The sequence below is a fragment of the Chiloscyllium punctatum genome, chromosome 7 (assembly GCF_047496795.1).
Source record: "Chiloscyllium punctatum isolate Juve2018m chromosome 7, sChiPun1.3, whole genome shotgun sequence".
Lineage (NCBI taxonomy): Eukaryota > Metazoa > Chordata > Chondrichthyes > Orectolobiformes > Hemiscylliidae > Chiloscyllium > Chiloscyllium punctatum.
The window spans coordinates 83,828,521-84,116,878 of NC_092745.1; the positions used below are offsets into that span (position 1 = coordinate 83,828,521).

At 40.1% G+C, this 288,358-nt stretch overlaps 1 protein-coding gene across 4 annotated transcripts; it reads right to left on the minus strand.

The window, feature by feature from the left end:
- Window positions 1-33,848: 33,848 nt before the first annotated feature.
- frem1b (Fras1 related extracellular matrix 1b) lies at window positions 33,849-229,484 on the minus strand. 4 transcript variants are annotated; one of them, XM_072574232.1, is made up of 37 exons: window positions 229,138-229,484; window positions 220,660-220,800; window positions 197,388-197,914; window positions 190,684-190,778; window positions 185,561-185,862; window positions 185,107-185,306; window positions 174,155-174,478; window positions 172,207-172,315; window positions 171,440-171,571; window positions 170,714-171,058; window positions 167,138-167,280; window positions 160,605-160,801; window positions 157,849-157,939; window positions 138,724-138,891; window positions 136,113-136,321; window positions 133,707-133,800; window positions 124,110-124,362; window positions 122,763-122,957; window positions 119,208-119,393; window positions 115,023-115,219; window positions 107,260-107,485; window positions 98,668-98,812; window positions 91,323-91,464; window positions 89,945-90,140; window positions 82,058-82,322; window positions 79,649-80,063; window positions 68,708-68,909; window positions 67,813-67,957; window positions 62,420-62,549; window positions 60,522-60,594; window positions 57,830-57,979; window positions 51,315-51,619; window positions 51,037-51,084; window positions 50,722-50,865; window positions 43,378-43,493; window positions 41,942-42,027; window positions 33,849-35,826 (listed from the first exon to the last, which is right to left on the minus strand). In XM_072574232.1, exons 3-37 carry the CDS (start codon window positions 197,607-197,609, stop codon window positions 35,618-35,620), a joined length of 6,459 nt encoding a protein of 2,152 aa, XP_072430333.1. In that variant the 5' UTR covers window positions 197,610-197,914; window positions 220,660-220,800; window positions 229,138-229,484; the 3' UTR covers window positions 33,849-35,617. The 4 variants fall into 4 exon arrangements, with proteins under 4 accessions (XP_072430333.1, XP_072430335.1, XP_072430334.1 ...); XM_072574234.1 differs by lacking the exon at window positions 220,660-220,800 and having other exon boundaries at window positions 197,793-197,914; XM_072574233.1 differs by lacking the exon at window positions 220,660-220,800.
- Between the last annotated feature and the right edge of the window lie 58,874 nt (window positions 229,485-288,358).

Consider the following 288,358-nt stretch of genomic DNA (forward strand, 5'->3'; position numbering starts at 1 on the left):
TGTAGCTTGGAATTTACCAATCGGCAAGGTAAATCATGTTCAGCCAATGGCAGGTTTTGATCAGAGATTTTGTAAAAAAAATGTCACTTCTGTCCAAAGAGCTTTTACATTTCTTGGAAAGACCGGGTAACAGTATTAGTTGGGAAATGGAAATAAAGAATCTTTCCTGTTTAAACTTGACGCCAAGTTGATGTGGTTTCCATTTTTATTTCTACTATTTGTGTTTATTTTCATATAGGAGGTTGGAATTCTCCATACTCTGGGTGTTGAGGAGTTCCCACTTGTCTTGTTGTTTTGTCATTTCTTCTGCTGGGTGCAAAGGAGCATCAGATTCAGTTTTGAAAGATAATGTGCAAATATATGTAGTTGTGAGAAAATGAATTCGTACAAGTAAATTAATTCTGAAAATATAGTAGAAAAATTGTACTTCATAGTTATTGAAAATAGCTATTGAAATTATTGGAAACTTATTGTAGGTCTGTCAATATTTGTAAAGAGAGAGTACAATTCCTTTTTAAAAATTCAAATTGAGGTAACCTATAGATCTACACAGGTGCTTTACCTGACACCATCTGATAAGCAAATTATCAACAGGAAATATAGTAATATTTTACTCCTGTCTTGGAACAAATAAACTGGGGGTAACTTGCATATACATGTGTCTAAAGCCTGGATCGAAGGGTCTTTGCATGCAGTAAATAAGTTGTAGACTGAAGTTAATAAGGCAAACACAATTAATAACCAAAAAAACATTTATGCACATTTAATACCTTTACATGACATATCTTTGTAGTTATTTTAATGATACATTAATGCATTATAATTTAATTTATTCTTCGATTGAAATAAAGAGGAATGTATTTGCATGCATTAAGCATTCATACACTAACATTGACACAATGCAAAAATGATTGTCCAAAAGGGTTGGTATTTGTGACTCTTCACTCATCTGCCTGCCACGGTATGACAATGGGGTGAATAGAAGAGGCAAGCTCCAAGGACTGCCTCAGCTATACAAGGACTTGTCTTTATTGGTCAGTGAATTGAATATTGGAGTTGGGAGGTCATGTTGTAGTTGTACAGATATTGGTTAGGCCACTTTTGGAATACTGCATTGAATTCCGGTCTCTCTGCTGTAGGAAAGATGTTGTGAAACTTGAAAGGGCTCAGAAAAGATTTACAAGGACATTGCCAGGGTCAGAGAGTTTGAGCTATAGGCAGAGGCTGAATAGGCTGGGGCTGTTTTGCCTGGAGCATCAGAGGCTGAGGAGTAACCTTATTTGTAAAATCACAAGGGGCATAGATAGCATGAATAATCAAGGTCTTTACAGCAGGGTAGGGGAGTCCAAAACTAGAAGGCATAGGTTTAAGGTGAGGGGAAATATTTTAAAGGGACCAAAAGGGTAACTTTTTCATGCTAAGGTTTGTGCCTGTCTGGAATGAGCTGCCAGAGGAAGTGGAGGATGCTAGTACAATTACAACATTTAAAAGGCATCTGGATGGTTATATAAATAGGAAAGGTTTAGAAATGCTAGCAAATATCACTAGATTAATTTAGGATATTTGCTTGGTATGGACACTTTGGACCAATGGGTCAGGTTCCATGCTGTACATTTCTAAGACTCTAAAATGTAATTGTCTGAAGTATTGAACAGTATAGAGTGGTGGAAAGGGTCGAAAAGAGCTTCCACTGGATTTGAGTCAGGCTTTGTTTCACAAGAGACTGCATTTCACATCACTCAGGTGTCCTACCCTCATGCAGGAGCTTAAAAATGTGTTGCTGGAAAAGCGCAGCAGATCAGGCAGCATCAAAGGAGCAGGAGAATTGATGTTTCAGGCATAAGCCTCATGTTTGGCTTCAGAGCTACCTAACGATAGTGAACATACACTATCTTGATGCTACCTTTATCATAAAAGTAATGTAGGGGGCAGGTTATGCTTAGCCTGTTTAATATTAAGGATCACACAACACCAGGTTATAGTCCAACAGGTTTATTTGGAAGCACTAGCTTTCGAAGAGCTGCTCTTTCATCAGGTGGAAGAAGCAGCACTTCAATGACTGGTGCTTCCAAATAAACCTGTTGGACTATAACCTGGTGTTGTGTGATTTTTAATTTTGTCCAACACCAGCACCTCCAAGTCATGTTTAATGTGGTAGCATCTGGAGAAATCATTTGCAGACTAACATGGCTATTGAGTGGAAACGTTTTCAGCCAGAGCAAGGTGAATCTATGGAATTCACTGCCACAGAAGGCTGTGGAGGCCAGGTTATTGAGTTTATTTAAGACAGAGATAGATAGGTTCTTGATTGTCAAGGGGGATCAAGGGTTATGGTGAGAAAGTGAGAGAATGGGGTTGAGAAACTTATCAGCCACGATTGAATGGCAGAGCAGACAGTATGAGCCTCATTTCCCCTCCCCCACCTTATCCCAGTCCCAAGCCTCCAATTTGGCATCGTCCTCTTGACCCGTCCATCGTCTTTCCCATCTATCCGCTCCACCCTCCTCTCCGACCTATCACCTTCCCACCCACCTTCATCTACCCATTGCATTCTCAGCTACCTTCCCCTCAGCTCCTTCCCCCCTCCCATTTATTTCTCAAACCCCCAGCCCTCAAGCCTCATTCCTGATGAATGGCTTATGCCTGAAACATGAATTCTTCTGCTCCTCGGATGCTGCCTAACCTGCTGTGCTTTTCCAGTACCACACTTTCGACTCTGATCTCCAGCATCTGCAGTCCTCACTTTCACCTAGTTATCTTCTGCAGCAGTCTATCATGAGGGGCCTTATCAAATTCTTTACTAAATCTGTGCCCTACCTTCAATTGTCTCTGTCACTTCCTCAAAAAACTCAAACAAATTTGCAACATGATCTTCCCCATTCAAAGTCATTCTGACTATCCTTAATAAGTCCATTATTTTCTAAATGTCTAGATTAGAGTGGTGCTGGAAAAGCACAGCAGTTCAGGCAGCATCCGAGGAGCAGGAAAATCGACATTTCAGGCAAAAACCCTTCATCAGGAATACAGGCTGTATTCCTGATAAAGGGCTTTTGCCAGAAACGTCGATTTTCCTGCTCCTCGGATGCTGCCTGAACTGCTGTGCTTTTCCAGCACCACTCTAATCTAGACTCTGGTTTCCAGCATCTGCAGTCATTGTTTTTACCCATTATTTTCTAAATGCCCATCGGAAACTTCTCCAATAATTTCCCGACTACTGATGCAAGGCTCACTGGCCTATAATTTCCTGGATTATTCTTGTTGCCCTTCTTAAACACAGGAACAACATTGGCCATTTGCGAGTCCTCTGGAACCTTGTCTGTGGCTAAAGAGGATACAAAGATTCCTGTCAAAGCCCCAGAAATCTCCTCCCTTGCCTCCCGCAATATTCTGGGATACATCCCATCAGGCCCTGAGGACGTATCTACCTTAATGTTTTTCAAGACACCTTCTTGTTAATATTGTTAATATAATTAACAACTCCTTTTTAATATTGACACATTATAGCATATCAACATACCCTTCCCTAATTTCAGCATTATCCATATCCTGGCCCTTGGTGAATATCAATGCAAAGCACTCATTAAGAACCTCACTCACTTCCTCTGGCTCCACACAAAAATTCCCTCCTTTGTCCTTGAGTGGACCTACCATTTCCCTAGCTACCCTCTTGCTTCTTTTAATTATATAAAATGTCTTGGGATTCTTCACAAACTTATTTACCAATTCCCTCCTATTTTCATGTTTAAGTCTCTCTTACTTCCTTTGTATTCCTCAAAGGCCTTGTCTTACTTCAGTTCCCTAAAACTTACAAATGCTTCCTTTTTTTGACTAAATTTTCAATATCTTTTGTTATCCAGGGCTCCTAAACCTTGCCATCTTTATCTTTCATCCTCACAGGGACATGGTAGACCTGAACTCGAATCGACTCGCCTTTAAAAGAAACTCCGAAATGTCAGATGTGGATTTACCCTCAAATAGCTACTCCCAATCTAATTTCTCCAGTTCCTGTCTAGTACTTTCATTCATGGAACAGTTTTAGTCTTATCCATAGCTGTCTGAAAACTTAAATAATGATCACCGTTCCTAAAACTTACCCCCACTGAAACATCAATCACCTGATTAGGCTCGTTCACCAATAGAAGGTCTAGTACGGCCCCTTCCCAAATGGAGTGGGCCCTTCAGCCCACTGTGTCTGTACTGACCATAATGCTATTCTAAACTAAACCTCTCTGCCTGCACGTGACCCATATCCTTCTATTCCTTGTCTGTTCATATGTCTGTCTAAATGCTTCTGAAACATTACTATCATATCTAGTTTTACCACCTCCCATGACAATGTGTTCCAGGCACCTATTACCCTCTGTGTAAAACAACTTTTTTCTGTGGAGTATAGGAGGTTGACAGGTGACTTTGTAGAATTTGATAAAATCATGAGGGGCATAGATAAGGTGAATAGCAAAAGTCTTTTCCCTAGGGCAGGGGAATTCAAAATTAGAGGGCACAGTTTTAAGGTGAGAGGGGTAAGACTTACAAGTGACCTAAGGGGCAACTTTTCCACATAGAAAATAGTGCATGTATGGAATGACCTGCCTATCGAGTTTTTGTACCATTATGTTTCTCAGTGGAGGCGAGGCAAATTATGAGTGCAATGTGAATATGGCAAGTTGGGCTATTCCTGAGATGTCAACGCAAGGGAATGGGCTTGTCTTACTTGAGGATGAGATTCTAAAAGAGAAGATCTTTGAGAATGTCAATCAGATTCTCAGTTATGAAGCGAATGAACAAAACTGATCCAGGCAAATAATATTATTCCCACATTTAAGACAAAAATGGTTAGATCATTGCTAAACAAATACATGCTTTCTCAGGTCAAACAGAGCAAAATGTACAGAGTTCAAAGGGCCCAATATTAACACAAGCCTATTGCATGGATTTGAGGTGAATCATGGGAAAGGCTTTGAATTTGGCTGAAGAATAGAAAGCAGTTAGTAATGATAAGAGGAGATATGTTTAGGTCAGCATAATGCAAAGAGGGACGCTCCAAAATTGGTGTTGGGATCCCTAAGATTTCCAATCTGCATACTTGGGACTTAATGCATTTTAGAGTGACTGTGTCTAGCTTGTGATTTAAAGAGGTTGATAGTAGCCCTCATTGAATTCTTTCAGGCTGACTACCAGGATGACAGAGCCAAAACAAAGCTGCTGCAGAGGTTAACTTTGGATCACATGCCTTGGAACCCCACTAAACTTAAACTCAAAGCAATTTTTTAAAAGGTTGTAAACTGGAAGAGCCAGCTCAGGAAATGGAAAATAAACAAAACAGACGAGTGGTCTGTGGGATGGTACATAAAAATATAATGCAGAAAATGGTAAGGTGTCACACAGGAAAGGAACATGAGCAGAGTTGTTTGGCAGTGCAGAACATCAATCAAACAGAATATTGAATGACATAAATATAACAAGACAAAATCACATTTGGAGCTATCCTTACATTTGAACTGTTTAGAACATCCGAAGTACTATGCCTAGCTTTGATCACTGAATCTCAAGAATGACATTTACTCTAGAGACTGCACAAAAAGAGGTATGAGTTTGGTACCTGAGTGTTAACTGTAGCTGACCAGTGGGTAAGAAGCTGATGTGATTAGTCCAGACACCTCATTCGATTTTATTATCCATATAGTTAATACAATGTAAATTGGGTTTGGTTAAAATGACATCCCTATAAAACTATCAGAAAGAAACAATTGGAGAGAAAAAAAACCTGAGCAAACTTGGCCTACAAAACCTCACTGACAATGCATTCAAAGTAACACCAACTAAGGTGCATTTTTATACATCCTGTGGATGGGATGAGTTCAAAAACTTGTTTTTGTTCTGTCTTATGAGAAGCACATTTCGAGGTTATGTTATGTACAATGCTAAATGGCACTGAAAGCATAGATTTTCAGTGCGGTCATTAGAGTAGGACAAGAGGAAATTTAGGACTTGTATTGAGAAGTTCTATACATAATGGAATGATCAGAGCACTGGAAATAAAACATGAATTCTACATGAAAGGAATATTTGAATAAATGAAACATTGTTTGCAAAGTGACTTTATGTGTATCTATATTATGATCTTATAATTTTGTTTAGCTTGTAAATGATGTTTGCATTAGTTTTTAAATGGATTACAGTAATAACAGGAACAATAACAATGCAGTTAGTTTGGCTATCAATCAGCTTATGACTGTCCAGTGAAACAGTTATTTGGGGGAAAGAAAAGTGTCAATTTAGATTAATACTTATGTAGGGCAGTGCATTTTATGGTAACCAGACATGTCAAGAGTTTAATAGGAGACATGAAAGGTGCTTACGGTAAAGATAACAATAATAAGTTATTGGAAAAATAGCTACACATTGCACTCAGAGTTTCATTAAATTCTTAAGGTTTACTATGTGGTTCTTGCTGCCCTCTAGTGGTGTTTTGGGAAATGTCCAAACTAGCAGTAATTTAAAAGAATTGGCAGCTCCCCTCACCTGTGAAAAAGTGGTTAAGGGGCAATCTTATTGAAAAGTACTGAAAGAACTATCAGTGATCATAGATTCCCGACAGTGTGGAAACAGGCCCTTCTGAAGGGTAACCCACCCTGACCCATTCCACTACCCTATATTTACCCCTGACGAATGCACCTAACCTACACATCCCTGAAAACTATGGGCAGTTTAGCATGTTAAATGCAACTAACCTGCACATCGTTGGATTATGGGAGGAAACCAGAGCACGTGGAGGAAATACTTGCAGACGTGGGGAAAATGTGCAAACTCCACACAGTCTCCCGAGGCTGGAATCAAAGCCGGGTGTCTGGCACTCTGAGGCAGCAGTGCCAACCACTGAGCCACTGTGTCGCCCCTGATTTACACAATGTTACAGAAACATACAAAATAGGAGCAGGAGTAACTCAGTACCCTGTTCCTTCTCATGCTATTTGATCCCTTTAGACCTAAGAACTATGTCAAACTCCTTCTTGAAGGTCCATAATCTCTGCAACAAAAACAGCTTTCTGTTCTGTTGCACGGGTTCTGAGGGATTTAACACTCACCTCCCCAATCTGATGATGTCATACATTAGATTCTAACCAAGTAGGTAAAGGCAACATATGTATTCTGGACAGGTCCTGAGCGACCTTAGTGACAATGCCTAGTTATATAAACAGTACTTTTTGCTATCATGAAATAAATTGCTTTGTTAACTAAGACTAATGCCTCTTCTGTTTAAACTTGTCAGTGGTCTATCCAAGATATAATATAGACATCCCTGAAGAAGGGCTGATGCTCGAAACGTCGATTCTCCTGTTCCTTGGATGCTGCCTGACCTGCTGCGCTTTTCCAGCAACACAATTTCAGCTCTGATCTCCAGCATCTGCAGTCCTCACTTTCTCATATAATATAGACAAAGAAGGATTGGTGGTAGCAAACTACCCTAACTGAGCACCAGATACTGGCAATGTTCGGCGAATACCACATATCATGGCCAGAAACACTAAGGCAAAGCAGAGTTGAAGATTTACACCTAGAACAATAAAAAGTGCATCTTAGAACTCAAACCAGGAAAAGGATGAGCAGAGAATGTGTTGATTAATTACATTTTTTCCATCGTTCTGTGCTTGACATGTTGGTATTTGTTTTTCAATATACATTTATACACACGGGACAATGAAAGTAATCTAATCACTTCTCCTTATCCAAAAGCAAATGGAACCTGCAGTGCCTATCCAGGTGGATGCCAGAGGTAGAAAAAATGGAATTATTTCTGCTTGTATCATGCTACTTACAATGCAAATTGAAGAATAGCCAATATCTATGGCACTATTGAGACTATTATTTTTCACGTGATTTGAATTATGATAGCTCCCATTCGTCACATTGGTGGTTTCTCAGTCAACGTTTAATTCTAGGACTATTTATTACAACAAAGCCATCTAGAACAACTTGCATTCATGTAGTATCATTAATATAGACAAAAAGTCTAAAGTGACTCACATAGGCCAAATAGACACAGCCAGAAAAAAATAAGCAATTAGGAGAGAAACCTTTGACAAAGATGAGTTTTAAGATGAGTATTAAAGAAATGATTTGAAGATGCCGGAGTTGGACTGGGGTGTACAAAGTTAAAAATCACACAACACCAGGTTATAGTCCAACAGGTTTAATTGGAAACACTAGCTTTTGGAGTGCTGCTTCTTCATCAGAGGAGCAGTGCTCCTAAAGCTAGTGCTTCCAATTAGATCTGTTGCACTATAACCTGGTGTTGTGTGATTTTTAACTTTATATTAAAGAAAGGCTGAGTGCTGGAGAATTGGAGGGATCAGGGATGGAATGCAGAATATGGCAAATGAGTGATTGAAGGCATGACTGAAGTAATGGATTAGTGTCAGTGGGAGTGGGACTTGGCAATATCTGAGGGATGAAGTGTTTGTTCAGGGAGGAGGCTTTAAAACTGAAGTTTACAGAGATAGCCCATGGACAAGATTAAATTCTAAAGTTTAAAGTTGAGGTCCTGAATACTGGAAGCAAACATAGGTCAAAAAACAGAGAGGTAACATGTGAGGTCAACATAATAAGCAATAAGAAAGAGAAAGCAGCATTTCACATGAGCAGAAAATTCTGGATTATAAGGTATGAGGTTTCCAGGAAGGCACTAGCAAGTTGAAAGTCTGATGATGACAAATGTTCAGGTGAGGATTTCATCAGCAGTTGCAATGAAGTGGGAGTTGATGTGTTATATTTCACAGACAGTATATATTTAAGAGACATGCTCATGGTATGTTCACTTCATGTATAACAAATGTTTATTCTGTTTTACTGAGACCATTTGAAGCATGAACTGCTGTTGAAAGCATGGCACCCTTTATAATCAGAGAGTTTCATGTGAGTCAAGACTCTGATGTGTCTGTAATGTAATAATCATATACAATAGTGAGCTATAGTAAACATCCACTGAATTCTTCAATCCAATGTTATCCACACTAGTTTCTTATGTACTAGAGACAACATAGGCATTGCTATTGTTACGACACAGTGTAAATCCTCCTGCTAAATGTAAAACCAGCAACACAGAAAATTCTGTAAAATTTCAAGTGGCCAAGAACTATTTAAAGTAAAAATTAACAACTTTATTTCTTAAAGTAAAACAGAGGGTAATTAACTAACAGCTATTTACAAGTCCTTCCTCTAACCTATCTTTTACCTTCGCTTCTATAATACTAGTCTGATTAAACTCCCAATTAGGATTTGGAGCAGAATTCAAATGTTAAAACCAACCAGCAGTCGAACCTTCTCTTTATCTTCTTTGGTAGATTGGCTCTCCAGTTCAGTGTTGAATTTTTTCTCAGTGCAAACTCCTTCTCTAGACAGGTACCCCTCAGAGAGTTCTGACTAACAGTCTACATCGGTTGGTCTGGTGGCAATTCTCCACCAAACTGTTCAATTTTCCCTGGTCTTATACCCCAAAGGAACTTGGTATTTTTCAGGGTATAATTTAAACTGACTGGCCTAATTCGGATCTGTTTTGTTGTTTCCAGGCAACTAGCTACCCCAGTAGCTGGAGCACATGTTACACTGTGTCTTATTGAAAACACTTGGTGCTGTCACTGTTAGCTTTTACTCTCTTAAAGATATAGTACACCCTCATCTTCATAACACCATAACAAATAAAACATTGTGCTGGAAGCAAAACATATCACAGTTAGCAGTGGCAGCCATCAATGAGAAATAACTCCAAAGTTTTACTGTTGTGCTCTTCCACCATCACTAATCCAAAGTATTAGTGGCAGACATTTGGAAAACTAATTAAAGACCAACTGGATAACAGCCTTGGACATCATAGTTACAAAGACAATCAAAACTATAGGCACATTCCTGCAACAGTGAGCACTCTTTATTTCTCCCTTTTTTAAAAAAAACGATAATCTATTGTTCTGATTCGAAAAGGCAGTTAAATGGTCCTGACAGAATAGCTACAAAATGCTTCTAAAACAAAATAGGTCTTTAAAAACATAGAAACATTTTATTCCTGAAGAAGATTTACCTCTGTCCAGACTTCACTGGTTCTGCCATTTTCTTTTTTAAAAAATTGACAAAAAAGAGCCCATGTGACACCACTTGGAATGAATGCCATCTAGAGGCTGAAGCTGATTACTACTGCCTGCAATGTTCAGACTACAAACCCAGGTTCTCAAAACAACACACTTAAAGCCAGTAAAGGGGCAACAACATGCAAAATCAAAGGAAACCAGAGGCAAAAATGTGAAAAAATAAAAGGAGAGCAAAGCAAAACCAGTTAAATAAATAAACAAAGACTGCACGGTGTTCTACCTTTAAAAAAATCAAACACCTTGCAAAGAGAAATGGCAATTGGCCACTTACTTATGAACTGTGCATACAATGATAAAGTTACTTATTTAAACTTTCCAAACAATGTTTGCAATCCTGTTTTATAGATCAAGCAATTGATGATCCTGAGAAAAGAGTTCAGAACATCTTCCTTGCCATTAAGAATGAAGGGCTTTGCAGAATTTGCATATCTAGTCTTTCGGTGGACGTACACACAGAAACTGAAAAGATCTGTAAAGTTCTCAAAATCATCTGAAGGGAAGAATTAACTTTAAGCTTAATAGACTCCAACTCACATCATACAGAGACTAAGCCCAAGAGTTCATTGACCAGTTTGTCAGAAGATACCTCAAAAAGTGTATGACTTTTTGAAAGTGGAACTTGTCAGAGGCGCTCATTGAATTTGTCATCACCTCCACTGGAAATAAAACCTCTGGGAAGGATATTTTTGGTAAGAGAAAAGGCCATACAGTTAATATATTACTTGAAGATGGACACAGGTATGGAGCCATAGTGTGAGATCAACAACAACATCAAGTGATAACTATCAGCAGTCAGACAACCAAGTTGTCAAACAAGTGCAAAAGCGAACAACAAACCCCTCACTGGATAGGTGTATAATCACTCAATCAAAACAACTTTGCGTAGAACTGCTCTCATTTAGTGAATAGGGAGTAGTGCTATTGCTGCTACCTTTGCAGCCCTGGGCAGTACTCGATCTTAATCCACTCTGTGTCCTAGATAGGTCACTCAGGCCTCATTAAATTTATTCTTTGTGAGATTAACCACTTTGTCAGCTGACTGTATTTTCTGGAGGAGGGTTTCTAGTTGCTCTAAATGGGTTTTGCATGTGTCTCTGTATACTATGAGTTGTCACAGTACACTATGGTATCAGGTATGCTTCCTATTCTCTGGTTAATTAGCCTTTCTCAGATAGCTGAGTTATTTTGGAGTACAAATAACATGCTTAATGCTGGTAAAAACTATCTGGAGTTATGAACGTTGAGAGTTTCTTTGTGGGTCCCTCAAAGGTGTCTGCTAGTACCCCTTGAGTCTATCTATCCTGGTAACATAGGTGGTATTTATGAATCTATTTCAGTGATCACTGGCCAGGCAGCATTTATTGCCCATCCCTAATCACCCAGTGGGCAGTTAAGAGTCAAGCACTTTGCTGTGAGTCTAAAGTCACATGTAGGCAAGACCAGGTAAGAACAGCAGAATCCTTTCCTAAAGGACATTAGTGAACCAGATGGGTTTCTCTTGATAGGCGACAATCGATTCATGATCATCATTCGACTCTTAATTCCAGATAGTTAATGAATTCAAATTCAATTTGAACCTGGGTCTCCAGAACATTATCTGGGTTAACCATTCAGTGATAATACCATTCGGCCATCACCTCCCACAACAACATCCATGCAATTGTCCAGCCAGTGTCAGGTAGAAGTTAGCTATGGTCAATGTAGAGTCTTCTAGAGTCATCCAATTTGGATATGAGCACAACTGGGGAGCTCTAACTACTGTTGCAGGGCTCAGACAGTTACTGCTCCAGTATGTAGTTCATCTCCTTCCGAACCTGGGCCAACTTTACTGAGCCTGGCTGACTGGGATGTGTTATGGCACAGGCTGGCCCCACATCCATTTCATGTAGAGCTGGCCTGGACTGACCCACTTGAAAGCATTGAGCAACCTCACTACAATTGCTCGCTGTTCTGTACCTAGATGAGTGAATAAGGAATCTATATTTTCTAGTATTTCTGTCCTGGAAACTGCTGCTGCCATCTTCCTCTAGGTCAGTGGCCATAGCTCAGACAGTTTCTCCTGCTTGGCAGTGGTATTGTTTTATTATGTTCAGGTGATAGAGCCTTTAGTTTTGCCCCCAGTCTGCAATCGCAATCAGATAATTCACTTTCTCAAACTTACTTGCCACTCCATACATGCTACCCCTGCGATTTTAACTGTTCACGCTGATATTTTTAGGAGTGCTATCACATGGTGTCCTGGCTGAAAGGATCAGGCCTGATATGTTTGTCTAGCTGTTTCTTCAGCATTGTTTGGGAGATTTTCACATTACCCTAGCTACCTCAAAGGTAAAAGTCACTCTTGGAACTCTACAATATCATCTAACACAGAGACTTCCTTCTTCTCTTCCTAAAATCTGTCTTTGAGTAGTTTCAGGGACTCTCATACTTGTTCATTAATGAATTTAAATGGAGTAAAAGCAGTGAAACTTGGTGGTGAATAGAAAAACATCTCCTTTATCCCAGTCATGGGGATGCCCATAGAAATATGCCCTGCTCATTGCTTTTAGGGACTGGTGGTGGCTGGTTCATGCCTAGGTTACCTATCACTTGCCAGAATATTTTGGGGGATGAAATTTGAGCTGTGGTCCGATTGGATATCAGTGGCAGACCAGATGGGTGACAAATTATGCCAATTTCCTCACTGCTGTTTTAGTAGATTATGGTTTTCAGGGGACAGTTTGCGTCAAATGAGTAGCCACTTAATGAGAGTGAGAATATATTGGTAGCCCCCATTTGTTTTGGGCTGAGGTTCTGCACAGTCCGCTAACACCTTGCTGAATGGCTCAACAAAAGTTGGCACAGGTTAACAGGTTGACCTATAACAGGTAAAGACTTTTCCAGAAATTAGGGAGTGTGGTGGGCTCTGCAAGATGTTACTATAGTAAAACTGCAGGCTGATGTGGATTTTGTTTTACATTTATTGTGAAGGTATACGGGGGACTATACCTTTCAGAAAATTAAAAGCTAGCAGAACTACCTGACACTGCACCAAGTTTTCTGAACAAGGTAACAATGTAACATTTGGTCGAACAGCGAGTTGGGTTGCCTGGAGACAAAAAAAAATTCAAATTCGGCCAATTAGTCAGAATTTTGTGGATGATGTGGAGGGAAACAACTCACTCATTGAATCTTAAGTGTCAGTGTGGAGGCAGAAAACAATGAGGAATCTTGGAGTGACTTTGTGGATTGAGCATCTAGGGGGTGCATCTAATGTGGGGAGGCCTACTCCCTCCCAGGAAATTGGTGCAGGGAAGACTTTCCAGGAGGTAAAAACTGAAACAACAAGTGCCATCAATCATACAACTGCTGGAGCTCTGACTGACCTCGACCCCAACGTAGTGATTTGCCACAGAGTCTGGATCCCTTAGAAAGAGGCTGAGAAGGTCTGTTTTGGCAAATGCCGATATCACCCCAACCCTTACCAAATGCAAGGTTTGTGAAGCAAAAACAGAATAATGTGCGCTGAAGCATTCTAGCCATCTTGGTGCAAGTGAACCTGCTAAAGATGCAACTGCTGAACACAAAGTCATTGTGCGCTGCATGGTAACTTGCAAACAGGGAAATGCATAACTGGACCTCCAACAGCAGAGGGCTACTGCGATGGGGGACATTGAGGTTCCTAAGCAATTCAATGGTACCACCACCAACTGGTGAGGGAGGGCTGCTGAAGCAGTATAATGGATTCACGGTGGGAAAAAAAAGTGACTTTGATGAAAAGAAGACAGATGAGAAGGGAGACAAAATAGACAAAGGGTTCATCAGCCCAATGTAACCCATTGGTTTCATTTCATGTATACACTGTAAATAGTTCCTTGTCTATCTTTAATTTTCCTTTTTATTTGTAATGATCTGGTGCCAGTGAAATAAAATCTTCTGCTTCATGTTTTTTGGGCCTTCAATATGTTCTGATGTTATACTGGTTATCCAAATGTCAAGGTCCTTCTTGATATTCCTTATTTCAGTCAAAAGGAAGGAAAAGCACTTTCTTTGGAATTGATTGTAGGATTGATTGTAGGAATTACTGAAAGATGATCTATTTAGACGTTAATCCACCGAAAGATTCCTCTCCAGATTTTGTCAGTGTAATCCCTTAGCAATCAATGTTCCTGAGTTATCCATAAAGCAGATTGTACAAATAGCTGAGCGCTTCTACCATGAGGACTGGGGTATCTCCATATACCAGTGGGCCTGTTCACTGCATGTCTTGGAGCAAAACCTCCTCTGAGTTCCTTTGAAGCTTTGGCCTTGGGTGTTAAATAACTCAGTTTGGATGAGTGAGCATCATGAGGCACAGCTGAAGATGTTTACTGGCAGGGAGAGACTCACACAGTTGGCTCTTCCTCTTCATTTTGCTGCTATCGCTGCATAAATTGGAAATGAGAAGCAACTCAATACACAAAAGTGGAAAGCATGCTCACTCTCTTCACCCACATACTGGGTATGTCCTGCTGACTGGAGGGACACAGTGTGTTTTATGGCAATTAGCATCATGGCTGCAAGAGAGTAACAAAATAGCTGGTCTCTCATTTTGTGCACTTTGTTTCGATAATCTCCTTGGAAGATACCTGCTCATCTATCCAGAATCGCTGACCTGTGCTTCCACCCATCTGGGAGAGAAAAGGCTTGAATATATCCTCGTTGTCAGCATTCTGGTTAATCTGACATAACTGAATACATTCCCTGGCACTGGAATGAATTGAGTTCAGTAACAGTCCAGTGAATTTAATGCATTTGTGGTTGCTGTTGATCTGCTGGGTCAAGGGCACATGTCCTATCGGAAAGATGGATTGTTCCACTATATAATGAAATTGATTAACATGAAGTTATGCTTTCTGCTCCTGCTACATGCATGACCATATATCAGTCAGACATTAAAATTACTCAGGTTTCTTCAGCAACTATAAATATAGAAGCTTTATTTTATTGATCTCAGGGAAATATTGCTTGAAAACTAATGGGCGCACGGAGGCTCAGTGGATAGCACTGCTGCCTCACAGCACCAGGGTCCCAGGATCGATTCCAGCCTCAGGTGACTGTCTGTGTGGAGTTTGCACATTCTCTCAGTGTCTGCGTGGGTTTTCTCTGGGTGGTCCGGTTTCCTCCCACAGTCCAATGATGAGCAGGTCAGGTGAATTGGCCATCTAAATTGCCCGTAGTGTTAGGTGCATTGGTCAGAGGGAGATGGGTCGGTATGGACTGGTTGGGCCAAAGGGCCTGTTTCCACACTGTAGGGTATCTAATCTAATCAAAACCCATTGGAGAAAGTCTTTGCACCATTCTATTACCAACAGGGCATTTGCCAAATTGATGAAGATCCATGTTGGCTAGTGATTTTTTTCCCACTGGATGAAGAACAAAAGGAGATCTGGCGCCACTTTGGAGAGGAGAGGGAAGGCAGAGAAAGAGAGACAGAGACAGACAGAGGAAACAAGAAGGATTCGAGTGAGAGAGTGGAAAAGGAGAAGTTAGATGGGGAAACAGATGAGGAAAATTGCAATTTTAAGAATTCCTGTTTATTTTAAGCAAATTTACCCTGAATAATAATAATTTTACACTGAACTTAAGCTGATTGTAATTTGCATTTTGTTATGTTCTATTCAGCATGCCACCATTCTTTGCTGTGACTGTTGATCTTTGCTCATAGTAACCTTCAATTGACATGGAATATATCACAGTCTGATGTCTGTAAATGGCTCTGAGTTCTCCTTTAGTACTTGTACAAATGCTAAACTCATTTGTAAATTTAATTTTCCGTGCAAACCTGAACCTTGAAACAAAGATTTTGACTTTACAAGAATTGGGCACAGTTATTTTTAGGATCATATGGAACAGTCATTCACAAGACATTACCAATGTGCTGATCTTAAAATACTACCTGGTTTAGATCCTATAAAAAAATTTCTGCCACACCTTTCTTTACAGATTTGGATCTTAGAAATCCTTTCCCTGACTCCACAATCATCACCCTAAAACGCTAAAATTAGCATGGAAGCTTGTGTCAACATATTATCACTATAGTAAGGTAAGATACCTCAGCAAGTGGTCGAGTGTGTGGTGCTGGAAAAGCACAGCAGGTCATGCAGCATCCAAGGAGCAGGGGAATTGACGTTTCAGGCAGGAGACCTTCATCGGGCATGTCTTCATTATTCCCCCAGACTTCCCCCTCACTGAGGACCAACATTTAGTCCTCAGTAAAGCCCTTATTTTTATCCCTCTATGGTCCCAGATTAATGAGTTCAACACATGCTGCAACCTTGAACTTTTCTTCCATCGCTTCCGCCGCCTCAACCTCCGGGCCCACCTTTTTAACCAAAATTCCCACCCACTCACTGAGGACCCTTTCACCCGTCTCTAACACATCCCATCCACCTGGACACCCCGTGTTGGCCTGCTACCCGCTCTTGACCTCTTCATTTCAAACTGCTGTCTTAACATAGACCACCTCAATCTGTCCACACCCCTCCCCCACTCCAACCTCCCCTTCCCCCTCACAATGCGCAGCCCTCCACTCCCTCTGCTCCAATCCCAGCTTCACCAATAAACCAGCGGACAAAGAGGGTGCAGTGGTAGTTTGGCGCACTAACCTCTACACCGCTGAAGCCAGGCGCCAATTTGAAGACATCTCCACCTACCGCCCGCTCACCAAACCATCATCTCCCAGACCATACACAACCTCATCACCTCAGGAGATCTCCCATCCACAGCTTTCAACCTCATAGTCTGGGAACCCCACACGCCCGAGTCTACCTCCTTCCCAAGATCCACAAGCCTGACTACCCTGGCCAAACCATTATCTCAGCCTGCTCCTGCCCCACTGAATTCATCTCCACCTATCTCGATACTGTCCTATTCCCCCTAGTCCAGAAACTCCCCACATACATTTGGGACACCACCCACACCCTCCACCTCCTCCAATACTTCCGTTTCCCCGATCCCCAATGCCTCATCTTCACGATGGACATCGAATCCCTCTACACCTCCATCAGCCATGACCAGAGCATCCAAGCCCACTGTTTCTTCCTCTCCCGATGTGCCCACCAGTACCCTTCCACTTACACTCTTATTCATTTGGCTGAACTGGTCCTCACCCTCAACAATTTCTCCTTCAAATCTTTCCACTTCCTCCAGATGATAGGGATAGTGATGGGCACCCATATGGGCCCCAGCTATGGCTGTCTCTTTGTCGGCTACATAGAACAGTCCATCTTCCGGAGTTACACTGGCACCACTCCCCACCTTTTCCTCCGTTACATTGATGACTGCATCTGTACCATCTCGTGCTCCCACGAGGACGTTGAACAGTTCATCAATTTAACCAACACATTCCACCCCAACCTTAAATTCACCTGAACCATCTCTGACACTTCCCTCCCCTTCTTGGGATTCCCCACCTCCATCAACAATGACCAACTCAACACTGATATTTTTTACAAACATCCCGACTCCCACAGCTACCCAGATTATACCTCCTCCTGTAAATATGTTATCCCATATTTCCAATTCCTCTGCCTTGGTCACATCTGCTCCCAGGAGGACAAGCTTCCCCACAGAACACACCACATGGCCTCCTTCTTTAAAGAACAAAATTTCCCCTCCCATGTGGTTGAAGATGCCCTCCAACATATCTCATCCATGTCCCACACCTCTGCCGTTGAACCTTGTTGCCCCTCTAACCGCATCAAGGACAGAACCATCCCCGCCCCAGTCCTCACCTTCCACCCCAGCAACCTCCATATACATCACATCATCCTCTGCCATTTCTGCCACCTACAAATGGACCCTACACCAGGGATATATTTCCCTCCCCACCCCTACCCGCTTTCCGTAAAGACCATTCCCTCCACGACTACCTGGTCAGGTCTACGCCCCCTAACAACCCACGCTCACCTCCTGGCACCTTCCCCTGCCACCACAGAGAATTGCAAAACCTGCGCCCATACCTCTCCCTTCATCCCTGTTCAAGGCCCCCAAAGAGCCTTCTACATCCATCAAAGTTACACCTGCACTTCCACACATGTCATCTATTGTATCCGTTGCTCCCGATGCGGTCTCCTCTACATTGGGGAAACTGGACGCCTTCTTGCAAAACGCTTCAGGGAACACCTCTGGGGCAGCCGCACCAATCAACCCCCACCACCCTGTGGCTGAACATTTCAACTCCCACTCCCACTCTGCGGGGACATGAGGCCTGGGCCTCCTAAAAAAAAGATTCCTGGTGAAGGGCTCCTGCCCGAAATGTTGATTCTCCTGCTCCTCAGATGCTGCCTGACCTGCTGTGCTTTTCCAGCACCACACACTCTCAACTCTAATCTCCAGCATCAGCAGTCCTCACTTTCTCCCATCTCAGCAAGTTGTGCACTATGGTACAGCCTACAAAAGTATTGTATGGCAGCATAGAATGAATCATCAATTCTAGGCATTGATGACAGTACATAAGTTCATCTTGCTTTCTGAAACCTTCTGTAGTCCAGCATTGGCAGGATGCCAGTGTGCACGGGTCTCAGTGTAGTCGCAAAGCAAGCCACACCCTCTGTCAGAGCTGATCACACATGATGGAAATAATTCAGTCAACAATGTGGAAGGAAATAATTTTTAAGTGAGATATAAGTCAGGTACCAGGATGAAATACATCTGTGTGAATTACTCAACCCACACAAAGCCTGAGATATCCTTTTTGATCTACATGTTGATGGTCTCACGTATGAAATTAAAAAACTTTCAAGCTTGATCTATTCCACTTTGGTCACAGCCAGCATGAGCAGTTGTAATCAGGACTGCCAAAGATGAGCAACTACAATAGTTGCAGAAAAAACATTATCCACAAATGTCCTTACAGAATTAATGAGAAAAGCTCAGCATATCCATTAACTTTGGCCACATGGAGATGGACCTAAAATATCATTACACTGATGTTGAGGTGCTTGTGCTGGATTGAGGTGGACAAAGTTAAAAACCTGGCGTTGTGTGATTTTTAGCTATATCACAACAAGTCATTTTCAAGGTCATAACAGTTAAAATAACAAAAACATCACGTTATTAAGATATCAAGTCTGTGTTACTTGAGGAAATCATTTTGAGTGCACAATATGTCTAAAATGAGATATTGTGTCCTGGCCTGGGAATTAATCAAGATCTTGCATGACTCATCAATGCATGTGAGGAATGCCAAATGTACTGATTTTAGCCACTGAAGGAGCCTCTGGTTCTATACAAAGTTCCATTCGTTCCTTAGATGGATGTAGCAACAGACCTGTTCAGAGTGCACGGGGAAGTTTACTTGTGATGGATTAGTTCTCTTAAGTTTGACATTGTTCAATATCTCAGTAAAAGAATGAGCATAACAATCACTCAAAGGATCAGTGGTATTTGCAGTTTAGTCAGTGTCCTAGAACAGACAGTACCTGACATCAGGCAACAGTAAATAGGCAAACTATTTCCAGAAATGCACTGAGTAAGGTGTGAGCCATGTGACATTATCCTTGGTCATGTTGTAAATTTGAACATTTGCAAGTACTATCAAATAAGTGATTGTTAAATATTCAGTGAAAAATTAAAGGTTTTTCATTGCATTGCCGTATTTTCATGCAATGAGGTTGGAGAAGGTATAAGCATTTCCAGAACAAATTATGCTTGGAAGACAAATACAAATGATTTTGCCCAGAAACCAACTGCGTCATCATTTTTGAGACACAGGTAATTCTTCTTCAAAGACAGACTGATTAAAAACCACACAATAGGGTGGAGCATAAGTGAAGAAATAATGGAAGTTTGCCAGAAAGTCACGGGGTTAATCATGGAAGATAGTAACCCACATGTAGACTTGAAAGGTCGGATGGGTAAAAGGCAGCCGTAATGAAGAGTTCATAGAATATTTTTGGGATAGTTTCATAGATGTTCTGGAGCTAACCAAAGGTGGGTGGGCTGGCGGTTGTAGCTGTGTGGTGGTGGCAGGGGCTAAAGGGGTGTAGTGTGGTTGGCTTGTGGAGGCTGTGTTGAACAAATTGTAACTGATATTGTACAAATGAATCACCTCCCAGTGGCAATAGTGACCATAATATGATTAAATGTTGCCTTCAGGCTAAGGAAGAGAGTAATGGGTCTGAGACATTTAAAAAATTTAAATAAGGTCAATTTGTTTTAACCCCTACAATGTGGAAGCAGGCCATTCAGCCCATTCAGTCTGAAGAGCATCCCACCCGAACCCATCCCTATAACTCTGCATTTCCACAGCTAGCCTACACATCCCTGGATACTATGGGCAATTTTGCCTGGGCAATCCACCTAACGTGCATATCTTTGGACTGTGGGAGGAAACCCATGCAGACACGTGAACAATGTGCAAACTCCACAAAGACAGTTGCCCGAGGCCGGAATTGAATCTGGGTCCCCGCCACTGAGGCGGCAGTGCTAACCACTGAGTCACCATGCCATTATGAGGACATGAAAACTGAATTGGGTAGAGTGACTTGGAAAATTAAGTTAAAGGTTAACTCTATGTGAAATGAAGTAGCAGATGTTTAGGGGATATTTTAGAACACGCCAACGAAGAGGAAAAATTCAAGGGATTCATGGTCGAAAACTCAAAAGGTTAAGGATAATATCAAACTAAAAGAAAAGTATAAAATTGTGTATAAATAGGTAACATGTCAGAAGATTGGCCAAAATATAAAAAACAGCAAAGAATAACTAAAAACTTTAAAAGAAATGATAAAAAGGAGTACAAGAGAAAACTATCTAGATATATAACTGATCGTGAGAGTTTTCAAAAGTTTTTCTTTAAAGGTGTTAACAAAGTGAGTATTGGTCTTGTAGAGAGTGAACCTGGATAATTAGTCATGGGAAAAAAAATTGGCAAATGAATTGAACAATTATTTTTCATTGGTCTACGCTATAAGTAACATCCCAGAAGCAGAGATCCAGCAGAGAAAATAGGAAGGAGGAACTCAGGAAAATCACAATAGCCAGAGCAATGACACTATGTGAATTGTGATTAGTTGTTGCAATGGTTTTAATTTTCCAAAAGTTTCATGATTCTGTAAAGGACCCATTAGATTTGAAGATAGTGAATATTTCATCAGAAACAGGAATCAGGAAACTGCAGACAAGCTAACACTTATCATAGGAAAGATATTAAAACCTATTTTGAGTGAAGTTATCGCCATGCACTTAAATAAGTTTGAGGTAACCAGGGAGAGTCAATATAATTTCATGATAAGGAAATTATAATTAACCAATATATCCCTGAGTGTAATGGTGGTGGTGAGGTAGAGATGGTCAAAACTTCAAATTCCTAGGAGTAAATGCCACCAACAATCTGTCCTGGTCCATCCATGTCGACACCACAGTCATGAAAGCACACCAACACCTCTATGTCTTCAGAAGACTAAGGAAATTTGGTATGTCTACAAGGACTCTAACCTTATCTATAGTGTGCCATAGAAAGAATCCTATCTGAATGCATAACAGTTTGGAGTAAAGTACTCTGCCCAAGACTGTAAGAATTTAGAGAGTTGTGAATGCAGCCCAGTCCATCATGAAAACCAACCTCCCTTCCCTTGCCTCAGGAAAGCAACCAATATAATCAAAGACATCTCCCCGCAGTTATACACACCTCCATCCTCTTCCTTTGGGCAGAACATACAAGTGTTTGAAAACTACCAATAGATTCAAGAACAGCTTCTTCTCCATTACTATTACACTTATGGAGGGACCTCCCAGATATTAAAGTTGATCTTTCCCTGCATCTTCTCCATAACTGGAACACTATATTCTGCATTCTGTTCTATTACGCTGATGTACTGATTTTAGAATGGTTTGCATGGATAGTATACAAAACAATATTTTTCTATATACTTCGGTTTATGTGGCAATAATAAATCAAATCAAATCAAATTTATTCAATTTTCTTTGAGGAAGTAACATTTGCTCAGTAACTGGTGGATATACTGTAATTAAATTTTCAGGATGCATATCATAAAGTACTTCTTCAAATGTCATTGCAGAAGACAAAAACTTGATGCCAGGGTAGATTCAGGGAATGGATAGATGATTGGCTAGTTAACAGGAAGCAGAGAGGAGGCATAAATGGATCTTCTTGTTGACAAGTTGGTAAATGAGTAGTGTGTCACAGGGATTAGTGCTTGTACCTGAACTGTTTACAATTTTTGACAGAAATTTCTTTGATGAAGGAACTGAAGGTCTGCTTGTCTAATTTGCTGATGACATAAACAGGTAGCAAAGCAAGTTGCTAAAATAGTGTAAGGTGGCTATATATATTTTAAAAATTGGTTAAGAGAATGAATATTAATGGAATATCATGAGTCTGGAAACAGTCTATTACCAATGGATGTTTGGGAGTCATTTTGACTTTGGTTGACCGTGAATAATGATTTTTGTTTTTATTGTACTATTATCCAAAATTTAAACTACTACCACCTATACCAACAAGTCCAAAGATCATAAACCTAAGCCTTTCCAATGAAATTTGCATAGTATTGCCCCTATAGCATTAACACAACCTCGAGATTGCCCTTCAGTGTTTGTAATATTTAATGCTGTGCTTTACAGATGGCAGAACAATAAGGCAAATGCATTGCAGGTGGTATAAACCTAACAGCCTGAAAGTTATGAACATTCCAGTATTCTAAGCACAGCCACAGGACACCTGTGTCTCTGGCAGAGAGTTTGAAACACCAGCGCCAATGTTATTCTTGATTAGCACAGGACAATATTCCTGTTGCATGTATAATTATCAGCATTTGTTTTTAAAATGCCCTGAATCAGACACAAGTTTATTAGAAATCTATTTCAAAAAAATGATATGTTTCAGTGATTTGCTATTGTTCTTAATTGCTAGCTTGTTTCTCCCCATCTCTTTCACAGCTGTTGGCCACATCTCATGGTAGACGTCATTAATTATTTGATACCAGGATAGAGTCTTTTATCGTTGGTTTCCATCTTAATACGTGAATGTGTTCCAAAATGCTGCTGTTTTTTGCATGTGGATCACAAGGGTCACCAGCTGCAACAAATTATCCAGTTAAAGCTCATAACTTATTAGAAAGCAGAGCCAGTCTACCATATTTACCCACAGCTGTGTTGGCTTAATTTTCATGACAATTAAATATAAAAAGATATAGTCTGCTTACTGGGAAATTATTGGCATTTTTTCCTGCTCTTTATTTCCTTTACTACACATCCTTGCTTACTGAATGTCTTTTTCAGGCTTCAGAACCCACTGAAATGTTCTACAAACCAGTGGAATATTACTCTGTTAATTTTTGACACTAAGTGACTAGAAATATGTAAGCATTCACCCTCCAATGGGCTGAGTACCAGTGTGATTTTTAAAAAATAGTTAATCAGATAGCTATTCCTTTGTTAATGCTGGGCTCATACAATCAGAATAATAATCAAGACAGAGGAGGTGGTAATATGGTCTGTCACAACATATAACTTGTAATGATCTTTTTATTTCTCTGTTTTTTCTTCCCCACCTATTCCTAATTTTAACACCATCTATCTTCATTTGAAAGCATTCACTTAAGCTTGATTCTCTGTGTGGTAAGCATATAGGTATAAAATTTAACTTTGGTAGGAGTTACAATGGCGATCGGTTCACCCACTCAACATCCCATTCAATCCTCCCTTCTAGGGAAGACATTTTTAGTCCCTTATTTTTTTCCAGATTCACTTCAATCCATCATATATTATTATCCCCTTTCTTTTTACAGATTAATTAAAAAGCTGCCTGCAGTTTTCTACCTCTAATCCTAAAGGTCTGATGTATTTAGCAACACAGCTTTACTGCAGTATTCTGTCCAAATTTTGAATCTGTTCTCACTGGATATCCATCTACTCATATGCAGGAGTCATTGGATAGTAGAATTCCAATTGACTAGATCTGACTGAGCCTTCCTTTCTTCAGCCTGAATGTCACATAATGCCCTACGGATAACCTGTTCGTGACCATCTGATTTGCTAAAAGATCAAGATTTAAATCTGAGTCAGTCCTGCCTTTGTGGGGATTACATTGGCCAATTCAGGTCCCTTCACCCTCTTACCATTCATCCTCAGTTTCTCACACTAGTTTTAATATTTCCATTTTCACCCCTTATAATTAGAATTGTTTTTGCACATTAGAGAGATCTGATCACCTTTAACCTAGGAGTTATATGTCAACGTTTTAAAAAAAATTGTTCAATGACAATCTTTTCAACTAACTTGAGAAATAAATTAAGCTTTTAATAATGATTTGCATTTCTTCACTCATTTCCGATTTATTCTCACTGATTGTGACTTAATAAAACTGCTCCAAAAAATATGTCAGTGTTCAATTCTGCAAGTGAGCAATTTTCATGTTGTCTGGAGGATTTGTAGGAGACTTGGAACTATTTTGTTTTTGGTCTAAAACATTGTCATTAATCCTACATTTGACTGATGTAGTTGAATGGGCAGTGAGACTGTGAGCTGACTGCACAGTAGGACTTCAGCATAGTGTACAAATAACTGGAAGCAGTTTTGGAAAGTTCACATTGAGACACAAAATAAAGAGATTTGACTTATTATAAGATTTAATGAAAAGATTAAATGAAAAATTATAATTGTACAGAAAATACGTTACTTTGTTTACACATAAGATTGTTTCAAAATGTTTCTGATGAATGGAGCATAGTCATAGAGATTTACAGCACGGAAACAGACCCTTCGGTCCAACCCGCCCATGCCAACAAGATATCCCAGCCCAACCTAGTCCCACCTGCCAGCACCCGGCCCATACCCCTCAGCATCCTTCCTATTCATGTATCCATTCTGATGCCTTTTAAGTGTTGCAGTTGTACTAGCCTCCACCACTTCCTCTGGCAGCTCACTCCATACACGTACCATTCTCTGTGTGAAAAGGTGCCCCTTAGGTCTCTTTTATATCTTTCCCCTCTCACCCTAAACTTATGCCCTTGAGTTCTGGACTCCCCCACCCCAGGGAAAAGACTATTAATCCTATCCATACCCCTCATAATTTTGTAAACCTCTATAAGGTCACCCCTCAGCCTCTGACGCTCCAGGGAAAACAGCCCCAGCCTGTTCAATCTCTCCCAATAGCTCAAATCCTCCAACCCTGGCAACATCCTTGTAAATCATTTCTAAACCCTTTCAAGTTTCACAACATCTTTCCAATAGGAAGGAGACCAGAATTGCATGCAATATTCTAACAGTGGCCTAATACTCTGAACAATAAAAGAAAGCATACCAAACGCCTTCTTCACTCTCCTATCTACCTGTGACTCCGCTTTCAAGGAGCTATGAACTTGTACTCTAAGGTCTCTTTATTCAGCAACACTCCCTAAGATCTTACCATTAAGTGTACAGATCCTGCTAAGATTTGCTTTCCCAAAATGCAGCATCTCACATTTATCTGAATTAAACTCCATCTGCCACCCCTCAGCCCATTGGCTCATCTAATCAAGATCCCACTGTAATCTGAGGTAACCTTCTTCGCTGTCCACTGCACCTCCAATTTTGATGTCATCTGCAAACTTACTAACTATACCTCTTATGCTCATATCCAAATCATTTATATAAATGACGAAAAGAAGTGGAACCAGCACTGATCATTGTGGCACTCCACTGGTCATAGGCCTCCAGTGCATCTTGTGGTCTTTTTATTATTATAGAATCCCTACAGTGTAGAAACAGGCCCTTCCGACCAGCAAATCCACACCCTCCGAAGAGTATCGCACCCAAACAAATTCCCCAGTACTCTACATTTATCCCTGACTAATGTACCTAATTTACCCATCCCTGCACACTTTGAGCAATTTAGCATGGCCAATTCACCTGACCTGCACATCTTTCGACTGTGGGAGGAAACCCATGCAGATACATCGAGAATATGCCGACTCCACACAGACAGTGGCCCAAGGCTGGAATCGAACCCGGGTCCCTGGCACTGTTAGGCAGTAGTAATAAGTACTGAGCCACCATGCCACCCTGTCTGGCAGAACTATTAAGATGGGAATAACTGATACTTTGTTAATGTTTTGAAAAGAGAAAGTTTTCATAGTCCTAGGAACTTCTCTTTCATCAGAGAGATACACTGGTGGTGAGTTGAATCTGAGGTCATCTGAGACGTGAAGTTGAGAATACAGGATCTTAATGATAACCTGAGGCAGTACCGGAATTGAACCCTTACCTTTATTACACTTACTCTGCATCATAAATGAGCTGTACTGCCAACTCAGTTAACTAACACATGAGAAGTAAGCTATCTTTTTTGATTTGAACAGAAGTGGAGCAGAAGAGCAAGAATGCAGAATTGTACCTAAGACTCATACAAACATAGTCATTGCAATCCTTTCCATCAATCCCATCCTTCCAAATTTCTTCCCTCCATTCCATGCTAATTTAATAGAACAATTTTAACTTTTGGGTAATAGGCCTCATTTCATGCAAATGACAAGGTTTACTGTATAAACTTGCCATGAATGGTGAGGAGGGCAATAGGATTTTTGGGTTGCAGGGAGGCATCAGGATCCAACTATATGACCCTATTAAAGTAAGTTGATAGGTCCAATCATATTTGGGGGTGGGGAAAGGGGGGGGGGGGTGCAGGGAATTGCCAAGGAGGCCTTGGAAAAGGAAGTCCGAAGCTTTCTTTGTATAACTGGACTGAAACAATCTGAAATAAAAACAGAGTGTGCTTGAGAAACACAATAAGTCTGGCTGCATCTGTATAGAGAACAACAGAGTTAATGTTAAATCCCGTAACCCTTTGTCAAACCTGCAATTTAGCACCTGGGGATGGGTAACAAATGCTGTTGCAAACAGAGACAACGATGTCCAATGAATGAATAAAAGAGAATCAGTAGAGACGTGACTACTGCAATTATCCCCTAAAGTGCCTCAAAGAAATGTTGCAAGATTTGTTCCCAGAGATAAAAATTTAACATGCTCCTCCAATTTTTGTGATGATCCCAGCAACTGAAAATATTTTGCTTTTGATTTCTAACTTCATGTGAATGTGATGTGCAGACCTTGCCTACGACCTAAAAAAATTCCTCCATTCTTCATGTTCCTCTTTGTTTTGCCATCCCTGTGGTCCTGTTGATGCTTTTCCTGACAGTGAAGGGGATAGAGGATTGGTCGGCCCAGTTCCCGAAGAGCATGGCCTCGCTCTTGCCTCGGTTTACCTTGGCCCCCGAGGCCCGTTCGAACTGGTCGCAGATGCACACGAGTCTGTGCACGGACAGCGGATCCGAGCAGAAAACAGCGACGTCATCCATGTACAGGGAGGCCTTAACCTGCAGGCCCCCGCTGCCAGGAATAGTCACCCCTCTCAGGCTCGCATCCTTCCTGATGGATTCGGCAAATGGCTCTATGCAACACACAAACAAGGCGGGTGAGAGGGGGCATCCCTGCCTGACTCCAGATCTTACAGGGAAGCTATCTGATTCCCACCCATTGATTGAGACTGCACTGACAATGTTGGTGTAGAGCAGTCTGATCCAATTTCCGATTCCCTCCCCAAAGCCCATTTTGGAGAGGACATCCCTCATATATGTATGCGATATCCTGTCAAAGGCTTTCTCCTGGTCCAGGCTGATGAGACAGGTGTCCACCCCCCTGTCCTGCACGTAGGCGATCGTATCCCTGAGGAGTGCGAGACTCTCAGAGATCTTCCTGCCCGGTACAGCACAGGTTTGGTCCGGGTGGATCACCGATCCCAGAGCAGACCTGACCCGGTTGGCGATGACCTTTGACAGGATTTTGTAGTCTGCATTTAACAGTGTTGCAGACTGGCACATTCCAAGGTCCAAGACTACGTGTTGAGGGACGCGCTGAAGCTTGGGGCAGCTGCCGCCAAGGCGCGGTGGGGAAAGACCACTGTGTAAGATCGGCCTGCCGAAAGAAGAACAGGGGGCCCATACAGACGTTTTTTTGGGCTCTGCTGATGCCTCAGCCAAATATATGTATATATACAAGATTGAAAAAATGCACAGGATTGTAAAGGACAAGAATAAAGTCGAATCTGTGTTTGTAAATATGGACATATGTATGGCATGATCCAATGTACAGACCATCAAATCATTTATGAATAAAGTATATTTTGAAATAAAAAAAAAGATGCTTTAGCCTCTGCCCAGTTTTGGTTGTGTTCCTTTACATGATTAGAGTGGTGCTGGAAAAGCACAGCAAGTCAGGCAGCATCCAAGGAACAGGAAAATTGATGTTTCAGGCAAAAGCCCTTCATCAGGAATGGCCTTTTGCCTGAAATGTCGATTTTCCTGCTTCTCAGATATTGCCTGACCTGCTGTGCTTTTCCAGCACCACTCTAACCTTGACTCTAATCTCCAACATCTGCAGTATCCACTTCTGCCTAGTCCCTTGCCTTCTTCACCTCCAGAGAACATGAATCTAAAGGTTCCTATGCCCCTGTTGCTTCTACTCTCTTCACATATAGTGGCCGGAGTAACTGGAACCTGTTTCAAGACCTTCCTTCAAGACCTTCCATTTCCCTGCCATTTATTATGAGGCCCCACCCCACTATTGACAGTTGTCCTCTATCCCAGCAACCATTTCCTTTATGAACCAATACAACCAGACCCATCCCCAGACTTGAGTTCATCACTTTACCCACAAAATCAAGGACTTCTTTGATAAACCTTTAGACAAGTCGCAGCTCAATCCCTTTCAATGATCATGCACTCCCCCAGACGGATCCCTTAACTGCACCTTAATGGGTGTAGATGTCATTCCTGGGTTGCTTGACCTTGTCCTTGAGGAGTGACTATGCCTAATCCACAGACTGCAAAAGGAAAAACACAAGCATCTAGACTGGAATCAGACAAACCCCTTGACTAAGTAGAGACAACCTTCACCCTGGTAAACATTCATCCCTTTGAATCCACACACTTTCTTCAAGCATATGCAATGTGCTTGCCAGAGCGTTTGCTGGCTCTCTGACATTGATGTAATACCTTGCTATATACTGATAAGTCTACTCCCTCTAGGTGACACATTTATTGCTCAGTACTCCTCATCACTCCAACCTTCCTGCCTCTCCTTCTGCAGTAAAAAGCAAGTACTGAGGCTGCCTGCCTCTAAGAAAGGACTAAAGATCTTCTATACTAACAAATAAAATAGAATACAGAGGATGCCAGTCTCTATGTCAGTGTTATAAATCCTGTAAAAATATACAAGATGTCTCGCTGTCATTTAGATCTAAAATAAATATTGTAAGCCCTCAGGTTGTACCTGAGTTCGGCCAAAACCAAGACATGATGATGTTGTGAGGCTGGTGCTTTTAGAATATCAAATTGCATGGATAAAGTTTGCAGCAAGATTATAAAGACCATAAAATATATGAACAGAATTAGGCTATTCAGCCCATCAAATCTGCTCCTCAATCAAGACAGATATGCTTCTCCATTGCATTCTCCTGTCTTCTCCCCATAATCTTGATCTTTTTTGTGAATTAAGAAATATCTATCTCTGTCTTTAACACACTCAATGACTTAACCTTCACAACCTTTTGCAGCAATGAATGTCAAGAGAGTGGCATTGACCAGGTAGGCACTGTGCACAGAAACAGCAGCTCAATATAAAGAGAGGCTCAATAGCCAATAATGGGTGCTGATGAAAGAACTTGGCAGGCACCTTGACTATTGTACAATTGAGTTATTGAGCCATTGAATTTCTAGATTGTGTAAAGGAAGATCGAAGTGTGATGCCAATATAGCAAGTTGTGTAATTAATGAGGTGCAAATACATGGAGATGAGCTTCTCAACAGATTCTGAACTTCATCAGGTGAGAGTTTCGTGCCATTGAGAATCTGATTTTTGCCCTCATGACTAACCACATCATTCTCACCAGCTCAGAGGGATAATTCTGCCGTGAATTCCTTATTCACTATTTGAGCCACATATTAAATTTCAATGCATCATGGACATAATTAAGTAATGCAGTGGAATTTCTTATATAAAGTAAGGTAGGAGGTAAAATGAGGATGCATTAAGAATCAAAGCAGCATTGAAAACTCATAGCATCACAGTTAGCAGAATTAGCAAAATAGTTAGCAGTATCTCATAGAGGACCAGTACTAGGTCAGGCTCAAAATCTGTGGGCTACCACCTGAAACATGAACTGTATTGAGAACCAACTGTCTGCTCTCTAACTTTGGTGGTATTGAAGGTGATTGCTCAACATTCATCCAGGTGTTAACTGAAACACCACACGACTTGGTCACGATGACAATAGGCAACCAAAGATGAAAAATCAGTGAGTCCCCCTCAATACCAAGGTCTTGCACTTCAAGAATCCTCACCAGCAGCTATTGTATTTCTACATTGCTTCTCTCAAGGTACAGGACATCACTAAATACAGACATTAATTAATGATCAACAATTCCCAAACTTTAAGAGTTGATACAGCTGATCTGTTTAGAATTATACCAAAAGTTGATTCTCTCAAAGTTTAGAAAATAACCCCTTAGTTTAAAAAGAGGACAATGATTGAGCCTATGATTAAACAAAATAGTTTAAGTCCTTTCACCTGGCATAAACAACGCAAAAGAGTAAAAATTGAACTGAAGCAATTATCATTTTCCATACCATGATTTTACATCTGGTGCTTTCATGGGAGGTTGAGGAGTCTGCCTGTACCAGGTCACTGGGGCGGTTGCTGAATGTATGCTACACCCTGTATTAAAATCCACCATATAATTCTCAGGTCAATTGTGAAAATATTGCTTGAAGTAACGCTCATAATTAACTTGAAGAATCACATTGAGCAGCACAGTTTAACAGGAGACACCAGTTCAAATAACACACAGTTTAAAGAAACAAATCAGTGAGCAAGTTAGTGCTAAAGGGTCAACATCTGCTTGTAAGGCAGTTGTTCCTTATTCACTACAGCAAACTGGCAATTTCCCAGAATTTGTGGCTGCGTCTTCAGCAGAAAAATAGATAAATGTGTTACATTTTTAGATGAATGTGAGCAACATTGGAATAGCAGTACATATTTATTGCCCTTCCCTAGGTGCCCTGAGGACATTTTCAGTAAATCACGCAGATTTACAATGGCGTGAATAATGGCAGGTTCCCTCCCAGAGAGACAGCAGTGAACTGTATTTTACAACAATATTTTATTGCAATTTTTTCTTTGGCTGATCCACAAATAATCTGATTTTTAAAAAAAAATCAGTTTAACGGTTTGAAAGCTGAAAGGATTTGAATCCAGAACCTCTCAACTACACGTTCAGTCCCACTATCTAGTGATTACTCTACTGTACTTCTATACTAATCGGCTTATAGACCCTACCAACCTATTTAAAATCAATGCCTTCAAAAATGATTTCCTTATGCACTGGTTCTTGTGTTGTGCTGGAATTATGTGCTATCTGTTCTAAATTTTGGCTTTTAAAATAAGCATACATTGAAACGTGAGACAGTTAACTGAAAACCTTATGTTTGAGGGGTACTCCATTCATTGCTTGACTATGGACACTCTTTCATTTCATGGTATCTATACATGTCCCTTAGCAACATACCATCATGTCTAATCAGCTAGAAATTGTGTCTTTAGGTTTGATCAGCTCTTCGAGTTTCTCCATTTCCAAATACTTGCCAATTTTTCTGAACTCATGCCACTAGTGGGCAACCTTGCCTGCTGTAAACACATTTGTAAAACATGGGTCACATTGCCAATGATTTTCTGATATGCCCAGCTGCTGGGCAAGGTTCCCCACTGATGGTGTTAACTTGGAAAATTATCCCCTTAAAGCAAAACACGATACATATTGGAGAAATGTAACACAAGTAATTCTGCCTGCAGGAGAGCAAGGCCCCAGCAGGAGTTGCATGACAATAAACAATATGATCCCTTACCCCAACCCCCAAAATGATATGATAGACAGATGATAATGTTCTGTTTGTGTTGATGTGCTTTAGTCCTGTACCTTGAATATACTTATAAATATAATGTACTGTAACTTCCAAAACTTAGCTTGCAATAAATCCTCCATTTATAACAAGTGAAAATACAACAGAGATGGGAAATAATAATTTACATTACTTGTCAGACAGGAAACCCACGTGAAATTGCTGATTTTACATTTTGTCCAATATTACTGAATTAAATTAGCTTCATTGTCACATGTAGTCAAATGAGTACTGTGATAAGTTTACAGTCGCCACATTACATTGCCATCTTAGGTACAAAGATGCCTAGGTACAGATAGGAATAAATTAGAAAAATAAAGTAGTAAAACATTAAGGATATCAATCTTTCCAACCCAGTCCATGCCAGCACCTAGCATCAAGAGAGACCTCCACCACCTAGTTCAATGAAGATTAAAAGCAGACAGTGCGTAAAATTAGTGTTATACTCAATCTCTTCAGTTTCCCAAACAACCCAAAATTTTGAGCTAATATCCTCCATCATCCTTGCAATGCTAGGGGACCATTTCTCATATCTTTTAAAATGAAAATGGGTGAATATACCAGTCAAGAAGTGCAAAAGTTAGATTTAAACATGAAATGGAAAGTGCTTAAACACTAGATACAAAAATCTGAAAGAACAGAGGTTGCTGGATATTTAAAACGAAAACAGGAATTACTGTAAAACTTAAACATTAAACATCATTGCTTAAGCATTATCGGTATACTGGGGCAATCAAGAAGATTATGCAAATCAAGCTTTTCAGATTCCTGAAAATTTGTATTTTAAACCTCAAATGTTTGTTCCTCAACTTTTTACTGATGTCTGACGGCCCTGTTCATGTGCGAAGCTGGCATTACATTAATTATCATGAGGGTGCTCACGTTGTATCATTTGCTATCTATAATTGTAAACAATGCTGTATATATCCTTCAGTTCTTATTCAGAAAGAAGAACGTTTGCTATTAACATCCAAAAAAACCTAACAATTTTGGTGCTGATGAATTATGAAAAGGAGAAGAGCAAAAAATGTCACCTAATGGACCAGTTTTCTTTTGTCAACACTAATGGTTTGAAGTATGCATGAAGAATTTTGGAAGCAAAAGGATGTATACCTTGTTTTGGATTGTTTCCTACAATATAAAAGGGCAATTACATTATTCATAAGCATAACGTAACAATGTACACCCCTTTAACAATGGTCTGTACACTACCTCTCTTCCTGGTTTCAGAATAGTTGTAGCTGAAACTGTGTTGCTGGAAAAGCGCAGCAGGTCAGGCAGCATCCAAGGAGCAGGAGAATCGACGTTTCAGGCATGAGCCCTTCTTCAGGAATGAGGAAAGTGTGTCCAGCAGGCTAAGATAAAGGTAGGGAGGAGGGACTAGGGGGTGGAGCGTTGGAAATGCGATAGGTGGAAGGAGGTTAAGGTGAGGGTGATGGGCCGGATTGTGGGTCTGTTTGAGAACGTGGCTGAAGAGCTTCTGGGCAGAGGAGATGACCTGGGGTGTGCAGTGAGAGAGGGACTCACTGAAATCCTTATAGAGGGAGGAAGTGAGCTTCTTCAAGGAAGGCATCCTTGCAAGAGGATTCGCAGTAGGTTAAAATCTTCGAGGAGAAAGTGAGGACTGCAGATGCTGGAGATCAGAGCTGAAAATGTGTTGCTGGAAAAGTGCAGCAGGTCAGGAATAGTTGTACCCAACCAAAGACTATATCTAAAGACAAGAATAGTTGATTTTGATTTTTAAATTGTTTAATCCATTTTGATACATAATGAATCTCAAAGAACATTTGATCATTCATGGCATAAACATTCAAATTTTCCTGAAAATGATGAATGAAACAATTTTATTTAATATGAAAAAACTGGAAACATCACACATAATAAGAATGGAAATGTAGTTACACTGTGGAACAATAATCGGACAAGTTCAGATGTAGCTTGCTATGTCATAACTAATACAACCTAAATAAGAATTTAGAAATTATTTTCCAGGATAGCATTTTCAATCAAAAATCCTTTCTTCCTTTTACTATAGGGTATATATTTCTGCGCAACTATTTTTAAAATTCATGATATTGTAAATCATTATACATGCTACTATGTACAAGCCTCTTACTAACGTATATTGAAACTTTTTTTAACATGTTCTTCTGATTTGAAGTATCAAGAGAGACCTCCACCACCTAGTTCAATGAAGATTAAAAGCAGACAGTGCGTAAAATCAGTGTTATTCTCAATCTCTTCAGTTTCCCAAACAGCCCAAAATTTTGAGCTAATATCCTCCATCATCCTTGCAATGTTAGGGGACCATTTCTCATATCTTTTAAAATGAAAATGGATGAATATACCAGTCAACATGAGAGTATTTTAAACCTAAATGCAGTATAAGTTGCTTGTCTGAAGAAAATAAAGGCAAAAGTATGCTATTGATGCACATTACTATTTTATTTATTGAAAATATAATGTGTTGATATTACATAATATGGATATTAGCCCAAGTTTGAAAAGAGTAGGAGTGAAGTTTTGTGGTCTTAGAAGACTAATTTGAGTTGAATTCCATGAGATAAATTTTTATTTACAAAAATACAAGGACATTATGTACTTCTTGTGACTGCCACAATGACAAACTCTCAATCGTGCTGATAAGCAATAATTTCACACATGCTGTAGTTTCATTGATAATTTCTCTTAAGTGTTGTTGGCAGATGCTGTAATATCAACAGCAAAGGATATTTAATACAAAGATCTGGCTAATATTTGATTCTATTTACTGGTGAAGTAAGAGTGTGAGAGGAATGAGGAAAATTCCAGTCGTAAGAATCTAATGTTTGTGTTGAAATTATATAAATGGGTAAGAATTGTTTAATCACCACATGCAGCAATATTGTAGGTATATTTGTAAATGAGTTCTCTCGTTGTTAGTTCAAAATAAGTCATAAATTTATCCTTTTAGATAATACATGTGAAAATATCTACAGAAAGAACAATTTTCTGCAAATTGTCAATGTTGCAACACACTGGCCAGAACAATTCAACTAATCTACGATTATTAAACTGAATAGCAAATTAAATTGCAATATTGGGCTTACCTCAAATTGAATTATTTTTCTTGTAGAGGTAATTATTTTGTATCCTACTTGTATCTGAAAGATAACTTTAATTATTTGATTTTTTTTTAGGAACCTCCACTTGCAGGCATCTTTTACTCACTTTAATGGTCATTATATAGGGATTTATCATTCACCATTGAAGTTTAACATACATTCAAAATATGTTTTTTAGTACTTCACAATAAGTCACTCAACAGGGCATAAACAATAGAATCTGCATTTTCTGGTTGAGCAGCTGGCGAGCAATTATTAGAGTGGCGAAATACCTGAAAGAAATATTTAAGATTGTCATCATTTGCATATAAAGGTAGTCAGCGATTCTGTATTTTGCATTTTGAAGCATTTACCCTAGACATTTGCAAACACATAACCTTTCTTAAGGCGGCCTGGTTAAGGTCTTGATACAGAAGTACAGCAGATATACCTATCCTTTTTTTCATTACATTGTCTAGTCACCCATTTGCCTCCATGTTGGACAAGAGTACATCTCAGCTGAATATTTCCTCGTATTGAAGGTTTATTTTTCTTCCAATTTGTAAAGGTTACTGGTCTTCCATTAGTCCATCTCCATTTTCCAGAGCCAGTCTCGACTATTAAACCTGCAATGGAAATATTTAAAAATAATACAATCTACCTTGCCAATGTGTACACTGGAATTCACATTTAACTTAATATGAACATACACACATTTGTCTACAACACATATAATATTTTTTAACCAGATCAGTTATCATACTTTTGCAGAAGCTATATTACAAGTATTTACATTGTTAAACACTCACGTATGCTCATACATGACTATCATTTATCAATAAATTGCTCCATTTCATTCTAAAACCATTGATGATGCTTGTCAAAAATGATTTGCTGTAAATGCAGTCTCCTAAAATACCCCAAATTGAAGCCTGCATCACCCTAAACGTCCTTAAAAAGTTGAAGGTCAACAACAAAAATGCAAAGAAAAACTGCAGTTGATTTTGATACTTGGGTAGTTTTAAGGGATTAAAAGTAAAAGTAAAGTCACCGCTGTCTTTCCACACTATAGGGCTGCTCTCTCATTAGAGAGAAATGACTGTTAACCTGAGGGTCACCACACCTAAGGTAAAGGGAGAGGTTGAGGAGGAGAGTCGTTTATGATAACCTGAGGAATTGAACCCACACTGCTGGCATTTCTCTGCACTGCAAACCAGCCATCCCGCCACCTGAGCAAACTGACACCAACATCCACCTTAATCACTTACTGCTTTATACAGACTGCTATAAGGGTGTAAAATTCAAGGTGGAAATGATGGGAACTGGGATGGGTGATGCCATTCACTTGTAAACCTATTCTTTTCATGACTATACTCATGAAGACGAGAGCACATTTTATTCTAACCATCAGTTCAATTATAAAACTTCACATAGCACACAATGGCTAGATCCCTGACTCCTGTTTTCTAGCTGATTGCTCAACTCAACATCTTCCCATCTATTCAACCAAGATTTTGGTGTCACAGAGCATAACTATTCTTATAAAGATGTATAAATTAACTTTGCTGTGGTCTAAATGATTGAAATTAATTTGATCATGCAATAATGATATCTTGTCAAAATGGAGTAGTTCTGCTCTACACGGCAAAAGATTGAGAAATCGATAACAAAAGAAAGAGGAGCAGGACTAGGCATCTAGCACCGTTATTATATAAGATCACGACTGATCTGACCTTGGCCTCAATTCCTCTTCCATATCAGCTCCTCATAAGCTTCAACTCCTTGAAATGTCAAAAATATATCTACCTCATCTTTAAATATGTACTGTGAACTAGCTCCACATTAGTCTGAGGTAGAGAATTCCAGACATTCACTGATCTCAGAAGAAATTTCTTCACATCTCAGTTTTAAATCAGTGTCCCCTTATTCGGCAACTATGTCCCTTTTCTCACCCACGAATGGGAACAATTTTCAGCATCTACCCTATCAAAGTCCCCAATAATCTTAAAAGTTTTGATCATTCTACCCCTTATTCTTCCAAACTGTAATGAATAAAGGCCTAACTTGTTTAGCTGTTCTCGATAAGTCAAACCCTTCATTCTAGATATGAGCCTCATGAATCTCTTTTGAACTGCTTTCAATGGCAGTACACCATTGTTAAATACCGGAACCAAAACTGTGCACAGCACTTCAGTTGTAGCCTCAACTGCACCTTATACACTTGTGACAAGATTTTCGTGTTTGTGAACTCCAAACCTGAGCAATAAAGGCCAACATTCTATATGCCTTGTTAATAACTTGCTGGACCCACATACTAACTTGTTATGTCTCACAGACAAGAACACTAGATCCTATCCTCTGCAATTTTTTGGTGTCTTTATCACCAGAAAAATAATACTCTGCCTTGTGATTCTCCCTGCCAAGTTTTTACCCACTCACTCAACCAATCTATATCCCTTTGGAGATTCCTTATGTCCTCATCATAATATGCCTTCCAGCCTGAAGAAAGGTCACTGAACCCAAAATGTTAACTCTGCTTTCTCACCACTGATGTTTATCTAAGAGTACAATGGGATCTTGATCAACTGGGCCAATGAGCTGAGGAGTGCCAGATGGAGTTTAATTCGGATAAAGGAAAGATTTTGCATTTTGGTAAGATGAACAAGGACAGGACTTATACAGTTACTGGTAGGGCCCTGGGGAGTGTTGTCCAACAGAGACACCTTGTGGTTCAGGTACATAGTTCCTTAAAAGTTGTGTCATAAGTAGACAGGGTGGCAAAGAAGGCATTGAAGACACACTTGCCTTCATTGCTCAGACCATTAAGGGCAGGAGTTGGGACATCATGGTGTGGTTGTACTGGACATTAGTGAGTCCACTTTTGGAGTACCGTGTACAGTTCTGGCTGCCATTCCATCGGAAGAACATTATTAAATTGAAGAAGGTTCAGAATAGATCTACAAGGATGTATACAGGACTGGATGGTTTGAGTTATAAGGAGGGGCTGGATAGGCTGGGATGCTTTTCACTGGAGCATAGGAGGTTGAGGGGAGATCTTATAGATGTTTATAAATTCATGACGGGCATTGATAAGGTGAATAGCAAAGATCTTTTCCCTAGGATAGGAGTGTTCAAAACTAGAGGGCACAATTTTAAGGTAAGACAGGAAAGATTTAAAAGGGACCTGAGAGGCAACGTTTTTAGAAACACTAGTTCAGTTAAGGAAAGTTGATCAGCATGGATGAGTTGGGCTGAAGGGCCTGTGTCCATGCGGTATGATTCTAAGACTCTAATTAGGCCATTCAGCTCATCAAGTCTGCTCCACTATTCAATCATGACTCATATGTTTCTCAACCACATCCTCCTGCTTTGCCTCCCTGACCCTTGATCTCCTTACGAATCAAGAACTTATCTCTTTCTTAAATACACTCAACGACTTGGCCTCCACTGCCCTTTGTGGCAAAAAGTTCCACAGATGAACTACTCTCTAGATGAAGAAATTCCTCCTCATCTCAGTTCTGAAGCTGTGCCCTCAGGGTCTAGTCTCTCCTACTCGTGGAAACATCTTTGCCATGTTCACTCTATCAAGGCCTCTCAGTATCCTGTAAGTTTCAATCAGATCTTCTCTCATCCTTTTAAACTCCAGGATGAATTTCTGTTGTACCTCTCGAAATGCCCTAGAAACTCCTGCAATGTTTTCTTCCGTGCTAGGCATTCCTTGTAATCATCTCTGGCCAGATCCTTCCTCCTGTCTTTGTAGTTACCTTTACTCAATTGTAATACAGTTACATCTGATTCCAGCTTCTTCCTCTCAAATTGCAGAATGAATTCTATCACGTTATTGTCATTGCCCCCTTTACCATAAGCTCCCTAATTAAGTCTCCATCATTATACATCACCAAATCCAGAATTACCTGTTCCCTAGTGAGCTCTACCACAAGTTGCTGCAAAGAAAATCTCATCGACTTTCCACAAATTCCATTTCTTGGGATCTACTACTAACCTGATTTTCCCAGTCCACTTGCATATTGAAGTACCCCATGATTATTTTCTATCTCCTCATTTATTTTCTGCCCCACATCCGGACGACTGCTTGGGGGCCGGGACATAACTCTGATCAGGATCTTTTTTCCTTTGAGGTTCCTCAACTCTACTCACACAAATTCAATACCTTCTGATTTTATGTCATTTCTTCATATCAATTTAATTTCACTTCTTACTAACAAGGCAGCCCCACCCCCTCTACCCATCTTCCTGTCCTTCCAATAGGATGTGTATCCTTGGATGTTTAGCTCTCAGCCCTGATCCACTTACAGCCACGTCTGTGATACTCAGAACATCGTACCCGCTAATTTCAATTTGCTCTACGGGCTCATCTCTCATTTTGCATATTGCATGTATTTAAGTACAACGCCCTAGTCCTGTGTTGACTCCCCTCCTTCTCGTAGTTGTTCCCTTATCTGCTGTATCTGAAGTTAGGTTCCTGACGCCTTCCATGCTCTATGTCTTAATACTTGTTCTGGAAACTTTAATACCATCTGCTGAGCCTTCCCCCCTTGAACTTTTTCCATTATTCTCATCAGTACCTTGCTAATCTGATGTCTTTGGGATGTTTATAATGTCCTCCACAGCGAAGACTGATGCAAACTATTGATTTAAATTATCTGCCATTTCCCTTATTTCTATTATCAAATACGCAGTTGCATCCACCAAGGGTGTCATACTCATTCACTCTCTGTGTCATAAATTGACCAGTTTTGATCAGAATTTTTACTGTAGGTAAAGCCTAAGGTACTTGCATAGTCTGTTACAGAGTTAAAATTTAATCTATGGTTTTGGTTACAAATGCTTTAAGTTTTCCCCAAAAATTGAACATTTGGCATCAGAAAGATAAAAACAATGACTGCAGATGCTGGAAACCAGATTCTGGATTAGTGGTGCTGGAAGAGCACTGCAGTTCAGGCAGCATCCAAGGAGCAGCGAAATCGATGTTTCGGGCAAAAGCCCTTCATCAGGAATAAAGGCAGTGAGCCTGAAGCATGGAAAGATAAGCTAGAGGAGGGTGGGGGTGGGGAGAAAGTAGCATAGAGTACAATGGGTCAGTGGGGGAGGGGATGAAGGTGGTAGGTCAGGGAGGAGAGGGTGGAGTGGATAGACGGAAAAGGAGATAGGCAGGTAGGACAAGTCCGGACAAGTCATGGGGACAGTGCTGAGCTGGAAGTTTGGAACTAGGGTGAGGTGGGGGAAGGGGAAATGAGGAAACTGTCGAAGTCCACATTGATGCCCTGGGGTTGAAGTGTTCCGAGGCGGAAGATGAGGCGTTCTTCCTCCAGGCGTCTGGTGGTGAGGGAGCGGCGGTGAAGGAGGCCCAGTGCCTCCATGTCCTCGGCAGAGTGGAAGGGGCAGTTGAAATATTGGGCCATGGGGCGGTGTGGTTGATTGGTGCGGGTGTCCCAGAGATGTTCCCTAAAGCGTTCTGCTAGGAGGCGCCCAGTCTCCCCAGTGTAAAGGAGACCGCATCGGGAGCAACGGATACCACAGAACACACCAGATGGCCTCCTTCTTTAGAGACTGCAATTTCCCTTCCCACGTGGTTAAAGATGCCCTCCAACGCATCTCATCTAAATACCGCACCTTCGCCCTCAGACCCCACCCCTCCAACCGTAACAAGAACAGAACGCCCCTGGTGCTCACCTTCCACCCTACCAACCTTCACATAAACTAAATCATCCACCGACATTTCCGCCACCTCCAAACAGACCCCACCACCAGGGATATATTTCCCTCCCCACCCCTTTCCGCCTTCCACAAAGACCGTTCCCTCCGTGACTACATGGTCAGGTCCACGCCCCCCTACAACCCACCCTCCCATCCTGGCACTTTCTCCTGCCACCGCAGGAACTGTAAAACCTGTGCCCACACCTCCTCCCTCACCTCTATCAAAGGCCCTAAAAGAGCCTTCCACATCCATCAAAGTTTTACTTGCACATCCACTAATATCATTTACTGTATCCGTTGCTCCTGATGCGGTCTCCTCTACATTGGGGAGACTGGGCACCTCCTAGCAGAGCACTTTAGGGAACATCTCCGGGACACCCGCACCAATCAACCACACCGCCCCGTGGCCCAACATTTCAACTCCCCCTCCCACTCTGCCGAGGGCATGGAGGTCCTGGGCCTCCTTCACCGCCGCTCCCTCACCACCAGACGCCTGGAGGAAGAACGCCTCATCTTCCGCCTCGGAACACTTCAACCCCAGGGCATCAATGTGGACTTCGACAGTTTCCTCATTTCCCCTTCCCCCACCTCACCCTAGTTCCAAACTTCCAGCTCAGCACTGTCCCTATGACTTGTCCAGACTTGTCCTACCTGCCTATCTCCTTTTCCGTCTATCCACTCCACCCTCTCCTCCCTGACCTATCACCTTCATCCCCTCCCCCACTCACCCATTGTACTCTATGCTACTTTCTCCCCACCCCAACCCTCCTGTAGCTTATCTCTCCACGCTTCACGCTCACTGCCTTTATTCCTGATGAAGGGCTTTTGCCCGAAACGTCGATTTCGAAGCTCCTTGGATGCTGCCTGAACTGCTGTGCTCTTCCAGCACCACTAATCCAGAATTTGGCATCAGAAGCCCACCCATAGACAAATTCAATTGCTGTTACTTCAATATACTGTATTTCTAACCTTGAGAAGAATGTATATATATCACAATTCCTGAATTTCTGTCCATATACATACCAATCCAAAATGACTGTCTTCTGGCAAACTTCCAAAGCCATTTCAGTTCTTTTCTGGAATGTACACTGACTAAATTAGCATTAAACCTATACACAGAAAATAACAAGAATTAATTACCATCTCTTTCTTTAAAAAGTAACTGTTTAACATATTATAATTTACATTGTGACAATGCCAGAAAATGACAATAGAGGTAGATTCTAATAAGAAGCATTATATTATTAAAAGCTAATATTAAAATAATTATCGGGGATAAATTGCAGAAGGTAGTGTGCAAAGTGCTTTTTTATGTTGACTATTTGGCTTACTTTATATTCTGTATCAGTTTGAAAATAAATATTGGGAAGCATTTAAATCATATAAATGTACCCATAACCCCAAAATATCCAAAGGTGCTTTTTAGCCAATTAAGAAGTTCTAATTAATTACTACACTGATGGAACATTAGTTGAAGGTTCAACTGAAAGATAGCACCTCTAATCTTTCAGTGTTCCCTCAGTGCTACACTGGATTGTCAGCCTGGATTTGTACTCAGGTCTCTAGAAGGGGACTTGAACTTATAATACCTGAGGAGGAAGTGTCATCCTGCATATTGACTGCTATTATTTCAGCATCTTGTTAATCAAGTAGCCATCGTCCATCTACTTCACATTACTCAGACTATGTTTTCACAGTATTGTTACTTTCTCTTTCTCCTTGAAATCAAGAAGATTTGCTGAAATCAAGATCTTTGCATCATCTCCTAGTTTAATTACTTTTTATAATGATATTCAAAACTTAAGCCATCCACCTTAAGCTCAAGCTAAGTTCTATGTTCATTCAGTCTTTCATCTTTCTACAATGTAACAGTTTTCAAAATCCAAACTTGGCTTCACTCAATTATGATACTACGACTTTTCTAATTTTCTGTCCTATGTATTTCAACAGTTGGTGATATCTCAGATTATACACCTTGCCTCCTTAACTAAAATGTGAGTTGTAGTACACTCATCCAGGATAACATATTACTAAATCAGTTACCAGATCTAGGAATATATAAAATAGGTTACAGATGGCTTCATGTCAATGTTTTCAATTCACTAAACAAAGGGCTAATTAAATATAGGTCTGAAGTCTGATACAAAACTTATCAACATAGTAATTTACTGTAAATTAATACTATATATTATTGAATAAAATCTTGTGTAGTAACACCAACATGTTTTTAACTCAAAAGCCATTCATCAACTCTAGTATTGGAACAGTCATAGTAATGCAGTTCCTGATAAAAAGAGATTAGAACTGCCCATTATTCTTGAGAGAACAGTCCTTTGCTTTCTTATCATTAATTGTCTACTATTGGCTTAAACTTGATATCCTTAAGTAGATGCCTTAGAGGTTTTGAAATGAACTTCACCAAGTGAATCTTTATTAATCAGTTGACAGGAATTGCTCACATTTGTCTACAGGCCATTTCAGCTCCTTGCCAGGTTGCATTTCTCTCAGGATTCAAAATATAACAATGTTTCTTGTGCTGGGTCCAGCCTGAAGGACATTCCATTTGTTGATTTGCCTGTAAGTATGCAAAATTGTAATTGCTGCTTAACATTTGTTTCAAATATGCTGTAGTTTTCAAATAAAAGTAATTGAAATCTCCTTGACTCTGAGGTAGACCAAAAATGTATACTTTTTGAAACTTTTTAAAACTCTAAGCACTGAGGATATGCAGAACACATGCAGGAAATGAACATTACGCCAGGTTTAATCCGTCCTTCTGTTCTGAGTTAGTGGATCTCAACCAGGGCACTGGGGCAGGGAACAATAATTAGATACATGGCCCCAAGGCTAAGGAGGGGAAACAAAGTCATGTTCCCATCCTGATTACAATCTAATGGCCCTTCCTGGAAACTAAGTACTTGGACATTAAATGAGAAGATAACCAGGTTTAGTCATGATGTACTCTGTGGTTTCAATGTTTACTGTCTTGGCCTCAAACGTAGAGCATGATTACTTTTGGGAGGTACTAAGTGCTGCTACCTCTAATAGAACTACACTACGGTTTAAGCTTTCATGGGACATGGATGACAACAGGAAGAAAGTGAAACAACCTCTCTGTTATTTTCAAATGGAAAACACCACTGCTCAATGTCTGTGTTGGCAGAAATTTAATGCCCTCCCCCAAAGGGAATTGGAGATAGGGGCATTTCATGTGCTCGGAGAAAGTGAGAACTACAGATGCTGGAGATCAGAGTCAAAAGGTATGGTGCTGGAAAAGCCCAGCTGGTCAGGCAGCATCCGAGGAGCAGGAGAATCGATGTTTCGAGCATAAGTTCTTCATCAGTGCATTCCATGTGCTGAAAGGGTGATGATTCGGAACCCTGCAATGTTCTCACCTCTGCCCCAGTTAAATCCATGGCAGAAAGGCTCATGGAAACCCATCCCAGCCCACTGACAATTGAAACTATTGAGTGGATAATTAATACCCATTTAAGGATCTCTTCCTGCCACTTCTGGAATTTAACCAGAAGCTGGCTAGGCAGTGACCTTGTAGAAAACCCAGAAGGCAAGCTTGTTAAGTGGGGATCGAGAGAGGGTTAAGGGACCCAGCTCCAAGAAGGATGAGCAGTTGCCCACTGAGAGCCACCTCTCCTGCTCTTGATACAGATTCCATTTCCTCCGCTCCATGACCCTCAGGCTGTGCTTGTTCACCTATAGCCGAAATCACTCAGTAATCCTAAACCTCTCCCTCATGCATCACCAGATGACGCCTCTACTCTTCCAGTGGCATGGCCTGCAACTGGCAGGTGCAGGTCTCTGGTTGGCTGCAGTCCCGGGCAGTGGGATATCTACCTCCAGTGCCTTTTGTCCTGGGGAAGGCCTGCCACTTACTACTTAATACCAGTGGATTTCTCAAGAAGGGAAGAAGTTTCTGTTTACTTGCCAGCCAATGGGTGAGATCCCATCACCTACATGGAATGCATTGCTCCTTAAAGAAAAATAATTTGCTGCACTCTTTGCTTGTCCCTAACTGCCCAGAGGGCAGTTAAGAGTCAATCACATCACTGAGGATCTGGAATCACGTGTAGGCCAGACCAGGTAAAGATGACGGTTTCTTTCTCCGAAAGGACACTAATGCACCAGGTCGGTTTTTCTGACAATTGATAATGGTTTCATGGTCATCTTTAGACTCTTAATTCCAGGGATTTGTTTTTAATTGAATTCAATAAAATCAGCTGCAGTTTTGACCATAATTCTGGGTATCCCATTTTAAGATGTTCTCAAGGCCTTTGAGGAGATAAAGATGAGATTAGGATTGATGGTTATTATGAGGAGAAATTAGGTAACCTGAAATTGTACAGTAGGGGACATTCATAGAGATGTACAGCATGGAAACAGACCCTTCAGTCCAACCCATCCAGGCCGACCAGATATCCCAATCCAATTTAGTCCCACCTGCCAGCAACTGGCCCATATCCCTCCAAACCCTTCTTATTCATATACCCATCCAAATGCCTTTTAAATGTTGCAATTGTACCAGCCTCAACAATTTCCTCTGGCAGCTCATTCCATACATGTACCACCCTCTGTGTGAAAAAGTTGCCCCTTAGGTCTCTTTTATATCTTTCCCCTCTCACCCTAAACCTATGCCCTCTATGTTCTGGACTCCCCCACCCCAGGGAAAAGAATTTGCCTATTTACCCTATCCATTCTCCTCATAATTTTGTAAACCTCTATAAGGTCACCCCTCAACCCCCAATGCTCCAGGGAAAACAGTCCCAGCCTGTTCAGCCTCTCCTTATAGCTCAAATCCTCCAATCCTGGCAACAGCCTTGCAAATCTTTTCTGAACCCTTTCAAGTTTCACAACATCTTTCCGATAGGAAGGAGACCAGAATTGCACACAATATTCCAACAGTGGCCTCACAAATGTCCTGTACAGCCGCAACATGACCTCCCAACTCCTGTACTCAATACTCTGATCAATAAACGAAAGCATACCAAACGCCTTCTTCACTATCTCATTTACCTGTGACTCCATTTTCAAGGAGCTACGAACCTGCACTCCAAGGTCTCTTTGTTCAGCAATACTCCGTAGGACCTTACCATTAAGTGTATAAGTCCTGCTAAGATTTGCTTTTCCAAAATACAGCACCTCGCATTTATCTGAATTAAACTCCATCTGCCACTTCTCAGCCCATTGGCCCATCTGGTCCAGATCTTGTTGTAATCTGAGGTAACCCTCTTCGCTGTCCACTACACCTCCAATTTTGGTGTAATCTGCAAACTTACTAACTGTATCTTATGCTCGTATCCAAATCATTTATGTAAATGACAAAAAGTAGAGGACCCAGCACTGATCCTTGTGGCACTCCACTGGTCACAGGCCTCCAGTCTGAAAAACAACCCTCCTCCACCACCCACCTTTGAGCCAGATCTGTATCCAAATGGCTAGTTCCCCCTGCATTCCGTGAGATCTAACCTTGTGAATCAGTCTCCCATGGGGAACCTTGTCGAATGCCTTACTGAAGTCCATATAGATCACATCTACTGCTCTGCCCTAATCATTTCTCTTTGTTACTTCTTCAAAAAACTCAATCAAGTTTGTGAGACATGATTTCCCACGCACAAAGCCATGTTGACTATCCCTAATCAGTCCTTGCCTTTACAAATACATGTACATTCTGTCCCTCAGGATTCCCTCCAACAACTTGCCCACCACTGACGTCAGGCTCATGGGCTACAGTTCCCTGGCTTGTCCTCACCACCCTTCTTAAAAAGTGGCATCACATTAGCCAACCTCCAGTCTTCCGGCACCTCACCTGTGACTATCGATGATACAAATATCTCAGCAAGAGGCCCAGCAATCACTTCTCTACCTTCCCACAGAGTTCTTGGGTACGCCTGATCAGGTCCTGGGGATTTAACCACCTTTACGCGTTTCAAGACATCCAACACTTCCTCCTCCGTAATATGGACATTTTGCAAGGAGTCACCATCTATTTCCCTACAGTCTATATCTTCCATATCCTTTTCCACAGTAAATACTGATGCAAAATACTCATTTAGTATTTTCCCCATTTTCTGCAGCTCTACACAAAGGCCGCTTTTCTGATCTTTGAGGGGCCTTATTCTCTCCCTAGTTATCCTTTTGTCCTTAATGTATTTGTAAAAACTCTTTGGATTCTCCTTAGTTCTATTTGCCAAAGCTATCTCATGTCCCCTTTTTGACCTCCTGATTTCCCTCTTAAGTATACTCCTACTTCCTTTGTACTCTTCTAAGGATTCACTCAATTTATTCTGTCTATACCTTACATATGCTTCCTTCTTTTTCTTAACCAACCCCTCAATTTCTTTAGATTAGATTAGATTAGATTACTTACAGTGTGGAAACAGGCCCTTCGGCCCAACAAGTCCACACCGCCCCGCCGAAGCGTAACCCACCCATACCCCTACATCTACATTTACCCCTTACCTAACACTATGGGCAATTTAGCATGGCCAATTCACCTGGCCTGCACATCTTTGGAGTGTGGGAGGAAACCGGAGCACCCGGAGGAAACCCACGCAGACACGGGGAGAACGTGCAAACTCCACACAGTCAGTCGCCTAAGGCGGGAATTGAACCCGGGTCTCAGGCGCTGTGAGGCAGCAGTGCTAACCACTGTGCCACCGAGCCGCCCTCGTCATCCAGCATTCCCTATACCTACCAGCCTTTCCTTTCACCCTGACAAGAATGTACTTTTTCTGGATTCTCGTTATCTCATTTCTGAAGGCTTCCCATTTTCCAGCCGTCCCTTCACCTGCGAACATCTGCCCCCAATCAACTTTTGAAAGTTCTTGCCTAATACCATCAAAATTGGCCTAATTACCATCAATAGAAGTTTTCAAAATTATGAAGTATTTGATTGAATAGATAAAGACAAATGGATTCCATTGGCAAATGGGTTGACAATTAGATATCAGAGATTTAAAATAATTTGCAAAAGAGTTAGGGGGGATCTAAGAGAAATATTTTTGCACAGAGGGTTTTTAAAACCTGAAGCATGCAACTTGAAAGAAGTGGAAGTAAATTCCAGCAGAATTTCTGAAAGCTGATTGGAAATGTATTGAAGAGGAGCAATTTAGAAGGTGTCTCAGTGCATTAAAAAGTTCTTTGAAAGAGACAGTACAAACATTGCAAACCTGAATAGCCTGTTTCTAAGCCATGAGAATCTATGATTTTACAATTGCAGACTTATCATCCTTACTCAAAAAGCCATTATGGATATTGATTTCCCTGGTGTGAATGTTTTATTTACTACTGCATTAAGCATTTCCAGATCCTTGGTAGCATTATCATTATCCTCTAACCTATACAGCGTCCCCATTCAACCCAGTGGAATACAGCCATGTTAGAAAATGGCTGGAAACTAAAGACCCAACTTTGTGAAGATCAGACATGTCTTCTAGGACTTTTCCCAGCAAATTCTTTCTGCCCTCCTGTCATGTTTCAATACATTCATCAGTCTCTGGGCTCTGATAGCTGGGTTCTTGTAAACTAATATTGTCTCATTCATTGTGCACATAAATGCTTTCACACATATTTCCGTCAGTCAGTTGGTCCTGGATAACTATCAGTGATGTAAATTTTTGATTTTTTTTATCTTCAAAATCCAATTGTCTCTGCTACTTGTGATTCTGCCTGGGGAGGGAATACTACTTGGAACTTTATAAAGAGTCATACAGCTTGGAAACAGACCCTTTGGTCCAACTAGTCTACGCCAATCATGTTCCCAAACAAAACTACTCCCACCTGCCTGCATTTAGGTGTATGATACAGTGGTCCTTTATTTACACATTTGTATCTGATATGAAATGCTTCAATTGTTGTCACTATGAAACCTATTTCAAGATCCAATCAGATTGAAAATGACTTACTTTCTTCTAATCTTTATTAAAAATAGTTTGGCATACATGTACAACATGAGATTGGAACACGTGGAATACCCAAAGATCAGAAAGGAGGGATTCCTTATACCATGGCATCAGGTTATTACAAACATACAGGGAAATTAAGGTTAAGCAAGGGAAATGTTGATGAGGAATAAAGCTTGCAATTTACACCGGATTGACAAGTCCTTTATCTGTCTGTTCCCTCTTTCTAGGTGATCACCTTCCCCAAAAGACACTCTTTATTTCCCCAAGGAAGACTACTTGACTGCCCTGCACAGCACCACCCCTCTCCATTGCAATCTACCACTAAAAGTCCCATTACGCATAGTTGAAAGAAACCACGGCTGCCTATAAATGGAGCCACAGAGATGGACAGTACAGAATCAGACCCTTCAGTCTAACTCATCCATACTGACCCGATATCCTAAATTAATCTGGTCCTGTTTGCCAGCACTTGGCCCATATCCCTCTCAACCCTTCCTATTCATATATCCATCCACATGCCTTTTAAATGCTGTAATTGTACCAGTCCCCACCAATTCCTCTGGCAGTTCATTCCATATATCCACCACCTTTTGCTTGAAAAAATTGTGCATTAGGTCCCTTTTAAATTTTTCCCCTCTCACCCTAAACCTATGCCCTTTTGTTCTGGACTCACCCAACCCAGAGAAAAGACCTTGTCTATTTACTCTATCCATATATAAACCTCTATAATATTACCCCTCAGCCTCTGATACTCCAGGGAAAACACTCCCAGCCTATTCATCCTCTCCCTTTAGCTGAAACCTTCCAACCATAGCAACATACTTGTAAATTGTTTCTATACCTTTCAAGTTTCACAACATCCTTCCTATAGAAGAGAAACCAGAATTGCACACAATATTCCAAAAGTAGCCTCAATGTCCTGTATAGCCTTAACGTGACCTCCCAATTCCTACACTCAATGTTCTGACCAATAAAGGAAAGCATACTAAACACCTTCTTCACCATCCTATCTATCTGAGACTCAATTTTCAAGGAGCTATGAACCTGCACTCCAAGGTATCTTTGTTCATGATGAATGTCAATCTTAAATATGCATTTAGGAATCCAAAACCAAATTAGGTGTTTGAGTTAATGCTTAAACTATACATTCCTGAAAATAAGTGGATCTATGACCTTGGCAATTCCAGGGTCCATCCACTATAAACATCTGCTGTAAACCCTGAGAAACTGTCAGGTGTTGTGATATTTCTTCACTTTCTTAGAGACTAATGAGTACTTGTGCAACAAGGAGTGCATCTCAGGTCTTCTTGTAATGGAATGTTTGGGAATTCTACAGCTTGCTGCAATGAAGAATGATATCCCAGCTTCTTACACTTCCTCCTATCCCCCACAAACACAACAGATTGAAATATCATTATTGATAATGTGAAGATAAAAGGTTAGTTGTCGTTCTTTCATTCTACACTCAGCCTGCTCCATCAGGTGGGGCCCATTTCTGCTCTTTGGCTGGATTCAGTAGTTGTATTGCTTGTATGATGACTGCGGGTCTGTGGAAATTCTTCTGTTTGGAGTCTTTACTTCTGTGCCTTTTGATACCACAGAACTTATAACAGACAGATAAACTTTCTGCTCCTTTCATGTCAACTGAATCTGTCATTTAAAGATGTAGCCAATTAATCTGGGCCATAACTACAATCCTTTCATCAAGGATGTGCACAAGGAAGCAACAGGAATATTTTTGCTCCTTTACACAGAAGCTAGCAAATGCTAGAAGTCCTGCTTTAACAGATTAAAAACAAAGAAAGAACTGTAGAATTAAAAATCACGCTGGAGAATCATTTTCCCTCAACTTGTGCAGGAGTTGTAAGGAATGATAACATCTACCTGGTCATTGTTGCTGATTGATTGAATGTTTTCAGCTTTCAATGGGAGGTCTTTCTGGAGCAAGTCTGGTGCCTGATAGTCTCTGGTTTGAGAGAAGTGAGGCAATTTTCCTTCTTCAATTCTTATTGGCACCATCCCATGGTACTAACAAAAACAATGTAGTGGTAACCATTTAAAATCAAAATCATCTGCATGCTGTTTCTCACAATGTACGTTTTAATCCCTCTGTTACATCTCTGTTGTAATTCTTTAATTGTTAAACATTATTGAAAAAAATGTTGAAATGCAAATGTGCATATTTTCAGAAAAACTTACTCTCCACACAATCTCCCCATTCTCTCTCTGAATTGATGAGGGAGGAATCTGCAAACAATTGCAAGTTAAATTACTCAGCTTTATAATCACAACAGGCAAAATGAATTATGAAAAAAATAATGTCAGATAAACAATAATGATTTTTCAATTTCCTACTGTTATGATGATTAGGAGATTATAATATCTTAATGCATATTTCATATAAAAAGAAATCAGTGAGAGGAACAATCAAGATTGTATCTCTAACGCTTTAACTGGAAATTGTTATTTTTCCGTACCACTCTGCTGCTTCCAAAAGCCTGAAGTTGTGTACTGGGTGTCACTGGAGAGACATCATCTCTGATCCGTGTTCCATAATAGTCCAAAAAATGGTCCATATGAGGAACATCGCCCCTTGGAGGGTGAGAATGACGATTCTTGTGCAGATCGGGGTCTGTGAATAATCTTTCTCTCTCATTGAATATTCCTTCTTTTTTATCAGTGGGTGAGTTGGCAGATGTCTTTGTGAGTTCACTTAAACCACTGTCCATGTGACCATGAAAATCATCTCCTCTTGTTTTCAAATCAGTATGATCACATCTGCCTGTAGAGAGATAATTTTAGAAATTTGCCCACAGGCATTAGGTTTTGTGGAACAGATTTCTCTGTTCTTGTTGATGAGATGACTGGATTGTCTGGGCAAGTAAGAATGAGACAATCAAGTGGAGAAAACTCCAGAATCGTGATTCACTGCCAAATTAAATTAATGGACAGAAATTTGGATGGGTTTGCACTTTTTCATAAGAAACAGGAGCAGAAGTATACCATTCAGTCCACTGAGTCTGCGCCATCATTCAATGAGATCACAGACCACAAGATATAGAAGCAGAATTAAACCATTTAGTCCACTCTGCCATTTGATCATGGCTGATATCTTTCTCAAATCCATTCTCCAGCCTTCTCTCCATAATCCCTGATTCTATTTTTAATCAAGAACCTATCTGTCTGTCTTAGGTACAGTCAATGACTTGGCTTCTAAAGATTCACGACCCTCTGGCTGAAGAAATTCCTCCTCATGTCATTTCTAAAGGGTTGTCCCTTTTATCCCCATTCTCTGTCTACTGCTAGTCTGTGAATCCTCTATCCATGCTAGTACCTTGCCCCTAACACCATTGGCTCTTGTCTTATTTAGCAAACTCTTGCATGGCACCATGTCAAAGTTGTTTTGGAAATCCAAACAGATCATGTACACTGGCTGTCTTTTGTCTAACTTGCCCGTTACCTACTCAAAGAGTTCTAACAGATTTGTCAGGCATGGTGTCCCTTTTGATGAAGCTGGTCTGACTAAGCCCTATTTTTCCATTTTCAAGAACTCCACAAACTCCTCCTTCATAACGTAGTATAAAATCCGAATAACAATTGAGGTCAGGCTAACTGGCCTGCAGTTTCCTGTCTTCTGCCTCCTTCCCTCCTTAAATTGAGGTATTACTTTAGGCATTTTCCAGTCCTCTGGGATCCTCACTGACTCCAGCAATTCTTGCAAGATCACCACCAAAGCCTCTACACTCTCTTCAGCTATCTCCTTCAGAATTCTATGGTGTCAGCCATCTTGTATGGAAGTTTATCCACACCGTCAGACCTTTCAGCTTCCCCAGCACATTTTCCTTAGTGATTGCCAATACACTCACCTCTGTCCCCTGACTCTCTTGAAGTTCTGGTATGCTGCTGGTGTCTTCCATTATGAAGAATGATGCAAAGTGCCTGTCCAGTTCCTCCACCATTTCATTGTTCCCTGATACTACTTCGCCAATTCATTCTCCAGTGGTCCTCTTGCCTTTTATTTCTCAGAAAAAAAGTTCTTGCAATCTTCTAAGTTATGAGGTAGGTTACCCTCTCATGTCATCTTCTGCCTCCTTATTGTTATTTCAGTTGTCCTCTGATTTTTAAAGACTTCCCAATCATTTGGCTTCCCACTAATCTTCAGCACATTATATGCTTTACGTTTTGGCTTTTGTACTGTCCTTGACTTCCTTTGTCAGCCATGGTTGCCTCATACTCCACTTAGTAAGTTTATTTTTCTTTGGGATCAATTCCTGCTGTTTCTTCTGAATTACCCTTCCACAGAAACTCCTGCCATTGTTGTTCCACTATCTTCCATGCCAAGCTCCCTATCTAATCAACTCTGGCCAGGTCTGTTCTCATTTCTTTGTAGTTACCATTACTCAACTGATATGCCATTACACCTGATTCCAGCTTCTCCCTCTCGAGCTGCAGGGTGAATTCTGTCATATTATGTTCACTGCTCCCTAAGATTTCCTTCACCATAAGTTCCATGATCAAGTTTGCCTTAATACACATTACAAAATCCAGAACAGTCTGTTGCCTAGTGGGCTTCCCCACATGCTACTCCAAAAAGCTATCTCGTAGACAGTCCACAAATTCTTGGGATCCACTACTAACCTGATTTTCCCAGTCCACTTGCATATTGAAGTAGCCCATAATTATTGTAATACTGTCTTTCACACATCTTTTCTGTCTCCTGCTTTATTTTCAGCCCCATATCTTGACTACTGCAATGAAGCTTGTACATGACTCCCATTAGGGTGGTCTTCCTTTGAGGGTCCTCAACTTTATACACACAGATTCCATGCCATCTGATTCTATGACATTTCTTGGTATCAATTTACTTTTACTTCTTACTGACAAGACAACCCCACCCCTTAGCCCATCTGCCTATCCTTTCAATAGAATGTGTATCCTTGGATGTTTTGTTCCCAGCCCTGATCCCTTTGCAGCCACATCTCTGTGATGCCCAGAAATTCGTACCTGCCAATTTCCATTAGCACTACAAGCTGAATTACCTTGTTCTATACACTGCATGCATTTAAGTGCAATGCCCTCAAACCCCTCTCATAGTTGCCCCCTTAAGTGCTGTGTCTGAAGTTAAATTTCTGACCTTTTCCATACGCTCTGTGATATTACTTGTTCTGGAAACTTTAATAACCTCTGCTGAGCCCTCAGTCCCTTTAACAATTTCCATGGAACTGAACTCCCCCACCTCCACTCCACCCCACCCCACCCCACCCCCACCCCCACCCCCACCCCCCAGCACTGATCTCTATTGCACTCTTATAATTACAGCTTGTCCCTATTATCCCAATACACCATCTTCTTTTAGTGAGCCGATCTTCTGTCCATAGTAAATATTCTACTGCCAACACATGGGCTCTTATTGTAAAAATTAGCCGAATACATGGTACCTTATTGTATGTCTTTTGAATATCTACATATAGTAAACCCATTGCTTTTCTTGTATATATCCTGCTTGTTGCCTCCTAAAAAGGTCTAGTAAATTTGTCAGGCATGACTTCCCTTTCATGAAGCTATGCTGACTCTGCTTGATTATATTATGTTAAAAATCACACAACACCAGGTTATAGTCCAACAGGTTTAAGTGGAAGCACACTAGCTTTCGGAGCGACGCTCGTCACTCCGAAAGCTAGTGTGCTTCCACTCACACCAGTTGGACTATAACCTGGTGTTGTGTGATTTTTAACTTTGTACACCCCAGTCCAACACCGGCATCTCCAAATCATGATTATATTATGTGTTTCTAAAAGGTCTGCTAATAAATGCTTCATAATGGATTCTAACATTTTCCCAATAACACACGTTAAGCTATCTGCCTATAGTTACCCATGTTTTGTCTTCTTCCTTTTCTAAATAAATTTATTACCTGGGCAGTTTCCAAATCCCTGTTCAACCCATCAAGTCTGTATGACGAAAAATGCACCACTAGCTACATTAGTCCTGCTTTCCTGCACTTTGCCTATAGCCTTGAATGCTATGACACTTTAAGTTATCATCCAAGTACATTTTAAAGGTTGTAAGATTCATTGCCTCAGCTACCCTCCCATGCAATGCATTCCAGACCCCCACCACACTCTGGATGAAACAGTTTTTCCTTCATCCTATCTAAACCGCCTCCCTTTCACCTCAAAATTATACCCACTTGTTACTGACCTTTCAACTAAGGGGAACAGTTACTTCCTATTCACCCTTTTCACGCCCCTCACAACCTCAAACACTTCCACCAGGCCTCCCCGATCTCAACTTTCTCTGATACAAAGAAAACAAGCTGAGCTTATACAGCCTCTCTTCATACTTAAAGTGTTTTCAGGGAAAATCCCAGTGTATCCCCTTTGCACTCCCCCCAGTGCAATGATGTCCTCCAGTAATGTAGTGACCAGTACTGCACACAATTCTACAGCTGTTGTAGGCAAGTTTCCTATATGCTTTTTTAATTATTCACTTAACCTAACTAGCCACCTTTGGGATCTGTGGACAAGCACCCCAAGATCTCTCTGTTACTTTGAGCTTCTTCGCCACCTGCCATTTATTGAGTACTCCCTTGTCTTTGCATTTCTTCCAAAGTGCATCAGCTTATATTTATCAGGGTTCAATTCCACCTGCTACTTATTTGTCCATCTGACCAGTCCGTTTATATCCTTCTGTAACCTAACACCTTCCTCCTCACTATCAACAACCTGGCAATCTTACTTATCAATCTCCCCACGTTCTCATTTGCAAAATTTATGAATATTACAAACAATAAGGGACCCACCAATGATCCCTGTGATACACCACTGCACACTAGGCTCCAGTCACACAAACAGCTTTCCAATACCCCTTTCTGCCTCCTTTCTTGGATTCCTGAAAGATTACCACCAGTGTATCCATTATCTCTGTTGCTGCTTCCTTTAATAACCCAGGAACTATCCTGTCATGTCCATGTAACGTATTGGTTTTTAACCCCATTGCCTTCTCCTGGCCCAATTTTCCAACATTTACTGCATCTCAATGATCCAATAATCCTTGGCTCTGGAATAAGATATTCTGTCCTTGGAGGTTCATAAAGATTTCTGCAAAATTCATTGAGGTTGATCTTCTCCACCATACAACCCAGTTTTCAACCAATGTAAACTGCTGAATAAAGCAACAAACAAATCTGGATAAACTGAGAGAGGGAAATGTTCCATGAGATTTTGATGTCACCAGTTGCAGCAGGCAGTAAAGAAAGCAAACCATATGTTGGCCTTCATAGCGAGAGGATTTGAGTTACAGGAACAAGGGTGTCTTGCTGCAATTATACCGGGCATCTTCACACAGAGAGCGCTGAGCCTGTGGAATTCACTGCCACAGGAAGTGGTTGAGGCCAAAACATTAGATGTTTTCAAGAAAGAGGTGGATATTGGTCTTGTGGCTAAAGGGAGGAATGGTGGGATTTGTATATTGTTCTTGATGCTCAGCCATGACCATATTGCATGGAGGAGCAGATCTGAGGGGTTAGATAGCCTGCTCCTGCTCTTATCTTATAGGTTTCTACATTGATACAAAGAAAGAGCTTCTTTAGTGCTGTTGGAGTCCCATGGCTTAAAATGTCATTAGGGATTTGATTTGAAAGTAGAAGAGATGGAAAATTTGCTTGATTTGAAAAATCTGATCGGAAAAGAATGCTTCCTTATCTGATCACGAGGAAGTAGGTTTAGCAGAAAGTCATAAGCCACTTACAAATTGTGATTCCCCCACTTGCTGTGGGTACCCTACCCAGAGGCAAAAGTGAGGACTGCAGATGTTGAAAACCAGAGCTTAGATTAGAGTGGTGCTGTAAAAGCACAGCAGGTCAGGCAGCATCTGAGGAGCAGGAAAATTGACATTTTGAGCAAAAGGCCTTCATCAGGAATGGAGGCAGGGAGCCTCCAGGGTGGAGATATAACTGAGGGTGGGGTGGCTGTGAAGAAGGTAGCAAAGAGTAGAATATGTGAATAGGGGTGGGATGGAGGTGATAGGTCAGAGAGAACACTTTGCTACCTGCCCCCACCCTCCTCTCTATCATCTCTATCCCCACCCCCATTCACCTATTGCACTCTTTGCTACCTTCTCTACAGCGCTCCCCACACCCCACCCCACACTTATCTCTTTACCTGGGAGGCTCCCTGTCTCCATTCCTGATGAAGGGCTTTTGCCTGAAACATCGATTTTTCTGCTCCTCAGATGCTGTCTACCCTACCCAGAGGTCAGCCTGATTGACAGGCTTAGCCTCTATTCCAGAGATCAGCAATTTGTGAAGGCTCTGTTTCAGCAAACAAGTCTGTACATGAGACTGGGGAAAGCTGGGGCAGTTGATCAGGGTGGAAGGGGAAAAGGTGTGGTAGAAGATGGGTATTGATTTGAAGAAGTTTGATCAAGAATGCGGGTGGTGGAGAAGAAGGATTCTTCAGACTAGTGTGGAGTTACCAGCAGCAGGGGGTCAACTGGGGATAGGCAACAGGGATTTTATCAGATGGAAGCTCCAGGGATTCAATCAAAGTGGTATTGATAAAGGAGCAGAAGAGATTAAATTTGAGGATGGGAAAGGAAAAGTAGAAGATTAATCAAGTGACCCTCAAGCTCGTTGAGAGAAGGGAGTGGCAGATCCAAAGCAGAAGTTTGAGGCCTTGTAGTTGGGTCAATGGCAAAGAGAGGTGATGGGTTGGAGACTTGAGGCCTCAGGGAGATAGAATGTTGAATGCCTCAAGGTAGAAGATCCCAGGACTTGTTATAACTTGGGTGATTGGGGGAGGGTGTAGTACTGCAAAATAAATGAGGCTATCTGGAGAGAGGGATCAAAGTTCAAAGGCAGGAATGAGATTGGGCTGAGACAGTTGCAAAATGTTGTTTGATGAGAAGAGTGCTGTATAATTTCAATTTGCTGTTGCTTAAACTAAATGTATTTCATGCTTGTTGCATGAGCCTTGGTATTTATAACTCATACCTGCACGCAAATCCACAATTTCCACCAAAGAGACATCCTTCTGCCCAAGGATGGCATTCATTGGTGTCTTCAGCTGCACCTTCAATTTTTCATTATTCTCTTCGAGTCCATCATTGTGAATAAAAATATTCCACATCTTTATGGAAATACCTATGTTCAAAGATTACATTTTAATTATAGTTGATCATATCCATTAACTTTACTTCTCTACAACATATGCAAATTGTTTTCACATTGCTTAGAGGACAAGACAAAACATTCATTTTTTTTCTCTTTGTTCTCTGGGTGTCACCAATATTTAGACACGAGGTTTTGTGAAAGTTTTACTGTTAATAAAAGTATTGGGAACCTTGAATTCACAATTGCAGATATGGCTCCAATCAAGAACTTTGTGTACTTATTGTTACTTTTAGATTGTCTTCTATAACACTTGTCCTTTTCTAATTCTATCTGATCATTTGGTAACTCTTTTGAAATATGGTGAAAATTGCATTAGCAAATTTCAAAACTTAGATCATGGATGAAATATTTTTTTTCCAAATGCAATAAACTAAAAATGGTTGAAGCCATCAGGTGACTACAGGTTGAGTCAACTCATGAAGCCATCAATAAATAATATCCAGTGTTAACCAAAATTAACCTCTTTATCAAAAGGCATTTAAACGTGGGTCCTGTTTGACTTACGTTTTTATTGATAATTTTCATATTTTGAGATGAAAGACTTGGGGGGTAAGAAACAGGAAAGATAGCCTGGTAGGACTGTCTGCTGCTGACCCCCAAGGCTGTAATGGAGCTCAAATTCCCTGAGTCACAAGTGAATGACTGACAGTGGCTAAGGTGTATGTGAACTGTACCCTTGACAGACAGTTCCCCCATCCTCACGTACATTGAGATATTATTTCCCACCCAGTGAGGTCCGTACTGACTAGCGTTGTCTGTGTGTTTGTCCTAAAGAGCATGGTCAGTGAGCATCTGGCTGTAGCACCACTGTAATAACAAGCTTTTCACAGCATGGTAAGGAATAGATGTTATGAGCATGTAGCGAGGTGCAAAGTGAGTGATCGATGAGAGACAAAGTGATTCACCCTGAGGACCCTCATTCCTGATGAAGGGCTTATGCCCGAAACTTTAATTTTCCTGCTCCTCAGATGCTGCCTGACTTGCTGTGCTTTTCCAGCACAATACTCTCCACCCTGAGATGCAGCTTCTTCAAATTTAGGAGCTGGCTGCCTGCCAGGTGTGTAAAATGCCTTATTGAAGTCTTTCAATGTTAGTGCCCTGCAATGTGAGTCTGTACTTCCTGAACGATGAGATGCTGTGGCCAATGAGTGGAGTTGGCATATATCAGATACCAATGAATGAGTGATGCATGCAGTTGATGCTCATTGATCATGAAATACTGGTTGGTCATGTGCAATATGGAGGTTGTACAGAGCAAGCAGCAAGTTGAATTTGCCAGGTAACTGCTCTAGTTTCCACGTTGAGATTACTTGATCTCCAGCTGATTTGACAAGATTGATAAGATAGACAGCTGAGTATTAATAAGGTGATCTGGACCATCAATGAGGCATTTAGAAAGCAATAATTCCCCACTATTGGCAACTCATTGCTGCCTGGCAAGAATCTTGCCATGTGGTTTATGAAAAATATTGGGAAGGGCCTTGTCAGACTTGTCATCTGATTCTTCCACAAGTCTCACCATAGCCCACATCCTTTAGAGCCCTATAAAATTCTGCCATTATGTCGTTTTTTTCCATAGGATCATTGTAGTTATTCCTGTACTTTCATTTAAATAAATTGGTTTGTTGTTTTGCAGTTATACTCAGCTACAATGAATGCTTTTCAGTCCAACTTTAATTTAAAATAAAAGATGAGGTTAGTTTGTATGATACTACAGTAGTTAAGGATTCTGGACACATCAGCTACAATATTGGATCATCTACTGTCCATTTTTCAGGACATAAATTGATGCTGGACGGGCGACTGTGACATATGCCTCATATTCTCTTATTTCGCCAAGGGAGAACCCTGTAAATCAAATGGATCAAGTAGCCTGGGTCATCCAGGCTGCACACATGAAACAATCTCCAGTTCTGTTTCCTATTTCGGACCCTTTTCTGTATTGAATCATGTCTGATTATGGGTTGTGCACATTGGGCTGGGAGCAATCAAATCATTGGTCCTTAAAGAGATTGTTGGAATCTGCCACAAAAAAAATTTCCTAACTCTGGATCCAGAAGGAACAGGTAAATTATCAAGTTCTGAGTGATTGGGAAGCCTTTGCAATGTGATGTATTAGATGTCACAATTACATTCAGAAAGGATAGAGCAATCCATATTTTCCCGCGTGTCATTTCCATATAACCTTGAACCGGGAGAAGAAATACCAGCTCAGGCTTCAACCCTTACTTTTTGTTCAATGCTCTCTACTAGAAAAGTTAAAGTGTAATCTCAAGCGGGTTAAGGATTGGACACACATGGATTGATGGCCAGTACTGATAAGCTCACTGTCTTGATTGTTTGTTTCTCATGGAAGTCAAACATTTGGGTAAAAGAATTAGAGGAAATATTAAAAATCCAGATTTTAAGATTCTCATTTTTGTATCAACTGTAGAACTATTTATTCCCAAGGTAGCAAGCAATATTATGGTCGTATGTCAACAGTACTCAGTCTTATATTAATGTAACTTACCAGGATCAAACTGAATTAAACTCGCTGAGCTATGTGTAAAGTCTCTGCCAACTATAGCTGATAACCCCTGAACCTGCAGAAGACAAAATGCACTGAGATAATTCACTTTTATCTTGTAGCAGTCTGTCAAAACAAAATACTGTTTGGGACAAAAAACATGGAAAGAAGTGAACAATAAATCTTAAATTGATGGACCAAAGAGAGATTTAGTGCTGTAAAATTAAATATTTTTAAATGAAAGTGTTCAGGCAGAAAAAAGGTATGCAAGAGGCAAATTGGATTCTGAGTTTTATGTACAGTAAAATTGAATATCAAAATAATGAAATTTATGTTCAATTTGCAAATTGGCTTGGCTATAGTTATATTGCAGACAGTTCACCACACTATCATAAAACAATGACAAAGATATTATACAGCATCTGTATTTTATCAATGATACTGCAACATGTATATTGATAAATTCATTAATTTCAAAATGCAGTTATAGTTGCAAGCAAGCAAACACAGCAACTAACTTCCACACAAACAAAAAAAATCATAGAATCCCTACAGTGCGGAAACAGGTCCTTCGGCCCAACAAGTCCACATCAATCCTCCAAAGAGGAACCTACCCAGACGCACTCCCCCTACCTTATATTTACCCTGACTAATGCACCTAACCTACACATTCCTGAACACAATGGGCAATTTAGCACAGCCAATTCATCTAACCTGCACATCTTTGGACTGTGCGAGGAAACCAGAACACCCGGTAGAAACACACACAAACAAGGGGAGAATGTGCAAACTCCACACACAGTCGCCTGAGGGTGGAATCAAACCTGGGTCCCTGGTGCTGTGAGGCAGCAGTGCTAAACAACGAGCCACTGTGCCACCCCAAACCTTTGTGTCCCTTACAATTCAATCGCCTTATAAATAATATTTCCAATTCAAATACTGTTATTCTGTGGGCATATGCTCATTCAAAACTGCCTCAAGATAGCCAGACTCATTTTGTATTGGTTCTGTCCGGCTAACAAAGCAACAGTTTATGAGTGTGAAGTTTGATAAGATTGATACATTCTCTGCAAGCCATAGAACAGGATGAAGGAGGGAACACAGATTTTGGTTGGAGAGTTGCACCCCAAAACAAATCAGGGGGTTAAGAATCATTGGAGTGGACCTTACAGATGGTATTCAGTTCAGAATTCTGAAAACTGGGATCATTTTCATCTGATGGTCACTTAACACTATGACTTGGACAACAGGGTGAAGCAAGTCTACTGGAAGCTGAGAATGTTGTTGGATGAATTCCTATAAAATCTGCAGTTCTTTTCAATAGTGAGCGGTGAGGTTTAATGGATGTGGAGTTTTGGTCATATTTTTAAAAATGAAGGAAGGGATGTCTTTTCTGTACTTAATGTAACAGTTGGTGCAAGTAGCGTTTAGTTAATGTTGCTGTTAGTTGGTTTGTAACTGTAGAAATTTTAAAATGTCATTAGTCACTAAGAACTTAAATCTCTTGTTTAAAATAATCAGTCTGTATGGGAATTGTAATGCACATTTCTTCAATTGCTATATTCAGGAATCAGATGTTTTTTTTTGACATAATTTCCAAGCAGACAGCACAGTGATCAACTAAAAGCTATGATTTTACTCTGACATTAGATCTTACACAAGTAATGGCTGACTTTATAAACATGTTTTCTGTCCTATTCTGTGCTTACAACTTCTGGGAATAGGGTCAATGGTTAATGTATGTAACAGGATTGTATTTTACAGTTAGAGCAGTGATGTCCCATCATGGAGGTTAAATAAGCTACTTTGGGGCCTAACCTCTTTCAGTTGTTACTGATAAACTCATCTCACAAGAATGACTATAGGTGATTTCAAACACATCACAAATAGAGATACTCTACCGTTATACCAATGTAAGAGGGATCAGCACTGTATCCTTTCCTGGTAACCTTTATGGAGAGAGTTCCGATGTTCTCACATACTGTATAGCAACTTGCAGACATTTCAATCCTGGACCATTTCAGTTCCATTCTACACAAAAAATTCAATTTTGCTTTTAAACAGAAGTATTGACTATATGACTAATCCTTAACTGTTGCTTATGAGGTTAGAACAGCCATGTACATCCTGTAAAGACATCTCAATTTATATCACCCAACATAGAAATACTTAAAACTACCATATTTTTGATAGAGTCTCTGTTATTCATCCAAGGTTATACATCAACCTCAGCTTTTCCGTGTCAGACAGCTGTTCTCTGGAAGCTGTTTCTCAGTTGCAGTTGTGTGCTTGCTCTACACTGAGATCACCTTGCATTAAGCAGCACTGCCAGTGGTTGCAAAAATCACTCAGCCTTTACATTGAATGAATTATGCTTCTTTTGACCCATGCTACCATGCACTCCATTGGGGACCAACTTCCACCATTTACATCAAAGGGAGAACGGACAAGGCTGGGATTCCCACCCCTTGGCCAATTGAAGTGGCAAATTAAGGACCACTTAAGGGCCACATCGGACTGCTATTGGTATTAAGCATTAGCTCGGCAACTCATGTTAATAGGATAAGTATATCTTGTAGCCCACTTCCTGTGGGCTCCAAGAGAAAAGCATGTTCACCCAATAATGTATCCTGTGCCACATGAAAGGCCCACTATTGAGAAAGGACCCTCATCACATTTAAATACCTCATAACAATTTCCGCGCCACCTTTCCTGGGCCTGTCTGACTGGCTGAGATGAAGTTACCTTAACTAGCTATTTTTAGGTTCTCCATTTCTAGGTGCAACTCTGGGCCTCATGCTCCGAGTGTGAAATGAAGTTTGAAGAACCTTTGGCCCTCTGATCCATTAAGCTCTTGTGGAAGATGTCTCTATACCTTCAAAGGCCCAGGAACTCTGACAGCAGCTGTCACATTGTACTTAATCCTGTCAGGTTCCCGGTTGGGATACCATCAACTTTCTGACAGTGAATAAGGACACCCCACAACTAATAAATTCAGCCCCTACATTGCAGATTTAGGAAAACATCTTACATTTGAGCTTGCCTCCTACCTCCATCCCAATTTCATTTATTTTCTTTCTGATTCTCAAAAGTCTCACTGCTACAGACTCTATTCCTTATACTGTGCTACTGACTTAACCTGCGGAGAGAGTCTCATTAATTAGAGGAGCTCTACCCTTCACCATAAAACAGCTCAAAATTCACTTTACCACCTATGAAATATGGAACTAGTTTGTCTTGTTGTTTACTTTCTTAAGTTTGTTTCATGCCTGCATGTTGGATTGTTTTTCAATGCATTTTTATTAATCATTCCTTCCCCATCCCTGGCTGCCAGTGCGTAAAATGCCTTTTATCACTAGAAGAAATTTTGCCACATCCCGTTAATTTTCAGCTACATGGTGATTTTCTGGCCCCTACCCTCCACCAATTAGGCAAGCTTCATGCACAAAGCAGTAATGGGAGCTGTGAATAATAATGTACATGTAATGCATTAATTTTGGAATATGGTGCACTCACTTGCTAATGAGGATTTCTGCCAGCAATAACAGGTTTAATCAGTGTGACGCACATCTGGAGCACTACAACACTCAGGCATTGATTTTCATCATACAGTAATTTTGAAGTGTTCACAAAACACACAGACGGTACATAAGGACTCAACGAGACTCAGTAAATTGATGTTTCATAACACTTCAATACAGCTGGTGTGAGCATAGCATAGGCAGCAATATGCAGGCTATGGTTTCCTTTCTAATACAAAACTTGAGGAAAGGACTCTTGTTGCGACTCAATAATGTGATGTGTAAAAGCATTGCCAAATGTATCGCAGGAATGCCCAAAGTTGATTCCTGATTTGTACAGAGCTGAAGAGATTTTAGCTGAAGAGCAGAGGCAGAACATTTTGGGATGGGACTTTGCACCTAATGGGGACTAGGTTACCATTGACTTTTTTTACAACTCCGTGCACTTCATAGAAGACATTGAATATAGGACTATTTCACTTGGTATTTAAAGTGAGCCATATGTTTGAAGGTTTGTGTAATACTGTTATCTTATTTGTAAAGAGTCAGGAGCTAAGAATGATGTGAATGTGCCAGGGTGCTAAATATCCTGCTGTACTGCAGTCAAGTGCTGAACAACATTATATTAGTCCGCAAGTCAGATGACAGACTGTAAGAACTAAAATACTGGACATCCAGCAAATTTGAGTCCCAAAGTGTGACTATTCTAAACTCTTGGGAACTGGAATACATAACATGATGGCCTCAGATGGCTAGTGAGTCAGATCGAAACATACTTAATGGATTTAATGTTGAATTAGATTGAGAGAAAAAAAAACCAACCTGACTTATTGTCAAAGAACGAAAATGTGAACAAATGTTGCAAAAATGAATTATCTGTTTTTTTATTCAAGAACAACTCTTTCCTATATGAATTGGGAAATTAATCATGTTATAAAGGCATCTGAGAAGTTTCAACAAAAGTATGGACCTGGCATTTGATACCACTCTGCTACATTCAATTGTAATTGGTGATGAAAACTGAGACAGAGGTGATGGAGGCTCCACAATTGTTCCCATGTTCAGTGAGGGAAGAGGCCAACAATCAGTTTTAAATAAAAGGTTGTGTGTATTCTCAGCCGGAAGTGCTGAGTGGAAAATCCATCACTGCCCCCTCTTGAAGTGCCAGCATTTAGTGCACAAAGCAGGAGCCCATAGTAAAGAAGATATCATACTAGTATGGAGAACTGATTCGCTAGCTTGCAGAGAATAGAGAGTGTTCAAAAATGGGTCTTTTTCAGATAGTCAGGAGTCAACAAATGGAGTCCCACAGAGGGTCTATGTTGGGTTCTTCACTTTTTACATTTTATATGAATGACTTGGATAAAGGGACTGCAGATGATTGCTGATGACTTAAAGATAATCAGGAAAGTATTTTGCATAGATGAGACAACCTATCTGTATCCTTGTTAAGTGACAAAAATTTGGTGGATGGAGTGTAATGATGAAAAATATGGAATTGTTCACTTTGGCAGGAAGAATAGTGACTGCTGTTTTTGTCCCTATATTGGTGCAACTGTTCCAATCATTAATTTATCAAGCATAGCTAAGAGACAGACTATTAAAGCATTCCAGATTGCGCTCATATAGACAAGCACAAAATCTTAAATTTCAAAGGGAGCAACAATTTTATTGTAGGCCTGGTAGCATCTGTGAAGAGAAATGAGAGTTAACATTTCAGGTCCGGTGACCCTTCCTCAGAACTTCTGAAGAAGGGTCCTCGCACCTGAAATGTTAATTCTGTTTTCTCTTCACAGATGCTGACAGAACTGCCGAGCTTTTCCAGCAATTTCTGTTTCCGTTTCTGATTTACGGCATCTGCAGTTCTTTCGGCATTGGCGTAGGGTCTTTTTAGAAAAAAAAACACAGGATGCTATTTATTACGTTATTTATATAGAGCTAAGAACTAGCTACATCAGGCCATATTTGCCAAACAGTGGCAAGCATAGAATAGCATTCTGCTCCTACTTTTTCATACTAAACCACAGAACCTACAGAAAATCAAAGCACTACTTTAAATTTAACTGTGTCCTCATGGTGCGGGAGAGTCAAGCAAAGGTAAACAACGCCTCATGTCTCATGATGTCAAGATGCCAGTGTTGGGCTGGGGTGCACAAAGTTAGAAATTACATGACATCAGGTTATAGTACAACAGGCTTTTGGAGTTCTGAAAACTTATGATTTCAAATAAACTGGATGGACTATAAACTGGTGTCATGTGACCTCTGATTCATTTCTCACGGCAGCAGTTGCGATATGCTTTGACAGTTATTGTGTAAGAGTATGAATGGAAGGTAAGTGTGTTGTTAAGATGGCTCCAAGCTGGGTTGAGTAACAGATGGAATAGGGTGCCATGTTGGAGTAGTGATAAGGCACAAGGCAAGAAGGCTTTTGGAGAAGAGTCACATCAGACTTGAATTTTTAACGCTGTTCCTCTCTTTCATGGATGCAGCCAGGCCTGCGGAGTTTCTCTAATACTTTGTCTTTATTTCAGATTTCCAGCATCTGTAGTATTTTTCACTTATTGAAGGTAAGAAGGGAGCCAAGTAAGTGATCGAGTGAATTAAAACAAAGAACTGCATGTCAGAGATCCGAAACAAAAACAGAAATTACTGGAGCAACTCAGCTCTGAAGAAGGGTCACTGGTTCGAAACGCTAATTTTGCTTTCTCTCCACTGATACTGCCGGACCTCCTAGTGATGGGGATAGCCACCTTTGGGGGAAAGAGGAGAATTGGACCTAGTGGCAGAGGAGTTTCTGGGCAGGAATGGTGGGTATATGGTCATGTGGGTATTTGCAAACTCCTAGGAAATAATTTTTATGGAAATGTACACCCCTGGTTCCATCTTCACTCATGCTTTGCTGATGAGTGCTAAGCAACATTGCATGCCTGTAAGAAATACATTTGCTGAAAATCCAGAATTTTGAATCCAGAAGTGAGATTATTTTGAATTCTTTAGAATGGATACATTACAATTTCTTTGAAGGCTGGAAGGTGAGTTATGTATAATAATGGTTGTATTTCTATCAAGTGATAAAACTAAAACATTCCTAAGTGATCAAAACACAACCACGTTAAATGCAGTCAATTGAGGCAAAAGCTCTTTCACAGTCATAAAATGATTGCAATCAAAGCCGTAATAAGGATGCATTTGCTTGGATAAAGTTAAGTTCTGCCTCATCTATGCTGCATTCCGTTATACATGAAACCATACTCACCTCTTTCAAAGTAACCTCCACAAACAATGCCCAGGCATTAGCCCTGACCCCAAAATGACAATTGCCCTTTGCTGCAACATCTCAGCATTTTTTTCTAGCTCAGGCTCTTCCTCCCCTGGGTCCTTGAAGTCCAACCAGCCATCTGTTTTAAATAGTTCATATATTTTTTTCCTGCTGCAAACTTCCACTGCTGAAAACATATGTATCCCTTTGAGATCTGCTATGGCATCAGAATTCCCACCCTCAAGGCTGCATACGTTTTGCATTGAATTGAATTCTGCTGTAACCACAAAGGTGTGAGTTCTTTCGAAGAGACACACATATTCCAGACCTACCACTAATGTAAAATGGTGTCCTTTGAGGAAGCAGAAACAAATTGACCGTTTTGGGGCAACACACCTGAAAAAGAGTAAATTCCACTTTGCAACAATTTGATTTGCCTGAAAAACCATAAAGGCAACACTTGCTCTACAAAATGCAATTTCTTTGGAAGACCAGACATTGTACAAACATACATTTCTGGTGCATTAGAGTTTCCTGCAGTGTCAGATACTTTGAACTCAAAGCTGTCAGATGTCAGTTCTATGGAGGGACTGATGATGTAGCGAATTGTACGTCTGTCCACCTCTTTCTGGGTAAATGAGCCTTGAATGTATCCACCTGCAATATATCATTTTCATGCCAGAGAGTTTATTTTGTATTCACCATCACTGAAGAAAGATGCAGCAATTTATTAACACATTAGACTCTTTGGCAGTTTTGCCATTCAGCATCGCCAGTGCTAGTGGTGTAGAAGCTTTTGCCAGATCTCTGCCCACTCATTTTAGCATGCCCCACCGTGAAAGTTTTGGCAATATGAAGAACAATGCAAATCATATTTAAAGTGAATGCATGTCCAACTCCCCAATTTGTACAGAACGTGTGGCACCCTTGATTCATGCTTAGGAAACAGATGAAGGCTGTTTTCTAGGGGAGAAAAAATTAAACCTAGCAACTGCATTAAAAATGACAGAAAATCGAGGGCCAGAAAATCATTAATTTTAATGATATAATTTAATTCATTCCTATACAGAAACACCTAAACACGTTGTTCTGGTGGTAGGTGAATGTTTTGCACAATGACAGGAGAACAAGTGGGAAGAGATCTGATATCACTGTGCTGCACCCAATTTATTGATGGGGTCTACCTGACAAATCCAGAAATCTAAAACAACAACACTAATGCTTTCTATATTTTGCAAAACAAAACATTTTCCACACTGTGAAAATCAAATAGACATTTTAACATGAGATACCATATTAATGCCAAGCATTTGCATGTATTTGCAATTATAAACACAACTTCAATTGTTTCAGATCTTTAGAAAATTAATGCTCTGATTATCATGTTTGCATCAATTAATTGAATACCTGTAGTAGTACTTTCCAAGTATCCATAGAAAGGTGGACGGAGAATCGTGTAGATCAGCTCCTCATGTTTGCTGTCCACATCTGAGGATTTTAAGTTCTGGGCAGTGATGTAGATAGCAAAACGTCCATCTTTCAGTTTATGAACTGTAGTTGGGCTTTGATTGATGAGGATATAGGGAGAAGCTTTGTCAACATGCTCCACCTGCAATTAATATACTGTTAGATATGTAGATTGTTTTCTTGGGACAGTCTTTATCAATGATCCACACCTTCGGAAACTGTTAATCAGATTATCCTAATTCTGTTTTCAAATTCTCTGTTGTTACTTTCCATAATCTTTGCCAATATTTTAGTCACCTTCTCCTATTTACTTTTATTGAATGAATCATAGAAAATAGACATCACTGAAAGGAGCAATTTGCTTCATTGTGCTTAACAATTCAAGATCTTGCTTTGGCTTGTGGAGTAATGATTTGAGCCTGAAGGGTCATAATGTAATGATTATCTGACATTATATAACTGAGAAAGTGAGTTGGAGAAAAAGCCCATGAGGAGACCCTCTGAGCTTACACTATAAATAAAAAATTTTTGATAAAATGTACTCTTACTTCTGCAGAGACATTTAAGAGACAAATCCTCCTATCATGTCAACCAGAAGACAAAAATTACCAATGTGTTATTATTGTTCATTGTGTTGATTGATCACGAAATTAATAGTTTAAATTTCTACTATTAAAATTTCATCGTCTTTTTCAGCTTTTGAGAATGTTTCAGACAATATAATACCATCAAGTTCTGAATTGCTCCTTCTAATTTGTCATGAGCAGGTTGCAGGAAAATAATTCCCAAAGAAAACTGTGGGTGGAATCTTATGGTGGTCTGAAAGATGTGGGCTATGGCAAGATTTAAGGTATAATCAGGCAAGACATTCGGTGAGGCCTATCTCCCAATCACAAACATCTCACTCCATCTTTTATGCTTTTGATAAGCAGTGAGGTGAAATCTGGAAGTATGTCACACCGAGATGTCAGTTTAACACTAAGAGTCTGTTGGCCACTGTCAGAATTGGGATATGTCTGACTGCAATCCAGATTTTAAAAAAACTTGCCTCTCCCATCACCTTTCAACTTTCCACCTTTTACATTAAACCTTTCTACCCTAGGAAAAAAACTCCAACTATCCATTCTATCTCTCATAATTTTGTAAACTTCTATCAGTTCACCCTTCATTCTTCGACATTCAAGTGGAAACAAACCAAGTTTGTCCAATCTCTCATCATAGCTAATACCCTCCAAACCAGGCCACCTCCTGGTTTCTGTATCCTCTCCAAAGCCTTCACATTCTTCTGGTAATGTGGCAACCAGAATTGGACAAAATTTTCCAGATGTGGCTTAACTAAAATTCTATGGAGTTGTAAACTGACCTTTATACTCTATGTCCTTACTAATGAAGGCAAGCATGCCATATGCCTTCTTGACCACATTATGTACTTGTGTTGTCACTGTCAGGGAAATGTGGACCTGTACATGCAGATCTCTCTGTTTGTTAATGCTTCTAAGTATTATGCCATTTTCTGTATATTTCATTCTAGCATTAGACCTTCCAAAATGCATCACTTTGCTCTTGCCTGGATTAAATTCCATCTGTCATTTCTCTGCCCAAGTGTCCAGCCTATCTCTATTCTGCTATATCCTCTGGCAATCCTCCTCACTATCCGCAGTTCCCCCAGACCTTGTTTCGCTTGCAAACTTACTAATCAGATCGCCGACATTCTCCTCCAAATCATTTACATACATTACAAACAACAGGGTTCCCAGCACTGATCCCTATGGATCACCACTGATCACAGATCTCCAATCAGAAAAACACCCTTTCACTGCAATTCTTCATCTACTGTGTCTAAACCAGTTCTGTATCCATCTTACCAGCTCCCATGTGACTTCATCTTTTGAATCTGCCTGCCATGAGCTTCTCAAAGGCATTGCTGAAGTCTGCATTGACAAAATCAACTGCCTTGCCCTCATCAATGATCTTTGTCACTACCTCAAGAAGCCTCAATCTAGTTTGGGAGACATAACCTCCCCTGCACAAAACTAATAAGTTCATAATTTTTCTAACTGTGAGTAAATCCTGTCCCTAAGAATAGTCTTCAATAATCTCCTTACCAAAGGACTGAAATCTAATCTTGTTGAATTGCCTTTGTATACAATTCTAGGAGGCTTTTATGCTGTAGTGGTAATACTTCTACCTGTGGGCAAGAAGATCTGGGTCCTAAATTATCTAATCAGGTTAATTAAAATTAATACAATCTTGGATTCTAAGTTAGTTCCTGCTTGGCCTCCAGAAGGAGAGTAGGACTCCATGCTGAATAGGCAGCCTGCCTCGGAGCCTCCAACTCCCTCTTGACATTGCTGACTGGAAAGCAGGCCACGCTTTGTCTGAAAGAAGGAAAATTACTGGGCCCAGCTCATAGAGGAAAATATTACAGGACAGTGATATTCAAGTTGCAACCAAAGTGAACTGGTTTTCAATTACACTATATTTGTTAAACGTTGTAAAAGTAATTTTCTCCTGTCCAATATTCCTTAATTTTGTGTGCGTGTTTGTGCGAGTGAGCAGGAGAGACAGAGACAGAGGAGTAGTGAACATTTTCTTAATAAACACTGACTTTGATTTCATTTTAAAGATTTTTGCAGCAGCTTTATTTTGAAAACCAGAGTTCGGGGAATATTTTTCCACATACTTCGGTGAGGTATGTGAATGGAAAAGGAATGAAATAAATCAGACAATGCTTCAATATTGCAGACTGAAGAGGGGGAAAACAATCATAATTTAAATTCTGTCCTATTCACCTATTCACATTCAGCTTATGTGTGTCAGAACTGGGTGCTTAACTCCTTAAAGTCAGCTGAAAAGTTGATCAAATATACAAAATTTTAACCAGTCAAAATTTAAAAATTAGACTAAATCAAAATGAAAGTGATGAATGTAATTCCAATATGAAAAGTTCAGCCAAAATTATTTTTGAAACAAAGAGATGAACTGCAGCAAATAATTTTTGATCTAATATGAGAACAATTGCAAATTATGATGCAAATGCTCTTCCAGAGTGAGGATATATGACTAGTGAAACACAAACACCCCTAACCTAGACCAGGTAAAAGCAGCAGCAAGGGAATAACTGTTAACATCACTGAGAAAAGCCAAAAGCACTGAAATGTTCTGGGACATAAGTGAATAACCGAGAACATCAAGGGGCTGGGTTTATATTCTTTCTTGTTGGAGATAGTCGTTGCCTGGTATTGGTGTGAAATGAACGTTATATTGCCACTTATTGGCTCCAGTCTGCATATTAGCCATCAACATGAAAGGAAGGTCATTGTTGAAGAAACTAAAGTTGATTGAGCCTAGGACACTGTACAATACTTTTGGAGACCAAGTTCCTGCATTCACATTGAGATATTCCTTACAAGGGGTAATCTAACAATTGTGTCTTGACATTCAATGATATTAACATTGCTGAAATCCACCACTGTCAAAAGAGTGGGGATTACCATTGACTAGAAACTGAACTGTGGCTGCAAGAACAGCTGTCAAACTAGTCCTGCAACAAGTAGCTTGCCTCCTTACTCCCCAGTGTCTATCCATAATCGAGAAGGCGCAAGCCTAGAGTATGATGGACTAATTCACACTTGCCTGAATGAGTGCAGCTCCAACAACACTCAAAAAGCCTGACACTATCCAAGCGGCCTAGTTGATTGGCATCACATTCACAGGCAATCACTCCCTCCACTACCAATGCTCAGTAACAGCAGTGTGCACCATTTAGAAGATGCATTGCTGAAATTCACCAAGACTCCTCAGTCAATGCCTTCAAAACTACAACCACAACTATTTAGGAGTACAAGGGCAACTGCTATATGGGAACACCACCACCTACCCTTTCCTCTCTAAACCATTCACCATCCTGACTTGGAAATATATTGCCATTTCTTCACTGGCACTGGGTCAAAATCCTGGAACTATCTTCCTTACAGCATTGTGGGGGGAATCTAAACCAAATGGACTGAAGCATTTCCAGAAGGCATTTCACTACCACCTTCTCAAGGGCAATTAGAGATCAGCAATAAACACTGGCTCAACCAGTAAACCCCACATCCCATTAATTTATTTGAAAAAAGTAAGAGACGAGATCATAAACAGTGGTACAGGACAACTATAGTCGTATAACTCAATTAAGAAATTGAGGATACCATTACCATAAACAAGTTTGGCAAGCTTAGCCTATGACATAAACTAAAGGCAAAAGTGTACTGAATTACAAGTGATTCAACAGGTTGGCAATAGGAGATGTGGTTGTGATATTGCAGTTGGACTTGTAAAAGGAGGATGAAATCAAAGGGATTTATCTGTAGTCAGAAAAGAATCAGTACTGCTCAACTTGACTAAACACAAGATAGAGCAGAATTTTAATGATATTAGTCTGAAGTTTTATTTTTGTAATCATTTGGATGGAAACATAGCAAAGAATTTTCACAGCTACCGATTGATAGGGGCAACAGAGAACAATTAGATTCTTAACATTGACAAAGAAAGGTTGGATTTTCTGCCTATGTTTTAACGGTGAGATGAGAATCTTGCTAGTGAGTGGCAATTGCTTATGGATATCATGGGTATCTTTATGTGGGATTTTCAGGGAATCGGTAAAACATCAACTTTATGGTTCAACCAAACTTTATGGTTGTGGTGAGCTGCCTTCTTGAAGTAACTGCAGTCCATGTACTCGAGGTAGACTCACACATCAAAGAGGGAATTCCAGAGGGAGACACTGAAGGAAATGGTACTATATTTTTGAGTGAGGATGGCTTGTGACTTGGAGGGGAACTTACGATGGTAGTGTTCCCATGTAGCTGCTACCCTTGACCTTCTCGATGGAAGTGGTTGTGGAGTTGGAAGGTCCTGTCTAAGGATCTTTGGTGAATTTCAGTAGTGCATCTTGAAGGTGGTACATACTGCTGCTGTTTAGTATTGGTGGTGGATTGGAGTCATAGAGTCATAGAGATGTACTGCATGGAAACAGACTCTTAGGTCTAACCCGTCCATGCTGACCAGATATCTCAACCCAATCTAGTCCCACCTGCCAGAACCTGGCCCATATCCCTCCAAACCCTTACTATTCATATACCCATCCAAATGCCTCTTAAATGTTGCAATTGTACCAGCCTCCACCATTTCCTCTGGCAGCTTATTCCATATACGTACCACCCTCTGCATGAAAAAGTTGCCCCTTAGGTCTCTTTTATATTTTTCCCCTCTCACCCTAAACCTATGCCCTCTAGTTCTGGACTCCCTGACAGCAGGGAAAAGACTTTGCCTATTTACCCTTTACATGCCCCTCATAATTTTGTAAACCTCTGTAAGGTCACCCCTCAGCCTCTGACGGTCCAGGGAAACAGCCCCATCCTGTTCAGCCTCTCCCTATGGCTCAAATCCTCCAACCCTGGCAACATCCTTGTAAATCTTTTCTGAACCCTTTCAAGTTTCACAACATCTTTCCGATAGGAAGGAGACCAGAATTGCACGCAATATTCCAACAGTGGCCTAACCAATGTCCTGTACAGCCGCAACATAACCTCCCAACTCCTGTACTCAATACTCTGACAAATAAAGGAAAGCATACCAAATGTCTTCTTTACTATCCTATCTACCTGCGACTTCACTTTCAAGGAGCTATGAACCTGCACTCCAAGGTCTCTTTGTTCAGCAATACTCCCTTGGACCTTACCATTAAGTGTATAAGTCCTGCTAATACTTGCTTTCCCAAAATGCAGCACCTCGCATTTATCTGAATTAAACTCCATCTGCCACTTCTCAGCCCATTGGCCCATCTGGTCAAGATCCTGTTTTAGTCTGAGGTAACCTTCGCTGTCCACTACATCTCCAATTTTGGTGTCATCTGCAAACGTTCTAACTTATGCTCGCATCCAAATCATTTATGTAAATGACAAAAAGTAGAGGATCTAGCACCGATCCTTGTGGCACTCATCTGGTCACAGGCCTCCAGTCTGAAAAGCAACCCTCCAATACCACCTTCTTCTACCTTTGAGCCAGTTCTGTATCCAACTGGCTAGTTCTCCCTGTATTCCATGAGATCTAACCTTGCTAATCAGTCTCCCATGCCTTGTCGAACGCCTTACTGAAGTCCATATAGATCACACCTACCACTCTGCCCTCATCAATCCTCTTTGTTACTTCCTCAAAAAACTCAATCAAGTTTGTGAGACATGATTTCCCATGCACAAAGCCATGTTGACTGAATATTTGTGGATGTTTGTCAGTGAAGTGGGCTATTATGTCCTAGATGGTGTTAAGCTTCCGAAATGTTGTTGGAGTTGCACTCTTCCATGCAAGTGGTGAGTATTATATCACACTCCTGACATGTGCCTTGTAGATGGTAGACAAGCTTTTGGGAGTCAGGAAGTGGGTTACTTGCTGCAGTATTCCTAGAACCTAACCTGCTCTTGTAGCCATTGAGTTTATATAGTGAGTCCAGTTCAGTTGCTGGTCAATGGAAACTCCAAGGATATTGGTAGTTGCAGATTCAGTGATGAATTTGGAATTGGAGTATGCTACTGGCTGGCTTTTCTGAGTGTCTATACAGTGTGCCACAGATTACGGAGATTTCTATAGATATGATATGAAAAACATCTCACCATGAGGGTCTCATGTGGAGGTGGTAGCTGGGAAACTTCTAGTTTATGATACCTTTCTCAACTCTTTAGAAAATAGCTGTTTTGGGAACAATGTCACCCATCAGGAAACTGACTAGGTTAGATACAATAAGTATTCAAGAGCTCAAATTTTAATTTCTTATGAAGCTGATGGTGTTCTTTCCAATTCTGTGTATATTGCATCCAGTGAGTTAGGTTAAAATTTCTCCTTCACCACACAAATGGAGACTTGGAACTGAAGAGCTGTCAGACGCTGTGAAATCACATTCTAGCACAAGTCAGCGCCTTCGGTAAATTAAACAAATAAAGCATAAAAAGGGACATTGAGAAGTTGTAATTTATAGAATTCAGAAATGTCCTTATTACAAGATTGTTTGGAAGCATACCCTGATAGGCACCCTTTATGGTTTTAAACCACATTCAAATATGGAACATCATTGTGCAACCTTGGAACTGGAGCATTTGAGAATCACAAAGTTAATTTATTCCAGAACATCCACTTTTGAAGTTTTGCCAAAAATGTCTCTCAGATTCAGTCCGCATCAGCGCCTGCCTAATTAACCCATATAGGTACTCAACAGACATCCTCTGCACAGGAAACCAACTTGTTTTTCTAGTCACTAACTTCTACATTTATTAAGGGAGGAAGTGCTGTTAAAAGAGATAAATATGCATTTGGGTTTGTATACTGTGTGGGTCTATAACATACAATTAGTTATATAATTCTGATATTTACTGTTAGTGTTGCGCGTGTGTGTCATCTCATGGAAATGATTTAATAATGCAATCCTAAACATTGTAGATGAATAATGTTAGAGTGAAAGAAAATAATGCAAAATAAAAATATGTCTTCACTTTGACTCAAAAATATTCTTCAGTGTAGGTCTAATCTTAAATTTTCCTGTAATTTATTAATTGATTTTAATTGCTGTTTAGTAGTTAATTAACCATACGTATGTTTGTTGGCAGTTTTTCCCTTTTTTTTCTGTGGATGCAGTTTAAGTCCTCATTACTATCATTTATTATCAAAATACTTGCTCTCACCTAAAGTCATTATTCTATTTATGTTAGTGTGCTTCTTTTAACTTATTGTGTTCAGTTAACAGTTGTAGCCTTGAAGTTTTTCAAAGACTCCAGTTAGTGAGATTGTAATTAAAAACCAAATTAATCAATGAAATATGAACAATAGAAATGGTCTCAGTTTGTCCTCTGATAAATGATCTAAACCTTAGGTACAATTATCCTCCAGCTTTGTTGAAATTTCTTTTCTTTCGCTATTCTACTGATATTAAAGTATTGGTAATATTCTGAATTTCCTCTTTGGTTTTCCTGTTCTCTAATTAAATCATCCTCCATGCTATTTCCACTTTTGAGCTCCACATTGTGATGTCTGATGCACTGAAACTTTATTTTTCTGTAAGTGTCAAAAATCTCTGCATCGCACAACTTTTCCTTTATAGTGTTGTTTTTATGTTCTCAGGATGTAGCTGTCCTTGGCAAGGCTGGTGCACTTATTGCTCATCCAAGGGATGAAAGGAGACTTTGTCTTGCACTACAGCCATGTCATTTGATGCAATTGAACAGGTTACTAAGTCACTTCAAAGGTCACTTCATAAGAGTCACATAAACAACGTGAAAAGTTTCATTCTTTGAAAAGACATTTGTGAACCAATTGAGTTTTTAATGCTTTCTGCAGGTTTTGTGATCACTTTTACTGAGATCAGCTTTTAGCCCAGATTTTTAAAATTACGTTCAAACTCTTGAAACTCATGGTGAATCTTGAATTCACATTGTCTGATTGATCAGTCCGGTCTTTGGAATATTTGTCCAGTAGCATAAGCACTATACATGATCACTTTTAATCCCACGGTAGGTATGATTTGTCTATGATTTCTTCATTTTCCTTCATCCACTATCTTTTTAATACTGCTAAAAGTCTACACCAGTTGACATAGGCCACTCACGTTATTCCTCATTATTGTAAGTAAATAAAGATCCAAACTGCAGGAGTTCCAGGCAATGGGCAGAACTTCTTCCTCATTGTGTACAAGGTCAGAGACAGATACAAGTGTGGTTGGGGTTAAGGATTCAGGTAGGTGCTTCTATATTTGTGGTTCAGAAGGTGAAATTGGTGACCTGTGGAGGTTTGGGGAGGGGTTGAATGGTGTCTTATTAGTATTGGAGGAGTACAAAGGCCTCCTGTTCACACTCATGATGAGGCCTCTTATTGATCTTGAAACAATATACCTCCAAGCATTTTAAAGTAGTTTCAACAACACTCTAAAATAAAATCAAAAACTGAATTTGCTGGAAAAGCTCAGCAGGTCCTGCAGCATCTGTGAACAGAAATCAGCGTTAACGTTTCGGCTTCGTTGACCCTTCCTCAGAAGTTCTGAGGAAGGGTCACTGGACCCAAAATGTTAACTCTGATTTCTCTTCTCATATGCTGCCAGACCTGCTGAGCTTTTTTGTTTCTTATTTACAACATCTACAGTTATTTCAGTTTTTACTTTTCAGTTTAATGAAGAGAGGAGAATTGTATTCTTTTATTATGCCACAAGACAGTGTTTCAGTGTAGTGCTCAATGAGTTAATTTATTGAAATGTTAAAACAGTAATTATTTGTGTGAGATTCACGGTTTAATGGGCACTGCCTATTAATTTACATTAAAAGCCTTTATTATGGCATACTAGTGATCCCAAAGGATGATGTCATTAAGCAAGCTCACAAACAACCTAAAATAAAAAGGTGTTAAAACAAATAGTAAATTAACTTCCTATTTTGAATATTATTAGTTGCAGCACTGAAATAGCTCTATTAATATTAAATCTTTAGATTAATGCAAGAAAATGCTTAAATTGTAATTCGAAAATCTGAACACTATTCATTCTGTGACGTGTGATGTGAATGTTAATTTTATTGCAGATATAATTTTTTTAACAAGTAGACAATGACGTGTTTTGTTTTTGAAACCAAAATACAAAAATTGTACAAGGACCATTCAATGAAAAAGCAAAAAATAACTCAAAATAAAGTTATCTATTGGCAATATGACTGCTTAATTAGTTTATAAGAATAATTCATTGGGCACCAAAATTGACCAAATTAACATCAGCATGATAAGGTATATTTGAAATCAAAATAATGCTTGTAAATTTCAACTGTACAGCTGCTACACTTTGATATATTCCCTATATTTATTTTCATGTAGTTGTGGTGAAAGGGCATTTGGTATTGTGATTGCAAAGAACAGATAATAATAGAAATTGGTAATAGGTGTTCCACTAACACTTTTGAAGGAGCATATTGTTTAATTCTTAATATTTGAGTGTTAAGTCAGCACAGAAGGCCACTCGGTCATCAGGTCTGTTTATTTTTTTACTAGGGTTATCCTCATACTTCCCACTCCCTCTCTCTTCCTTGTAGCCATGAAAATGTTTCCTTTTAAGTGTACTTCTGGATACCTTTTGAAAATTACTATTTAACCTACTTCCCTTACCCTTTTAAGAAGTGTATTCTGGATTGTATTTTTTAAAAAAGCTATCAATGTCCCTTGGGCTCATTTATCATGCATTTGTTGCTAAACCCCATTAAGAAATAATTTCTTCTGAAATGACAGCAAATTTATTCAAGATCCATTCTGAAAATTTTTCATTTTCGGAACAGATCAAACATTTGTTTTAATTTAAACAGCTTTTTAAGTTAAATTGATTTACTACGTATTAAGATTTTACAGAGATCCATGTTGGGTTTTAGTCAATGCTGGGGTCCAGGATCGATGGGATAGAGTAAAGTTAAGCTGGAGAAATTGGTTCCAGTAAACCATTAAGTGTGCCCTCTCCATACCACCCACTCAAATTGTTATTATTAAAAACTATTAAATACATGAAATATTTTAGAAGAGCTGGTTGTAAAGTAGATAAATTAAAATGGTTTGAATGTAAGTATTCATTAAAAATGAGATAGGCAAAGAACAATTTCTAATTTCACCTACTTTAAACAGCTGGACAACAATTGAACTGATGACTGAATGAATACTTCTATTGGTGCAATATATTAAACGCAATTTATTACATTTATGAGTGAATACTATAATATCACCAATTTATTTTATCAGCCACTGATAATTTGTTACTTATTTAGTAAATGCCTGCAGAATAATTGATTCCTAAATGAGTTTTGTGTTATTGTATAGATAATATCCACGTACCTGTAATCTGAATATAACAGGCTCCTTTGTCATCTGGCCATTGACTAAAAAGCCATGATTGGTTCCATCAGAAGCAATGAATGTAAAATGGTCAAGCTCAGAGGAGCCGGCTCTGTGTTTGTAGGAAATGTCCAAATTATTCACATTCAACTGTGTGAAGTGGGGCTGGGAAAGAACGTTTTCTTTCAGGTAAATGTTGCCATGCTGAGGAGGCTGGATAATAATGTAGGTTAGGTTCATCAAGGGAGTGTCTGGATCTGAGAGTTGAAGATTGTCAGGAGAGATGACCAATTTGGCTCCATCTGGTAACTGAAGACCTTTATTATTGACTAGAGTAGGCATGATACGGTCAGTTTGCTCAATGTTAAACTCCATGGAGCTGTTTTTAACTGTTATCCCATTGCTAATAAAAAATCTGTGGGAAAACAAGAGTACAAATCAGAAAGGACTTAATTCCACCATAGCAGATAATGGCATCTGTTAGGAAGTCTCATTTTTAGAGTAATTATCCCAATCAATCCTGATGAAAAGGTTTTCACTTTAAATTCAAATGTCTGTGCCAAGGGTAGTGATTTTGTTAATCATCTGCATCCATCATCTGTTGGTGTTTTTTTGGACATTGTTCTACTAGCCCACAAATAGCAATACCCATCTTTCTTTCCAGCCAATTCGCAAGCCCACCTTAATTGTCGATAACAGGATTATTGCTTAATCTTTTAAATATTTTGATGTGGGTTCCTTTGAAATTTCAAAAAGCATATTCTATGTATTCTTTGTATTCCGTTTTGTAAAATGAATTATGCTCTATCTCTTGCGTCCAGCCTGTGTCTGTCAAAATTGATCAGTGCTCCAACAAGCTCTAATAAGATTTTTTTTGCATCTCTTTTCAAGCTTTAAAATCTGTCACAACTGGTATTAATCTAATCCGAAAGAGAATTGTCAAGTGTTAGTGCATGAACAGGCCCTGACAGTTTGTCTTTCTGCAAACTACAGACAGATTGTGAGTTAGGAGCTGCCGAACAGATGGACAAGTTAGGAGTAGCACAATAAAAAGTAATTTAATAAATCACCTGGAACCAGATCACTTCCAAATGCTGAGAATGAATTATAGCAGAGCTGATAGGGAGCTGGGCTTTGGCACTAGATTATGCCAGAAGGTACCGGCTACAAAAAGTGATAAACATTCATGAAAACCATCTATTTCATCATAGTCAAAGGATGGAAACCTACATAGGCCTCTAATCTAAAAACAACTTTTTCAATATCAGTATAGATTTTTAATTATTTGATTTGAATATATTGAACTATAATCCATATTATGGTTTTGCATAATCACAGTTAAGAAACTTGGCATGATTGATACAAATGTTCTCCTTGACAAAGTAAGCAATAAAACATCACAATAGGATTATGACTAGATATTAATCCTTCCACTGCAAGCACTTTGAATTCTCAGTGGTCAGCCATCTCTGACAAAACTACGCTGTAGGATATTCAGTTCAACTAATCTATAGAATTATCTGTATCAAATTATATTTGTGTTGTCTCTTGGGATTTGAGAGGCTTTTGTGAGGGTAATTTAATTTCCTGCTGGATTAAAAGAGTGGCATTAAATTTAAATGTAATGATTTTACAAAAGACATTTTGCAAATTATGCATGTAGATGGTTATGTACAGCAGATTTTGTATTTTTCTCATGTGGAGATCAATATCTAGGATCAACGGTGACTACCTCATTGCCCCTAGTGATGATACAATGCACCCAATCAGCCATGAATTGGCTTATTAAGAGCTGACCGGCGAGCTTCAGCGAGTTTCTCAGTAAATCACTGACCTTGACACTGACATGCTGGATCGCTGGAAGCTGCTATCCAATCAGACGCATGCGGATTCTGGCTCATGACATCTGCTAATTGAGGCCTACTTCTCAGAGTGGATTCAGTGGTGAGAAGGTAAATACTTCATATAGTTTTCTCATGGGATGAGGGTTCAGTATGAGGGTCAGGAAGTTAGCCTTTTTGCCTGCGAGGAAGGCAGGTGATTGAGGAGGTGGTGAGTTAAAGCCAGTAATTGACATCTTAAGGGTTTTAATTTGGGAGACCGTGAATGTTGCCCATTGACTTTATCACCCAAAATTTACTTAGAGAGGAAGAGAGAAGGGGGTGCTAAGCTTCCTCCCAGGTCCAAGAAGTGTCGTTATTTCCACTTCTCGCTGCCTCTCCTGCCACTTCAGGAAGGGAAAAATCACTTCCATTATGTTTACGTAACATTCAGCTTTGAAAGCCGATTCTGTTACAAAATATATACTGCCTCATAAGCAAGAACTGACTGTTATGATCAATATTTTGTGTTTCAATCTGTATTATTGCTGTTCAGACATCTAGACTATGACAGTGCAGGTCTCCTCACCTGAATCCATCCGTGCTGGCCTCACGACTGTTGTCATGGACATAGCAAACCTTCTGGGCTGCTACTTCCAACTGGCTGAAACTGGAAATGGCCACTCCAGGATAATTGATGTACTCGATCTGACCATGTGCAGGTGGCACAGAGATGGCGTACAATAGCTCTTCGGGTTTGCCAGTGCCATCTGTTGCCTTGAGAACATCTGTCGTCAAGGTGACCCTGTCACCCTCTTTTAAAGTTACAGGTTTGGTGAGTACAACAATGCCACCTATCAAAATTTTAAAAAAACAGAGACGGTAAGGGGAAGGAAAATAAAATGTAAAACTCAGATATTGTCACCCATGAAGAAAGCCTCAGCTGTTTTAGTGATGAATTAGCTTAATTTAATTGCTAAAATGCAGCTCTCTGCTTTCATTTGTGAGGGTGGCTTTGATTTTATGAACTCCCTATTGTCAGCACGGTGCAGCAGATTGAGTAAATGTTCAGGATTTACAGTTTACAGATGGCACTCCTCATTCTCACCAGTTGTGACTGTGAATGTTCATCAGAAAACGGTGCCAGGCACAGCCTCCAGAGAGCCGGCTGCTTCTATTTCTCTCGTACCAATCATTTTCTGGCAGCTATGCTGATCTGCAGAAGCTGAACCCAGTTCTCTAGGTTGACTGACACCATTTCAGGGAGATTTACCAGATTTTCTAAACTTGCCACCATCAATCATGAAGATACTCAACTTGTTAAAGAAAAGATATATTAAATGATTATATTCACCTCATAAATTTTGAGGATATGCACTGCCATGGAAAGTGGGAGATCAAAGAGAGTATTATGTGTCAAGCAGCTTGATGTGACATCATTCTCAGAGAGTTCTTTTACTGTATGCTCCAGTACATTAAAGGTGAACACATGGGTTCTGTACACAGCTTCCAGCTGGTGCTCCACTGAGCACAGCCAATTTGCTATGTACAAAAAAACATCGCCATGCAGTTGGGCTAAACTCTTTAATTTCTGATGTGCCATAGAGGGCCCCTACAGTGCTTTTAAATGAATTAGACTTGAACTAATGTTAGAATTAGGTTCGAAAGCATTTCATAGAATGAGAGGAAAGAAAAAACTGCAGGTGTTCGGAACAAATTTGGATGTAAGATTTCTTTTCCATGAGTGGTGTTCAATACTAATGTTTGCACATGACTGCGATTGCTTTGTTATATCCTCACTTGATTTCGTAGTAACTCTGCTTCTGATCAACCAACATTATGCCTCTATAATATATTGAAGTAAAGATAGAAAGAAAAACTACAATCTGAAAGAAAAGCAAGATGATTCTGGAAACAAAGTGCAATCTGACCCTGGAGGGTCAAACCCTTTGCTGAGGAGTGAAATTTACTGTCCCTTGCAGACTTTGATAATCTACCATGCAATTCCAACATTTTCTACTTTGTTACAGATTTCAAGTATATGATTGTCATACTTTCTCTGCTGTTCCTTTACATTTAACCTCCTTGTCTACTTATTCACCTTTGTACCAAAAACAATGGAATAAGATTATCCCAAAAAATGTTGAAGGACTTGAAGTACATGTGGTAATCCTTCTGAAGATTTTATATTTTTTATCTTGCATATTTATAATATTCAGTATATTAAGTAAAGTTCTCTTTTCAATTGTTATTAGATGATTAATTGCTCGCCTGTGCCAGCCATGGTAATTTATGCATTTACAAAACAATGGTGTTTTCAGATGCTGGCTCCAGTTCTATTAATGGCATTAGTTTTTCATTATCAACCTCAAAAAGTAATTTGGTTTTCTTGATTTAAATGCTATGAGGAAAATACTTAATTCAGTTACAGTTAAGATCACAGCACTTGGTGATAAGCAGTTTAGTTCCACTTCAGCTGATGTACGCACAGAATACTATATTCTCTGATACATACACTTGACATGATGTCTTCATAAAATAATAAACCAGTGCTGTTTTTCTGGTGATCAATGAGAGTTTAATCAACATGCAACTCAAATATATGATCTTTGCCACTTAATACACAGCTATAGGCATCATGAGTATGACATATTTCCATACACAATATTTTACAATTTCTGATTGAATATTCTGCTGGGAACAGTTCATCGTTTTGTTGATCTTTGTATTTTGAATGATTAACAGTGAGAAAAAATATTTGGAGATTAGTTACGGCAAAAAATTATTTCTACAATCTCTGCAAAAGCAATTGCCTGATATCCAGACAATTTGATTAGTGAAATATATTTCAACATATAAGGCTGTTTGAGCTAACATTCTTTTTGACCTCATTTGTTATCAAAACAGCTGAAGAACTGTATTCTATTCATTAGTATCACATTGTCAAAAATAAGTCTAATGTCATTAATTATGCCTTTGGCGCAATGATATATTATTGTGAAGTAAATTGATCATGGATTGATTTCTGTTTTTGAGTTAATAATGTCTGGGTTTTGTGTGTGTGCAAGGTTAATAATTAACATAAGTATTTGTGTAGCCATGTTGATTTCTTTTAAAAATTTTTGAGGCGTTGCTTTAGAATGAATGAGTTTGTGTGCATCGCTAATGGGCTTCTTTGTTTATCTTTGATTGTTTTGTGAACTGGATAGGTAAATAATGGTGTCTCCAAATGTTAGAAAAATCTGGAACTTGTTTTTCTAAGCTTAAGAGAAAAACCTAGACCTTAGAGAGGGAAGCTTTTGATTTCACTTTTATGTTGAGTTTTGAGCAATCCTATAAAATGGTTGGAATAGGATAACTATACAGACCAGCTTTCCTGAGAAAAGAAGGATATAGTTGCACACACACAAAACTAGATTGGCATGGAGGAAAGAGTTAGTGGCCAGAAGTGTTGTCATAATACCATGAAGAGGTTACTTTGAGTTGAGTACATTTCAAATCAAATGTATAATAGCTCCAGGATGTAGCTGTATAAAAGTTGAAGTCACAAGTGACTGAAATTGACAAAGGTGTTACTTACAGATACTTGGGTATGAGCATTATTTAAGTTGTGCTTAGATATTGTACCATAAGTGTGTTTTGGGTACTATATAAAAATTGCATTTTCTTTTGGGAAGGAGAATTTTGGGTGCTTAGGATTATACTTTCATTGTGTGTTGAAAAATCTTTGAATCATGGCGTATTATAAATAGATGGTTTGGTTTATTCTATTGTTTTCATTTCTTTTGTTAATAACTTCTGTTTTATTGTTAAAACAAAATTTGCAACATTGCATGTTTAAGCTTCATCAACAGCCCATTTCATTAAAGCCAAAACAAATCAAATTTTGATTTATCAAGCCAGATCTTGGTTTAGGATCTGAATTGTCAGTAATAACATCAGCTGGAATCAAGGAACTATTGGTGCCATTAGTGTCTTCCAGGCCAAGGTCAATTCAACTGGAAGGACCAAGGCAGCCATTATGTGGATCAAGCAATGTTACTCAATTCAAATTTGGCATGTTTTAAGTATATTAAGCAACACATGTAATGAATTTCTCAGTTACTACATTACTGGCTATAATCTGACAAGGGATAATATTCTTGATTAACTGACTACCCCCACTTTTTCCTCCTTTAAATATTATTTTCCTCACAGCCAAACACAGCAAAGTAATCAGGTGACATATATCACATTTTCAGCACCTGTTCTCACCACCATTCAGAATTGCCTTTTCACATCCAGGTCACAGTCCACATGTTGGCAAGAAAAATGTCTCGAGTGCTCTTCTTAAAAACGGTAGTTGAAGACAAGCAAGAGGCATATCACTTCTGCTTCAAATCATTAATCAGGCTCTTTAGTGACTGTAGAAGACTAGGTTGAATTGATTTCCAAATACAAAGCCCCTAGTCTCAAGTATACCCCTGTAGACAGTTCTGATGTTGACACCAAGCACTTCCCAAAAGGAAAATAATCTATTAGAGCACAAATTGTATTTTCCTGCCTTTATTAGTCAATGTTACACAGCTGTATCGGCTATGACTGGAGGCCAGGAGCACACAGAGCAGCAGCTATGCCAAAAGGTGAAGGATAAACAGGATCAGTAGCGAGCCATTTGCAGAACTATGCCATCTGCTGCAAGGATATCTGGAGCCAATCTACACCATTGAAACTTCAATGCTATTGGCAATCAAGATCACCTCTCATCCAAACTTTACTGCATCTATCGTCCCTCAATGTATTGTAGGGATCAAATGCGGCTTTAATGAATGACCTGCTCAGACATGCATCAAATTGGAGACATTCAATTCTCAGCATGGCCAAAATCTAATCTCTTTTTACACAAAATAGCAATAGCAGCATTACAAAGCAACCCACACTGCTTATTAATGATTCATTAATGACAGCAGTGTGGCTGTCAAGCTATCGGGTTCCTGCTCTTCTTCTGTCACTGCCAATTTATCTTCATTATAGAAACATAGAATGGTTACAAGCACAGAAGTAGGCCATTTGGCCCACTATATCTGTGCCAGGTCTCTATGAAAGCTAGTGTCATTCTCCCAGCTTTTATCTCTACTGCTGTAAATCTTTTCTCTTCAGATAATTATCCGATATTCTTTTTGGAGAGGCAAACAAAATTTCTTTTCCAAACCACATGAGTGCACTCCAGGTAGTACCCACTCACTGTTTCTTAATATTGCCTCTGGTTCTTTTGTCAATCACTTTGAATGAGTGTCCCTTTTGCCAATGGGAGCAGTTCCCCCGTTGATTCTGTTTGTTCTCTGTGACTCACCCAGCGCTACTTCCTCGCACTCATAAACTGCACTCTGAGATACTTGTAATTGTGCTGGTGTTTGCTACTCTGGAGGAGGTGGTGAACAGCTGTCTTGTTCTGGATTTGCTGTGGTACTTGTAGCCTCCAAAAATGTCAGGAAATGGCTGACTGTAGCAGGAGCACAAAATCACCATATTTGATAAATGTAGACCCAAATATTGTTTAAAAAGTGATGCAGCTCATAATCAAAACCAGGGTGAAACAGAAGTGGACAAAGGCAGATATATATTATGTTTAGTTTCTTAAGAGCTATCATTAGTTCTAAAATTATTTAGTCATTTGGACTGATAGAGGGAGCTGATAATTAAACATTTTGTTCAATGATTCATACAGTCAAGGAGCAGGGAGGCTATGATGAACTTATATAAGTCACTGGTTAGACCTCAGTTGGAATGTTGCACACAGTTCTGGGCACCACACTCTAGGAAGGGTTTGAATGCATTGGTGAGCTTGCAGAAGAGTTTACAAGAGCAATTCTCGGGATGAACATTTCAGTCACGAAGAACGATAAGAGAAATTGAGATTGCTATCCTTGTAGAGGAGAAGGCTAAGAGAAGATTTGGTTGAAGTTTTCAAAATCATGAGGGGTTTGGAGACTAGACAGGAAGACACTGTTTTGACACTTAAATCAAAAGGCACAGTTGTAAAATGTTTTGGAAAAGAAGCAAATGTAAGGTGAGAAAGAAATTTTTCATCCGCTGAATAGTTCGGGTCTGGAATGAGCTGCCTGGAAGCGTGCTAGAGATAGGTTCAACTGAAGTTTTCAAGAATTAATTGGATGATTACTTATTTAGAAACAATGTGCAAGGTTACAGGGAAAAGGCAGGAGACTGGCAATAAGTTAAAATGATCAGAGGGTCAGTGGAAACATATTGGGCTGAACAACCTCTCTCTGCATCATAACAAATCTGAGACTTCTGTGAAAGAGTTTTAACTTGCCTCTTTGTTTTGATAATTTTTTAAGAAATTCTTGGTCGAAAAATACTGCCCACATAAAATCAATTAGCTATGAAATTATTGTAGAAGAGAAATAAAAAGTTGAAAAACCACAAATAATACTAAATAAAAGCATGTCAAAAACAGTTTTCTTTACTAGTGTGTTGCTGCCTATGTGACAGCTAACACATATTGTTAAATAGGTACAAAAACAGGTTCAATTATAGCTATATTTATATAATTAACTCTAACTTAACAAGACCTTCAAGTCACTTCCCGCGGTAACTCAAATTGAAGATGGTACAAATAAACAACTATAACAAAAACCCATTGGTTGCTGCTATTAATGTAGCTCTAATTACAGGGAGTAAGATGTCAGGCACAATCTTACAACAATCTTAGTGACATAGACAATGGTGAGATTTGTGGCAGAATCATGTGAAATGTCTGGTGAGGTCTACCTTGCTGTTGGGAGCACGTTGCCGCATCTTTTATACATCTGCTGGGTGGCGAGGTAAGTATAACACTAGGCAGTGGTGTGTTGCCAATTAAGGAGGATTAAAGCTTGTTAAACACCTTATTAACACTGCAACTCACTTCATTAATATGCAGCTTTATATGTGATCAAATGTACTGAACAAGCTAGAAGTCAGGAATTCTTGACATGGAAGTCAGAGTGGGCACCTGGCAACTTCATCTTACCACATGCACCAAAGGACCTCCACCTCAGGGCACAATCAATGGGCACTGGCCAAATGCAGTCAATGTCCATGAACACTGGCATCTGATATGTGCCAACTTGTAGGAATCCTCATGGCAAATCTCTGATGCATTTAGAGTGCACTCTGTTCTTCAATGCTGCCCCAGCAACTAGCCTTGCTTCAGAGTAGTATGCACTCAGGGACAAGCACTCAGCTCATGCAATGGATCAGGCTGCATCTCCAGCTTATATGCATGCTATCGTAGTGCTCACTCACTCCGAGTCTACCTGGATGTGTTCAGCATCCTTACCCTGCTTTATTGCACACTTGGCCTCTCTGCCAGAAATACCAGGATCACCTTACTTCTGCCTTGCCTTGCCATTTAGCAGACACTAAGGCAGGAAGCTTATCATGGTTATCAGCAGGCCTCAGTCATTTCAAAGAACATTGCCTTTGCTCAGTAAGTCTGACACAGTAATTCAAAGGCAGCCTCTAATACCAGTCTTAAGATTTGTACACAGTGACTCAAGTTGGTGAGATTCAGGATAGTTTCCACATACAAGGAGGGAACTGAAAGTCAGAGAGCCCACCACCCACCTTGGCTCTTTATGTCCTATTGTGAGCTGTTTTTTTTCTCATGGAATGAGACAGAGGAAGCTATCATGAAAGAGGAAAGTGGATAGTGTAACAAGCAGGGAGGTGCCCAAGCAGGAGAATAGGTAATACAGATGGCACGCAGGCTTAATGGTGATGGGATTTGTAGTGGGTGACAGTGAGTGAGGGAAGATGTTGCAGGTGAGAGTGTAATACTCATATATATTAATAAACATCTGTTTGGATTCTTCAGTACCATGTTATCCACACTTTGTCTCTTATGTTACAAATGACAATGTAAACGTTGCCATATTAGGTCAAGTATTCCCTGCAGGCAAAATCCACATCAGCATAATGTAGGACAATTTTAAGTCAAGTTACTGTAAGTAGAAGAATTATGAGCCACTTGGATTCATACCTATTCAAGGGCAAGTCCAGGAAAATGTACCAAGTAGGAGCAAATTACAGCAAATGCTGGAATTTATACTGAAAACAACAAATATTGGAAATCACCGCAGTTCAAGCAGCATCCATGAAGAGAGAGCAAGCAAACATTTCAAGTCTAGGTGACTCTTCATCACAGCCCACTTTGACGAAGAGTCATCTAGATTCAAACCATGAGCTTGCTCTCTCTCCACGACCTGTTGTAATTTCTCCCACTTTTTGTTTTCAGTCAAGAAAAATGTATCATTCAGCAAACTTTCACATATTTGCAAATATACAATGCAATGCTATACATCATATCAAAACATCATAGTAGACATTATCGGTTTTCAGACAGATAATCTTTCCACCAGTTGACAACTCTAAGCTAACTAAGAACATCAAAAAGCTTTATAATGGGATTTCTTCAAAACTATAATTTACTCACCTTTATTCATGTTTTTGAGCAAAATATGAAAAGACTGTGAAGGTGAGGAGTTATCCCCATCTGTAATATGAAAGCGAAAATTGTCATGACCTTTTAACCCCACAATAGTTGTGTGTAGATACCAGACTCGATTCAGGTCTATATCTTCTTGACTATAGTTCATGCCTGGATATAAATGAATCCATTCAAGTTCAGTCTGTTTCAAAAAAAAGAGTAGATTTTTAAAATAATGTGCTGGAGTGATTTTGCACAGCTCAGATTACTGCATTCAGCCCATCTTAGCCTTTGATCATTGCTTTCGTCAACTTTATATCTCTAAATTCATTATGTTGCAACTGGGAACATGAGAAGCAGTTATCAATCAAAAGTACTAGATTGTCAATCATTTCCATATGGATCATTATTGCAATGCAAATAAAGACACATATTTACAATGGTAATTGTAAATTACAATGGTAAATTTAAAATCTAGTAGACGAGATTTTCTTTGGTGATTTTTAAATTTATTTACTAGTTACATTGTGTATTTGGGCAAACTGTGCTTATATCAACATGGTCATAGTAAAAGGGCATTACAAGGCTAACCAATTGTTTTACAATTTTGATCAGGTGATAAATGTTGATGAGGACACCAAGTCAGTTCTTCAAAATATTGTTTAGATCTACATGAGCAGACTGAGAGGACTCATGTTTCACATATTTCAACTTTGGAGAAGACATAGATCTAAGTGATCCCACAAATCCCTGGCCACTGTGCCAGCAAGGTGACCTCGAACAGTTGCTGTCAAAGTGCTCCTGTAGGGCTGTTACAGCAACATTTCCCCATCAGAGTTATGGTGATAATTTTGTCTTTGGAATTTGAGACAAGGTTATGGTGATGTTAAGGTGGCAGACAAATAGTCCCTGTCAGAAACACATGGAAGTGTTGGAATTTTTAGGTTGCATGTCTTGTACTCCCACTTCAACTGAAACAAATTATTGAATGATAAAGGGAGGAGGGCAATTTTTTGGTCTCAGTGTTCAGCAACATTTTAAAATGATTGATGTAGTTCATGTAGAGTGCCCCTGGATCTGATTTGCAATGCTCTGACATGCCTTTCTTCTTGAACATGTTTCTATTCGAACAAGAGCTACTGACCACAGGGAATCTTCATCAACTTAGCAAAATACTTACTATATCACTGTATAAAGGAGCAGAGGAAGTCTTCCCCCCACTTCTCACTACTATTTAAGAATAATTTTCTGTGAATGATTAATGACCTATGCTTTTCTGAGGAGAATAATCTTAGTTCTTGTGTAGCATAGTTATTTAAAGTAATCATTTTTTTGAATTCCTTCAATAAATGGAAAAATCATGGAAAATTCTATCAGTTTTTACCTTGAATTGAAGCTGTCCAAATGTGGGAACAGTATTGATGACATAGTAAAGCTTGAATCGGGGTGTGTCCTTGTCTTCAGCTTCTAAAGCCACACTGGAAATAACTTTGCTTTCCCCCACTTCCACTTGCAAACCAGTGTTTCTGAACAAATAAAGAACAGTCATTGATCCAACTCAGAGGTAAAATTACCACTGCAGTTGAGACAGGAGTCATGTTTGTTGACCATAAGAAGGGTGTGGAGGCAGTCACAAGGGTTACCAGATGTGGAGACAGGCTTTTTGAAAGATCTATCAGTACTCCAAACCTTTCCCAGATTTAGAAAGACAACAAAACTAAAAACGGCCCTCACCCTTCTTCCACCTCTCACATTCCCCATTTATGACCCTCTTATATGCTTCATGCCAAGCTATGCCTCTCCCATGCTCCCATGCTCTCCATTCCCCATGCTCTCTCCTGCCTTAATACCAATCTATTAATCTACTTCCTGCCATTTAGAACCTTGAGCCAATTTAATGCTAACTCATGCCCCCATCCATTCCCTTTGTCCTTATACCATCTCTCCAACTCACCCACTATCTACCATGGACAGACGTCAGGGTCCATGCTAAAGTTCTGTAAATTTCTGAAGTGTTTATTGATTAATACATTATTTTAAAAAAAAGATTTAAAAAATTGACATCCTACAAACACTTAATTCTCACTAAAAAAACAAAAAAAAACATTTGTATTTGAATCATCAAGTACTTTATAAACACTTTGAGATGCCAATCAAACTGTGAAATCATGGGTTTACCACTATAATGATGACAGATTATGAAAACACTCATATAGCACTTATCCTATAATGATAACCCTTGCGCTATATCTACAAATTGAAATAACAAACACGAATTATTAAGTACAGCAGCCAGTTGTTTAAAGGTAGGAGATTTAAATACCCTGATGGTTCCACTGAGCTAGATAGTTACAATGGGGAAAAATTGGGCAATAATGAAGAGTCAGGTTTTTGATGTCAAGAAATTCTCTCCCAATTTTCTCCTCAACCTTTAAATGCCAACTTCAGAATCCATTGAGTGGTATTCATCATGTTTTCATGCACCTGAATCTCATTAAAACTCACCCTACTAACATTCAACTTCCAAGTCTCCTCTTTTCCATTGAGAAACTTGATGGTGAAAATTCCTCACCAATAGAACAGAGTAGGCACCTAGTAGCTGTGCTTTGTCACATGCCTGGCCTGGTCATCATGTTACTGCTTCTTCTTCACAAAGAACCCTGCAATCTCTATGGACATCATCCTCTTCAAATTTTCATCCATACAACTTCACGTCAATAATCCATCAGTCTCACTACATGATTATGCCTGTGCTTGGATTAGCTCAGCCTCCACTTCAGGCCTTCAACAATTTGCTTTGGAGCTCAGGGAAACGTATAAATTGCATGCTTCTTCCAAGTTGCTTTGTGTGCAGGGCTAGCCTTGCATCTCCTGCATTTGCAAAGTATGCTTTTGTACTGACATGGATACATGCATCTTAGCTTGTTTTCTTAGAGTTCACTTCCTATAATGTTTACTTGGAGGCTGGCAGCTTCTGTGAGGGACATATTACTTACTTAGGTAGACAAGCAGGAGGCTGGAAGAACACAGCAAAACCAGGCAGCATCAGGAGGTAGAGAAGTCAATGTTTTGGGTGTAACCCTTCTTCAAGCAGGGTTACACCTGAAACATTGACATCTCCACCTCTTGATGCTACCTGGCTTGCCTTGTTCTTCCAGCCTCCTGCTTGTCTATCTTGAATTCCAGCATTTTCAGTTTTTTTTTCCAACTACATTACTTTCTGAGCTTGCCTGCTTTCCTAGCATACAAAGTTTCTGGTGCTCAATTATAGGGGCCAGCCTCTGCAGTTTCATTTGCTTTTTGTCACAAAGGGAGATGCAGGAGGCTTGTGAAGGTGAGCAATCTATCAGTCTGACAGTTGGTGACAATCCTGCCATTGATGTAACAAGGTGCAGAACATTAGAGGTATGCAATGTGTCAGCAACTTATATAGGAAACACTCTGCATGTACCCAAACCCTCCCCATGTAGGAGGCCAAAATTACCATGACATATTTGAACCCAGCCCCATACATTCCAGAGCTACCAGTACTTCCCAATTCTCTGGGAACTCATCCTACAAACAACAATTTTGCTGCGTATCATTATTACCATTCTTACAGCAAGCCCGTGCAGTGAAGCTTATCCCCATTCTTGAGTTGCTTACTTTTTCAGGACTCCATGGACTGTACCATGACAAGCCCTTCAGCCTGGGTTGCTGTAGGAACTGTGAAAATGATAAGATGCAATTGATAGTTGTAGGATGGGTTCCTAGAGAACTGGGGAGTGGTGGTAGGTCTGGAATGGAGATGAGTGGGTTCTAATATATAATCTTAGCCTCTGGGAATTTCCAAAGTCATGGACTGCGGGGTAAAGTGGGCACATTGATATTTATGGAGGCTGATAAAGTCATAGCATATAACACTTCATTCTTAATATAAGTCAGCGTTCGAAATTCATTTTGACTTACTTAATGTTTGTTTTTACAAGCATAGGGTCGAACTGGTGAATGCCAGCAGTTGGTTATGAAAGCAGAGGATCTGTGCTAAGGGAAGGGGAGGTGGGGATTCAATGCAATGTGTTAGTCAATTGGGTAGTTAACCTTAGTTCATCAGGTTGGTTAAACAGGACTTAAAAGCAGCAATCTGACTCATCTCAGACCATTGATATAAAATCCCCATGTAGATTGTCCTTTCTTAAGGTCATTGGAGGTCAAAGACTGACCCGATCCAAGTATATAAAATGATGAGAGGCAAGGATAGGTGGATAATCAGAGCCTCTTTCCCAAGGTAGGAATGTTAAAAATTAGGGGGCATAGGTTTAAAGTGAGAGGGGGAACATTTAAAGGAGATGTCCAAAGCAAGGTTTTCTTTACGTAGAGGGTGATACTTCCTTGGAAATATACTGCCAGGGGAGGTGGTAGAAGCAGATAGCAATGTTTCAGAGGCATTTAGACAGGCACGTGAACAAGCATGGAACAAAGAGATACCATGCAGGCTTGGAGAGTCGACGAACCTCTTCCTGTGCTGTAATTTTCTTTATTCGTTGTTCTTTGGACCATGTGTAGACAGACAGGAATAGTTTAGAATGGAGTCATGGTTGGCACAGAAACTGCGGGCCAAAGGGCCTGTTCTTGTGCTGTGTTGGACTGTCCGAAGTGCCATTTTCTGAAATGGTGCAATCACATGCTAATTTGGAGGAGCATATTATTGTACTTTTCCTTTGGGGGTGAAGTAAAGAACTTTTATTTTGAGATCTTATTTTTGCCAATTGCATTAAATATGCCTCGACTTGCATTTCATTGACGAAGAGTAAAGAATAAAAACTAGGCTGTGTTTGCTGATACACAGTGTATAAAGGCTATTCCCTGCAAATATGTGCAAGTGTAATAACAGCTACAGTTGTGAATGAGCAGGGCAGGGCGAGGCAAGGGTCAGGAGGGAGGGCTGGAAGGGAGGAGAAGGCAGGATCGGCAGGGGTCACAGGGAGTGCAGGGGGATGCAGAGAGGGCAGGAGATGCAGGGGGCATTTGGGGAAGGATAGGGAAGGAAAGGATGTGGGAGTGAAAGAGAGAGGGAGAGAGAGAAAGAATGGAGGAATAGAAAGGATGAGAGTGAAGGGAAGATCACTCCTCTTTCTCCCTCACATTTTGGCTCCCTGCTTTTCCCTCACCAGGCATTTTCCTCCCTCATCAAGTCCTCATTCCTCTATGTGAACCCCATTTCAACATCACACTTTTCTCTGTGCATGTGCAGTGTAATCTTAATGCATGACGTGATGGTGTAGAGGATCTGGCATTGTGCACATTTCTGGAAGAGTACACATGCCTACACTGCTAAAAGAATTATGGTCTCAAGCAATTGGGAACATTACATTGGGCACACAAATTATCTCCTTGTCATGAGAACAAGGACGTTAAAAGTGGAAACTGAAATTCCATTTTGCCAACTATGTTCCATAGAAAGTTTTGGAAGATAAAACATCATTACAGAAGACAGTACCTTTCCATCATTGTTATCCTTCAATATTTCAAAGTGCTCCTAGACTGTGGCATTGCCTTGCAATTCTTTAGCATCCTAGAGGACTGCCTTCAATCAGTGAAAGGCAGCACTTTGTGCAGCTTGTCCTAGGAGACCACGATGCCATGAGGGAAAGTGAATGGGTGAGCTGCCCATTGCACATCTTCTAGTCTTGAATGTCAGTGCATAGCGCCCATGAAAAGATAACATATTATTACCTTTTCCTGCAGACATACGTGAAATCTTCGCTCTCAGTCATATGGATCTGTATAAGTGTCCAATCACATTTGCAGGCTCGGCTCCAGCACTCACCCTGCTGCACACTGTGCTCAGCCTCAGTGCTGTCTGCATTAAAGTCCTCAACATCACAGCTCAATGATCTTTAATGTCTGAGGCCATTTGCAGTCAAAGAATCTGCTGCTTGTGATCGATGGGCAATGCTTGATGAGTATAACTTTTGACATCCTTGGGATTTGTAATGATGCTCCTTATCTCTCATATGGGCGTGACTTAACCAACTCTGACAGTGAAAATTACTCCATAGCAGACATTGTAACAGTGCAAATGAAGATATATTAACAATAGTGATATGTTATTTCCAAGGATGAAGTGTCCTCAGTATATTCTTGTCTTCCCTTCCCCCCATTATGTCTAAGTACATGCTTCACAGCTAGGAAGAAGGAGCCAGCTATAATGATTGGAATGGTTGGCTTGGAATACTTGGATAGTCATCACCTGGTGCCTTTGTCCTGCTGAGAGTCTCTGACCCAAGTGCACACTCACCTTCCTCAGATTATATTGCTGCACACTTTGCATCATAGGAGGTGGAAAGCCTGGGCATCTCTGAAGAGTGTTGTGTTTGTCACTTCTCCTCCATGTGTACACCAGCAGATACCTGGAGTAAGGTCATTCCCATCACCTTGTCACTAACACTGTAGATCTAATGCTAAAGCAATAGAATCTAGGTTGACACACATGTCCAACAGCCACTGGGAACTCACAGGTCTCCATGGTGACTATAAACCTATCTATGGAGATAACCGGTACACATTTCAGACCCAGAACTATAATGAAAAAGTTGGTGAATTCCTCCAATCTTCTTTTCAGCCTTCCAACTTCTCTCTTAGAGACAAAAAAAAATGTAGATGCTGGAATCCAAAGTAGCCAAGCAGGAAGCTGGAAGAACACAGCAAGCCAGGCAGCATCAGGAGGTGAAGAAATAAACCTTCTGATGAAGGGTTATACCCAAAACATTGACTTCGCCACCTCCTGATGCTGCCTTGCTTGCTGTGTTCTTCCAGCCTCCTGCTTGTCTACTTCCGATTTCTCTCTAGCAAACCTACCTGATGTTCCTGAGTCTGATTGACCAAGTAATTTATGGATGAGACCAGGGGCATACCCTTTGCCAAGGGCTGAGCAGATATCTGACTTCCTGCAGACCTGAGTGCCAGAGACTGGGGTGTTTCTTCGATGGCCAGTTGCAGTGATCTGCCAGTAATGTGTTCATCACATGATGTCTGTAATCTAATCGAGATAGTGTAGCTCAGAGGTGAAAGATTTCTCAGTGCACCCTCTACAGGTTTATTGGCTTCCTCAGAGGTGAAGGATTCTGTATGGTCTTTTTGTGGATAATCAGTGAGTGTGGCTTGTGCCTGCATAAAATAAGATAGGTAAGTAGTTGGAGAAGATGGGTAGAGGCTTGTGCAGAAGAAGAATGTGTTTGAGCTGATGGTAATGGGAGAGAAACACAGCACAATGGAGCCTACTGGGTTGGTGTCCATTGGTGTCTCCTATCACCACATGAGCCATCCTGCTCTTTTTTAGTGAAAACCAGAATATTCTCATCAGAGGGAGTGAGGAACTTCACGTCTGGCAACCACACATCCTTCTCTCGCCAACCAGATGTGGACAAAGCTGCCAGTTTTTTTTTCCTGCAATGAGACAATAAGAGGCATTGAATGCAATGAAAATGGTATAAGAGCAGTTTTTGTTGATGCACAACTAGGGGAACTGGTGGGATGTCCCCATTGAGTGAGTAAGAAATGCAGAGGGCAGGAAGGATGATGAGTTTGAGAAGTTAAAGTGAATGAGAGCCCTTGAGTGGATGTTATGTAAGCATTACTAAAGGTTGTAGCTTATACAACCTGGTGAGATGCTTGTACAGTGGCAGAGGTAGAATGAGTGGTGGTCCTGTGCATTAAGTGGCAGTGGAGAAAGGATAGTGGCACTTACCTTGCAGTATACAGGAAGTCATTGACCTTGTTGTGACACTGCATGCTTCTTTTTCATCTTGGGACATAACAGTGATTCGCAGTACAATTTTTGACCAGGCTGGCTGTGTCTGTTGGCAATGCCTTCTATAGTCATCAGCTCAAAAAAGGAGTGTTCTCCTCTCTGTCACTTGGTTGGCCAGAAACCTCTCAATCTTTGTTTGGGAAGTGGTAGGAGCTTACCTTTTTTTGTCACATTTTATGTGTCAAGTCCCACATTGTGAGGGGTAGATCTTAGCTTTCAGCATCTGAAGCAGTGTGCAGCTGGCCTTTAAACATGGTGTCAAAGGTGTGGAAGCTGGAAGGTCTTGACAGCTGTGAGTATTCCCACCTCACTCAACAAATGTTTACCCAAAATATGCTGCCAACATTTTAGTTGCTTAATTCATAAGATGAAAAGCAGAAGATTGAGAAAATATATAATGGTGGAACTCACTCACCACACTAAGTTTGTTTTAAAATTCATAGAACTCACTACACTTTATTGCCATTCACTAATTCAATTGAATCAGAAGTCCTGAATCATTTATTTTATAATTAAACATGGCCCCTGATATCTTTGGTTTCAATGAGTTCTGTATCATTGAATAAGATTAATTGAACAGTTACAGCAGTTCAATCGAGAGAGCAACTCAAAAATTGTTGTTAAATCAATCAATATTTGTGATATATTTGTTCTGCACTATGAGATTTAAATAGTGATACCAAATGACAGCCCTCGAGACAAAAGCTGTATGGGGAATATTAATAGAATTTAGGTCTGTGACAGACACTGAAATGTAAAACTGCATCAAACTTCAGAAATGAGCCTATCATCCATTTCCTCCCTTCTCTTATCTCCGTCCCCTCCCCTGACCCCTCCCTTCTCTCCTCAAGCTCATCCTTCCCTCCAATCCCAATTATGTTTTGAAATCATGTAGGGTTATGTATTGTGGATTTCTCATCAGAGATTTGGAGCTTACTTTAAAATAACTGGCTTCTCATCGTTGACCAATATAATGCTGACGTGTACTGTCTCTTGTACTGCATGCTTGCCATCTGTTAATTGAATTGTAAAACTATCCTTCAAGGTTTCTGTGTCATCATGCATGTACATAAGCTTCATTCCTATGAGAGAAAACAAAATAAGGTCATAACAAGAGTAATACCAAAGTAAGTTATTCTATAAAAATGTATAGCACCCTTTAAAAGATCATAAAAACATAACAAATAATAGGGGTAGGCCATTCAATCCATCTAGCCTGGTCTGCCATTCAATAAAATCATGACTGATCTGATTATGGCCTTAACTCCTCTTTCTGCCTGTTCCTTACAAACCATTACTCACATGTTAATCAAAAGTCTTTCTAACTCAGTCTTGAATATATTCAATGAGAGCCTCCACTGCTATCTGATGCATAGAATTCTAAAGACAAAATATTCCCTGAGAGAAAGAACTCTTCAACAATGTCTTTAAGAAAATTATAATTTTAAACTGTGCCCCCTTGCTTTAGTTTCCACCATCAGAGGAAACCCCCCAGCATCCACCCCATCAGGCCCCCTCAGCCTGTTTTATGTTTTAATGGGATCACCTCATGTTCTTCAAAATTTCAATAAATATATGCCGAGACTGTTTAACCTCTTCTTTATCCCAGAAATAAGGCTTGTGAACCTTCTCTAAACTATTTCCAATCGAAGAACATCCCTCCTTAAGTATGGAAAGCAAAACTGTACAGTATACTCAAGGTATTATCTCATCACTGCCATGGACAGTTGTAGTATTTAGAACACAGAACATAGAAAAATACAGTGCAGAACAGGCCCTTCGGCCCTCGATGTTACGCCGACTTGTGAACTATTCTCAGCTCGTCCCCCTACACTATCCCAAAATCACCCATGTGTTTATCTAAGGATTATTTAAATCTCCCTAATGTGGTTGACTTCCCTGCATTTATTCTACATTTCCCTTGTAATAAAGGTCAATATTCTGCTGGCATTTTTAATTACTTTCTGTACCTCAACGCATTTTTTTTGCTAATTCATGCACAAGGCCATGTAGATCTATCCGTGCGAATAGTCCGACTCCATTTAAGTAATTTTCTGATTTTCTAATCTTCTTGCTGAAGTGGACAATCATGTATTTTCTGACATTATGCTCTACCTGCCATTTTTATCTGCACTCACTTGAATTATCGATAGCCCTTTGCAAACTTTTGTATATTCCTCACAAATTACCTTCCTTCTTATCTTTGTAACATTTGCAAAATGGCTGCAGTATTGTCAGTCCCATCATCAATGTCATTAATACAGATTACAAATAGCTGAGGCTCCAGTTCTCATGTGTATGGTATTTCCTTAATTGCAGCTTTCCAAACATATAAATTACTTGTGTATGTTGACTCTGTGTTTCCCATGAGTTAGCCAGTCTTCCATGCATGCTTATATATCACTTCCAACTCAATGAGCTCTTATGTTGCACAGTAACCTTTTACATGACACCGTATCAAATGCCTTTTGGAAATCCAAATATACACAGCATCTTCCAGTTCCCTTTTATCCATCCTGCTTTTACATTGTCAAAAGGCACTAATAAAACTTTCAAACATGATTGCCTTTTCACAAAACCATGCAAAACTTTCAAACATGATTGCCTTTTCACAAAACTCTGATAGCATTTTAGTTATATAAATATTCTATTTTACCTCATTAATAGTGGATTCTAATATGTGCCTAACAAGCCACACGCATCACCCCATACAGTATGAAGAATCATCCAACGCATTTATTAGAACAAATATGAAGAAAAAAAATAGAATGTTTCAATTAAAAAGAGTTGCAGAGGCAAGCAATGGTCCAAAGACAGTTCCAGGAGTTAGACACTCAGGAACTGTGATTCGATTTCATTTTGCTCTCAACTGTCAGACATCTTTTGAAACAGTTGCAAGTTATGTCCCTTGTAAAGGTTGCTGCGGAAGACATTTCAGACCCTGATCAAAAGACAACAGTAAAACACAAAATCTGAGTGCTCAGCATGAAATGCCAACAACATTGGGACTTTTGAACATGGAAGCCAATTCATTAAGCAAACTAACGTCACTGAAATGCTCTTGCTTTGTGAGGGTGCCTGCAGCTTCAAATTGCTGCCTACAGTTTACTCCAGCCACACTTTCTGCAACCACAGCTAATTATTAAGCCCGGGAGCTGAAAAATCATAAGCAATGTTTTGCCTGAGACAGAAATAGTGGGTTGGATGGCTATTTCCCAGCCATTGTCTATAGTGAAGTTGATATACTGAGTTCTTACATGAACGTCCGTGAAAATAATAGGCTGCATATTAACCAGTCACAGAATAATAAAGTTAGCAGAGGATTTTGCAGGGCCAACAGTGAATGTGTAGCAGGTAGATAGCAAACTTTGGAGAATGATCTGGTAAAATTAGTTAACTCTACCTGAACAGTCCACCAACTTGTTCCACATCTATCATGGGCTCTGTTTGGGAAGGATGCTCTGGAATATCAAATAGAGCAAGCCTTTCACATCCACATTATTATCCACATTATTTGTTGGACAGTGAAATAGAAGTTCAGATCTTGTAACCCTTCATTTTCAACTGACAAAATAAGTCAAACTTTAACATTTTTCCATGGGCTGTTTTTTTTTCAGTCAAAGGGTTCTCCTATCTAAAAAGACCTTTGTTTCCACAGTCTTTCAGTGTCTTTGAGTTTTATACTCTGTTGATATTTTTGTAACAAATGTAGGTAAGCTCGTGCCCAACTGTAACCAGCTATGCACATTTCATGCTTTGAGGTTTCTATGGTTCTGCTACTATCCTTTGTTTCCTTCAACTACATCCTCTGATATTCTTCTTTCAGCATGTGGTTTGATGTCACATTATGAATTTGGGTCTTTACATGAATAAGGTAAAGTCAAATACAGAACAGAGTAGTTGGCCCTATTTGAATGGATAGTTGAGTGGTTGATGGGGGATGTTGGATCTGGTCAGGAGTTGGTAGGGTCACCAGGATGGGTTGTCAGCTTGAGGTCCGGGAGGTTGTTGGTGGTCAGGAGGGTAGACATTACTGAACCAGATCAGTTTTTATGACAATCAGCAGTTACTCGGTCACCATTAAGCCAGCTGTTTGCTGAATTCAGAATTCAGTTTGCAGTAGTAGGATTCAAACCCATGCCTAGAACATTAGCCTGGGGTTCTGGACTACTAATCTAATGTCATAATCACTACACCCTCACTTCCCTTAAATAACAATTGTTTATCTTCTCATGTTCATTTTGAAAGAGTAATGCTTGAATTTCTACAGTCTTTTTTAAAAATCAAAATGCCTGATATCATCAGGTTTGTGTTAGCAATTCTGTAAAATACAAACTTTGGGTTCTTTAATTAAGACAACTACAGAGATATATAAGTGATATCTAACCATTTGCCACAGAAACTGAATGGGCTAAATATTCAGACCTCTAGGTTATCAGACACCAGTCATTCAACTGAAGATATGTGTGGGGAGTTGTGGAATTCCTCATATGTGTAAAATATCTAACAGGAAGATTCACTATTGGATTTAATAATGAAGACTGAACCAAAACAGATGAAAGATGTAAAATGAGGCAATGGTCAAACAATATAACATGTTTTCAATGATAGGGAAGAACATAACTATAATGATCATAAAGTTAATCGATTAGAATGAAGCCAAAGTTTGAAGAGCTGAGGATAGAAGGTAGAAAAATAAATGAACAACCATAATATTAAATATTGATGTAGAACAAATGGAAACAAAATCATGTTCAAAAGAGTGTGGAAAATATAATCTAGATGTGATAAATTAGAAGGAAACCAAAAATTAAATATTACTGAGACTCCATAAATGAATAAAGATGTAAGCAAACAGTTAAGGGTTAGGAAAGAGGTATCCATTATGTACATACATACATTCCTCTGCTGTTTATGATGAGAGAGAATACAGAGAGGCTAAGAGAGGCATTAAAACAAGAAGTTAGGAAGGGAAAGAGAGTCTGTTAAGTTATCAAGGGATGTTAAAGATAAACAGTTAAATATTTTGCAGTTGCATCAATGAAAGACTGTGTTGTGATGGCAAAACGGCAATTATGAGATAGATTGGATAATACCACAGGCAATGATCAAAAGATGACAGAAATATTAAACAGTTTTTAACTTTGGTACTTACCAAAAAGGTAAATAGATGGCCATGAAGTTGAAGAAGAAAATGAGTCACAAGATACGTAAATTTTAAATATGTAAGGACATCATGAATTATTTAAACAAATTTATTCAAAAAGGACAAAATCCGTGTTGCAAATGAATTGCCTCCATATAAGAATTTAGGAAATGGTAGTAGAGGCACGACTACATTTTTAAAAAAAATATTTTGTTAAGAGTGTGGCAAAGGACAGGCAGATAGTTATAAAATTCCTATATTTAAGAAGGAGGCAAAACATGTCCAGAAAATCAGAGGCAGTCGGCTTATTATCAGTCATAGAAAATATAATGGAACTTTTACTAAACAAGAGAATAGAAGAATATTTACAAATAATAAGTATAATATGCAACACAGATTTCAAAGAAAAAATATTGCATGAGCAATTTTATTCAACCTTTGGAGAAAGAAACAAAGTGGACAACAGTAATACAGTAGATTAAATTTATCTTATTTTCAAATGATAAAGTGCCCTATAATGTACCAATGAAAAAGTTCAGAGAATGTGGAGTCAGGTGACAAGCGACAAAACAGGGGACAGAAGCAGATTGTGAGAGTAAAGGTATGAATCGATTAAACAAGGGTCAGTGCTGGGGCCACTGCTGTTTAGAATTTACATTAATGATTCAGATTTTGGAATAAAATACACAATCACAGGTTAGAAGTTTAAAAAGGACATGTGTCTGGTACAGAGGAAGAATATGAGCTATGCAATTTATAAGTTTTTAGAGTTCTTAAGATGTTAAAGTTTTAATCTGAGACCGCAGTTGTTTTATTGTTGACTGGTGACCTCAGCCGTGGCAAGCTTACATATATTGTGCAGTTCTCAGTGAATAGTTTTTTTCCTTAACTTGCCTTTCACAAGGTGTTGACTTCTGACAAGCTGAGAGAAACAGAGAGAAAAGCTTCCATTCCTTGCTGCTACAAATTCATTTCTTCCCCCATCTTCTCTGGTCTGTCGAGCAGGTGAAGTGTTCATGTTTGCACATTTAACCCATAAATGTGATTAGGAATACACAATGCCTTCTTTACCCCTTTTGAAAGGTTGACACAGCAGTTAAACTGACCAGCCCTACAATGAATATTGCCATTGCAGGGCAGCCTGATGGAGGGAAGCCCATGAAGTTTACTCCCTCTTATCTGAGGAGAGTGCCACTTATAGTGAGGCATAAAAAGGCGTTATTTCAAATGCTTACCAATTTATACCGTATGACCATAAAACATTAGAGAAGTAGATGCCCATTTGGCGCATCAATCTGCTCTGTTATTCAATTAAATCATAGTTAATTTAAAAATCCACAACTCCACTTTCCTGCTTTTTCCTCCATTACTCTTGATTCTCTTATTGATTAAAAATCTCTCTATCTCAGCATTGATTATATTCACCAAATCAATCTCTACAGCTCTCTAAACCAAGCAATTCTGCAGATTCACTACCCTCAGAGAAGAAATTCCTCCTCATCTCCGTCTTAAATGCATGATTTCTTACGCTGAGATTATGCATTCTAGTCCAATACTCTCTCAAAAGAGAAAACGACCTCCCTGCTTCAATCCTGCTAAGGCACTTAGAAACATTAGATGCTTCAACAGGTCTCCTCTCACTCTTCTGAGCTCCATTGAATACTCACCAACCTACTCAATTTCTCCTCATAAGAAAATCTCTCCATACCCTAGATAAACTGAGTGAACCTTTGATGGACTGTCTTCAATGCCAATATGTATTTCCCTAGATAAGGGACAAAATTGTTCGTAGTATTCCACAGATGTGCCCAAGAAATACCTGCAATGTAAACAGCTTAAACAGCTCATTTTTGATTAGTGGTCCAGGCACTTCAAATTTGAGGCCAAGTATGAAACCTTTTGTGGTAATTCTCCTCAAGGAGTTCAAAAACTCTATTTCCTTTCCAATCCAGATGGATGTAGAGGAACAGAGGAAAGCTGCACCCAGATGGGCCAACCAGTCTGGCTCAGAACTATGTGTTAATGCACAGTTTCATAAATTCAGGTAAACTGAGAGCTGGAAGCTCTCACAGATCAAAGAGAGATAAGGATAACCCTGAAACTGAGAAGAGAAGGGAAGCCAAACAGAGAAAGTAGAACAATATCCAATTATTAAAAGAAGGGATCCAGATATGAAACCGAAGGGAAACTGCCCTTGGTGCTTCCACTGTGGGAATGGGTATGTTGGTTTCAGTTTTTGCAACACACTTTGATACAACTGAGGATGCTAGTTGGAGGAGAAAGTGAGAACTGCAGATGCTGGAGATCAGAGCTGAAAATGTGTTGCTGGAAAAGCGCAGCAGGTCAGGCAGCATCCAAGGAACAGGAGAATCGACGTTTCGGGCATCAGCCCTTCTTCAGGAGGATGCTAGTTAACAACTATGGTTTCAGATTAAAAATTCAGCACATTAGGGATTATAAAGGCTTACAATCTGCATAGCTGCTATTCTTCTTGTCTGTACCAGAAACTCTGTACCTTTTAAACTTAATACCTTTGCTTGTGTGGTTGTTTTATGTTACTTTTTGCCACCACAGACTTTGCAGGTAACACAATTCCTGTTTCTTTCACTCAAGGAAAGCTTATAATTACCTTCTTCACTTTGATATGACGACTTCTTATGGCTATATACAAAAAAAGAAATATAAATATTTATTGTGACGGACTCAGAGAGGATTTAAAAGAGGAAACTGACTTATCCTTCCTCAGATAGTCTTAACAGTTTACATATCAGGAAAGGTTTGAAAGCCTAAGTGATCAAATAGAAGACTTTAAAATTATGAAAGATTTAAATAGACTGCATTCGGGGCAAATTTTTCTTCTTATGTGGAATAGCAGAATGAGCAGTCGTCAATATATGATGGTCAGCAAGAAACCCAATAACGGAGTTCAGAAAAACATTCTTAAACAAAAGAAGGTAAGAATGTGTAATGCTTCACCAAAGGGAGTGGTTGAAGTGAATAGTATAGATGCATCTAAGGATAAGCTGGACTAGCATTTACGATAGAGGTTGATTATGAAAAAAGATGGAAGCTGATTCAGGTGGAGCGCAAACACATCACACTCTGTTTCTGGGCTGTATATCCTATGTAATCTCTTGTATCAATTAAAGGCACATGGGGGTCAAGCAACCTTTAGGAAACAGCATGATCAAAATTACTCCAGCTTCTAGAAAATTATTGCAGGTTTTGCTTAATGAGTGACAATTTGGTTGTGTTTCTTAATGGGTCAGTTAGTAAATGTGCAGCTCAGTGTGGGATTGAATTATAGTAATAATGCCATCCCAGGTGCGATTCTTGTCTGTACTCAGTCAGTTGATAGCAAGTTGGGCAATAATGGGGGAGGTACAATTGATCACAGTTTCCCTGGACTAGGCAGGGGGAAAAATTATGGCAATTTCAGCTTCCTGTTACTTTGATTCATATAATGTTTTTAATGGTTGCTGCAAACTAAAATTAAAGCACTTACAACAGAGGAATGGGTCAAATATAGCAAGCTACTATGTTACAAATACATTACTCCAAACAATAACCCTCATCTCTACCATTCTCATGAATTACATGGCCAGATTGGTGCATGGCATGTGTCATGAAAAGCTCAGGTAACGGCAATGTACTTTTTTGTATGTTATTGTCGCAAGTACAACTGTCAGGTAGGACTTTCAATAACTGTGGAGATGAAAATGAAGAAGAGAACCAGCTGAACATGAACCCAACATGAGACTGTATATCTCCAGCTTAGAATAAACATCACATCATTGGCCTGCGATCAAACACAGCACAGTACTTTCCATTCATTCTGTTGAGACTTTTTGCAGTTAGAAACTAGATAGGTTAGGACCAGGAAGTAGACGACACAGTCTTTTGCCCTGACTAAATGATCTACAGATGAAAAAGTTTGAAAATCATTGCCACAATGACATGAACACTCTGCATCAGTTAGTCCCAAAGGAGATTCTGAATGGACAATGATCCAACAATGCCTGATATTTGACAGCAATGTTTCAGGCAACCACTGCACATGAGGTGCTATTTCATTACTAAACAAATAGTAGAATAGTCAGACACTATATCCATAATCAGTAAGTCCCCAAGTGTTCCTGATAAAGATCTATGGAGAACTTCACTTACAATGCCTAAAAGCAAGATTTGGAAAAAATAAATCCAAAATCATTTCTTTTTGATTTACTTTTATTTTATCTACACTAGCTTTACAATACACACCGAAGCTTATTTCCCACCTTTAATAACACACAAGCTTGCTGATAAGGAACAGATAGTTATATACAGCTATGCAGTAATGTTTGGTGTCCAGCAGAGGACATCTGCAGCACACAGTATACAGACCTTGTTTGAGTTCATCCATGCTAAAGCTATGTACCCTCAGATCATTTTGTAGAACTTCAGCATTCATTTGCCTGTATTTGGCAACATCATTTCCATAGATGCCATTCAGAAGGACTCCATGAGCAGGAGGTCTAATCACAGAGAGGATCATTGTATCTTGAGGTATGTCCAGATCCACTGCATTCAGTACTCCAGGGCCAATCACACATATATCACCCTCCATTATCTGCATAGAAAGAAAACTTCATTGATATGTAGTTAAGACTGAAACATATCAGAACTTAAATGCCATATTTTTGTCAACGTCCACTCTGTAATAGATAAATATTACGACAGCATGTCTTGAAAATAATCCTGAGGAAATTGTGGCCAACTGTGTGAGAGGTGAAGACTCAGAGGAACTGCAGTGTGATATTAGTGGAGGAGACACATAATTTTGAGTGGAACTCAGATCCTCTAAGTTTTTTCATTCTTAGGTTCTTCAAAAAATTAATAGGAGTTGAGGTGGGCAGATAATTTTCAGACTTTCCTTCATAACATCAAAAACACCTTTTCAGCTTTCATAAGACATGACACCACGTTCCAAATATAATGTACACAACAATAATGTAAGGGCCAAACAACAGGTGATAAGTCAAAAAAAAAATTAGAGAGTTGGCCAAAGAAATGGGTGTAGTAGGTGATATAAAAGGAGGAGATGGAAGTTGGAAACAGATGGGTTTAGTGTTAAAAGGATTGAAGGGACAAAGGTAGGGTAAATGCCCCAAAAAGTGAGAAGCGACAGGAAGTTTTAAGGGAAATGTAAAGTTAGAAGGAATTGGAAGTGATGAGGCCATAGAAGTCAAACATGTGAATTTTAAATTTAAAATATTCACAAAGAATTGCTAAAGTCTTGTTAAAATTAAAAACATAGGCAAATTACATTGCAGTTGAGGAGGACATGAACAAAATTGCATTCATAGCATAAGACAAATGAATTTCAAGAATATTAACCATTACAGCTTTTATAAAATATCATGAGATAAATCAATTTTATATAGAGTTAGAATCTTTCAAAAGTTAACCTCAGAAATAAGAAAATCCATTAATACGCTGTAACATTTCATTGGTCAGTTTTAAGTATGTTATAATAGGTTATACTTTACAGATGTAAACCATGTATTACCACTGCTCCTGCTTTCTAAAATCATAATGGTTATTTGCAGAATGACAATAGTTAGTCAGTTCATTATTATAAAGGAATGCAATGGTTTGTATAGAGCACTGAATTTTAGAGCAACTCCCCTCTCACACAATGAAGAAACTTATTGGAAAACAGCGTTGAAACTTTGCTGCAACTATTATTGGCTAATGTTTGATAAAACAATATCTCTTTTTATCTATCATTACCTGAAGTAATTTGTTAAAAACTGAACAAAGTATACTTTGTGATATAAACTGCCCTTGATAAAAAGCAACCCTAGTAAAACTGGAGACAATGGCAACAAGAGGGAAAACTCTCCAATGGTTCAAGGCAAACCTGGCACAAAGGAAGATAGTAGTAGTTGTTGGCGGTTAGTCATCTCTGGAGGCATATGTCCTTGACACAACCAACTTCAGCTGCTTCATCAATGACCTTCCCTCCAACATAAAGTTGTTAGTGAGAATATTTACTGATGATTGTACAATATTCAGCACCATTTGCAACTCCTCAGATATTGAAACAGTCAATGTCCAAACGCAGAAAGATCTGAATAATAGCCAGGATTAGGCTGAAAAGTGGCAAGTAACAATTGTGCCATACAAATACCAGACAATGGTGATCTTCAAAAGAGAGTCTAAGCATTGCCCCTTGACATTCAGTGGTGTTACCATAGTATGCTCCACAATCAAAATCCTGGGGAGTTACCATTAACCAGAAACTGAACTGAACTAGCCATTTAAATAATAATATGGCTACAATGGCAGTTCAGAGGCAAGAATCCTGCAATGAATTGCTCACCTCCTGACTCCCAATACAAAATACAGGTCAGGAATGTGCTGGAATACCTAACAATTATCTAGGATAGTGCAATTCTGACAATATTCAAGATGCTTGACACTATCCAGGACATCACAGCCTAGTTGTTTGTAATACACCCACTCTCTCCACAACTAATGCTCAGCAGTAATGTGTACCATCTACAAGATGCACTGCAGAAATTCACCAAGCCTCCATGAACAACAGCTTCCAAAACTATAACCACTATCATCTGGAAGGACAAGGGCAGCCGATAAATGGGAACCACATCACCTGCAAGTTCTTCTTTAAACCACCCACCATCCTGACATGGATATGTTTGCATTTCCTTCATTGTCACTTGTTCAAAATTCTGGAATTCTCTCCCAACAGCATGGTGGGTGTACCTAAAGCAGATGGACTCCAGCAGTTTAAACACTAAATAAAAAAAATGAAAGAATGGCAGATGCTGGAAATTGGAATCAAAAACAGAAAGTGCTGGAAAATCTCAGCAAATCTGGCAACATCAGTGGAGAGAAAACATAGTTAATGTTTCTGGTCCAGTGACCCTTCTTCAGCACTGGACCAGTTCTGAATGCCCCAAACAGGACCAGTTCTGAAGAATTGCCACTGGACAATTGCTAACTCTGATTTCTCTCCACAGATTCTGCCAGACCTGCTTTAATTTTCCAGCAATTTCTGTTTATGTTCCAATAGTTTAAAGTGCGGCTCACCACTACCCTTCAAGGGCAACAAGGGATTGTCAATAAATGCTGGCAATTAATTTTTAAAATATATCCTCCTGTCTGCTTCTGACAGATGTATAGACAGTGAGGGAAATTGTTTAGAAAAGGGGCTATGCTTGTTCAGCAGCCAGTTCTTTCTCCTCTCCATCATTCCAGGTACAAGTTGCATGCTCCAGGAACATATTGGCTTAATATGGTTCCTTGTTTGTATCTCCACTTCTATGTCTACCTCAGAAAATTCTTAGCGAGGTTTGGTCCACATGTGCAGCAGTACCCTACTTGCAACCAAGCCGAGGTGAGAGAGCAAATGGCTTTCAAGGTCATTTTCCTAGAAGCCAGACTCAGAATCATGTTTAGTTCCAACTGCTTGAGGGAATACATCACATTGTACAAATACAATTGCATGTAATTTATGCAAAAACTAGATTTTTCAATTCATCTTATTGATCTTACAATTTTGGCATAATCAATTTAAAGAAATTTGCTTTAGTTAATAAAACAAAACAATGTAATTTAAATAACTCAATGATCAATGCCCCAAAGATGAAGCAGTGCCTCTCAGTAAGCAGGTCTTAAGAAAAACATAATAAATAAAATCTGTGAGTTGAGTATAGGCTCAAAGTTTGGCGTGGGAGAGGTGGGTTTCACTTCATAGGTCACTGGGTGAAAGAGAGTTGCACTAATGGGATGGCTTTCCCATGAACTCCATTGGGACCAGTGTCCTGGCGAATTGTACAACTAGAACTGTAGAGAGAAATTTAAACCAAATATTGGGAAGAGTGTACATGTTAGGGGCTATTTGAAAACTTCAAGAGAAAGGACAAAGCAGTTTAGCGATCCAGGTTATGGCAACCAAATTGTGGCACATAGAGAAAGTTAAACATAACAATACACTAGCAAATGTGATCAGAGCAAGGCAAAATGGCTTGAAACTAACAGCAATGCAGGAAGGTTTAGATGAGAGTGATTGAGATTCTAAAGTGAAAATTGAGGCATTAAGAAAGCATATTGATGTGACTAAAGACAAGCTGAGTGATACAAGAAGAAATACAGAATTTAACTTAATAGTCCATCAGACAGTAAGGCCAACAATGGGAATATTAAAGAAAAGAAATTGATGTTATTTCATCTGATTGCACAAAACATCTGCATTAAAGACAGAGAATGAGTTACAAAAATGAAGGTGAATACTTTAGACTTAATTGCTTTTACAAAGAAATGATTACAGAGCAGACAGAGTTGGGAAGTTAATATTCCAGGATGCACAATATTTAAAAAGGACAGACATAAGGAAAAAGGAAAACGTGTACATAGTAAAGAATGACATAAGGATGTTAGTCAGATAAGGCATTAACTTTTAAAATCAGGAAGTAGAATTGATAGAACAGTTGTTAGACCATTAGAGGATTACCCAAAAGTTATTGAAGCATGTAACAAAAACAATTTAATACTTGCACTTCATATGTATTGGAACAATCAAGTTAGTACTGGTGGTCTGGAAGATGAGTTTATAGAATGCCCGAGTGATAGTTTCCTGGAGGAATATATTTGGGCACCAATTAGGGATAATGTTACTTTACCCCACCTCTATCTACCTACTGCACTCTCAGCTACTTCTTCCCAGCCCCAACCTCCTCCCATTTATCTCTCTACCCCTGAGGCTCTCAGCCTCATTCCTGATGAAGGGCTCTGGCCCGAAACATCGATTTTCCAGCTCCTCGGATGCTGCCTGACCTGCTGTGCTTTTCCAGCAACACACTCTGAACTCTGATCTCTAGAATCTGCAGACCTCATACTTCATATACTTTATATCTAGTATTGTGGAATGCAGCAGAGTTAATGAGTAATATCATAGTAAACAATATACAGAGAAAGAAAGAGATAAGATTATATTCTATACCAAGTTTGAAAATGACTTCCTCCAATCGCATACACGAATCTTAAACAAACTAAATTACATAAGCATGAGAGGAGAGTGGCCTAAGTTAATAGATTAAAATAAAAGTGATTGATATTTAACCAGGTTAAATATTTTCATTCAGAATTGTTAATCTTAGGAATTCTCTACTCCAGAGGGTTGGGGAGAGTGGAAACAATTAAAGAAACAATTCAAAATGTTCAGCAAAAATATTAAATCAAGAAACGAAGATTTATCCATATTTTACTAAAGAGGTTAAGCACAGTATTTGATTAAAAGAAGATTTGTAAAATATTGCAAAGAATAGTAATAAATCTAAGGATTGGGAATATTTCAGAAACCAGGAAAGGGCCACAAAAATGTTGACCAAAATGGAAAAAATAGAGTGTCAAAGTAAACTAGTGAGGAATGCAAAAAACCAAATGCATGAGTTTGTATAAATATCACAAAGGAACAGAGTAGCTGAAGCAAATGTTGGTTCCTCAGTCATAGAGATGGAAGTTATTTATCACAATTCTAATAAGAGAGAGGAAATTAAAGGAATAAATATCAAGAAGGAAAAAGGACTGGAGAACCTCAATGGACTGAAGTCAACAAATCTTAGGATTTGATGGCTTACATCCTGGGGTTCCACAAGAGATTGCCACAGAGATTGTAGATGCACTGATTGCAATTTCCAAATGTTCCTACACTGGAATGGTCTCAGCAGATTAGAAATTAGCAAATATAGTACTGTTGTTGAAGAAAGGAAAGAAAGAAAATAGAGAACTGCAGGCTATTTAACCTGTCAGTCATTGGGAATGTGCTGGAATACATTAACGAACTCTTAGCGATGCAATTAGAAAAGTATAATTTAATTAGATTATGGCTCTATGAAATTTCTTAGAGCTTTTGGGGATATAACTGGTTGGGTAGATGAAGGTGAAACAGCAAATGTAGTATTCTTAGATTTCCAAAGGGCATTTGCTAAGGTACCATTAAAGAGATAGTAAGCAAGATAAAGGTTCATGGATTTGGGAGTTAGAAGATTTGTTAATGGACAAGAAGCATAGAATAAGGATAAATGAGATATTTTCAAGTTGAGAGGCTGCACTTAGTAAAGAGTAGGAAAGCAATGCTCAGAGTGCTTGGTCATGATACAAAGCTGAGTGGAAAGAGAGCTGTGAGGAGGACATAAAGTCGCAACAGAGAGATATTAATAGTCTAAGTGAGTAATCAACAAAGTGGAAGAGAGAGTTCAATGTGAGGTTATTCACTTTGGTCAAAAGAATAAAAAAAAACTTTAAAGGTGCAAAATGCTGATGTTCCAAGCGATGTTAGTACACTCTTACAAGGAACACAAATTGTTAGCACACAGGTACAGCAATTAGGAAAACAAATGGTATGTTGGCCTTTATTAGAAGGGAACTAGAGTACAAAATAAAGAGACCTTGCTGTAATTATTAGGAGCTCTGGTGAGACCACACCTGTAATATCACATGCAATTTTGTTCTCCCCATTTCAGGGAGGTTATACTTTTAGTGGTGGTGTGCAGTAAAGGTACACAAGATTGTTCTCTGGGGTGAGATGGTAGTCCTTTAAATATGAGCTGAGTAAATTTGTTTTATCCTCTGGAACTTTAAGAAATGAAAGGGTTATATCAATGAAACATTCAAGGCTATAAAGGGGCTAGACAGGTTAGTTATTGTGACATTGTTTCCCTTGATCGGGAATCTGGAATGGGGTACAGTTTCAGGATCATTTAGAATCAAAATGAAAAGAATTTCTTCACTCAGAATTGTGAATCTTTTGAATTCTCTACTCCAGAGCTATGGACTCATCAACATTGAATAAACTTCAGACACATCTCTCAGGGGATCAAGAGATGTAGATAAAAGGGAGATGGATAGATTTTGCAAATGCCGGGAAGTTGCCAGCTATGGTAGTTGGCATGAAATAGAAGTTGGGAAAGTTGGGAAACTTTTCCTATAAATTCTGTGTCTTACAATCTTATTTTCCACAATCGCCTGATGAAAGAGCAGCACTCCAAAAGCTAGTGCTTCCAAATAAACCTGTTGGACTATAACCTGGTGTTGTGTGATTTTTAACTTTGTGCACCCCAGTCCAACACCGGCGTCTCCAAATCATGAATGCTGTCATCCTAACAACGAACAGGAGGTTCAGACACAACAAAGTTCCTGGCATTCTCTGGACTGACACCTCTGCATTACAATCTGTTGGAGGGACAATTGCTGGACAACTACCAAAGTTTGAAAATCCCTTCAAGCATGGAGATCTCAAAAAATTGTGATGAGATCAGTCTGAGCCTGTATCACAGTAAGCATAGAATACAGTACATGACCTTTGTCTACAAAGCTAAGATATTGAGTGGCTCCTGCTAATGTTATAATTAAAGCTAACACCAATTACTGCATCATTGGGAGGGTCTGGTCTTGGTGCTATTGTGTTGACTCCCACTTACTATGTCAAAATGATGGTCTTCATACACAGTGCAATGTTTTTAGCCCATACAGTCTTGAACTATTCAACTGTTTGTAGAATGACTACTCCAGTCTGTTTTCTTTGAAATTTAATTTTGCAATAATTTAATTAGTCCTGATTTAGCACAACATCTTTTTTCTTTTCTTAATTTATCTTGCATTCTCTATAATAAAGCTAGGTGCCTTGCTTCAAAAATACCCTGAGGATTAAACCAGGTTTTATTTCTAAGTGCAGAGCCATTAGGGAAAAAAAATAAGGCATCACCTTCTTGTGGAAAAGTACTTTACCATAAGTAGGGGTAAAAATTTGCAAAGTCAACTGCTACTTACGCTTGAAAAATTGGTGACACACACAACCAATATAATGGAGAGTATACTTATTTGGATATGCTATTTTGATGTCTTTCCCCTTCAAATCCAAATTAAATATAACTCAACTGATTAACTTTCTGATTAATGGCAACCAAATGGTTATTGTTCTGCTGTGAATGAAGAAACATGTGGCAAGATCTAAAACATTTTTGGAAAAAACAACTGTCATTCGGAATAAAAGATTAAATAACATCTGAACTACTTGACATAGATTATGAATAAATATAAGTTTTTTTAAAATTTTCTTTCTTTGCTCTGTCCATACTCACTGTGATGTTTCCCAGCTGCAAATCTGGAGTTTCATCGTTGATTGGGTTGATGATGACATAAAATGGCACTGCTATAGATTTATGTACAGCGTCACTAACAGATACCATAAAGTGGTCAGCTGTGGGCTCCATCTGGTTATGTCTGCACTGGACGTAGTTGATGTAGCCTGCCCTGAGGTGCTGCAGACTGAAGGAAGCTATTAAGCCAACAGATTGGATCAAACATCTATGGTTTAAAATTACGTACAAAATAAAAATCTTTCAAAATAATTCACATTCATGCTACATTGCTCTTGCGAGAAGCCTGAGAAACTCTCAGCTTCTCACTTCTACAGGATAGTACACTTAGTCTAATATTGGATAATTTTACAAGATACAACTGATGGTGCAATTACGTTACTGTCCTGTTTCACCAACTTATATTTGTATTTTATCTTTATGATAACAAAAGATCACAGAACGTATCACTGCATTTCATAACAGTGTTTGAAATAAAGTTATTATAAAATGTTCCTCAGCTGTTGATTATCTCTCATGAGATCTGCATGAAAATATTTGTAATGCATCTCCTGTAGCATGAATGTTTCCAATATTTAATGCAATGATGGTGCTAATGACAGCATATGATCATATATTGGTTGCCTCAGGACTGCAACTTCAATGAATTTTCACTGAAGATTTAACAATACCATATTAAGAAAGCAAAATCTGGATTTGGATGTTGATTCTTTCCTAACTCTTCCAAGTTTGAACAGCTCATTATTCAGAACCTGTTTCTTTCAAAATAAAAAAAAATGATCTGAACATTGTCATATAAAAAAATCTGTATTATTCTAACCACACAAAATAATTAATTTCTCCATGCTACTTATTTATATTATTTTTCATGTCAAGCTCCAGCAGTGATATGATTTGTGGTACATTATTGAAGAAAGTGTAAATCAAATTGATAATAATCCACAAAAATCGAGACTTCAACTTTGGAGTTGCAAATGAAAGCAAAACACTTGGGATATTTTATAAGTACATGGAATGTGAATGTTGTTGGTAAGACCATTGTTTATTATGCATCCCTAATTGCCCTTGAGAAGATGGGAGTGACCCATCTTCTTGAAATACCGCTGTCCATAAGATATAGGCACAAACACAATGCTGTTCGGGAGAGTTCCAGGATGTAGTCTTAGTGGCAGCAAAAGAATTGTGAATTTTTGGCAGTGTGTAGTGGTATTTCCATGTGCTTGCTGCCTTTATCCTTCTAGATAGTAAAGTCATGGGATTGGATGACTTTGTGAGTGGGGCAGTGCATATTGTGTAATGTACAGACTGCTGCCATTCTTCATGAAGAATGTAGACAATCATGTTTAAGGCAGTGGGTCGGGTGCTAATCAAGCAAATTGCCCATCTCAACATCTGATTTAGATTTCCCAGGCATACTTGAGATATCAGGCAGCAGTGCTTCTGAAATCTTCTGTCCTCACCCATAACATAAAAGAAAAGAACAATGAATGATTGATTTTTGTTAAATTTCCTCTATCAAACTCTTGGTCTCAGAATATACCTAACTAGATGGAAAATGAGTCAGAAAGGAGTGGTCTGATCATAACAGTTATGGGTAATGGTTTGCCTTTTTATATTCATGGGATTCTTCAATGTCATTTCTGTCCTACAAACAAAATATTACTAAGTCAAAAATGAATACGTTTTAGCAGTAGTATTCTAACTAACATAAATGATAAAAACATTTCTTACTAAAACAGAAGAATGCATTCATTTACTTGGCTCTCAGCAACAAATTCATGACTCCAGTTCCACTTACTAGAGTCCTGCCATATCTTAATCACTAATTATAGGGAAACAAGATGAGATTTTTCAAATAGAAGTTTAACCAACAAAGTAATAAGGATAATAACATATCAGAGACCATATAAATTTAGTGTTGGTTACCATGAAGACTTGGGGGCAATTCTCAAAAGCAACTGTAATGCTTAAGAATGACCAGAAATGTAGAGAAAAACTATACTGCTAAATAGCAGCATATTGATCATAATTGTCACAGATATTTATGCATTGGTCTTAAAATGATAATTGCATATTGCTAGTCATTGGAAGCCCAGATTTAAAAATTAAAACAATTTGACAGTGGAATGCTATGAGAGTGTCCTGATTATAACATTTAGACTTTCTTAAACTGTCAGACTGAAAAATGTACTTGAAAAACTTGCTTGAAAAATGCAAGGCTGTGGTTCAAATTTTGCATTATCTTGATGGCTACTCAAGTCATTATTCTTTACTTCTTTGTTTCACCTATTGTTTGTTGTTGAGTTCTAAGCCAGGTATTTATATTCCCAATAGTGCATTTTTAACCTCGCTGGATCACAATATGGTTACTGGCTTGCCTGCTGGTCTCAGAAACGTGCTTCCACTCTTTTAAAGGCATCAGCACGAATGGCATTTGCATGCTGAGATCAGCCAATCCTTGTTAATTCTCATGGCCTATTTCTGTAGTTGAAATTATGACTAGCTACTAAGGTTTTGAAACGGAAAAATATGGAAGTGAGCACCTGCCCAAGTATGTATTGATTGATAATCTCTCTAAGCGAGTCAAACAACCCAGAGGAATCTACAATGCATAGACTCATTTGATGGGCAGATGCTACGAATAAGCAGAAGTAGATGAGCAGTAATAGTTATTCCTAAATTAAGAAACAACTTTTTGGTCAGCTTTGCCATCTTCCTATCTTTCTCCTGAAATTGCCCACTGTCCATTTCTTCTGTGTTCCTAAAGTTGAGGAACATGAAAGCTAAAAGGCAACAGTTATATGAGGCACAAGAATGTGCTCTGGACAGGTAAATTGGGAATCCTGTAAGTAAACTGCAGGGTGGGAAGAGAAACTATTGTTGGAGTTATGTTGGCTATGGTTAGATAAGTGTAAGTACAATCAAACATGGTCAAGGTATACTTAGCTGGACAACAACAGAGGGACTTTGGAGTTGTACAGTTTAGTAAATTTTGCCAAAAGCTAAATATGTTGAGGAGAATGTGCATGGAAAATTTGCCATGATCACAGTTTTACACTCAGGGGAAGCTACATCCAGAATAGTAATCAAGATCAGAAAAATTTCTGACAATTTGCTAGCTGGCAACCTCTCAGTTGCTGCGACCCTTGATGACTCTGAATTTCCAGTATCCATGGAACAGGTATATGGAGCAACATTACATTGTCTAACCTTTGATGCTAATGACCCTGCTCCTGAAAGTTCGCATTGCAGCCAGCTCAAAAGCAACCTGACTGGCAGATGTTGTGCCTGCCTTATTGCAGCAGGACAATGAAATTTCCAGGCTCTTAACATTATTGCCAAGTTTTGTTGTCATCTAAAAGGAGCAGCCCAGCAAGTGGTAGACGTGGATACAATTACAACACTTAAAAGACATTTGGAAAAGCACATGAATGGGAAAAGTTTGGATGGATATGGGCCAGGAGCAGGCAGGTGGGACTAGTTTAGTTTGGGATTCTATTTGACATGGACTGGTTGGACCGATGAGTCTATTTCCCTGCTTTATGACTCTATAACTAATTCTCTCCACAATATATTGAAAAGATGAAATGTACATTCTGAAGTTAAAGTTTCACAGAAACAAATTTTAGGTAAAATCTGAGATCATGGCAATTATATATCTAAGTTCAAGGAAATAGAAGGGAATTTTTGTTCAAAAGGTAGACCATGCCAGTTCATTTTGACTGCATAATTGGAGCAAATTCATCCTTAATGTGATAACTAATCACCAAGGTATCTATGATTTATTCTTCAGATTGTGAAAAGAAAGAAAAATAGTCTTGATATTATTTAAAAAAAGGATGTAAATTGTCAAAATAAATTATTAGAAGTTAATTGCAATTGGAATTGTTACTAGCCATCTTTTTTATTCATTCATCAGATGTGGGCATTGCTGACTAGGATAATATTTATTGCCCATACTTAATGTCCCCGAGGGCAGTTTAGGTTGAATCATATTGTTGTGAGTTTGGAGTCACATATAGGCCAGACCGGGCAAGGATAGCAGATTTCTTTCGCTAAAGGTGATTATTGAAGTACATTGGTTTATCCAACAAGCAATTATTACAAGATTGTTTTGTGTATGCGTTAATCAAGTGTAAATTGTTAGGAAATTAGACATTTTTTTACCTATGTTTATTCCAGCATTGCTTTTTTCATACCCTGGTGATGGGAGAGTGTTTTCTAGATATCCAAACAGGGGTAAACTCTCCAACACAAAGATTAGTTTCTCTGCGATTGTGTCTTCATCTGTGGCAGACAGAAATTCTAATGCCAAGCTGGCTTGCGATCCCTCATCAACTGTAAACATACCTCCTACAAATGAAGAGGTAATTCTGTGTTATCAGATTAAAGGGAACTTTACTGTAACAATACAACAGTTAATCTCACAAAGATTGCAAAGAACATGATGGGCCAGTGATCAGGCTGAATTTTCCTGTGGGTTTGGGACCTGAATATTGGGGTGAAAAATAGATCCTGATTGTTTACCCATAGGTCTGCTGCTGCTGAATTCAGTAAAATTCTTCCCCTAAAGCACAGTTTGCAAAGTTTTCAGGTTGTGTACCAGTCAAGCTGTTTTGAATCCAGTTAGATTCAATTAGCCAGTCACGTCCAACCATCCCAAGAATTATTTGAATACTTCACACCAATTACTGCGTAAATGCAAGTAGAGTACAGTAAGCTATTGGGGCAAAAGTCATACTGATGACATCATCATATTAGATGGGAAATGCACTCAGAAGTCCGTGTGTCTATAAGTCTCTAAGGTGGCATTGCATACATTAAACAGCCATTAGCTGATTTAATACTGTACTTAAAAACTTGGACCATGCCAGTCCATTCAAGATATTGGCATGTTACTCACCAAATAACATGCAAGAAGGACACAGAAGTTGCATTTTTAAAGAGCGAGGCAACTAAGTCGCTTAATCTCGATAAATTCTGCTGTTGCAAAGTTTTAGGAACCAACATGGAGGACTTTTGAGGATATTGATTGTTCCCAGATTTTTCAAGGTGTTTTGCTCCATCTTCGGAGGAGGGCAGAGAATTTGGTGAAGTATTCCAATAAAGATCTGCAATTGCAGCACCTTTGGATCTATGACAATGACTAGAAGCTAGAGAGAGGAAAGATGTATGCAATATCATTTGGAATTGGACTCCTCCATGCCCCATTATAGAGACAGGAGGTGCTCTGACAGGTCAGCCAATGCAGCAATTCTGTGTGCACCCTCTCCTGTATACTGCTTCATCAAAATCTTCAGCTCTGTCCCCTGTAGCAACTGTGGCAGAGACCTCACCATCTAGTGAGTTGACACATGAGCCAGTGTTACCCTAGCCTGGCTTTATTTGAAAGGAGCCTCAAAGCAGAGTTTTGAGATTAGATTAGATTCCCTACAGTGTGGAAACAGGCCCTTTGGCCCAACCAGTCTGCACAAACCCTCCGAAGAGCAACCCACCCAGACCCATTTCCCTCTATGCACCTGATGCATGGCCAATTCACCTGATCTGCACATCTTTTGGACTGTGGGAGGAAACTGGAGCATCCAGAGAAAACCCACGCAGACACGGGGAGAACTTGCAAACTCCACATAGACAGTTACCTGAGGCTGGAATCGAACCTGGGACGCTGGTGCTGTGAGGCATGAGTGCTAACCACTGAGCCACCGTGCCGCCCCAAGCACAGAATTTAATTCAGAGCCACAAAAGGAAGATAAGGAGAAGGAACTAAGTGCTTTGGCCAAAAAGAAAGATTTTAAGGAGAGTATCAAATGAAGTGAGAGAAGTAGAAATATTTACAATTAGAATTCCAGAGTTTTGGGTCTTGGCAGCTGACAGTATGACCACTAATACTTTGGTCAATAATGGACTTCTGTTTGTCTTCACAAGGTTATACCTCAGAATTTTTATCAAAGATGGTGGACAAAAACAAAGGAGAAAGAGTTTTTAAAAACACAGATATTCTTAGGGTTTAGGTAAATATTTGTAATTTGGTTTCAAATTATTTTTAATGTGAGGACATGGGGTAAAATGATGTTTAGATATTTAGCTGATATTCCTGACTCTACCTAATAAAGTTTAATTAAGTTCACACAATATTGTAAATATGTGAACATTTCTAAAGCACTAAGATTTTTTTATATAAAGCACCAATGTAACTTTACATTTTTACGTATCTATCTAAATCAAAAACTGCGTGTGGGCGATTGCCCACAGCTCCCATATGGGGCCTCGCATCTGTGTTTGGTGGGAAACAGTATTTGCAGAATCTTAACTTTAAATGCAGTGGACTTGAACCTACCCGTGTATATTAATATTGCTTCCGACTACACAGTTTAGCAGATGGATTGTAGTGTCACCAATGACCTTGATCAGTTTTCTGCTTGAGTGGAATTTCAAAGTCCCTTGTTCATGTTAATCCTTACATCCTGCCTCATGATGTGGTGATAATAATATGTTGACTTCAAAAGATTTTACTTTAATTCTGGTCACTCATCTGATATAACACAATTTACTACTAAAGTTAACTCCACATTTTTACAATAAACTGGTTCAATATGTGATACTTAGTTATCTATGATATCATTTCTAGATGTTAAAGACTGTTTCTATTTGGCCATATATGCCTGGTTTAAAGTAAATTTTTGTTTTGATTAAGATCACTGCTGAGGCATGCAACATTTACCAACTATTTGGGTCTAGCACTAGCTCTAAGCACTTATTTGTAAGATGCTGTTCAGCTTTGAAGCCATATTCATCTTACCAAACTGCACAAATTAATCCCAAGCATTAAATTAGGTCTTACCACTACTACATCATCCAACATTGCAGGTTTTCTGCAGTGAATGGAGTTTATCTGCAGTGAATGATGTTTGTTAGAAAAATTAAGTTGATGTGATAGGATGTAAAAAATTACAAAATTAAGGATGCTAATGACAGCTTTACTTAATTTGAAAAATATAATGGTATGATTTCACCACCAAATCAGAAGAAGCTGGATGAAAAGATCAAAATGGAAAGGTCAACAGCAAAGTTAATACTGGTGTAATGGACACCTTCAATTGTGTAAACAGAAATCAGGCATATCCAAGTGGCTTTGAATTCAAGTTAGTAAACATAATTTGTGCTTGCTTTATGGTACAATACATCAGAGAGGTCATGGGAGGTGATGCATATTCTGACTTGGTAAAAGCAAGTAGCCATAGTAGTTGAGAGTGTATAGAAGACATGCTACACTTGGAGGATAGGAGTCAGAGAAAATCCAGTTCAACATAAAGGGAAAAGAAGGCCTTGGAAATGGTTTCCAATGGACCTTCTGAAGGTCATTGTATTGACTGGTATAAACAGTATGGACTGTACTGTAATCTACAATTGATCATTCCAAACCAATATAATGGACAAAAATAGGCTCTATAAGTTAAATGAACTGTAAAATAAAATACAGTCAAAGAAGTAGGTTTAAGCTGACAAATTCAACACTGATTTCAGGAAGCTCTTCTCTATGCAGTATCATCAACACATAAAATGCATTTGCAGTTAGAATAGAAGTGAAAGCCGCTGATCACTTAAGGACAACTAACTACTGCAACGAACATAACAATGTTAGTTTCATGCTCCATCTAACTATACCAATTACTTTTGAGATGTAAATGTTGTATACACAAAGACAAATAGTCGTTGACTAACCAACTTGAATTGTAGGAGGTTGATTATTGACTGGCATTACAGTGATGTTAAGGTCGTAGAAAGGGAGAGAGCCATGAAGTGGCACTGGTGGTGGGAGAGGTCCATCATAACAACAGCTGTCCACTGTGCCTGCTTCTGCGTCAGATACAATTACTGTGACAGTATCAATGCAAGGATTGTATCCTATTTCACCACCTGGAACAAACGAAGAGATTAACATACTTATAAGGTCGATATTCTCAACCAACACTAACATCACAAGCACACTCAACAGATTCTGAGTGAGTCTATAAATCTTATTAATTAATATATGATTTGACGCTCCCTGCTAAGAGTAAACCTATGCAGTGAAGCTGCATGGATGACTTATTTTATCTAGCAGTAGGCTTAAAGACCGGTGACATGCCTTAAAGGAAACTCTCAAATTTTGGTGATTGACTATTTATGGCATGAAGTTAAACCACTGGATTGAAAGCTCTAGATACAGAAAATGAAGGAGGAGGCAGGACATGTTTCTTTATAAAAAGAGTCATTTTGAAGGTAGTGTTGAAAAAGAGCATTTTCTTTGGGGCAGAGGTGCACCCTTTTGAAGACTCTGCTGTGTCTGCCTGTCTAGGCAGCAGTAACAGAGTAGGTGAATACAGCTTCAAGTTTGGGATTCGTCATAAGTATTTCCTAAGTATTTTCTACAACCACTTTTTGTCCTGCAGTTCTCTGAGAAGAAGAAGAAATCTCAAAGAAATGTGCATTTTAACAGACCTGTGTTCTTAAAAAGAATTTTTAAATTTCTGAAAATGCTAAGATGAGAAAAGCTACAGAATTAAAAGTTGGCACAAACGCAAGCAAAAATAAAACCAAACACTAAACATCGAACCAAGTAAATTACAAAATAAACCCAAAATATCAAAATATCATTTTTTCCCAAATCATTCTAAAACACATATCAAAAGCAAATAAGACCACGAGGTTACTTTGCCAAGGGCATTTACATGGCGCCTAAAGTCATGTTTCTGTGTTTCACGAGCTTTTCGATTTGATATTTGTTCTAAGTAGTTGCAAGGACTTTGAGCAATGTAACCCAATTGTGAAACGACAGAATGGTTCAGTTAGGCTAAGGTCAGGTCAAGGAACAAATTTCTCCTGCTGCATTGCTGCACTTTTCATGTGCATCAGAAAGTTACCTTTGTAGTCTTTCAGTGTTTTGTTTATATGAAAAAAAAACATTGGAAGGAAAAGCTAAGAAAATGTCACACATGGCCAAAGCAACTCAATTGATGAAGCAAGTGGAATATTGTTTTGTGCATCCGTTTCCTCATTAAAGTCAACACTATATTGTAATATCCCTACCGGTGTGCCAATAGGAGATTAAACCTTGGATAATATCCAGTTGTGAGAATTTGTCGACTGTGACGTCATTTCTTTTTATCACTCCATATGACGGTGAGCGAGCGATCATGTATGTCAGCTTCATGTCATTACTGTCAGTATCTGTAGCATAAAGATATTCAGAAGTAATGGTGACCCTTTCTCCTTCAGGACATTGGAGACTGGATTTCAAATGTTTCTGTAGCTCTGGAGGTTCATCGTTTATTGGTATAATCTTTAAAAAAAAACAGAGATAATGCATATCAAACATAAGCAGTCAGATTTTCATCTCCTCCAAAGGCTGTGGAAAGCCAGCAGTTAAACAGTGGGGTGGGAGTTGCCAACTCCTTTTAGAGTTCTCCTTGTAGACCAGGAGGAACAATATTCAAGGAAACCTTTAGTTCTTGCCTCTACTGATCGTAACCTTTCTCTCTCCAATGCTACTGGAGGCAGGCCTACCATACTTATGTCCTAATCTCTGGCATTGTTTCCTCCTGTGATTGCTTGTCTCCTCCTCACCATTAAGCCCCAATCTCCAGCCTTCCACACCCTCAAAATCAGGAGGAACCATCCTCAAGTGTCCCTAAGCAGTTGACTGGCTGCAGACCCGGAAATAAAGAAAAGAATTGTTATAAAGTCCTATTGTTAAATTCAGCAGAACCATAGAGTGCATGGCTTTGCTCTATTTTCTCCCAGGTGGTGTAACCCACCAACTCATGCCTACTCATTCTCCTCCCATCCTCTCACCTCTCCATACATATTGGGGCCTTAGAGTCTACATATAATGAATGGTCTGAGAAAGAAAGGTTGACCTTGATTGGTAACTGAGACGAGAGGCACTGATTATAGTTTTGGTTGGTCATAAAAGATACAAGGGTACTACAAAATCAAAGACTTTGAAAGAATAGGCTTTCAAAGATTACTACATCTCAGGAAATAGGCCCTTTCTTCTTCGGGTTTTCTTTTGTATCACCGTGTCGCACTGTATAAAGGTGATCAAGCAGACATTTATTAATCTGATTGGCCAACATTGAAATGAATTTTCCAGGTGAATTGAAGTATCCATGTACACCGACTGAAAGGTCCGTCAGTGTTGCGCTGAGCACAAATCCAGCTGCCTCACAGCGATAGTACACTTGGAGGTGGCCCTCAAAGATGGATTGAGAAAGGGAGTTGGGCATGAGGGGAGCCAGTAGTGCGAGAGGATGAATAGGGCTGAGGTAGTGGTACAGAATGGTTCCAGGGTGTGGGTGGAGGGCAAGCAGAACTAGGGCTGCCAGGAATAACATTTTGTTAATTTTTTTTCAAGGGTAGGCAACAATGTGGATTTGACGTTCCAATCAGATCAGCCAAGATCTTATTGAATGACAGATTAGGCTCAAGAGGCTCAGATTGCTATTCCTTGTTCATACGTTTGGGAGTGGAACAAGAATTTGTGTGATGGAGTTTAGTGGGGAAGTGTAAAGAGAGTTGGAGTCTGTGGGATGGCAGTGTGTCAGGGTACCAAGTGATTAAAGACCTGAGAGCTCTGAAGAAGAGTCATATCAGACTTGAGAAGACAGTTCTTTCTCCACAAATGTTGGCAGAACTACTGATGTTCTCCAGCATTCTCTGTTTGTTTCAGATTTTCAACAGATGCAGTATTTTGCTTTTATTAACAGAACTAAGGGAGTACTGGGATGAGGGGTGGGATGTGGTGGGGGAGGAGAAACAGTGGTTGGAGTGGCCTGGTAGTAGACTGTAGGATACTGAGGAGACACTAACAGAGGCTGCTGAGGATGATGGGAGAGGGTTGTCCAAGAATCCACCAGGAATCCTAAGGATGTGGGCATGTTTTCACATGTTTTGTTGACTTAAAGAGCAGCGCTCAACAATTAATTGACAAAGATTTGTTGAACCTGCAGAGCAATCAGTCCCAGTATTCACATTGCTAGATGCACAGCTTCAGATCGCAGCACAAGTGGGTTCCCTCGAAGTTGTGGTGCAGGTGCAGGCCTCAATAGCAATGAACCACTCAGCTCTCGCTGCTATTGACAATCATTCACTAACTCTTAAAAATGCATTTACCCTAGCAGTTCCCTTTTACACTACAACATTCTTGAAATTGTGAATTCTTCCCTGACATCAGAATAGAACCATAGTTTAGATTAGATTACTTACAATGTGGAAACAGGTCCTTCGGCCCAACAAGTCCACACTGACCCACCGAAGCGCAACCCACCCAGACCCATTCCCCTACATTTACCTCTTCACCTAACACTACGGGCAATTTAGCATGACCAATTCACCTAACCTGCATTGTGGAGGAAACCAGAACAAACCCACGCAGACACGGGGAGAATGTGCAAACTCCACACAGAGAGTCACCAGAGGCGGGAATTGAACTCGGGTCTCTGGTGCCATGAGGCAGCAGTGCTAACCACTGTGCCACCATGCCGCCCACACGGTTCTAACAGGTCTGCTCTCTCTCATTAGAGAATCAATTGTGGTGGTTTAATCTGAAGGTCACCATGTCTCAGATGAGAAGACAAGCTGAATCAAAGAGTTCTTCAAAGGAAACTCAGCTGATATGAGAATTGAACCCACACTGTTGACAGCAATCTGCATCACAACTGAGCTAACTGACCCTCCAGTAGGGCCATAGCTATTAAAGTTTCATGCAAACCTAGGTCTGGATTCCTGGAACTTAGAATGGCAGATTATTTAATTGAAATATTATGATGTTTCTCATGGTTTTGCCAGAATGGATGCTAAGAAAATGTGTCTCTTATGTTATGGAATAGATTCAAAATTCAGTCAATCCTGTATCTTGAAGGCATAGATCATCAAGTCTCATGTGACCTTTCAGTATCAATATACTTGCATTGCCTTCAGTCACTCTCTGTATCATGAGGTCTGTTTAATGTGTTCAGTCCAGTGTATGCATAGTAACATCAGTAAGCAGAGAACCTAGATTATGTGTCTAAGTCTGAGATACAGAAACCACGTAAATAGTTAATGTTTTAAGTACATTTCAAGGCATATGTTTTGACAAGGACCCAACTCGGTGATATCTATTATTCATATTAACACACAGAAAGCCACAGAATATATCAGCATCCCCTGACTGGGGAATCTAGAATATAATGGGCTGGCTTTTCCCATTTGTAGTTAAATTGTGATAGTGAGTGGTGTCATGGCATCCACTCTGCCATGGCCCGAATGAATTTTCTCAAGTAACCTTCCACTTTTCACCTCATTAGTTATGGAACTGAGATTTTGGGCACATTTCTTGGGAATCTCTGGTGAGCAAGATGCAAGTACTTGGCCAAGGTGGTGGCAGAGTAGCAGCACTGCGTTTGAGCTCCAGGTCCAGGCCTTGTCGACATCCATTTGCTTTCTTTGTTTTTTTTTCTTTTTGCTTTTGTTCTTTTTCTTTTTTTCTCTTTACAAGCTTTTTCCGGCATCTTCTGCAGGGCGAGAGCAAGCCAAGCCTCGAGCGAGTGCATGGCAGTAGCAGCAACAGAGTCTGCGAGACTGACGGGTCAGAAAGCTAGCCCAGTGCCGGGGAAAAAGCGAGCGCAGCACAGAGGGGAGAGAGTGAGCCCAGCACAAGGGAGAGAGTGAGCCCAGCACAGGGGAGAGAGTGAGCCCAGTGCAGGGGAGAGAGTGAGCCCAGTGCAGGGGAGAGAGTGAGCCCAGTGCAGAGGGGAGAGAGTGAGCCCAGCACAGGGGAGAGAGTGAGCCCAGCACAGGGGAGAGAGTGAGCCCAGCACAGGGGAGAGAGTGAGCCCAGCGCAGAGGGGAGAGAGTGAGCCCAGCACAGGAGAGAGAATGAGCCCAGTGCAGAGGGGAGAGAGTGAGCCCAGCGCAGAGGGGAGAGAGTGAGCCCAGCATAGGGGAGAGAGTGAGCCAACACAGAGGGGAGAGAGTGAGCCCAGCACAGAGGGGAGAGAGTGAGCCCAGCGCAGAGGGGAGAGAGTGAGCCCAGCGCAGAGGGGAGAGAGTGAGCCCAGCACAGAGGGGAGAGAGTGAGCCCAGCATAGGGGAGAGAGTGAGCCAAGCACAGAGGGGAGAGAGTGAGCCCAGTGCAGGGGAGAGAGTGAGCCCAGTGCAGAGGGGAGAGAGTGAGCCCAGCACAGGGGAGAGAGTGAGCCCAGCGCAGGGGAGAGAATGAGCCCAGCACAGGGGAGAGAGTGAGCCCAGCACAGGGGAGAGAGTGAGCCCAGCGCAAAGGGGAGAGTGAGCCCAGCACAGGGGAGAGAGTGAGCCCAGCATAGGGGAGAGAGTGAGCCAAGCGCAGAGGGGAGAGAGTAAGCCCAGTGCAGGGGAGAGAGTGAGCCCAGTGCAGGGGAGGGAGTGAGCCCAGCGCAGAGGGGAGAGAGTGAGCCCAGTGCAGGGGAGAGAGTGAGCCCAGTGCAGAGGGGAGAGAGTGAGCCCAGCACAGGGGAGAGAGTGAGCCCAGCGCAGGGGAGAGAATGAGCCCAGCACAAGGGAGAGAGTGAGCCCAGCACAGGGGAGAGAGTGAGCCCAGCGCAAAGGGGAGAGAGTGAGCCCAGCACAGGGGAGAGAGTGAGCCCAGCACAGGGGAGAGAGTGAGCCCAGTGCAGAAGGGAGAGAGTGAGCCCAGCGCAGAGGGGAGAGAGTGAGCCCAGCGCAGGGGAGAGAGTGAGCCCAGCGCAGAGGGGAGAGAGTGAGCCCAGCACAGAGGGAAGAGAGTGAGCCCAGCGCAGAGGGGAGAGAGTGAGCCCAGCGCAGAGGGGAGAGACTGAGCCCAGCGCAGAGGGGAGAGAGTGAGCCCAGTGCAGAGGAGAGAGAGTGAGCCCAGCGCAGGGGGGAGAGAATGAGCCCAGTGCAGGGGAGAGAGAATGAGCCCAGTGCAGAGAGGAGAGAGTGAGCCTAGTGCAGGGAGGAGAGAGTGAGCCCAGCACAGAGGGGAGAGAGTGAGCCTGGTGCAGGGAGGAGAGAGTGAGCCCAGTGCAGAGGGGAGAGAGTGAGCCCAGCACAGGGGAGAGACTGAGCCCAGTGCAGAGGGGAGAGAGTGAGCCCAGCGCAGAGGGGAGAGAGTGAGCCCAGCGCAGAGGGGAGAGAGTGAGCCCAGGGCAGGGGGGAGAGAGTGAGCCCAGCGCAGGGGAAGAGAGTGAGCCTGGCGCAAAGGGGAGAGAGAGGGAACCAACACTGGGAAGAGAGCGAACCCAGCACAGGGGAGAGAGCAGGCCCAGTGCTGGGGAGAGCACAAGCCCTGCATGGGGAGAGAGTGGTCCAATGTGGAGGGAAGAGTGTGAGCCCAGCACAGAGGGGAGAGAATGAGCACAGTACAGAGGGGAGAGTATGAGCCCAGTGCAGAGGGGAGAGAGCAAACCCAGCGTGGGGGAGAGCGCGGGCCCAGTGTGGGGGAGAAAGTGAGCCCAGCACAGAGGGGAGAGAGCAAGCCCAGTGTGGGGGAGACTGGGCCCAATGTGGAGGTAAAAACAATAACTGCAGATGCTGGAAAGCAAATACTGGATTAGTGGTGCTGGAAGAGCACAGCAGTTCAGGCAGCATCCAACGAGCAGCGAAATCGAGGGGAGAGTGTGAGCCAAGCACAGAGGGGAGAGCGTGAGCCCAGCACAGAGGGGAGAGCGTGAGCCCAGCACAGAGGGGAGAGCGTGAGCCCAGCGCAGGGGGGAGAGCGCAAGCCAAGCATTGGGGAGACCGTGGGCCCAGTGTGGAGGGGAAAGTGAGCACAGCGCGGGTAGAGAGAGCAGGCCCAGCTCAGAGGGGAGAGTGAGCTTGGTGCAGAGGAGAGACAGCAGGCTGTGCTGGGAAGAGAGTGAGCCCATTGAGGGGGAGAGAGTGGGCCCAATGTGGAGGGGACAGTGAGCCCAGTGCGGAAGGTATTGAGCCCTGAGGCAACGTCAATGAGGTAGATTTAGTGTAAAAGATGGTGCCTGAGGATCGGCGATTTCGCCGTTGGCTATATCCAGCGTTGGTCACAGCAGGATGGCACCATGGCAACATTGACTGCAACGATAGTCTCCAACGTTGGTGGATGCAACGTGGGTAGTGGCAAAGCTGAATTGGCCCAGTGGTAAAAGACAGTGCCCGAAGATCAGCAACTTCAATGTTAGTTGGGTCTGGCGAGGTGAGAGTGATTCTCAGCCAGTTCAGAAAGCATGCATCGATGGACTTCTCTTTAAGCTATATTTTTTCCTTTTCTCTTATTCTTAAATTATCAAAATGGTGCAGGATTATGGTGACAAATGAAAGCTTTTCACTGTATTTTGTTGTGTCTCACTGTCAAATACATGTGACAATGTATGTTGGGATGGTCTAGCTTTCAAGGTTCTGGCATCATAATTAAATTTCACATTATATCAGATGCTTCAAGCTCGGAATTACCCCTCCCACTATCATACTTGACCCTAATCACTGAGGCAATGTCCCAGCAAAAGGCAAAGTTTGTTCCCTGTTTCTAGGTCAGAGATTTGGAAGTGCAAGTGGATGAGATAGTGGAGAAGAAGGTAGTCCTCTTCCCTTTGACCATCACAGGAGGTTGAGCTGGCCAGAAAAGAACAGGATAGCTCATGTAGGGATGGGAAGATACTAATGGGCATTAATAAGATTACCTATATTACACTAATCTGATATACACATCACCAGCGCATTTCTAATGCTGGTCTGTGAAGAAACACTAAAATGCCCCCTCTCAAGTAGATTGTTATGGACTTGAAGTCAGCTACATTTGTCTAAATGCAGGCATGAATACAGAGTGCGGCTGGTGGGATTTCAATGTCAAGTTGTGTGGTGTTTTGCAGAAGACTATGATTTGGTGAGCTGCAGCTACTAATATTCTGTCTGTTTTACCTGTCGTGTTTTTGCACAATCCAGACTCTTGCATGGAGTAGAGAAGAATTGGGATTGTAATGCAAATAGTGTGCATTGGGTTATGAGATGGAAATACATGGGAAATAAGCTTGTGGCCATCGACAGTGAGATTTTGAAGTCACTATTAAAGATCTGAGAGGAAAATCATGCAAGTTTTCATCAGTGTCAAGAATATGATATTTTTCTTCCAATCTTGCACTGTTTAATCACCTCACTTGCCATTACTATTGTCAGAGCAGGGTAGTGAAAATTCCATCCGATGTCATAATCTCAATACAATGATTGATTATTTAAACTAAGAGGAGGAGAAGTGTCTTCATTTCAAGGGTTGTAAAACTTTGTAATTTTCTACCCTTCAATGATTAGATGCACATTCATTGAGTCAGTTCAAGACAAATATTGCTAAATCTTCGGTACTGCATTTATTACTGAATATGAGGATAGGACAGGAAGAAGCATTAGCCATGATCTTACTGAATGATAGAGCGGGCTCAAATGGTCATTATCTTACTCTGCCTTTTCTTATAATATTGTTATGCACTTGGGTCTAATATAGAGATGTCTTTTCACTTAGAACATAGAACGTAGAACATAGAAGAATACAGCGCAGTACAGGCCCTTTGGCCCTCGATGTTGCGCCGATTCAAGCCCACCTAACCTACACTAGCCCACTATCCTCCATATGCCTATCCAATGCCTGTTTAAATGCCCATAAAGAGGGAGAGTCCACCACTGCTACTGGCAGGGCATTCCATGAACTCACGACTCGCTGAGTAAAGAATCTACCCCTAACATCTGTCCTATACCTACCACCCCTTAAATTAAAGCTATGCCCCCTCGTAATAGCTGACTCCATACGTGGAAAAAGGTTCTCATGGTCAACCCTATCTAAACCCCTAATCATCTTGTACACCTCTATCAAGTCACCCCTAAACCTTCTTTTCTCCAATGAAAACAGCCCCAAGTGCTTCAGCCTTTCCTCATACAATCTTCCTACCAAACCAGGTAACATCCTAGTAAACCTCCTCTGTACCCGTTCCAGTGCCTCCACATCCTTCCTACAGTATGGCGACCAAAACTGCACACAATACTCCCGATGCGGCCGCACCAGAGTCTTATACAACTGCAACATGACCTCAGGACTCCGGAACTCAATTCCTCTACCAATAAAAGCCAGTACGCCATATGCCTTCTTCACCGCACTATTTACCTGGGTGGCAACTTTCAGAGATCTGTGTACATGGTCACCAAGATCCCTCTGCTCATCCACACTACCAAGTATCTGACCATTAGCCCAGTACACCATCTTTTTGTTACTCATACTAAAGTGAATCACCTCACACTTACCCACATTGAACTCCATTTGCTACCTTTCTGCCCAGCTCTGTAGCTTATCTATATCCCGCTGTAACCTGACACATCCTTCCTCACTATCAACAACTCCACCGACTTTCGTATCATCCGCAAACTTGCTCACCCAACCTTCTAGCCCCTCCTCCAGGTCATTTATTAAAATGACAAACAGCAATGGTCCCAAAACAGATCCTTGCGGAACACCGCTAGTAATTGCACTCCAAGATGAACCTTTACCATCAACTACTACCCTCTGTCTTCTTCCAGCCAGCCAATTCCTAATCCAAACCTCCAATTCACCCTCAATGCCATACCTCCATATTTTTTGCAGTAGCCTACCATGGGGAACCTTATCAAACGCCTTACTAAAATCCATATACATCACATCTACCGCTTTACCCTCGTCCACCTCCTTAGTCACCTTCTCAAAGAATTCAATAAGGTTTGTGAGGCACGATCTGCCCTTCACAAAACCATGCTGACTATCCTTGATCACATTATTCCTATCCAGATGTTCATAAATCCTATCCCTTACAATTCTCTCTAAGACTTTACCCACAACAGAAGTGAGGCTCACTGGCCTATAGTTACTAGGGTTATCCCTACTCCCCTTCTTGAACAAGGGAACCACATTTGCTATCATCCAGTCTCTGGCACTATTCCTGTAGACAACGAGGACATAAAAATCAAGGCCAATGGCTCTGCAATCTCCTCCCTTGCTTCCCAGAGAATCCTAGGATAAATGCCATCAGGACCAGGGGACTTATCTATTTTCACCCTTTCCAGAATTTACAACACCTCTTCCCTACATACCTCAAAGCCGTCCATTCTAATTAATTGTGACTCAGTATTCACATCAGCAACAATGTCCTGTTCCTGAGTGAATACTAATGTCGTTCAGTGTCTTCCCAATCTCTTCAGCCTATAGGGGAAAGCTAGCGTTGTGATATAAGATAGTCCTGAATAAATCCAAGAAGGAATTCAGGAGAAACCTCTTTACCTTGAGGTGGCTAGAATGTAGAACTCACTACCACAGCAAGCAAGAAGCTAGGCAAGCACATGACGAGAGTAAAGATGGGTCGGTTGATGAGGTGAGATGAAACAGTATAGGAAGAAGCTCATATGGAATTAAACAAAGCATGGACTTAGTGGGCTGTTAATGCTCTGTAATACTTTAAAACTCACAAAGCAAAACTCCTCACTACAGTATTTTTAGACACTGTCTTATTAGCGTGGAGAAAAAAAGATTGAACTATATATCATATAATACTCACATAGGGATCAAACTGCACCTTATTGTTGTGTAATGTTATCTAAAGCTTTTTGATGAATTCTTCTCATATGTTACAACATATATTGACACATTCCTTTTGTCCTTACCTTTACTTTCAGCACCTCATCTGCAGTGTTAAATCCATCTGTAGCTGTAAACACAACTAAATCATGCAGTGTTTCTGAATCATCATGTTTGTACCTGTGAACAGAGTGGAAATGACGCCACAAATTAAAACAACACAATCATAAGGGAAAAAACAAACAACAGTTCAAGTGTTACCTTCTATGGACACAAGTTCAAATTGCATCCATACCCTATAATTACTGACAATAGACAGTAACATTCATAATTTCACATGAAACTTGTTGAAAAAAATCTTTTAATTTTATCTAAAAATAAAACGGTCTGTACCTTATTCAAAAAAATACATACAATGCACTGGCCAAATCACACAATGGGACAACTGTGAACAACATCACAGCAAAGCACTCATCTGATTGACAAGTCGGAAACAGATTGTATCAATGTCAGCAGCTATTGTAGATATGAGGAAGAACGCTCTGCCACTGAATAAATCTTATCTGAAAGTTTATAATGAGTGAATCAGTGTGTCAGCTAGCTCGCATATTTGCTGTCAGAGTGTCTGTATCTTTATCTAAACATGCTGTATAATCATCGTAAAGAAGAACATTGCAACATTTCTGATACAAAGTTATTTCTTTTAAACTGAAAGCTTGACAGTAATGGGTTAGAAACTGACCCTTCACTTTGGACAATAGCAGTAAGGAGCCCAAATCTGCTAAAGCAGTCGGCTGGATACTTCAACGGCTTTCAGTTTGTAACTCCACTAGCATTTTTCCAGTGACCTGTGGCAGATTAATGGGGAATGACATGGGGGGAGGGGGTGTGCTGCTATTGGGCCTGATGGATTTTTGTAGGTCCTGGACGAACTCTTCTGCTCATCCTTCTTTTGTTCTGTTTTCAAAACTACACCCATGAGTTTAGGTACAACACAGATTGCTTAAAGAGAATACAAGTTCAAGACATGTCTTCAGACTTGGCTACCTTATCACATAGCAAGATGAAATTCTACAATTGATGATAATTATAGGCATACCAGACTAACTTTACTGTTACATTATTCACAGATTATTCTATTGCCTAATGCTAGTCAGTCCATTCCACTTGCTTCTCTGCAAAAGATTTTTTTCTTTCCTTCTCTTAACTCCACCCACACTGTACTATTTCTGCCCACTGAGGTTCAGTTCCATGAGATCATTGCAAGTTTGCTACTAATCAAGCCCTTATACGACAGTCCTGACCCCAAAGAATCCTGAAAAATAAAGCAAAAGAAAGCTTTAATATGATGCCTCCTGAAGGATTCACAATTTCTGTAGAAAGTAGTTCTGGTGTGTTCCAATGTTGGCTAACATTTCTTTTAATGCACTTTGGAAATTCACTGGAAACTGGAGACTATCTAACATAGTGATGGCATAATTTGATGTCTCCAACTTGACAGAAACACAGGAAAAGAATTTACCAATAATCTGTTGCTTAGATTGATCCAGAAGGTGTTGTAGAAATTACACTGAAGTGTATTTTGCAAAATGAGTAGGGCCCAAGGTGTAAATGGACACACCAATGAAACAAGAAGTGCCACCTCTAACTATATTTCATTTCAGAACCATGTTCTGTGAAATAATTCTTTCTGGAGCTGCAGCACTATCAAGTGTAATTAAGACAAGTTATGAAAACCTCAGCTTTGCTTGTAATTAACTGGGATTTTTCACTGGGATTCCCAATTGAATGATTTGTTCAATTACATAATGTCATCTCTTGCATCTCTGGTTCTTCCAGGATAATTTTTAATTACTGTGAATTCCCAGTCGATGTTTGGCAGCAAAATATTTCTGGCTGCTCCAGGAGCTGAACCAGCCTAAAACAATTGTCCCATATAATGTGAATATTTTCTATCCAACCACCCATGCTTTTTGAATCCAAATACACTGAAGGGTGTACCCTACAATTGGTATTATTCATTGATCATATATAAAATCAAGAAAAAATGACTCACAACTGGTATATCTGATCTTATTTACTAAGCAACTCCTGTTCCTTCTAGGTTTACCTATAATATTTTTTGACTAAAACTTTTAAGAAGTACAGAGGTGTTGTTCAATCCAATCTATTCTTTGTCCTTTCAGTTCAAAACATCTCTTTTATTTGTGTCTTGGTTATGATTAGAAAGTTTTAGCTTGGCAACATGCAGTGTACATACCTGATTTTAAACTCACATAAACATTCTGAAAGTAAATAAACGGACAACAATCGAGATTTTCCATTAAAGTGTGATGACCATCATGATGACAGGCAAGGTGCACCTCCCTGCCCCAACAACATCTTTGCCCACCTTACCACCTTCCCCGCAACTTCTTTGGAAGTGACTATCTTGGTCAACATGCAACCTTTTAAGAATCACAAATTGAGAAAATTGAGCTAGCATGCATCACCTGACTTGAAAGGATTTGAGGTCATCAAGTGTAAACATATCCCCTTCCTGCATGATGTTTCCTTGCAGTTCAATATCTCCATGCTGTGGTTTTTGTTTCAACTGAATTCGGAGATCCTCATGAATCGTATCCTTATCTGTCACCATCAGGTTATCTGCAGTGATCATGCAACTTGAACCTTCCTCAGCTTTTATTTCATTAGTGAAAATCTAACAAAAAGAACCAACAAAATGTTCACTTTGCAAATTTCAAATGCAAATCCAAATTCAAAAAAGCAGTTTTCAGAATAAATATGAAAGGGGAGGAGAAAATGAAAAACAACAACAAAAAAAAGATGTTTATTCTTGGTGAGGCAGTGGCCCACTGGTATTATTGCTGGACTGTTTATTGAGACACCCAAGTAATGTTCTGGGGACCCAGATTCAAATCCTACAACAGCAAATAGTGGAATTTAAATTCAATAAAACTATCTGTAATTAAGAATCTAATGATGATTGCTAATCCATTGTCAATTGTCAGAAAACCCCATCTGGTTCACTAATGTTCTTTAGGGAAGGAAGCTACCATCATTACCTGGTCTGGCCTATATGTATCTCGAGACTGACAGCAATGTGATTGACTCTAACAGCCCTCTGGGTAATCAAGGATGGGCAATATACTCTGGCCTCACCAGCAACATATTCCATGAATGAACTTTTTTTTAAAAATTACAACATGTGCTTTTAGAATGTCTTCCATTTAACAAATGTCAAAAGTACTATAGCAGGCTGTAGAGAAGAGTGATAAGCAGAGTTGGAAGAGTAAATTCTGTATGCTGGGTCATAGAGTTGGAAAAAAATGCCAGAGAACAATTTGAAAATGAATAAATTTAATGCGTTAGTGAACAAGGCAACCAATTGAGGTCAGTGAGAATGGGCCAACAGCATTGTCTCAGTAATTGGTATCATAAGAGAAACAGAATTTTCAATAAAATTGTTTTAAGATGCATTTCAGGCGACTTGTAGAGGGAGCCTTAGAGAAATCAAATCAAGACATTATGTTTAAAGTCTTCCACAGAGGCAGGCAAGAATGGCTGCTGTTAGTTAAGAAGACTCCTAGTGAGAGATTCAGCATGGAGTATGAAACTTAGTTAATAACAGACTGTTGGAGTGCTCAGACACTGAATTCAGTCTGAGGGAGCTACTTGAAAAGTGACTGCTGTCAGCATGAAGTTTCTAGTGAAAGCTGAACAGGAACCCAATATTTGAATACCTGAGTTAAAATAATATAGGAAAGAATTTCATGCTATGGCCTTAAGTGTGTATATGTTATTAGCCTACAGCATAATTGCAAAAATAACAGTTTTGTGCAAATAATTGCAAGAACAATGAGAAAAGTGGGTAGTAAAATATTTTGATCAAAGATAGAAAGATTGATGCCCACAATCTGATTCTACTCCAGTAAGCATGAGTAGTGGACCTATATTGCATTCTTTCTCCTCACCCTCCAACACCATGAATACTTGTCAAGTGTAATTCAAATAAGGAAATCTTCACTCTGCCTCAGATTATCCATTTACCTCAGTAGGAGAGGTCCTGAGCAGTCCGTCTTCTGTCAGTTTTTGATTTTGTATTCAGAATTATAGAATTTACAGGACAGAAGAAGGGCATTTGACCCATCATGTTTGTACTGGTTTTGGAAAGAGATAGTCAGTTAGTCTCACTATCAAGCATTACCTCCATAGCCTTCAACTGAATTATAGAAGATGGCAAATTTCAATTAGTGAACAAATTGACACAATTAGCCCTGAATCCACCATAATTCAGTCGTGGTTCAGGAATTAAATGGGGATCACATGGCATTCCCACAGCCTCAAAGATTGGAGTAGGTGAAATAGTTTGTTTTGCTAAAATTATTAGTTAGCAGGTAAACTGATATATACACAAATGAGGTAAATGGAAGATTAATAAGTTTGCTATTTTTAAAATCAAAGTACTGTGCATTCTACAAATCTTAAAATGAAAATTCAAATTACCAACATACATGATTACATCTCTTTCAATGTTGATGCTCCCGAGTGATTATCCAACATTATTGGTTGTTATTATTAATATGCTTTCATATTTAAGTCTCCCACTATCTGAATAAATGGCGATTAATGTCTGATGTATGGTAAATGACATTTTATGTGGGTGAACATAGGGTAATGAGACCACAGAGGGGAAATAACTGCAGGATATAAACTTGTAATCATCATTACTATTGCTCTTTTCAATAACTATCTTGTATTATATGCCTTAATCCTTTAAATAGTTTTCTAAATAAATATTTTATCATAATTCATCTAATCCAAATGTTTTCTAATTAACATCAATACATCATGACTTTTTTAAAAGTAAGCAGTTTATTATGTATTTTAAACACACAACAAGAAAATCAGATCATTCTGGTATAAATAATCTGGAATGCTGCAGCAGGAAAAGTTTAATTGCCTTTGGGGCTGGATTTATAAATGATTGAAGAGATCCTGTAGAATGCATGGGTTAAAAAAAACAATTTTAAATAAATAAATGATTTTCTCAAGGATCTATTTCATATTGTTCAATAGCAAACTGTTGCTGCTCTCCCATACCTCAGGTGGTTGGTTGTCCACAGGAATGATGGTGATGTTAAAGACAATTCCAGTCACGATGCCTCCTTGCTGATCCTTGACAGAAAATATGAACTGCACCAATAACGGATGAGGCCCGATATCCTCGAGAGGAGGCATGTACGCTACTTTCATGTGGTTCACCGCATGCTGGAATGTAAAATTAGCAAGTGAGACAAATGCAGAAAGCTTGAAAAACAAAAGAAATACCACAATGTCAGGAATTTCCCATTGATTACAGGGCATACATAAAATCAGTACATGACTGGCATGTACATGTACAAAAAAAGTATTTTCAGGAAAGTTAACTATGTGATGCATCAGTTCCAAGGATGGAGCAAGGCATTCAACAGCATTCATTTGCTGCATTGTGCCAAACTTGCAGTTTGGACTGGGGTATCAAATGGACAATATGTAACTTGGCTGACCATTATACATAAATCATCCGAAAATTCTTTTCAGGTCAATGAGCATCATGAGTTCCCACTCTCCTCACACCCATTTTATGCTCTTCCAAAGTTGAAATTTCTTGCCAGCTTCTCCCACTTGTATTGTTAACATCTGCTGAAAGGTTTATATAATCATTGGATACATGCTAATGTATAAGGAAATAAGTCAAAACTTTACTTTGTCTTTATGAGCACTGCAGGACAGATATTATTTCTATATTCTTGTGTGAGGAAGAAAAAAGGAGCTAGACAAGCATCCTGCTTTTGATTACTATACAGATACATCTGGAAAATGAGTGGTCTTAGGTAGCAGATGATAACAAGATTGGACACAGTTGTGCTGATTTCAACAGTCCAAGAGTCTGCTGATGCTCAATATCTACAAGAAAGATTTGTTCCAAAGTGTGTCCAGAGGCTCTCTGATCATTCATAGTGTGTGACATCTCCTTTAGTAATAGGGGCAGGGAGGCATGACATTTCTCAGGAAATTTAAAAAAGAAGGTTGAACAGATTTTTTTTTTTACAAACAAGGTAAAAAATACTTCTAAATTGCCAGAGAAAAAGCATGAAATAGGCAGAATAAATTGGATCAAGGAGACACTTCTGGAGAAAAAGAGATTGAGACATATGGTGAGAAGGTGGGTATGTAGGTACATCTGCCAAATAGAGAAAGGTTTGTAGGACGTATTGGCCTTCTGTTATTCCTGAATGTTATTATGCTCTTGAATTCTTATCTCCGTATGTGTAAAAGCTTTAATGTTAATTCTTTCATTGCAATCAGCAGTGATTTTTTAAGCTGGAAATTGCTTTAAAAAGATTAGTTTTGATTTATGACAAACAATAACTTTAAATATTGTAAGGTCTGTTGTGTTGAAAATTTGCCTCTCAGCATTAGAGGCTTGGTGTATTATGGCAGCTTTGTACATCAATGATTGAAGCAAAAAGTGCTTTGGAACAGAAATAGAAAATTCTGAAAAACGTTAGCTGGTCAGGAAACATCTGTGAAGAAAATAGCTTTTCAGACGTAGATATGTCTAAACATTTTGAAGAATGGTCTACAACTAAAACATGAACTAGTCTGGTCCATTTGCAAATAATGCTTAACTCGAAGGTGTTGCCAACATTTTGTGTTTCATTTCAGATTGCCAGTATCTGTAGGTTTTCTCCAATTGGTTTGGAGTTCACCCACTGAAGGATAAATGGGACTCCTGGTGCTGGAGAAATTAAACTTGGAGAGTAGGAAGAATGATAATCCAGTTTGTGATCATTCTGAGCAATCTACAAATCAAGGGAACAGGAAGTAATGTAGGCAGTTCTTAATAACCGGCTAGTGAGGTGTGTTCTTTGGGTTGGATAGAATTAAATGCAATAACATTCCTGTACAGAGAATGAATTAAATAGGCCAGAAATTGTCTTTGCAATCTTCAAACTATTTATATGAAATGTGAAATAAATAAACAGCTTGTGATCATTCATTTCCATTGTATATTGGGAGATAATGAAGGAACAGAATTCCAACCTGAAAAGTATATCAACTGAAGGATGTACAATCTCCAAATTGCCCATAGTGTTAGGTGCGTTAGTCAGAGGGAAATGGGTCTGGGTGGGTTACTCTTCAGAGGGTCAGTGTGGACTTGTTAGGCCGAAGGGTCTGTTTCCACACTGTAGGCAATCTAATCTTATCTAATCTGAATGGGAAAACTATTAATGGCAGGGCCCTGGGAGTGTTATCGAACATAGGATCCCTAGGGGTTTGGGTATATAGTGGACTCGCAGGTATACAGGGTAGTAAAGGAGGCATTTGGCACATTTACCTTCATTGGTCAGAACATTGAGTATAAGAATTGGGACATAATTTGTGGCTTTACATGACAATGGTGAGGCCACTTTTGTATACAGTTCTGGCCGCCCATCTATTGGAAGGATATTGTTAAATTGGAACGACTACAGAAAAGATTTACAAGGATGTTGCCTGAACTAGAGGGTTTGAATGATAAGGAGAGACTGGATATGGAAAAACACACATATATGATTCCATCTATATCCTATATATCCTTGCTTGGAAATATATCTCTATTCCTTCATCATGACTTTGCAGATGATGCCAGATCCTGTGGATGAGTGAACCATTAATAACTTTAAGAACATCATTCAAAGCCTTTTAGCTCATTGTGTCCATGCGCAGGATGTCACAATTGATGCTTTAGCTGTGAAGCCTCATGTGGTGTAATCACAAACGGTTGCACAGATGGTTTGTGCAATTGGGGGAGCAACATTCCAATCCTACCCTTATATGGTGTATAGCTTGCAGGCTTTATTAAATTAGCAGCCATCAGTCTGAACTATAGATGTTGAAGTCAAAAAGTGTGGCACTGGAAAAGCACAGCAAGTCAGGTAGCAGGACAGTTGACGTTTTGGGCATAAGCCCTTCATCAGTAATGTGAAGGTGGAAGGGGGCTGAGAGATAAATAGGAGGGTGGGGTGGGGGTGGGGGAAGATAGGTGTGAAGGCGATAAGGGGATGCAGGTGGGAGGTAGTTGTGATAGGTCGGTGGGGATAATGGAGCAGATAGGCGGGAAGGAAGATGGACAGGTAGGACTGGTCAAGGGGGGAGTGTCGAGTTGGATGGTTGGTTCTCGGATGAGGTGGGAAGAGGAGAGATTTGGAAACTGGTGAAGTCAATGTTGGTGCCATGTGGCTGTAGGATCCTGAGGCGGAAAATGAGGTGTTCTTCCTCCAGTTTGTGGGTGGCTTTGATTTGGCAGTGGATGAAACTCAGGATTTGCATGTCCTTGGAGAAGTGGGAGGGGGAATTTAACTGGTTGGCCACAGGGTGATGGGGTTGTTTGGTGTGTGCAACAAAAGGTGTTCCCTGAACCACTCCGTGAGTTGGCATTCTGTCTCCCTGATGTACAGGAGACCACATCAAGAGCAATGGATGCAGAAAAATGAGGTGGGCGGACGTGCAGGAAAATCTTCGCCAGATCTGAAATTATCCTTTAGGGCCTTGGACGGAGGTGAGAGGGGAGGTGTAGGTATGAGGTTTTAAATCTTGTGTAGCGACACAGGAAGGTACCAGGTGTGGAGGGTGGGCTGGTAGGGGGCATGGATCTAACGAGGGAGTCGCAGAGGGAATGGTCTCTGCAAAATGCTGATAGGGGTGGGGTGGAAAAAACAACTCTTGCGTTGGACTTTGACTGTAGGTGGTGATAATGGTGGAGGATAATTCGCTGTATCCAGGTATTAGTTGAGTGGAAGGTGAGGCCCGGGGGGGGTGCGGGGGGGCGGTTGTGGGGAGGGGGGGGGGCTTCTATCCTTTTCTATCCTTGTTGTGGTTGGAGGGGTGGATTTCGAGGGTGGAGGTGCAGGAAGTGGAGGAGATGTGCTGGAAGGTATTGTTGATTATGTGGAAAGGGAAATTGCAGTCCTTGAAATAGGAAGACATCTGGGATGTCCTGGAATGGAATTTCTCCTCCTGGGAGTAGTTACAGAGGAGGCAGAGAGGCAGAGGAATTGACAAACAGGAATACTGAATACAAGGAGTATTATTCTGTAATGTTTGTAGAGGTCTAGGAGAGAAAGATTGGTAGACACTGAGCGATATTAAATAACAAGATGATCACATTCAGTGCAATATTGTCTTTGATTGTTGACAAACAGCTGACATCCACAAACTAAATGACAAAATCTTTTCTGAAAGCTACAGAGTAGTCCTGTTAATGATACGTGGAATGGACAATCATTATCATTTCCAAACTATTCAATACTGCATCGGAACACCGTTGGAGAATGTTGAAACTATCTGCTATCGATATTAGCTTCCTGGTAGTCACATCTCCTCTGCAACAGTCACATCTTTAGGTTCTTGCTTATTTAATTTTCTGTCTTTTATTGTATCATTCATTGGATTACAGTCTTATGGATCACATAAGAATTTGCACATCTACTTAGGAGTACATTGCAATATGTGCAAGTGATCCATGCAATGAAATAGTTGCCCCAGAAAGGTGTATAGCAGCATCTTCTCCCAAGCCAACATGTCCACCTTTGAGCTGCAAGTCACTGAAAACCAGATCTACTGGATAGAATATTTGGTTAGTTTGTCCACAATCCAACTCTTGAAGAAACTTCTCTACTCAGAGCTTTCTTACAGCAGGAGAGCAATGAAAATCGAACAATACAAATGTTATGACACAAATAGAGGTCATGCAGACCATCATATTTGCACTGGCTGGGTAAATTAACATTCCATTCTCATTCCATTTTCCAACACCTGGTCCATAGCCTTGTGACTTCAGATACAGATCCAGGTTCCTTTTAAATGAGTTCAGTGTTTTCATCTCAACTACCAAACTGGGCAGTAAAATCCAGACAACCACTCCCATTCCTTAACTCATTTTTCATCTTGGGTCTGTGCCCTTGGTAATTGGCCTCTGGAACAGGTTTTCCCTGTCCACTCTATTCAAATTCTTCATCATTTTGTATACCTCAAATAACTCACAGAAAACCATTCAAAATCCTTTTCATCAATTCTCCTTGTTACCTCCAGAAAATGTAATTAAGTTAGTAAGACAAGACCTTCTTAACAAAACTATACTGATCATCCTGATTAATTTTCACTGAAGTCACAATTAATTCCATTTCTCATAACTGGTTCTCACAATTTGCCCTCAGCGGAAGTGAGACTGACTGGAGTATGCTTTAGGAATTTTCTCAAAGCATCCCTGTGAAGGTCAAATATCTGTGCTAACTCAAAGGAATCCCTTGCTTGTGACTGATCAAAATGGAGAATGTTTATTATAGAGGCCTCCAAATCATGAAGAAATCTTGTAAGGAGCACATGGAAACTTCAGAGAGCGCACGTAAAGCTTCCCAAGAACTCCTTTGCTGGTCTGTTCATACACCACCAGTCCTGTATGCGCCAGTGACAGCAAATCATACATTGGGCATAAGACATCTCAGAACCTATTAGAGTGGAATCAAAGCATTGTGAAACCTGATAAACTATCTACAAGAAAGAGAATGAAATAATTGTTTTATGACACCAGAGAATTGCACCACATTTTCCATTACAGCCCAATATTCCTACTCAACCTTATGGTTTTCATCTGAATAGTACTTTTTCACATTTAGGGTTTCTTTTACCATCATTCACACAACATGTTTTTAGTTTCTTTTACAGACTACAATCATATTTGAGCGATAGTTCTCTACTTTTTCAAGCATGATTTCACTTATTTCAATACATATGAAAATTTCACAGCATGTCCAGAAAAATAATAATGATTTACACATTGTTTCAATGATTGGTTCTATCTTATGCCTCCATGGGATTTTTCTCACCTTCAGAACGTAGAATTGCACTATCCTATGTCTTTCTCTTGGGATTTAATTGCCAAATAAATGTTATAAGAGCAATTAAACAACAAAACAGTACAAAACAACAAAGATGTACATTAAATTTTGATAGCTTACATATATGTTAAATAATTTACAAATATCCTGTTATATTTCATTGTTGTATGTGGATGACCTGAATTCATGATTTTTAAAAATCTTCATTAGTTCTAGAAATCACTTTACTAGATGAAGCCCACTTGGAAAATTCCTGATTTTTTTTATTTGATTGATTGTTGTCACATGTGATGTGTTGCATTTTGGAAGGTCAAGTACAGATGGAAATTATACAGTGAATGACAGAACTCTTAGGAGTATTGATATGCAGAGGGATCAGGATGTGCAGGTCCACAGATCACTGAAGGTGGGAGCGCAGATGGATATGGTAGTAAAAAGACTGATGACATGCTTGCTTTCATTGGAAGGGGCATTAAGTATGAATTTAGACAAGCTATGCTGCAGCTTTATAGAACTTTAGTTAGATTACACTTTAAATATTGCATAAAGTCGTGGTCACCACACTACCAAAAGGATGTGGATACTTTGGATAGCGTACGGAAAAGGTTTACAAGATGTTGCCTGGTATGGGGCATTTTAGCTATGAAGAAAGGTTGGTTAGACTGGGTTTGTCTTTCCTGGAATGCAGGAGATTGTGGAGTGTCCTGATAGAAGTTTATAAGATTGTGAATGGCATGGATAGAGAAGAAAATATGAGGCTTTTTCCCAAGGTGGAAGAGTCAATTACTGGAGGACACAGGTTCAAGGTGTGAGGGGGAAACGTTTAAAAGAGATATGCAAGACAAGCTTTTCATACAAAGTGTGGTGAATGCCTGGAATGTACTGCCAAGGGAGGTGATGGAAGCAGATACAATAACAGCTTTCAGGAAACACCTGAATGAATATATGAATATGAAGGGAATAGAGAGATATGGATCCTGTAAGTGAAGCCAGTTATAGTTTGGAAGGGAAGAATGTATTGGCGCAGGTTTGGAGGGCCAAAAGACCTGTTTCTGTACCATATTGTTCCTTATTCTTAGTTTACATTTATCGAGACACAGTAAAAAAAAATGTTTTGCATGCTCTACAGGCAGATCATACCATACAACGTGCATCAGGGTAGTAGACCAGAGTGCAAAATACAGTGCTACAGCTGCAGAGAAGGTGCACAGAGAGAGAGAGATTGACATCAGTATTTGAGAGGCCTGTTCAAAGGTCTGATAGCGGGGGGAGAAGCTGTTCTTGAATCTGTTCATATGTGTATTCACATTTATATCTACTATCCTGGGGAAAAGGGTGGAAGAGAGTTTAACTGGTATGGGAGGGGTTTTTGAATATGTCAGTTGCTTTCCCAATCAAGTGGAAAGTCAATGGATGGGAGGCTGGTTTGCGTGATGGACTGGGCTATGTTCATGATTCTCTGTAGTTTCTTGCAGTCTTGGGAAGAGTTGTGATGCTCTCCTGTTTGAGAAATTACATAGAACAATTACATCTCATGTTGTCTTAGAAGAAGAAGAAGAAGAAGAAGAATCCCTACAGTGTGGAAATAGGCCCTTCGGCCCAACATGTCCACACTAACGCTCCGAAGAGTAACCCACCTTGACTGATTTCCTGACCCTATTATCTTATATTTACCCCTGACTAATGTACCTAACCTACACATCCCTGAACACTATGGGCAATTTAACATGGCCAATTCACCTAACCTGCACATCTTTGGATTGTGGGAGGAAACCAAAGCACCTGGAGAAAACTCATGCAGACACGGGGAGAATGTGCAAACTCCACACAGTCACCCGAGGCTGAAATTGAACCCAGGTCCCTAGTGCTGTGAGGCAGCAGTGCTAACCACTGAGCCACCGTGCTGCCCAAAATATTGTACAAATGAACAAACTATATTATTATATTTAGCTTATTGTATTGCAATGGCATTTAGGAGTTGGACATGATTTTTATTTCCTGATGCATTATGACAAAATTAAACATCCAGTACCAAAAGATATTATTTCTCTCTCTTTGGGCTGTGTTTTCCTCCCCTTTGAGGTCTTCCCATCATTTGGAGAACAGGAATTTGGCATCACATTTGAAGGAAAGAACCAATGTAAATAGGTGCCCATCAGATACTTAGCTGGTCAGCTTCATGGCCTCCTTTGAGATTATCGACTCTGAAGGACAGAATCCCACCTGCAAGAGTTGCTGGCCAAGCACTGGCTGGCAGCACACTGTTGTAAAAAGCAGCACTAGGAACTGCAGCTGCTGTAACTGACATACCGATGTCAGCCCTAGGATTGGTGCTGAATCCCAGTGCACATGTATAAGAGAACAAGGTAAGCATCATGAAGACAGTGTCATTTGTAATGTCAGAAAGAGGGTGGTCAGAGGAAAGCAAACAGGAGTGGATTTCAACCTTCCATACCATATGCTGGATCATTTGCCTGTGTTAGTTATTGTGAATTAGATACCTCTCTCACTCACTTGACTGCATATAAACCTTGTAGGGAAGCATAGAAAGCTATGAGAGTTTGGAAGGTTCCTTGAGCTACCAATAAAATTATCAAATGGCTTATCATTGAGCATCCCACTCTAAGCTAATTAGCGTTTTCCCAAAGTTGTAAATCTGATGTGATATCCCCATTCGATCCTGCTGACTCACACACCACCATTCCCACTTCAGCAGGCTCCACTAGATCCAGCCAAATTTCCACCTAAGGTTGAAAACAATAATTGGAATCCACCATTTATCTCATCCCTATAAGTACAATTCGAATAATGGTAGTCATAGGACATAAGAGTCATGGCAAATGACAGAGTACCAGGCGTTAAAATGACAGATGCTCTGTTAACAGTGCTTAGACGTTGACTGAGTGATCTATTTTCTATGTCTATGGGGTACACTTCGCCAAATGCATCCTAAATGGGAACATACAGTCAATGTTTCCCTACGTCCATCAGGAAAAAAAATGAATGATTTTTTTTCTGCTGTTCAGTGCCAAAATGCAAATATTAGGCATGTGTCCATGGTTGAATTCTGCATGCAATGTACCTAAAGATTTCTCATTCCTGTCGAACCATCTAATGCAACTTAGAACCATTTTCAAGAGTAGAAATCCAGGACTGTGGTCCTAACATAAGAAGCTAACTCTACAAATTACACATGACACAAGTCAGTGAATATCTTCAGTCAATTGCAAGTAGTGCCAGAAGACACAAAATATATTTCTACAGTGGTCAGTGCTCAAAATTATTGACATCATATTTTAAACCCTTTTTTCTTATCCCCATATGCTAAATGCAAACAAATTTTTGGAATGTTGCTTGACTTGTAATCTGCGTTCTCTTTATTGCAGTGCTTTTATTTCACATCCAGCTCAAAATTAGGATAGATGATTGGGTTAGTTAAGAATGATCAACAGAGAGCAACGCTGTGGTATGTGATTGCTCAGCCAGTTGATTTTAACTGGTCTTAATAAGTCTGCCGAAGTGAACCAAAAAATGTATCCCAAGAGTCTCCTCCATTGCTAAAATCTAAAATGACACCTGAGTTTATGCTTTCACGATGCATGAATGATCTATATACTGAATGATTTATATACTAGCATTATTTCTAGCATCAATTAAAATATACAAACAATCCATAGTGATCAGTGTTGATATTAATTAATCAGTTGTAAAGAAAGTATTCCCTGACAATTCCGATGACTTTAAAATCTAAAAAGAGGCATGAGTTTATGCTTTCATTTTCAAAATCTGAATGATCTACATATTGGCATTAACTCTAGCATTAATTAAAATATACAATCAATCCATAGTGGTCAGTATTGTTATTACTTAATCAATTGTAAAGAAAATATTCCCTCAGAGTTCAGATTACTTTAATTAATAGTTTTGTCATTACAATTCTAATGTTACAGAACTGGTTGCCTTTAAATAACACTGTATTTCCAGGACCAACTGGAAAGGCATCAGGGCCAGTTGAGAATGCACCATCAGTGCACACTGTGGCTGCTGACACATGTAATTATGCTGACACTTTTCTGGTTGGTGGCAGCAGAATCAATGTTATGGAAATTATAATTCCACCACATCCTGGCGAGAATGTTAGGCAGTTACTGGGAGCTTTAGTTTCTGTGTCGTAATCTTGAGCTCTACATTGGATACATTTTCAAGTTAATATTTTTATTTATTATATTTTGAATTCAAAACACTGAACATTGTGATGAGCCTTTGTGGCAGCTGCAAAAACAGTGGCTTACTTGGAAAGAACGGAAAAGCTTAAGAACATAAGATATAAGAGCATGATTGGGCCTTTTGGCCCCTCAAACCTGCCCCATCATTCAATAAGATCTTGGCTGATCTGCCTCAGGTCTCAACTCCTTTTTCCTGTCAGCTCCTTATAGTCGTCTATCCAGATTCCTGATATTTCAAAAATCTACCTACCTCTTCTTCAAATATTTTCTTTAATTTAGTCTTCATTAATCTCTGGGACAGAAAATTCCAGACAATAACAACACTCTTGGAGAAGGATTTTCTCATTACCTAAGTTTTGAATGGATGATTTGGAGATGCCAGTGTTGGACTGGGGTGTACAAAGTTAAAAATCACACAACACCAGGTTATAGTCCAACAGGTTTAATTGGAAGCACACTAGCTTTCGGATTGATTCTAATCTAAAAAGTGAGATAACAGAGTTTTACATGAATTCATGCAGTTTTTGAGCAAAGTACAATGTAACTCTGAAAGTACAAATTCACCCCCACAAAATATATGTGGGCATGTGGGTCTTTGTGTCTGAGTCTGTGTGTGTCTGTCTGGGTTGGGGGTTGTGAGTGTGAGAGATAGTGTATATGTGTGCGTAGTGAGTGTAGAGTGTCTTAAGTCTGTGAGGGGGTGCATGTGTGTGTGTGTGTGTGTGTGTGTGTGTGTGTCTGGGTGTCTGGGTGTCTGGGTGTCTGGGGTGGGGGTTGTGAGTGTCTGTGAAGAGAGTGTATATGTGTATGCATGAGTGTAGAGTGGTCTAAGTCTCTGAGAGGATGCCTGTGTGAGTGAGTGTCTCTGTGTGTGTAGGAGTGTCTGTGTGTGTGTATAGTGCAATAGTGGTCACCTGTAATGTGACATGAACCCAAGGTCCCGGATGAGGCCCTCCCTATGGGTATGGAACTTATCTATCAGCCTCTGCTTGGCCACTTTTCGCTGCTGCCTGTCCCAAAGTCCGCCTTGGAGGATGGTCACCTGAAAGTCTGAAGTCGAATGTTCTGGATCACTGAAGTGATCCCCAACTGGGAGGGAACACTCCTATCTGTTGATTGTTGTGCGGTGCCCATTCATCTGTTGCTGTAGCCTTTGCTCGATTTCCCCAATGTACCTTGCCTCAGGGCATCCTTGCCTGCAACGTATAAGATAGACAACGTTGGCTGAGTTACATGAGTACCAGCCACATACATGGAGGGAGGTGTCCCCATGTGTAATTGTTCACACTCTGACATGTCTTGCAACGCCTACCATGACAAGGTTGTATGGAGTTGTCCTGAAAGCTGGGCAGCTTGCTACAAACAATGATTTGTTTGAGGTTTGGTGGTTGTTTAAAGGCGAGCAGTGGAGGTGTGGGGAAGGTCTTGACGAGGTGCTCATTCTCATTGATAATGTGTTGCAAGTCATGAAGAACATGGCATAGTTTTTTCGCTCCTGGAAAGTACTGAACAACGAAGGGTATCCTGTTGGCTGCAGCACGTGTCTGTCTCCTGAGGAGGTCATTATGGTTCCTTGCTGTGGCATGTCGGAACATTGTGTTGTTGTCTGTGGGTCTGCGGTAGAGTGTGGTGCTGAGGTGCATGTGTCCAAAACGTCTTCACCTTTGACAATCAGTTCTTCATCCAGACAGTTAGAACAGCCATGGGGACCCCAATATGCCAACAGCTTTATGCACAGGTTCGAACAAGACTTCTTCTCTCTGCAGGATCTCCAACCAACATTATTCACCAGGTACATTGACGACATTTTTTTCCTCTGGACCCATGGCAAGGAGTCACTGATAAAACTACACAGTGATATCAACAAGTTTCATCCCATCATCGAACTCACCATGGACTACTCTCGACTATCTGTCTCATTCTTGGACACATGCATCTCCATCAAGGATGGACACCTTAGCACCACACTCTACTGAAAACCCACAGACAACCTCACAATGCGACACTTCTCCAGCTTCCACCCAAAACATATTAAAATAGCCATGCCCTATGGACAAGCCCTACGCGTACACTGGATCTGCTCAGATAAGGAGGAACGTGATGGGCACCTGGAAGTACTCAGAGACGCCCTCACAAGAACGGGGTACAATGCTCAACTCATCAACCATCAGTTCTGACGTGCCACAGCAAGAAACCGTAATGACCTCCTTAGGAGACAAACACGTGCTGCAACCGACAGGGTACCCTTCGTTGTTCAGTACTTCCCAGGAGCTGAAAAACTATGCCATGTTCTTCATGACCTGCAACACATTATCAATGAGAATGAGCACCTCACCAAGACCTTCCCCACACCTCCACTGCTCGCCTTTAATCAACCACCAAACCTCAAACAGATCACTGTTCTAAGTAAACTGCCTGGTTGACTCCATACAACTCCTGTCAGGATAGATGCTGCAAGACGTGTCAGAGTGTGGACATGGATACCATGGACGTGGTCATGTGACTCAGCCAATGTTGTCTATCTCATACATTGTAAGCAAGACCGAGCAAAGGCTACGGCAATGGATGAATGGGCACCACACAACAATCAACAGACAGGAGTGTTCCCTCCCAGTTGGGGAACACCTCAGCGGTGCAGGACATTCAACCTCGGACCGTTGGGTGGCTATCCTCCAAGGTGGACTGCGGGACAGGCAGCAGCGAAAAGTGGCCAAGCAGAGGCTGATAGCTAAGTTCGGTACCCATAAGGAGGGCCTCAACCGGGACCTTGGGTTCATGTCCCACCATTGCACTATACACACACACACACAGACACTCACAGACACCCTTACAGACTTAGACCTCAGAGACTTAGACCACTCTACACTCATGCACACACATATACACTCTCATCACAGACACTGACAACCCCCCACCCCAGAAACACACACACACTCACACATGCACCCTCTCACAGACTTAAGACACTCTACACTCACTACACACACATATATACACTATCTCTCACACTCACAACCCCCAACCCAGACAGGCACACACAGACAGACACAAAGACCCACAGGCAAACATATTTTGTGGGGTGAATTTGTATTTGCAGAGTTACGTTGTACTTTGCTCAAAAACTGCATGAATTCATGTAAAACTCTGATTCTAATCTAAAAAGTGAGATAACAATCTAAACATCATGGCATCGACAGAGAACATAGGGGGCTAACATCTTCAAATCTTGTCTAGCTATCACCAATTGTTACAGTTAACCTAAGAATGCAATTTTTAAAAAAAGGTTTGTGATTTACACATGAAAGAAGTGAAACTATCATGGTATTTGAACAGATGAAAGACTCAACAGACAATCAAGGTATTTTTCAATGTATAATTTCAGTTACATCACACTGTAAATTTTTGCTATAAATTCTGTGCCTTACAATTGTGTTCTCCACATTCACCTGATGAAGGAGCGATGCTCCAAAAGCTAGTGTGCTTCCAATTAAACCTGTTGAAGTGTAACCTAGTGTTGTGTGATTTTTAACTTTGAATGGATGAGTGTCCCTTTTTTCCTATAATTTGCTCCTTAATTTGAGATATCCCCACAAATGGAAACATCTTCTCAACAACTGCCCTGTTAAACCATCTCAGATTTTTGAGTGGGAGCAGCGGCCGAGGAAAAGCGAACCCGGGAGACTACAGCTAAGGTAAGACAGTTTGTTTCAAAATTACTTACCTGTAGCGGGCAGCGGAAGTGAGGTTGGAGCGCATAGCTGGGCGGGAAGGTAAGTGATTAGTATTTGAGTGGGTGTGTTCTAGACCCCAGGTCCTACTTTTGTAGGGCCTCCTCTAACCTAACTTTAAAGTCCACAGGTTATTGACTCAGTGTTCTTGTTTTTTGGAGACAAAGTGTACAGTCATGGCAGCGCAGGCGGTGGAATGTTCCTCCTGCAGGATGTTTGAGGTAGGAGTGACCACCGATACTCCTGCTGACTTCGTCTGCAGGAAATGCAGTCAGATCCAAATCCTCACCGAACGAGTTAGGGAACTGGAACTGGAGCTGGATGAGCTGAGGATTATTCGAGAGGCTGAGAGGGTGATCGATAGAAGCCACAGGGACATAGTTACGCCGGAGAACAGAGGTAGCTGGGTAACAGTTAGAGGTGGGAAGGGGAAGAAGCAGGCAGTGCAGGGTTCCCCTGTGGTCGTTCCCCTAAAAAATAGGTATACAGCTTTGGAAACTGTTGGGGGGGACAGCCTTGCAGGTGTAAGCTGCAGTGAAGGGGTCTGTGGCTCTGAGACTCAGAAGGGAAAGGGGGACAGGAGGAGAGTGCTAGTTATAGGGGACTCTCTAGTTAGAGGGACGGACAGGCGGTTCTGTGGACATGGGCAAGACTCTCGGATGGTTTGTTGCCTCCCAGGTGCTAGGGTCCGAGACGTCTCGGACCGTGTCTTCAGAATCCTTAAGGGGGAGGGTGTGCAGCCAGAGGTCGTGGTACACATTGGCACCAACGACATAGGTAGGAAGAGGGGTGGGGAGGTCATTCAAGAGCTCAAGGAGTTAGGCTGGAAGCTAAAAGCTAGGACAAACAGAGTCGTCATCTCTGGGTTGTTGCCGGTGCCACGTGACAGTGAGGCAAAGAATAGGGAGAGAGTGCAGTTGAACATGTGGCTGCAAGGATGGTGTAGGAGGGAAGGCTTCAGATATTTGGACAATTGGACTGCATTCTGGGGAAGGTGGGACCTGCATAAACAGGACGGGTTGCACCTGAACCAGAAGGGCACCAATATCCTGGGGGGTAGGTTTGCTAGCACTCTTCGGGGGGGTTTAAACTAATTTGGCAGGGGGATGGGATCCGGACTTGTAGTCCAGCAAGTAAGCTAGCTGTGTGTCAGGATGCCCAAGACTGTAGGGAGGCTGTGGAGAAGGTAGCACTGACAGGGACTACTTGCGGACACAGAGATGGGCTCAAGTGCGTATACTTCAACGCAAGGAGTATCAGAAATAAGGTGAGTGAACTTAAGGTGTGGATCGGTACCTGGGACTACGATGTTGTGGCCATCATGGAAACATGGATAGATGAGGGACAGGAATGGCTGTTGGAGGTTCCTGGTTACAGATGTTTCAGTAAGATTAGGGAGGGTGGTAAAAAAGGAGGGGGGGTGGCATTGCTAATTAGAAATGGTATAACAGCTGCAGAAAGGAAGTTTGAGGGGGATCTGCCTCTGGAGGTAGTATGGGCTGAAGTCAGAAATAGGAAAGGTGCAGTCACCTTGTTGGGTGTTTATTATAGGCCCCCCAATAGCAGCAGAGATGTGGAGAAACAGATTGGGAAACAGATTTTGGAAAGGTGCAGAAGCCACAGGGTCGTAGTCATGGGCGACTTCAACTTCCCAAATATCGATTGGAAGCTCTTTAGATCAAGTAGATTGGATGGGGCGGAGTTTGTGCAGTGTGTCCAGGAAGCTTTTCTAACGCAGTATGTAGAATGTCCAACCAGAGGGGAGGCCATATTGGATTTGGTACTCGGTAATGAACCGGGACAAGTAGCGGGCTTGTTAGTGGGTGAACATTTTGGTGATGGTGACCACAATTCTGTGACTTTCACCTTGGTTATGGAGAGAGAGATAGGTGCGCACAACAAGGAAGATTTTACAATTGGGGGAAGGGAAATTACGATGCTGTAAGACAGGATTTGAGGAGCATACGTTGGGAGCATAGGCTGTCAGGGAAGGATGTGGTGGAAATGTGGAACTTTTTCAAGGAGCAGATACGACGTGTCCTTGATATGTATGTACCGATCAGGCAGGAAAGAAATGGTCGTGTGAGGGAGCCTTGGTTGACGAGGGAGGTTGAATGTCTAGTAAAGAGGAAGAAGGAGGCTTACATAAGGTTGAGGAAACAAGGTTCAGACAGAGCAGTGGAGGGATACAGGATAGCCAGAAGGGACCTGAAGAAAGGGATTAGGAGAGCTAAGAGAGGGCATGAAAAATCCTTGGCAGATAGGATCAAGGATAACCCCAAGGCATTTTATGCGTATGTGAGAAACCTGAGAATGACGAGAACGAGGGTAGGTCCGATCAAGGACAGTAGTGGGAGACTGTGTATTGAGTCGGAAGAGATAGGAGAGGTCTTGAACAAGTACTTCTCTTCAGTATTTACGAACGAGAGGGACCGTATTGTTGATGAGGAGAGTGTGAAACGGACTGATAAGCTAGAAGAGATACCTGTTAGGAAGGAAGATGTGTTGGACATTTTGAACAACTTGAGGATAGACAAGTCCCCCGGGCCTGACGGGATATATCCTAGGATTATGTGGGAAGCAAGAGAGGAAATTGCAGTACCGTTGGCAATGATCTTCTCGTCTTCACTGGCAACGGGGGTGGTACCAGGGGACTGGAGAGTAGCGAATGTTGTGCCCCTGTTCAAAAAAGGGAATAGGGATACCCCGGGAATTACAGGCCAGTTAGTCTTACTTCTGTGGTAGGCAAAGTAATGGAAAGGGTACTGAGGGATAGGATTTATGAGTATCTGGAAAGACACTGCTTGATTAGGGACAGCCAGCACGGATTTGTGAAGGGTAGGTCTTGCCTTACAAGTCTTATTGAATTCTTCGAGGAGGTGACCAAGCATGTGGATGAGGGTAGAGCAGTGGATGTAGTGTACATAGATTTTAGTAAGGCATTTGATAAGGTTCCCCATGGTAGGCTTTGCGGAAAGTCAGGAGGCATGGGATAGAGGGAAATTTGGCCAATTGGATAGAAAACTGGCTAACCGGTCGAAGGCAGAGAGTGGTGGTAGATGGTAAATATTCAGCCTGGAGCCCAGTTACAAGTGGAGTTCCGCAGGGTTCAGTTCTGGGTCCTCTGCTGTTTGTAATTTTTATTAATGACTTAGATGAGGGAGTCGAAGGGTGGGTCAGTAAATTTGCAGATGATACGAAGATAGGTGGAGTTGTGGACAGTGAGGAGGGCTGTTGTCGGCTGCAGAGGGACTTAGATATGATGCAGAGCTGGGCTGAGGAGTGGCAGATGGAGTTCAACCCTGCCAAGTGTGAGGTTGTCCATTTTGGAAGAACAAATAAGAATGCGGAATACAGGGTTAATGGTAGGGTTCTTAGTCAGGTGGAGGAACAGAGGGATCTTGGGGTCTATGTACATAGATCTTTGAAGGTTGCCACTCAGGTGGATAGAGTTTGTAAGAAGGCCAATGGAATATTATTGTTCATTAGCAGAGGGATTGAATTCAAGAGTCGTGAAGTGATGTTGCAGCTGTACAGGACTTTGGTTAGGCCACAGTTGGAGTACTGTGTGCAGTTCTGGTCGCCTCACTTTAGGAAAGATGTGGAAGATTTGGAGAGGGTGCTGAGAAGATTTACCAGGATGTTGCCTGGAATGGAGAGTAGGTCGTACGAGCATAGGTTGAGAGTTCTCGGCCTTTTCTCGTTGGAACGGCGAAGGATGAGGGGTGACTTGATAGAGGTTTATAAGATGATCAGAGGAATAGATAGAGTAGACAGTCAGAAACTTTTTCCCCGGGTACAACAGAGTGTTACAAGGGGACATAAATTTAAGGTGAAGGGTGGAAGGTATAGGGGAGATGTCAGGGGTGGGTTCTTTACCCAGAGAGTGGTGGGGGCATGGAATGCGCTGCCCGTGGGAGTGGTAGAGTCAGAATCATTGGCGACCTTTAAGCAGCATTTGGATAGGTACATGGATGGGTGCTTAATCTAGGTTAGAAGTTTGGCACAACATCGTGGGCCGAAGGGCCTGTTCTGTGCTGTATTGTTCTATGTTCTATGTTCTAATCTTATCTGTTTCAATGAGATCATCCCTCATCCTTGTAAACTCCAATGAAGAAAGGCCTAATGTGTTTCCTTTTCTTGATAAGTCAATTACTTCTTCTCAACAATCAGCCAAGTGAATCTCTTTCAAACAGTTTCCAATGCCAGTATATTATTTTTTAAATACAGGGACCAAACTGTACGCAGTATTCCAGGTGCAGCTACACTGGCATAGTCTATAGTTGTAACCAGACATCCTGCTATCAAATCCAACAACTGAGCAGTAAAGGCCAAAATTTCATTGTTAACAAAATGTTAATTAGCCTATATTTCTAATCAACCTGTTCAGAGATGTTATTACACACATCTGGGCAAGTAGGACTTGAACCCAATTAGTCCAGGGGTCGGGACACTACCACTGCACCACAAGGGGGACTACCCAAAACTTCATTAGTATTTTTAAATTATTTGCTACAACTGCATGCTGACTTGTGTTTCTTGCACAATAATACCCAGATCACTCTGAGCTGCACTGTGCTGGAGTCTCTCTCTCTCTGCTTCAATAGTAGTCTGCCTTTTTGATTCTTCCTTTTAACGAAGTTTCAGCAGACGTATTGAAGCCAGTTAAATGATGAACTCACATTTTCCTACATTAGATTCCATCCAGCTACTGAAGAACATATTCATTTGTAGAAAATAGCTAATGTAACTAAATAATTCAAGATTAAGAATCACCAAAATGCCTGGACTAACTCAGTCATTTTCATAGCATCTGCAAAAAGTCCTATTAATAAAAGCAATGCCACAATGTATTCTAGATGAGAATTTGATTAATAATGGCAAAGGAGTAGAACAATTTTGGGACCATTAATTCGAACATGATTCTGTTTTCATTGTCTCCATAATAACAGGTTTCAGTTTGCATCTCAAAGTTAATTTAAGCTGTCTGTCTGGACACAGATGATAAAATGAGTTTTAAGGTAGCAGCTGCACTTCAAAGCGTCCCAATTTCTGTGACTGACACTGTATGTTCAACAGCAGGAAGTGCTCCCCCTCCTGTTGCTTACAAATAAAGTAAGCTACACAATAAAATATGTATTTCATAGCTCTTTATCACATGGAACACTTAATTTGAAAGACAAGAACTTTTGAAATAAAATATTTGAAACAATGCTCTATTTGCTACTAGTGTTCAATTCTAATTGGATTATGTATAATTTTGTTGAGTTCTATGTATAGTTTTGCATGAATTGTATCAATTTAAAAGGTTATAGTATCTCAATGTGATGCAGATTCTACTTAAGGCACCTGTGTAAATGATCTCATCATGGGGATGGAAGGATCCTTTTTCATATTCTTTGTGCTGTCTGTGAAAATTATCTTGCCTGCATCGTACATTCTGTAATAAGGCAAAATCAAGACAAAAGCAATGAATTAAGTTGGCAGCATCTGCATTCTGCATAAATAAGTGCATCTTCTTAAACTTATTTATGATAGCTACAGAAGAGGCACCTGCCCAATTTCCAATTAATTCGGATTATAGATCAGCTCTTGAAACATTTTAAAAAGCACATCAGTCATAAAGATCCAAATTTTGTGCTATCAACTTTTTTACTGTTGTCCTATGTGAAATTGGAGCAAAAGGATTTCAAGGATTCATAAATTGGTAAAGCAATGTGAAATTAAAACATCTTATTTATGATCTAAGAATTGTTTTCCCAACATCTCACCAGATAGGAATACAGAAAAAGGAAAGTAAAACTACATATAAGTAAAACATATTTTTCAGATTTTTATGCATAATGTACCCAACTCAATTAAAGGAGCTGTTTTGGTAACAAGATAAAGAAGTTGATATTTCTGTGAATGAAGTCAAATAACAAGTGCTGGTGTAATTTATAAACATTTCGGTGCGACTTTTTTGAAGCTTTTTGAAGAAGTGACAAGGTTGATGAAGGCAGAGCAGCGGACTCTGTCTTTATGGACTTCAGCAAGGCATTCAACAAATTTTCACACAGTAGAGTGGGTAGTAAGGATGGATCACGTGGAATCCAGAGAGCTAGCCCATTGGCCTGAAGGTAGGAGATAATGGGTGGTGGTGGTGGATTATTTTTTGGACCGAAGGCCAGTGACCAGCAGTGTGCCACAAGGATCAGTGCTGGGCCACTACTTTTTGTCATTTATATAAATGATTTGGATGCAAATATAGGAGGAATGGTTAGTAAGTTTGCAGTTACATCAAAATTGGGGGTGTAGTTGACAGTGAAGAAGGTTATATCAGAGTACAACGGGACCTTGATCAGATGTAACAATGGGCTGAGAAGTGGCAGATGGATTTTGATTTTGATAAATAGAAGGTGTTGCATTTTGGTAAGGAAAATCAGGGCAGGACTTATACACTTAATGGTAAGGTCCAGGGGAGTGTTGCTGAACAAAGAGACATTGGGTGCAGATTCATAATTCCTTAAAAGTGGCATCGCAGGTAGACAGGGTAGCGAAGGTGATAATTGGTACACTTGCCTTTATTGGTCAGTGTATTGAGTACAGGAGTTGAGATGTTATGTTGTGACAACTTTTGGAATACTGTGTTCAATTCTGGTCTTCCTGCTATGGGAAGGATGTTGTTAAACTTGAAAGGTTTAAAAAAGATTTACAAGGATGTTGCCAGAGTCGAAGGTTTTGAGCTTCAGGGAGAGGCTGAATAGGCTGGGGCTATTTTTCTTGGAGCATCAGAGGCTAAGGAGTGACCTTATAGATGTTATAAAATCACAAGGGGCATGAATAGGATAAACAGTCAAGGCCATTTTCCCAGGATAGGGGAGTACAAAACTAGAAGGTATAGGTTTAAGGTTAGAGGGAAAAATTTTAAAAAGGAAGTGAGGGGTAACTTTTTCATGCAGAGGGTGGTGTGTGTATGGAATGAGCTGTCAGAGGAAGTAGTGGAGGTTGTACAATTGCAGCATTTAAAAGGTGTCTGGGTGGGTATATGAATAGGAAGGGTTTAGTGGGATATGGGCCAAGTAATGACAAATGGGACTAGATTAGTTTAGGATATCTGGTCAGCATGGATGACTTGGACCAAAGGATCTGCTCTGTGCTAAATTAAGGACAAGAAAGTTGCCTTTGGGATATGACTTTTATATGCTGTAGTACAAGTAGATACACAGCTAGAAATAATAAACACTATATTGGAACATAGAAACATGAGTAGGCCATTCAGCCCCTTCAGCCTGCCCTACCCTTCGATGAGATCATGGCTGATGTGTGGACTGACTCCATATACCTGGCTTTGTCCCATATTTCTTAATATGTTGACTAAACAAACAATTATCTACCTTATTGTTAAAGTTAACAACTGATCTAGCATTAATTGCTATTTATGTAAGGGAGTTTGAAATCTGCACCATCCTTGTGCTTTCTAACATCTCTCCTAAACAGTCTGGAACTACTTTTAGACTAAGCCACCTAAATCTAGAATCTCCAACTACTGGGGATAATTTATCTCTGTCCTGTTTTTCCCTGTAAATATCTTAATAACTATAAATATCAAACCTGAAGCTAAGTATTCATTGCCAAAGATGTGGTCATTAAGATGTTTAAATAGAGGAATCAATATTAATAAATACTTTTCAATACCTGGAGATATTTTACTGATGCTAAAACTCTTGTAGGTGAATTACTGCTATGTGGCATTTAAATATAACTACCAATATAAGTTCCTCCTTCCTCTATGAGGTATTTGCACTGTTATATCCTCAAGAAACATCTGATACTGAAAGGCAGTAACAAAGGTTATGGTCATCTAGATCACAAAGAATAGAAATTGGACTACAGGCTGTAGATCAGTCCATGATTATATTTATCATTGGTAGATGTATCAGCAAGTGATTCAGAGGATAAAGAAATAAAGAGAAAGGTTTGGACACTACTGAGCTAAAAAAAGTGTGGTCATAAATATATGAAAATAGATCAACTATTAGTAGATATATTTAAGTATACCAGCTTCAAATATGTATGTGAAGTACATTTTAACGACATCCAAAAGGCAACATTAAACAGCATACCTCTGGTGTGTTGGAAAAAAACAAGGTTTACTGATTATGTACATCAATTCATTCTCTGGGGATTCTGTGTCTGTGAAATGGAGATGATCCTTTGTGATGTGGTTAATTTCAGTTTCTTTTGTTACCAAATAGCGTGTAGCACCATCAACTTCTTTAGGTAGCTGGTCCTTCACTGGCATTATACGGATCATTGTTATCTGAAAAACAAAACAACTGAAGGATAGACTTTGCTATATGACTAAATGATAAGAACTCATTGGTGCGTCAAAAGACACAGGCTCCTGATAGACAAACAAAAGCATTGTTTCTTAAAGGAAGTCATAGAGCCATAAAGATGTACAGCATGGAAAAAGACCCTTTGGTCAAACTTGTCCATGCCAACCAGATATCCTAACCTAATCTAGTCCCAATTGCTATTACTTGGCCCATATCACTATAAACCCTTACTATTCATATGCCCATCCAAATGCCTTTTAAATGTTGTAATTGTACCAGCCTCCGCCACTTCCTCTGGCAGGTCATTCCATACACGTACAATCCTCTGCATGAAAAAATTGCCCCTTAGGTCTCTTTTAAATTTTTCCCCTCTCACCCTAAACCTATGCCCTCTAGTTCTGGACTCCTCCACTCCAGGGAAAAGAGCTTGCCTACATACCCTATCCATGCCCCTCATGATTTATAAACCTCCATAAGGTCATTCCTCAGCCTCCAACGCTCCAGGGAAAACAGCCACAGTCTATTCAGCCTCCTCCTGTAGCTCAAATCCTCCAACCCTGGCAACATCCTTGTAAATTTCTTCTGAACCCTTTCATGTTTCGCAACATCTTTCTGTTAGGAGGGAGACCAGAATTGCACACAATATTCCAAGACTGGCCGAACCAATGTCCTGTACAGCTGCAACATGATCTCTCAACTCCTGTACTCAATGCTCTGTCCAATAAAGGAAAGCATACCAAATGCCTTCTCCACTATCCTATCTACCTGCAACTCTATTTTCAAGGAATTATGAATATGCACTCCAAGGTCTCTTTGATCAGCACACTCCCCAGGACTTAACATTAAGTTTAAGAGTCCTGCTCTTATTTGCCTTTCCAAAATGCAGCATCTCACATTTATCTAAATTAAATGCCATCTGCTACTCCTCAGCCCATTAGCCTGCCCGATCAAGATCCTGTTGTACTCTAAGGTAACCTTCTTTGTTTTCCGTTACACCTCCAATTTTGGTGTCATCTGCAAATCTACTAACCATTTCTCCTATGTTCACATCCAAGTCATTTGTATAAATTATGAACTGCAGTGGACCTAGCACTGATCCTTGTGGCATACCACTGGTCACAGGCCTCTAGTCTGAAAAACAACCCTCCTCCAATACTCTCTGTTTTCTACCTTCAAGCCAGTTCTGTATCCAAATGGCTTGTTCGCCCTGTATTCCATGAGATCTAACCTTGTTAACCAGTCTATCAGAAGGAACCTATGCCAATTGGACTGCAATCAAATAATAGGAGAACTCACTACCACCATCTCAATGGTAACAAGGTATGGGGTAACAGCTGCTGACCCGGATAGTGGTCATTCATTGTTTCATGTCATTCAAGTATATTCCTCATCATTGTAACTGAAATCACATTACTATATTTTTAAATAAACTGCAGTTTTCACTACAGTTAAGTAGCTTTTTGGATATGGTAAGAGAGTCAATTGTGTGAACTGAAATCAGAGGTAAGGATGCACAATGTAGGAGACTTTCCATAATGGGTGGATGCTAAAACATCTATGTGATTTATGTATTCTGCTCAGTTCAAATTTTATGAAAGCCTGTTGGAACATGAACACATTATAATGAGAATGGTTAGGAAGATCTGGCTTTCTTAAGGTAAGACAATAAAGTTTTAATGAAACTGAAGTTTTCAACAAGTGTTGACAACACTGACAATTTTTTAAATACTACTGCCATTGAGGGGACATGGCTTCACTCTCTAGGTCAGCAGCTGTCATCCCTAGTTACCACTGAGTTGGTGACGAGTTCTCTTATTGACTGACTGCAGTCCACTTGGTGTAGGTAGACTCATATGCTGTTGAGGGCAGTGTTCCAAAATTCTGATCTAGTGACAATTAAGGAATGGCGAATTTCTACAGCGAATCCTGTAGGTACACGCACTGCTGATAACATGTCAGTGATGAAGGAAGTAAACATCTTTGGGAGCAAGTTACTGCAGATGCCGGAATCTGTACTGGAAACAAAAAATGTTGGAAAGCACAATGGGTCAGGCAGCATCTGGGGAATGAGTGCAAGTTAATATTTCAAGTTGAGACGGCCCTTCAGCAGTTGAGGTTTTTTGATATGGTATTAATCAAGCAGTCTGCTTCATCCTGGACAGTGTCCAAGCTTCTTGCATGTTGAATCTGCTCTCAGGGAGTATGCCACCACACTTGTTGATAGTGGGCAGGCTTTGGGGAGTCAGGAAAGGAGTTACTTGCTGCTCTCATCTGTTCTAGTAACCACAATATTGATATGGTGAGTCCAGTTCAGTTTCTTGTCAATGGTAAACCCCAAGATGTTGATAGTGAGGGATTCAGTAATAGTAATGCTATTGAATGTCAGGAGGTGCTAATTAGATTCTCAATTGTTAAAGATGGTGATTGCCAGGTACATGTATCTTACAAGTGGCAAGTATCATTTGTGAACCCAAGGTTGAATATTGTCCAGGTCTGTGGCCTTTGGGCGTGGACTGTCTCAGTATGAGAAGTCAAAAATGGTGCTAAACATAGTGCAATCATCAGCCAATATCCCCATTTCTGATCTTACAATGAAAGGAGGATCATTGTTAAAGCAGCTGCAAATAGTTGAGTTGTGGACACTAGCCTGAGGAACTCCTGCAAAGGTGTACTGGTGCTGAGATGACTGACCTCAAATATCCATACTAACTTCCTTTGAACTAAGTATTACATCAACCAGCAGCAAATTGGCCTCTGATTCACAATGATTCCAGTTTGCCAGGGCTGCTTGATGGCGCGTATTGTCAATTGTAGCCTTGATGTTAACAAAAGAACCTTTACCTAATCTCTGAAAATCAGCTCTTTTATCCATGTTTAAACTGACATTACACTGAGGCAGAAGCTGAAGTTGGTCCCTGATGGAACACAATTAAGCATCAGTAAGCAGGTTACTTCAAGCAAGTGCTTGGTATTGATGACTACTTCCTACACTTTACTAATGATTGCGAGTACACGGATGGAGCAGTAATTGGTTGAGTTGGAAAATTCATGCTTTTTGTGTGCAAGAAAACCTGAAGCAATTTTCCACATAGTATCCATACTGGATCTGATTGGGTTAGAAGAATGACTGGTTTTGGAACACAAGTCTTCATACAATTGCTGAACTATAGCCATGGTCCATAACTGTTGCAGTGTCCAATGTCTTCATGCATTTCTTTGTGTGCAGTAAATCAAATTGGCTAAAGACTGACATCAATGATGCTGGTAACCTCCAGAGGAGGAGGATGAGATGGATTGTCACATCTGGCTGAGACTCATTTAATCTGCTGCGCACCCCTACCATTGAGGAAGGAGAACCTTATGGACTCTGATCCGCCAGTGAGTTGTTCAATTGTTCACCACCAATTATGATTTTGGTTGTGTGATTGATTAGCTCTATCACTTATTGTTAATTCCATTTGGCATACAAATAGTTTTGTGTTGAAGCTTCACTGGGTTAACACTTCATTTTTAGATGTCTGGTGCTGCTCCTGGTATGCTCTTCTGTACTCTTCATTAAATCACAGTTGATCCTCTGGCTTGATGGCTATGGACATTGCTGCTGATAGTCGATAATGCCTCACTTTTGTCTTATGATGCTCGACCTATTTGAAATTTATCCCACTCAGCATGGTGATAATGACACACAGCTCCACAGAAGGTATCATTAATGTGAAGGTAGGATTTAATCTATACAAGGACAGTACAGTGGTTCCTCCTACCAAAAATACTTTGGACAGATGCATCTACAACAGGCAGATTGGTGAGGATGGGATCAAATAGATTTTGTCTTTTAGGGCTCGACTAACTTGGTTAGTAATGATATTGCTAAGACACTCATGGTGATGGACATTGAAGCCACCCCATCCAGAATACATTCTGCATTGTTGCCACTCTAAGTGCTTCCTCCAAGTGCTGTTCAATATGTAACTGACTCATTTGCTGAGGGGGATAGGAAATACATTGTAGTCAGCAGGACGATTCCTTGCCCATGTTTGATCTGATGATATGAGATTTCATGGGGCCTAGAGTCAAAGCTGATTACTCCCAGGCAACATCAGTGGGGTAGGACATACCCAGGGATGGGTGATGTTGGTGTCTGGGACAATGTCTGTAAGGCATAGTTCCCTGAGTATGACTATATTAGGTTGTTGCTTTACGAGTCTGAGATAGCTCCCCCAATTTTTTCATAGCCTCCCAGATAATAGTCAGGAGGACTTTGCAGGGATGAAAGACTGTTGTCATTTCCAGTGCCTTTGTTGAAGACAGGGAGTCCATCAGTTTCATCCCTTTGAGACATTTTAGCACTTTGATATAACAGAGTGTCCTGCTAGGCCATATAAGAGGCCAGCCAACTACAGTCATGCTACTTTTGTGCTACTGCATTGATAACATAGAAATGAAAACCTTTATTGGATGTCTCAGGGTGACAGTAATATTAAATATTCAAGAAAATATCCGTAGAACATGATGAATACAACATAGAAAATGCTGGAGAAACACAGTAGGTCTGCTAGTATCTGTGGAGAGAGAGAAACAGAGTTAATATTTAGAGTCTGATATGATTCTTTTTCAGAACTTCTTCTGTTTTCTCTCTACACCGATACTGACAGATCTGCTGAGTTTCTCCAGCACTTTATTTTCACATTTCCAGTATCTGGCTTTTATTATAGAGAATAAGGCATAATATTTATCACAAATTACCTATTTAGACTCCTGGTTTGTACTGGTAGAAATTGGTCAGCATAGTTGATGAATTTCTTTGTTTACTAGCCAAATAGATATCAAACTGCAGAATAAAAGCTTTTTAACTGAACCAAGTGGAAAGAAGATGGCCATGGATCTTGTCTGGAGTTTTGTTGCTGTATACTTTTATTCAATTAATCATTTAAAATGTATTCAAAAGATCTGATGTCACTGGAAAGATAGGCTATTTATTGCCAATCCTTGATTAAAATTTGAGAATGTGGTGGTGAACTGTGTTACAAAGCTGATCCCTTTTTTCTAAAAGCTATTTCTTTTCTCAACGTTACTCTGCCCTTTATGTTTTTTCAGAGGGGACGTAAACTGGCCGGGCTCCAATTAGACTCATTTGGTACAGAGATTAAAAGGATCTTGAGAGGCCTTTTGGTTATATGTAAGTGAATGAGACTTCAGGCCAAAGTGGTCATGTTTCAGAACTGACCTGCAGAATGGAAGGGGAGTGGTCAGCTCTCTAGCTGAGCAGTTCAGTCCAGAACTAGTTGGAAGTTCAACAGTAAGCTGTGTGGAAACAGGCTGTCTCTCCTTCTGCCCTTCTAACTTCAACCTGTAAGCATTTGCTCCCTTTGTACTGTGTTTTAAAGGGGGATTTGCTTATTGGGACTGTTGTATATATTCAGAACAGTATAATTAAGTCTAGTTTGGATAGACTGAGTTCTGTAGGCATTCCTTATTCTGTTCTTTGTGTTTCATTGTGTAATTTTGTGAATAAATGTTTGCCCGTTTTAAAACCTAGTAGTCAACCTTGCTAACTTATTCCGGATAATTTTCACTGTACACTTACTGAAACAAATTGCAAAGTTATGGTCTGGGCTGCCTGCTTAAGAATGTTTTGAGTGGTCTGGCCTAGTCCATAACAACTATGATACTCCAATTGCAAAGTAGAAACATGTTGAATGGGAATCTGCAGAATCACTCCTATAATGTAAATTAATTTGTCTATGATCCAAATAGAACAAGTGCAATGCAAAATGGTTATCAATTGAGCAAATAAAATTGTCATGAGATCCTTGACTGGCCTAATGAAATGTATAATATCCTATATCTATACATTATCATTCAACAAAGCCAATATCATTCATGCTTTCTGCTAGTTTTAATCTCACTGTTTAATATCTTGTACAAACATTCCATCATGATATTCCCCAGATGAGAAAACTTTGACCTGATCAATACAGAAAGAGATAATTTGGTCCTCTGCATCAACACAAAATAGAGCGCAACAATAGTTTAAATTTAGTATTAAACAAGTGAAGATTGTTTTATATTTACTGTAAAAAATCAAACATGTTTTTGCTTAAAGTTGCTACATTTGCAGATTACGTAATTAGTCTCAATACAATGTGGCACCAACAACTGCTTTTACATTATCATCTTTGTACATTTAAAATCTCCTGTTCTCCTAAAATGAGGAAGGAAGATGTTAATATTCCCTTAGTCTTCAGGCATTCTTACAAAATGTCCTATAGTTTGAAGCCTTTTGAAAAATAATTTTCAGTAAATGAGTTAAAGCTTGCCTGAGGGTCTGAAAGGTTTGGAGGCTCATGGCTATCCCACAGAATAAATTCAAACAAATCCTCAAAAATTTCGACCCCAGAATGACGATAATAAATCAGACCACGGAACAGATCCCTCTGTAGAAAACTAGTCACAGGATGACCTGTAGAAATAAAATTAGTGAAATGCTAAAGAAATACATTGGTTTCTACATGTAAAGAATGGATACAAAAAAATGATATAAAGTACAATATATAAATATGTTCAGCATGTATGTGTTTTATATTACTCCAGACTTTCTGGCCAGATGGAGCTAGTTACTAGAAGTATTTGCCAGTAATAATAAATCTCATTTAACTCAAGTGAGCTGCAAACAATGAAGAAAAGCACTCTGGCTTTTTCCCTTCCTGTATTTATTTCCTTTGTTTATTCTAAGGAGCTGTGAAGTAATTCTGACATTGCATCGCATCTCTAAATTATTCTAATGGTATAAGAGGCCACTATTTGAAAAACAAACAGCTGCAACATAAAGCACCAGGAAAATACACAAGAAGAACAAATGTTACAAGCTGTGCCATTGGCACAGTGGTATGAAAGCATTTGATAAATTCTGATTTACAGGTAGATCAAAATTCCCACAGAGCTTATTGATGTCCTTTTATGGCCTACAGATATGCACACACTGGAAACATTGGTTCATCAAATCGAACCTGAATAACAAGACATATTGATTTTTAAAAGTGTATTGGACTTCTAGGTGAAAAGATTTTACTGCATTACTGTTTTCTACTCTTTATTACCTCCTCAAGTAATTCAATAATATGTCAGACAAGATTTTTCCCTTTGAAATCCAATGCCGATTATTTATGATACTTTTCATATCTTGATGTTCCGCTATTCTCTCCATGGTAACATTTCCATTGTTTATCTTACTAATGAGGTTACGCTGATGGTCTATAACTCCCTGGACTTCTGTCATCTTCTCAAATGTTGAAATTACATCAGCTGTCCACCAGCCCTCTTCACTGCATTTTTTTTCTAATAAATTATTAAATTTGTTTAGAAATGCCTCTGCTATCGTTTGCCCTATTTCATTCAAAATACATGGACAGGTTCCATCAAGAGCAAGGGGTTTATGCTATGAGATTGATATGTTTATTCAATACATCATTCATTTATTACCTATCTCATTTCTTTGCTAGTGATTCAATATCATGTTTACTTGTTCAATCTTCTTGGTATATACCAAAGGGAAATAATGATTTCATATATCAGCAAGCTCTTTCTCATTATCTGTGGTATTATTATATTTACCTCATAATGGTCCCTTTCACATCACAGCGTTCCTTTTTATTCTTGTGTTTGTAATCTGTCAGATTCAATCTTTGTAGCTGAATATCTCATTTGCATGATAGTCTACAGCTCTTGCCTATCTAGGAGTTGGAGGAGGACTATGAGAAAGAAGAAGTAAAAAGAAATCGTAGCAATGGGAACCTTTTTCAAATGCTCTACTTTGTTTCATCCCCATTGCCCTGGGGATCTTCAGATCAATGATGTCATCAACTTTTATGAGGAAGGAAGCATGTGAATTTAATGATTAGCTGGATGTCTGTTGGAAGGAATTACATCTATGATGAGTGGAAACATGGTTTCTAGTCACACCATCAGATGGCCTCATGCATAGAGTCGCAAAGGAGTGCCACAAGAACCAGGATTGATTACATAGATGTTTTTAAAAATCATATTTCCATGCTGTATAGTTCAGACGGATTTTAATTGAGGTAAATATGAGGTGCTGAATTTTGGAAAGGCAAATCAGGGCAGGACTTATACACTTCATGGTAAGGTGATGGAGAATGTTGCTGAACAAAGAGATCTTGGAATGCAAGTTCATAGTTCCTTGAAAGTGGAGTTGCAAGCAAATAGGATAGTGAAGAAGGCACTTAGGGCTTGCCTTTATTGGTCAGATCATTGAGTAGAGAAGTTGAGAGGTCATGTTGCGGCTGTACATGACATTGGTTAAGCCATTTTTTTGGAATAATGCATTCAATTCTGGTCTCTCTGCTATAGGAATGGTGTTGTGAAACTTGAAAGGGTTCAGAAAAGATTTACAAGCATGTTGCCAGGGTTGGAGGGTTTTTGCTATAGTGGGAGCTGAATAGGCTGGGGCTATTTTCCCTGGAGTGAAGGCTGAGAGGTGACCTTATAGAGGTTGACAAAATCATAGAACATAGAACATTACAGCGCAGTACAGGCCCTTTGGCCCTTGATATTGTGCCGACCAGTCATACCAATCTGAAGCTCATCTAACCTACACTATTCCATGTACATCCATATGCTTGTTCAATGACGACTTAAATGTACTTAAAGTTGGCGAATCTACTACCATTGCAGGCAAAGCATTCCATAGCCTTACTACTCTCTGAATAAAGAAGCTATCTCTGATATCTGTCCGATATCTATCATGAGGGGTGTGGACAAGGTGAATAGACAAGGTCTTTTCCCCATGGTGGGTGAGTCCAAAACTAGAGGGCATAGGTGTAAAGTTAGAAGGGAAAGATTTAAAAGGGACCCAAGAGGCAACATTTTCATGCAGAGGGTGGTGCATGTATAGAATAAGCTGCCAGAGGGAATGATGGAAGCTGATTCAATAACACTATTTAAAAGACATCTGGATGGGTACATGAATAGGAAAGGTTTAGAGGGATATGGGCCAAATGCTGGCAAATGGGACCAAATTAATTTAGGATATCTGGTTAGCATGGCGAGTTGAACCAAAGGGTCTGTTTCTATGCTGTACAGCTCTATCACTCTGTAATATGTTCAGGGACGTGACGGCACACCTCTGGAGCTGGTGCGACTTGAAGTCAATTCTTCTGACTCAGAGGCAGGGACATTACTATTGTGCCAAAAGAGCTGTAGTACAACATAGATACTTTATAGTCAACCTGTTCAGAAATGTCACGATGCAACTCTGGAACAGATGGGACTTGAACCTGAGCCTAAGTGGCACAGAGATGGGACACTGAAATTGCAGATTTTGTCAGAAAGAAAAATCCAAAATTAGGGAAACTCAAAAAAATGTACCAGGAAGATAATATCAAGAAGGACGTGGGATAAAAGTTATAAGTTTGAATTGTCCTCTGAGGTAAAAGCCTTTTTCAGCACTAAAACATTGGAATCCCAGTGCATTGTAGATCAAAGGATTAGCACAGAAATGACTAAATTGCAATTATTCTCTGATAATTAATATACATAATACTGGAATGTGCCAAATGACAATTTTGTCATATAACCTGATCCAGTTCTCTTTTGGTAGTACTTGAACTAATATGTGTATTTGCTGGGTACAACCTCCAATGATTTAATAAAGTTTTTACTAGGAAACGCTATGGAATTTCTATGATCAAAAGTCAAATACCTGAGAGATTCAAATGCAGTGCTGGAAGACCTGAGATAATGTTGCTGATATAAAAGTAGGGACATCTCACCAGTAGGAGAAGAGAATACAAACTGTTCATTGAGATTCACAGAATGATCTTTCTGATTTCTGATCTGTTCATTAAGAACATTTTATTAATTACATCAGCACTTACCCAGTCGATCTGATGAAGTTTTTTTCACAATCTCTCCAGCTTTCGGTGGAACTATAATCTTGTACAATATGTAATCATCACTTGAATCCAAATCGGAAGACAGTAGCATATGGTTTTCTATTAATATAGATGCTCCTTCTGCTAGTTCAAAAGCAAGGTTGTTAATTAAGAAGGGAGGGCTGTCATCTTTGGGCAAAATGTTAATTGGAAACTTGTGTCTAGTAGTGTGTTTGCCATCGAAGATTCGGAATACAATATAATCTTTGGTCGTATCACTATCATCATGGTAATAGTGCACAACTCCTTCCTTAATGTCCTCAATGGTGCACATGAATCCTTTGCCACCTGATCATTGTGAAGTCAGAAAGAGAGAATTGCTATGACATATGAATTTAGCAGAGACAAATCTTATGAATATTTCACATTTCGTCCCAGTACATCAATCCTTTTGTAAGCCCTTTTCTACAATATTGTTATTTTGTCAATTTATTACTAGCCTCTACAATGTGGGTTTAAAAATATTCAGTACGATCAATGTCACAGTTTGCAATTGAAAGGACAAGTAACCTTCAATTCAATAGCATGTTCCCCATTACCATTATCCTTCACCAAAATCACCATGTAGTCTTATTCTCAGTTCGAAAACAAAATTACAATAATGCAAACAACTTTCAAATGTATTTGGATGGTGATAGATCATTGTTAAAATGCTTAGTTTTGTTTTACCTCTTATTGTGAGCCATCCATGCTGGAGTCCTTCCACTGCTATTAAACGTACATCATTAATATTATCATTGTCTACGATCTGAAAATTTTCCCAAGTAATTGGTCGAGATTGACCTTCCAGTAAGTCCAGACCTTCATGGGTCAAGAATATTTAAATGAGAACATTAAACAGGAGAAGGGATTCCAAAGCCAGCAAGCTGTAATTAGTAATAGGTATGGTCATGTGCATATAGTAATGATATAGTAATCTGTGGGCAGAAGTAATAACTTAGATAAAATGGGTTTAATTTTACATCTGGGCAAGGATGAGTTTCCAAATCTATTTAAATCTCACCGTGAGTTCAATTCCCAACAAGCCGGTTGAAAATTCTAATCCCATTTTAAAATTTGTAAATCTAAAGCTGGTAATGATAAAAATGACCATGAAGCTGGTTAAAATCAGGTTAACTTCTCCCCAGTTCAGGCAGCATCCAAGTAGCTTCGAAATCGACGTTTCGGGCAAAAGCCCTTCAGATGAAAGTTTGAAAGGCATCCTGATGAAGGGCTTTTGCCCGAAACGTCGATTTCGAAGCTACTTGGATGCTGCCTGAACTGCTGTGCTCTTCAAGCACCACTAATCCAGAATCTGGTTTCCAGCATCTGCAGTCATTGTTTTTACCTCGTTAACTTCTCCCCACCTCAGTTCACAAATGCAGAAGCCAAATGATTTTCTTTTACTTTAAAAATATAAATGAATGACAACAATAGTGTAATTTCAAAACACATACCCATGTTCCAAGAAACCCTTGGTGCATTTGTCTCTGCTGTTCTTATTGAAAAATGAACCATGATAGTAGCACTGACTTCAAAAAAAGTGTCTATTACTTTAAAATCAACCTATGATAGACCAGAAAAGAAATAATATTGATCATGTAGGATTGCTTTCATATAAAGACTTTAACATTTCTTAACTGAATTTTATGCTTGCCTTGGTGCTGGCGAATGGAATATTTTTTCACCTTGTATCAGAATCAGGCAAACTGAAATTAAGTTAGCACAGGAACAAAAACAGAAATTGCTGGAAAAGCTCACAAGTCTGGCAGCATCCATGAAGAGAAATCCAAGTTAATGTTTCAAGTCCAGTGACCCTTCCTCAGAACTACTCAGGAGGAAGGGTCACCACACCTGAACCGTTAACTCTGATTTTTCTTCACAGATGCTGCCAGACCTGCTGAGCTTTTCCAGCAATTTCTGTTTTTGCTCCTGATTTACAGCATCTGCGGTTCTTTCAGTTTTTCTTAAGTTAGCATAGTTAGCATAGTCGGTGGAAGTAAATAAAAATCCCAATGCAATGTCACAACAGTATGCTACAATTTTCTACCTCTGGAGAATTTTTTTTGAGTAAGCCTTTTAAAATTGAACTAATTCTTTTTGTATAGCTCAATTTTAGATTTACGACTGGTTAAATTACTTCCACTTAGCAAAATCAGAAGTCAGAAAAATATATCCATTTTATTAATCTGGGATGACATTTGAAGCTCATGAATTATGTTTAGTTTAATCTGAATAGCGCATTCTAAAAATTACCTTTCACATGTTCAATTTTCAAATTTGGAATTTCCAGTATGTTTAAAGAAAGGACTTTCAGTATATTGGTAACAGATGCAAGTTTGGTTGTTTTTTTTCTCCTGTTCAAACAGAAGTACCCGAGAGAAGTTAAGATGAAACAAATTGTAACTGATCACATGGCATCAAGAAGCGATTTTCAAATCCTTCAGCTTGTAGAAGGGCAGAACGATGGCTCAGTGACTAGATTAGATTCCCTACAGCATGGAAACAGGTCCTTCGGCCCAACAAGTCCACACTGACCCTCTGAAGGGTAATCCGCCCAGACCCATTTTCCTCTGACTAATGCACCTTGCACTATGGGCAATTTAGCATGGCCAATTCACCTGACCTGCACATCTTTGGACTGTGGGAGGAAAACCGGAGCACCCGGACGAAATCCATGCAAATATGGGGAGAACATGCAAACTCCACACAGACAGTCGCCCAAGGCTGGAATCGAACCTGGGACCCTGGTGCTATGAGGCAGCAGTGCCTACCGCTGAGCCACTATGCCACTATGGATAGCAGTGGTTAGCACTGCTACATCATAGTGCCAGGACCCGGGTTTGCTTTCACTCTTAGGTGACTGTCCATGTAGAGTTTGCATGTTCTCCCCTTGGGTGCTTCCTCCAGGTATTCCATTTTCCTCCCACAGTCCAAAGGTGTGCTGATTAGATGGATTAGCCCTGCTAAATTACCCATAGTGTCCAGGGAGGTGCTGGCTAGGTGGATTAGCTATGGGAGATGCAGGGTTACAGGAATAGGATAGTGGGTGGGATGCTCTTCAGTGGGTGAGTGTGGACTTGATGGGCTGAGCGGCTTGCTTCCACTTTATAGGAATTCGATGATTCACAAAGGAAGGGAAGAATGAGGAAATGTTGATTTCCTGAGTTTTTAGATCCTGGGAATAAATGAATTGGGAGTTTGTGATTTATTTTTAATGTGTTTTTGTGTGCCTTCCAGAGCACTTCAGTGAAGTTATAGCAACAGACCTCAAAACTTTGAGCTGTAGTGTGAGTGCAGGACAAAGGAAGACACTCTGGGTGGCAAAATCAAACCTATGGATGAAGTAAAATGGAAATTCTATGCTTAGTGTAGAATATCTGGATACAAATTAACTCAACGTACCTCATAATTCCTCCTTTCAGTATAACTAATGTTAGGAGGTTGATATGCTATTTTCATTTCATATAAATCCTGCCAGCTGAAAGATGTGATGGATTTGGTGTGGTCATCCAGGTGAGTTAAGTATCCTTCTATAGGAGGGTTGGTGATGTTGAAAACCAGCCTGTCCTTTGGTGTTTCATCATCGTTTGCATCAATAGCTGCAACGCTCAATGGTGTCAGAATGAATTGATCAACCTCCAGGATGTACATTGACATGAAGGCAGCTTTGGGTTGCTGATTTGGAACTGCACCTTTAATGTTAACTTGAATCCAAGCATTTTCCACCTGTCAACAAACACTTTGCATATTCAGTATTTGGTTCATTTCAAACAAATTACCAATTCCCAACCTCAGATTTATGCTAAAATTCATAAGCATATTATTACAGTCAATCATCTTCAAGAACAAAGAACATTTTCAACAAGATTGCTGTATCAAGGCTGCATCTTTCCAACATTACACAATATTAAAATCAATTGGATATCACTGGAAAAGTATTCCACAACCATAAGATGTAAGCTACATTAGTAAAGTCTTGAGTCTGAACTGAAAGTTCATTGCAATCTTTTTTTTATTTACTTGTGGGACATGGGCATCCCTGGCTGGGTCAGCATTTATTGCCCAATCCTAGTTGCCCTTAGAAGGTGGTAATGAGCTGCCTTCTTAAACCACTGCAGACCACATGCTGCAGTTTGACACAATCCTCCTAGGGAAGGAATCCCAACATTTTGACCCCGCAACTGTGAAGAAACAGTGACAGATTCCCAAGTCAGGGTGGTGAGTAACTTGGAGGTGAACTTGCAGGTGGTGGTGTTTCTAAAAGGAAGTAGTTGTGGATTTAGAAGGTGCTGCCTGAGGATCTTTGGTGTGTTTCTACAGTGCATCTTGTAGATAGTACTGCTGCTACTGATTATTGGTGGTGGAGGGAGTGGACACTTGTGGATGTAGTGCCAATCAAGAAGGCTGAATTGACTTGGATGGTGTCAGGCTTCTAGAATGCCGCTGGAGCTGTCGTCATCCAGGTGAGTGGAGAGTATTCCATCACACTCATAATTTGTGCCTTGTAGATGGTGGACAGGCTTTGGGGAGTCAGGAGGTTTAGATTAGATTCTCTACAGTGTGGAAACAGGCCCTTCAGCCTAACCAGTCCACACCAGCCCTCTGAACAGTAAACCACCCACACCTATTTCCCTCTGACTAATGCACCTAACACAATGGGCAATTTAGCATGGCCAATTCACCTGACCTGCACGTCTTTGGACTGGGGGAGGAAACCGGAGCACCCAGAGGAAACCCACGCAGACACAGGGAGAAAGTGCAAACTCCACACAGACAGTCGCCCGAGGCTGGAATTGAACCTGGGACGCTGGTGCTGTGAGGCAGCAGTGCTAACCACTGAGCTACCATGTCACCTCTGTAATTTATTCACTGCAGTATTTCTAGCTTCTGAGCTGCTTTTGTCGCTACTGTGTTTATATGATGAGTCCAGTTGAGTTTCTGGTCAATGATAACCCCCAGGATGTTGACAGTGGGGGATTCAAGGATGGTAACACCATTGAATGTCAAGAGGTGGTGGTTAGATTGTCTCTTATTGGTGATAGTCATAGTCTGGCATTTGTGTGGCATGAATCTTACTTGCCATTTGTCATCCCAAGCCTGGATATTGTCCAGATCTTGTTGCATTTGAACATAGACTGCTTCATTGTCTGAGGAGTCATGAATGATGCTGAACATTGTGCAATCATCGGCAACCATTCCCACTTCAGAACTTATGATGGAGGGAAGGTCATTGGTGAAGCAATTGAAAATGGTGGGCCTAGGACACTTCCCTGAGGAACTACTGCAGAGATATCCTGGAGATGACTGGCCTCCAACAACCATGACCATCTTCTTATGGGCCAGGTATGACTCCAACCATTGTAGAAGTTTCCCTCTGATACCCATTGCTTTCATTTTTGCTCATGATTCCAACCTCAGTCAACTGCAGCCTTGTTGTCAAGGACTGTAACTCTCACCTCACCTCTGGAATTCACCTCTTTTGTCCGTATTTGAACCAAAACTGTAATGAGGTCAGGAATTGAGTGGGTCTGGCAGAACCCAAACTGAGCATCACTGAGCAGGTTATTGCTGAGCAGCTGCTGCTTGATCACACTGTCGATGACACCTTCCACCAGTTTACTGTTGATCAAGAGAAGACTGATGGGGCAGCAACTGGCCGGGTTGGATTTGTCCTGCTTTTGACATACAGGGAAATTTTATATATTGTTGAGGATACACCAGTGTTGTAACTGGACTGGAACAGCTTGACTAGGGGAGTGGCGAATTGTGGAGCTCAAGCCTTCAGTACTATTGTTGGAATGTTGTCAGGGCCTGTAGCCTTTGCAGTATCAAGTGTCTCCAACCATTTCTTGATACTACGTGGAGTGAATAGAATTGGCTGAAGACTGGAATCTGTTATGCTGGGGACCATCGGAGGAGACCAAGATGGATCATCCACACAGTACTTCTGGCTGAAGATTTCTGCAAAACTTCAGCCTTATCTTTTGCACTGGTGTGCAAAATGTAGGCTGAAAAAGGTATCATTCAGTTATAATATCCTGCAGGATTGCATCTTGCATTCCTAATTGGCTACATTGCTAAATGAAAGTAGAAAATAGAAAGAAGTTTATAATTCAAATCCACCCAGGATTACAGTTATCATTGAGATGTACAATGATTCTCAGACAGCTGTTCTCGCCACATCCTGATACTCAAAATGTCATGTGCCCTACAGGCACTCTCTTTATCTCTCTCTCTCCATCAGCTTCACCTAACGATATCTCAAACCTGGCCTAGTTCTCAGTTCAATTTCTTTTTGTATCTCATTCGATGCCTCAACAAGAAAGTTTCTCTCTTTTCAGGTGCTGTGGAACAGCAGCTCATAGGTACCAACACTATTCTGGATCCATCATCTTCTCCTTTTCTCTTTGGCTGCATTGCTTCCTCTGTTCCCACTTCATGTATTCATGACACCCCTTGATCTTCTGGTTTCTGATGCTGAATGATCTGTGATTAGCAAAAATTCTTTTACCCTTTTTACACCTCCATCCCAATGAATTTCAGGCATGGTATGATATTGAACTCTTCTTCCATCACCTTTACCCTCAGGCCCACTTATCAAACAGATCCCTCTTTACTCTCTGTGTACCCTTTAACATTCTCCCTCCACCTGAACTCCTCCTCTGGCCTCTTGCTTGTCCTTGATCTACTCATTGAGAGTGATCTACATCACATCAGTTGCCTCAATTCCTCTACTTCCTTTACCCATTCTCTCTTAACTTGATGCACTCTGTTCTCTTAGCTCTAACCCTGACATTGTTATCAAATCTGTCCATAGGGTGCTGTTTGGCATCTAACGTGCTGACCTCTATCAGGAGAGGTGGAGAGCCAGTTCTCAGACATTTCCTCCTATCTCCTCTTGGATGAACATAGCACCACTGAACTCCAAGCTGTTATTTCCTGGACTGTCACTGACCTCATCTCCTCTGGAGTCGAGAGTGTAGTGCTGGAAAAGCAGCATCCGAGAAGCAGGAAAATCAATGTTTTGGGCAAAAGTCCTTCATTAGGAAGGGTTTTTGCCTGAAATGTTGATTTTCTTGCTTCTTGGATGCTGCCTGACCTGCTGTGCTTTTCCTGCACTACACTCTCGACGCTAACCTCAGCATCTGCAGTCCTCACTTTCATCTCCTCTGAAGACATTCCCTCCATGTATTCCTACCTCCTTCTCTGTTCCATTTGTCAGGTTAGGCTGCCCACCAATATCCATGAAAGATCCATCATCTCCCACAGTTACCTTGATTATGCTTTTGCACAGCCTGCTTCATGTAAGGACTATTTTTATTCCCTCAGTTTTTCTGTCTCAGTTACTGCTATTCCAATGATACTACCTTTCATTGAGGTGTCTGTGAGACTTCATTTTTTGCTTAACCCAGGATTCCCCCTGTGTGGTAGACAGGGCCCTCAATATGTCCGGTCCCCATTTCTTGAACTTCTACCCTGACCTCTTTCCCCAGTCTGACTTTCCACAACAATAGCTTCCGTATTCATTCAAAAGGACTATCCTCTGCCATGTGTTCCATCACCATGGATGCTAAATCAAATGTATCCAAAAACACTGGAGAAATTCAATATCTTTGTTAGCACTGTGCAGGGACCATTCCCTCAATTCCTTTCCTCTGTTACTTTGAATATTTCTTCACTCCACCATGGCAATTTGTCACACAATCACTGAAGGTGCAACACTTGCTCTTATACCTCCTTCATCTTCATGGTCTAAAACCCCAAACACACCTTGCAGATGAAGCAGCAATTTACTTGTATTGCTTTCACTCTAGAAAATTGTATTCACTGCTCACAATGTGGTCTCCTGTAATTTGGTGAGGCCAAGTGCCGATTGGATGATTACTTTATGGAATATCTCTGCTCTATCTGCAAAAGTAACCCTGACCTTACAGTCTCTTACTATTCCAATGCACCATCTCACTCTCATGCAGCCATTTCTGTCTTATGTTATCTGCAGTGTTCCAGTGAAGCATCATGCAAGCTTGTGCAACAGCAGGTCATTTTCTGTTTGGGTATTTTATAGGTTTCTGGACTCAACATTGAATTCAACAACTTCAGACATGAACATTGTCCTTATCTTCCATCTTGATGATAACATCCACCACCATCGTCCCCCATAACAACATCTTGCTTTCATGTGTTTCCTCAGTAGCGCTGACATATTTTCTGCTATTAATACTAATCATTAACACCTATTCTCTATCACCTTTATTGCCAGTAATACTCCCTTTGCCTTATGTTATAGAATCCACACTATCTGTTTCACTTAATACTCCTCCTTCTTGGACAACAGCCCAAAAATCGCCATAATTTTCCACTCGAATTCAGTTCTACAGATGAGTCATATTGGACTTGAAATGTGAACTGTTTCTGTCTCCAGATGCTACCAAGTGTGAGGAGTTTCTCATGTATTTTCAATTTTATTTCCAATTTCCAACAGGAAGGGCTTGGAGGGGTATGAACCAGGTGCTGGCAGGTGGGACTAGATTGGGTTGGGATATCTGGTCGGCATGGACGGGTTGAACCGAAGGGTCTGTTTCCATGTTGTACATCTCTATGACTCTATCTGCCGTACTTTACTTTTATTGAAAAGTGAATGGCAATGCTGCTCAGTCAAAATGCTATATACTTTGCAATGCAGGGCATCATCCTTAACGGGGAAAGTTATATCCTGTGCATGTTTTTACAATATTGGCATGCAGCTCATTGCTCTCAAAGAAACAAGAAGCCTCCAGCATTGCTAGTCTGGTAGCTGTTGCAGTGACTGATATAAAGAAATGCTCCACTAAGTTAACTTCACTAATTTTTGATTGTTGTGATGCTTTTATTTGCTCCATTGTTCCTTAAATTTTCCAAAGCCTCATGACAGCTATTTTAGGTGCTTTCTTCTTTCAACAAATCATTGGCATTGAAAATTTTCTCTCAGGGAATCCTTCTTACTGAGTTTATAAGAGGAGGGCATGGAGGGATATTATGTGTTCACCTTGCTGGCCACATTAGATTAGATAGATTTATTACCATTTCACTTTGGTAGATGATTACTGCATCCAATTCCTGAAAAAAATGGATCAGTTCACAGAAATTACATCAAAATAATAAAGTTACTGGGAAAAATGCTTCAAAGATATTAATTCAAATCTGACCGTGAAAAATAGATTTTTTTTTAAAGCTTGTTTCAGTCAAGTTTTAGTTAGTTTCAATGCTGTACAAAAACTAATTCATTCCACTATTGCCCTTTAAGGCATTTAATCTGCTGTCTTTGCATGTGACTCTGCAACCATAGCAATGGGATCAACTATTAACTTCCAGTCAGGTCATGTCAAAATATTTCTACAAAGAAAAATGGAAGGTCACCTGACATTGGATACAACAAAAGCACACTCAACCCAGTCAAACCTACAAAGTCCTCCACATTTAGCATCTGGAACTTATGTAAATAATTGGGAGATCAGCCCCATAGATGCATCAATCAACAATCTGACTTTGCCATATTCAATTAATGGTGCCTTGTGATTCCTGTCTGTTCCCCCTCAGGTAGGTCATAGAAGTCAGTGGTGCCCAATTCAGATCAATTGGCTCTGAGAGTCTTCAACATTATCTCTCGACCCTATGAAGTCTCAGAGATATGAAAGCTTTTCACTGGCTACCACTTATTGCCTCTTTCAGAACTGCACTGGACCAAACACTTGTAAGAAACACTAAGAACAGTGTGGACACAGAACATATACTGGGTGGAGACTTTAATGTCCATGCCCAAAGTGCTTCAGTACTTCCAGTACCATTCATATCTCCAAAGACACATAGTGTCCAAATGGTAAATGAACAAGCAAGAGGGAAAATCTTCTTACCCTCAAACTCACTAATCTACCTGACATGAGTGCATTTGTCCATGATAATACTTGACTATTGCAGCGATAGAGTCATATAGTCAAAGAGATGTACAGCATGGAAACCGACACTTCAGTCCAACCTGTCCATGCCGACCAGATATCCCAACTGAATCCAGTCCCACCTGCCAGCACCCAGCCTATATCCCTCCAAACCCTTCCTATTCATATACCCATCCAAATTCCTTTTAAATGTTGCAATTGTACCAGGCTCCAACACTTCCTCTGGTAGCTCATTCCATACCCATACCACCCTCTGTGTGAAAACATTGCCCCTTAGATCTCTTTTATATCTTTCCCCTCTCACCCTAAACCTATGCCCTCGAGTTCTGGACTTCCCGACCCCAGGGAAAAGACTTTGCCTATTTATCCTATCCATGCCCCTCATAATTTTGTAAACCTCTATAAGGTCACCCCTCAGCCTACACCACTCCAGGGAAAACAGCCCCAGCCTGTTTAGCCTCTCCTATAGCTCAACCCTGGCAACATCCTTGTAAATCTTTTCTGAACCCTTTCAAGTTTCACAACATCTTTCCGATAGGAAGGAGACCAGAATTTCACGCAATATTCCAACAGTGGCCTAACTAATGTCCTGTTCAGCCGCAACATGACCTCCCAATTCCTGTACACAATACTCTGACCAATAAAAGAAAGCATACCAAATGCCTTCTTCACTATCCTATCTACCTGCAACTCCATTTTCAAGGACCTATGAACCTGCACTCCAAGGTCTCTTTGTTCAGCAACACTCCCTAGGACCTTACCATTAAGTGTATAAGTCCTGCTAAGATTTGCTTTCTCAAAATGCAGCACCTCGCATTTATCTGAATTAAACTCCATCTGCTACTTCTCAGCCCATTGGCCCATCTGATCAAGATCCTGTTGTAATCTGAGGTAAGCCTCTTCGCTGTCCACTACATCTCTAATTTTGGTGTCATCTGCAAACTTACTAACTGTACCTCTTATGCTTGCATCCAAATGTAAATGACAAAAAGTAGAGGACCCAGTACTGATCCTTGTGGCACTCCAAACGTCTGTCTGTACCTCGGACTAGAGAATCCCCGAACACATTGGTCTCTTGGAACCCAACATACCCCTCGTTGCATTAGAGCCAGTCTCAATACCATAAACTTGACTGTTTGTGCTACATTCCCCTGAGAATCCATCACCCCCTACATTTTCTAAAACAGCATACCTGTTTGAAATGGGTATAGCCATAAAAGACTCCTGCACTAGCTGCCCACCTCTCTTACCTTTCCTGGAGTTAACCCATCTATGTGACTGTATCTGAGACTTTTCCCCCTTCCTATACCTGCCATCCGTCACATACTGTTGCTGTTGCAAATTCCTTATTGCTTCTAACTGTCTCTCCAACCGATCCATTTGATCTGATATGATTCGCAACTGACAGCATTTATGGCAGATATAATCTGCAGTAACCCTTAAGATCTCTTTAAACTCCCACATCTGACAAGAAGTACATATCACTCTACAAAAGGCCATTTTTGCTCCTTCACAATCTACAGACCCAGAAAATAACAAACACTGCCCCAGGTTAAAATTAATAGCCATGGCTTATATTTTAAGTTTAATCAAAAGACATATCTCCAAAATATAATCAAGAAAGAACCCACTCTACTCACTACTGCAGACTTTCTGTAGGCTACACGTAAAACAACTCCAATGCTAATATTTATTTTCTCAGTTTCCTCATGTGGTTCTACTATGGTTAAATCCAAAACATAGATCCATCTATGTCTGTAAAGCTTAATTCTAATAGGATACCTGCAGTTTTCCAATTCAAACTAGGGAATTTGGTGATCATTTTCCTGATCTTCTCTTTCTTCTGCAAACATGGCTCAAGCATGTTTTACCTCTTTTGGCAAGGCTGGCACTTGAAATCATGTTGAATATACAGCATCTACGGCATGTTTTACATCTGACTCACCGCCTGCATAGACTATTGATCCGGTCAGATCACAAAAAAAGTCCTCTGTTCAACCAGCACTATTTGTTTTGTGACCTTTTGTCTCCTGAGGTGTTTTCAATTATGTCTGTCACCTATTATTTTCCTCTCGACATCGGTCATGTCAAAGAATATACTGAGATGCTTTGCATGCTTTTTCCCCCCAAAGGTATTATTAATATTTGTCTCCAACACTTTTCACTTTTCCTTTAAATTTCATTGCATGCAACTTTCTTCTTTCATCATTTGGTATTTTCTGTACACATCCAGATTTTCCACTACTGGTGCCAAAGTAAGAAAATTAATGTTTTCTGGAGCACAGCTAATGAGGGCTGAATAGTAGAGAAATTAGACAAGTATTCCTTGGGGTAATGTCCTGCATTCAACTTTCTTCATCTTGAAGTGAAACAGTTCATGAAGATTGATACTTAAATGCACACTGGTCTCTTTATTTGTGGGGAATCAATGGCTTTGTGATATCATCATTAGTCTGTTAATCCAGAGACCCAGAAAATATTCCAGAACCTGGGTTCAAATCCTGCCATGGTAAATGGTGGAATTTGAATTTGATAAAAAAAAGTCTGGAATTACAACTCTAATAATGACCACAAATCCATTGTTGATTGTGGAAAAAAATCCATCTGGTTCACTAATATCCTTTAGGGAAGGAATCTGACATCTTTACATGGTCTGGCCTACATGTGACTCCAGACCCATAGCAATGCAGTTGACTCTCAACTGCCCTTTGGACATTAATATTGGCCTAGCCAACAAGGCCCTCATCCTGTAAATGAATAAAACATTCTTAAACTGTGGGGAGTTTCTTGAAGCACAATGGGAAATGTAACCAATGCCAAAAGAATAATGGAATAGGTTTCCATTCTTGTGGAAATTTAGCTACACAGACCATGGGGATTAGAGAAAGTTGAAGGTTGAGTTGCCATAGGAACCAGCAGAACCATGGCTAAGACCAAGGTTGGGGGGTAGAGGGGATAGAGATGGGATACATTAAGCTGAGAAGTATAAACTATTCTGATAACTTTGTATTTTAGAAGAAGCTAAATTGGGTAACCAGGAGAAACTCATTCTCAGTCATGTTTGATTTAAAACTCAATAAGCTGCTTCATCATTGACCTTTTTCTCATTATATGGTCAGAAATGGGGAAGTTTGCTGAATATTGCACAATGTTCAACACCGTTCACAATTCCTTAGATTCTGAAGCATTCCTTGGCAAAATGCAATGAAACATGGAGCTGAGAACTGAGAAGTGGCAAGTAACATTTGTACTATGCAAGTGCCTGGCAATGGTCATTTCCAGCAAGAGAGCATTTAACAATTACCCCTTGACAAATAATGGCAGAACCATGACTGAAGTCCCTACAACCAACATCCTGGGAGTTCCCATTGAACAGAAACTCAACTGGACTCTCCATATAAATATTCTGGATTCAAGAACAGGTCAGATGCTAGGAATCTTCAAGTTAGTAACTCTCCTCCTGAATCCTCAAAGTCTGTCCACCATGTACACAGCACAAGTCTGGAATGTGATGGAATACTGCCTACTTATCTGAATGAGTGCAGCTCTATCAACAGTCAGGAGTCTTGACAACATGTAGGGCAAAGCAGTGCTTGATGGCATCATTTCCACTGAAATTCACTCCCTCCATCTCTGATGCTCAGTAGCAATGACATGTACCATCTAAATATTACAAACATTTACCAAGGCTCCTCAGAGAGCACCTATCAAACCCACAACAACTACCATACAGAAGGCATAGGGTTGCAAAAATGGAAACATCACCACTTGCAAGTTTATCTCCAAACTGTTCAACACGGTGATTTGGAAATAAATTACAATTGCTTCACTGTCACTGGGTCAAAAATTAGAACTCCCTCATAACAACATTGTGGATGTATCTACATCAAATGGAGTGTAGCAGTTAAGGAGGGCAGCTCACTACTACCACATTCTCAAGGGCAATTAAAGATGGACAAGAAATACTGGCATAACCATTGAAGGAGGAGAAAGTGAGGACTGCAGATGCTGGAGATCAGAGCTGAAAATGCGTTGCTGGAAAAGTGCAGCAGGTCAGGCAGCATCCAAGGAGCAGGAGAATCGACGTTTTGGGCATGAGCTTCAGGAAGCCCACTGAAGCCCACGTTCCCAAAATGAATAATAAAAAAGTTTAAAGCAAGGATATAGTTTTCTCTGATTGCCTTTATGAATCAAGAAATATATTCATCTAAAATGTTACCACAGAAGATTACATTTAAATTTACAATGACATTGTAGATTGTATTTTGTAGAACAAACAACTTAGATCTTACGTTTCATCACTGTATGTATTCTTGTCCTCCTAAATATAACAGCTTCGTTATATAAAGCCACCTCATAAAGTGTTCATTAACATTTAAACATTTATTCAATCGATTTAAAATGTTTTGATAAGATGGTTACCTGAAGGAGGTATCTGGTCCTTTTATCTCTGACTTCGACTCTAATTGGAATATAGTCAGTATCAGGAGAGGGTGGACTGAGGTGTTGATATTTCAGTTCCATTGCTAGGAACTCTTCACAATTAGCCTTTAAGAATCGCACTTCCTTAACACCAGTTAGGCAAGCCTTGTTGTTGGGACATGTAATTTTAGCCTGTCTTACTGAAGAATTGAAATTGTGAAAACACTTTGTGTACATACACGTTTTTTCATTACTGAATTGTTGCATTTATTGATGTGGCTAGAAGTAACCACTTCAATATATTATTACTTAAATTCACGTATCATTTTTGTTAGATGTTTCCTCTTTATCTTCTTTATTTAATTACCATCTCTAAGTTATTAAATCAGAACAAGTAAATCTTTTACACTGTGTAATGTTCTTCGATTTAAAATAAAACAAAGTGAGAAATTACCTTTTCTAACGTTCTGCTTCAGCGCATCATCTCGTACCTGTCCTTGGTGATGATACTTTGGATCATCAACAATAAGCTGACCATGGGCTGGAACAAAGGCCTCTGTTGATAACATTTTTACCGTACAAGTTATGTTTGAGTCGTATTTAAAAGACACAACATTTTTGTCAATAGGATTTGATATCCCGTAAAACTCTTGAACCTGAAGGCCAACCAATCCAAACTTGATTATACTGGATTTTGGTTCTGTAATTTGTATGTTCAATAGAAATGTTTCCATAAACGTCTGAGTTTCTGTGAATCTGGAAAGAAAAGAGAAAAATGACACATTCTGCATTCCTGCACATTTTCAGCCAGTTTTTTAAGTGTTGTTTAGCAGAGACCCATGCATGTTGTAATTAGCTAGCAGCAATAAATTTTAGTTCTTTAATATTCAAACAAAGTCTTGAACAATAACTGTATTGAAGGTATATTGTTATGCCATAGGAATATGCCAAAGGAAGTGTCATGAGTCTGAACCTAGTTTCCAACAACAGTATGTTTTGTTAAATGTGGCATTAAAATCATGTCCTTTCATTTGCTTATGTTTTAGATTTTTTTTTGCTTATGTTTTAGATTTTTTTACTGATACTATTTTAAAAGTTCTGAATTATTGCTTAACATATGTTGTTGATTAACCTCAAGGCACTACAAATATGCCATGAATAAATGTTGTGACTGGTGTGGTATTGACTCAAGCAGAGGAGTGTGGACTTGGCTTTGTTGGCTGGTATCTGTTAAGTGAGGACAGTTCGATCAGTCATATAGTCACCAAATCTGGACACAGTATTCCAAGACTAAGATTTCCAATCATATTCGTTAACCTGTCTATTAAAGGATACACATCAGCTTTTGACAAAGTAGGAATTATCAGCAATAATTTCCAATGTTCTATAGCTTTACCACATGTGATCTTCAGGGTAACTGATAAAGAATAGTAATTGGAGAGGAAGGCTATTATAAAAAATTGGAACACACAATAAGCCAACTTTTTGAAGGAGAGAAGGGAAAAATTTGGAAGGAAAAAGGTAAATTCTGATGTCTGCTAGTGAATGCCATTGAAAACAAAATTCTATTGTCCTACTTATTAAATATTTTATTGGAAGGAAACTCATTTTATTGGGACTTTCTGCATTATTAAAGGCAGCTGAGTTCACACATGCCATCAAAGAAAATTAGGGGATCATTCGAAAAGGAAGGTTTTTTTCTTTAATCTGGCCATCATGAGGGACATGGATAGGGTGAATTTACCAAAGTCTTTTTCCTAGGGGGGGATAGTCCAAAACTAGAGGACACAGATTTAAGGTGAGAGGGTAAAACATTAAAAAGGAGTTGAGGGGCAATTTTTTCACGCAGAGGGTGGTATGTCTATGGAACGATCTACCAGAAGAGGTGGTAGAGGTGGTTACAATTACTACATTTAAAAGGCATCTGGATGGGAACATGAATAGGGAGGGTTTAGAGGGATATGGGCCAAATGCTGGTAAATGTGACAAGGTTAAATTGAGATGTCTGGTCAACTCAGATGAGTTGGACCAAAGGGTATGTTTCTGTGCTATATGACTATATGACTTTATAAGGACATTGCAGTGGTCATTTTTACCAAAACTGCTATGGATATGAACAGATACACTGCTGACAATGAGGTCACATAGATCATTGACAATGAGGTCAGATAGAATTTATTTCACAGGTTGCTTCCCTCAGGAGCTGCTTCAGACCCAATCTAGATCATGACATTTAGGACTCGCTCAGGTCAGTTGTTAATGGTGCTACTGAGCCACTATTGATGGCCGATATTGAAGTACCAGTCCAGAGTACATTCTGACACCATGCCACTCCAATGGTTTCCTTCAACTGCTGTACAACATGAAGGAAGCACTGACCCATCAGCAGGGCATTGTGTCAGAATATGGTTTCCTTGCATATGTTTGACTTGATGCCATGAGATTTCATGGAGTTTGGAGTGGATATTGAGGTCTTCTAGGGAAACCCCCATTGAATATCAATGTGCTGACACCTCTGGTGGATCCATTCTGCTAGTAAGGCTAGACATATCAAGATGATGATGTTTATGACAGGTCATTATTTTTATGACTCTGTGAGTATGACTACATCAGGTTGTAGATTAACTAATCTGTGAGACAGCTCTTCCAATTTTGGTACTGTCCCCAGACAATGTTTTGCAGAATCGAGAGGTCTGTGTTCACCATTGTCATCTCTATTTGCATTCATTTGTTCAGGTTTCATAGCAGTTTGATACAACTGAGAGGTTTGCTAGGCTAAATCAGAAGACAGTAAAGAGTGAACTATAGTGTTATGGGTCTGGAGTCACATGTAAGCCACACCAGGTAAAGATGGCAGATATTGTTCTGTAAAGGATATTAGTGAACAAGTTTTTAAAGACAATTGACAGTGGTTACAATGTCACCATTCAACGAGCTTTTAATTCTATATTTAATGCATTCAAATTTCACTATTTGCTGTGTTGGGACTCAACTCATGCCTCCAGTCCATTCGCTTGGGCTCTGCATTACTGGTCCAATGTCATTACCACTACTGCACTGTCTCCCCTCAACTATGTCTTCACTACATCTCAAATTGCATCTACATTGCCACAGATACAACAAAATGCAACAAATGTTGGGAAACTCCAGGGTAAGGTATAAGAGACTGAATTGTTAAAATATAGTAGACTGGAATGTTTGGGAACATCATGCTATGTTAAGAGAGCTTCTACAATGTTCTGGCTTTAAAGGTCCTATATGAGATGAGGTTAAACAGTCCAATCAAGTCCCTAATGCACATTTGTCACCAACAAAAAATGTTCTTAATTTTAGATTTATTTGAACATCCCATTCAAAGACACTGCTGGGAGGAATAGACAAATGTTACTGTAAACAGCTGAAATAAGGTTGAAGCTGAAATACATTGTTGGAGAAGTAATACTAAAGACACGTGTTCCAGAAATAGCTCTGCTTCTAACTAAGTTGTTCCAGTGCACTGACAACCTATACCAGCTTGAGAAGATGAAAATTGTCCAAGCATCTCCTGACAGAAGTAAGCAGGAGAAATCCAATCCAGCCAATTATTGTCCCATCAATCTGCTCTTGATCATCAGCAAAGTGATGGAATGCAGTGTTCTTAAGCAGCACTTACACAGCAGTAACTTGTTCACCATTGTTTAGCTTCGGTTCCACCTGGACAGTTCATCTCAGACCTCATTAAAACCCTTATAAACACAGTGGAACATGAGAGGTGAAGGAAGAATCATTGTCCTTGATATGAAGGCAATATTTGACTATGTATTGCATCAAATAGTTCTTTGAGGCATATAGCTGATGTCATACGTGGCAGAAAAAAAAGATGGTTGTGTTTGTTGGAGGTCAGTCATCTCAGCTCCCAGGATGTCACTGCAGAAATCCCTCAGGGTAGCTATTTTCTAATCAACTTGTTTGGGAATGTTATTACATGCCTCTTGTGCAAGTGGAACTTGATCCTGGGCCTCCTGGCTCAGATGTCAGAACACTACCACCATACCACAAGCACCCTTGTTCCTCAGGATAGTACCCTAGCTGCCATCATTTTCAGCTGCTTCATTAATAACTTTCCCTCCAGCATAAAGTCATAGATGGTGAGGTTTGGTGATGATTTAAAACCATTCATGACTTCATAGAGACTGAAGCAGCATTTGCCCGCATTCAACCAGTATGATATTTACTGGGCCAACAAGAGGCACAAAATATTCATGCCAAACAAGCTCCGTTAATGATTATCTCCAACAAGAGGGAACCATAGGGGAAGTGATGATGTAGCAGTAATGTCACTGGTCGAGTATCCAGAGCCACAAGAAAATGGTCTAGGAACACGGATTTGAATCCCATCATAGCAAAGGATGAAATTTTAATTCAGTAGTAAATTCAAAGCTGGTCTAATGGCAACTGCATAACCATGGCCGATTGTAACAATCCATCTGGTTCACTCGAGAAGAGAATCTGCTTTCCTAACCTGGTCTTGTCTACCTATCATTCGAGATCCACATCAAAGTGTTCCACATTTCAATGCCTCTGAACAAGTCACTCAGATCCAGGAAAATAAATGTTGGCCCAGTGAGTAATGCCTACATCACAAGAATTAATAAAACAAACGCTCCCCTTGACATTCAATGGCATTACCAGTGCTGAATGCCTAATCATCAACAACCATCAATTACCATTGATCAGAAATTTAACTGAACAAGCATTGTGGCTACAAGAACAGGTCAAAGTTAGAGATTCTGCAGCGAATAATTCACCTTTTGAATTCCCAATGTCTGTCCAATCTGCAAGATGTTACTCAGCAATATGATGGAATACTCCCACCTTCCACCACCTGAGTGCAGCTCCAACCATATCCAGGAAGCATGACACCATTCAAACCATAGCAGCTGTCTTGAAAGACATCCCAACTATTACCTTCAACATTCACTTCCTTTACATTCAGTGGACAATGCAACTGTGTGCACTAACCTACAAAATGCACTGCAACATGTTGCCAAGTTTCCTTTAACAGCACCTTCCAAACCTTTCAACGCTATCACCAGAAAAACAACAGCAGCAGATACATGGGAACATTACCGTCTGCAAGTTCTCTCCCAAAACACGCAACATACTGACTTGGAAATATATCATTGTTCATAGGTCAAAATTCTAGAACAACCTTCTGAAAAGAACTATGTGTGCCTCTATACAAGATTAAATGCAATAATTAAAGAAGGTAACTCAACGTCACCTTCTACAGACTCTGGGAAGGCAATTAATGTTGGTCTTGCCAGTGAGGTCACATCGCACATGAACATTCCTTATTCAGCTGATCTCAAAATAAAGCCATGTACAGAGAAAGAGATAAAGTTAGTTTGAAATTATACTTTACATATACACAATATGGATAATACACCCTTTCCTCATCCATCCAGGAATGACTCTATTCTCCACATAATATGGCATGACAATTAAAACCTGTGTTTGTTGTAAAATTAATTGATTAGGTTAACAGTTCATGCTGTAAATAACACATGATTATTATTTGGATAATCTATACATTACCCATAGATCCTTAGCATCACGTTATCTTCCTTTAACAGAGGGCAGCCATTATGGGTATATTTCACTTCATGAGGGAGGAAATGGCAGTCAAAAACCTGCTCAGAAAAAAAGTCATTCATTAGTACTTTTTATGGTTTGAATGTTTAATAAAGTTATTCTTCACATTCCTAGAATAAATGTGAAATGTTTGAGAATACTGGAAAACTGAAATTAAAGCAGAAAGTGCTAGAGAAACCCAACATCTACTGTGTAGCAGCATTTCTAGAGAGTGAAGCAGTTTAACATTTCGAGTTGCACATTACTCCTTTCAGAATAGTTCCATAGAAGAATTACTTTTGACTCTAAACATTAACTGTGATTTTCTCTTCATAACCAAAAACAGGAATTGTGGGAAAAGCTCCACAGGTCTGGCAGAACTGGTTCTGAGGAAGGGGTCACGACCTGAAACGTTAAATCTGATTTCTCTTCAACAAAGACAATCCTAATTCTGGATTAGTGGTGCTGGAAGAGCACAGCAGTTTAGGCAGCATCCAAGTCGCTTTGAAATCGACGTTTCGGGCAAAAGCCCTTCATCAGGATGCCTTTCAAACTTTCTTCATACATCAGTCTAGTGAATCTTTGTTGCACACACTCCATAGCTTCCTCAGATAAGGAAACCAAAACTGTACACAATATTCCAGGTGTGGTCCCACTGAAGCCCTGCAAAACTACAGCAAGGTATCCCTGGTCATGTACTCAAATCCTCTCACTATGAAGACCAACATACTTTTGGCTTCTTCATCACTTGCTGCACCTACCTTCTTACTTTCAGTGATACTGTACAAGGACACCCAGGTCTCATTGTACCATGCTACTTTCTCCCCACCCTCACCCTCTTCTCACTTATCTCTCCACCCTTCAGGCTCTCTGCCTGTATTCCTGATGAAGGGCTTTTGCCCGAAACATTGATTTTCCTGCTCCTCGGACGCTGCCTGAACTGCTGTGCTTTTCCAGCACCACTCTAATCTATACCCTGTACCTCCCCCTTTCTCAATCCAATACCATTCAAGCAATAACCTGCCTTACTGTATTTTTCTATCAAAGTGGACAACCTCACATTTATCCACAGTATACTTCATCTGCCATATAGTTACCTAACATGTGTGCATTCCCCTTGCAACCAGCTTTGTGCTGTCTGCAAATTTGGAGATATCACATTTAGGTCCCTCAGTTAAAACATTAATATATATTGTGAATAGAGTCATAGAGTCATAGAGATGTACAGCATGGAAACAGACCTTCGGTCCAACCCGTCCATGCCGATCAAACATCCCAACCCAATCTAGTCACACCTGTCAGCACCCGGCCCATATCCCTCCAAACCCTTCCTATTCATATACCCATCCAAATGCCTCTTAAATGTTGCAATTGTACCAGCCTCCACCACATCCTCTGGTAGCTCATTCCATACATGTACCACCCTCTGCATGAAAAAGTTGCCCCTTAGGTCTCTTTTATATCTTTCCCCTCTCACCCTAAACCTATGCTCTCTAGTTCTGGACTCCCTGACCCCAGGGAAAAGACTTTGCCTATTTATCCTATCCATGCCCCTCATAATTTTGTAAACCTCTATAAGGTCACCCTTCAGCCTCCGACTCTCCAGGGAAATCAGCCCCAGCCTGTTCAGCCTCTCCCTGTAGCTCAGATCCTCCAACCCTGGCAACATACTTGTAAATCTTTTCTGAACCCTTTCAAGTTTCACAACATCTTTCCGATAGGAAGGAGGCCGGAACTGCATGCAATATTCCAACAGTGGCCTAACCAATGTCTTGTACAGCCGCAACATGACCTCCCAACTCCTGTACTCAATACTCTGACCAATAAAGGAAAGCATACTAAACGCCGTCTTCACTATCCTATCTACGTGTGACTCCACTTTCAAGGAGCTATGAACCTGCACTCCAAGGTCTCTTTGTTCAGCAACACTCCAAGCACTAATCCCTACAGTACCCAACCAGTCATTGTCTGCCACTTGAAGAAAGACGCATTTACTCCTCGTCTTTGTTTCCGGACTACCAATCAGATCTCCATCCATATCGGTACATTACACTCAATCCCATGTGCTTTAATTTTATATGCTAATATCTTACGTGGAACCTTATCAAAAGCCTTCTGAAAATCCAAGTAAACTATTTCTACTCGCTCCCCCGATCATCTTTACCAGTTACATCTTTGAAAAATTACAGGAGATTTGTTAAGCTTGATTTCCCTTTTGTAAACCCATGCTGACTGTCCAATCCTGCCACTGCAGTCCAAGTGTTCTGCTGCTATTAATCTTTTATAAGGAGTCTAGTATTCCCCTATTGCTGATGTCAGGTGATCTGCTCTGGAAATCTTTGTTTTCTGTCTATCTACTTTTTAAATTATTGGGGTTACATTAGCTACCCTTGAATCCATAGGAATTGTTCCAGAGTCCATAAAATCTTAAAATATGGCCACCAATACACCCACTATCTCTTGGACCACTTCCTTATTTCTAGGACCACTTCCTTCAGTACTCTGTGTGGCGATGCTGTCACTTCGAAAGGTTATTTTGTCCTGGGTATTTTTTGAAGACAGGTTATAAGAGCAAAGGTGACAAACTAGCTACTGAAGATGGGTTAAGAAAACTGTATATGAGGCCTTTAGGTTATTTTAAAAGTTAGAACAAATCTTTGAATGGGAGTGGCCAGCTCTCAAAGACAGGCTTTCTAGTTTTCTTTCAGCTGTAGCATCAGAGGTTTTTTGGGGGCTCAGAAGAGTCAAAAGCTTCAGGGAATGATTCCTAGCAGCTACGTTCTCCGGAATTTCTCTTCGATTGAAGAACTTCATGTAAGAATTTGTGTCTGAACTTGCTTTGTTGCTGAGAGGTATGTTTATGGGATGTTAATATAATGGAACAGTTAATGGGTAATAGGTACTGTGCCTATTATTCTGTTAAGTTTTCCAATAGTTAAGTTATTCTAAATTCCTCTTTCTTTTATTGGTATTTTAACTATAGTGTTTAAATAAATTGTGTTTTGCTTAACATTGAGTAATTTGTTCTGTTGCATCACATCTGGAACATGCAATTCACATCTCCCTTCAAAATAAGTAAAAGTTAAGGTATAGGCTATCTTCTTAAGATATTTTGAGGGGGTCTTGTCTGGTCCATAACAACTGGGGTATGGATTAGTGGGTGGTGTGGATTTATCTGCCTTCAATCCCATCAATTTCCCCATCAGTATTGCTTTTCTAATACTAATTTCCTTCAGTTCCTCTCTCTCACTAGGCATTGCATTCCACAACATTTTTGGGATGTCATTTATTTTTGCTTTTGTGAGATTAGTACCAACATGTATATTTAATTTGTCTGCCATCTCTTTGTTCCCTATTATAACTTCCCTGTTTCTGACTTCACTAAAATGAAGTTTTGTCTTCGCTAATCCTTTTCTCTTCACATATCTTTAAAAGCTTTTACAATTGGTTTTAATGCTCCCAGCAAACTTACTTTCAGACTTCATTATCCTCCTCTTAATAAATCCCTTTGTCCTCTTTTGCTGAAATCGAGCAAGCATGACCCAGTCAGGGCCTATGGGCAGGCTGCCAGATTGATTAAATCTCTGATCTAACAGAAGCCAGCAGAACAATGGCTCACTAACATGACCTCAGGTTTTTCTATACCAGGTTTTTCCTACCCACCTACTGACCCATATGAATCAAGTCAAACACTTGGGGAGGAGTGAAATACATTTTTAAAAAAGTATTGTAAAAATGATAAAGAGAACCAACCTAAGTAACTCATGTGAGAACGTATAAAAATGTTCAACAAAGCTTATGACAGGAAAAAAGCCCAGGGGTTTGTTGTGTAAGGGTTTTAGGACGCTGGTCTAATGAGATTTCAGGGCAATTCATCCAAGGGCATAAATGTTCAGTGTGAGCAGAATTAGATAGAAAGAAAATAATTCAAAATGGAAGACTGTTACAGTTCACAGAGCAGTCTCTTAACAATGTTAACAATGAGTTTAGAACCTGGTATCTCTCAGAATGTTATGAATATAATATGCAATAGAGTTTTGAAGACACTGAAACTTGAATCACCTGCAGAGACCTTTTATTCAACTTGTCGACACTCCATAGACACCATTTGTATGGTTTTTTGATCTCTCTGTCCATTGATCTCTCGGTCTACAAATTCTGTGCTTGTGCGCTTCTCTCTCACTTCACCTGATGAGGGGACAATTCTCTGAAAGCTTGTGATTACAACTAAGCCTATTGGACTATAGACTGGTATTGGCTGATTTCTGACTTTGAACCCAGACTGTCAGGTGTGGCCCTAGTGCCACACAACAAAAGACAAACAATCCTGACTGACTGGAGCCCAAGCTCCCCAAACCGACAGCAGGCCAAGCAGTTGGATTCCATGCTCTGGGCTGAATGGAATGTACACTTGCTCCAATTAAGTTTCCTCTCATTCACAACTCATGGTTTCTTGCTTCTTGGACACTGTTCATCTCTGTACCAGAATCATGGGAATGTCATTCAAACACTGCCACCCTCTCTATCTTTACCGCTCTGGTGGTTCCATATCCTTCAGCCCAAACAAATACCTATTCACCGTATATACGATACCCTGCCTTTCATGCATAGGCTGCCACCTTTTTCATTTATCAGTTGGGCTTTAAAATCATCCAGGCAGACAATCTACATTCCCTTTTGAAAAGTCGACTGGACTGGAGAACTTACAGTGCAAGTGAAAGGAAGCTTCATTCAAAGCTGTGCTGTTAAAAGAAAAAGCAGCTAGTACTTATCCCAAAATACAGAATGAAGTGCCAGACACACATCACCAATTCTGGAGTTAAGTATCCCCCATTATGGGTAGGGAGTGCATTGGTCTTTGTTATGGAAATAACATTTGGTTCAGGCAGTCCTGTGTAGACCAAGGCATGAAATAAATCACTGATAAAAGAGTTATTAAACACTTGGTGATTCCGCAGTGTGACAACAAGAGTGAAACTTGAGAGACGAATCAAGTTGAAAGGTAAATAAGACCATTGCCTGGTCACTGCATAAGGAAGAAGGATGGAGACTGATGACTTCAAGATCCAAGCTTAAAATTAACAGAGATAACCGCGAGTTGTTTGGTGATTACAAGCTTCATTCAAATCAAAGAGCAGTTTATAGTGGAGAGATGTTAAATTGCAGTCAAATCACAGATGTGGTCATTTATTTAAGTTTCAATCAATAATTGTAAAGAGGTTTTGTGTTAAATTCCACACAAATGACGGGAAGACCAATACTTGGGAGACAATCTCTGAGTTCAATAATTGAACAAATATGATGTTGAGCCAAATCTCCTTTTGTGCATATTTTGTCTCACAATTCCTGGAGTCCAAAGGCTATATTAAAGGGGAGCTTGCAGGAATGGAAACCCTTACTCGTTTCTTAACCCATACTTTCTCAACTGCCAATCATTTGCTCTGTATTATTGTTTCTAAAACTTTGCCATTCCCAATATCTGGCTGACCGGCCAATAGTTACCAGACTTGTCTCTGTCACTTTTTTGAACAACAGTATAACATTTCCAATCCTCCATACCTCTGGCATATCTCTATAAATAAGAAAGATCAGCAGATTGTGGCTGAAATTGTTGCAATTTACATCTCTGCTTCTGTTGGCAACCTATGATGTACCCTATCCAGACCCCGGGAGGCTTTCTACATTAGGAGCTATAAATACTGTAATTGTTTTAATCTCTTTATTAATATTTAATCAACCCAATTTCCCCACAACCACCTCCTGTATTGGGGCATAGGCAGATCCTCTTCTGTAGAAATTTCACCAGCGTACCATATAATTTTACTATACTTAGTACTATCCATATTCTGTGGACGTACATGAGGTCAGCTGAATGTTTTGTATGAGCTTGGAACTGAAGAGAGATGTCCAAACTTGTGCCACTGGACTTTGTTTCTCCATTTCAGAGAGTTAACCATGTTCCATTAGTGAAATTGTTAAACACCTTTGCTTCCAGCTACCAACCAGAACTCTTCCTTCCAGCTATCAACTGGATTCATTCCTCCCATTGACCTACCCTCAGGTCATGCCCTCTACCTGTGTTCACCTATCCCTACCTCACCACCCCACCCCTCCCTACCCAAAACCCTTCCCCACCAGCCTCCCTTAACCTTTATCTGCAGCTCCCCCCACACCTAACCCTGGTCCTGAAGAAGGGTTACACCCAACACATTGACTTCTCTACTTCCTGATGCTGCTTGGCTTGCTGTGCTTTTCCAGCCTCCTGCTCATCTACCTTGGATTTCAACATCTGCATTTTTTTGTGTCTCTGTTTAAATTGGAAGCCTGGCATCATCAAAATCCCAGTAGAAAGCATCATCAGTAATTCTGAATGAATACAGAAAGTATTAATAAATGTAATAAAAATATGTGCATTTCATATCATTATTCACATATTTTGAATTTATAAAGTTTATAAGGCAGTGCATTTACAAGAGGAAAGTACTTGATTTGAATCCTTCTCTAAATGTTAGAATTAGAAAAGATCAGCTTCAGTATTTGAAATTGAATTGTTTGACAAAATGCATGAAACCTGTTTTGCATTACAACATATTCAAAAAGACAGGTATGGGGATATTTCAGTTTGATTTTTATACAACATGGCATTTATAAAGTTTAAGATTACCTACCTGAGGAGTTAATTTTCCAACTCGTTGTGTTATAGGTTCATTCAGTATAACTTCGACCTTGCAGGAGTCTTTGGTTTTGGGAATGTTGAACTGCAGGTCATTGTCTGTCACGTATGTATGTTGCCCCCTACCAACTATAATCCCTCCATTCAGATGAACAAGTCCATCTGCCTCAGTATGTGGGATATAGAAAATTATCAGTGTTAACAAACTTAGAAGCATCTTTATTCTAAAAGATTTTTTGAACAAATCATCCTTCGGAGGAATCAATATTAGATGAAAATAATGTGTGCAATCAGTAGAGGAAGAAGCTTAAATTCAAAATGAGGAACAAAAGCTGTAAAGATTTCCCATTTTGTGCAGGTCAGATTGAGGCCAGGTGACTTCCAGTTGTTATCCACTTGCCTGAATAAAGTTCAACATGGGTTTTTGTTTTGTAATTTCCTCACTCAGCAGTCACAGGGCTCCCATGCCTGCACGATGCATGAACTGTTTCTTTTGATTCCAACTTTCATGTGGATCTGTATCTGTCAGTGAAATAAATAAAAGTTTGAATGGCTCAGGATATTTGAAACATTTCACAAACATTTTTACTTTACAGAAAAGGATCAGAACAAAATATTTTTAAGACCATAGGACATCGGAACAGAGAAGGTTTTTTGGCCAACTAAATCTGTTCTATCATTCAATGAGATCATGAGATCATAGTGATCGCATAATTCTCAATTTCACTTTCTTACCTTTACCCATAATTCTTGATTGCCCTACTGGTTAAAAAATCTGTCCATCTGCACCTTGAATATACTGAATGGCTCAGCCTTGTTAGCCCTCTGTGGTAAAGAATTCCACAGATTCACTATCATCTGAAAGAAGAAATTTCTTCTTATGTCTGTCATAAATGGGAAAAACCATATTCTGAGATCGTGTTTAGGAGAAAATGAGGACTGCAGATGCTGGAGATCCAAGTCAAAAAGTGTGGCAGTGGCAAAACACAGCAGGTCAGGCAGCATCTGAGGAACAGGAGACTCAATGTTTCAGGCATAAGCTGTTCATCAGGAATGTGGGGGTGTGGGGTGGTGCTAAGTGGGCTGAGAGATAAATGGGCTTGGGGAAGGTAGCTGGGCATGCTATGGGTAGATGAAGGTGGGGAGTGATAGTGATTAGTCAGAGTGGAGGGTGGAGTGGATAGGTGGGATGGAAGATGGACAGGTGCTGAGTTGGAAGGTTGGATCTGGGATAAGCTAGGGGGAACAGAGATGAGGAAACTGATGAAATCGACATTGATGCCCTGTGGTTGGAAGGCCTCAAGGGGGAAGATGAGACATTCTTCCTCCAGGCATTGGGTGGCTTTGATTTGGCGGTGGATGACTCCCAGGACTTGCATCGCCTTGGCAGAGGCGGAGAGGGAGGTGAAGTGGTCGGCAGTGGGGGGTGGGGGGGTGGTGGTGGGGGGTGGGTTATGGTAGTTGTTGCGTGCATGTGTTCCGGAGATGTTCTCTGAACAGTTCTGCTTTTCCAGTGCCACACTTTGAGATTATGTCATCTGGTCCTCGATTGATGCCGACAGGGGGCATCAACATCTACATATCTACCCTATCAAGCCCCCTAAGAATCTTATATGTTTCAATAAGGTTTCCTTTCTTTCTTCTTAACCACATTGAGTACAAGCCCACCCTCCTCAACATCTCCCCACAAAGAAATCTCTCCATTCCTGGAAATAACGTAGCGAAAATTCTGTCAACTTCCAAAGTCAGCATATCTTAGATAAGGGGATAAATCTGTCTGCAATATTCTAAATGTCGCCTGCATAATGCCTCATGACATTTTAGCAAGACTTTTGCATTTTTATATTTGAGTCCCTTTGAAATTAAGATCAATAACCATTTGACTTCCCTAATACTTGCTGAACTTGGATTCTAGTTTTCTGTGATTCATGCACTAGCATCCCTGACTCCCTTTGTGTGACAGCTTTCTGCAATCTATCTCCATTTAAATAATATTCAGCACTTCTGTGAATTTTTACCAAAGTGTATAACCTCACATTTCCCTATACTATATTCCATTTGCCAAGTTTTTGCCCACTCACTTAAACCTCTGAAGACTCTGTGTCAACCTCAGCATTGGAGCTTGACCCTATTTTTGTAACAAAATCCCCATGCCAGCCTATGCCAATTAATACACTTTATACACCAACATGTAGGAGAAAGTGAGGACTTTGTGCTCCAGGTTTCTGCAATCTATCTCCATTTAAATAATATTCAGTACTTCTATTAATTTTTACCAAAGTGCATAACCTCGCATTTTCCTATACTATATTCCCACTTGCCAAGTTTTTGCTGACTCACTTAACCTTTCTGTATCCCTCAGAAGACTCTGTGTCATTCTCACCACTGGAGTTTGCACCTATTTTTGTACCAGTTTGCTGTTAATTTTTGTTTTTCAGGAAAACTCCCCATGCTAACCTATGCCACTTAATAAACTTTACACACCAACATGTAGGAGAAAGCAAGGACTGCAGATGCTAGAGATCAGAATCGAACATATGGCATTGGAAAAGCACAGCAGGTCAGGCAGCATCCAAGGAGCAGGAGTGTTGATGTTTCAGACATAATTCCTTCATCAGGAATGTGAGGATTGGGTGGACGGAGGAGGCTGAGAAATAAATAGAAGGGTGAGGTTGGGAGTGAGGGGAAGGTAGCTGGGAAGGCGATAGGTAGATGCAGATTGGGGGGTGATTGTGATAGGTCAGTGGGGAGCGTGGACTGGATAGGTGGAAGGAAGGTGAACAGTTAGGACAGGTCAAGAGGGCTGTGCCGAGTTGGAGGGTTGGATGTGGTGGGGGCAGGGGAGATCAACACGTACCTCCAATGCCACCCACCCCAATACCACCCCCCCAAGACTCCATGCCAAACTCTGACTGTTGGCTCTTCATCAAGCCTTTGACAGCTTAGTGGTAACTCCATGCCAACTCATTTTCCCCACCTAGCAACATATAACTTTTCACCTCTCATGCAACTTACCTAATATACACATTGGGGCAAACTCAGGACTTTTACACAGATGTGAAAAGAAAATCTCTATTAAATAAATTAAGTATGTTGCAGACTTCATTATAGTGAGAAAAACACTTACACTCATAAAAGCATGTATTACTTTTAAATTCCTTCACCACAATAAATTCTTACAAAAGGTATTTAATCCAATTGCAACTAGCATTCTAGATCAAAAAGTTCAAAATCTCATGTAGCTGTCAATCAAACTATTAAATGGAAGGCACCCCACTATGATAATGGAACCAAGTGAAATCAGTCATGCTACACTAATCTGGGAATGGAAATCCTCTGATTAATGTCACTATTTTGAAATGGAAAACATTTTTAAAAGAACTCTTTGGATATTCTTCTTCAAAAGTTAAAGAGACTGGGGTTTTAAAAGCCTTCACTGTCTTGATAGAATCTTGACAGTGCTTTGACAGTCTCAAGATGTTTCTGCACTTCTTTCCACACCTATATCTAATTTTAAGAATCCCAAAGAGTACCTGACCTCTCTCAAAGGGTGTCTTACTTCCACTAAAGATCTGTTTAGCATCCCTAAATCCGATCTGGGATAAAATTCAAAAGGACACCTTTCTTTCCAAAGAGCGTTTTGGCTATCCAAATGACTCCACAAGGTTCAGACCTGCATTTATTTGGGCTAAACAGCATACTTTGACTTTCGGGCAGGTAAGTACTTCACAAGAATCATGCAAATATGAAAGCAGCTGACAGTTTGAATGGCCAGCTCTCTCCGTCAATCATGTGACACTATTCCTGCCCCCTGAAAGAGGGGAATGATGTGTTTTGGTGCAGGACTTGGGATTTCTATGAACCTCCTCTATTTTTGCCAAGTTGGAGAGGTTCTTGAATATGGTGAAAATCTGAGCCTATGAGTCCTTATGATTTTCATTTCTACTTTTTCTTATGATATGTCTCAATGCAGCATATTTAAAACTAATCATCTTGCGGTGTCTTATGGCACTTCCATTTCCATATTGATATACTTGTGGTCGCATTGGGGTTGACATTAAATTTGTGTAATATGTGACAAGCTATGGAAACCAATGGAAGTAGCAACTTGTAGAGGTTTAACAGAGATGCTGTCAAAATATCACCTGTTTTATTCTAATGCCTAAGGTCAACATCCACTCAATTGTATGAAATTGTAAATTTACTAGTGAGAAACAGCAATAATTTAGGGCAGTTTTGAGCAACAGATCAGCTACGAGTAAAAAATAATTAAAACTAACTTCAGAAAACTTTGCTTTTCTACATGACAAAAGTAAATAGCTGGCTAAGAAAACAACTGTGTAATAGATGGTAGTGTGATTGCACATTGAAGAATATACTTTTAAAAATATACTTTGAATATACTTTTAAAAATCCTGGAGTCTAAGTAGGTATTCACTGCACTCGAGAATTGATATAAAATTATAAAATACAGTTTGAAAACATTGAGTTCCTTCTGAATTTTCATTATTACTTAGATAAAATAGGGAACAATTTTAGTCACTTAAAATAGTTACATTCTATACAAGTCCAAATATATGAATAATATCTTTAATTTGCCACTTTTATTGGCATGTAGTTCAAACTGTTCTACCCTTACTATAGTATCTAGATCTGAAATATGCAGCGTACCAGATGGTTGAATTTCCTCAGGCAAGAACACTTCTGAGTTCTTCTTTCATTGCACTTTATACTTCACCTACTGTAGTTAGCTTTCTACATCCCAAATTAATTATAGAGAATGCCAAAATGGTTGATTTTTTTGTGCCAGATTTGGCTTCAAGGTCTTTTCCAATATTAAAAATGCAGAGAACCTAAATAAAGAATGTAGTGATGGAACGTCGTCACATTAGTATTCCTGTTTCCTTCATCAGTATCACTTCACAAATTCTCAATTTAGCTGAACACTGAGAACTGTAGGAAAATAAATAAATTGTTCCATTCAGAAGAAACTGAGTTACCAATGTATGTGCTTTAATAAATGTTACCTCCAATTAAGTTATGTTTTTTCACTATACAACATATGTGTCAACTTTGAATTATATCCTAGTTCATTTCTTTGAACTCTTTTGAGATAAGCTCAAACATTTATATTCCACATTAATTGTGAAAATTTGTTATTAAGTTAATAATAATTTTCTCATGCTCAACAATAAATGATTTATATTTATATAAAGCCTTTAATGTATGAAATATGTCAAGGTAGTTACTAGCAGCAAAAGGATGAAAATGTTTGGGGTGCAATTTGAACATATGTTTAATGGTTTTGATTTTGCAACGTTGTTTGAAGAAAAAGTAAGGAAAGGGTTTCATGGAGACCCTGAGGGTATGTGGCCAAATTAGCTAAAAGTTGACCTACAGTAAGTAGAATAGTGCAGGGCAGAGGAATACAAAATATAAAAGATGAGTGCTAATGTGCTCTGGTGCAGGCAGCAATCTTTTAAAACAGGTGGCAGTGTGAATTTAACATGTCACTTATGTCACAATGATTGGGTTCAGGTCAATCACAATCCCCATACTTGTTTAATGGGTTATTGAATTTATTTCCAAAAATGAATATGCCATATGAAAAACTATTTTGTAAAATCTAAGGAAAACCAATTGTTTATTGATCAATGGTGCAATGACAAAAAATATCCCAAAAAAACACTATACATTGTAAAGGGTAGAGAGTTATTGCTTTTAATTTAACACAAAATAATATCTTAATTAGGTCCCTTTCATTTTATTGAAGTAAATCTTCCTTAAGTTTTAAATTAGGCACTATTGATTTCAAAAATCTTTTTTTTAAAAACTTAACTATAGTGAATAACAATTTCATTTGTTTCAATAATAGGTATCCTTTCTCCGTATTTGTTTCTTCTGTTATTTGGCTGGTGAACAGTGTACAGTTGAGGGTTAATTGTGTCCTTACTTCAAGAATAGCTGTGGAGCATGGGCAAAAGATTCAATGTCAGTGTGACTTCAAATAAAGTAGAACTGGAATCTGAGACTGTAAGGCTGCAAAAGTATTCTCTCTTTTCTCATTTCTTTTAAGTAATTACATTAACAAACTTTATTGAAATTCACTTGTAGACTACACTTTTCTACTTGGTAGCATACAGTGACTGGACCAGCAGGTAAAGAATAATAGCCTAAAGTGAAACCCAGAGATATTACAGTGTTACAGCTAAACCACAAGGCAAACCTAAATTCAAATGCAGATGTGGTAGAAATGTCTGACTAGAAGGTCAGTGGTCATAGGGGTCAGTGAATAATTAACTGAGGTACCAAACAATGGGGAGGTTCCCATGCAAAAGCTGAGAAAATACAGCAGAAGATCCACAATGGAAAATGCGTCAAGCACAAGGAACAAGAAAATGAAACATCAGTTGGACACAGTGAGTAAAACAATACACAAAGTTGCAAGTACTGACTGGGAAGGGGAAGAAATAAGCACTCAGAAAATCCACCAAAAGGCACATGAGAAGAAAGGGGCTAGTTAGAAAGTCCACCAGAGGTACACAATCCAGCCAGCTGTATATATAGTTACAAAGACAAAGAGAGCGAAAGACCGGGTCACAGCTGTAGCAGCACAAAAAATTAATCAAAGGCCACAGCACTCAGTGAATGTCCCACTAATAGGGGACACAGAGGAGCAGGATGGAATCTTACATGACTGTCTTGATTAGATTACTTACACTGTGGAAACAGGCCCTTTGGCTCAACAACTCCACACTGACCCTCCAAAGAGCAACCTACCCAGACCCATTCCCCCTTCACCATGGTCAATTCACCTAACCTGCACACTTCGGACTGTGGGAGGAAACCCACGCAGACGGGGGAGAATGTGCAAACTCCACACAGACAGTTGCCCGAGGCAGGAATTGAACCCTGGTCTCTGGCACTGTAAGGCAACAGTGCTAAGCACTGTGCCACCGATGGAGCTAGATGTATGGCTTTAAATATACGTTGGTTAGCTGAGTCCAGAGATGCTAAAGTCCATTCATCATGCCAGAATTCACTCTCTGTGGCAAGCATTATAGCCCTAGGCCAACAAAAAAGTCATGTAGTTCTTTTTTTCACCAGAAGGGTAAAAGGCTCCAAAGTAGAAGGTGATGAGGACATAGTTACAGAGATTCATGTTGTCCATGTAATAGAGGCTGAAACTTTGAACCCTTCTGTACTTTTATATTTAGTTGCTATGGTTTCAGAACTCCCTGCTCTCTCCTCAGTGATCATCTTGAAGTAGATAAAGAAGTAAATATGCAATAGCAGCAACTGCTTGAAATATGAAAATGTTCCTCACTGTGTAGAATTCTGAATCACAACAGAGAAATGCTATAATAAAAAAGAACAGTAGACCAAAGCTTTAAAGGCAGACAAATTTTTGGTGCATTGATTTGAGTAACTGAGTAATCAACCCATATTGCTTTTCTTAAAAGATGGTTTGCTAACTCTACTACTTCTAAACAGTGTCCCCTTAGTGATTTCAGGAGAAGTCATGGAAGGCTGATTTTGCTTTTGTTGGAACCCTTAAAATGGTCATGACTAGCAACATCTGCAGACTGGAGCAGTTCATTTATTGCTAGGGCAATCTGGCCCAATAGGTCTCTGTCACTGTGAAATGGTGGAGAAAGGGAAATGTTGGCATTCAGAGTGAGGGCAACATATGCTATAATGAATTCAAATATAACAAGATAAAGGGCATACTAGTCGCATTAGTAATGGAAATCTGCTGTCCTCACCTAGTTTGGCATTCTGTTTCAAAACATAAAAGTTTGGTTGATTCTTAATTGCCCTGTGAAATGGGCTAGCAAGCTACTCTGTTGTATCAATGAAGGGCTTTTGCCCGAAACGTCGATTTCGCTGCTCGTTGGATGCTGCCTGAACTGCTGTGCTCTTCCAGCACCACTAATCCAGTATCAAATCTTACAAAGCCTATTGCAAGGAATGAAATTGGATGGACCAGGTGGCATTTACCTCATCACAATTGTGATGACAATGGGAAACCTAGCCCCCCTCAACTCTGCAAAGTCCTCCTTACTAACATGTTATAGAATTCTGACAGTGCAGAAGCAGGCTGTTCAGTCCATTGAGTCCGCACTGACCCTCCAAACTGCACCGGGCTTTTGCCCGAAACGTTGATTTCGCTGCTCGTTGGATGCTGCCTGAACTGCTGTGCTCTTCCAGCACCACTAATCCAGTATTTGGTTTTCAGCATCTGCAGTCATTGTTTTTACCTTGCACCCCACCCAGATCCACCCATATAGCCTATCCCATGGCTAACTCACCTAGCCTGCACACCTGTGGACACTATGGGCAATTTATCATGACCAATCCACCTCACCTGCATATCTTCTGAATGTGGGAGGAAACCGGTGCACCCTGAGTAAACCCACACATACATAGGGAAGAGTATCTGTGTAGAGTTTTCACAATCACTTAAGGGTAGAATCGAATCCAGCTCCCTGGCACTGTGAGGCAGCAGTGTTACCAAAGAGCCACCAGGCTTGTGTTGTCTCACAGATTACTCAAGTAAAGCTTAACATAGTCACAGTCATGGAATCATACTTTACAGACCATGTCCCAGACACCAGCACAAGCAGAATACAAACTATCAACAAGCAGGGTAGATACACCAGAGTTGGCAGCATAGTGTTATATAATCAGAAGGAAATCGTTATTCGGAGATTCAAGATCCCAGGAAATCTCATGGGATCAGGTAAAACATGGGCAAGAAAACCTTCTTTTTGTTACTTCCTACACCACTTCAACTGATTAAACAATACATTCACATGTTAAATAATACTTAGAAGAAGCAATGAGGGTGGCAACAACAAAGAGTGTGCTGGATGGGAGATTTCAACATGCATCAATTGGAGTGGCTCAGTAGCACCGCTTGTGAATGAACTGGATAAGGTTTGCAGGACACAGCTGCCAGACTGGCTGTGCAGCAGGTTGTGAGAGAACCCATGTGAGAGAAAACATATTGACCTCACCCCCTCTAGTCAATATTCTGCAGATGCATTTGCTCATGATGGCACATACATTAACAGTGGATACAATGTCTTATCTTCATATAGAGGAATTTCTCCACCATGTTCAGTTTCACCTCTGCCACATTAAACAGGAGACACTTTTAACAGACCTCGCAACTCAAAACTGGGCATTGATAAGGCACTGTGAAATCTCAACATCAGCAGGATTGTATTCAACCAAAAATTGTAACTTCATTCTTGAGCATATCATTTACTATATCATTATATCAAGGTATTTGATCAAGGGATTGAATCTAATTCATTGCTGAGTGCAGGAAGCATGTCAAAAGTACTGTCAGGCATACCTAAATAAGCGATGCTAAACCGCTGAAACTATAACATACATGGTGACAGCTGATTTAGCATGCATTAGCAGAGTTAATTGATCCCACAATCAATGGATCAAATCTAAGCTCTGCAGTCCTGCCAGATCCAGTCATGAATGGTGGTAGACTAACATATCACAATCAGGAGATGACGGGCCTACAAGTATCTCTATCATCAACAATGAGCAAGCCCAGCACATTAATGCAAAAGACAAGGTTGAAACATTCATATCCATCTTCAGAAGCAGTGCCAAGTATATAATCCTTCTTGGTCTACTCCCAAGGGCCCCAATAATACTGATGTCAGTCTACAGCTAATTTGATTCTTTCCTGCTGGCATCAAGAAAAGAATGAAGACGCTAGACAATAGCTGGCATTCCAGCAATACCACTGAAGACATGTGTTTCAGAAGTGACCATACACCGAAATACATTGTTCTATTACAGCTACAACATTGTTGTTACAGCTACTTCATCATGATAATATGGAAGATTACACAGGTATGTCCTGTGCTTGAAAAGCAGCACAAATCCAACCCAACCAATTGCCATCTTTTATCTCCATTCTCAATTATCAGCAAAGTGATCAAAGGGATCATCAACAGTAAAATGGCATCCCCACAGCAATAACGTTCTGACTGACAATGAGTTTGGGTTCCACCAAGGTCCCTCAGCTCCTGACTTATTTACAGCCTTGGTCCAGACAGAGACAGAAGAGCTGAACTCAAAATGGTGAGATGAGAGTGACATCTCCAGGACTACAGCAATTCAAGGAGGCAGTACACCACCATCTTCCCAAGGACAAGTTGGGATGGGCAATAAATGCTGCCTTAGACAACATCCACAGTCCAAGAATTAAATGAAATCAAATTTCTACTTCACACTGCTACTCCCAAAGGGTCTGGACTCAGCCTATCTACTAAACCTTCATCAGTCAGAGTATCGAGTACAGGAGTTGGGAGGTTATGTTGCTGCTGTACAGGATTAGAAGAGCTGGAAAATAGACATTTCGGGCAGGAGCCCTTCATCAGGAATGAGGCTGGAAGCCGCTGCGGTGGAGAGAGGTCAGGCCCACGCCCCCCAACAACCCATCCTCCCCTCCTGGCACTAACCCCTGCCACAGCAGGAATTGCAAAACCTGTGCCCACACCTCTCCCCTCACCTCTATCCAAGGCCCCAAAGGAGCCTTCCACATCCATCAAAGTTTCACCTTCACTTCCACAAATGTCTTTTATTGTATCTGTTGCTCCCGAGGCGGTCTCCTCTATATTGGGGAGACTGGACGCCTTCTCACAGAGAGTGCTTCAGGGAACATTTCTTCCAGCCTCATTCCTGATGAAGGGCTCCTGCCCAAAACATCGATTTTCCTGTTCCTTGGATACTGCCTGATTTGCTGTGCTCTTCCAGCACCACTCTAATCCTGACTCTAATCTCTAGCATCTGCAGTCCTCACTTTTGCCTTCTGCTAATCAGTTTGAGAGCAGACTCCTGAAGAAGTGATGCCTTGAAAGCCACTATTCATTTTGTCCATCAATCTGTTCAAGATGGATAGATGTATCTCCAAGGGAGAGCACAGGTTGGAGCTAAAAACCTGCTTGATATTTTTCTAAATTCCACCAAAGCCACAATATTGTAATGATTGAATCCTACCGTGGGAGTGGAACAGCAGTGTTTCTAGGATAATACTGCCTGCAGAATATAAAGATCTTAACATTTGGCACCATGTTGAAAATGAACTCCTATCTATTTTCAGTCATAGAGATGTACAGCATGGAAACGGACTTTTCGGTCCAATCTGTCTATGCCAACCAGATATCCCAACCCAATCTAGTCACACCTGCAAGCACCTGGCCCATATCCCTCCAAACTCTTCCTATTCATATACCCATCCAAATGTGTCTTAAATGTTGCAATTGTACCAGCCTCCACCACATCCTCTGGCATGTCATTCCATACACATACCACGATCTGCATGAAAAAGTTGCCCCTTAGGTCTCTTTCCCCTCTCACCCTAAACCTATGCCCTCTAGTTCTGACTCCCCGATCCCAGGAAAAAGACTTTGTCTATTTATCCTATCCATGCCCCTCATAATTTTGTAAACCTCTATAAGGTCACCCCTCAGCATCCGACGCTCAGGGAAAATAGCCCCAGCCTGTTCAGCCTCTCCGTGGAGCTCAAATCCTCCAACCCTGGCAACATACTAGTAAATCTTTTCTGAACCCTTTCAAGTTTCACAACATCTTTCCGATAGGAAGGAGCCAGAATGGCACACAATATTCCAACAGTGGCCTAACCAATGTCCTGTACAGCCGCGACATGACCTCCTAACTCCTGTACTCAATACTCTGACCAATAAAGGAAAGCATACCAAATGCCTTTTTCACTATCCTACCTACCTGCAACTCCACTTTCAAGGAGCTATGAATCTGCACTCCAAGGTCTCTTTGTTCAGAAGCACTCCCTAGGACCCTACCATTAAGTGTATAAATCCTGCTAAGATTTGCTTTCCCAAAATGCAGCACCTCGCATTTATCTGAATTAAACTCCATCTGCCTCTTCTCAGCCCATTGGCCCAGCGGGTGCTGTTGTAATCTGAGGTAACCCTCTTTGCTGTCCACTACACCTCCAATTTTGGTGTCATCTGCAAACTTACTAACTGTACCTCTTATGCTTACATTCAAATCATTTATGTAAATGACAAAAAGTAGAGGACCCAGCACCGATCCTTGTGGCACTCCACTGGTCACAGGCGTCCTGTCTGAAAAAGTCCCGGCCAAAAAAAAAGCTCCTTGTTCGGCCTTCCATGACCTGACAAAAACACTTGGGTGAAGTTGCTTTCTTGTGCTTACTGGGTCCCTGAGTTCTTCAAACTTTGCTCCATTGAACAGAGCTGGAGGGAACATTGGCATTCAGTGAATTATGTTCTACTCTGTCCCTGCTCCCAGTACCTACTGAGTCAGTCACATTACCACTGCTGATTAAATTGCTTGAACTCTTGTACAACAGGACCGATTTTTTTGTGATTTCCCTCGGGTTTGCAGTTCGGGTCCTACATATTTAAGCAGTCTCATGCTCATTTAGATGAGTGAGCTATTCATCCAACTACAGGCCTTCTTAAATGTTGAATCAAGTTGTACTTGGGCATCAAATAGGTGGCTGAAATTGAGACAATCTAACTTTCTGTCATTAGCAAACCAGATGGTCTTGACTGCACTTCCACATCATATTTCATGAAGGTGATATTTCAGAGGTCTGCCTTACTTTTATGGGACTGTGTCAGCTTTTGCTAGGTATGTTTTGATGAGGAACTTGGTGTGTGTTTAATCTCCATAGAAAGATAACACTAATTATGGCACAATGTCATCAAACTGCACCAAATTCTTTAAAAAAAAGCTTTGCATTCACAAACACAGATCATTAAGTACTCATTTTTCAGGCCTTTCCATCATTGCCATTCAATTGTACACTGTTGCTATCATTTTACTATTTAAATGAATTAAGAATAATTAGTTTCCAGACATGTAATGGCTTTAATCAGACAGCAAGAAATCATCGACTTCAATTAAAGAGGTATTCTTAACAAGGCCATTTAACTAATTACCTCTGCTGTCTGACAATGACTGTTAGGCGGGCTGTTAGTCTCTTTTGTCTGCTTCACAATAATATTTCAATTACTGCTATGTTCCCACTGCATAAACATCTGGGAAGGCAGTAGAAACAGAATATTGTAATCATTATAATTTATACAACCTGCAATATCAATAAATCTAAACATTGTTGCTATTTGTTACTCTCTATTGACCAACTCCCAAACTGACCATATTCTGCCTGTTGATGAGTGAGCTTAACCTCTAAAGGTCATGTTTAAAGAACAGCTTTTCATTTTCTGCAAACAGATGTCCAGCTGTCAGGTCCGTTCAATTGAAAGCTGAGGTTGGCTGTTCATGTGCCTGTCAGTAGATCGAAAGCAAACTCCTGACTGATGAACAAAGAAAGCAAATAGTTTGATCAAAGCCCACCTTGAAAGAGATCTGATTCAAAAAGGCTTGGTAAAGGGATTACCACTGCAGGCTAACAGCAGACATGCCTTGCTCATGATCTCCCACTGAGACTTTTACATCTCGCGGCTTCTTTTTTAAGTGGAGCCAACATGTATATTCAAGAGAATGAGCAGGGGTTGGAGCTGAGGGGCAGGAGCACCATCCAAAAGCATGATATTAGTTGACACATGTACACAATGATACCCAGCTCCACCTCACCAACACCTCGCTCAACTCATCCTTTGTGACTAAATTACCCACACTCCTTATCCAATAATGGATGACAGACATTTCCTTCAAAGAAATATTGAGATACCTGAAGCATTATTTTCAGTCCCCACCCTAAACTCTGTGCCCTTGCTCCAACTCCATCCCTCTCCAATACTCAGTTTGTTTGCAATTCTGGTATCATGTTTGATCCCATGTTAAGCAACTCACCTCATAATCATAATCATGACATCAACAGGATGTGTCCATTTCTATCTCTATCTAATGTCCTGACTTCATCCTGTCTCAACTTATTTGCTACTGAAAATCTCTTTCTTTAAATTGTAATCATTCCAATGCAGTCCTGAGTGATCTTCAACATTTTACACTGTAAACTTGAGGTCATCCAAATTGTTGAACTTGTCTTAATTGGCAGCAAGTTGTGTTCCACTAATACTCTGTGCTCCATGAGGTACATGGATCCTGATCAAGTATCATCTTGATTTTAAAATTCCCACCTACATTTTTAAATCCCTCTTTGGCCTTGCTCAGCCCTAACTCCTCCAACATCCTTTGACATCAAAGATATTTGCATCCTCTAATCTGGCTTCTTCTCCATTCTAAATCACGTGGACTCTTACATTGTTGGCAGTGCCTTCGGTTGCCTTGCTGGTGAGCTGTGGAATTGCCAGCCCACACCTCCCCCTCCGTCTCCCCCGATTTTCTCCTTCAAGGCACTCATTAACATTCACTTCTTTGACTAAGTATTCAGTCACCTGACTTAATCCACTTAAGTGGCTATTTTATAAGGTTCCTGTGAAACACCTAGGAATATTTTGTTATGTTAGACGTGCTACAGAAATATAAGTCATTATTAGGAGACTGTAAGGACTACAGATGCTGGAAGTCAGAGTCAATAGATGTGAAGCTGGAAGACCAAAAAAGGTCAGACAACATCAAAGAAGCAGCATAGTTTTGGCTTTAAACGTTGATTTTACTACTCTTTCGATGCTGTCTGACCTGCTCTGCTCTTCCACCCCTATATAAATTGCTGTTAATGTTGCTGTAAACTGGAAAAAGCCCAGTTTCTGACTACACCGAGTATTGCTGAAAGATGTATTTTATTTCTCTTTTGAGGAATTCAGAGATGACATCAAGAAACCCCAACAAAATTGGAGTCAATGGGAATCATGGGAAAACACATCACTGGACAGACTCATACCTATCACCAGGGGTAAAAAAAAATCCCTTTGTGTTTTTGAGTGGTCCATGTAAGATTTTTCAAGAACGTATTTTTGATTTTTGGAGGCTACTCTTTCTAAAATTTATTTTCAAATGCTATCTTTTCATTCTCACAAATTCATTTACTAGGTGATGATATCGCATACTAATTTGTGTTTGTGTTTACATATGCTGTTTTTGGAATCACAGACAAGCAGAATTAACCTCATTAACAGCTGCTATGGTGGATGATTTGGGTCTCACTCACTTTGGCAGTTCAGGAGTTATTCAGAGATTCTTTGTTCAGCATTAGCTAAAAGAAGTTTATCCAGTTTCTCCCAGTTGCATTGCTGCTGATTTGACCTGTTTTTAAGCGATCGGAGATTTCATTTCATTTTACCTGTTCACACGGAGGTCTCAAGTGGAATTTCTCCACTGTGTCCTTTCACTGCACACTTTATCACAGTGAAACTTGACCAAAGGTTAGCAATACTAGCGCACACACTCTTAAACACATTAGCACACAGAGACAAGGGGTTGCAGATGGTTTTTAACCTCCTTTCTTGTCTATGCCTGGAAATATAAAACACACAAACATGCTTTTCACCCATAACAACCTTCCTTTCAACTCATATCATGTCTGCAGTCTGCAACACAATCCAGTTTTTTTTAATAGCATCTTTCCCTTTGAAGTGTTGTCTAATGTTCTCTTGACAATCTATGTATCTATATGCCATCATTCCTCTCAGGGGTTTTAGACAGCCATTGAATTTACATCCACAGCCATCTTTTGGCTTGTAAGTATTTCTTTTGAAAAACACACTTTTAAACAATAACTGACACACACCTCTGCATATAAAAAGCATGTCTTCCACAGAATAGCCTGGTCTCAGCTAATGTATTTGTATTACACATGCACACTGTTGTAATATTTTAACCCAACAGTTACAAGTCTATTCATAGTATCTCAGATCACAATCTGAAATTTAAATTTAATAATCAACTGTGTTCATGATAATCCCTAATACTTACATTTCACCAAGTATTGTACTTATACATCTAATTGCAGGGAATTCGTGAACTCAGGTTTGAAGAGTTCTTGGATTTTTTGATTTATTTAGCTGAGTATTCATTTTGGTTTAAACAGATTTGAAACTATTCTCCGTCCTTTACAGTTTCCCTCTTCACCCATATCATTCTTGCAGCCTTTTCTTCCACTCCACACCTCTAATATTCTGCATTAGCCCTCACACTCTTACAGCCCCCTCTCGTATCTCTCCTTAGAGCGTCTTTCCTCCTTACTTAATCCTTCTTCTCTCTCCCCAAACACTTGTCCAACTGTCTGATTCTCCCATCCTGAATGCCTCTGGACTATGCCACAACCGAGGGGTGTAAGCCCAGGAAAAGGCCTTTCCAGCCTTGGAAAAGGACCATGCAGCATCCCTGCCAATGGTCTTTCCTGCTCTTAGCAGCATTCCAAACTTCCACCCTCACCCCAGCTCTCAACCACTGGTCCTGGCTCCTGTCTCTCAGCCTCTGGTCTTCCCAGTGACTCTGTCCAATCTCCTCACCTTGTTCCTTTTCCAGGATTGCTGCTAATAGGCTCACTACTGAAGCTTTCAGAATGAGAGAAAACCAGCCTATGATTGGAGAGCAGCTCCTCACCATTTCCTTCTATTCTATTTACTGTGTGAGACCTTATCTTTGATTGGTCACCTTCATGAGTCAATTTCCATGACCAATTTTGAGACTTCTGGGGAAGGAATCACCTGCTGTCCATACGTATTGTGAGCTAGGACAAAGGAGGATGATTATGCTTGTTGGAGGTCAGTCATCTCAGTCCCAGGACATCTCTGTAGGAGTTCCTCAAGGTAGAGTTCTAGATCTAACCAGTTTCAGCTGCTTCACTAATGGCCTTTCCTCTATCATAAGGTCAGAAGTGGGGATGTTCACCAATGTGTGCACAATTCTCAGCAACATTTGGCACTCCTCAGATACTGAACCAAACATGTTCATGTGCAGCAAGACTTGAATGAATATCCAGGCTTGAGCTAATAATTGTCAAGTAGCAATCATGCACACAAGTACCAGAGAATTATTACCTCCAACAAGAAAGGATCTAACTATCATCCTTGAATGTACAGCTGCATTAATATCGCTGAATCCCCCCACAATCATAATCTTGGTGTGTTATTATTGTACAGAAATTGAACTGAAGCACCTTGCAAATACTATGGTTACAAAAGTAAATCAGAGACTAGGGACACTAGAAACTCAAATTCTGTCTCTTCTATGTTATTTGCCAGACTGAAGTGTCTGATGGAATACTCCCTAAAAGCCTGAATGAGTGCAGCTCCAACAACAGCTGTTTGGGGAGAGAAAAGAAGGATTAAGTAAGGAGGAAAGACGCTCTAAGGAGAGATACGAGAAGGGGCTGTAAGAGTGTGAGGGCTAATGCAGGATAGTAGAGGTGTGGAGTGGAAGAAAAGGCTGCAAGAATGATATGGGTGAAGAGGGAAACTGTAAAGGATGGAGAATAGTTTCAAATCTGTTTCAAGAAGCAGGACAGCACCCAGCTGAAAGCAGCCCATTGGCATGCCAATATTTACATCCTCACCCCCAAATGAACAGTGTTACCACTAACCACACAGTAGCAGCAGTGCATACCATCTATAAGGAACACTGCAGGAAACCACTAAGGTTCCTTTGACTACAGGTTTCAAATCCATGGCCCCAGCCACCTGGATGGACAATGGCATGGGTAGGTTCAGCTCCAACGACACTTGAGAAGTTTAACGTCATCCAATGAAAAGTTACTCACTTGATTGGCACCCCTTTCATCAACTTGAACATTAATTTCTCTTCACCACTGATGCACAGTGGTAGCAGTGTATACAATCTAAAAGATGCACTACGGTAACTCACTCAGCCTCCTTTGACAGCATCTCCCAAACCTGTGACCTGTATGACCCGAAGGGCAACAGCAGCAGATGTATGAGGAAAAACACCACCTACAATTCCCCCTCCAGAAAATATTTTACATTTACTATGTTGAAAACCTTTGCATTTTTGTTATAAATAGTTAGCTTTATTTATTCTTCATTTTATTTTGTCTTCATTTCTTTTGTTAATAAATATGTTTTATTATTAAATCAAATCTGTGATATTGTGTGTTTATGTTTCAGCACGATTGCCCTTTGTTGAAACTAAAACAAATCAAACTTTTATCTAACAGGACAGGTTTCAGTCTGGAATCTGACATGCTCAGTAATACCATCAGCTGGCATCATAATATTGTGGAATAATTTATGATTCTCTCATTTTTGATCCAATATTCAGTTATTAAACTGTCAACTTAATTGGAGCTCAGCAAAGAGTTGAATAATAAATGTCACTGTCAATTATTTATCATAAGGCTCTGGACAGCAGCAGTAAGTATATTGAAATGTGAGATCAAGAAAAATCCACTGGCACAACTATGGCCATTCTAATGCAATACGTGGAGAAATAATGCGCATTATAGTTTCTTCTGCTGGAATTTTAGGACATTCTCCACTGTGTTCTTTCCCAATTTGGGTTAGAATGCAGGAGAGAAATTATATTCGATAATTATGTGACAAAAATGAAAAAAGGAATAGCTGAAAGACAACAGGGGAATGAGAAAAAAAAGAAACAAATCAGAAAGAAAAGGAATACAGGTTAAGTTGAAGGGAGAAAATAGGAAGACAGAAAATTTTAAGGAATGGCAGGAATGAAAAATTGTGGGGATACTTAGAATCATTGAATGATGTTTATACAGAAGTGGTTTATTCAGATTATCACATCTGTGCTGGATTCTGAAAGAGTAATTCAGCTTGATCCATACTCTTGTCCATTCCCAGTAGTGTTGTATTTTTTCCTCTTCCCCTTTGAATGCCTAAGTCTTAACTCTGAACTTAACTGCCTCGCCACACTCTGAAACAGAGCATTCTAGACCCTAACTGCTTACCTCATTTAAAAAAAATTCCTTGTCACCATTAGTTATCTTGTCAATCATCTTAAATTGGTGCCCTTTGTTTCGCAACCCTGATGTCAGTGTGAACAACATCCTAATCCTCCAGTCCTTTCATGATTTTGAATGCTTGTGTCCATGGTCACAACCTTCACTTCTCTAAGTAGGGCAATCGCAGCTCTTCCTAACCATCCACATAAGCTAAATCTTTCATTTTTGTGACCAAAGTTGTAACATTTTCTCATGACTTCCTTATAACTTTGCATCCTTCCTAAAGAACAGTGCCCACAATTCATTGGTTGAAGCCAAACCAATGTTTTATAAAGATCTATCATATTTCCTTTGTTCTGGAACCAATGCCTAGATTTATAATACCCAGATTTCTGTTTGCCGTTTTAATCACTTTCTCAAGTTGCTCTACCACCCTCAACCATTATCCCCAGATCCCTTTGTGCTTGCACAATCTGCCCCTACCATCTAGAATTGTGCGTTTTACTTTGCTTCATGTTCTCCTCCTATAAAATTACAAAGTTAAAAATCACACAACACCAGGTTATAGTCCAACAGGTTTAATTGGAAGCACACTAGCTTTTGGAGCGTCACTCCGAAAGCTAGTGTGCTTCCAATTAAACCTGTTAGACTATAACCTGGTGTTGTGTGATTTTTAACTTTGTACACCCAAGTCCAACACCGGCATCTCCAAATCATGTATAAAATTACACCACTTCTCATTTGTCTACATAAAATTCAAATGCTATATGACTTCCCATTCTAAAAGCTTATCTAGATCCCTTGGAAATGTATCACTATTCGCCTTAGAGTCCACAATACTTCCATGTTTAGTATTTCCTGTAAATTTTAAAAACTATGCTCTGCACACCTAAGTCATTGACATACATCAAAAAAGCAGTGTTCCTTGTATTAACCCCCAGGAACCCAACTTGCTTCCATCTGCAAAGTAATTAGCCAACATGACTCTCTGTTTCCGGTCATTTGGTCAACTCTGTATCCGTGTCCCATTGTCCTTTTTATTGAACGTGCTTCAGCTTTAGTAACAAGCATATGGTGTGGCACATTATCAAATGCATTTTGGAAGTTCATACACATCACGTCAATATGATTTCCCTCATCAACAAGTTAACTTACCTCATCAAAAACCTCAATCAAGCTAGTTAAACATGATCCATTTTTTAAAAAACTATACTGACTTCTCTGAAATAATTTGTATTCATCCAGTTGACTGATCTGTTGACTCTCTTGTAGATCAAGATCTTACCTAATAGCCTTGAAGATGTTCATTGGCCTAGTTTTTGTTGCTGTCTGTGGCAGAAAATTTCAAAGATTAAAGATCCTCAGGGTTTTTTTTGTCAACTCCATCTTAAGTGAAAAACCCCTTATTTTGAAAATGTGCCCCCAAGTTCTATATTTGTCGATGGGAGGAAGTATCAGCTCAGCATTTGTCGTTTTAAAGTCCCTGGGAATCTTGCATGATTCAATAAGATTAACCCTTATTCATCTAAACTCCAATAATTATAGGATAAACCTACCCAACTTTCCACCATAAGATAATGCCTTCCTTTCAGGAATCAACTTAGTGCACCTTCCCTGAACTACATTCAATTCAAAGACATCCTTCCTTAAACAAATAGAGATTTTCAAAAAGGAATTGTGAAAGATTAAGGAGAAGTTCATGACTTGAAGAAGATGCACCAAGAACAAGAGAAGAATGAAATAAATAATTGAGAATTGAAACAGATAGCTTCAAGCAAAATATTTCAAAAGTCATGCTCATGAGCTAATTTTTACAATTTTGGAGAGCACACACTTGTAACTTATTAAGTTTATTTTGGTATTTATAGTTCATTCAGAATCTATGGGCTTGCTTACTATTTCAGCATTTATTGCCCATCCCTTTTGGATGTGAGCTGCCTTCTTGAGATGCTGCGATCCATTTGAACATGGAAACAGTCAGTTACACCTTCTTTCATCCTTTGATGAGATGGAGGAAGGCATCACTGGCAACGTTTCCCATCCTTGACCATTTTTAAGCAGTCTTTCAGATGTAAGTACATTCAGGAGCAAATTGATACATTTTACTTTTGTAGGTGTTTGCATTTTGCAAAAAGGATAATTTTTCAAACTCTTTCTTGGGTGTCAAACAATCAACCTATATCAAAGAATCAGCTGACTCACAGCAATTGGGAGATGTGAACAGGAGATTAAAATATTTCACTTTCCTCTGGAAGACTTCAGTTTCATTTTGATGGATGGTTCGATGTGTTATAGTGCAGATTGACAGACACTGATTTCTACAGTAATTAAATGCAGTGTGCAGAGCATGGATTACAGTATTGTACACAGAACATATTTGTTACAACCTGCAGTACTGATTACTCCAATAGGTGGTAGTCTAGAGTGTTTTTTTTTGCCCCATGTTAAGCAATCACTCTATGACAAATGACAGCTGCTATTTTATAGTTTGAGTATTTCAGCTCTCAATGATACAATCTGTGCAGTGGATTCCCACAAATCCAATATCACTTCTCCCCATAATGAAATTTCTAGAATCCAAAATAAGGCTATAAAAATGTTCTCAGCCTGCAAAACTTTTATTCGTGTTTTGTGTCTTTTAATATCTTGTTGACGTTTTTACTCACTTGACTCAAGGTCTCCCAAAGGTCTGAACTTCTCAGTGACACTTGTACTGTGAGCTGTGACTCCATGAGCTTAATTTGGGTTTGATGTATATTTTATTTTGCAGGATACATCAGTTCTGCGAATGGGACATTTTTCTTTGGCAAGTAGCTTCCTGCTGAGAGGCTTTTCTTTAAATAATTTTGAAAAAAGGCCAAATTTCAAAAGCTGCTTTATATTTTAATTTAATGGGTGAATGTACATATACTTATGTGTTTGTATTAAATTGACAAGGAGAGAGAAAGAGATTATATTCAGAGACAAAGCTATCAAAGGCTTGGGGCGGATAGCTGGTAGCTGTCACAGCTCAATCAAAGCTGTGAAGCCATTTCTAACACAGAATTATTTATTCACCCGAACATTACTTTGATCTTCAAAATTAAATATAAGTTGCAGTTGAAGTAAATTTACTATTTTTACCTGTTTTTATTAAATGTAAACATAAAAATAAACACTGGAAGACTGACCTTCCATAGAAATGACCGAATCTATTATGTGCCAGGGAACAGATGACTGTGAACCCCTGGACTGGTCATGAAAAATTGTTTTTACTATATTTGTTTATGACAGGTTGAGTAAACACTGAAAGCCATTAGTGTGTTTTCATTTCCAAATAGTCAAGGATTTATTTAGCTAAGAAAATGCAGAGCTTGGAAGTTTTTAGGGCAGTTCAGAGTAAACTTGACTAGCATTAGAAGAAAATATAGTTTCTCTCTGAGAAAATAATACAGGATAGTTCAGGGAAAACACAACTACCTATGTAGAAAATTTAGTTTTGCAACTTCTAGACTAGGGGTGTATGTTTAGAATCTGCAGGTTATTAAAAGCTGAGAAAATGTCACCATGTTTTTTTCGACATTGTGCAAGAAGACAATTCACAGAACAGAAACAGGGCTTATGTAGTAGAACTTAGTTTTGATATGGGAAGCAATTTCTCTGGATGTGAGGCTCTGTAATGGATCGTGTTGGGAAATGGGTTGAAAATTGTTTTGGAAGAAAGGTGTTATTAATTCTATTCTATAAATATATTGTTCTTTTTTGTTTCATCTCCTGTTAAAACTTCTGTTTCATTGTTGAAGAAATCTGCAGTTATTTCAATGAGTGACTAGCAAGTTAACTAAAATTTTTTAAAAATGCCAGATTTCATTCTGGGATCTGACTTGTCCAGTGGTACCATCAGCTGAGATCATAAGACCACCCTTAGGCTGCAGAGCAGCAACTCTTCTTGTTGGCACTGCTTTCCAAATCAGCACTTCCTGCTGAGTGACAGGCAGAAACCCCACCCCTAGGTTATTAATGACCACAGAGCCACCCCACCTCCACCAACATCAGTCATAATGCGTTCCCTCATTACCATTTTGCTGGTGGGGTCTCAAAAGATTCTGCTCATTATTTTCTTTATTAAGTAAGAAAACAATAACTCATTGGTTAATTTCATAATGCTATTGTTTATATGCTTAAAATCTTATTATGGATACTTATAAGCATTGAATTTGAGAAAAAAAAGAGGATGCATTTTTTTTCAGTGATTTAACTGGTTCATCAAATTGCCACAGGAAAATACTCCTGCAGGATTCTCCTATTATAAAATGGAGACATTAAAGGTGTTAATCAAAAATCATGATGTACAGCATAACGTGAATGAGAGGGGGAAGCATCTTCTAAGTGTAAGACTTTTTCCTCTAGTGTAGAGACACATTAATTGTACGCAGGGTAATACAGGTCCTACCAGGAAGAAGTATATTCACAAATACGTCTCTGGAGCAAGATGGAGTCAAGTAACAAATGCAATCATCCAGAAGATGTTGTGAAGCTCGGGTAATTCTGTATTATAGATGAACTCAATCAAGTAGGTTTCACAAAGGAATTCCTTGTAAAGTAAAAAAAAAGTGTCATTATCTTGAAGACTGGAGATGGGGACAGAAATGGTGAAGAGCTGGGGTTTTATTAAACAGTTTAACTGTCTTGTGAATCTATCACTCAGGAATTATGTCAGTTATTCAGAGCTGGTAATTCTTAATGCCCCCGATCGCTTTCAGCATATTAGGTGTGGTGAGCTCTGCAGATGCCCAAAAGACCCCAAGGACATATTTCCAACCAAACTATTTGATGCACAAGTAACATGGGAAATTGGACACAATATTAGTCATTGTCAAATTGGCAGTCAACAGTTTGAAAACAAGTGAAGGGAGTATGGAAGCAATTTATCCATTTATTAAGTAAGAAAACATTAGGCACAATTGCTGCCTAATTTATTATGTGATTCTATTGGCTTTTTCCAGCATAAGCATTGTTTCAAATAATGTGCATTTAACGAATCCCACAGGCTGCACATTCCACTTACAGCAGAGGTAGAGGTCAAGTGACTACAGCAGGCCAGCTAGTCAACTAAAATGCAATTGCATTTCTCCAAACATACCTCTCCGAAAAAAATGCACTATCATTTGCAGTTCCAAATTATGCAAACTACACAGTATAAATGGCCATGAAAAAAATCATTATTTACGACTGAACAATTTATTAACTCCAGTGCATTTGTACTATACAAATGCCTATCTCCATAAGAGACAACCGCATATCCCCCCCATGGCATTCAATGCTATTACCACCAATGAATCCACTACTACCTATATCCTGGGAGTTACACCATTGACCTGAAATTCAACTGGACTAGCTATATACGTACAGCGGCTACAAGAGAAGCTAGGACTCCTCCAATAAGTAACTCAACTCCTGACTCTCCAAAGCCTGTCCACTATCTACAAGGCAACATTCAGGAGAATATTTCTCACTCTCTTGAATGAGTGCAGCTCCAACAACACTCTAGAAGCTGACATCATCCAGGACAAAGCAGCCCGCTTAATTGGCACTACATCCACAAGCATCCACTCCTCCACCAGCAAAGCACAGCAACAGCAGTGTGAGATGCATTTCAGAAATTCACCAAAGATCCTTCGACAGGACCTTCCAAACCCACAACCGTTTCCACCTAGAAGGCAAGAGCAGCAGATCACCTGCAAGTTCCTCTCCAATCCACTCACCATTCTGACTTTCAAATATATTATTTTTTCTTCAATATCACTGGCTGAAAATCCTGGAATTCCCTCTGTGGGGGCATTGTGAATCCCCCTACATCATGTGGACTGCAGCAGTTCAAGAAGGCAGCTCACCACCACCTTCTCAAGGGCAACGAGGGATGGGCAATAAATGCTGGCCAACTAGTGACGCCCATGAGTTAATTAAAAAAACTCACAGCTTTTCCAAATATTGCCATGGGATCCATTAAATCAACTGTTGAATGTTTTGTGCAAACATGGTTCCCCATTAATGTAGCATCTCTTCAAATATCTTCAAAGCAGTAGTAAGACATTGAACCAACAAATTTCGGTCACTATTTGTTGATGTAAGTACACATGATCAGATCATTGAGCTGAATTTTTCAGGAGTGATTTATGGATTAGCAACAATATTTACCATAGCAGCAGCTTCTGCCACAGGAATGACACACCCCAGAGAAAGAACATCAGCCTAGGATTGAGTTAGTACCAAAAGTTACACATCCAAGTAACATTAAAAAACTTCTATGACTTAAAGACAATGTTTGGAATTTATGCACGGACTGTTGAAATTGAAGCCAACTTTGTTTTGAGTGCCAGCATTTATTGGCCCATAGTTGGTCTTGAGATGGTGAGCTGCCTTCTTGAACCATACATCTTTGTGGTATAGATACATCCATATGCTATTAACTCAATAACACTGCAGCTTGTATTGAGCTTCACTGGAGTATTGCAACAGAGGCCTGAGACAGAAATGGTAATAGTAAAAATGATAATATGGCAGTTTCTGTCTGTAAAAATGACCCCAAACTTCCACTTGTGTGCTACTCTAATACACCACTATGTCAGGTAGCACGGTAGATCAGTGGTTAGCCCTGCTCCTTGAAAGTGGAGTTGCAGGTAGATAGGATAGTGAAGAAGGTGTTTGGTATGCTTTCCTTTATTGGTCAGAGTATTGAGTACAGGAGTTGGGAGGTCATGTTGTGGCTGTACAGGACATTGGTAAGACCACTGTTGGAATATTGCGTGCAATTCTGGTCTCCGTCCTATTGGAAAGACGTTGTGAAACTTGAAAGGGTTCAGAAAAGATTTACAAGGCTGTTGCCAGGGTTGGCAGATTTGAGCTACAGGGAGAGGCTGAAAGGACTGGGGCTGTTTTCCCTGGAGTGTTGGAGGCTAAGGGGTGACCTTATAGAGGTTTACAAAATTATGAGTGGCATGGATAGGATAAATAGACAGTCTTTTCCCTGGGGTCGGGGAGTTCAGAACTAGAGGGCATAGGTTTAGGGTGAGAGGGGAAAGTTATAAAAGAGACCTAAGGGGCAACTTTTTCATGCAGATCGTGGTGCATGTATGGAATGAGCTGCCAGAGGATGTGGTAGAGACTGGTACAATTACAACACTTAAAAGGCATATATGAATAGGAAAGGTTTGGAGGGATATGGGCCAGGTGCTGGCAGGTGGGACTAGATTGGGTTGGGACGGGTTAGACCAAAGGGTCTGTTTCTGTGCTGTATATCTCTATGATAGTGCCAGGGACCTGGGTTTGATTCCAGCCTTGGCTGACTTGTGGAGTTTGCATGTTCTCTGTGTGTGGTGTATGGGTTTCTTCCCATAATCCAAGCATATGCAGGTTAGGTGAATTGGCCAGGCTAAATTGCCCATAGTGTTCAGGGATGTGTAGGTTAGATGTATTAGTCAGGGGTAAATATAGGGTAGGAGAATGGGTGTGTTACTCTTTGGAGGGTTGGTGTGGACTTGTTGGGCCGAAGGGCCTGTTTCCAAACTGTAGGGATTCTATATTCCCTCAATGCAAGCTGGAGAACTTACACGTCATCTTCCACCTAGGTAACTTCCAACTCTCAGAATTTAACACTGAGTTAAACAATTTCAGAACTGGAACATTTTTTAATCCACCCCCACATCCCCAGACCTGTTAGGAAGGGTACGCCCTGCATAGTCAACACATTTTCAACTGCTCAAATTTCTTGTTAGTGCCAATTCACCATTTATCTCCTTCTTGGCTTATCACCAATCCTTTAGTTTGCCTCTCCTTTTTGTCTTTCACTGTCTCAGCAACACCTCCATGTATTCTGCCCACTTCTCACCACTCTCACCCCCAAACCTCACTAACTCCTCATCAGCATAAATATCACCATTTCCCAGCTGTTTTCACTGTCAAATGGTCACTGGACTCCATTTATCTCTTAACAGATCTGCCAGACCTGCTGTGTTTCTCTAGCATTTTCTACTTTTGTTTCAGATCTCCAATGTCTGTGGTTTTAATTTAACTTACAAAGTACCTCTGGCTGCAAAGCATTTTGGGATATTTGGAACATATGAGCAGTTTCCTAAATTATACTTGAAAGATTTTGTGGTTTGGTGGATAGAGTTCCTGTCCCCATGCCAGACGTCCAGATTCAATTCCCACTCCAGGACTTAATGGCCAGGGAAGGAGTATAAATAACATTTCCAAACAAGTTCGCGAGAAAGTTATAAATCTCTTCAACATTTGTCAGTGGCAGTAGGAGAGATTACTATCATCTATATGATAGATAGAGCTGGACCCTCTACCATCACTACTGTACCTTCAGGCTACAACATGCATGGAAAATGCTCAAAATGCTTGGCAAGTTGCTTTGGTTGGCCAGATAGCTGGTGTGGATCAGATTAGTGCCAATACCACAGAGTTTGATCCCTGTTCCAGATGGTGTGAACTCAGGACCTACCTCCTTACCCTACCCATGGTGAAAATTGTGGTGCTATGGATCAGACATGCCTTCAGGCAGAGATCTCATAAAGAAGAAATAAAACTTCCACATAACAATTTGAAAGTCAGATTTTATGAATACGATGGAATGGGCTGTCTTGAAAAGAATTACTACAGCGAAAATAATTGGTTAACAAAGCAATGTTTATTGCATATATCTGTAGTCACATGAATAAGGGTGGACCTGGTGTGTGAATTTTTGCTCCAATGCAATCCAATATTAACCAATGTGATATGATCTAATTGATATTATGAAAACACAGCTTCAGGGTGAAAACTGGAAATTGAATATTCCAAGATATTCCTCATTAAGCAAAAACAGGCAAAATGGAAAAGGAGGTATGCTGCATTGATAATAAGTGATGGGATCAATACATTAGTAAGAGTTGATCTCAGATCAGCATACAATATGTGAAATCTGTCTGGATAGAAATAAGAAGTAACAAGGGGCAGCAAGTATTGGTTGGAGTTTTTTGTAGGCCACCAAACACTAATTTTAGAATGGAGCATGGTATTAATCAGGATATTAGAAAAGAATGTAGCCTGGTATTTCAGTAATCATGAATAACTTTAATCCACATGTACACTGAGTAAGTCTAATGAACACTATTGCTATGAAAGTGAGTTTCTGGAGAATGATACGTATGATTTTATTCTTACAGAGCATGTTAAGGAACCAACAAGAATGGGCTATTCTGGATCTACTACCATGTAACAAAAAATAGCTAGTTAATCTTGATATAAAAGAATCTTTGGGGATGAGTGACCATAATATATAGAATTTTACATTATTACAGAAAGTCAGTTCATTCAATTTTAAGCAGAATGGTTTCCATGACCATGGGTCAGAACCCCAAAGTACTGCGTACACTTATAATTTGAAATAGCAAATGTGCTTTTTTTAAAGAGAGGGCACTTATGAAAAAAAAGCAGCTACAGATATATATTAAGTGGCTGTCTAAAGAGAGACACCCACAGAACCCGCACAACTCTGAATGAAATTTCAAACAACAGCCTTCTAAAGGAAAAAAGAGGTGAGTCAAAAAAGACTGAACTATAATCTTTGCTGACTATAAATATAGTAAGGGCTGATGACCTCTTGTAAAACAGTAAGCAACAATCAATGGATTATGACCCAATTGCAGACATATTTTCTATTTTTCACCTTGAAGAATACACAAGATTGGGTTAAAAAGCAATTTGAAACTCTACTGAAAGTATTAGCGGAACTGAACATTCTCGTGTTTGAGTGTTAACATGCAGTGAAGGTTATAGTCAAAGAATAATATTGATTTTGCCTAGCGCACATTCTGTGTGGTGTAACCTGTATGCCTTACTCTGTACAAGTTCTTTTTCACCCTGTGATCTGTATGTCCTTGCTTACATGATCTGCCTGTGCCTGCTCGCATACAAAACTTCTCACTGTACATGCATACATGTGACAATAAATCAAATCAATGAATATCAATTATCCCCTTGTTACTCCTGTGTTGCAGATAAAAACTGGATCACCCTCAGTGCTAGAAATCATCTACCTTTACTGCCAAGCAAAGAGAAAACAGGACAGCATAAAGATTCTCTCTTATCCTGAATTCTGGAATTCAATCATAGTTGGAAGGAATCAGAACTACAGAATCTCAACTAATCTGCAAAACTAAGGATCGTGAAACTCACTGTTCAACGTGAATGTCAGCATTGCCAGTACCCTCCAATGCACCAGCCACAATGTTCAACCATCTGCTCTTTGTCAACAATTTGGGGACTGATCGCTACATCTGTTTTTAAAACTTTTATCTTTTTGGCCTCATTTCTTATTTCTAATATGTGCATGTGAGTTGTGTTATTAATTTTTCCCATGTTTAATAATGATTGAAGTCGTTGTTAACTGAAGATAGTCTGCTTGACTTAGCTCCTTTAAAACCATTAGTAAAGTTTAGTCTGGGAGAAAGGTATCCACAAGGAAAGAGATCTTTCATAAAATAATGTTGTTGCAAACAACCAGGGTGGGGAGGGGTGGTGATGGTAAGTGAAAAAAAGGGAACCCTATTGCTAATCCTAATTCTAACCACACCTGGTATACAGACTGCTGTTTTTGTTCCCATTACCTGGGGAAGAATATTATGAGTATTGAGGGAGTGCAACAAAAGGTCAGGCATGTTCTGGAATGGTGGGATCAGCCTATGAAAAGACATTGGAAAAACTAGGTCTGCATTCTCTTGTTTTGGAGAATGAAAGGGTGATTTCATTGAAACTTACAAAGCACTTTAAGGGACAATTAAATGGGTGCAGAGGCTTTGTGTACATTTAAGGTTGAGTTAGATAAATTTGTGATCAGTTGAGGAATCAAGGTTTATTGGGAAAATGAAGTAAAGCGGATATGAGGAATAGTAGATCAGCCGTGATCTTACTGAATTGTGGAGTAGGCTAATGGGGACAGTATGGCCTACTCCGGCTCCTAGTTTTTAATGGTATTATGGACTGTGATGAAATGTGAAACACATATTTTATTTGGAATTGGTTTTCAAAATAGGGGCAGCTGGTTGCAGGTCAGTTCTGCAAAGGCTTTTTTTTCTAAAATGCATATCAGAAAGGCTTTTGGCCTATGACATAATTACATTAGTTCCAAGAAAGCAAGTAATTGCAAAAAACTGCCTGAGAGAATCCTGTAATGTTAATGGATAGAAATACTGTTGAGCTTATGATAGGTAAAGTAAACACATCAAGACAATTAGTTTGGTTTTAAATTCAGAGCAGAAGACTCGAAGTTTTAGTTCTGAAGAACCTAGAGTTCGGTTCAGAAAATAAAAGTTACTCCTAGTATAACTGTCTTCTACATACATATTTTCATTAATTTATCTATTTTTATTTTATAACAAACTTATGTTTTGAACTCAAAGAACACCAGCAGTCTCATATAAAAATGTTTCAGTGACTAACCGTTCCACTAACCAACTGCAAAAATTAAACATACAATCTAACAAGCCAGGTGTCATTCTGGGATCTGACCTGTCCAGTATCACCATCAGCTGAGATTAAGCAAGATAAATGGGTAGATGTCCTCTGTCAGTGTAGAACCAGGCAACACAATTTCATCATAAGGTTGGAAAACATTCAAGACCACGATGAGGTGAAAATTTTATACCTACAGGGTTGTGAATCTTTGGATTTTTCAACCCCAGAGGTCTGTGAAAGCTCAGCCATTAAGTACATTTAAATTTGACATATTTTTGAATACCAATAACATAAGGGAATATAATGGGAAAAGGGTACTGAAATGGATGATCAGCCTTTATCCTAATGAATGGCAGAGCATACTAGACTGGCTAAATGGCCTATTCTGGTTGTTACTAACCGTAAATTTATCTTTAATTGCCATGATGGGTTAAAAAAGATAAGTGACTGACAGTAAAGTATACTGTCTGTTAAACAGGCCATTGGCTTTTCAAAATATTACTGCATAAACTAAGAGGTTAATCAGGTAAATCTGTTATAATATTTAATCTATCTCAGATTAAGTTTAAGAAAGAAAGATAATAAAAATAAAAAAACGATTTTGGAATAAATTAGTTGAGAAGATTAAAAGTCCATTCATTCAAAAGGTTTCTAAAAGTTGCATCTTTAGAAATAAATTTAGAAGTAAATGCCACAACATTGATGCAATTTCAATCTCCTTTGTTAAATTGATGTAAGTTTTAAAATCATTTTCAGCCTTTAAGCAGTTTCTGCCCTGGCTCATTTCAGTGAAACAGATGTCAAGCAAGTCTTGTGAAGAGTGCTCAGTAAATTCATTACATTCCACAGTCTCAAACTAAACACATTTTGAAACTCGCTATCCTGACAAGTATTTATGCAACTAAATTCACATTAGTTTTTACCACAAAGCAATTTTCTGACAAAAACTCTGAAGAGAAACTATGATTGTTTGTTAATTTGTAATGTCAGTTGACCTGGCAATAAAATACACAGATCTGGCTAGAATTAATCCAGCTGAATACAATTGATTGTCCATAAGATTTCCATAATTTAGAACTTATGTTGTTTAACAACGTTTTCTGATCTGCTGACACAAACTAAAACAGCATTTACAAGAATGAGGTGGTATTAATTTACAAAAAGATTAAAATTCATCCAAAAAAACAAACGTACAGTGATATCAAAATCCACAGTCTGATTATTACTGAACCCCAGCCAAATTATTTTAAAGCCTGTCAGAGCAACAAATGGATAAGTGTTGAATCATTTCAAATAGTTCATGGCATTATTTGCCATGTGTGTTCTATTCATTCACTGAACTCGACACCAGCTTTTAATACATCAACGTTGTTTTGGAATGAGCAGAGAATATAACAAATCATTGCCAAGAGGAATGTTGAAGACATACCTGTGGTGTACTTCCTTGTGGTTTCCTATTATTGTTCCAAACTGCAAAAAAAGGAACAGTTCTAGCAACTTTAGTAGGCCTCCTTAACAATATCCTTTATTTTCTTTCTTCTGATATAATCAAGTGCGTTTTAACAGGAGGGCCCTTAGAAATGCCTCTCAGTACATAATTTTGAGGGCAAGAGGAAAGAGTGCTAAAACAAGGATTTTTTTGTGTGTAATACTCCTTGCAGAATTCCCACACACAGATGTTACTGATTCTATGGGATGGAAATTCCCAACTCCCCAAATGGATTCCGAGTCAGAAGATAGAAAAAGGCATTGGTTGCTATTAGATACGCATTCTAGACTACAAAAAGTGCGTGCAGTAATGAATCTGTGGCCTGGATTACAGGTTCCATGGTCATTAAATAATGATATGCCCAATCCCTCCCGGGCCATTAACCACAAAGTTATAGGGTTAAATAAACAGTCAGTAGCCAGAAACAGTGACCCCCCCCCCCCCCCTCCCCCAGGCAAACAAAGCTGTGGATTAGTCTGAGTCTTTTTTTTAAATTTCCAGCTGTTCTGTTCCACCATAAATGTAATTATGTACACAATCATAAATAAACCAGACAATATAACACTCACTTACAGTTGGATCTTTACAGAACTGAACAGTATATAATTGCATTAATAAATGCTTTTAAAATCTATTTATTTATGTATTCTGACTGGAAAGAGAAAAAGAATGTTAAAAAAGGATAGAATGGGGGATTTGTAAAAGTAGGATTTGAAATAGTACAGTTTACTGGTTGCATTAACGTTGTACTCATTCATGCTGTTCTTAATCCACATAGGGTATATACCTATCCCAAAAGGTTAACCATAAAATAACCCAAATAATGATTTTTTTCCCCCAAAATCACAATAAGTGAAGATGAGAAAATCAAATCGCCAGATACAGAAAGAAGCTACAGACCTCCCACTAGAACATTCAGATATAAATTAAATTATCTCAGTGGTTCAGTACTACCTTTGGAACCAACTTCATGCTTTGGTCTTTTTTTTGTGCTCATATGAACATCTGAATAGAGACATATAAGATAATCAGAGGATTAGATAGGGTGGACAGGGAGAACCTTTTTCCAATATGGTGACGGTGAGCACAAGGGGGCATAGCTTTAAATTGAGGGGTGATAGATATAGGACAGATGTCAGAGGTAGTTTCTTTGCTCAGAGAGTAGAATGCTTTGTCTGCAACAGTAGTAGATTCGCCAACTTTAGGTACATTTAAGTTGTCATTGGACAAGCATATGGACGTACATGGAATAGTGTAGGTTAGATGGGCTTCAGATTGGTATGACTGGTTGGCGCAACATCGAGGGCTGAAGGGCCTGTACTGCGCTGTAATGTTCTATGTGCTATGTTGACTTGGCCTGAACAGTGTCAAAAGGAGTTTACATTTTATTCTGGATACACAGTGGCAGCTACATAGGTCATTTTACCATGTTTTTTTTGGTGATTAACCTTGGTGACAGTTATTCAACAAGAGAAATACAGGGAGGAGTGGTTGTTAGAGACAGGAAGCATGCATGGGAAAACGACAGTGAGAGAGAAACTGCAGAAGTTCCAAGTACATGGGCAGCCTGTGAATTAAACGGAAGGATTCGTTACTAAAGTGTTTTTCTCCCATTTCCCTTTCATCAGCTCGTTAAACTGACAGACTAACCAGGGCAGGAAGGCCTGCAACAGAAACCCCAGTCAGGGTCCTAAGATTGGACATTTTCATGACCACTTTAAAATATTCTCCGTTTGCTTGATTTGATGAAAGAGCCCAGAAAAACCTGGGCATCATGAGCAATCATCACAATTTCACTATAATTATTCAAATAATTATTTTAAAAATTGCAGTTAAAGCTAGCCAACAGTGTTTCAAATCCTTCCCTGTAACTATTCACCCATTGATAATACCCTTTGAAGGAAAAGTAATTAAGGAATATAGCAATGATCAATGTTGTATCTGGCCTTTTCTCTGATGTTTCTGAAAAGAAATTGCTGGTTTTAAAGGCCTGCCCATAGTAATCCTTGCCAGTGGTAATTCTGTAGCAGCAGCTTTCAAGCATGCTACAAAATCATTCCACCCGCCAGCTGAACCTAAGAGCAGCAAATCACTCAGCAGGCAAAGTAGATCTTGCTCAGAGTGAAATCTAGGCAAGGGGCTTAATGAGTGAATGGATGAATGTGAGATTAAACATCAATTCTGCCATGATGTGGACTACAGATTTCAGCAGCAATGTGGAAAAGCAGTTGGAAACTAAATAAATGAGGTGTGTGTCAATAATATTTATATTCCTTAATGCTTTGAAGTAAACAATACAAAAATTTGAGAGTCACTGAATTTTGCAGTGTAATTATGAAATATGTTTCTGGGGAAGCAAACATTATTGATATTTTCATTCAAATGTCATTACTGCGACATGGCTTTGATATTGAATCATGTCACTTGCAACAAGTGAGCTATTGAATCATGAGAAACCTGATGAATAAATCCACATGCAATCCCTCCCTACCTCTCCTAAAGAATTCAAGTCATTGTGAGACAGATCACCATGAACAATGATGGATATTGAACATTCTCTTTATGTGTGACCATAAGCAGCAAGGGCTGCCAGGCTTTTCACCAGTAGACAAATACCACAACTGGGCCACATGTTTTTACAACAGAACATCCAAACATTTCTCGCAGAGGTAACCTGATAGCAAATTCCAGAGCTAGAACCCTGTCTTAATGCTTTTACTTTCATCCATTAGTATCTGCAGTGTTTCCTTCTTGAGATTGCTTAATTTAGTACACACCAGGGATGGGGCTGAGACTGGTCTGTATAGTTCTGTATCACAATAGTGTTTTTACTCATTGACTCACTGACAGCCCTCCAACATTATTTTTAACATATTCTTACAGAGATAAAGCTGATAAAGGTGCATAAGATATTAAATAGAATGAATATCTATAATTTCCAGATGTTCCAAAATGCTTCATTGCCAATTAATTATTTTGAAATGTAATCACTGTCCTAATGGAGTGAGGCTTTGACTTGGTGGTCATGACAAGAGGTTGGGTCTTTGGATTGTTAGAGAGGAAGGATGATTACATAAATCCACTTCCACCTCCTCTGGTGGCGGTGTCCCCACACAAGAGCAGCATACACAGATTTCCAGATATAGCATTGGGATCTGGTATACAGTACTCACAATTAAACATCTTCAAGTTATTAACAAGCTTATTGTCAGCTTGTTCAGGAGACAAATTGGGATACACAGTTTTTAACACATCAATAGAACCATATTATAACATTGGTGGTTTAAATTTCATCAGTGTTCATTTAAGGAGGTTTCTCAACAGTGAACATGTTATATAAGTAGAAGCTTTAGTTACTGGTAGAACCGACTAGATCTGTATCCAAAATGTTAATCTGTGTTTTCTTCTGGGGTGGTTTGTCGACCTACAGTCTATTTGTAATACATTAGCCCTGACTCCTTTGGCTCAGGTTGTGTTTCCAACTTGTGGACAAATGGCAGCCTCAGCAATGGAGTCCCTCCTGCTTAAACTGGAATCACTGTCACCTGAGTCCCATCTCCTTCTGCATCCCCAGATATTAATTCGGCAGTGAACATGTCATCTGAGCAATCAATTATTTTACGTCACAAAACTATGATGCATCTGCAATTCAACTTCAGCTTGGGACTGAGATTTAGAAACTATTGTGCAATAGATGAGGGAGCAAATTACTGCAGATGTTGGAATCTGTAGTGAAAACAAAAAATGCTGGAAATCACAGTGGGTCAGGCAGCTTCCAATACCCTTCTACACTTTTATGAACCAGTCCTCACCCTCAATAACATTTCCTTCAACTCTTCTCATTTCCTCCAAATCCAGGGGGTGGCCATGGGCACTCCGATGGGTCCAAGTTATGCCTGTCTCTTTGTCAGCTACGTCGAACAGTCCCTCTTCAGTACCTACACAGGCACTGTGTCCCAACTCTTCTGCCATTATAGCGATGACTGCATCAGTGCAGCATCGCGCACCCAGGCTGAACTGGAGCAGTTCATCGACTCTGCCAACAACTTCCATCCCACCCTTAAATTCAAGTGGTCTACCTTGGGCACCTCCCTCCCTTCTCTTGACCTCTCCTCCCCATTTCCATTTCCGGCAACAATCTACAAATGGACATCTGCTATAAGCACACAGGCTCCCATAACTACCTAGACTACACCTCCTCTTACACAGTATCCTGCAAGAACTACATCTGTTTTCCAAATTCCTCCATCTCTGTTGCTTCTGCTTCAATGAGGAGACATTCCACTGCCAAGCATCCCAGATTTCCACCTATTTTGAAAACTGTGCTTTCCCCCACTCTGTCATCTAGACAGCTCTCTACTGCACCTCCTCCAGTCCCTGCTCCACTGCTCGATGGGCAGCATGGTGGCACAATGGTTAACATTGCTGCCTCGCAGCTCCAGGGACCCGGGTTCAATTCCAGCCTTGGGCGACTGCCTGTGTGGAGTTTGCACATTCTCCCCGTGTCTGCGTGGGTTTCCTCCCGGTGCTCCGGTTTCCTCCCACAGTCCAAAGATCAGGTGAATTGGCCATGTTAAATTGCTCATAGTGTTCGATGCATTTGGCAGAGGGAAATGGGTCTGGGTGGGTTACTCTTCTGAGGATTGATGTGGGCTTGTTGGGCCAAAGGGCCTGTTTCCTCACTGTAGGGAACCTAATCCAAATACCGCCCCCGTAAAACCTAATAAAGACAGGGACCCTCTTGTCCTCACCTACCACCCAACCAGTCTCCACATCCAATGGATCACCCTTATACACTTCTGCCAACTCCAACTAGACCTCACCACCAAGACCATCTTCATTTTCCCACCCCCTCTGCCTTCCGCAAGGTCTGTTCCCTTTGTCACTCCTTGGTTCATGCCATTGTCTCCACTGAACTCCCAGGTACCTTCCCCTGCAACCATAAAAGATACAAAACCTGCCAGTTACCACACCCCTCACCTCCATCCAAGGCCCCAAAGAGTCCTTTCGGTGAGACAGAGGTTCACCTACCTCCCTTCCAACCTAGTTTACCGTATCTGGTACTCCTGATGTGGTCTTCTCTATATCGGTGAGACCAAACATAAACTAAGGGCATATTTCACCGAGCAGCTCAGCCAGGTCCGTAAGGGCAAGATTGACCTCCCAGTCACCGCCTATTTTAATTCCCTTTCCAACTCCCTTTCTGACGTGACCATCCTCAGCCACCTCCACTGCCACAGTGAATCAGACTGCAAATTGGAGGAACAACACCTCATCTTCGACCTGGGCAGCCTACAGCCCGGAGGAGTCAACATCAAGTTCTCCAATTTTAAATGACCTCCCTTCCCATTCACCAAACCTCCCGTCCCAGCCCCTCCCCCTTCCTTCCATTCTACTTGCTGACCCTTCCTTCCAGCCACCAACCAGATTCATTCCTCCCATCGACCAACCAGCTCATACCCTCTAATTATGTTCACTTATCACTACTTCACCACTCCACCCCTCCCCCCCACCTTTATCTGCAGTAACCTTCACCCCCACCCCCATCCTGAAAAACGGTTATACCCAAAACATTGACTTCTCCACCTCCTGATGTTGACTGTTTTGCTGCGTTCTTTCAGCGTCCTGCTTTTCTTCCATGGAGAGAAAGAAAGCTAATGTTTTGAGTCTAGATGATTCCTCTCCAGAGCTCTGATGAAGAGTCATAGAGTCATGGAGATGTACAACATGGAAACAAACCCTTCAGTCCAAGTCGTCCATGCTGACCAGACATCATAACCTAATCTAGTCCAATTTGCCAGTACATGGCCCATATCCCTCTCAACCCTTCCTATTCATATACCCATCCAAATGCTTTTTAAATGTTGTAATTGTACCAGTCTCTACCACTTCCTTTGACAGCTCATTCCATACACTCACCACCCTATGTATGGAAAAGGTTCCCCTTAGGTCCTGTTTATATCATTCCCCTCTCAACCTAAACCTATGCCCTCTAGTTCTGGACTCCTCTACCTTGGGGAAAAGACCGTGTCTATTTATCCTACCCATGCCCCTCATGATTTTATAAGCCTGTATAAAGGTCACCCTCTCAGCCTCTCACGCTCCAGGGAAAACAGCCCCAGGCTATTCAGCCTCTTCCTGTCGCTTAAATCCTCCAACCCTGGCAACATCCTTGTAAATCTTTTCTGAACCCTTTCATGTTTCACAACATCCTTCTGATAGGAAGGAGACCAGGATTGTATGCAATATTCCAATCTAGACTTGAAATGTTAGTTTTCTTCCTGATCCCTTGTGACCTCCAGCATTTTTTTGTTTCCAATGCAATAAGTGAAACCAAAATCTCACTGAACAGAGATCAGAGCTGGCTTTATACTTTGTGTTGACATCCAATGGGATATCCCCACTTTTCACACACATGGTAAGGCTAACTATTCTGCCACCTTGTAGTAATCATCTGGTTCAGTCACATTATGACACACTCTGGGGCAGGTGGGTCTTGTGCCTGCATCTACTGGCCAAGAGGTAAGGGCATCACCAGTGCACCACAAGAGCCTTCATGTTGTCTTGCATAATGACAATTACGAGCACGGACAAATATCTATATCACAGGCTGTTGATCAGCCTGCAAGTTGTTCCTCTACGATATTCTCCAAGTGAATTTATGTGATGATGTAAAAACAACCGCTTTAGTGTGGGGAAATATGGCAGCCAGTTTGCAAGATTGATAAACAGTTCCATTTAGTGATGTTCTTTGAGTTACGCTAGTGCCCTTGTTGTTCTACAATGTGAGATCCTTACCTGAGGGGACAGTCCTGATTTTGGTTCAATTCTATGACGTTATGACTCTAATGACTTATCAAAAGATGCCACTTTCAAACTGTCACGCCCCCTCAGTCCTGCATTGAAAATTCAGCCAAGATTATAGTTACTGAAGTGGGGCAATATGATAAAAAATTGTCCTAATTAATTTGCAGAGCTCAGGATGTTACTTTTCAGCTCTCTTTTGAATATAAGCAAAGAGCTTGTCACACAAGGGGGATTATGTCCTTTCCAGCATCTGGTCTCTTTTCAGAATTTTGTACAAGACAGTGACCTGAAAGGGTTAACTCGGAAGTGCGGAACAGCTTCACGCACTGATATGTAAATGGCAGTCTCTGAGAGAAGCAAGTCAGTCCCAATTTGTTTTTGAAAACAACAAATGCTGGAGATCACAGCAGGTCAGACAGTATCTATGGAGAGAGAGCAAGCTGATGTTTCGAGTCTAGATGACTCCGTCCAAGCTGAAGTGAAGTGCGGAGGGGATAACATTTATGCTTTGGTTGGGAGGCGGGTGGTGGGGTGGTTTGGTTGTAGGATGCTGATGGAGAAAAGATATTGATAGTTCAGATTAAGTGATCAGAATGTGAGAGTGGTAGAACAATGCTGTGTCTCCTGCCAGACTTGAAAGGACAGTAAGTGAAATGGGGGGAGGGGAGGACACAATAACAAGCTAAAAGAAAGAGAAGAAATGGGAATTGGTTCACAATTTAAAGGTGTTGAACTCAACATTAAGTCCAGAAGGCTGTAAAATGCCTAGTCTGAAGATTTGGAGGTACTGGCATTGGACTGGAGTGGACAAAGTTAAAAATCACACAACATCAGGTTAAAATGCAACAAGTTTATTTGGAAGCTAGTACTATAGCCTGGTGTTGTGTGATTTTTATGTCTGAAAATGAGATGTTGTTCTTCCATTTTGTGCTGTGATTCCCTGGAACACTGCAGCATGCCGAGGACAGACACGTGAGCATGCAAGCAGGATGCTGTGTTAAAATAACCAGCTATGAGAACGTTGGGGTCATGCTTGCACACAGGCCGGAGGTGTTCTGTAAAGCAGTCAGCCAGTCTGTGTTTGGTTTCTCCAATATCTAACTGAAACGTACAGAATACTGAATGGCTTGGATAACATAAATGTTGGGAAGATGTTTTCATTGGTAGGAAAGACTACGACCTGAGGGCTCAGCCTTAGAGTAAAGGGAAGACCTTTTAGATTTGCGATAAGAAGAAAGGTCTTCAGCCAGAGTCAATGAATCTATGGAATACATTGCCACAGAAGGCTGTGGGGGCCAGGTCATTGAATGTATTTGAGACTGAGATTGATAGATTCTTGAGTATCAAGGGAATCAAGGGAGAAAGTGGGAGAATGGGTTGAGAAACTTATCAGCCATGATTGAATGCTGGAGTAGACTCAATGGGATGAATGGCCTAATTTCTATAAGTAGGCCACATTGGGTGCAGTGAATATAATACACAAGACTGGATGAGATACAGGTAAAATGCTGCTTCACCTGGAAAGTTTGTTTAGGCCCTTGGACGGTGAGCAGAGAGGAGGTGAAGGGGCAGGTGTTGTGCCTTCTGCAGTTACATGGGAAGGTCCCATGGGGAGGCAGGGTGATATTGGTAGTTGTGGAGTGGGCTAGGGTGTCCTGGATGGAATGATCTCTGTGAAATGCAGACAGGGGGAGTGAGGGGAAGATGTGTTTGGTGGTGGCATTCTGCTGGAGTTATCTGAAATATCGGAAAATGATTCTTTGAATGCGGAGGCTGTTAAGACATAGACTGGGTGACCACTTTATGGAACATCTCTGGGTCTGTGTGTAGCAGGACCCTGACCTTCCCATAGCCGGTCATTTTAACATAGCGTCTGCTGACATGCTCATTTATCTGTCCTCAGCCTGCTGCAGAATCGATAAGTGTGGTGCTGGGAAAGCACTGTAGGTCAGGCAGCATCTGAGGAGCAGGAGAGTCGATGTTTCAGGCATCAGGAATATGGGGGGATGATGGGGGCTGAGAGATAAATAGGAGGGTGGGGGTGGGGAATGGGGGGCTAGGTAGCTGGGAAGGCGATAGGTAGATGAAGGTGGGTGGTAATGTTGATAGGTCGGAGCGGAGGGTGAAGCAGATAGATAGAAAGGAAGATGGACAGGTAGAACAGTGCAAGAGGGTGGTGGCGAGTTGGAGGGTTGAACCTTGGATGAGATGGGAGGAGGGGAGATGAGAAAACTGGTGAAGTCGATGTTGATGACGTGTGGTTGGAGGCTCCCAAGGCGGAAGATGAAGCGTTCTTCATTCAGGCGTCGGGTGGCTTGGATTTGGCTGTGGAGGAGGCCCAGGACTTGCATGTCCTTGGTGGAGTAGGAGGGGGAGTTGAAGTGATTGGCCACAAAGTAGTAGGGTTGTTTGGTGCATGTGTCCCAGAGATATTCTCTGAACCATTCTGTGAGTTGACGTCTTGTCTCCCCAGTGTAGAGGAATCCGCATCGAGAGCAACGGACACAGTAGATGAGGTGTTTCAATGTGCAGGAAAATCTCTGTTGATGGAAAAGGATCCTTTGCGACCTTGGATGGAGGTGATGGGGGAGGTGTGGGCACAAATTTTACACTGCCTGCAGTGTCAAGGGAAGATGCCAGGAGTGGAGGGTGGGTTGATGGGGCCAGGAACCTAACGAGGGAGAATGCCTCACCTTCAACCTTGGGACCCTCAACAACACGGCATCAAAGTCAATTTCACCAGTTTCCTCATCTCCCCTCCTCTCACCTCATCCCAGATCCAACCCTCCAACTTGGCAATGCCTTCTTGAACCGCCCCACTTGTCCATCTTGCTTCCCGTGTATCCACTCCACCCTCCACTCCAAGTTATCACCATCATCTCCCACCTACACCCACCTATCACCTTCCCAGCTACCTAGCCCACCCCATGCCCACCCCCACCCTTCTATTTATCTCTCAGCCCCCTTCCCCCTGCCCCCCACATTCCTGTTGAAGACCTTATGCTTGAAACGTCGATTCTCCTGCTTCTCGGATGCTGCCTGACCTGCTGTGCTTTTCCAGTGCCTCACTTTTCAACTCGGATCTCCACTGTATGCGGTCTTCACTTTCTCCTCGGCATGCTGCAGTATTTCAGTGAATCATTGCACAAACTAGAGGAACAACATCTCATCTTCAGACTCGGCACTTTACAGCCTTCTGGTCTTAATATTGAGTTCAACACCTTCTCAATGTGAACGAACTCCCATTTTTTCCCTTTCTTTTTGATTGTTATCATTTGTTATCATCTCCTCCCCTCCCCACCACCACCCCTCCCCCATTCCCAGTTACTGTCCTTCCAGGAGCCATTCTCACCATTCTCACATTCTGATCACTTAATGTGAACTATCAACATCTTTTCTCCATCAGCATCCTACACGCCAACTACCCCATCAACCCCCTCCCAAACTATAGCATAAATGCCGTCCCCTCCATGCTTCAACTCAGATGAAGATTCGCCTAAACTCAAAACGTTAGCTTACTCTCTCTCCATGGATGCTGTGCTCTCCAGCTTTTGTTGTTTTCAGTACAGATTCCAGCATCCACCGTAATTTGTTCCACAGACAAGTAGGAAAGACATTGTTATTAGCTTTCAGGAAATAGCAATGTCTATTTCCTCATGTTAATATAGTTGACTAGTTTTATGCTAATGTAAACTGTTATTAGATTCCCTATGTATCATATGCTTAGTAATCTTGTACCTGAAGTATTTACAGTAGAGTTTTAATGACCACTGCTTGTAGTCATAGAGCTGTGGGTTAGACCAAGGGTTTTACCAATCCATGAGCATACATGACACACTCTCCAACTGTTCATAACTGAACTTTTCTTCAGACTCTATGTATGCCATATGTTATCAGTTGACATAATGAGAATGGCCTTATACCTGAAACAAAAATGGCAGTGGCCATATCTACCTGATAAAGGAGCAGCGCTCCAAAAGCTAGTGCTTCCAAATAAACCTTTTGGACTATAACCTGGTGTTACATGATTTTTAGCTTTGCCCACCCTAGTCCAACACCAGCACCTCCATATCATATCTATCAGGAAAGTGGACTGAGAGTTGATGCACTCTCACTTCCTCCTTATCTGTTCCTGCCAGTCAGAAGCTTTGCAAATTAATCAGATAAATCTTCTAGTCTTCTCATGGAACACTTTTCACAGATTGCCCTTAATACAATAGTTGGACTGCTTTATTTAGGCTGAAGGGGAGGTGATGGTCAAATGGTGGAAAACCCAAGTAATGTTCTGGGGACGTATGCATGCATCTCAGCAGAGCATATAATGGAACCGGGAGTCTAATAATGACCAAAAATCCAATGTTGGAAAAACCAGTCTGGTTCATGAATGCCCTTTAAGCCTTTCTTAACTGGTCTGGTCTGTGTGTGACTCTAGACTCACAGCATCATGATTAACTTTTAACTGCCCCCTGGTAATTAGGGATGGGCAATAAGTGCTGTCCTAGCCAGTGACACCTACATCCCATTCATGAATCTTAAAAAATAGCCCCTAATACTTGTTCTGCTCTTTTAAATTACTTGTAAGCTCGACTCTTTATCTAAGTTTCACAATAAAAATGAGTCAGATCCCTTGGTACTTTCAGATGCAGGGTTTGCTTTACTTATGGATTAGCAGCTGGGATCTGACCTTTGAACAATGTCATTAAATGCACTCACATCCAAGTCCAGATGTATTTAATTAACAACAGCATTGCATTTCAAATAACAGAAAAATGCTTGAAATATATTTATGATTATGAAGCAAAAACCAAAAAAAAGTTATTTCCATCACATTAGAACATTCCCCTGATGGATATGGTGAGTAATATCACAAAAAGGCAATTCCAATTTTCATTAACAGATTCCACATGTATGCTGATTACACTCTGCTGACCCTCCACTGTCTCTGCTTTATCACACTGCTTGTCACAGATGATACAGTGGTCTTCCAAATAAACATGAGGAAACAAAGAGCGGTTGTCTTCAGAGTCATAGAGTCATAGAGATGTACAACACGGAAGCAGACCCTTCGATCCAACTCGTCCATGCAGACCAGATAATGCCAATCTAATCTAATCCCACTTGCCAGCATTTAGCCCTTATCCCTCTCAATCCTTCCTTTTCACATACCCATCCTGATGCCTTTTAAAAGTTGCAATTGTACCAGCCACCAATACATCCTCTGGCAGCTCATTCCTTACATGCACCACCCTCTGCATGAAAATGTTGCCCCTTACATCCCTTTTATATATTTCCCCTCTCACCCTAAACCTATGCCCTCTAGTTCTGGGCTCCCCCACCCCAGGGAAATGATTTTGTCTATTTATTCTATCCATGTCCCTCTTGATTTTATAAACCTTCGACACTCCGGGGAAACAGCCCTAGCATATTCAGCTTCTCCCTATAGTTCAAATCCTCCAACCCTGGCAATATCCTTGTAAATCTTTTCTAAACCCTTTCAAGTTTCTCAATATCCTTCCAATGGGAAGGAGACTAGAATTACAAGCAGTATTCCAAAAGTGACCTAACCAATGTCCTGTACATGACCTCCCAACGCCTATGCTCAATCCTCTGACCAATAAAGGAAAGCATACCAAATGCCTTCTTCACTATCCTAGCTACCCGCGACTCTACTTTCAAAGAGCTATGAACCTGCAATCCAAGATCTCTTTGTTCAATAACACTCTCTAGGACCTGACCAGTAAATGTATAAGTCCTGCTAAGATTTGCTTTCCCAATTTGCAGCACCTCACATTTACCTAAATTAAACTCCATCTGTGCTCCTCAGCCCGTTGGCCCATGTGACCAAGATCCTGTTGTAATCTGAGATAACCTTCTTCGCTGTCTACTACACCTCCAATTTTGGTGTCATCTGCAAACTTACTACCTATATCTTTTGTATTAATATCCAAATCATTTATATAAATGATGAAAGGTAGTGGACCCAGCACTGATCCTTGGGGCACTCTACTGGTCACAGGCCTCCAATCTGAAAAACAATCCTCCACCACCATCCTCCGTCTTCATGCCAGTTCTGTATCCAAATGGCTAGTTCTCCCCGTACCCCCGTATTCCATGAGGTCTAACCTTGCTAGCCAGTAGGAAAAGCGACATTTCAGGCTGGAGCCCTCATTCCTGATGAAGGGCTCCAGCCTGAAATGTCTCTTTTCCTGCTCCTCGGATGCTGCCTGACCTGCTGTGCTTTTCCAGCAACATACTCTCAGCTCCATATCGATCACATCCACTGCTTTATCCTCATCACTCCTCTTTGTTATTTCTTCAAAAAATTTAATCAAGTTTGTGAGACATGATTTCCCACGCATAAAGCCATGTTGACTATACCTAATCGGTCCTTGCCATCAGAAGGAAATGCATTTAAAAGATATTTCTCTGTTAAATGACTGAAATGGAGAACAGTAACTAGAACTTTTTTTTTCCTCCAAGGCCCCTGTGTTGCATATGGCTCTGATAATGTTCACAGGGACTTTGGTGATGTTCACAGGGACTTGGTCATAGTAAAGAAGGAGCTAGTAGGAGACAGATCTGAGGCTACTGTGCTCCCAATAATCTCTGTCGTAATATAGACCATATTAATTTAATCTGGAAGTAGTTGTCATAATGTAATAAACGTTCTAATGTCTATTTAGCTATACTCTTCCAGTTGGACCCAATAGGTGGCTATCTTCATCTACACTATACTAAAACAAAGAAGAGTTCTGGACCCAAAACATTAACATTATTTTGTCTTCACAGCTGCCACCAGCCCTACTGAGTTTCTTCAGCAATTTCTGTTTGCGTTTGTCTTATCTACACGATATCACTTTGGACTTCAATGAACCAATAAAAACAATGTTGTGACCAGTGGTGTGATGGCAAGGGTGGGCTCTCCGGCAACACAGTGAGGAACAGTAATCAGCCCAAATTCTAAGTGATGCCAACTAAGAAAAATCAGATTTCAGGGATAAAAATCATGTTGATGACCCAAAAGATTTCAAGACAATCAGATACAACAGATAGATAAAGTTAATCTGATTACTCACAACAGCAAGCCCCACAAACCCCCTGGGTGGCACAGTGGCTCAGTGGCTCAGTGGTTAGCACTGCTGCCTCACTGTGCCAGGGACCTGGGTTTGCTTCCAGCTTCGGGCAACTGTCTGTGTGGAGGTTGCACATTCTCCCTGTGTCTGCGTGGGTTTCCTCCGGGTGCTCCGGTTTCCTCCCACAATCCAAAGATGTGCAGATCAGGTGAATTGACCATGCTAAATTGCCCATAGTGTAAGGTGCATTTGTCAGAGGGAAATGAGTCTGGGTGGGTTACTCTTCAGAGGGTCAGTGTGGACTGGCTGGGCCGAAGGGCCTGTTTCCACAGTATCAGGAATCTAATCTAATCCAGAAATACTAAACGCAGAGAATACAGAAAATTTTTCAGACCTGATAAAAATTATTATAATCACAGCTCGTGTTGTATTGAGCAAGTCAAATCCCAGACTGGGTTTAGTTCATATTTTGCTTTCTATTGGTTTAACAAGGTGGACTCTTAATGAGACAGAAGCATGAAACATTGTCGATTTTGTTTCAACAATAAGACAGACGTTTATAAAGCAAAATAAATTAAGATAAAACAGAAAAAAAACTATTTGCTCATAACACAAATTTAAACTGTTTAAACACATAGTAAAAGTCTAATCCTATTAATCCCAAAACTTTCCTTTCCAGGTTTAAAAATATCCCTTGCACAGTACTCAGCAGCAACTCTTGTACAGTACTCACACCAGAATCACCTCTTTAACACTTAATACATTGAAGGTAACTGTGGTTGTAATTCCTGGATTGGGATCTCTGGCAGCTTATTCTTGTAGTTTAAACAAACTCAGCTTCATACCCTCTTCAAGTTCCAAACTTCCAGTCTGGGAAGACCACAAACTCTTTCTTCTCAGGATACTGCTCTATATTTGCATTTTCATGAAAGGACTTCAGAGATCTGCCCAGCACAAAGCAAATTTGAAATTGCTCCCTCTAAGCTATGGATGTTTCCCCTAATTTTAAAAATGTGCATTTACCCTAAGATTAGAACATTCTTGAGGTGTAATTGCCTACCTTGCTGGTGAGTAAAATCCTAACACAAACAAAAGGCCATTAGACTGACAAAGTCACCTTGAAAATGTTCTAATATAAATTATCATGGCAATAGAAATACTTAAAAATAAATTATTAACTTCATACACAAAAACATGTCGATTATGAATTCAATATTCAAAAGCCAAATTTTAAATAGATAAAATAGGTATTAATATTAAAAATATATGTAAATCAGACAATTTGTATCATATAATACACAGGAATAAGAGAATTCTGTAACTCCAAGGCAGAGGTATAGATTTAACCACAAGGTAATGGCTTTGGTTATGATCCCAAATCCAAGTTAAGACAATGAGCTCACTAGACATTTATGATCACGTTAATCAAAGTAAAAATTCCCTTCTCCAAGAGGAGAAGCTTTAAATGTCACATCTCTTCAGGCTGAAAGAGCAGCAATTTTTTTAAAAAGTTGCAATTCCAATCAGGTATCACTGTCACAGCAGGCAGAGACCATGAGGCAAAGCTAAAGTCCTGAAATAGAGATCCAGGAGAGGAAACACTTGCATTCTGGCAGTGGCCAGCATGGAAATCAGTAAACAAGACAATATTCCCCACAAGGTCATAACCCCATTTAACTTTTCCTCAGCCTCTCAAATGTACATCGCCTTGTCTGAGGATGGTCAGCACTGATACCCCAGGCTTACCCAAAATCCAGCCTCCATTAGCTAGCTATCTTCAGGAACTGATTGTGGTCCGATCTTTCTCGATGCATTCACTTGGTGCTGCTAACACTACAGAGTTGCCAGTCCATCAGATTGGAAGGCAGGTCTCTAATATGGGACATTCCCCTGAATAAGGATCAATAGTCACTTCTCCAGACAGTTAATGCTCCATGGAGTGTTTCATGTTTGCAGGACAGCTAGTACAAGCTAGGATGAGATTCTGCTGATACATCTTATTGTGGGACATGGAGAAACCTATCCCAAAGGCACAGCAATGCAGAAAAACATGAAGGATTCAATACGGTGAAGAGAAGCAGCTTCTATCACTGTATAGGGCCAGGAGAACTATTTTGTGGTAACAGTCAAACAGCATACTTATAAAAGTTGTGTTCTATTCTGAAAGGCAGGGAAAAAGATTGACAGGACTTTTCCAGATTTAAGGAACAATGGTAACTGAGATGGGGTTTGCTTGTAGAAGTCTGTTCTGCATTACTCCATCTGAGTGGAACAATGACCAAAAGACACTGTTAGATTCATTCTGGTTGACAGAAAGAAGTGAGGCTGCCTGAATCTGGAAGTATTTCGAGACTTATCTTATCGCATTACACATTGGCCAGAAGCATGATGGAAAATAAATCAGACTATGCTGCATATTTTGATTGATTAATCAGTTAATGTAAAATAACATTTTCTTTAAATTGGTGTATTAGTTGCCTGTTAAGTGATGTTTGATCCATGTTAATTTTAGATTGTCACATTAAAGTCTTAAAACATAAATTTTGAACTGCCATTCATTCCATTATGACTTTTTTGTTGTTGTTATTGGCCAACAGAAAATAGTAACAATACAGCTGTCAAGGTTTTCTCAGAATTGCCAGGTGCTTTTGTCAAAAACGGGTTGCACAACCTCAATAGATGTCCTGTGAATGCATCCTGCAAATATGTTGGGTTCTTGGGAAGCCATAATGTCTTCATTATATCGAGACAGTTTCAAGCCCATTTTAATCACCCCACACTATCCACAAGGCTACATCACTTTGAATAGGCATCGTTGCATCACTGGAAGGCCTGCGCATGCATTTATCCATGCATCTGGTATTACTATTATTAGCAGACAGATTTAAAATCGACATGAGGGGCAACTTTTTTACATAGAGTGTGATTAGTGTGTGGAATGACTTTCAAGAGAAAGTGGTGGATGCGGGTACAGTTAGGACATTTAAAAGTCATTTGGATACGTACACCAATAAGAAATATTTGGAGGGATATGGGCCAAATGCAGGCAGGTGAGACTAGTTTAGTTTGGGGATTATGGTCGGCATGGTCTGGTTGGATGGAAGGACCTATTTCCATGCTGTTTTACCCTGACTCTACTAAAAAAAACAAAAGAACTGCAGATGCTGTGAATTAGAAACAAAAACAGAAGTTGCTGAAAAAAGCTTAGCAGGTCTAGCAGCATCTGTGAAGAGAAATCAGAGTTAATGTTTTGGGTCCAGTGGCCCTTCCTTAGAAACTCTGATTTCTCTTCACAGATGCTGCTAGACCTGCTAAGCTTTTTTCAGCAACTTCTGTTTTTGTTTCTAATTCACAGCATCTGCAGTTCTTTTGTTTTTTTTAGTAGAGTGTGTACGCTGTGTGCACAGTGATGTACTCCGACACTGTACCAGACCTATGCTCCTCTTTGAGCTCTGCAAGCCAAAAAGTCTGGCTGGTCTTGTACCTGGGACTAAAACATATTTTGTCTTGCGGTTGCCAGAATTTCCAAATAAATGCACATTTTTATCAATAGTTGTGACAATCCACACTGGTTACCTATAATGCAGGCAGGACTCCCTGCGCTATTTGTTGACCATACAAGAGAGCAGGGTTCCAGTCTATGAATGCCTTGCACTGTTTAAAATAGCCTCCTCCCCTTAAAAAGGATAGTATATTGCAGGTACCAGTCATGCTAAGATCATTCTGAAGATTGTGCAATGACAGAATCAACACTGGGTAAACATAGAAGAAACCATAGACGTTGTAGTGGGTGTTACACAGCTACTTGAGAAAGAGGTGAGAAAAAGGGGAAATATTTCATGTTCCCAATGGTCCAAATGCTCTTCCAGTCAAACAAAGGCAACTAAATTGAATGTTAGGAATGTGGGCCCAAGGACCAGGATACAGCACATAAACATCTTTAATGATCTCACATAAGTTGCTAGCAAGTTTTTGGATGCGCATACACAAACTCTTTTGTGAATATTGAGTCCGGCACAAAGTATTATGTCACGTGTATAATTTGACTGATCATCTTCAACCTTTTCTATTTCAAAGACTAAGATAGTCAAGGGAGTTAGGTTTTTTCATTGTGACTCCTCTCTCCAAGTGTTTTTGGCAAATACTTTGCAGGGTTACAATGTTACAATACAGAGGCAACAATTTTAACGAAAATGTCCATATTAACTAACTGCAACAGATAGCTTAAAGTTGTCAATCTGAGTACAGTAAACATTTTGGGAAGTCATAGAGGTTTCCTTTAGTTTCCATACTGTCCCAGTATAACTACCACTACTTCAATATAATGCTAAAATATTTCCAAGGGTTCTATTGAGCCCCCTTGTTCAGTGTTCCTGCTTTATACTGGTCACAAAATTATATTTGCCTGAAACAAGTATGTGCTGTTCAAGTGTACCATTAATATAATGCACGCTATTGACACAGTCATCCACAATATTATTCTGCGACTAGAATTTAGAATCCCTATAATATGGAAACAAGCCCTTCAGCCCAAAAAAATCAACACTGACCCTCTGAAGAGCAACACACCCAGACTCACTCCCCTCAACCCTATATTTACCCCTGACTAATGCACACTGCATACACATGGCAATTTAACACAGCCAATTCACCAAACCTGCATATCTTTGGACTGTGAGAGGAAACTAGAGTACCCAAAGGAAACCCACGCAGATGCAGGGAGAATGTGAAAACTCCACACAGACAGTCGCCAGAAGCTGTAATCACACCCAGGTCCCTGGCACTGTGAGGCAGCAATGCTAACCACTCAGCCACCGTGCCACCCCTATTACTGATCTAAATTTTAATGCCATAATTCCATGATTCCAAAAATGAGAATAAATCGATATCTATACCAATGCCTTGGTTGAAGTAACTGAGATCTTAATGAGGTAGTGCTAACAAGACATATCCGGCAGTAATGTTTCACCAAAGTTATTTTGATTGTTAACTACTGACTTCCTTCCATTAAGAATACATTGCATAAAAGGATTTGCTGTCAGCTGGAGCAGCCATTTGTTTTTGTCATTATCAGTGAAAGGAAACAAATTAGATGAGGGGATCTTACTATGACCTAGAGGACCAGGTTTTGAAAATGGCTCAAATGAAATTTGAGAAATTAAAGTAAATTTGAAAACAAAATCACTGTAGATCACCACAGAAAACTAATTTAGAAAAACTAAACAGGACCTCTTTCACAACACCTCCACCAAAATCTAACTCACGGGTTGAATTTGATGTGATACTTCAACATGTTTAATTGTAAGCAATTTGAAATTTAAAGTTCGTTAATAGGCTGTGACTGCTGATACACAGGGAATATGTACTAGCAGTGATATCTCACATAAATATATTAAACGATGATTGAAAAATACCTAAATGAAGAAAAAAATGAAATGTATATTGTCCAAGAAAAATGAAGATTTAAACTTTTTAATAGAATTCTTGTTTTTTTTTAATTGGCTTAATACCATAGATGCAAGTATGTGCAGTCAGTCATAGTTGGTAGAGAGCATCTGAACTGTCAGATCGTTCAAATTGTTGGTATCAGCAAATGTATCAATATCAATGCAGTCAATCTGATCATAAAGGCCTTGAATCATCACAGACTTTGTTGGTCTTTGCCGAATCTATATTAATATTTTAAAATGAAAACAATGAATCTATGATATTTCTCAATATTACACAATTGAATAAATGCTGATACCACCTCTTGACAGGTATCTTGATCTAATCACATGACCATTACCATTGACAAATACCATTACCATCAATCAGAAACTCAACTGGACTAGCCATATAAATAAGTGCCTACAACAGCAGATCAATGGTGAGGAATATTGCAGTGAGCAACTCACCTCCTGACTCCACAAAGATTATCCACCATCTCCAAAGCACAAAACAAGAGTGTGATGAAAGACCCCCCACTGACATGAATGAATTCACTCCAAGAGCAATCAAGAATATTGACACTATCCAGGCCAAAGCAGTCGGCTTGATTGGCAGCACATCCACAAACACCCAGTTGCTAAACATTCACCAAAGCTCCTTAGACAGCACGTCCAAACCAATGACTCTTACCATCTAGAAGGACAAGGGCATCAAATACATGGGAACACCATCAACAGTCATTGGCCTCCAAGTCAATCACTATCCTGACTTGGAAATAATCACCATTAATTCAGAATTGCTGATCAAAATCTCTGAATTCCCTCTCCATTTATTCATACTCTCTGTTTTCTGCCTGCAAATCTATTCTCAACCCACATCAGTATATTACCACTAAAACCGTATGCTTTTATTTTGCTCAATAACTTCCAGTGCAGTTGGGTCAAAATCCTGAAACTCTCTTCTTGACCACGATGTGAAGGTGCCAGTGTTGGACTGGGGTGGACAAAGTTAAATATTCCACCAGTTATCTGATGAAGAAGCAGTGTTCTGAAAGCTAGTACTTCCAAATAAACCTGTTGGACTATTATCTGGTGTTGTGTCCTCTTTAAATCTATTCTTAACAGCATTGTGAATCTACCTACAGTGAATGGACAACAATGGTTCAAGACGCTGGCTCACCTTCCCAAGGGCAACTAGGAACTGGCAATAAATGGTGGCCCAGATAGCAATCCCCACATCCCCTGGATGAAAAAAAAGACAGTATATTGTTTATATCAAGCTTCTTAGTTAACCATGATTCTTGTTGAAAACAGAATTCATGAGAAATTACAACAGTACACACACACACATTCATGCATTTTTAAGGTACTTTAGATTTCTTCTTATATTGAATGAACCAGATGCTTTATTTGAAGTCATTGCTTTTTTCTCTTTTTATAAAATTTATCAGATTAAGAAAGATTTGTAATGATCACACCTGTGAGCCACTTGTGTTATTCTAACAGTATGATTTATTAGCAAACGTTAACAGTTGAAAAAAATCAAGTTTTGCTACTTTCAATTCAGAATCATATGAAGTTATGTACTTGCTGTAGCTAGTTTTCATTTTGTTATTGAAAATGAACTGATCAGGACATCAAAGAAATGATACAACCTTTTTTGTTTTTGTAATTGATAAATAAAAAAACAAATTCTTGCTTCAGCCTCTTGTACATTTTGTGTGGTACAAGATGCAAACTAGTTTAAGACTTGCACATAATCATTGAACTATTCTATAGACATTAACTCTTCTGAAAATTCTCACTACAATACTCAATGAGTGGCTGACAGGATTCATTGCCAGAACAAGTTCTCTCGTGCTATGTGCTCTGCACAGTTAAATACATTGCTATTATATGTGTCTGTTAGTTGTCCTGTTCTGACCTTTATTATACATTTAATGTCATTTTCATCATGTGCTGTATTTCATTCTTTATTGCAATAATGCCTCCAGTACAGGATTGAAATGGAAGAAAACATTTTATATTGTAATAAAATGAAATTACTTATTTCCCAAATAAAGAGATATCAATCTGGAACAGGTTGCTCAAGTAGTTTCAAGTGGTCTATGTAATGAAGAGGAAACATATTAGACTCTAAACACTAACTCTGTTCTCTCTCTACATGTGCTGTCAGACCTCCTGGGTTTCTCTAGCACTTATTGTACTATACTGAATTGCTCCAGTCCATGTTTTATTCAGTGCTCGGATAAATATAAAACAGCTGCTAAATGGCAATAATAGTTTGACTGTGAGGAAATGACATCTACACTGGTGATTCTAATTCTCATACCAAGCCCTAATTTTAAGATGAATTCTGCTGATTCCATTATTGGATTGAACCAATGTTAAAAGTAAAGCATGTACTGGATCATAATAGCTGAATAATTCCTCAAAACATATTATCTTTACTTTAAAACTACTTTAGCTTTGGATGGCATTTAATGATATAGGATTGATACAAGTCAAGTTAAACATGCCATGTCAGTTAATTTGCTTTTATTTAGAAAATATTGAATGCATTTAGACTAGAGAAGAACTACAGCAAATAATACAGTTCATATTTTAGGCCACAGACTACTTCTGAGCTATGTCACATGAGATCAATCAATTGTACATTAGAATAATAATTGGATTTGTTTATTGTCTTGGTCAATAAGGCCAATACCAATTAGCAGCCTCAAATAGGCTTTCAATATATAATTTTAATCAACTTGTTCAGATGTGTTTTGACACATCATCCTATTATCATAGTAAAAGTCATTTTTTGTCCTATGTCAAAGTAAGTCTGTGATGCTTAAGGACAAATAGAATGTACAACCACAAGGCTTTTGAAAAGCTTTCCAAAGATTTTAAACAAAAAAACCTCAAGGAACTGTGGACACTGGAAATCAGAAGCAAATACAGAAATTGCTGGGAAAATTCAGCAGGTCTGGCAGCATCTGTGGAGAAAAAGCAGTTTGAATGTTGGGTTCCAAAGAAGGGTGACTGGATCCGAAATGTTAACTCTGCTTTCTTTCCACAGATGTTGCCAGACCTATTGAGTTTTCCCAGTAATTTCTATTTTTGACTCCAAAGATTCTGCTATCCTGAAGTGCAGTTTTGCTCCAAGTAAATGAAATTTGTTCAGCAGTTAATTTGCACAGTAACTGATCTGGAGCTGTCTTGTTAGACTGCAGCAGTCCATTTGGTGTATGTACACCCACAATGCTGTGAGGGAGAGAATTCCAGGATTTTGACGCAGCGACACTGAAGAACAATGATAAATGTCCAAGCAAGGGTTGTGAATGTCTTGGAGGGGAATATGTCAATGGTAACACTGCCATGCATCTGTTGTCCTTGTCCTTTGAAATGGCAGATGTTGTGGGTTGGAAGGTGCAGTCTCAGGGGCCTTAGTGAATTTCTGCAGAGCATCTTGTAGATGGTACATACTGCTGCTACTGAGTGTTGGTGATGGAATCACTCAATGTTTGTGGATATGGTGCCAATCAAGTGGGATCCTTTGTCCAAGATGATGTCAACTTCTACAGTATTGTTGGAGCTGCACTCATCCGGGTTAATGAGATGTATTCCATTACAGTCTAGTATGTGCTTTGTAGATGGTGGACAAACTTTGGAGATTCAGGAGTTGAATTACTTGCTACAGTATTCCTAGCCTCTGATCTGCTCTTGTGGCCATTGTATTTATGTGGCTAGCCCAGAGCAGGTCCTGGTCAATGGTAACTCCCAGGATGTTGATAGCAGCAGATTCAATGATAGTAACACCATTCCCATAGAAATTAGCCTCATAATTTCTGAGGTAATTTCTGTAATGAGTTTTGTGATTGCATGAAAAGAGCATAATGAATTTGTTTAATGTGTTTAATTTCAGTCAAGGATTTGGGGCAGAAAACTTTGTTTTAACCAGCACCTTATTAACTGGCCCTCTTGATGAACTAGCAAAAATACCTCAAATACCATGATCTACCACAATGTATGAGTATTTATGCTGTAAATAAAGTATAACAGTGATGTCTTTACCCTCTGCAGTACATTTCTATTACTTAATCAGTGTTTTTATGTTGATTTTCGGAGTTTATGTTTTTACATCAGTTTTTTGAGGAATGTTGATGCCTTGAAGCTTCGATTGGTCAGGGTTTGCTGTACTTATGTGTACCTCTTAATTATCCAGAAGATTTGATCAATCAGCATACTCCTGTTCCCATAGGTGCCAGTTGAAAAAAAGTTTACTGTATTTGTTTTGGATTTCTCTCAAAGGTTAATTTGTAGTGTAATAAGATTATGATAACATGGTAATGTATATTGTAATGTAATTATGACATTCACAGTCATGTGCAAGAAACTGTGAAAAAAGTCAGCACTTGTGAAAGATGCATTTACAAAGAGCAGTATCATGTACAATAAGATAGTTAATAGAACTGAAAGACTTACTATTTTCAGACTCAGTCACTCAGGGGCAATAGGGAAACCATGCCAGGCCACAAACTACTAGAAGAGACAAGATAGCCATCTTTCCAGTGTGCAGTACAGATTCATATGCCTTGTGTCAACACAAATCATAATTCACATATTATTTGGCAATAAGTGCTGAAAAGGATTTGGAAAAAAATGTCTATTTATATAATAACCAAAGGATGCAAAAAACTATTTCCTTCTAAAGGCAGCCAAAGGATCCAGAGCCCTTACAGCTGAAAAATGGAAGCTGTTTCCTGTCCTTGTGCTGATGAATGTTTTTGTATATCCTCCTCGAAAGTGTTCTCTTATGCTCAATATCTAAATACCCATCGTTCTTGAGTCTTTAAAATTTCCTTTTCCAGGTGGACTATGTGATATGATGTGACATGATATTCTATGAACAAAATTGATTTTGAGTAACTCATCTTAGACAGCCCAGTAATTAATGGTATTAGAAGACAGAATACATTTTTAACAGAGACAACGTGGACTATATTCAGCAAAGTGTGTCATCAAATATATCAGTAAGTAAGTAAAAGGTGTAAATATTTTAATGAAAGGAAAATACCTCCCATGCAGCACCAAGGAATCTATCATGTAATGTTTTGATCAACATGGATCTCAATCCAGCAAAGAACTGTTCCCTTCAAGTCCAGGATGTCTGATTTTCGTATTTTCTTATTTTTTGTTTAATTCAGAAACAACAGATTCAGATGTTAAAATTTGTTAAGATGATGAAGTAAATATGCAGGATCTGAGACTGCACAGTCGCTTTAAAAAAATCCATTATGTGGAGTATGCCACAGTTCAATAATAATAATAATATGCCAAATGGATAGGTCTACTTTTCACAACTTTAATTAAAAAGCTGTTTAAATGGAACATGATGTCCCAAAAAAACTTCACAGCCGCATTTTAGAACAAAATGTGACACCAAGCCACATGCGGAGATATTAGGGTAGAGGACCAGAAGCTTGGTAAAACAGGTAGATTTTAAGATTTGTGTTAAAGGCAAAAAAGGAAGGAGAAAGGTGAAAAGTAGAGAGGGAGTTCTCGAGTTCATGACACCGGTAGTTAAAGGTACACCCACCAGCAGTTATAATTGGAAGTGCTTAAATAACCAAGTTAGAGGCATGCTGATACCTTGAAGTATAGAGAGGTTGGATGAAATTATTGAGATATGGAATTATTGAGATATGAGTTTGAGGCTACTAAAGGACTTGAAAGCAAGGATAAGAATTCCAGAATCTAGGCATTATTTAACTTTGAGCCAGTGTAGATGGGTGAGCACAAGAGTGCTGGGCGAACATGAATTGGTGCGAGTGTGGATGACTTCAGTTACACCAAAGGTAGAGCCAGAATCAGGGATTGAGACAATGGTGTAAATCAAGGCAGCTCTGAGACTCTGAGGGATCTGCCCACTGTTCATTGCATCAGGGACTGGGGCAGTGCTCTTGTGAAGGGGCATGGCCCACTATACTCCTGCCAGAGTCAGGGATAGGGTGGCTGCTCTTGGGTCAGGGGAAGGACAGCTACATCAAGCTGGCAAATGAGTGCAAGACTATTGTGCTTAGGTTGACAACCTGCCAGATTCAGTTCAGACCCAAGCCCAATGCACTTGGGTTATGTTTGGAGGCCCAGGCCAGGAGCATCACTAGGATTTCTGTCCCTGGCCCTAGCCAGGGAGTGCATTGGAACAGTCAGGTCTGCAGGTAACAAAGGCATGAATGAGACTTGCAGCAGCTGAGACATGGCAGAGTCATGTGACATTCTGGAGACAGAAACAGACACACTTAGCAATACCAGGAAGATACAGTTGGAATGTTGAAATCATATGTGATGATACCATGGTTGCAAACAATTTGGTTCTGGTTCAGCTTCAGCTAGCTCCAAGTGTGAAAAATGGAGTCAGTGAATGGGTATGTAGTTTAAACATGAAAACACATCACATTCATTTGCAGTTTCCATGGTCCCCAAATATTGCAATATCTGAGCACCTTCTACATGAGCATTTTGGAATTCCCTTCCTTTGATAGGGCTTCTGAAGCATAATTCTTAAATTACTTCTTTTTTTTTCATTTTCAAATCCATTTATTGACTTAAAAACCAGTTTGCCTGAAAGAAAAAATTCTGCAAATATTTACAGAGCTGTTATTTTATTAGACATGGGACAACTATCAAGCCTCAATTGTAGATGGTTTTTGCCATCTCGAGCTAAATGATTTTGAGATGAATGATCATGCAATTGTTATAATTAACTGAGATACATGTTGATCCTTCCTTAATTATATCATATAGTTTTGTGATACATATCTTATTTGCTGATTAAGCATCAAAACAGACTGATGACGCCATCTTCTAAAATATAGCTGAACTATTTCATGCTCTTTCTCTCTATAGAACAGCAATGCCTTGAATCTGTTTGCTCAATAGGCATATCACAACTACACTGCAACTAAGCTTTTATCTGAGGTTGACTGATCTTAAATTAAAAGTTTGTCTACTTTGAAAGTTTCAGGTGCTAAAGGCATTTCGACAGTAAGAAGATCAGGCTTGCTACTGTTAAAATAAACCACCCGTAGAAATTGTCTATCTTAATTAAGTGTTATTGTGTCATATTAGGAATGCACTAGCGCACAGAATATTTAACTAGAGCTTTCAACTGTCAAATAATGCAGAGACAGGTACTAATTATTCACTTATCTGAAGCCATGTTTAGAATGTCGTCTTCAAATTGGTGTCAATATAGATTAATTCAAAACGTTCTTCTATCAAATCAATTGTGATATATGAGTTAGCTTTTTATTTAACAAATATGAAATAGACAGGACATGCCTAACTACCAAATCTAGAATGCATCAAAGCTATACTATTATTCTTTTGTTTTGAATATAGTTCTTGTCTAGATTTGTTGTTGTTCTTTTCTCAGTTTCTGAGTCACACTTTGCAAAACATTGCTTATAATTGGGAAATTCTAGGCCAATTAATGAGTGTTTCATAATGCCAATTTTCTAATCAAAGTTATCTAATGCAAAGGCATCTCTAGTGTTTGTCTCAGTCCAGAAATGTAAGCATATAATCCAGATCTGCAATCTTGAGCCACAGAGTTCTGCACTGTTAGAGGTACTGTTTCTCAGACGAGACCTCAAACTGAACTCCCAACTTTTTTCTCAAGAGGATATAAAATGTCTAATTCCAATATTTGGAAAAAGAGAAGGACAGTTTTCCCAGATATTATGGTTAAAATCTACCTCTCCAACAGCATCACTAATATTGATTATTTAGTCATTTGTCTCATTGCTTTGTTTTTGCGACCCTGCTGTGTGGAAATTGGCATCCACATGTCATATATTCATAACTTTGCTTAAACTAACAAAGTACTTAATTAGTTTTGGGATGTCCTATGATATACAAAGCACAATACAAACTCATATACCTTTCTTCCCCTGTTCAGAATAAACATCACGTTAATTCTGCCTGATTTTTCTGACCATGAGATAATTGCATATGTAATGTTTGTTTTTATCCCAGATGACCACCTCGTGGTATTTTCCAATTCTACCATATGTGGTACTCAGTAAGAGTTGTTTGATTTAGTTCATGATCACTTATCCCTGTTTATTTTATCATGGCTTCTCTAGTGATTAATGGTAGAGGATACTCCATCATAGTGCACCTATAGAAGAGGCACAGATCTTACATGACAGGAAGGTTTATTACATGGTAGCAATAAGTACAATTACAGTTCTCAGGTTGGATTACTAGCACTGTAGGGAGCATGCCCTGATCAATCTACTCCTTTTGAAAACCTATGTAGAACTCATTGTCTCCATTCACAGATTATGTGTGATATCTGTACAAAGAACAAAGAAAATTTACAGCCCAGGAACAGGCCCTTCGGCCCTCCAAGCCTGAGCCGATCCAAATGTATTGTCTAAACGGTCAATTCCTCAGCATCTGTATCCCTCTACTCCCCACCTACTCATGCATTTATCCAGACGCATCTTAGATGAATCTACCGTGCCTGCCTCTACCACCTCTGTTGGCAACGCGTTCCAAATACCCACCGCCCTCTGTGTGAAGTACTTGCCGTGTGTATCCCCCTAAACTTTTCACCTCTCACCTTGAAAGCATGACTCCTCTCGTTATTGAATCCTTCACCCTGGGAAAAAGCTTGTCTCTATCCCCCCTGTATATACCCTTCATGATTTTGTAAATCGCAATTAGGTTCCCCTTTCGATCTTCTTTTTTCTAATGAAAATAAACCTAACCTACTCAACCTTTCTTCATAGGTAGCACCTTCCATACAAGGCAACATCCTCGTAAACCTTCTCTGCACCCTCTCTCAAAGTGTCCACATCCTTTTCGTAATGTGGAGACCAGAACTGTAAACAGTATTCTAAATGCAGCGAACCATTGTCTTGTACAATTTTAACATGACTTGTCAGCTCTTATACTCAATACCCCGTCCGATGGAGGCATGCATACTATATGCTTTCTTGACCACTCGATCCACCGATGCAGCAACCTTCTGGGTACAATGGACCTGCACTCCCAGATCTCTCTGCCCATCAACTTTTCCCAAGGCTCTTCCGTTCACTGTATAATTCGCTCTAGAATTAGACTTGCCTAAATGCATCACCTCACATTTGTCTGGATTGAAACCATCCACCACTTTTCTTATCAACTCTCTGGTCTATCTATATCCTCTTGTATTCTCTGACAGTCCCTTACACTTTCTGCTCCTCCACCAATCTTCATGTCATCTGCAAACTTGCTGACCATTACAATAGTTCCCTCTTCCGGATCATTTATGTATATCACAAACAACAGTGGCCCCAACACTGACCCCTGTGGAACACCACTGGTCATCTTTCTCCATTTCAAGAAACTCCCTTCAACTACTACTCTCTGTCTCCTGTTGCTCAACCAGTTCTTTATCCACCTAGCTAGAACACCCAGTACACCATGTGACTTCACTTTCTCCATTCGTCTACCATGGGAAACCTTATCAAATGCTTAACTAAAATCCATGTATATGACATTAACAGCCCTTCCTTCATCTATCAACTTGGTCACTTCCTAGAAGAGCTCTATTGAGTTGGTAAGGCACGATCTCCCCCGCACAAAACCATGTTGCCTGTCACTGATAAGTCCATTCTTTTCTAAATATAAATAGATCCTATCCCTCAGTACCTTCTCCAGCGACTTTCCCACCATCGACATCAGGCTTATTGGTCTGTAGTTACCCAGAATATTCCTACTATCCTTCTTGTACAGGGGGACAACGTGAGCAACCTTCCAGTCCTCTGGCACCTCATCTGTATTTAAGGATGCCACAAAGATATCTGTCAGGGCTCCAGCTATTTCCTCCCTCCTCCCTCAGCAACCTGGGATAGATCCCATCCAGCCCTGGGGATTTGCCCACCTCAATAATCTCTAGCCTACCCAACACATCTATCCTACTTATATCAACATGATCCAGAGTAATCAAACTTCTATCTCTAATCTCAACATTCATCATGCTCCTCTCCTCAGTGAACACTGATGCAAAGTAATCATTCAGAATCTCACCCATTCTCTCAGGTTCGACACACAGCCTTCCTTCGTTATCCTTTAGTGGACCAATCCTTGGTCTAGTTATCCATTTGCTTCTTATATAAGAATAAAATGCTTTGGGGTTCTCCTTAATTCTACTTGCTCAAGCTATTTCATGACCCCTTTTAGCCTGCTTGATTCCTCGTTTAAGACTTGTCCCACTCTTCCGGTATTCCTCCAGGGCCCATTCTGTTCTTAGCTGCCTAGACTTTATGTATGCTTCCTTTTTCCTCTTGGCTAGTCATACAATTTCTCCTGTCATCCATAGTTCACAAATCTTGCCCTCCTATTCTTTACCTTCAATGGGACATGCCTATCCTGAACTATCTTTAACCTATCTTTGAAAGCCTCCCACATCTCCCACATGTGGATTTCCCTTCAAATAGCTGTGTCCAATCCACATTTCCGAGCTCCTTCCTAATTTTGAGAAAATTAACCTTGGCCCACTCTCTTCTTTATTTACGAGTATTCTAAAACTTACAGAATTGTGGTCACTGTTACCAAAGAAATCCCCACCGCAACTTCTACCACCTGTCCTGGCTCATTCCCCAGTACCAAGTCCAATATGGCCCCTACCCTCGTTGGACAATTAACATACTGCTCTAGAAAACTCTCCTGGATGCTTCTTACAAATTCTACCCCATCCAGATCTCTGACATTAAGTGTATCCCAGTCAATGTTGGGAAAATTAAAATCTCCCATCACCACTACCCTATTGCCTCTACATCTTTCCATAATCTGTTTACCTATTTGTTCTTCTACCTCACGCTTATGGTTGGGAGGCCTGTAATACAGCCCCAACAGTGTGACTGCACCTTTCTTATTCCTCAGCTCCACCCATAATGCCTCACTACCCAAGCCCTCCATAGTGTGCTCCTTTAGCACAGCCTTGATATCATCCTTGACCAGCAATGCAACTCCATCTCCCCTTTTACTTCCCTCCTTGTCCTGTCTGAAGCGTCTATATCCTGAAACATTTAATTGCCAATTATCATGCCCTTCCTTCAGCCAAGTCTCTGTGATCGCAGTAACATCATACTCAAGCCCTAAATTCATCTGTCTTACACACTATACTCCTTGTATTAAAATAGATGCATTTCATGCCACCAGTTTTTTTGCACCTATCTGCTGTCTGCCTACTCTTCCCTTTATTAATGCTATCTTCATAATTCTTACAGTCTCCAGTCTCCACCTTACTGCCTACTTGTTTTCTCTTCTGGTTCCCAGCCCCCTGCTACATCAGTTAAAACCTCCCAACAGCAGTAGCAAAAACTCCCCCAAGGACATTGGTTCCAGTCTAGTTCAGATGTAGACTGTCCATTTTGTAATAGTCCCACCTTCCCCAGAACCGGTCCCAATGTCCAACAAATCTGAACCCCTCTCTCCTACACCATCTCTCAAGCCACGTGTTCATCCTGCTTATTTTTTTTCATTTCTACACTGGCTAGCACGTGGCACTGGTAGTAATCCCAAGATCACTACCTTTGAGGTCCTCCTCTTTAACTTCTCTCCTAGCTCCCTGAATTCTTCTTTCATGACCTCATCTCATTTTCTACTTACATTGTTGGTGCCAATATGCATCAGGACAACTGGATGTTCACCCTCCCCTTTTAGAATGCTCTGCATCCCTGACCAGAGCACCTGGGAGGCAACATACCATCTGGGAGTCCCATTTTCGGCCACAGAACAGCCTATCTACTCCCCTTACAATAGAATCCCCTATGACTATGGCCCTACGAGTCTTTTTCCAGCCCTTCTGAACAGCAGTGCCCGCCACGTGCCATGATCCTGGCAACTGCTGCCCTCCCCTGATGAGCCATCTCCCCCAACAGTATCTAAATCGGTATGCCTGTTTTGGAGGGAGATGACTGCAGGAGACACCTGCACTGCATTCCTACTCTTTTTCTGTCTTTTGGTCACCCATTCACTATCTCCCTCAGCAATTCTAACCTGCGGTGTGACCAGTTCACTAAACGTGCTATCCGCGACCTCCTCAGCATTGCAGATGCTCCACAGTGAGTCCATCTGCAGTAGAATGAGTGGAGCCAATATATTATAAACATTAGCCCCCTTCAGAATCAGAAACTAATACATTAGGCTTTCAAGCATTTGGTGAGGAGCTGGCAGACCAAAAGGTGACAAGCTCTGGAAACCTGCTAGAATGTAAAGGGATAACTGTGAACTACCATCAGAAATTTACTATTGCACCACATTTGAGCTCTCGCTGCTGGATCCTACCAAAATACTGAGAACATTTACAGGAACTTCCTTCCAAAAGAAAATCCTTAAACCTTCTTCACTGATCACAGAATAGGAAAATCCACGGGCTAATAGGAAATCCTAGCACCTGAGACCCACTGAGAATAAACTGCCCAGAACATAGCTGAAGCTCTGGCTTCTTTTGTTTTAATTTAGTTAGTATTTGTTCATCAAGATCCACAAGAAATATCAGGAGATTATCAAAATAATAGTCCCCCATGCAAGTATTTTATAACCATAGAAGCCAGTGGCAACACTTGCCCTGCCAAGCTCTCAGTGCTGGTTGTTGTATTGCGTCCCTTTGTCCCATATTCTGTGTAAGACCTTTCCCCCTGCATTTCCCACAAAGACTGAAGATTTGTGATGCTACATCTGGCTCTGATGTCAGTTCTGCTAAGACTTGCTCTCCCCCAGAGTGTTTGACTCAGAAATCCATCCTTTGGCTCTTCTTTATTAAAATATTACTTTGTGGGGCTGCTTGTAATTCTCTTAATCTATTAATTCACTGATGCCTGCACATCCATTCAGTTACAAATTTACTGGATCCTGCTGCTTCACTAATATGTTGCCCTGCTCATTGCTGTATGAGCTAAATACTTCTCAAGCACCTGTTTTTCCATCAGTTTATTAATTGGCTGGATTTGCTAGCACTGGGTTAGTTTGTTAATTTTTGGTATTTGCTGCCTTTTGATTGTATTACATTACTGATAGTTTGTGTATTTAAATATGAACATGGCTTTGGCTAATGATCTATTAATTCATTCATTTAATGGTGCTCTGTTAATTATTGACTTGTTGGTGTGCCTGCCATTCTATTACGTTGTTATTTCATTGCTGTTCAGTGTTCCATTAATTTACTAATTCCCACTGTATTATTTTTATATTGTTTGGAGCCTGCTGTTGTATAAATTTATTTGCTTAGTGATGTTTGGTAGGCTAATAAATAATTAATCATAGGTTCCTACTCTTTAGTTTGTCTCCACTGCAGTGTACATTAGCAATCTTTTGCTGTTGTTTGTGATTGATTGTGTCCATAGTTTGTGTGAGTCAAATTGTCATGTTGCAATTCTTTAATGTCAATCAAAACTGATAATGCGTTTTGCTGCAGTTAAAGTTATTTAGTTTATTATGTTATGTTTTTCATCACTATTGTGGCATCTTCTGTACTATCATTATGGTAACCTTCAAAGCATGGGGTTTATGCATTTAGTGACCAGTTATCACATTCTTAACAAGCAAAAAGCACAATTTTCTTTTCATTCATGAAATATGAATATTGCTGGCTGGCCGACATACCATGAACAAATTATTGTCCAACCCTAACAGTCCTGGTGACAGTAGGGCTAGGCTGCCTTCTGGAACCACATCAGCCCTTGGTGTGTAGGGACATCCACAATCTTGTTAGGAAGGATATTTCATGATTTCAACTCAATGACATTGAAGGAACTGCGATATTTTAATGCAGTCAGAATGATGAATGACTTGGAAGGGAATTTGCAGGTAGTAACACTCCTGTACATCTGCTACCCTTGATCTTCTAGGTGGTAGGAGTCACAGGGTTAGAAGATAATGGGAGGAACTTTGGTGAGTTATTGCACTGCATCTTGTAGATGGTATGCACTTTTGACACTGTGCACCAATGATGAAGTGAGTCAATGTTGAAGGTGGTGGAAAGGATGGTAATTAAACAGGCTGCCTTACTCTAGGTAGTGTTGTTGGAGCTGTAGCCATCTAGGCAACTAATTTGTTACAATATATTCTGCCCTAAGTAAAGGGTTAGGGGTTGGGTTCTTGCTCTATGACTATGCATTTCATCTGAAAAACAATATTCACATGTACATCCAATAAACCCTTTCCATTGATTTACCAATTTCATATGATCCCACATCTTTTTGTTCAGTTTTCCTCTGTCATTTTGAACACAAGTACCAATTTAAGTCCCAAATGTCCTCTATGTTCTCAGTACTATTGAAGGATATATTACACATAAGAGTAAAGCTATCACAATGTCAATTTTGTGGCTCATGAGAAGAGGGTTGTGGAATTTATGGTTATATATTGTTCTTGACTTGGGAGATGAAGTCAATGTCTCATAGTATGCAGCAGATTTATTTTGACCTCAGGGTGCATCTTTGTGAAGCATTAAAATAAGTGAAAGAGAGGCTATGTACCACATCAGTCTCAATTATATAAAGTGACAATATCCCATCATCTCAGTTAAAAAGTCTGAGGGAGTCTGCAAAGGGGAACCTTGGCTTCCCTGGGACCATTTGGCTGTTCTAGGCTGGAGATGGAACTTTAGGAACAAGACCTTGGTGTGATGCTAGCCAATCAGAAGCTGGCAGCTTTCCATCACTTTGGAAATGGAAGTGCGTAGTCATATAGGGATTTGGATAAATGGGTTTCTCGCCATAGGCAATCCCTGGCGATGGGAGTGAGGAGCTGGGATTTGAGAGGACAACAGGTGGGCAGGGTAACCGGGGCAGAGAGACTGGCAACTGTGAGACCCTCAAATGGGAGGCTCCCAGCAGCACTAACCTGCACATGAAATCACATGGACAAGCTACTCATTTTTTGCCTGTCCTGCTGTCAGAAGTTAACCTAGATGAAGCACATAAGTGAGAATTAACTGCCAACATTAAGGTGCCAATTGGCCCAAAAACCATTTGATGCTAACACCATCACTGGCTCAATTCCTGAGGCAGCGGCTGATAAGTAGGTGGAGAGCAGGTTGCTGTTGGTTTAATGAGTTCCCACTGATTTTAAACCCACCAGCATAACAGCATAAAATCCAGCCCTTGATGTTTGGAGAGAACAGTTTTGGCTTTATTGTGATGAAGCAGATTTCATATAATTATGCCTTGCTTTTAATAAAGATTTGAGTCATAGAGTAGAGAATACATTTACTTGGTGTTGATTTGGTCACTCAGCAGATGATTATCAGCATACTTATTTACCAGCAAAGCGAGATTATTTTACCTTCTGTTTATGCTCAGGATTTGATGAAATTTTCTTTTGTATTTTTTTGACAGAAAGTGATAGGATCTTGTCAAAGATCTTCTGCACAGAAAAGACTTCAGTGATGAGATCTTCTCTGATATCCCTGCAGCAGTCATTGAGAAGTAATTTTCATTTCTCCAATGGCTCCAATGGCAATTTATTCAGAAGCATTAAAGGCCCATACTTAAATTAGGCCTGACGTGCTAAAAAGATACCTTTCCTGCCTGGACTGGTCTCACGACTGCTATGCAAATGCACCCAGAAAGATAGTGTAATGACTTAACACTGCTGTTTTGGGGGACATTAACATGTCCTTCACCAATGATCAGTGCAGTCATGTGCTAAAGGACACCAAGAAGGGGCAATAACATCTGTCCACTAAAGACCAGAGGCAGTACAAGAAGCACAGCAGCAAATGATTGATGGCTTTCTCCCCTGAGCATCTACATTAAGACATTTGCCATATGTTAACTTTAATGATGTATATCCTATCTGCTTGCCCAATGTTGCCTTACATCTTACCAGTTGCTTATCAATGTGATGTTATCCTTTATTATTAACAGAGCAGGCATAGGCAGCATGACATTTTAATTAATAGCAACATTTACTTAGCACTAATGTGCATAACTACATAGACCCCTGTGAGTGTCACCATGGTTTCATGTCTTTAGTAGAATGTAGACCTGTGATTTACTGTATTTCTGTGCAACGATTTATGTATAAAGTAACGCAAATAGATGCCATCAAAAGAATGAGAGACACGGAGAGCGCACATTGTTTTATTGTTCCTTCTCAAAACTCCCCATAATCAGAATTATGTCATTGTTCATTGCTAAAACGTATGGAAGAACACACTGCTTCTGATGTTTCTGCTATTCTTGCAAGATTCCAAAGATCAGGCCTCTGATTCATTTCCTAGGAAGAAGTTGTACAGGACATTGGTGAGGCCACTGTTGGAATATTGCATGCAATTCTGGTCTCCTTCCTATCGGAAAGATGTTGTGAAACTTGAAAGTGTTCAGAAAAGATTTACAAGGATGTTGCCAGGGTTGAAGGATTTGAGCTATAGGAAGAGATTTAATAGCCTAGGGCTGTTTTCCCTGGAGCATTGGAGGCTGAGAGGTGACCTAATAGAGGTATATGAAATCATGAGGGACATGGATGGAATAAGTAGACAAAGTCTTTTCCCTGGGGCAGGAGAATCCAGAACAGGAGGGCATAGGTTTATAGTAAGATGGGAAAGATATAAAGGAGACCTAAGGGGCAACTTTTTCACAAAGAGTGTAGTACATGTATGGAATGAACTGTCAGAGGAAGTGATGGAGGCTAGTACAATTGCAACATTCAAAAGGCATCTGGATGGGTATATAAATAGGAAGGGTTTGGAGGGATTATGTGCCAGGTGCTGGCAGGTGGGACTAGATTGGGTTGGGATATCTGGTCGGCATGGACAGTTTGGACCGAAGGATCTGTTTCCGTGCTGTACATCTCTATGACTTTATGACTCTAAGTACATGTGTCAATGTGGGATCTTAATGATTCTTTACATACATAGCATAAAATATTTGTTCTCAAGGTGGGGACAACTTGCAAGGTAAAATGTATTGCTCATCACTAATAGTCCTATCTCTACGCAGGTCTTGCAGTTTCCATGTTGGTCCCACTTACTTCTGATCATTGGCGATTCCAGGATGTTGCAGGGCAGTGTTACTGCTGGTGAAGTTTAGATATTTTGACATTTGTTTGTAGAGGTAACTTTGGTGCAAATGTTACCTGCTACGCACAAGGCAAGATTTTGTCTAAAGCCTGCTGTAGACTGGCATGGGCTTCTTAATTATCAGACTGGAGCTAAACCCGACGGAATAATTTGCTGCCAGCATTATTTCTGAATTTACAATGGAGGCAAAATCATTAATGAAGCAACCGATGAAGTTGAACTGCAGAAGTTGTTCTGAAAAGATCCTGCAGTTATTGCCTTGGTCTGCAATATTGGTCTGCAATGACAATAACCATCATCATTTTTTGTTGAGCAATGATCAAACAAACAGAAGGATTGTCCTCTGATCTCAATACACTCAGATCTATTAGAGTCCTTCATGCCAATAATAAATATATTAAGAATCATTTCATTTACAGCATATCAAATGACATGAATAATAGTGGGGAGAGAATAATTGTTTGTGAGGTGGTTCATGCCAGCTCTTGAAATGTGAGTTTAAAATAAGTTAGTTGTAGCTGCTTCATATACATGCATTTTTGTAACTGGCTTATACATTCATTCAACTGTTAGCCCATAGCCACATGATTTGATAATAGCAATGTCTTACCAGTACTGTTTTCACCTTGTCATAGAAATCTTCATTACACATGTTCGTCCTGTGGTTTCTCATCTATTTCTCATGTGAGTTAAATTTGTACGCTTGCATTTTCTCCTTACCATACCAACGGTCTGAGACAGATTACTAGATTTAATAAATGGTTGACTGAAAAATCACCATGGTGACAGGTGTTGAATTCTCATGATGATAAAAGTAAAGCTTGTAATCATTATTCATATCACAGATAATCATTACAAGAAAACTAAAGCACAAAATAAAGGGATTTCACAAATTACAAATATTTTTGCAGACAAATAATTGCAATACGTTGCAAAATGCAAGTCTCCTTCATTTACAGAATAATCACATAAGGACTTCTGCATTCCACAGTTTGTATTGAAGTCCATAGACTATATATTATCAGTTTGAGTTAATTCAGTTCTCAATCACTTACATATTATTTATTGGTTTTCTAAAGCAGGGGGATGTACTATCTCATAGTCTACATGTTCTATATCTTAGTCAGGGAATGGAGTATTTTGTCTTTAATTTTATCATGTAATTTTTTGCATGATTATGGCATAGGAAATGGAATGCAAAAGCTTCCTAGCCAAGTCCAGAAAGAATATTTTTTTCTGCCTTTTCAAAAAAGAAAACTATTCAGTTGTTTGTTTGTGTCAGAGGTGATTTGGTACATTATCCAGTATCAGTTTCAGTGCACATTTTTGAATGTGTTTGAACATGTTTACATGCTTGTTGGCACAAATAGCATTCAAAGCAGGTCTTTTGCATTCAGCGATGGAGTTTGTCATAACGCATCGATGGATTCTTATGCACTATGGTAGTATTCCTGCCTCAGAGCAAGATAGCTCAGGTTCAAGTTCTACCTGCTCTAGTGATGTATAGTAACATCTCTGACCAGAGTGATTAGGAATACCCAATTAGGACCCCAGAGTTGTGATGGTAGTATCCATAGCTCTGAACCAGGAGGCCTGGGTTCAAGTCCCATCTGCTCCAGAGGTGTGCCATAACATCGCTGAACAAGTTGATTATAAAATATCAATGAATGTATTAAGCACAATGCTTGACTTATGATATGATGCTTAAGAATACATAGAATGAAAAATCTTCAGTTTCCAGCAAAGGTAGTGTTTACAATGGATAAAAATATAATAAGGTTTAGTTTGTGAGATTCTTGTGAGATGTCATCGTGTGGTGCTACCTAAATGGATTCATGTCAAATACTTTGCTGTCAACTGTTATGACATTTGAAAGTTAGGTTACACATGACATGCTCATTCCTAAACAAAGGCCATTGTTGATTGGGATTTATGATCTACACGGTCAAAAGCATCACCTTGTACTATTGTTGATGATGTTTTCAGTTTGATAGCATTACACTATGGCTGATTTCAGAAACACATCATGCACTTTGTTGACAAATCTATAAAATAGTGTTGATAAATCTATAAATTTCAATCCCATGGCTTAGTACTGACAATTCCTACTGACCTTGAGTCAATTTAACTTTTACACTGAATAATACAGTTATGACTTGGAACCCTAGACTGTAGTCTCTGCAGCTGTCCTAGCATCATCAGCTGCTCCATGTCTCAGTTAAATTGCACTAGAAGTCTGAAAATGATATTTTCTAGAACTGAAGTCTTTAGCAAAAGTAAAGGCTAAAGACTAAGACTTACTTTCAGATAGAACATTTGAATTGGAGTTTTTTAAGAAAACTGCTTTTCTTTCTTACTCATTTATGGGATAAGGATGTCACTGGCTAGGCAACATTTGTTGCCCATCCCTAATTGCTTAGAGGTCAGTTAAGAGCCAACCAAGTTGCTGCGGGTCTGGAGTCACATGTAGACCAGACAAGGAGAGGGTGGCAGTTTCAAAGAATCATAGAATCCCTACAGGAAACAGGCCATTCAGCCCAATAAGTCCACACTGACCTTCCGAAGAGTACTTCCCTAAAGGGCATTAGTGAACCAGATGGGTTTTACCTGACAATTGACAATGGATTCATGGCCATTGTTAGATTCCTAATTCCAAATATTTATTGAATTCAAATTCCACATGGCAGGATTTGACCCCTGGTCCTCAGAATGTTATCTGGGTCTCTGGATTAATGGTCCAGCAATAATATCACTAGGCTATCGCCTCCCCAAAAGAATGCTAAAGAATGATGTTCGAAGTCAGGCATAAAGTGTTAGGATAGGACTGAAAACTAAATTCTGAAAACTGGATGTTTCTTCCACAGCAGAATACATCATGGAGTTTAATCAATCATATGCAAGATTGCAGTGATCGCAACTGGAAATTCCTACTTCTATTCTTGCCTGCAAGTTGTTGGATTGGATTAAGACATGGATAGTTTAGAGGCTTTAACTGGACATTGATTCAAAGAGACAGAATGGTTCTAAATCAAATGCCTAAAGTTTTGAAAATGCTTTTAGGAAAGTATTCATTTTCAGTGGTCATGTTACACAAATGAGCTCGTCAGCAATGACACCCAATATGGAGGATACCATGCTCTGCATCTCAAAACTATTCAAACTTGCCATCCATATGGCTGTCAGAAAGATGACTTATAAGTGAGAAGGGTGAAGTTAAAAACATTATTGACAGCTATAAGAGGTGAAAGGATATCACTGTCTGCAGTTTTAGTCATTACACTATAGGAAGGATGTGACTTCACTTGAAGGGTACAGATGCGATTCACCAGGATGTTACCTGGGATGGAACAGTTTAAATATGAGGAGAGGCTAGAGAGCTTTAGATTGTTTTCATTGGAGCAGAGAAGGCTGACAGGGATCCTGATTGAGGAGAATAATGTTATGAGGGACATGTACAGAGTAGATAGGCAGCAGCTGTTTCCATTCGTTGAAGAGTCAATAACAATGGGGAATAGTTTTAAGACAAGAGGCAGGAAGTTTAGAAGGGAATTAAGGAAATGTTTTCATCTAGATGATGGTGGGAATCTGGAATGCACTGCCTGGGAGGGTAGTTGAGGCAGGATAACTCAGAACACTAGTTCTTGTTGGTGCAGATTCAAGGGACTGAAGGACCTTTACTGTACTGTATAATTTTATCATTCTAAGATTTGGGTGATTCTGGAGGAAGATGAACACGAGAATGGAGCATTTAAGAGGTGTTTCAGATGACTGAAAATGACTCAAAGTATCATAATGCCTTCAATGATCTAAAAAGTATTCAAAGGATTTTTGACTAGTGATTTTGTTGAAAACCATTCAAAGTTTACACAAGACAAATGACATAGAAGGCATAGAAAGGGAGGACAACACTGATCAATCAGAAGGAATCATATGGCTCATCAGAAGTTGCTGTCCTGTCGAGAGCATCCTAATCACAGACTTTTCAACTGAGCAGCTGGAGATAGTGGGTGGATATTTCTGGTATGTGTAGTGGACTAGTCAAAGTGTAATGTGAATTGTTTAAGTAAAGAGGGCTGAAGTAACATCAAAGAATATGATCATCCTACTTGCCTCTGGTTCAATGTTGATAACACATTGAAATCACTAGAAAGTGTAATAATTTTGTGAAAGATAGAGGGGAAATCACTTCATTAGTACTGATGTAATATCCAGTGAAGTACCTTTACTATAAGATAATCATACAATGGAAGGAGCCAAACAAAGTTAGATATGGATCATGATAAAGCAGTTGTCTTTGGGAGATGTTAGTAATTTTGCAATTTACACAGGAGATTATTACATTCCCTTAATTAAAAAGGTCTCTAAGCAAATGCTAAAGAAGTAATTATGGCTTCCAGGGATAGAGATTTAAAAAAGAAGCAGCAAGTTATTTCAAAATTGTGTCAAGAATTTGCAATCCAGCTTGTCATAGCTAAAAATTCAATTTAAGGTTGTATAGGTACTAGATGAGGAATACACTAAACTTATCCAGGATATTAACGGTAAAATATGTTTTCTTCTACATTTGTTGATAAAGCAACAAGATTTATCTAAAAGGTAGTTTGTAGCAAAGATAAAATTGTAATTATAAGCAAAATAATTAAAAGATGGTTGGGAGTAAGATTGTGAGATCGACTAAATTCATAATAGATAATGGAGGAGAATTCACCAATATAGAATGCAGGGTAGATTTAAGAGTCTGAATAGAATAACAACATGCACAGAGGCAGAAAGTCCTTTTAGTAACAAATTTGTGAGGAAAATCATGCCATGATCTACATAAGTTCTTTCTAAATTAAGAGGCGTTTTATTTTAAATTTATAAGTTAACATAAATACCAGTTTCCATCTTTCCCTTCTGGATCCTTTACTTGTCCATAAGCCTACCCCACAATCGAGAAGAACCAGCTTTTTTTTTAAATCAGATCACTTGTGTTACTTTTTAAAAACATTTTCCTCCACCAGCATAACATCTCTGTTTGAAATTACAGGAAACATTTACAAGCACACAGTGCAACAAGTGAGGAAAGGTAGGGAGGGCTCTCAATTAAAATGGAGTTGGAGGGGGTTGAAGAAATGCTCTTACACACAACTGAGTGGCTCCTTTCTTACTGTCAAACCACTGTGCTCTTGATCTGTTATCCAGCACCATTAAATCATCCATGTGTCCAATTATCCAACACATTACCTGCTCTCATTTAACTCTGGAACTATTCTGTTTGACTCTTAAAGGGACCTGCATTTCTAAAATGGTGTCAGTTAGCTGGATGACTGTTTTGCAATGCAGAATGGTCCTAACATCATGGTTTCAATTGCCATACCAGCTGAGATTACCATGAAGGACTCTCTTTCTCATCCTATCCTCTCATCTGAAGCATGGAGACCCTGAGGTTAAACCATCAGTCACCTCTCTAATAAGAGTGGAACTATGATGACTGCACTTTGTTTTTATTTCCAGTACTGATAGGAGGGGATATAGCTTAACAAGTGCAAGGGCCAAGGAACAAATGAGATTCACCGGAAGAAGTAAAAACCCATATGACCAAGATGCTATCACGACAACCAAGAAGTGAAACTGGTAAAGGAGAGTAAACAAAAAAAAACTTGATTTTGGTGTATTCGTGGAGGGCTGGGTAATGGATAGCAAACATTCACCCATAGATGCATTAATATGGAGACAGTATTTCCCAATTGTACATAATAAACTAACCAGACTTGTGCCTCAGAAATCTTAAAAAAAAAGGACAACTAGGAAATTAAGGTTAGAGCCAAAAACAAATGCCAATGCTGGAATCCAAATTTGACAAGCAGAAGGCTGGAAGAACACAGCAAGCCAGGCAGCATCAGGTGGTAGAGAAGTCAACATTTCAGGTATAACCCTTCTACAGGACCAGGAAATGAAAGTCGCCTGCCCAACAGCTGGAAAAGTAAGTTTAAAGATTTTCCTAGCATTTTTAGCAATATACTTATGGGTATGTAAATCTATTGATGTCAAAGCAGTGTTTTTGCAAGGGCAGCAATTTCAAAGGTGCATTTTTAAAAATTCTACAAGCTTCTGGATGAGTAATCTAGCTATAATATCACTACGCCATCTCCTCCCCCAAGATTTCCAGCCTTTGGTGGACATATAAAGAATGAAATTCATCATCTTTAGTGACACCTCACATACTAATCTTCCTGATGATTATTCACATGTAATAGAATTCTTTGCAGTTTAATGGACAACATTTATCATTTCATTCCATTAGCTTGGGTATTGAAAAAATAAGGACATTTGTAAAAAACACCTGAACTGCAGAGTTCCTTGTGCTTATAGAAGCAATAGATATGGCTGTGTATTTGATGAGAATTTTAAAGACATTCCTGGAAAAGGGGCAATTGGGGAAACTACGTTGCCATAGTATTGAGAACTGTTTGTTCAGAGATGATGTCCACTCGACAAAGTGAAATGGAAAAGAGGTTGAGGATTGATCTGGTGACTTTAAAAGAGGCTTTGGAAAGAATGACATTTCTGAAATAAAAAGAGTCAAATCAAGCCTCCAGTAACATACTGTATTACAAAAAGAAGCATATATCCAATGAAATTGTTGGATGACCTTCCAACCTTGTGTTCTGAGTAAGTATGAGAACATTGAAAAATTTTGTGTTGTAATCTTATTGAAATTTATTTTGTGTGCAAGATGGGGAATACAGAATATAGTACTGATTGATCGTATAATATATTATGATTTAATTTCTTTCTTATGAAAAGTTTTTGTTAGGGCACTAACTTCCTTTCGAGAAAAAAACAAGGAATCAGTTAGTATCTAATAGTTTCTGTTAATAGATGTTAAATATTTAATAGTTTAGTGTAAAAAGCTAAAGAGGTTTTGTATGTTGATTAGTTAATTATATCTATAATGTGTATATAAAGAAGAATTGGCCGGCACTGGATTGGGAAGATTGTTTAGAGTGGTAATGTAAACTCTATGGCAAATAATAAACAGTTTCTGTCCAAGCTTTCTTGTCTCAGTGCATTGTTTACAAATAGACTTGGAGGACCTCTAACAGTCGTAATCAAATATAGTTATTTTTTATTCACAGGATGAGGGCATCACTGGCTAGGCCAGCATTTATTGCCCATCCTTAATTGCCCAGAGGGCAGTTAAGAGTCAACCAGATTGCTGTGGGCTGGAGTCACATGTAGGCAAGACCATTGCCTCCTCATAAATGCATTTAAATGAATAGAGGTAAGTTGGAAACACTGCAAATCTGAGATTAAAAAGCAGACAATAGTTTACAGTTTCTTGAAAATAAAAACATAGATCAATATTTCACATATAATCATTTGAATGAAACAGGAACCTGAACAAAATGGAGGGAGAGAAGAACAGGGGCATAGTTTAAAAACCACAATGCTGAGTCTGGTCACAGAGTAGTACTTAACAGACATAATGAAAAACAAATAGATTGTGAAGAGCTATTTTTCCATTTTATTCTTGAAAAAGTGAAGTAACACAGCTCTGTTGGAGAAAGTAGTTTCTTCTAATTTCCAGTTTCACTTGAAACTCATTATGTCTAAATATAAGCTACCTTAATTGTTCTTTGATCAAAGTCTAAATCAAGAAGGCTTCAAATTATTTTAACTGCACCCATCAGCATTATAAAAATCTGGATCATGTTCCTCCTCAATCATATTTTTTTAATTAAAGTAGTCTGAGTTCAGTCTTTCTCCATCTATTAACTGTTCACTATAAACTTTCAGTTCTGTTCCCACAAATATATATCTCAGATGTTATCTGTCACCACACTTGATTATCCTAACCTCCACATTCTTTCACCCTTCCAAAATGTTCTGTTGCTGTGTTTTTCCAAGCTGACATTTCATAAGATCGCAAAGTTGATGCAAGTTGTTCCTCAGTTCATTACTGTTTTTGTACTTAATCATCTGGCTTGACAATATAATCTCTTGAAAACTGAAGGATGCACTTTCAACTGAGACTGCCTGCATTAAATGCTTAACATGTGGTCAACAATTCTTTTCATAATATTAACAGTTGTTGAAAATTTCCTGATATTTCAATTATAACCTCATGAGTATATTATCTATATAATTGGTGGATTTATTAAGAAACAATGGAAGTTTTTAGTTCAATGGCTTTTTTGTGTTCCTAAAGAATCCTGTGGTTTCTGCATGTGTAATAAAATGGTATTTTAGACCTGTGAATATTCTGCAGCACATTGTAGTTCTAACACTTTCTGTTTTTGCAAGAGAAACTCCAATGTAATGTCATGGTGGTAATAAAATGCTGAGATGGATTTTTAAGTCACTGATCTTATCAGAACAAAATTAGGACGGATGTAAAAGTGGTGGAATGACCTGAATCCGGGAATCCCACCTGCACTCCTTGTACCGCCAGTTTTCAATGAGTCTGGATAAGGGACAAGTTGTGAAGTAAAGTCAGGTTTAAGGAACCTTTTGGAATGTGAAGTGCAAAGCTTTACCCATGTACCCACGGCAATGACCCCTCATACTTTCGATGTCACCTCATGACCCACCTACCCGAAAGACTCCTCAGACCTTTCAAACCAACATATGCCTCCCCATCCACTCTCCTCATACACATTGTTATGTTTTGTTTTCTTTATTCATTCATAGGATGATGCCATTGCTGGCTAGGCCAGCATTTATTCTCCATCCCTAATTGCCCAGAGGACTGTTAAGAGTCAACCTCATTGCTTTAGGTCTGGAGTCATATGTAGGCAGGATGGGAGTTTCTTTCCCTAAATGGTACCCATGAACCAATGGGTTTTTCTGACAACTGCCATTAGACTCTTAATTTCAGATTTTTTATTAATTGAATTCAAATTCCCCCATCTGCTGGGGTGGGATTTGAACCTGGGTCCCCAGAACATTACATGGATCTCTAGATTAACAACCTAGTGATAATATCGCTGGGCTCTTGCCTCCCCTTGAGGCTTGGCTGGAAACTCAGATTCTGTTTCAAGAAGTTCTTTTATATAGTTAACATAGTTGAGAAGGGGAAACTCTGCCTGATTGACAATTTTATGGTATTAAAAAATATTTTTTTCTCTGTAATTTGTTCGGTCAGTGGTTCAATGTCTGTTTGCACAACATAAAGAGGTGTCAAGTTGCTCATGCAATGGTTTCCAAACTGAGGTCATAACCCCCATTGAGTCACAAAGTGAGATGTGGGGGTCACAAACTGTAAGGCAGCACAGCTGCCATGAAATTCAGACTGCATTTTGACAATAATGTGAAGACTATTTAAATGCTCATTTTGATTCTGCATTGCCTAATTCTCTGCTCCCTGTGACACAATCACTGCTAAAACACAGCCTGTGTAGAAGTAGTTTTTTAATGCTTTTTTAGGGTAAACCCAGCAGTTTTAAAGCTGTCCTTAGTTCAACAATTCACCCCTCATCTGCTCCACTCAACAACCACACACTCTCACCTACCCTGGTCAACAACTGTCTACTCCTCACCCACTACCAACAACAACTTCTGCCCCATCTTTAAATCACTCTTAACCTTCCCAACCAAATTTCATTCTGGGTGAGTCTTTAAGATGAGTCACATTGGAAAAACATTTGGGAAACACTGGCCTACAGTACTGAGGAAGTTTTGACACTGTGGCTCAGTGCTTAGCACTGCTGCCTGACAGCACAAGGGACTTGGGTCCGAGCTTACTTTCACAATCGGGACTCCCGCTCACCTTCCGAGGACCCCTTCGCCAACCTCCAACACACTGCATCCACCTGGACACCCCGCACTGGCCTATTACCTGCCCTCGACCTCTTCATTTCCAACTGCCACCGGGACATTAACCGCCTCAACCTGTCTACCCCTCTCCCCCACTCCAACCTCTCACCCTCACAACGCGCAGCCCTCCAATCCCTCTGCTCCAATCCCGACCTCACCATCAAGCTAGCAGATAAAGGGGGCACAGTGGTAGTCTGGCGCACTGACCTCTACACCGCTGAAGCCAAACGCCAACTCGAGGACACCTCTTCCTACCGCCCCCTCGACCATGTCCCCACTCCTCCATCACCAAACCATCATCTCCCAGACCACACAGAACCTCATCACCTCAGGAGATCTCCCTCCCACAACTTCCAACCTCGTAGTCCGGGAACCCCGCACTGCCCGGTTCTACTTCCTTCCCAAGATCCACAAGCCCGACCACACTGGCCGACCCATTGTCTCAGCATGCTCCTGCCCCACTGAACACATCTCTACCTACCTCGACACTGTCCTATCCCCCCTAGTCCAGGAACTCCCCACATACATTCGAGACACCACCCACGCCCTCCACCTCCTCCAAGACTTCCATTTCCCTGGTCCCCAACGCCTCATCTTCACCATGGATATCCAATCCCTCTACACCTCCATCCGCCATGACCAGGGCCTCCAAGCCCTCCGTTTTGTCCTCTCCCGACATCCCCAATAGTACCCTTCCACTGACATTCTCATTCGTTTGGCCGAACTGGTCCTCACCCTTAACAATTTCTCCTTCGAATCCTCCCACTTCCTCCAGACCAAAGGAGTAACCAAGGGCACCCGTATGGGCCCCATCTATGCCTGTCTCTTTGTTGGCTACGTAGAACAGTCTATCTTCTGTAATTACACTGGCACCACTCCCCACCTCTTCCTCCGCTACATTGATGACTGCATTGGCGCCACCTCGTGCTCCCGCGAGGAGGTTGAACAATTCATCAACTCCACCAACACATTCCACACTGGCCTTAAATTTACCTGGACCATCTCTGACACCTCCCTCCCCTTCCTGGACCTCTCCATCTCCATTAATGATGACCGACTTGACACTGACATTTTTTACAAACCCACCGACTCACACAGCTACCTGGATTACACCTCTTCCCACCCTACCTCTTGCAAAAATGCCATCCTGTATTCCCAATTCCTCCGCCTCCGCCATATCTGCTCCCAGGAGGACCAGTTCCACCACAGAACACACCAGATGGCCTCCTTCTTTAGAGACTGCAATTTCCCTTCCTACGTGGTTAAAGATGCCCTCCAATGCATCTCGTCCACATCCCGCACCTCTGCCCTCAGACTCCACCCCTCCAGCAGTAACAAGGACAGAACGGCCCTGGTGTGTTCCACCCTACCAACCTTCACATAAACCAAATCATCCGCCGACATTTCCGCCACCTCCAAAAAGACCCCACCACCAGGGATATATTTCCCTCCCCACCCCTTTCCACCTTCCGCAAAGACCATTCCCTCCGTGACTATCTGGTCAGGTCCACACCCCCCTACAACCCACCCTCCCATCCTGGCACCTTCCCCTGCCACCGCAGGAATTGCAAAACCTGCGCCCACACCTCCTCCCTCACCTCCATCCAAGGCCCTAAAGGAGCCTTCCACATCCATCAAAGTATTACCTGCACATCCACCAATATCATTTATTTTATCCGTTGCTCCCGATGCAGTCTCCTCTACTTGGGGAGACTGGACACCTTCCTATCAGACCGCTTTAGGGAACATCTCCAGGACACCCGCACCAATAAACCACACCGCCCTGTGGCCCAACATTTCAACTCCCCCTCCTACTCTGCCGAGGACATGGAGGTCCTGGGCCTCCTTCACCGCTGCTCCCTCACCACCAGACGCCTGGAGAAAGAACGCCTCATCTTCCGCCTCAGAACACATCAACCCCAGGGCATCAATGTGGACTTCAACAGTTTCCTCATTTCCCCTTCCCCCACCTCACCCTAGTTCCAAACTTCCAGCTCAGCACTGTCCCCATGACCTGTCCTACCTGCCTATCTTCTTTTCCACCTATCCACTCCACCCTCCTCCCTGACCTATCACCTTCATCTCCTCCCCCACTCACCTTTTGTACTCTATGCTCCTTTCTCCCCACCCCCACCCTCCTCTAGCTTATCTCTCCACCCTTCAGGCTCTCTGCCTTTATTACTGATGAAGGGCTTTTGCCCAAAACGTCAATTTTACTGCTCCTCGGAATCTGCCTCTGCTCTTCCAGCACCACTAATCCAGAACCTGGGTTCGATTCCAGCCTCAGGCGACTATCTGTGTGGAGTTTGCACATTCTCCCCATGTCTGCGTGGGTTTATTCTGGTTTCCTCCCATAGTCCAAAGATGTGCAGGTCAGGTGAATTGGCCATGCTAAATTGCCCATAATGTTAGATGCGTTATTTAGAGGGAAATGGGTCTGGATGGGTTACTCTTCAGAGGGTCGGTGTGGAATTGCTGGGCCGAAGGGCCTTTTTCCACATCTTGGGATTCTAATCTAATCAATTTAAAAGAGTCAGCGGACATGAAACATTAACTCTGATTTCTCTCCGTAGATGTTACTAGACCTGCTGAGATTTTCCAATAATTTCTGTTTTTGTTACTGGCTTACAGCTTATGTTTTTGATACTTTAAAGGTCTTGTTCATTTTCACAGGGCTTGTTTTGAAAAATAAATTATGATGAATCTGTTTTATGCAGTTTTACACAAGCCTTCATATACCCTGTGATCACTGACCCTGGTGGCTGCTTCAGCCTGTTTCCAGCAGTGATGGGTTTGACTTCATTCTGCAACCCCACCAGCAAAATTGAAAATTGGGTTTCGCAGTGCACTGGACTTCCAGAAAGCATTCGATAAAGTCCCATTTAAGAGGTTACCAACTAAGGTAGAAGCCCACAGACTTCTCCACTATCAACATCCTGGGGATTACCATTGACCAGAAGCTCAACTAGCCTTATCATATAAATACCATGGCTTCAAGAGCAGCTAGGAATACTGCTGTGAGATCACTTACCCCCTGGTTCCCCAAAGTCTATCCACCATCTCCAGGGCACAAATCATGAGTGTGATGGAATACTTCCCACTTGCCTGAATGGGTACTGTACCATCTACACTCAAGAAACTTGACACCATCCAGGACAAAGTATCCCATTTGATTGGCACCACATCCACAAGCATCTATTCCCTCTATCATCGACACTCAGTAGCAGCAGAATGTACTATCTTTAAGATTCACTGCAAAATTTCACCAAAGATCCTTAGACAGAACTTTCCAAACCCAAGATCACTTCCATCTAGAAGGATAAAGGCAGCAGGAGAACACCACCACTTGCAAATTACCCTCCAAATCACTCACCATCTTGACTGGGAAAAGAGTTGCTGTTCCTTCAGCACCACTTGGTGAAAATCCTGGAATTCCCTCCCTAAGGATGTTGTGGGTCAACCTACAATACATAGAATGCAGTGGTTGAAGAAGACAGTTCACTACTATCTTTTTAAAGGCAACTAGGGTCGGGCAATAAGTGTTGGCCAGCCAGCAATATTTACGTCCTCCCAGTGAATAAAAATAAAACATAAACAACATCCAGAGACATAGCGAAGAAACCTATAGATAATAATCTCTAGAATATTACAAAAGTCATGTGCTAGTTGGCAGATGGCACATAAGATTAATGGAGTGGCTATGTGGCTCAAAGACTGGTGCAGGAGAAGTAGGTTCCAAAAGATAAGAAGAACAATACAGCACAGGAACAGGCCCTTCAGCCCATCAAGATTGCACTGACACATGATGCCTTTCTAAACGAAAAGTCTTTTACCACAATGCAGTCTGGATCTCTCTATTCCCTACCTATTCATATATCTGCCTCGAAAACATGCTGCCACTTCCTCGTCTTTCCACCCAATTCTTCTCTGCCTGTGTAGCCCTTACTGGTGGTATGACCAGCTCACTAGACATGTCTTCCATAGTATACTCAGCCTCACAGATGCTCCAGATGTTGGGTGCTGGCATCATTACCAGGCAAAATGGGGCTATCCAATGGGATGGTCTGCACCTGAACCAGACTGTGAAGAGTGTTCTCGCAAACGATGTAACTAAAGAACCAGAAAAGCAGACCATTTGTAAGCTAAATAATGGTAGTGGCAGTGGAGAATGAACAATTAAACTTCAGTAGTTGCAGCAAATCAAGGGGTAAAGTCAAAGCAAGAGGGCAAACTATTAATTTCGGAAATGAAGATCAAAGAATGGCAGGAAGTGACAGAAAATAAATCTAAGAACACACAAACTGTCAAGGGTAAATGTTAAAAAGGTGACAAAAAGACAAAAATAAATGATCAGTGTTTGAATTCACATCAGCCACCTGATGAAGGAGCAGCGCTCCAAATGCTAGTGCTTCCAAATAAACCTGCTGGACTATAACCTGGTGTTGTGTGATTTTTAATTTTTAACACCCCAGTCCAACAGCGGCATCTCCAAATCATGAACTCACATGGCTTTCATCACAAGGTAAATTAACTTCTGACCCATTTTACATATACACTGACAGCCATTCTAACGTCATGGTTGCACGATGATAGGGATAGGGTGGTGAATATTGAAGGATTGATGACATTCAAGAAGAATAGTAAGTTAGGTAGATGGAGGGACAGCACTGTGAATTGGTGAAGGCACTGGTGTAATAGTTAGAAACAAACTTGGTTCAGGAAATCAGCATGTAGGATCAGTTTAGGTGGAGTCAAGGAATAATAAGAAAAATAAGTCACCAGTCGGGATAGTCTACAGCAGCCCTAACAGTCACTGCAATATTGGACTAAGTATACAAAATAAACTGTTTGGTACTTGTGGGAAAAGGATGGTAGTAATCCTGGGTGATTTTACTCTACATATAAACTGAAAAAATCAGATCGGCAAAGTGGTCTGATGAGTTCATAGAATGTTTTTGAGATTTTTTTTCAGAGCAGCACACTCTGGAACCAACTAATAAGCAGGTTTTACTCGACAGAATTTGTGTAATTTGACAGAATTAATTAATTACTTCAGAGTTAAGGTAGCCCTAAATAGCAGTGACTCACAATCTAATTAAATTAAGGGTTCAATTTGAAAGGGAGTTAGTTGAAGACTAGTACTTTAAATTTAAATAAGAGCAACTGAACGGCTGTGAAAGCTGAGCTATCTGAAGTTAAGTGAGATATGAGGATTGAGGATGGATAAATAGAGAAACAGTGGTAGACATTTAAGGGTATAATATTTTATAATCAGAATACTTAATAAATCCAAAGGAGAGAGCCCACCTGCTGTGGTTAACTAAGGAAGTTAAGGCAAGTGGCAAACCTAAGGAAAACAGCTTTTAATTGCAAAAAGAGAAGTGGCAGATCAGATGATTGAACAGAATATGAAGAACAACAGAAGTGCCAGAGGCTCTGCTCACTCTGGAGCTGTCTCTGAGGGAGCTGGACCAGTGTGGAGTGAAGGACTCTGCTCTTTTCCCTGTGTTAAAAGAGGAGAGGAGACTGATTCTGTGTCCTCGCATTAAGGAGGAATTTATTGTGAAGTTCTCTGTTTTCTCTGTATTGTTTATTGAGATTGTTTGTTTTCTGGAAAAAAAAAGAAAAAATATATAAAGAACAGTAGAGAATGACCAAATGATTAAACAGGAAGAATAATTTAAAATTTGGGAGGAAACTTGGTAGCACAATGGATAGTGCAAGTTTCTCCAGATAGCTAAAATGAAAGGAATAAGTAAAGTGAGTCCTTGTCACCTAGTGAGAGAGAATGGGGATTCATCATAGATAGTAATGAAATGGCAGATGAAATGAACGAATATTTGGCTCATATTTTCACTATCGAAGATAGAAAAACATTCCAGTAATTGCTGTGAGTCAGGAAGTGGAGGGGAGAGAGGAGGTCTTTGAAGTTGCAGTCACTAGGGAAGCAGAATTTTATAAAAATATCATTCACTGCATGTGGCTAGGCCTGCATTTATTGCCCAGAGGGGAGTTAAGAGTCAACCACATTACTGTGGGTCTAGAGTGACATGTAGGCCCAACCAGTTAAGGATGGCAGATTTCTTTCCCAAAAGGACATTAGTAGATTTTTATAACAATTGACAGTTGCAACAGCCCAACTCACTAGCATGGAAGCCAGCAACACCAGCCAGAATGGAGATTGATACCATAATCTTGGCATTATTAGCACCATACTCTAAACTGGCCACTATAATCAAACCAAATGAGCTGCAGGCTGACCAAACTCCAATTCCTGATGAACTTTCTCCAAGGAGAAAAGAGATTGCTAATAAGGTAGTCAAAATGTTAATGTTAATTCATTAAAATTTGCTAGATTATCAAAAGGTTCCATCAGACTTGAAATTAGTGAGTATCACTCCTCTATTCAAGAAGAGAAGGGAAGTTCTGGAATTGGTCGTCAAGGAGGCCATGGCCTAAGCATTCCAAAAAAAAAGATTCAAGGTAACTGGTTTTGTGAAGGGGAAATAATGTTTAACCAATTTATTGCAGTTATTTGAAGAATAATGCATTATGGATAACGAGATTCATGGAGTCATAGAAGTCTCCAGCACAGAAAGAGGTTCTTCAGCCAATCAAGTCTGCAGCTGTCAAAAACAAGCACCTAAGACTCATTTTCCAGCACTTGACCCATAGCTGTGTGCCTTGGTAACACAAGTGCACATCTAAATGCTCAAATAATATGAGGGTTTCTGTCTCAACCATCCTTTCATGCAATGAGTTCCAAATTTCTACCCATCACATTTTTCCTCACATTCCCTCTAAACCTACTGCCCCCCTACCTCAAATACATGCTCCTGGCAGTGTACCCTCCGCCAAGGGGAAAAGTCTCTTCCTGTCTACCCTATCTATAACCCTTATAATTTTATACAGCTCAATCATGTCCCCTTCAGTCTCCTCTGCTCCAAAGAAAACAACCTGAGTCTATCTTCATACCTCAAACTGTCCAGCCCAGGAAACATCCTGGTATATTCTCCTGTGCACCCTCTCCTTTGTAATTACATTCCTCCTATGTGGGCGGCACGGTGGCACAGTGGTTAGTACTGCTGCCTCACAGCGCCAGAGACCCGGGTTCAATTCCCACCTCAGGCGACTAACTGTGTGGAGTTTGCACGTTCTCCCCGTGTCTGCGTGGGTTTCCTCCGGGTGCTCCGGTTTGCTCCCACAGTCCAAAGATGTGCAGGTCAGGTGAATTGGCCATGCTAAATTGCCCGTAGTGTTAGGAAAGGGTAAATGTAGGGGTATGGGTGGGTTGCGCTTCGGAGGGGCGGTGTGGACTTGTTGGGCCGAAGGGCCTGTTCCCACACTGTAAGTAATCTAATTTAATCTATAATTTGGATTCCAAAATTGCACAGAGAGGACCTGTAAACATACAATACTTCGATATTCAGAAGATATTTGACAAGTTGTCACATAAAAGACCATTGTGCAAAATGTGTCAGGGTAACATTGTGCAGATGGGTCTTTTTTCTGATTGGCAGGATGTGATGCGTGAGTTCCACTAGGTGTCTAAGCTTTTTACACTGTTAAACAATAACTTCAAATTGGGGTGTTAGGGCATGCAAGCTAAATTTGCAGAAGACAGATAGATGGGAAGGAAAGTATGTTCTGTGAAGAGGACATAATCAGGTTGCAGGTGGATATACATAGCTTGAGTAAGTGAGTAAAGATTTGGCAGATTAGGTACAATGTGAAGATCATGGCTGATCTGTAGCCTAATTCCATATGCCTCCCTTGATAATATTGTGGAGTGAAAAAAATTGTTTATCTCAAATTTAAATTTAACAATTGAAGTAGCATCAATTGCTATTTAAGGAAAAGAATTCCTAATCTCCACAACTCTTTGCATGTAGAAATGTTTTCTAACATCTGTCCTGAATGGCCTGGCCTTAATTCTTAAACTATGCCTCTTAGTTCTAGAATCTTCAACTAGAGGAAATAGCTTATCTTTATCTAACCTGTCTTTCCCTGTTAATATTCAGAAGACGCCTAATAAATCACCCCTTAACCTTCATAAATAAGGTTCAATATCTGCCACAGGGAACACATTAGAAACAATTATAACTACTATTTGCAGGGCATTTGGATAAGTTCAATGAGATCAGAGTCAAGCTGGTTTAATGAAAGGAAATCATGTTTACCCAATCTGTTTGAGCTGTTTAACAATGTAGTATATATTGTGGATACAGGGGAACTGGTGAATGTACTGAACTGAGATTTCCAGAAGGTATTTGATAAGGTGTCGCATTAAAGGTTATTGTGGAAAATAAAATGTCATGATGTAAGGGGTAGCATGATGAAGATTGGCTGGCTAACAGAAAATAGGCAGATGTGGCTCTTTTTCAGGTTGGCAAGATGTAATAAGTGGTGCATCACAGGGATTGCTGCTGGGACTACAACTGTTTACAATTTATATAAACAACTTGAATAAAAGGAAGGACTGAAATATGGTTACCAAATATGTTGATGACACAACGATAGAATTCTTGTTAGGCAAGGGAATAAAAGGATATTGCGAGAGATGGAAATGTGGCATTCAAAACATGTCCTTTTTCTATTCCTAATTCATATGTTTCTATGAACATTCAAAACTTAGAGCTTCTGCCTCCTGTTACTCCATCAAAAAGGAGAATCCTGCATATTAAAACAGTTAAGATTATATCAACTCTCAAACACTATCTGGAACAAAACACAATTTGTGTTTATGTACTGTCTCTAACATCGTAAAATATCTGACACACTATACAGGAGTATTATCAAAATATTGATATAAAGGCTGAAAACATTATCAATAGTTTTCAATGAATAACTAAACATAATAAAGATTTTAACAATATTTGAAGTTGGAGATCTACTTTATGAAGAATAGATGGCCTTTATTGCAATTGTCTCTGAAGTGCTATATTTGCTGCCCTCGTGTGGTAAGATAAGAAAATAAGTTAAATTATTTTATAAGGCAAAGTTCTTTCTTGTTTATTTTACATTTCTATTTAACAATTACAAATGACACTTATGAACTTTTAATTGAATATATTGCATATTCAACACAGTTAATGAAGTTAGCAAATAAATCTAGATACTCACGAATAAATTAGTTCATTCAAATTCTCCTCCATTGTTGATTAACGAAAGATAAGGATTACTGTTCTTATCCAACTGACTCCTTTATTAATCTGCTAGTATTACTGCAATGGTTCCTTATGCATGCAGATCAGCTCTGGAACAGAGATACCTTTTCCTCTGGTCTTATCAAAATACTCTGACTCCCTGCAGTCACCTCACCAACCCTCTCCAATTTCTTGTGGAGATTTAGCCAATTTCATGCTCTCCCCAAATAGTTTCCTGCCTTGGGGTCCTGAATGGTGCTGCCAAACTGACCAAAAGGACCCCCTTTCATTTTCGTGGAATAAGCAACATGCTGAAATTGGGAAAACCTTTAATGTTGCCATTCCTGTTTAATGAAATTGTTTGGCCTAATTGAACAGTCACTCATCTGACACATCTGTGTCCTGCAAATTGTCTATATTACAGAGGTCCCCTTGAAGAGGTTGGAGGTAGAAGAGCTGAGGGCAGCAGTGACCTTGATTGCTTTGGCTGTCCTATCACTGAAAGAGGGGCTGTTTGTAGATCTGTTTGCAGCAGATGGTACCGCTCTGTAATTGCCTCTTGGCTGAACTTGAGCCTGAACCTGTGATGGCAGTTCTCCACTAACATTGCCAGGTCTGTGCCTGGGGGCATAGAAAGGTTGCTTGGTTGCTGGCAATTGCAAACAGTCATCTTGCTGCAATGTGATCTGACTGGCATCTGTCTTTGTGATCTTTTTCTTCCTGCTCTAGCAAATCCAAGAAGAGTCAATGCCCATACATTTCAAATTCAACAGCAGCAGTCATACACACAGCAATCCAAGCTCATGAAATCATTTCCTGAAATTCCAGAATGAAACTGGCCTTCAACATCTGTTATAAATGGACAAACTGAGCACTCTGCGTGTACAGACAAAAACCCTGGGATTTCAGGAACTCTCCAATTATTCATTCATTTCCATGAATTTAGGCAGTTAAATGAAGCTCTTGCACAGACTGTGAGAAAGCAACAACCACCAGTGGACAAGCAGGTGCAGAGTTAGGTAATGCAGTCATTAACAGGAAGGCAGCAAGTTGAGAAATTATTTGTATCCCTGCACTTTCCACTACCCTCACTCCCCCCCACCCCCCCACCCCCCAAGCCCCCAACTACTCCAATCACTGCTGGTTCAATAATTTAGTGTCATACTGCAGTTAGAAAACTACTCCTAATAACTAATGGCTTTAATTTGTGCTTTTAAAAACTAACTGTCTGTGAATGTCATTATTTCCTGGGTTAGCTGACAAACTCAGAGTTGAGAAAATGGTGCCGTTGCTTTGGTCAGATTGGCAAAGCTGAGCTCTCAGCGACAGAGGCTAACTTGTGTAGCTTATTGCTGTTGAAATCATACCTGTGCTGCTCACTTTTATTATCAGGATTGAAGATGTGCTCCTCGAGATCTGTCTTCAGCACAATGACAGTACGTCTCTCATGATTTCAAATATTATGACACTTTTAAAAATGATTATACATTTTATAAGCTTGCTAGTGTCTGGCACTGGGACATTGATGCTTTTCATTGCCCCCTGTCCACCCTCTCTCTGGCTCTTCTTTCCCAGCTCACTAGTCTGTTGACACCCTTGTTCCTACTCCTCACTGCCAGAATTCTGCTCAACACTTGCCTGTCCACCTCCCGCGTCTCCATTCCAATTGTCCATGCTCCTCAGTCATCACCAATATGGGTAGCATATGTCCCCCCATCAACTAATCACAATGAGAAATCATCTGTGGATGGGTACATATGCATTTGGAAGGCTAACTCCTTGATTTACTCCAATGGTTCTCAGTACTAAACATTTGAATAGAACAATTCACAGAAATAGAGGGCAAGCAGACAAAGCTTTGAATGAATGGTCCTTGTTACTTTGTCAATAAGAATGGTGGGACCATCAGCGTGGGCCCTCCCAGAGCCCATCATAGTTTTTGGATTTCAGTATAAATGAGAGTGCCAGAAGTTGTGCCATTGAAATGGTGGTAAATGGTGGTAAAAATTCCAGCACTCACTACTATTCAGGGAAGAAAATCTAGCTCATCAACTTCCAAGCTCTTGTTTCAGCATCATCCCTCATTTTAGATTAGATTACTTACAGTGTGGAAACAGGCCCTTCGGCCCAACAAGTCCACACCGATCCGCCGAAGCATATACCATCCAGGCCCATTCTCCTACATTTACCCCTTCACCTAACACTACAGACAATTTGGCATGGTCAATTCACCTAACCTGCACACTTTTGGATTATGGGAGGAAACCGGAGCACCTGGAGGAAACCCACGCAGACACGGGGAGAATGTGCAAACTCCACACAGAGAGTCGCCTGAGGCGGGAATTGAACCGGGTCTCTGGCGCTGTGAGGCAGCAGTGCTAACCACTGTGCCACCGTGCCGCCTGCATGCCACCGTGCCGCCCACAATTTTCAAACATTTAAGTGAATTGGCAGAATATTATGCTCAGAATGCACATGGGCTTTTGATAACCTAGAAATGGGCAAGAGATTTTACAACATGCAAACCCAATTACCTCCTGAGTTCAAGCGAAAATACTTCCAATGGATTCATTTTGAGTACTGGACTAGCACCATTGGACAAGCTCAGAATACAGTTAAGTGGGGTCAGGGCTAGCCACAGTCAATCAGACCATTCCCAATTAGGCAGAAGAGATCAATCACAAGGACAGAGAGGAAAGATCTTCCATCAGAAGCAGCATGAGATGCTGGACAGCCAGGAAGGAAGCTGTCAGGTTTTACTGAGTACTGTCTTCATATTGCAAAGGGCCCATCTACGACTAGTAAAATACCACCAGCATTAGGAAGAGGCTCTTAAGTCAACATTAATTGAACACTCTAGTCTAATGGGCAGACTGCCCAGCACCTATTTGAGTGCTGATAAAATTCCAATGGTGGAGAGGAGGCAATGTGCTTTGTCTCACAGTCAGTTCCTGGGAAGGATTTAAAATCGCATCACCAAGCTGATATTATTCTTCTAATGATTTAAACAACATGATCAGCTTCTATGAAGAAAAGAATACAAGCCAAATTTCTAATTTAAAAAAAATCTTTTTTGTGTATAAAGTGCATGTATCTCTGAAATTTTCATTGTATTTTTCAAGCTGCAAGACAAATAGTTAACATGAAATTGTAGATCATGCAGGTATAATTAGAGTAAGCATGCATCTGATTCTGTGCCAAAAATCCTAACAGTCACATACTATCCTTTCAAGCAGACAATAGTCAACTGCAGATACTGAAGTAGCTGTTTCAAACAAAACAATGATCCAAATGTACAACTGCAATTTGAAACTACGTCCTATTCAAACCAATTGAATAGATTGCAAATCAAAGCATAGCATTTAAATGCAAAATCCTGATTTGCGATTAAACGTTGCTCAATTATCAAATTTTAATGTTCAGAGCACCAAGTGGATTCAGAAACAATGCTTCCATTTTAGAGATCAAATGTATTTTGTATGAATTATGTCTGTCCTTTGAGTTTTTCTTTTAAATCTATTTACATTCATACAAAAGGTTGCAATATTAACATTTAGAAGTTGTCAGATTTCGTTTATGACCTTAAAGTACTTCATGCAAATCACAGAATGCTCAGAAGATCTTCTATGGTTAAAAGCTACCATTAAAAAAAACTCACACAGAACTTCACAATTAGCTTTATGCCAGACATAATGTCAAGACATCCAATAATGAGATGGGTATCACTACATGACTGGGAAATTTGGCTAACCTGTCTGCTGAAATTATGGATGCAATATTAAGTGTGTTACCACTCAGCAACTGCTATCTTATCTTTGAAGCAAGGTCACTTTAAGA

Excerpts from the sequence above, each read along its gene's own strand:
- frem1b (XM_072574233.1), bottom strand. The coding sequence starts at position 197,609 with ATGCTTCTAAGTTTGTTAACACTGATAATTTTCTATATCCCACATACT. Across the intron at positions 115,220-119,207 it reads CAATGCTGGAATAAACATAG|CTTCCTTCAGTCTGCAGCAC; the intron begins GTAAAAAAATGT and ends TTGGCTTAATAG. Across the intron at positions 60,595-62,419 it reads CCTCTTACATTGGTATAACG|GTTCAGGGGTTATCAGCTAT; the intron begins GTAGAGTATCTC and ends TGTCTTCTGCAG.